The 288,358-nt window shown below is 37.3% G+C and overlaps 16 protein-coding genes and 2 non-coding genes across 34 annotated transcripts in view; 9 read left to right on the top strand and 9 right to left on the bottom strand.

Moving 5' to 3' along the window:
* Positions 1–10,700, top strand: part of aco2 (aconitase 2, mitochondrial) — an 11,908-nt gene extending 1,208 nt beyond the window's left edge. Inside the window, exons 2-17 of the mRNA XM_067369604.1 lie at positions 1–135; positions 319–577; positions 776–868; positions 2,079–2,237; positions 2,336–2,486; positions 3,677–3,781; positions 3,855–3,946; positions 4,049–4,154; positions 4,260–4,417; positions 4,519–4,592; positions 5,557–5,668; positions 5,768–6,046; positions 6,121–6,312; positions 6,409–6,541; positions 6,630–6,751; positions 9,396–10,700. The exon at positions 1–135 is cut by the window's left edge and continues 8 nt beyond it. Of these exons, the coding sequence (XP_067225705.1) occupies positions 1–135; positions 319–577; positions 776–868; positions 2,079–2,237; positions 2,336–2,486; positions 3,677–3,781; positions 3,855–3,946; positions 4,049–4,154; positions 4,260–4,417; positions 4,519–4,592; positions 5,557–5,668; positions 5,768–6,046; positions 6,121–6,312; positions 6,409–6,541; positions 6,630–6,751; positions 9,396–9,530 (2,305 nt within the window). The 3' untranslated portion in view covers positions 9,531–10,700. The remainder of the gene's footprint in view (positions 136–318; positions 578–775; positions 869–2,078; positions 2,238–2,335; positions 2,487–3,676; positions 3,782–3,854; positions 3,947–4,048; positions 4,155–4,259; positions 4,418–4,518; positions 4,593–5,556; positions 5,669–5,767; positions 6,047–6,120; positions 6,313–6,408; positions 6,542–6,629; positions 6,752–9,395) is intronic.
* Positions 10,701–13,032: 2,332 nt separating this feature from the next.
* csdc2a (cold shock domain containing C2, RNA binding a) lies at positions 13,033–16,075 on the top strand. Of its 2 annotated transcripts, none has more exons than XM_067369759.1 (4): positions 13,033–13,220; positions 13,835–14,024; positions 15,227–15,349; positions 15,462–16,075. In XM_067369759.1, exons 2-4 carry the CDS (start codon positions 13,849–13,851, stop codon positions 15,622–15,624), a joined length of 462 nt encoding a protein of 153 aa, XP_067225860.1. In that variant the 5' UTR covers positions 13,033–13,220; positions 13,835–13,848; the 3' UTR covers positions 15,625–16,075. The 2 variants fall into 2 exon arrangements, with proteins under 2 accessions (XP_067225860.1, XP_067225859.1); XM_067369758.1 differs by having other exon boundaries at positions 13,815–14,024.
* Positions 16,076–20,178: 4,103 nt separating this feature from the next.
* On the top strand, positions 20,179–43,264 carry gucy2cb (guanylate cyclase 2Cb). Its single transcript, XM_067369521.1, has 27 exons — positions 20,179–20,612; positions 20,791–20,897; positions 20,990–21,057; positions 23,405–23,620; positions 23,731–23,852; positions 24,738–24,837; positions 25,012–25,117; positions 25,260–25,401; positions 25,489–25,571; positions 25,676–25,796; positions 27,112–27,193; positions 27,353–27,455; positions 27,571–27,633; positions 27,716–27,787; positions 27,902–28,006; positions 28,096–28,182; positions 28,375–28,507; positions 28,639–28,776; positions 34,505–34,593; positions 36,597–36,688; positions 36,865–37,020; positions 37,608–37,800; positions 37,900–38,074; positions 40,602–40,700; positions 41,678–41,772; positions 42,143–42,219; positions 42,338–43,264. The coding sequence occupies exons 1-27, from the start codon at positions 20,408–20,410 to the stop codon at positions 42,534–42,536; spliced, it is 3,228 nt and encodes a 1,075-aa protein (XP_067225622.1). The 5' UTR covers positions 20,179–20,407; the 3' UTR covers positions 42,537–43,264.
* Positions 43,265–44,146: 882 nt separating this feature from the next.
* Positions 44,147–59,967, bottom strand: kctd17 (potassium channel tetramerization domain containing 17). Of its 3 annotated transcripts, none has more exons than XM_067369959.1 (7): positions 58,525–59,967; positions 50,857–50,965; positions 50,224–50,315; positions 49,771–49,917; positions 48,525–48,650; positions 48,101–48,229; positions 44,147–46,644 (listed from the first exon to the last, which is right to left on the bottom strand). In XM_067369959.1, the coding sequence occupies exons 1-6, from the start codon at positions 58,882–58,884 to the stop codon at positions 48,125–48,127; spliced, it is 939 nt and encodes a 312-aa protein (XP_067226060.1). In that variant the 5' UTR covers positions 58,885–59,967; the 3' UTR covers positions 44,147–46,644; positions 48,101–48,124. The 3 variants fall into 3 exon arrangements, with proteins under 3 accessions (XP_067226060.1, XP_067226062.1, XP_067226061.1); XM_067369961.1 differs by having other exon boundaries at positions 49,819–49,917; XM_067369960.1 differs by lacking the exon at positions 44,147–46,644 and having other exon boundaries at positions 47,440–48,229.
* Positions 59,933–66,294, bottom strand: plbd1b (phospholipase B domain containing 1b). The gene is made up of 10 exons (XM_067369063.1): positions 66,122–66,294; positions 65,487–65,570; positions 65,046–65,187; positions 64,722–64,862; positions 64,365–64,509; positions 64,072–64,272; positions 60,890–61,030; positions 60,567–60,752; positions 60,351–60,457; positions 59,933–60,259 (listed from the first exon to the last, which is right to left on the bottom strand). The coding sequence occupies exons 1-10, from the start codon at positions 66,277–66,279 to the stop codon at positions 59,933–59,935; spliced, it is 1,632 nt and encodes a 543-aa protein (XP_067225164.1). The 5' UTR covers positions 66,280–66,294.
* A 566-nt stretch (positions 66,295–66,860) lies between these two features.
* Positions 66,861–66,933, bottom strand: trnar-ccu (transfer RNA arginine (anticodon CCU)). Its single transcript has one exon. It is a non-coding gene; the product is annotated as a tRNA-Arg (tRNA).
* A 350-nt stretch (positions 66,934–67,283) lies between these two features.
* On the top strand, positions 67,284–77,536 carry rangap1b (Ran GTPase activating protein 1b). Its single transcript, XM_067369295.1, has 16 exons — positions 67,284–67,383; positions 67,853–67,986; positions 68,070–68,197; positions 68,298–68,357; positions 68,450–68,629; positions 68,785–68,919; positions 72,422–72,580; positions 72,682–72,795; positions 72,914–73,013; positions 74,060–74,144; positions 74,272–74,413; positions 74,517–74,618; positions 74,708–74,810; positions 76,375–76,463; positions 76,557–76,681; positions 76,780–77,536. The coding sequence occupies exons 2-16, from the start codon at positions 67,875–67,877 to the stop codon at positions 76,856–76,858; spliced, it is 1,713 nt and encodes a 570-aa protein (XP_067225396.1). The 5' UTR covers positions 67,284–67,383; positions 67,853–67,874; the 3' UTR covers positions 76,859–77,536.
* Positions 77,537–78,909: 1,373 nt separating this feature from the next.
* Positions 78,910–90,103, top strand: chadlb (chondroadherin-like b). Its single transcript, XM_067369718.1, has 7 exons — positions 78,910–79,071; positions 79,165–79,359; positions 79,444–79,745; positions 82,519–83,020; positions 85,971–86,657; positions 86,731–86,897; positions 89,669–90,103. Exons 1-7 carry the CDS (start codon positions 78,910–78,912, stop codon positions 89,946–89,948), a joined length of 2,295 nt encoding a protein of 764 aa, XP_067225819.1. The 3' UTR covers positions 89,949–90,103.
* A 509-nt stretch (positions 90,104–90,612) lies between these two features.
* On the bottom strand, positions 90,613–99,459 carry l3mbtl2 (L3MBTL histone methyl-lysine binding protein 2). Of its 3 annotated transcripts, XM_067369186.1 has the most exons (18): positions 99,396–99,459; positions 98,727–99,176; positions 96,110–96,260; positions 95,886–96,019; positions 95,695–95,809; positions 95,523–95,602; positions 95,264–95,381; positions 93,730–93,864; positions 93,565–93,653; positions 93,216–93,465; positions 92,375–92,451; positions 92,130–92,234; positions 91,889–92,036; positions 91,713–91,795; positions 91,377–91,611; positions 91,231–91,296; positions 90,901–91,056; positions 90,613–90,804 (listed from the first exon to the last, which is right to left on the bottom strand). In XM_067369186.1, the coding sequence occupies exons 2-18, from the start codon at positions 99,093–99,095 to the stop codon at positions 90,683–90,685; spliced, it is 2,433 nt and encodes an 810-aa protein (XP_067225287.1). In that variant the 5' UTR covers positions 99,096–99,176; positions 99,396–99,459; the 3' UTR covers positions 90,613–90,682. The 3 variants fall into 3 exon arrangements, with proteins under 3 accessions (XP_067225287.1, XP_067225286.1, XP_067225288.1); XM_067369185.1 differs by lacking the exon at positions 99,396–99,459 and having other exon boundaries at positions 98,727–99,358; XM_067369187.1 differs by lacking the exons at positions 98,727–99,176; positions 99,396–99,459 and adding an exon at positions 97,351–97,485.
* A 202-nt stretch (positions 99,460–99,661) lies between these two features.
* On the top strand, positions 99,662–99,733 carry trnaq-cug (transfer RNA glutamine (anticodon CUG)). Its single transcript has one exon. It is a non-coding gene; the product is annotated as a tRNA-Gln (tRNA).
* Positions 99,734–106,457: 6,724 nt separating this feature from the next.
* Positions 106,458–141,553, top strand: ep300a (E1A binding protein p300 a). 7 transcript variants are annotated; one of them, XR_010892763.1, is made up of 32 exons: positions 106,459–106,983; positions 114,676–115,304; positions 116,914–117,090; positions 117,190–117,511; positions 117,630–117,749; positions 117,969–118,172; positions 119,960–120,065; positions 120,248–120,370; positions 120,502–120,619; positions 120,707–120,890; positions 123,426–123,503; positions 125,534–125,622; positions 125,745–125,897; positions 126,198–126,626; positions 130,074–130,310; positions 131,049–131,217; positions 131,642–131,760; positions 132,429–132,668; positions 132,999–133,087; positions 134,228–134,308; positions 134,731–134,787; positions 134,866–134,943; positions 135,050–135,117; positions 135,242–135,392; positions 135,602–135,748; positions 135,849–135,962; positions 136,075–136,240; positions 136,406–136,573; positions 136,664–136,825; positions 137,011–137,292; positions 137,614–140,732; positions 141,423–141,553. XR_010892763.1 is itself a non-coding variant. In XM_067370035.1 (31 exons), the coding sequence occupies exons 1-31, from the start codon at positions 106,890–106,892 to the stop codon at positions 140,536–140,538; spliced, it is 8,076 nt and encodes a 2,691-aa protein (XP_067226136.1). In that variant the 5' UTR covers positions 106,458–106,889; the 3' UTR covers positions 140,539–141,081. The 7 variants fall into 7 exon arrangements, 6 of the variants coding, with proteins under 6 accessions (XP_067226136.1, XP_067226138.1, XP_067226135.1 ...); XM_067370035.1 differs by lacking the exon at positions 141,423–141,553 and having other exon boundaries at positions 106,458–106,983; positions 126,201–126,626; positions 137,614–141,081; XM_067370037.1 differs by lacking the exon at positions 141,423–141,553 and having other exon boundaries at positions 117,193–117,511; positions 117,630–117,743; positions 137,614–141,218.
* Positions 141,554–142,147: 594 nt separating this feature from the next.
* cbx7b (chromobox homolog 7b) lies at positions 142,148–147,739 on the bottom strand. Its single transcript, XM_067370039.1, has 6 exons — positions 147,364–147,739; positions 146,648–146,691; positions 146,399–146,464; positions 146,204–146,270; positions 145,796–146,111; positions 142,148–144,126 (listed from the first exon to the last, which is right to left on the bottom strand). The coding sequence occupies exons 1-6, from the start codon at positions 147,430–147,432 to the stop codon at positions 143,927–143,929; spliced, it is 762 nt and encodes a 253-aa protein (XP_067226140.1). The 5' UTR covers positions 147,433–147,739; the 3' UTR covers positions 142,148–143,926.
* A 292-nt stretch (positions 147,740–148,031) lies between these two features.
* On the bottom strand, positions 148,032–157,190 carry josd1 (Josephin domain containing 1). Of its 2 annotated transcripts, none has more exons than XM_067369813.1 (5): positions 156,961–157,190; positions 155,840–156,518; positions 155,620–155,748; positions 151,285–151,479; positions 148,032–151,188 (listed from the first exon to the last, which is right to left on the bottom strand). In XM_067369813.1, the coding sequence occupies exons 2-5, from the start codon at positions 156,121–156,123 to the stop codon at positions 151,017–151,019; spliced, it is 780 nt and encodes a 259-aa protein (XP_067225914.1). In that variant the 5' UTR covers positions 156,124–156,518; positions 156,961–157,190; the 3' UTR covers positions 148,032–151,016. The 2 variants fall into 2 exon arrangements, with proteins under 2 accessions (XP_067225914.1, XP_067225915.1); XM_067369814.1 differs by having other exon boundaries at positions 148,034–151,207; positions 156,961–157,176.
* Positions 157,191–157,873: 683 nt separating this feature from the next.
* On the bottom strand, positions 157,874–166,799 carry xrcc6 (X-ray repair complementing defective repair in Chinese hamster cells 6). The gene is made up of 12 exons (XM_067369380.1): positions 166,295–166,799; positions 166,064–166,176; positions 165,820–165,961; positions 165,495–165,746; positions 165,224–165,410; positions 164,508–164,694; positions 162,132–162,304; positions 161,849–162,006; positions 161,398–161,527; positions 161,207–161,307; positions 161,004–161,120; positions 157,874–158,297 (listed from the first exon to the last, which is right to left on the bottom strand). Exons 1-12 carry the CDS (start codon positions 166,362–166,364, stop codon positions 158,095–158,097), a joined length of 1,833 nt encoding a protein of 610 aa, XP_067225481.1. The 5' UTR covers positions 166,365–166,799; the 3' UTR covers positions 157,874–158,094.
* Positions 166,800–167,285: 486 nt separating this feature from the next.
* desi1b (desumoylating isopeptidase 1b) lies at positions 167,286–170,824 on the top strand. The gene is made up of 6 exons (XM_067369381.1): positions 167,286–167,948; positions 168,176–168,197; positions 168,360–168,429; positions 168,931–169,040; positions 169,217–169,339; positions 169,441–170,824. The coding sequence occupies exons 1-6, from the start codon at positions 167,861–167,863 to the stop codon at positions 169,529–169,531; spliced, it is 504 nt and encodes a 167-aa protein (XP_067225482.1). The 5' UTR covers positions 167,286–167,860; the 3' UTR covers positions 169,532–170,824.
* A 19,658-nt stretch (positions 170,825–190,482) lies between these two features.
* Positions 190,483–225,841, top strand: shisa8b (shisa family member 8b). The gene is made up of 4 exons (XM_067370163.1): positions 190,483–191,042; positions 207,998–208,119; positions 219,088–219,210; positions 225,381–225,841. Exons 1-4 carry the CDS (start codon positions 190,483–190,485, stop codon positions 225,839–225,841), a joined length of 1,266 nt encoding a protein of 421 aa, XP_067226264.1.
* Positions 225,842–229,279: 3,438 nt separating this feature from the next.
* On the bottom strand, positions 229,280–270,855 carry mrtfab (myocardin related transcription factor Ab). Of its 5 annotated transcripts, XM_067369174.1 has the most exons (19): positions 270,737–270,855; positions 269,893–269,963; positions 262,043–262,241; positions 244,803–244,868; positions 239,500–239,555; positions 239,322–239,397; positions 238,489–238,635; positions 237,979–238,139; positions 237,553–237,669; positions 237,196–237,443; positions 236,313–236,484; positions 234,794–235,183; positions 233,557–234,444; positions 233,244–233,447; positions 232,927–233,025; positions 232,274–232,414; positions 232,062–232,148; positions 231,876–231,936; positions 229,280–230,680 (listed from the first exon to the last, which is right to left on the bottom strand). In XM_067369174.1, exons 3-19 carry the CDS (start codon positions 262,164–262,166, stop codon positions 230,127–230,129), a joined length of 3,591 nt encoding a protein of 1,196 aa, XP_067225275.1. In that variant the 5' UTR covers positions 262,167–262,241; positions 269,893–269,963; positions 270,737–270,855; the 3' UTR covers positions 229,280–230,126. The 5 variants fall into 5 exon arrangements, with proteins under 5 accessions (XP_067225275.1, XP_067225277.1, XP_067225278.1 ...); XM_067369176.1 differs by lacking the exons at positions 262,043–262,241; positions 269,893–269,963; positions 270,737–270,855 and adding an exon at positions 257,276–257,719; XM_067369177.1 differs by lacking the exons at positions 262,043–262,241; positions 269,893–269,963; positions 270,737–270,855 and adding an exon at positions 250,972–251,060.
* Positions 270,856–272,127: 1,272 nt separating this feature from the next.
* On the bottom strand, positions 272,128–287,276 carry rgs9b (regulator of G protein signaling 9b). The gene is made up of 19 exons (XM_067369478.1): positions 287,211–287,276; positions 285,848–285,944; positions 283,308–283,358; positions 283,009–283,115; positions 282,461–282,512; positions 282,208–282,266; positions 281,938–282,014; positions 280,581–280,662; positions 280,388–280,450; positions 279,717–279,746; positions 279,559–279,620; positions 279,117–279,230; positions 278,910–279,025; positions 278,649–278,736; positions 276,977–277,115; positions 276,805–276,887; positions 276,578–276,701; positions 272,363–272,781; positions 272,128–272,284 (listed from the first exon to the last, which is right to left on the bottom strand). Exons 1-19 carry the CDS (start codon positions 287,274–287,276, stop codon positions 272,128–272,130), a joined length of 1,986 nt encoding a protein of 661 aa, XP_067225579.1.
* Positions 287,277–288,358: the final 1,082 nt, after the last annotated feature.

Here is a 288,358-nt window from a genome sequence, read left to right as displayed (position 1 = left end):
GGGTCAGGGTGCCCGGCGCTTTCATGTGGCGGCAGCTCTCAACGCCAAGGCTCAGGTGTCCATGAGCCGCTTTGAGCCAAGTTCTTACGTCAACTATGACAAGCTTCGCTCAAATATTGACATTGTGCGCAAAAGGTCAGACAGCATTACAGTGTTTTGCACTCAATGTTATTTGCTTCTGCCCTTTTTTTATGTTTAATAGGGTGACTCTGTGGCTGTTTTTAACTTTTACAGAAGATTTTTTTTTTTTTTTGGTTAGTTTAAAAAAATAATAATATTGTCCTACATGTTGTTTACGTATGAAATTGCATCTTCCAGACTCAATCGGCCACTCACACTGTCAGAGAAGATTGTCTATGGCCATCTGGATGACCCGGCTGGACAGGAAATCGCTCGAGGACGCACATACTTGCGCCTGCGACCCGATCGAGTTGCTATGCAAGATGCAACAGCACAGATGGCCATGCTGCAGTTCATCAGCAGTGGACTCCCAAGAGTGGCAGTGCCATCCACCATCCATTGTGACCATCTTATTGAGGCCCAGACCGGAGGAGCCCAAGATCTACAGAGGGCAAAGGTGAATGATGCCATATAGGGATGTTGTTGAAAGAGTACCATGCATATGATTGTTCTGGATATACCTGATTAAGGTAAAAATTTAGCTTAAAGATGATGTTTGTACTGTATGAACAAAAGTCACTTTTATTGTTCACTGAATTTATTCCTTTATTTAATTATTGCATGGTTTCGATTGCTTTTCCCTGCTGCAAACCAGGAAGTGAATCAAGAGGTTTACAGTTTCCTTGCTAGTGCTGGAGCTAAATATGGTGTTGGCTTTTGGAAACCTGGCTCTGGGATCATCCATCAGGTACTGGAGAAAAAAAATAACTGACTAGTTTTAGCGTTTTTCAGGTGGTTAATCCTTTTATAATGCATATATAATATATAATGCAATATAATATAATATAATTTATAAAATGGTTAGTTACTGTCCTTGATTCTAGTTGGTCAATAGCTGTGTATAGCTGTGTATAATTCACGATAAAATACAGCTATAACCGCTTCAACCAACGGTTCTGTGTATCACTACACAACACCCTTAGCAACCACTCTTAGCAGTGTAAATTGTTTGTTCTCAATCGATACTGTTCATTGAAGCTTACTGTATTATGAGTAAGAGTATTGTGAGAAAGAGATCGATTGAGCGAGTTTATTACCTCCATTCAGATTTAGCATTTTCCTGCAGGTTATATGTTCATAATAAAAAATCTGTTCAAATGTCCGATGTATTATCTTGTCTTTTTAACAGTTAAGGGGTTTTCCCATGACTGATAGCGCTAGTCAAAGTATTTGTCAGTTGCCTCTTGTTCCGTCCTCACAACAATTCAGTCTTTTCAATTTAAAAGTCTTTGCTACTGACTGATACAGTCAGTCTTTGCCGCCATCTAAGGGCGTAATAATGTAACTTCTGTTGCTGTTCACGGTCAGGGACTATTTTTTCCGGTGGAAGGAAGGCTTTTAGTAAGAGTTTACTTCATGAAAGTTGCCTTGTTACATATTTTTGGCTTTAATATTTGTATTGTGTGGTAACCGTTTTACAAAAGCAATAAGATACTCGAGGCTAGTGCAGTATCTTAAATAAGTCACAGCCTCTTGTACCTTATTGCTTACATAATATATTATAACATAATATATAATAATACATATATAATAATACATGGCCCATGTGAATTGTGTAAATCAAATTAAATTAATTTATCAATAAAAAAAAAAAAAAAAAAAAAAAAATCCTTTATGGTCCCCCATTGGTTTTTGGCCACAATAATTCAGCAAAGAAATTAAGAATTAAGGATATTGTGATATTCTTATGTTCTATGAAATATTATCCATTTTTTATTTGATAGTACAATAATATAATTGCAATAGTAATATATTTTAATTGATTTAATTTTTACAATTTAAATATTTATTGATAATGAGAAGTCATATTTCTCCTTTTTTGTTCTTAGCTGATCACAGGCCTGCAAGCCATATGAATCAACCTATTTTTTATTTTTTTTTATTTTTATTAAATAAAGATTATCTTGGAGAACTATGCATACCCTGGAGTCATGTTGATTGGTACAGACTCTCACACCCCTAACGGTGGTGGTCTTGGCTGCATCTGCATTGGAGTTGGTGGAGCTGATGCTGTTGATGTCATGGCAGGCATCCCCTGGGAGCTGAAGTGCCCAAATGTAAGCTGCTATTGCCACGTTTCCTTTTAACTGAACACATGCTGTCTAACATTGGGCAACTAGAAGTGTTTATTTACAGGTTATATCTGCTTTTCCAGGTCATCGGTGTGAAACTAACAGGCACATTATCTGGCTGGACCTCACCAAAAGATGTCATCCTTAAAGTTGCTGGAATTTTGACTGTGAAGGGTGGCACTGGCGCCATTGTGGAGTACCACGGCCCTGGTGTAGACTCTATCTCCTGCACAGGTAAAAACTTGCTTAAGCAATATTTGGACAGGATTAATTTTCTAAAGAATGTTTGAGATACAATTATTAATGTTGGACATCATTTCAAGTGAAAGTGAAGTGGCAACCCATACTTGGAATTTGTCCTTTGCATTTAACCCATCCAAGTTAGTGCACACACATTAGGATTAGTGAGTAGTGAACACACACACCCAGAGCAGTGGGCTGCCCCCTGGGAGTGATTGAGGGTTAGGTGCCTTTCTCAAGGGCACCTCAGTCATTTCCTGCCAGTATTGAGAATCAAACCCACAACTTTCAGGTTACCAGTCTCTCTAACCATTAGGCCACGACTGCTCCATTATATATAACATTGTGTCATTTCATATATCATCATTCGTATCAGTATCAACAACTTAATTTGTTAATTACAAGGTAGTTAAGTTAGGGATCATACCTGTAGCTTCTATTACAGTGACCATTGAGCAGTTTTGGGATTTAACTTAACTTCCTTAATTTGTTTCAACTGTTACTTTGAGCTGAAAGTTTGTATCCAAAATGGAAGGATCTAAATACATAATTATAGTGCACCAGGGTGTGCCGCGATAAATTTAGCTTTAGTTATGGTGTTCAACGAAGGTCATAATGAATGAGAAGTGTTAAGAAATTATTGTCCAGATGGAATTAGATTTTTCAGAGGATGCCATTTAGTGAATGGCAGTTAGCTGACATGTAATTTAGTATGTAATTTGCTTCGTAATTTGTATAGGTTAAGCGAAGAAAAACAGGCATGCTGAATGCTACGGGGCCCCTAAAGCTACATGGTGATGGAAAAAATATGGCAATATGGCAAAACATCTAATTTTTTCCTTCATTATGTTCCTTTAGGTGCTCCGTAGAATACAGGCGGGAATAAAATCACTTGTAAATCTGTGAAATGCACCAAGTCCAATATGGATGTTTCTAGTTTCTGTCTTGTCACAAAAACATTTCACACTACAGAACTTTAATTACAGAAGTTCTAGATATTTACTTAGGTCTAGATATTTAATTGCCTCAGATTTTGGGTTTTTGTCGGCGATCTCTATTAACTGCTGGCAAGCTCAAAATCAGGTATAGTGTATGGTGTTTGTGGCATAAGGAGGTACAGTTGTAACATGGGTATTATGTCAGTCTTGGTAAAAAATGAATATGCTTTTGGGTTTTCTAATCAGGAATGGCCACCATCTGTAATATGGGTGCTGAAATTGGAGCCACCACCTCGGTGTTCCCTTACAACCACCGTATGAAGACATACTTGGAGAAGACCGGTCGCGGAGGTACTTTTTCATTAATAAATCATTCAACTGCTTCCTCAAAAGTTCGGCCTCTCATGCCACTTTTCCCTCACAGAAATCGCTACTCTAGCAGATGACAACCAAGATCTGCTGGTACCTGACTCTGGTTGTCATTATGACCAACTGATCGAAATTAATCTAAGTGAGGTAAGAGCAGGTCATTTAAGGTAAGTAAGTTGAATGTATCTTAGTTACATTAAAGTGTTAATAATTAATGCACTCCAACATGTTTATAATACTCCCTTACAGCTGAAGCCTCACATCAATGGCCCATTTACTCCTGACCTGGCCCACCCGGTTTCAGACATCGGGTCTGTTGCTGAGAAGAATGGCTGGCCCCTGGAGGTTAAAGTTGGTCAGTGATTTAGAGTCCACCCCATTTTAATGTTCATCAGTAGACTTTTATAATACACTAAAATGGCTCCCTGTCACACACACTCTCTGTGGCTGAACATTACAGGTCTGATTGGAAGCTGCACCAACTCCAGTTATGAGGACATGGGCAGAGCTGCCTCCTTGGCCAAACAAGCACTCGACAAAGGACTCAAATGCAAAGCCCAGTTCACAGTCACCCCTGGGTCTGAGCAGATTCGTGCCACGATTGAGAGAGATGGCTATGTGAGTCTGAGTTGGAGAGCCCTGGGATTTTATTATTTGAAATGTCTTCATTGGTTGTGTGTAGTATTTAGTCTTACAATTGAGCGTATCTTTACTTGCAGGCTAAAGTGTTGAGGGATGTTGGTGGAGTTGTCCTGGCTAATGCCTGTGGGCCCTGCATTGGTCAATGGGACAGGTAATGTATTTGTCTTCAACACTGGTTTTAATTTAACATTGCAGATTTACCGTTCAAATGTTTGGGGTATATAATATTGTGAAATATTAGGAATTTTGAATGTTTGATTCTGATTGGTTGATGAACCATCATCTTAATTACAACCTTGGTGTGCATTATTTTCTAAAAATTCATGACCGGTTGTCAATTACTTTTGATTTCAATTTCAATACATTTTAAAATTAATCTTATTCCTGTGATAGCCAAGCTGATTCATTTCCATTTCATTTCCAGCAGCTATTGCTCCAGTCCTAAGTGTCCAATGATCCTTCAGCAATCATTCTAATATGCTGATTTGTTGCTTAATGAACATTTCTTATTATTAATGTTGAAAACAATTGTGCTGCTATATATTTTCATGGAAACCGTGATACTTTCCCAAGTGCTTTGATGAATAGAAAGTTCAAAAGAACATTTATTTGAAATAGTATTTTGTGCCATCTCTTTTTAACAATCATTTTAAAGCATTCTTGCTGACTAAAAGTAAAAAAAAAACTAAATAAACCTTCTGACCCAAAGTTTGTGAATATAAAATGACAAACAAAGTAATATCTAAGAACATGTACAGCTAGCCAGCTATAAATCACAATAGGAGTGAGTCTTTTATCTGTATATTTAGCAAAAATGGTTAATGACTGTACATTTTTCCTGTTAATACAGGGTTACTTGCTAAAATAATCGGTATGAAATTGATTTCAGTTGATTCATTGTATTATGTGAGAAGAGGGAGAGCGCTGAGTCATATGAGAGATATGAAACTAGCAAAATCAGGTGCCTGGCATAACGGTCATAATTTAGCATCATCATACAAAAATATTTGACCTTAATTCCACGATTGACCAATCAGAACCAAGTAATTCAAAGAACTGTGTAATAAAGCAGTGTAATAAAGCCATATCATAAACCAATAAAATCTTTCTTGCAGACGTGACGTTAAGAAGGGAGAAAAGAACACAATTGTTACATCATTCAACAGAAACTTCACAGCCAGAAATGATGCTAACCCTGCCACTCATGCTTTTGTCACCTCACCAGAGGTATTTTGCAGTTGACCTGTTTTAATTTTTTGTTTGTTTGCTTGCTTGTTTTTTCCCCCCATATTCTTTCTTTTTTTCATGTAATTTGTTGTCTTGCAGATCGTCACAGCCCTTGCCATTGCAGGCACACTGAAGTTCAACCCTGAGACTGACTTTCTCACAGCCCCCAATGGAGAGAAGTTTAAACTGGTGCCGCCCACAGGAGATGAGCTTCCTACTCTTGATTTCGATCCAGGTCAGGACACCTACCAGCACCCACCACCTGATGGGTCTGGTCTGAAAGTAGATGTTAACCCTCAGAGCAACCGCCTGCAGCTGCTTGAGCCCTTCGACAGATGGAGTGGAAAAGACCTTGAGGACCTCCAAGTGCTCATCAAGGTAAGTTTTAGTCATGGATGTTTGAAATTCTGGATTTCAATATCACTCTGAACAATGTAACTCCTTTTTTTCAGGTGAAAGGAAAGTGCACCACTGACCACATCAGCGCTGCCGGACCCTGGCTGAAGTTCCGCGGCCACCTCGATAACATTTCCAATAACCTTCTCATTGGTGCCGTTAATATCGAGAACGATGCCGTCAATAAAATCCGCAACCTTCTGACTGGAGAGTTTGGTGGTGTCCCTGATGTTGCCCGCTATTACAAAGTAAGTGCTTCTTTTTTTATATTTGTCATTATGTTTTCTGCCTTAGCATTTGTATTCATAAGGATTTCTGGATGTTCTGTAATTTCCCTCTTGCAGAAGCACAATATTTCATGGGTAGTTGTAGGAGATGAGAACTATGGTGAGGGTTCCAGCAGAGAGCATGCGGCTCTGGAGCCCAGACATCTAGGAGGGAGGGCCATCATTGTGAAGAGCTTTGCTAGAATCCACGGTAAGTGAATTCGAATGCAAACACCTGTTTGAAGCCATGCTTCTCATTTAGCAGTTGATTTGAATTAATCTATCATGACTGTCAACAGAAACTAACTTAAAGAAACAAGGCCTGCTGCCCCTCACCTTCGCCAATCCTGCTGATTATGACAAAATCCGCCCAGATGATAAAATCTCCATTGTAGGGCTTAAGAGCTTTGCCCCTGGAAAGGTAAGATCTATTCTGTTAAACAGATTCTAGTTTATATACATCTCTCCTGGTTTGTGTTAGTTTCAGGTAGGGCTGGGCGGTATGACGATATATATAGTTACCACGGTATAAAAAGAGATTTTGCTATATCGCGGTATGTGAATATATAGCAATATTGACACTTCAGAGTAATGAAATGCATGAATGAGATTATAAAGAGCTGGACGTGCTTGATGGTAAAAGAGTTATAAACGCAATATATCCTGAAAAGGATCTTGGTGTGGTTCTCGAGCTGACTGGCACACTGCCAAAGTGCGCTCACAGAAACCTGCCTCTCTGAGTGTGATTGCAAATTTGGGACGTGCTCGATGTTAAGAGCCCTGAGCAAAATAAGCAATGAAAATAAATGGTCCTATTTTGCAACCTCTTTTTCTGCCAGTGCGACCTCTAACTAAAAAGGAAAAAAAGGTGGCCACAGCACAGCTGATAAGAGCTGCCATTTCTGTTTCATATAAGAAACATCAAAAGGCAAACTAAACGATAGTGAAACAAAACCGCACTACTGAATTAGCCTCAAAATGAATAACATCGCTGCGAGATCTAGTGAGAAGCATTCAGATTCACAGAATACTCTGCTTTAGACCATATCAGATCAAATAGCGCTGACGTGGAAACCAGGAGAAACACGTGTGACACAAACAAGTTAAAGGGTTAGAAAATTCTGTTATTAATGACTCACCCTTATGTTGTTCCAAACCCATAAGACTTTCATTCATCTTTGGAACACAAATTAAGATATTTTTGATGAAATCTGAGGGTATCTGATCCACACATAAGCAGCATTGTCATTGCACCTTTTGACATCCAGAAAGGTTTGAAAACATGGTTAAAATAGTGACTACAGTGGTTCAACCTTAATGTTATGAAGCGACAAGAATACTTTTTGTGCGCAAAAACAAAACCAAAATAATGACTTTATTCAACAATTTGAACTGTTGTCATGCGTAGTGAACTCAGTGCAGGCTTCCTTGTTTACATCCAAATGGCAACTCTGTATTGGCCGAAACTGAACATGTGAGCAGCATGACGCATACATGTGATGCTGACACAGAATCCAGCCAATAGTGAGTCAGCATTTGGACGTAAACAAGAAAGCGCTGCACTGAGTTCACTACGTATGACAACAGTTCAAATTGTTGAATAAAGTAGTTTTTTTTTTTTTTGCGCACAGAAAGTATTCTCATCGCTTCATAACATTAAGGTTGGAAAACACTTGTCACGTTTATTTTAACCATGTTTTTACTACCTTTCTGGACACTAAAAGGTGCAATGACAATGCTGCCTATGTGAGGATCAGATACCTTCGGATTTCATCAAAAAAATCTTAATTTGTGTTCTGAAGATGAACGAAGGTCTTATGGGTTTGGAATGACATGAGGTTAAGTACTTAATGACAGAAATTTTATTTTTGGGTGAACTAACCCTTTAAGGGTCTCCAGTCCACAAATCACCATGGATTTAATGTAGTAACGCTTACTATGGTATTGTGGCAGAAATACTCGAATGCTTTTACATTATTAATTTCGGGGTTCATGCAAACTTTTGAAAGTGAAATTCAAGCATTTTTCAAGGATTTTTTTTAAAGTGCTTCACAATTTTTCCAGCACTTAAATGCTCTAAATATTATCAAATTTTAATTATATTTTTAATGTGATGATTTGTAAAACTAAAAGTTTAAAGATGAAGGAAAACTAACACTTCTAGGCAAACAAAACTTAAAGACATGAAATTACCACTAGATGGTGGCAGAAAAGCACTTATTGATTCCTTAATATATGGAAAAGTAGGAAGAGTCACAAAGTCTCATGAAAAACAAAAACTTCTTCAAATTGTGACTGAATTACATACAAAGCAATTGAAGCTGTCGCTCAGTGATTATAAAAACTGAAACCGCGCCACCTTCACTAGAACTTAGTGGCACCAGCGCCACTTCTCTCAAGTGTTAGTCTGGAGCCCCCAGCTTGAATGGTTGAATACAGGTGCAGTTATGTCAAAATGCCCATCATGTGGAATATTCATGTAAACAGCTGGTTATGTCTCAAGTGAAAGTAAACAGTTGGGTATAAACCGTACGTGTATCAGTGTAATGGATCCGTTTGTTTGGTCTTAAATTGACGGCAGCCTAATAAACTCACTGTCATTAATGTGAATCAAACAAAAGAGAAAATAACTTACTACCTTTTTTTTTTAGCTTTAATAAGAACAAATTTATATTTAATTCATACAGTGAAGACTATGCAATATTTTATTTTTACATTTGATTATTAAATTTCTGTGCTAATTCTAACTACATGTTAAATAAACCAGTTGTACCTGAAAAACTTTAATTCATATTTTTGTTATATTGTATTTGTCCTATTATTTGTATTTTGCTTGTTTTTTCTTATTTTACCTCATTTCTGTTATTAAAAATAACACAAAATATCTATATTGTGCTATACATCGTTATTGAGAAATAACAATTCTCATATCGTGAAATAAGAATTTGGTCATATCGCCCACCCCTAGTCTCAGGATGTAGCGTGTTTTGTAAATCTGCAAATTAATTCTGTAAATTTTTTTTTTTTTTTTTGTAAATTATTGTTTGTAATTTGTTTTCTTTTAGCCCCTTAATGCCATCATCAAGCACATTGACGGAAGCACGGAAACTATTGAGCTGAACCACACCTTCAACGAAACCCAGATTGAATGGTTCAAGGCAGGCTCCGCCCTCAACAGAATGAAAGAGCTTCAGAAATGAGTGTGATTGGCCATAAAAATATATATTTGGGAGGGGGAGGGGTTATGCATCAAACAGGAGGATTGGTATGTGTATGAAAGGTTTAAATGCTCATGTAATTATGAACTGAAGTATACACGATACATTTAAAAACTGTGCTGCATAGACAAGTCATGTTAATATACAAACTTCTCAAAGATATATATAATACATTGCAGAGCAGATAAAAGATGTTAAGTTTAGCAACTGTAATGCTTATAATTTTAGCTGGGTCTGTGTTTATTGCAGAATGGAAAATTTCAAAGAACGCCTACAAAAGATGCTAAGCACATACGTGTTAGTGGGAGACACCAGAGTTTAATTCATAAAATCATCCAAATATATGTGCAGGTGTTCAGGCAACTGTTGATTATTAATTTCTGTTATTTGTAATATTACACTGAACTGTAATGAGAGTTGCTTGTGAATTTTTTTTTTTGGTCTTGTTGTCTGCTCTGTTGATGGAATGATATCTTATTTCACACGATTCTAACATCTGCTTTTCTCCTTTCGTAATAATTGGCTTTCTTATTCATGCGAGCTTGAAACTTGACCAGTTATTGTTCATGTAGCTATTCTTACTGTGAGTCAGAGTGACTTGTCTATGCCTGTTCTCCAAACCTTGACGGATCTTGTCATACTCAACACCAAAATCTATCAAATGTGTCTGTACTGAATACACAGCAGGTCAAGTCTATTAATGTTTTAAACAATGCTTATTTATGAACATTTGCAAAGAATCTCGAATGTGCATTATCTTAAGTGTTTTGGATGACAGTTATTGAATAATGGATCAGTAATTAGATCTCCAACCTCTTGAGCACTTTTTCTGTATATTTGAGTGCCCTTTTTTGTAGGGTTGTTTTTCTTTTCTTTCACCCAGAGTTGTTCCCACATCAAAGCAGTGACATCTATCACTCTGACCAGCAGACTATAGCAACTACTAAGATACCCAGTTGTAAAATACTAGCTTTGTCTGAGTCAACATGTTTGTGATCATCAGATGAACTTTTACTGCTGCTTGTAACACTTCACAAAACACAGCCTCTAGATAATAACTCCATTATTTTCCTTTCTTTCTTTATCTTGTTCTTGAGGAAATGAATGCTGATCAGTCACAGTGGGCTATAAAATAAAATTCATTTCAAATAATTGGGTCTTTGTTATTGTATGTATTAGGTTTATATACCTGTTTTTGCAACATTATATTGTATACACTAAATTGGTATATATATATAAAAATATATATATATATATATATGTGTGTGTGTGTGTGTGTGTGTATGTACACGTGTACATGTACATGTAAATGTGTGTGCATATACAGTGGTGGTCAGAATTATTGGCACCCTTGGTAAATATGATCAAAGATGACTATAAAAATAACTTACCGTTGTTTATCCTTTTGATCTTTAATTCATAAAATGAGCAAAAATCTAACATTTCATTGAAGGAAAAGAATTGAAAGTGGGGGGAAAACCACATTATGAAATTTAAGTTTTTCTCCTAAATATGTTGACCACAAATTATTGGCACACTTTTATTCAATTCTTTTTGCAACCTCCTTTTGCCAAGAGAACAGCTCTGAGTCATCTTCTATAATGCCTGATGAGTTTGGGGAACACCTGAGGAGAGATCAGAGACCATTCCTTCATATAGAATCTCTCCAGATCCTTCAGATTCCAGCTCCATGTTGGTGCTTCTTCTCTTCAGTTCACTCCACTCATTTTCTTTAGGGTTCAGGTCAGGGGACTGGGATGGTCATGGCAGAAGCTTCATTTTGTGTTCATTGACACATTTTTGTGTTGGTTTTGATGGAAGATCCAACCATGGCCCATTATTGGATTTCTAGCAGAAGCGGTCAGGTTTCGATTTTTTTATCTGTTGGTATTTGATAGAATCCATGATGCCGTATATATATGAACAAGATGTCCAGGACCTCCAGTGGAAAAATGGGCCCACAACATTAAGGATCCAGCAGTATATTTAACTGTGGGCATGGGGTACTTTTTATCCATGTGTGCACCAAAACCATCTGGTGGGTTTGCTGCCAAAAACTCTTTTTTTTTGTTTCATCTGACCATAGAAGCCGGTCCCGTTTGAAGTTCCAGTCTTGTCTGACAACTGAATATGCTGGAGATTGTTTCTGGATGAGAGCAGAGGATTTTCCTTGAAACCCTCCCGAACAACTTTTGGGGATGTAGGTGCTGTTTTTTTAGGGTTTCTGACCCCAAGACTCAGCTAATTCTCCATCTGTGATCCTTGGAAAATCTTTAGCCACTCAAACTTTTCTCCTCACCGTGCATTAGGACAATTTAGACACACGTCCTCTTCCAGGCAGATTTGTAACATGTTTAGTTGATTGGAACTTCTTAATTATTGCCCTGATAGTGGAAATGGGGATTTTCAATGGTTAAGCTGTTTTCTTACTGCCATTTTCTATTTTGTGAAGCTCAGCAATCGTTTGCTGCACATCAGAACTATATTCTTTGGTTTTACTCATTGTGATGAATGATTAAGGGAATTTGGCCTTTGTGTTTCAGTCATGGCTGGACAATTTCATGCTCCTAGTCACCCTGGTGTGCTAAAAAATGTAAATATGAATGGGAATATACTTCAGAGATATTTTACTCATAAAAAAATCTAGGGGTGCCAATAATTGTGGCCAACATGTTTTGGAGAAAAACATTTATTTCATAATGTGATTTCCCCCCACTTTCAGTTCTTTTCCTTCAATGAAAGGTTAGATTTTTGCTAATTTTATCAATTAAAGCTCAAAAGGATAAACAATGCAGATTGTGTGTGTATATATATATATATATATATATATATATATATATATATATATATATATATATATATATATATATATATATATATATACAGTGGTCAGCGTAAATGAGTACACCCCCTTTGAAAAATAACATTTTAAACAATATCTCAATGAACACAAAAACAATTTCCACAATGTTGACAAGACTGAGTTTAATATAACATCTGTTTAACTTATAACATGAAAGATTAATAATATAACTTAGATTACACATTTTTCAGTTTTACTCAAATTAAGGTGATTCAAAAATGAGTACAACCCACTGAAAGTCTCTGGAGCAAAGCTAAATTTTAGACTATATATATATACTGTTTTTCTCTAAACATTTCCACGGCCTCACTAGTACTCCCTTGCGGGCCACCGGCAGTTTGAAAACCTCTGTATGTGTGATTAAACTCCTCTTAATCCCTCAGTCTTAAAAAATATTGGTCTTTGAAGACCGTTGACTGAACAAATATAATACATTTAAATATTATGAAGAAGAAACATGAATAACGCCCTATATAAAGCATCACATCAACATCGCGACGCGTCAAAACAAAGACGCGCCTGTGTTACGTCTGATTTGACGACTGAAGGATGACGTCAGGATTCTGCCGCTTGCTGTGTAGTGTTTCCGCGCGTCGCGTCGCGTCATCGCGTTCAATTTTGATGGGGTGTCCCTCCCTCTCCACCCGTAACCTCATTTATTGTGTGCTACGCAGGGGTCCATTGAGTCGAATATGTGGACCACGAATGACAGCATTCAGGCATTTAATAGTGGATTCTAGTGTAGCTATGTAGGTATTTGTTTCCGCAGCTCTCGAGATATCAACCGACAGATTGTAACGTACAGTACGGTAAGAATTTCATCATTGTCCTGTTGTATTTTCCTGTCCGTATATATTACCGTTGATTGAATACGCCTTTACTCTCGTGTTGTCGCATGCTGTGCACTCCAGAAGCTGAGAATAATTCCTCGACGTTTGTCAACAACCTGCATTGTTGAGCTCAGGTTGATAATATGAGAACAAAACACACGTACTCGCAGTTTAATCACAGTCACTGTCGATTAGGCTGATATGGAGTCTGCGGTACACAGATGCTTGGCCTTTCTCAGACTGCAGGGCAGAAACCAGTGGTGCACTGGAAAACAATGAAAAGGAAGTTTGATGGTGGAAAACAGTCTCCCCAAGTAATAAGATCTGATGTGGTCCTGATGCAGCTGCTTCATCCAGATTTGAGATTGAGTGCAGAGAATACAAGACAACACATACATTAAAAGCAGGATAGATATTTCAAAGAAACCTATATACATTATATATATATATATATATATATACAATATATATATATATATATATATATATATATATATATATATATATATATATATAGTTCAAATGTTATTTATTTATTTTTCTCACTGATGTAACCCATTTTTCAAACCACAGAGGCCTGATCTCATTTGCAGTGAACTTCACACCAATGGCTGATTCAGATAGCACGTCTACATCTGATCGAAAGCTGCACTGCCCACATACACCTTTCTCACTTTCATTACCTTTCCTGAGGGAAGGCAGTAATGTTCTGGAGAGGAAACCGCCTCAGACAGGGGAACCTCTTAGTCCACTGCCAACCAAACGCACACGCACCTATTCAGCGTGAGTACCTATGCTAACATTGTAAAAATATTTCATATACTTTGTGTAAAGGTAATGCAAAAAGAATTTTGAATGATTTTTAAATTTTGTCTCAGTTTAAAGTGGTTGTACTTTGTTCTTCAGTATTGAGTCTACCGATAAGTGCAAAGAGATTGAAAAACATCTAACAATTTAATCAATTTAAAGATCTCAAAGCAAATAAATAAATTAAATTAAATTATGAAAATGTAACTTTTAATTTTTCACCCAAAAATGAAAATAATGTTATTTATTAATCACCCTCATGTCGTTCCACACCGTAAGACCTTTGTTCATCTTCAGAACACAAATTAAGATATTTTTGTTGAAATCCAATGGCTCAGTGAGATCTCCATAGCCAGCAATGACATTTCCTCTCTCAAGATCCATAAAGGTACTAAAAACATATTTAAATCAGTTCATGTGAGTACAGTGGTTCAATATTAATATTATAAAGCGACTAGAATATTTTTGGTGCGCCAAAAAAAACCAAAATAACGACTTATATAGTGATGGCCTATTTCAAAACACTGCTTCAGGAAGCATCGGCGCACAAAGTGTGTGTCGAATCAGCGGTTCGGAGTGCCAAAGTCAAAGTCACATGATTTCAGCAGTTTGACACGCGATCCGAATCATGATTCGATACGCTGATTCATTATGCTCTGATGCTTCCTGAAGCAGTGTTTTGAAATCGGCCATCACTAAATAAGTTGTTATTTTGTTTTTTTGGCACACCAAAAATATTCTCGTGGCTTTATAATATTAATATTGAACCACTGTACTCAAATGAATTGATTTAAATATGTTTTTAGTACCTTTATGGATCTTGAGAGAGGAAATGTCATTGCTGGCTATACAGGCCTCACTGAGCCATCGGATTTCAACAAAAATATCTTAATTTGTGTTCCAAAGATGAATGAAGGTCTTACGGGTGTGGAACGGCATGAGGGTGTGTAATAAATTACATTATTTTAATTTTTGGGTGAACTAAAATATAAAATAATTATTATTGTATTGAAAAATTGTATAGAGAATATATGGATGTATTGAAAAAAATATTATTGGTGCCCCATATATTGTTGCGTTCATTTCAACAAACATAAAGAGATGTTTTGGTCTTTTTATTTACTAAAAGGAATCATGTTAGTTGATTCTAGAGCTTCTTTACTCTGGTGTTTTGTCAGATCGGTGAGAGCCAAATCTGGACCCGTCTTCAAGGGCATTTGCAAGAACTTCTCAAGGTCACAAGGTCACGGATTCATTCGCCCCTCCCATGGAGGAGAAGACATATTTGTTCACATCTCAGAGTAAGTGAATTTAAAAATATAATTTAAAAAAAACATACAATACAAAAATACTTTTAGTTTAGCATCTATTTTTAAAGTATATTTTTTAACCACAATTCTCTTTTTTATCTAGTATTGAGGGTGAATATGTGCCAATGGAGGGGGATGAGGTGACCTACAAAGTGTGTCCTGTTCCTCCCAAGAACATAAAGTTCCAAGCTGTTGAGGTGGTCATCACCAACCTTTCTTCCGGAAGGAAGCATGAGACCTGGTCTGGGCAAGTTATCAGCTCCTAGCTCACACATTCAAGCCCAACAGAAGAATAAAGAGATAAAGGAATGGATTTAACTCAAGGTTCTCATGCTGGTGTAAAATGGTGTTGTGTGCAAGTAGGATAGGGATGGAATAGTAATTAGGGTTATGCAACTGTTGTTTTCTCCAGCCTGGCAAATAAGCAACAGGAAGTTGGTCAGAGGTCTGTTTGGAAGATGGTTTGGGATGTAAGTCAGCTGAGCTTTGATATAGCATTGGCAGAACATTACATAACTGTGACACAAAAAGCAGCAGTGTTGCCCTTGTTTTTTGAATATTTGTCATTTATATGTACTTAATTATGTATTTATTTTCATTTTATGTACAGAGGCATTTAAGTTCATTGTGCTGTGTATGTTCAAGTCATCTATGTAAAACTAATTTACTAAAATAAATTAATGCACATCAAGGGAAACTTTAATTTCTTTAAATATAATTGATAGGACTGGTATTAGTTTTCTGTGAGAAAGCTAAAAATCACAAAAGTTTTATTTTAAATTAATTTCTTATTTAATTTTGTCATGAACAATGCTTTTTATTATAATTCTAATAAAATTGAAATAACATAATCATTCAATGCAGTGCTATTTTCACATATTGTACGTATTGAGATTATTCTACTTTTAGTTTTTCCAGGACAGATTTTAAAAAATCTAAAGATTTTTAAATTCCACTCAGATTATGTAAATAAAATGCTTATAGAGATATCATTTATCTCTGAGAATTTGGAGATTGCAAAAGTAAATGCGTAATCAGGAACTAAAGGGTTAGCTCACCCAAAAATGAAAATTATGTCATTAACTACTCACTCTCATGTCGTTCCACACCTGTAAGACCTTCGTTCATCTTCGGAACACAAATTAAGATATTTTTGATAAAATCCAATGGCTCAGTGAAGCCTCCATTGACAGCAAGATCATTTCCTTTTTCAATGCCCAAAATGGTACTAAAGACATATTTAAAACAGTTCATGTGACTACAGTGGTTCAACCTTAATATTATGAAGCGACGAGAATACTTTTTGTGCGCCAAAAAAACCCCAAAATAGCGGCTTTATTCAACAATTTCTAGTTATGGGCGATTTCAGAACACTGCTTCATGACGCTTCGAAGGTTTACAAATCTTTTGTTTTGAATTAGTGGTTCGGAGTGTGTATCAAACTGCCAAAGTCAGGCAAACTATGGAAATTTCAAAACACTTATGACATAACAAAGCCTCGAAATCATGTGATTTTGGCGCTCTGAAACACTGATTCGAACCAAAAGATTTGTAAAGCTTCGAAGCTTTGTGAAGCAGTGTTTTGAAATCGCCCATCACTAGATATTGTTAAATAAAGTCATTATTTTGTTTTGTTTTGTGGCGCACAAAAATTATTCTCGTCACTTTATAATAGTAAGGTTGAACCACTGTAGTCACATGAACTGATTTAAATATGTTTTTAGTAGCTTTCTGGCCATTGAAAAAGGAAATGATTTTAATTTGTGTTCCGATGATGAGCGAAGTTCTTATGGGTTTGGAACAACATGAGGGTCAGTAATTAATGACAGAATTTTCATTTTTGGGTAAACTAACCCTTTAAAGTAAATATTAAAATATTATGTATTAAATAAATAATTGAATTTTCAACTTTTAAATAATAAAATTCCCACTGTATTTATTGTATGTATATCAAATATACATAATATACTAAATACACATATTATACACTATTATACAGGGTCAAAACTGTTCCCATGTAAGGCTTTTACAAATGTCAAAGTATTGCCATTTAATAAATCTGTTGCAATGTGATGTAGTGCCATCTATTGGCAGAAGGGAAGCAAGGGTGGGGTTTTTACTAAGTGACATGTGTCCATATGTCCACTAGAGGGAGCAGTACATGTGGAAATCATTGAACTGTAAAAGAAGTAATTAGAAGAAATCTCATTATAAAAACATCATGTTACATGTGAAACATGTAAGACTTTTTACATTTTGAGTCTGGAAAACAATAAACGGAATGCAATACAAAAAAAAAATACTATAAAAGGATAATACAATTTTATTTAGGCCTACACATTTTACTTTTTTATTGTACATTTTATATTGCACCCTCAGCATGTAAACCAACAACTAGTTATGATGCAATTCTACAAAGAAACAACTACTCGCTGTATATAATTTATTTTTGTGCAGTGAATGCAATAGCTATAGAAGAGAGAACAGCTGGGAAAAAGAAAAAAAAAAGATACAGTGCTCAGTGTAAATGAGTACCCCCCTTTGAAAAGTAACATTTTAAACAATATCTCAATGAACACAAAAACAATTTCCACAATGTTGACAAGACTGAGTTTAATATAACATCTGTTTAACTTATAACATGAAAGTAAGATTAATAACATAAGTTAGAGAACAAAATTTTCAGTTTTACTCAAATTAGGGTGATGCAAAAATGAGTACACCCCACTGAAAGTCTCTGAAGCAAAGCTAAATTTTAGACTACAAATGTCTAATATGACAAGAATTCAGCCACAGGTGAGTCAAATTATTCATTACACAGGTGTCCAGCAGACAGTTGACTATAAAAGGGTGTTAAAACCCCTTCCCATTTCATGCTGTCAGCAATGGCACCACATGGAAGAGAAATGTCACAAGAAAATAATTTACCCAAGAAAGGTGAAGGCTACAAGATCAGCAAAGCTTTACTTATCAGTGAGAATACTGTAGCAAAAGTGGTACAAAAATTTAAAAAAGATGCAACTGTAACCATCTCACAGAGACGTCAAGGTCGTCCACAGAAGTTAACACCTCGACAGAAGCATCTTCTGAGAAGGGTTGAAGAAAATCGCCATGCAAGTTCACTGCAGTTATCTAAAGAAGTAGAAAGCCAAACTGGTGTGACTATTTCATGTGACACAATATGGTGCACACTGCAGAGGAATGGCATGCATGGGTGCCGTCCACGAAAGAAGCCTCTCCTAAAGCCCAGGCACAAAAAACCCCGTCTAGAGTTTGCCAGGGCCCATGCTGACAAAGATGAAGACTTCTTAGACTCTATACTCTGCAGTGATGAGACCAAGTCTTTGGAACTGATGGCTTCAAAACTGTATGGCATCGCAAAGGTGAGGAATACAAAGAAAAATGCATGGTGCCTACAGTGAACCCAATCGAACACCTATGGGGAATTCTGAAGAGACAAGTTGAGCATCACTCTCCATCCAGCATCCAGTCTCTAAAAAAGGTCATTCTTGAAGAATGGAAAAAGACAGATGTTGCAAAATGTCGCCAACTCATTCATTCCATTACTAGATGACTTGGTGCTGTCATTAAAAATCATGGAGGCCATACAAAGTACTAGATGTAGTAGTTTTTGTTGTGGGGTGTACTCATTTTTGCATCACCCTAATTTGAGTAACTACTGAAAAATGTGTAATTAAGTTATATTATTAACCTTACTTTCATGTTATAACTTAAACAGATGTTATATTAAACTTAGTCTTGTCAACATTTTGAAAATTGTTTGTGTGTTCATTGAGATATTGTTTAAAATGTTACTTTTCAAAGGGGGTGTACTCATTTACGCTGAGCACTGTAACTTATAATATCTGTCGACGTCTTATGATCGAGATTAAAACAAGATTTACTTCAGTTTTTTTCCTCAGAAGTCATAAAATAAATTGAACCATAAATATATGAAGTGCCAAGATTATTGTTTCATATGATAAATCATTACTGAGGGAAAGCATCTGCGTACATAAATGTGTTGGAAAGTACTGTCTAAGCACAACACAATGAGCGTGACACATTCAAGTAGGCTACCTTTAACAAGAAAAGATGATAAAGTGTATATTTATTTACGTTTTTTGGTTGCCTGTAAGTAGAAAGACAACCAACATCATTTTTAGTATGTCACTGGACACCAACAAGTACGTACACAGTCCTAAGCATAAAAAAAAAAAAACCCGTTAAAATTAAATACAATTTAAAAAAAATTATTTTATATAATAAATACAATAGGCCTAAAATAAAAATGTAGACGTGCAAATAATAAACTGGCGCACAACAAATCATAAAATGAATCATCAGTAATTTATACCAGAGTAATTTATGTATTTTCCTCCACTCACCTGGGAAAACAAACAGGACAGGTGCTTCATTCTGATTGCTTTTATGACAGGATCGATTTATCACAGGATGATGGCTTTATGGTTCAACCTTTGTCCTTCACTCTTCTCACAGTCGTCTTCTCTGTACACTAGTGTTCAATAGACCCTGAGAGCTTCTGCTTCAGTTGCTTTAACAGAAATCTGATTACCCATAAATACATACTTTATGTTTATAATAGCACCTCTATGAGAATATTAGGCCTAAATTCTCACTCTGACAATCACTGTGTGAGCTAGCCTTGTGAACTTGCTATCTAGACAGCAAAAATAAATATTTGCCTATGATGCCTATAAATGCTGTCTTTGTAGGCAGCTCACTAGGTTTTGAGACACGGCCACTGACTATGTTGTTCATTAACACGCTCAGGTGAGAGCAAAGTGATCAATGTGAAAGTGTGCCTGTCTAGGACAAAAGACCAGCTTGGATAAAACAACCTTATTAGTTGTTCCTCTACATTTTCCATTCTTGGAATATTCTCATAAATATGACGAAGGAACTCATCTGGACAACTACAAACTACTATGAACTGAAACACATTGCAATGAAAATCAGTTCTATCTAAACGTGTTGACCTCAAAGGCTGAGAGACTGCGTGTTTGTCTTTCTTCGTAACTTTTGAATATGGATTACCACATCTGGTTATTTGCATGTCTATCATGGGCATTCCTAAAGCAAAGTCACTTCATGAAAGAGTCTTGCTTTAATGGAACTCTTCTGATGAATGTTATTTTATTGGATGACGACGTGTCGCCCTGGAGTATCAATTTTGTGAAGCCTGCGGTGATGAGGGCTGTTGAATCTGATTCTAAGATCAACTCAAAAGATGGTACAGTATGATCCTAACAACATTTGATGACTATTCAACACTCCATCAGAAATCACAGTCTTGCAAAGCCATAATTAAAGTTATGTAAAACAAAAGATTTAGTGACATCTAAATAGTGTTTAAATATGAAATGTAGTTCTATTTGGGATTACTTTGTGTCTTTTTCTACTTTTTCAAGGTGTGGATTTATCGGTTAATTTCAGAGGGTTTCAAACCATTTACTACTTAAAAAAAGGCTGCACCAGTAGCGCCTGCGAGGGAGTTGAAATTTTAAATGATCTTGCGGTCAGTTTTGGGCCTTTTATTTCCTCTGACATACTATATAGAAGCTACAATATATATAAAGTTCACACTGATCGTTGTGGTTTCTTTCGTAGAATGCAGGGGAGGAGGGATGTGCTCTACTGGGACCAACCTGCACTTATGCCACTTTCCAAATGGTTGAGTATGTTCGATTTTGCTTTTACAGTTCTTTGTCTGTATTGCACATTTTACATCCTATTTTTTTTTTTAGATCGTGCAATCTGCCTCCTTAAGAATCCACTTTAAATCAGTTATAGTACTCACTCCTTGTAACAAAAAAAAAAAAGAAGTGCACTTAATTCTATTAATTTGCATTAAGTGTTCTTCAAATCCTGTCCAATGTTCTTTAAAACACTATACTGTAAGATTAATGAAACAAAAGTGTACTTTAGTGTACTTAAAGGGAATACAGTTTCATGACTGTTTATTTCACACTTAAAGGGATAGTTCACCCAAAAATGAAAATTTGCTGTTTATCTGCTTACCCCCAGAGCATCCAAGATGTAGGTGTCTTTGTTTCTTCAGTAGAACACAAATGATGATTTTTAACTCCAACCGCTGCTGTCTGTCATTGGTATAATGACAATGAGACATCACTGCCATTGTCAGAGCGCGATCAAACCAAACGAATCGAGTGATGAATGCCGTTGGACATAGTGGCGTATTAGAGGTAAAAAATTATATAAATACTGTTCGGTTTCTCACACAAACCGATCGTTTCGTGTCTTAGGACATCAATGTGTCGTCACGAGCCGCAGGGTTTAATTTGGATTTGTCTATGCAAGTTTTATTTACTCTTATAGTAGAAGTTCCCATCCACTCGCATTATTTGACTGACAGACTACAACGGTTGGAGTTAAAAATCATCATTTGTGTTCTACTGAAGAAACAAAGTCACCTACATCTTGGATGTGCTGGGGGTAAGCAAATAAACATCAAATTTTCATTTTTGGGTGATCTATCATTTTGCCAAATGAAAAGTTTTAGTTTAAAGTGCATTTTAAATCATTATGTCTTAGCAATTTTGTCATGCTTTAAATAATAATTTTAATGTGTTGATTAACATTCTAAAGTGTAAACTTGATTATATGTTTAACTGTAGTGCTTTATTCAGTATTGCATTTGAAGTTAATATATTTTAAATGTACTAAATTTGCACTTCATCATTAAATATATATAAATACATGATATATAAGTTTCAATAGAAATTACATTTAAGTGTATTTTGGTTAACCATAAATGCTTGTCAGTACATTAAGCGGTAGACACTGATGTAATGCCTTTGGCTTGCTTAGTTGGGGACACTTGACATTTGATATTCAATAGTATTCTTGACATTTATTTAACAGTGCTTCTGATCTGCCTGCATTGACACTATTATTTAAGAGCTGCTGTGCAGCCAAATTATGTACCAGTTATCAATGTAAAGCTGCTTTGACACAATCTGCATTGTAAAAAGCGCTATATAAATAAAGGTGACTTGACTTGACATGTACTTAGTCCTACTTAAAGGGTTAGTTCACCCAAAAATGAAAATTGTCATTAATTACTCACCCTTATGTTGTTCCAAACCTTTTTCTTATCTTCAGAACACAAATTAAGATCTTTTTAATGAAATCTGAGAGCTTTCTGTCCCTCTCTTGACAGCATACACAATGGTCATTAAACGTCCAAATGTTTGCTGGCTAATATTAGAATTTTTGCTTTGTTTGCAAAAAAAACAACAACATAATTTACCACTTTATTTACAAAATATTAATCTTCAATGCGTGTTCACGAGAGCACCATGACGCATGCATGTTGTGTTGAGGCAAGAGCAGACGTTGTTGCGTGAACGCATGTTGGAGATTAATATTTTGTAAATAATGTGGTAAATTATGTCTGTTTGCGCAAACGAAGCACTCGCGTCGCTTCATGAAACTGAGGTTAAACCATTGGGGTCACATGAATTACTTTATTGATGTTTTTACTACATTTCTGGGGCTTGAAAATGGTGGTTGCGTAGGCTGTCAGTGTGTCCCTACAAAGCTCTCAGATTTCATTTAAAAGATCTTCATTTGTGCTCCGAAGATGAACACATATGGGTTTGGAACGACATGAGGGTGAGTGAGTAATGACAGAATTTTCATTTTTGAGTGAACTACTCTTAAGTTCAACTAGCCTAGTGCGCGACCAGCTACCTTTTGTTTATATAAATTTAAACTAGAATACATTTTGCAATATAATACAGTATGAGTGTACTTCTTTGGATAGTGTACTTTTAGGATTAGGGTTAGGTTAGGGTTGAACTCTTATGTTTATTCATCAGGCAGATACTGTTGACCAGGAAAAAAAAATATTCACTTCATTTAGTGACATGAAGTTATAGTATATGATAGGAACAACATTATGACCTCACTGAAAAGATAATGGACCTGTCAGACTATTCAAGAAAAGGTTCCTTGCTGTTTGAAACTGAGTTTTCCCAACATCTAATATGTGCTTTGTAGTTTGGAGATCGGTCTGAACCTCAACATGCCCATCATATCAGCAGGAAGCTTTGGATTGTCTTGTGACTTCAAGAGAGATCTGACTCGCCTTCTGCCCCCAGCCAGAAAAATCTCCAGCTTCTTCTCTCACTTTTGGAAATTCAATGACACTATCAAGCCTATATGGAACACAACGTTTATATACAAGAAGCAGAATAATACAGAGGACTGTTTCTGGTGAGTATGTAGTGATATTGTACATTAGTAGTTTGCAACAACAAAAGAGTTTTGTGAAGGAATATAGGAATATTCCCTTTGAGTCATTCTGATTTGTGTCTTGTCTGTAGGTACATAAATGCTCTTGAGGTATCTTTAGGCAACTTTTCCAAACATTTAGAGAAAACTGTGGTTCTACGAAGAGAAGACGAGCTGAGTAAGGCTCTGGACAGCCATAAACGGGAGAGCAACTGTAAGACCTTATTTTATTAGAATATTAAAGGGTTAGTTCACCCAAAAATGAAAATTCTTTCATTTATTACTTACCCTCCACACCCGCAAGACCTTCGTTAATCTTCGGAACACAAATTAAGATATTTTAGTTAAAAATAAGCTACTAAAGACATATTTAAATCGGTTCATGTGAGTACAGTGGTTCAATATTAATATTATAAAAGCGACGAGAATATTTTTGGAGCGCCAAAAAAAACAAAATAACGACTTATTTAGAGATGGCCGATTTCAAAACGCTGCTTCAGGAAGATTCGGAGCACAAATGAATCAGTGTGTCGAATCTGCTGTTCGGAGCGCCAAAGTCATGTGATTCGTGATTTCAGCCGTTGGCAGTTTGACACGCGAACTGAATCATGATTCGACACACTGATTCATTTGTGCTCCGAATCTTCCTGAAGCAGTGTTTTGAAATCGGCCATCACTAAATAAGTCGTTATTTTGTTTTGTTTTTATATTCTCGTCGCTTTATAATATTAATATTGAACCACTGAACTCACATGAACTGATTTAAATATGTTTTTAGTACCTTTATGGATCTTGAGAGAGGAAATGTCATTACTCCCTATGGAGGCCTCACGGAGCAATCGGATTTAAACTAAAATATCTTAATTTGTGTTCCGAAGATTAACGAAGGTTTTACGGGTGTGGAACGGCATGAGGGTGAGTAATAAATGACATAATTTTCATTTTTGGGTGAACTAACCCTTTAAGGAAAATCAACCTTAGTTTTTAAATGTTTTACTTATGGTAATTTATAAGTTAATATTTGTGTCAAAATTTTTCAAAAAATGTAAATGTTGAAGTGTGTTTTTATTTGTTTTCTATTTTGATTTCTATTTCACAGTGGTCATTATGTGTGGGACACCTGATGACATCATGGATCTGAAGAACGGCACTATGGAGTCTAAAGAGGAAACAGTTTTTCTTCTGATTGACCTTTACAAGTCAGTCATTCACCTTCAACTCCTGCTTTCTTTAATCTAGAGCTATATGATATCTACTGATCTTGACCTAAATGTGCATGGATAGCCATCTATATAACTGTGCTAATCTCAAAAAGCCTAATCTAAAGTTGAAAGAAATTGTAAATGTGAAACAATACTAACTTTCTCTCACAGCGACATATATTATAATGGGTCATCTAACGATGCTATGAAGAATGTCCTGGTGCTAACAATGCCCAACACAAGACAATACACCATTGACACTTCTGGTAACAACACAGTGGGTACAGTTTTTAGCTTCAAAAATCTTGTTTTGTCATTTTTTACAGTGTATTTGCACAATATTCACATTCATATGCTGATGCTTTCCTGTTATGGATCTAGAAGTACTAACTTTCATCTCCTCACTGTTCTGTGTGCAGATGAATGATTATATTGCAGCATATCATGATGCAGTGCTGCTGTTCAGACAGGTGATGAGGAACATCTGGAACACGGCCTTCTCAGAAATTCAGGATATGGAGTCTTTCAGCATGAACTACTTCAGAAACGTGTCTTTCAAAGGTGAAAAGCTTCAGTCATGTCTCAGAATGTTGGAGTTGCTTTAGTAATTCCACAGGATAATTAAAATCTGAAAAATCCAAACCACAGGCATAGCAGGAGATTATCAGCTGGATGAATATGGTGACAGGGATCTGACATTTTCTTTGATCTACACTAACAATGACAATGAGGTATGCCTAGATATATCAATCTATTTACAGAATATAATTTTTTTTTTTTTAGCAAATTATGGAGTGATTATTGGACATTAAAACTTACCTCTTCTGTACTTTAGTACAAGATTCTGTATGAGTTCAACACTTCCACCAACCACACACAGCTAATGGACAGCAATCCTTCCTTCATTTGGCCTCAGAGTCAACTACCTAAAGACCGTCCATTAATAGATTCAAAAGGTATAGTGGATTCCACTTTTCAAAATCAAATGACTGTAATTTTAATATTAAAAGACTGTAATAATGCTATTGTAAAATTCTCTTATTTGTTTAACAGAACTTCCCTTACTCTATACGGTGAAAAACTGTAGTAGATCTAATGGGACGTTTCATGTAATTTTACAGTAAAATACTGTTAAATGCACACGTCATCTTATAATTTACAGTGAAAAACAGTAGCTATGTTTCTTCTTATCTTTTTTCTTATCCGTAATGTTTATTAAGGTTCTTTGATATATTTGTATAATGTTTTTGTGTGTCAGTGTTGGGGGAAGTGCATTACAAGTAACCTGAGTTAAGTAACTGGATTACTTTTTGCAAGTAACTAGTAAAGTAACAGATTACTTTTAAATTTACAACAAAATATCTGAGTTACTTTTTCAAATAAGTAATGGAAGTTACTTTGTTTTCCCGTTTATTGACTGATACTTCCCGCGGTGTAAACATGGTTATTGTATTTCTAGACTAAATGTGAGCATGCATTTACACATCTCACTTGCACAAAAACAGATTCAGTATTCCTCAAAATAAATGAAAACGGTCAAATGCAAACCCAGAATAATTTGCAAATTTATAATAATTAAATATGTTAAATAACACAAATACATATTTCCCATGTCTTTGCTGCTGACTTTCGATAATCCAATTCAGCCATATTAATAAGGAAAAATTACTTTAGATAAACATCACATTTGTGGTTTTTTAATTTATTTTTTTATTCCAGAAGTAAGAGTGTTCAACCTGAGTCCTATTTTTCTGTGACTGAGAATGTCTTTCTACTGTACAGGACTAAATTTGCATTTCTATTTGCATTTGAACTTTTGGTGTGAAAGGGCCTTTACATTTGCCAAAAATATAGCTTTTAAAAACAATATTGTAACTCATTACTTTTAAAAGTAACTTTCCCCAACACATTGTGTGAATGACAAGTGTGCACTTTCTATATATTAGTATTTACCCCAGCTTGTATCTTTACCACGTGTGTTTTTAAGGTGGTTATAGTAATATTATAAAGGTAAAAAAACAAATTTACTAACTTGGTATATAAACTTTATATGGTTTTTACTGTAAATATAAGTTCAGTGTGTAAAACTTAAAATATTACTACCAAATGTTAAAGGGAAAGTTCTGGCAATGACAACAGCTGTTTTTTTTACTATAAATTTCAGTTTCTTTTTTTTTACATTGATGTTTGAGTTAAAGTATCAAGCATATTTTATTGTATATTATGTAATAATGTATTTTTCTCTTTAAAAAACAAAATTTATTTATTTAGGCCTGGAAAACAACATCATTGTCATAGCATTGTGTACTGCTGTTGTGGGGGTCATGGGTACACTTGCCTTCATCTTTTACTGGTTAGAGCAATACATTGTTTTTCACTTTTATTCTTTGTCCCTTTGTAATGCCACTTTTTGTGATGCCACTGGATTTACTAGTACATATCTTATATGCACATTGTGTATGAAATTGTATGTAGCAAGATATTTACAGTTGCTTCTGTATATTTTTTAAAGGCAAAATAGAAATTACCATCACATGCAGAAAAGATGGTCTCACATTTCCTCAGAGCTCATTACCCCATTAGAGTTGAATGAGTGGAATATGATCTCTCTGAAGGTAATGCATTGGCACTAAAGTCTTTAATTTACTTTTATAATAATGTGTTTTGAAATGTTTTATGTTTATTTTTTACTGCATCATTTTTGAATGTCTCTTTGTCTGTTGTGATTAGATTGAGGAAGACTCTATACAGAATAGTAGCTACATCCTACGCCGTGCACGCTATGATAAAAAGGTACTGTAAATGCTTACATTTATTTAAAATGATTCCATCACTCTGTTTTTTTTTTAATAAGTTGATTTTTTTTTCTTTACAGATTGTTATCCTTAAAGAGTTAAGACTCACAGATGGAAGCTTCACTGAAAAACAGAGGATAGAGCTCAACGCGGTAGCAGGATTTTATTCTCTTCACTGAATAACAAAACACTGAATTATTTTAAGATAAAACCTGAGTAACTTTGTGTTGTTCACAACAGATATCATAATGTCACTTTCATTTCAGCTATTGAAAATTGATTATTACAATTTGACCAAATTCTACGGGACAGTCAAATTTGACAATGAGTATTTTGGCGTGTTTGAATATGGAGAAAGAGGATCCCTTAGAGTGAGTGTTATAATAAGCCTCATATGATTAAATGTAAAAAAATAATCTGATATAGTATATAAATATAATAAGGATTTTTATTCTTTTAGCATGTACTTAATGATAAGATTTCATACCCGGAAGAGACCTTTATGGACTGGCAGTTTAAGATCTCTGTCATGTATGACATTGCAAAGGTAATGGGATGATTACCTTCATTTAGAGTATTTTCTTGAATTCAAAATGTATTATTTCATTATTTGCATATAGCGGTGTCTAAATGGATTGATCAATTATCATCTATATGCCTAGATGTGTGCTATACATATAGTTATGTAAATGTACTATACTAACACAGTTTCTCGTATGAACTTTTTGACCTCCTTTAGGGCATGTCTTATCTCCATGCAAGCAACATTGCAGTCCATGGGCGTCTTAAATCCACTAACTGTGTGGTTGACAACCGTATGGTAGTGAAGATTGCGGACTTTGGTTTCAATACAATTCTCAGTCCTAGTAAAGGTGAAAGGGTGGTTATTATTATTATTATTATCCTGACAAAGAATTTCAGTTATTTCTACACTGTTATATTATAGTTACTTGGTTAAACATTAATTTTCATAATGGTTCATTTGTGTTTCCGCTTCTCTCAGATCTGTGGACGGCTCCTGAACACCTGAGGAAGCAGAGGGTCTCTCAGAAAGGAGATGTGTACAGTTTCGCCATCATTTCCCAGGAGATCATGATGAGGAAGTGCACATTCTACACAAGAGCCTGCTCTGATCGTGCTGGTGAGAGAAAGATTTATTGACAGTTGCATGAAAATACACAATCACCAGTGACACCTACTGGTGACTTTCCCATCATGCATGCAAAGTCAAGATTATTTATTTAATGCTACAGTTTAACTTTAAAAGGGTGTGAATTTTTGGACTGTGCTAGTAGGTCTTTCCATGCAGTTACAAAGAATAAGCCTTAGTTACATTAGTCAATGTTTTACTCTAAAACGTTTTATATTTGCATCATAAATATTCAAAATATGTTGATTTACCTGTTGTTTTATGAAAATATGGTACAAATGATAGAAAAATGAAATATATTTAAAATAATCTAAATAAATGTATATACTTTGCAGTGACCTATGCCGCACAGTTTTCAGTTATTTATGATAACTATTTTAAGCAAATCATTTTATAGAGATTCTGTTCTTGTTTTTAAATTAGATATTTTAGAAAAAGTTTTTATTTGCTTCAATTTTGTTGTTTTTTCCACTGTAAGACAACAGCAGGACATTTTAAGTCAAGAACAATGGATCAGGCCTAGTCTCTCTCTTTGTATTTCCTTGAGGCTCAATCTTCTTGTTCTTTTCTTGTCTTTTAGTCTCTTTCTTCCACCACCTGTATATTTTCTTGAGTCTCAAACATTGTGAGACCACAGCTATATGACTTACTGAACATGTTGTGTTTGTCGATGAGCAGGGTAGATGATTGACATATTTTTTTTTATTTTCTCCTCTTTTCTGGTCTCCTTCTTCTCTTTCTCTGCAGTGATCTTTTTCTCTGCCAATTTATAAATGAGACATAATCCTTTCCACCTTTGCTTCTGCTAGACTGCTGAAGGAGTAATATTTGCTGCCTGCTCTGACTTTGTATCTTCTATTTTGTTTGCTTGTCTTTCAGGCCTTCACTTTTCATCTCTCTTTATATATATATATATACAGGGACGTGCACAGACATTTTGGGGGGCAGGGGCTCAAGTGGAAAAAAGGGCACATCTCATAATTATTTATTTAAAAAATAATGAACCCTTAAATATATTAAGACAACTTTGACTTCACTTACACTCACACAATTGTTTTATACTCCACAGATTTCTACAAAATAATTAGTTCACACAGAGACCATGGTCTTCTTTAGTATTCACTAGGTTTATCACCAGAGAAGTTATATATATATATATATATATATATATATATATATATAGAGAGAGAGAGAGAGAGAGAGAGAGAGAGAGAGAGAGAGAGAGAGAGAGAGAGAGAATAAATGACTGCACCAAGGAGAGGGACATAGTTTCACTAATAATTTTTATGTTTATTTTGCACAAATCAATAAATTGTTTTAAATTGTTTTGGTGTTATTGGAATACTTCTTTCATGAAGTGGACAATTTTAAGATTTTACAATTTTAAGGTCCTTTTTTTCTGCCATGTCTTTTACTCTTATGGAAAGAAAACTTAACCATAACCCCACATTTAGATGGAGTTTGTTTTAAGCCTACTACCCTCCATCTGTTTGCATCTGTAGATTTCTTCTAAACTAACCAAAATAAGCTACTCTGCATATTTAAACACATCAAGAATTTCCTGAACTATTATATATTATAACAAATGCCTGCAGAGGGCGCCAAAAGCCTGCTGATTTTTGTTGTTAGACAGCACAGCACGATCAAATCCACGATCAAAGCCAACCATGATTAAAAAATATATATCATTAGTTAAATAATAATATTCGCCCACTTCTTTGTGATAGAAATGCTACAGCCACTGTAATTTCTTCAACAAGAATATGTGGACATTAAAGAATAGCATTATGTAGCTGATGCTGTATTATGATTTTTAAATAGTTTTAATAAACAATGCATCCTTAGAAAACTGTCTAATAATGTGGTTCATGGATGTGCGTCCATGAAATGCTTCTCTTCTTGTATTGACAGCCCAACCTATCGGTCAAGTGTTTACCATGGTTCAAAACGCAATGCAGAGCACAATACAATAATTTAAATTATAATATGACATATATTGCATTCGTATCAAATCAGGCAGATGTGTTAATGGTGGTCAAACGATTAATGCAGCGTTAATAAATAACCCTTAAATAGACAAAACTTCCAGGTTTGTGAACATAGGCTAGCCTACCTGAAAGAAATGCACGGGATGGATCCAACTAGGGCCTTTTTTCTTTTTCGCTTCTTATCGCCGGACAGCAGTTGCATTTTCGCAGGAATAGTTGTCACAAGTTTTCAGCCAGCAGCAAACTCGAGGTGAGGTGGGGCGTGGCGCACGTGCGTGCGTGCGGGCATGAATGGCGTGTTGCGGAGTGAGGGCATCGGAACTCGACAAAGCCGACCTGATATAGTATTTTTTAAATTTGTTTTATAAAGTAAATATATTTGTTTGACAGGGAAGCTGTGCGCAAACAGTAATATATATTCATTTATTAAAAATAAAAAAAGCACCCCAGAAAAAAGGGCACTTTCTCTCCAGGAAGAAAAAGGGCAGGGGCTCAAGCCCCCTTTTATGTCTATGTGTGCACGTGCCTGTATATATATATATGTGTGTGACTTTTGTACTATCCGTTTTCATCCAAGCAATCTTTCCTTTTGCAGGTGGTGGAGTTGCATATTCAATATTTCTCTCTTTTCATCCATCCAAGCAAGTTTTGGCTTTGCTGCTGGTGGAGTTTCATCTGGACACTTTATAGCTGAAGAGTCTGTCTTTCTCTCCTTCTTTGTCCTTTTCTTCGTTCCCCTTTCAGGTGGACGCTCTTGCTCCACTTAAGCAGGTGCCATCTGAACCATCACTGGTTCTGCCACAGATAGCAGAATTTCCTCCTCAGCAGGCAGAGTGAGATTAGGTGCTTCCTGAACCATTGGTGTGGTTCTACCACTTTAGTGGAGGAACAGGGCAATTTTTTCCCCTCATCAGTTGGAGTTTGCTGTTCAGGTTCTTCAAACTGAACCATTAATTGTTCTGCCACAGTAAAGAAAGATGGCCATGTTTCCACCTCATCAGGTAGAGGTTGTTTAGGTGCCACCTGGATCAACAATGGCTTTGCCACTGTGTTAGAGGAATGTGGAAATGTTTTCACTCCAGCATGTGGAGTTTGGTATTCAGGCTCCTCCATCTGAATCATCAGTGGTTCTGCCGCAGTCGAGAAATCTGGCAATATTTTCAGCTCAACTATCTCTTCCTCCATGTCTGTATCTTCTGGAGATCTCTGGATGGGCTCCACCTGAATGCTGCTACATTCTAGGTTGCCCTTTCTGTACTGTCTCGATGTCTTGGCAAGAAGAAGCTTAGATCAATACTATGGGGAACAATTACCCATTCCGCCATGCCACAGGGATGCCTGCCTCACTGGGTGAGAATATGCACAAGCACAGTGGGCATAGCATAATATTGACTCAACAGATTATTTTAGCTGGAGTTAGAGTATCAGTACAGGGCTCATCAATAAAAAGACATACACAGACCGTGTAGTGGTAGTATTCCCCAAGCCATTATTTCCCATAAATATAGAAGATATTACAGCTTCTGTGCCTTTATTGCAAGGAATGTCCTGGCCTGTACAACCTTCCTCCCTTCCCTGAGGGCTATTCTAGCCTTAAAAGCAGAGCTCTAAGGAATAAAAAATGTCTCAGCTGTGACAGCCTCTTAGGCTTAACATAGCTCTTAGGGAATAATTGCCACAGGGAGAAATATTTCACTGTCGACCTTGGCCATTACCACTATCACTGGGAAACCACAGGGAGCTGCAGCTCTGCTTAATTACCCTATGTCAGTAATGGGAGTGTGCTCACACCCTGCTTGCATTCTGCTATAGCCAGTGCCTAGGTTTTTGCGCTTAGCAAACTAATTAGAAGGAATATAGTGCCATATCATGTTTACCCAAAGTATCGTTACTATCATTAGAGATAGATAACTAAACAGGGGAATGCAATTGCCAACTATTTTAGTTCAGTTCACTCACAAAATAACATCAGATGGGAACAATCCTACTCCACAACTGTCATAGCTGGAGAGGGAAACGATGACGACGATTTTCTTTTACACTTGCTTCTATCATTGTGCTCCACACTAAAGAGCATGTGGGGGAGAAGGAGGAGGAGAGATGTTAATTCTCTTCAGCAGTTCGTCTGTCTCTACAGATGTGCCGAAAAGTTCAGAGAGCGAGACTGGCGCATCAAGGTGCAAATTCTTCTGAAGCAGCTTGGATGGCAGGGTAGGAGCCTTCAAAGAAGATAACTCGCCCTGCAAGAGATAGCTTACAAGCGTCTCTTCAACAGGGGGCATCCTCATATCCCTGCTCATTTAATCCTTCGGCATTCGCTTAGTTCAAAAGTTGAAAAGGATGAATGCAAGCTGAATATGGTTTCTTCTACGCCATCTCCAGTTCTGTGTGGAAGTCGGGAAGGAATGGAAGGCTCATGGTGGAAGGGCAATTATGGCCTGACAGGAAGCCCCCATCCAGCCTGTCATGAGCGACTTCCTGTTTCTCATGTCCCCAAGCCAGATCCAATCTGGCCATGTACTCCAACAGTTCCATGCGGGGCCAGCAGGCTGAGAAGACTCAGTACATATACTGTATTCGGCCTCTTCAACCACATCTGCCTCCTTCTGGCTGGATGGTGCTAGCAACATGTTATCTGCTGGATCAAATATTGCTAAAGACAGCACACCCTGAACCAGCAGGTTGCTCGCGCATGCTACTGAGGAACGCTAAAGAGCCATGCTGCTCTCAAACTCCTCAGCCAGCTTAACCTGCGATCCCCACAACTTAAGCCTCCGCTGTGCCTCGGCAACAGCGGGGCCTTATCCGCAAGGTGCAGACGCCTGTGCTACATTCCTAGAGAATAAGGACAGGCGTGAACAGAGCTTCTGTATTGTAAACTTCTCACAATGGGCGCTTTCAGAGCCCTCAAACACTGAACGTGCATGCTCTTCACCCAAGCATTGAATGCATGGGTTGTGTGTCCTAAGTGTCAGAAACCTGGGACACGGAGGCACACACTTCCTGAAATACTTGCTTGTATTCGCCATTATAGATTCGCCTTTACTACGTGCTTGATAAACAAACGGCTCCTGAAGACAAAAAAGCTGATGATGTGTATCACGGGCGCCCCCTTTAAAACTTCCAGGCGCTCCACTAATGACGTCAAGAATTGTCACCAGCCAGTGAAATTGGATTGTTTTCACTATGCTTCAGATACCGGTTATGCTGATGGTGTCCCCATAGCCTTGATTCAAAACGCAGTGTTGAGTATCACTTCAAAATTGAACTGACAAAATGACTCCAATGACAGTTACAATAGCCGTTTAAGTTGTTATTCATGAATAATCTTCCCCTCCAGGGGGCTGTGATCATTGACATAGTGAGTTGAATTCAAGAACTGAATTAGTCCGATTTGTCATTCAGAACTGTTTTGTTAACTGGATACTGGATTCCATTTAAAGAAAGATTCATTCATTCGTGAACATTCCAAGGTGAGCAGAAAATAAAAAAAATGAAAAAGGCTTGGAATGTGGTGCACAAGGAATACTTTTATGTAACTTTTATGGTGCTTGTTTTGTCATTTTGGAGCTTGTAGCTTGTATTTACTTATACAGTAGCTATTGAAATGAACGACCAGGATATTCTTGAAATATTTACCTTTTGTGTTCCACAGAAGAAATTCAGACAGATTTGGAACAAACTGTTTTCATATTTATCATTCATTTAACTAATTCACTTTTCTTTACCAGAGAAACTAGCCAGAGTGCAATACCCTAGTACGACCTCTTTCTTCAGACCTGACCTAAACTTTGAGAATACCAGTGAAAGAGAACAAGAGGTGTGTATGCATTTGTTTGACCCATTCACAAATTGTTATTTGTACTAATAGCAGCCAAACAGTTATGCAAAGAATCCAAAACATATGGATAGTTGACATAAAATCTTTTGGAAGGGTGCCATGTTCTGTGGGGTGACATGTTATACTTCATCTAAAAATACCTGTCAAAAGTTTAGAAAATCTGGAGGGTTTTTTTTGTCTCCTATGCTCACCAAAGCTGCATTTATTTATTCAAAAATACAGTAAAATAGGAAATATTGTGAAATATTTTTACATTTAAAAATGTATTTATTAATTTATTCCTATGATCAAAGCTGAATTTTCAGCATCATTACTCTAGTCTTCAGTGTCACATGATCCTTTAGAAATCACTCTAATATGCGGATCTTCTTATTATTATCAATGTTGAAACAGTTTCTGCTGCATGCTTAATGTTTTTGTGGAAAAAATTATGCCATTTAAATATTTGTGGTAAGTCAAAGAGAGAAATTAATAATTTTATTAATCAAGGATGCATTAAATGAATCAAAGTGACAGTGAAGACATGTACAATGTTATAAAAGTCTTCTATTTAATAAATGCAAATAAATGCTGTTCATTGAACTTTCTATTCATCAAAGAACTGTTTTCTGACCACCAAATTAGCATATTAGAATCCTATCCGAAAGATCATGTGACACTGAAGTCTGGAAGACTGATACTGAAAATTCAACTTTGCCATTATATATTCAAATAGAAAACATTTCATTTTAATCTGTAAAAAGTATTTTGCAATATTACTGTTTTTACTATAAGTTTGATTATCTTATGCTCACCAAGGCTGCATTTATTTACTTCTTTCAAAAACATTAAAAAAAATGTTTTGATAGGTATTGTACAGTCAAACCAAATATTATTCAGACATTTTTGATATTTTTTATATATTTTACTAGTGGGTGCAAGACACTATTGTTCATTTATGTAACTGAGAATAGCAAAATAAAGTAAACTGTGACATATTATACCCAAAAATTCTTCATACAGAATTTGCTTAAGAGTAATCTGACATAATTAAGATTTTTTTTTTTTTTTTTCTGACACAGTTTAACTCTGAGATCTTGTCATATTTTATTAAAAAAAATTTTTTAACTATAGTGAATAAACTGTATTAATAAATGAAATGTTTAAGGTGTCTGAATAAAGTTTGGTTTGACTGTACATATAAACTTTGATGTCAATAAAAATAGTTATGTGCCAACTACTAAGTTTAAAACTATTGGTTCACTTTAAAATGAAAATTACCCCAAGCTTTACTCATCCTCAAGCCATCCTAGGTGTATGTGACTTTTTTCTTTCTGATGAACAAAATTATTATGGAATTATATTAATAAATATCCTGATGCATCCAAGTTTAATAATAATACTGAATGGGACCAATGAGTATGAAGCTCAAGAAAGTGCATCCATCCATCATAAAGGTACTTCACACAGCTCTGGGGGGTTAATAAAGGCCTTCTGAAGTGAAGCGATGCGTCAGTTATCTTTTTTTGTAAGTTTAATACGGAAGGTGTAGGATGTAGTGTAAGCGTTTTGAACTGTGAGAGGTGTTACACTTTGTTCGTAAGCTGAATATGGAAGGTGGTCTGGCAGAAGTTAGATATTTTACTTCATAACTTGTTAAATATGGATGTTTTTCTTACACAAGCACATCGCTTTGCTTCAGAAGGCTTTTATTAACCCCCCGGAGCCATGTGGAGTACGTTTATGATGGATAGATGCACTTTCTTTAGCTTAAAACTCATTGCCACCGTTCACTGCCATTATAAAGCTTGGATGCGTCAGGATATTTATTAATATAACTCCGATTGTATTCATCAGAAAGAAGAAAGTCATATACACCTAGAATGTCTTGAGGGTGAGTAAAGCTTGGGGTAATTTTCATTTTAAAGTGAACTAATCCTTTAAGTAAAGTCAAAATTGGTCCCATGTTACTTGGCTCTTTACCCAGTAATCCATTTCTCTAGGTGTGCATGCTGATCAGAAATTGTTGGGATGAGGACCCAGACAAAAGACCAGACTTCAAAAAGATAGAAATCACTCTATGGAAGATTGTCAGGTCACTTTTTATATGCTTTTGTTCAACATTGAGAAATCTTAGAGAACTGGTAGACAAAGAAGAAAGAAATACAAATCAGACCATTAGCATGCATGATGACCATCTGAAAATCTAATTTAAAGAAGTCGTGATTGAAATCTCTCTAATACATGATTTCCTGATTTGGTTATGAATAGTCTGGACAATCAGGAACATGAGAGCTACATGGAGAATTTGATCCGTCGGCTACAGATGTATTCCCGTAACCTGGAACGGCTGGTTGAGGAACGCACAGCTCTATACAAGGCTGAGAGAGACAGAGCGGACTGCCTAAACTTCATGCTTCTGCCTGGGTCTGAACACAACAAATAGAAAGACACTGCAGTGATCATTATTAGATATGCATGATATCAGTAACATATTGATTATTGGCCAGTATTAGTGCATTTTTAATTGTACACAAGCTCATTTCCCTATTTTTACATTTAGATTATCCTTGCTGTCATAATGCTCAAAGTTAAATCTAAAGTTCTCTTATGATATTGACTGGCACAAGAGCAGGACAGCCTGTCACACACATTAGATCACAGAAATAGCAAACCACAATGATCCAATCAATTCCTATACATTTTTTCTTGTTCGAGAAGCCAATTTACTTGGATATTACATCATAATAAAAAAATACCAAAAATGGAAAAATGGAAAATACCATTGCAACTTTAAAACAAATAATTTAACACTATTAAATGTAGCCCAGCAAATCTCAAATCAGTATTAATTTTTTATACTGAACATTATAATTCTGTAGCATTTAAAACAATTGATTGGTTTTTTTTTTTTTTTTGTTGCTTGTTTAGACAAAATTGTACTGTCTTTTTATATCATTACTGGCAGGTAATTAATCAGATCATTAACTCTTGCCATTTTGTTTTTGTTGCAGACCAGTTGTGCGCTCTCTGAAGGAAACAGGAAAAGTGGAGCCTGAGCTCTTTGACGAGGTCACCATCTACTTCAGTGACATTGTGGGATTCACCACACTGTGCCACTTTAGCACACCTATTGAGGTAGTGGACATGCTCAATGACATCTACAAAAACTTCGACAGCATCCTTGACAATCACGATGTCTATAAGGTATTTCAATTTACTAGTAATTGAATGAGACCCAGTATCAGAGAAGGCTTTCACAATGCCTCAGTAATTCAAGGCGATGTGTCTGTGTGCCTATTCCAGGTAGAGACGATTGGTGATGCATACATGGTGGTGTCCGGTCTTCCTCGACGCAATGGGAACAGGCATGCAATGGATATCTGCTTCATGGCACTGGACATCTTGGCCTTCATGGGCACATTCCAGTTAGGCCATCTCCCTGGGATGCCCGTGTGGATTCGCATTGGTGTGCATTCAGGTAACGGCCAGTCATTGATTGTAGTCTTTTGAACAGTGAGGCCTTATAAACAATTAGATTAAAGTTTTCAAGTATTGCAGCAAAAATGGTTTAAAGTGCCCCTAATTTTGTTTTGGATGTCTCCTACAATAGGTTTACGTGTATTGAAGGTTAAAAAACACTTTAATTTTCTCATAATATACATTGCAGCATCACCTCTTTTCTCACAGTGTCTAAACGATTTCATAAAGGATTTGGTATCTCTAAACCCCGCTCTCCAAGAGCCTGCTCTGCTCTGATTGGTCAGATGGCCCAGTCTGTTGTGATTGGTCTTCCGTTTACAGCACATGTCGGAAACTAAATGCCCATTACCATATCTGAATTTCAGCTCTGGTGCTTCCTTAGCACTTGTATACCCAGTGATAAGAACAGTAACGATGGTGTTGGTTTTAACGTATCAATTAGAACGCGAATGCTTATCATTTGGAAGTGCATGCGAAGTGGATTTGATTTCACAGCACAGAGAAAAGCATCTTCTCGACATGTAGACAACATGAAGCAAACTCTTCCGGGTCTCAGCTACAACTACAGTTCAGGGCGGCTCAACGTCTGGCTTAATGTCTGGCTTTATGCAGATTTGTTAGAAACCTAAGTAGGTTCAAGTAAGACCATAATTACTGACTCATTTCAGGCAGTTGAGATTCAGTTTCAGATTCTTTCTTTGGGCAGACAATAAATAGGGCCTGAGGACTGATGGTGTGAGGACCCTATTGTAATTGCTCAGTCAGTTCTTCTTCTTCTTCGAAATTAAATTGCATTTTTGAGGGCCTAAACATGCTTGAAAACTCATGAAACTTTGCACACGCATCAGAAGTGGTGAAATTTATTATATGGTCTGATATCGGTTTCAGAATTATGTCTGGCAAAATGGCTCGATAGCGCCACCTACAAAATTTTACTTAAGCACCCTTTGCTTTACGTTTCATGTACAAGTATGAAGTATGACACATGTAACAGCCCAATACCTACAAAACTGTCCCAGGGTCCAAAATCTAAAACGTAAACCCAACAGGAAGTGAGATATTTTGAATTTTCTTTGCAAAATGTTTGCAGTTTTTGCCATTTCCACGCGTTGTACTTTAACAAACTCCTGCTAGAGCTTTAATCAACATTATATTTGGTCAGTCTAATCTTAAGGCTTAGCAATGTTAAATTGCGAAGATCTAGAGTTTTCGCCGAAGGGCGTGTCTGTAGCAGCCTGATGAAGTTCGATGTTTCACCATGGAACAGGAAGTTGTTGTAACTCTGCCCAAACTTCACATGTTTGATAAGAGTCCTGGGGTGCTTCTCAATATCCCTCCTTGTCTCCTCGCTCCTCCGTCCTCCATCCTATGACCCGGAAAACAATCGAGCTCAGCCATCTTGAAGGACATCTCAATTCTCTAATTGCACCACGAGGAGGCGAGGAACAAGAAGTGAGGAGGCTTCCTGAGGAGTTATGAGCGAGGATACACAGGTGCATCCTTTGCAGAAGTCTTTCTCATCGAGAAACGTGACGCACGCATAAATTCTCCTCCCCCTTCTTATCTGTCACAATAATTTAAATGTATGCTTTACTTTTACAGATTAAATAAACTTTATATCTCATATATTTCAACTAGGCATCTTTCTTTATTAATATTTATTATATTTTTTTAAATAACCAAACTTTAACAACATGTGGGTAGATCCCTCGAGCGCAGCTGATGACGCTTTGAAGTGACGCTAAAGGGAGCGAGGATTTATCATTTCACTTGATTCAATTCCTCCGTCCTCTGGTCTTTTCCTTGCGTCCTTCCCTGGCATCCTGGAGGGGTGGAGCTAAGACGCGAGGAAAGGAAGCAAGGAAAGGAAACGAGGATGCACAAATAAGAATTGAGAAGCACCTGGCCTGAAGACATCTACATGCCAGTATTCAGTTACAGTCATAGCGCCACCTGCTGGCAACAGGAAATGGCATGCTTTGCACTGTAATTCACTCCCAGAAACACATTTGTATATGCCACGAAGTACCAAACATATTAGAAACACCTTAAATCATGCAACACTTGGCTAAGTGCTAATGTGTGTGAAACAGGAAGTTGTAACCCAGGCATACAATGTCAGGCACAAAATGACTTATTTTGCCATATTTCTTCTCTATTTATCCGCTTAAATGACTATAGCCCACTGTTCACAGTTTTCCTAAGGCCACCAGGTGGTGGTGAGCCCCGGTGCGAGGGCCCTTTCATCACTGCTTGCAGCTTTAATTACATTAATTTTTGACCTTTGAAACTCTGCAGACATTCACAAACAGCAATATAACACACTACATGAAAGGTACTACCTGAAAAAGCATAATAGGGGCACTTTAAATGCAAGGATCAGAGAGAGGGTGGAAAATGGTTTTAAAAAATGAATTATTTTTGGTGGAAAAAATTACAAGTAAACATCAGGAAAAATTATTATAAATAATACAAGAATATGTACTATAACCCCTTAGTTTGTAATTTATGTTGCATGTGCTCAGGGCCCTGTGCTGCTGGTGTGGTGGGAATTAAGATGCCCAGATACTGCCTGTTTGGAGACACTGTGAACACGGCATCTCGTATGGAGTCCACAGGTCTACGTGAGTAGTGCTGTCTTTCAAAACCTACAGTACCGTTCAAAAGTTTGGAGTCAGTACCATTTTTTTTTATCTATTTATTGTTGTTTTTTTAAATAATTAAAAACATTTCAGCAAGGATACATTAAATTCATCCAAAGTTAAAGGATTAGTTCACTTCAGAATTAAAATTTCCTGATAATTTACTCACTCCCATGTCATCCAAGATGTTTATGTCTTTCTTTCTTCAGTCAAAAAGAAATTAAGGTTTTTGAGGAAAACATTTCAGGATTTTTCTCCATGTAGTGGACTTCACTGGGGTACAACGGGTCGAAATTGCAGTATAAATGCAGCTTCAAAGGGCTCTACATAATCCCAGATGAGGAATAAGGGTCTTGTCTAGTAAAACGATCAGTCATTTTCTAAAAATAAAATAAAAATGTTTATACTTTTTAACCACAAATTTTCATACATTATCAGAAAATGTCCATTCTGAAGTGAATTAATCCTTTAAGGTGGATTGCTGAACTAATTCTTTTTATCAAAGAATCCTGAAAAAAATGTATCAGTTTCCACAAAAATATATTAACCAGCACAACTGTTTTTAACATTGATAATAATTAGAAATGTTTCTTGAGCACCAAATCAGCATATTAGAATGATTTCTGAAGTATCACGTGACACAGACCTGAAGTATAGGCTGCAGAATATTCAGCTTTGCCATCAAATTAAATTACATTTTAAAATATAATAAAATAGACAACAGTTATTTTAAATAAACAATTTTAAATAGCAATTTTACTGTTTTTTTTTTTTTTGTTTGTTTTTTTCAATTAAATAAATGCAGTCTTGGTGAGCATAAGAGACTTTCAAAAACATAAAATTTTTACCAACATTTTGAACGGTACTGTAAATCAGTTCACTAGATTTCCCTAACCAAAGCGTTGTAATCCATCTCTGTGTATTCTGCATTTCATTCTACGTTCATGTCCTCACTCCAGCATTACGAATCCATGTGAGTCAGTCAACTATCAACATTCTCCAGCGCACAGACTGCAAGTTTGAGTATGAAAAGAGAGGAGAAACTTACTTAAAGGTCTGTGATTTAATTGTTAATGATGGTCTCTCACCCTTTTAAAATAGTGATTTTCCTATTGTTTTGATAATCATTATCAGTGTTATTTTAGAATTATTTATATACTATTATAGCATTAGTATTTTGAATTACATTTATTTTTATATTTTCAGCTTTCATTTTGTCTTTTTTATTAGTTTTTTATATTTTTATTTAGCTTTAATTTTTATTTCAGTTTTATTCATTTTAGTATTTCTACATTTCAGATTTTTTTTTTAAGATTAGATTTTTCATCTGATATTTATATATTTTATTTCAGCTTTATTTCACTGAATGAAAATTATTTTTGTTTTAGTTACAATAACTGCACTGGTCCTCATTTACACCACAGGGTAAAGGAAAAGAGACAACATACTGGTTGACGGGAGTTACAGGGCAGAATTATAATCTGCCAACGCCTCCAACAGCGTGAGTTTAACATTTTATGGTCCTTATTATTCCTCATCATAACTAGTCTGTGAACTCATTACTTGTCTATGATATACTTTTAAAAAGATTTCATTATTATGAACTCTTCTCCTGGCAGGGAAAACTTCCAGAATCTGCAGCAGGACCTGTCTGAAATGATAAAGACGTGCCTGGAGAAGCGGCCCTCCTGCTTATGTAAGAGAAAGACCCTGTCAGCACGTCACAGGAAGCCCATAGTGGAAGTGGAAATGGATTGCACAGAACTGCCAGAGTATCTCCACCTGGCCACCGGTGACAGTCAAAGCACATACCTGTAACCCCAACCCTGAACATGACACTAACACACTGCCACATCAGCATCAAAAGCCCTTTGATGATGACAGAAACTGAATTTCAATTGAAATCACTGCAAAATGTAAATACTGTATATTTGGATTTATAAAAAACATTCATACTTAGTGTTATAGCATTATCTAACATTATTCACTGTTAACATGTGTTGTAGATCTTAGCTTAGGCTTTCTTTCTAAAAAACTTCTACTTGTTCTTCTTAAACTGAACAGACATCATTAAGCTAAGCTTTATATGCAGTTGCATTAATGTTTAACCACACAGAGATATTAAGCACTTTCAGTCAGTGAACATTTATGAAGAATGAGAGTGTAACAGCAGAATGTTTTATAGGAAAGATATTTAATTTTCAGCCAAATAATATTATAATAAACATGCTAAACGCTTCACACATGTTTGAAAAAGAAACTAAACTTTATTTCAATTATTTTGATAACTATTTACACAGTAATGCTGCTTGGACATCTACAATAATTAATGATTGTTTTCTGTGATAAAAGATATTCTCTTGGTTGAAGAGACTAACATTAATCCAATTTTCTTTGGCATACATACACTATTAAGGGTCTGTGCTCTGTTATAACAAATCCCTTTAAGTTAAGAGAACCATTAGTAATCTTCTTAAAGGGTTAGTTCACCCAAAAATGAAAATTATGTCATTCATGACTCACCCTCATGTCGTTCCAAACCCGTAAGACCGTTCATCTTCAGAACACAGTTTAAGATATTTTAGATTTAGTCCGAGAGCTTTCTGTCCCTTCATTGAAAGTGTTTGTACGGTATACTGTCCATGTCCAGAAAGGTAATAAAAACATCATCAAAGTAGTCCATGTGACATCAGTGGGTTAGTTAGAAGTTTTTGAAGCATCAAAAATACATTTTGGTCCAAAAATAACAAAAACTACGACTTTATTCAGCATTGTCTTCTCGTCCGCGTCTGTTGTATATCCGCTTTCACTCCACAATGACGCTGCTGCTTCTTCTTCTTTCCTGTTTTACAGCGGTTGGCATCCAGCTTATTGGTGCATTATTGGTGCATTACTGCCCCCTTCTGCTCCGGACAGTGACGTGACATGCACACTTACGCACCATTTAAAAAATATAGCAATACCAAAATACAAACAATATAGAATAGCTTGAATACAGCGTGCGTCTCCCTCAGACTGTAAACGAAGCTCGGGCGCACCGGATAACACGTCAGCAGCGTCACTGTCCAGAGCAGAAGGGGACGGTAATGCACCAATAAGCTGGATGCCAACCGCCGTAAAACAGGAAAGAAGAAGAAGCAGCAGCGTCATTGTGGAGTGAAAGCGGATATACAACAGACCCGGAAGAGAAGACAATGCTGAATAAAGTCGTAGTTTTTGTTATTTTTGGACCAAAATTTATTTTCGATGCTTCAAAAACTTCTAACTAACCCACTGATGTCACATGGACTACTTTGATGATGTTTTTATTACCTTTCTGGACACGGACAGTCTACTGTACATACATTTTCAATGGAGGGACAGAAAGCTCTCGGACTAAATCTAAAATATCTTAAACTGTGTTCTGAAGATGAACAGTCTTACGGGCTTGGAATGACATGAGGGTGAGTCATTAATGACATAATTTTCCTATTGGGTGAACTAACCCTTTAACTAGAGGAGTTTGTTTCAACAGGCTGCTGTGATTTCAACGCATTAATAATGCAATATTACATACATAATTATACATATAAAGTACATAAAAAACTAAATAAATAACAAAATTCAATTTTACCTTTCACACAATGAAAAAAAAGCCACATCCCATATTTTATAAATAAATTATATATAAGAGCTCAGAGTGGAAGTATGGTATACAAACTGCCTATACTGTAAATATAATAGAAATCGTCAAGAACACATAAAGAATTTTCTCTAGGATCAAAAAATCAGTGTGATCAAAATGAGTTCAGACCATGTTTTTGATACTAGAGACATGTTACACAAATTTAACAAAACATAGACAAAAATGGACATTGTGTGTGTACGAACTAAAATTCAATATAAACAAAAACATTACCTGTGCCCTGACAAGTAACACAATCTGACATTTATTAGAATAAAATAAATACAGAAGGATGGCACAGTAGGATTATACGTAAAAAAAAAAAATACAAGGCCATAAAATATGATGCAATTAACACATAACAGATCAAACTTGAAAACTAAAACATACCTCTGAAATTCAATGCAGTGAGACGATTTGTTCAACACACCAGTACAAAGTTGAAAGAGATTATTATACTGTACTGCACTGACATGCTAATATGATATGTGTCGTATCAACTTCTGCCGCTTCTACATCAGTTACACACGCTGATGAAATGTATAATATCTCTCCTGTTTCATATAATTCACTATTCTCTGTCTAGACACAAGGACTGTTATTATGCTCACAGTTCTAGAACATAGCAGCAGCTAATGGGGGCAGAATAGAATTGATTGACCCAGTAACGCACTGAGCTACAAAACTGTGTTTACAAATGCCTCTTTCCTCTGTATAAACGTAGTAATAATAATAATAGGCCATGTTGCCATTACAAACAAATGTTTTGCAAAAAAAAAAAAAAAAAAAACAATTTCAAGTGAGTTTTGACCAATAATGCGGTCATCAAACATGACAACAAAAAAATATTTCACCCATCTAAATATACAGTGGCCCTAAAATGTATCTGAACAATTTTGAACACTTAAGTCACATTTAAAAAACACATAAAAAATTCACTGCATTAAAAAAAGAAAATGTGGCATCTGCAAACAATTTTTTTTGTTCAATTACTTCGACTGGTATTTTTAGTGGATGTACTATGAAGCCAGTTTCACATGGTTTACACAGGTGTTCAGTCAGAATGACCACAAAATCCAATAAAACATTTTCCTGTGAAATGTTTTACTTGAAAAGTGTGCTTGAGTTTTCTGTCTTTAAAATAACAGCCACTTGGTTTGTTATTCTGTTATATAATGCGATGACTTTCTTGCATTTTTAACATGGTTTAAGCATCCAAATATGTTTAGGGGCACTGTATCTATGCAAATTTGTGCAAAACTACAACATATTTAATAAACAAGCTTAGAGCTTAGGCATGCAAATCAGCCCACAGCACCTAAAAATCCCAAAGAAAGCTAATATGCACGGCTCTAGGCTAAAGAGAGCAAAAGGTGCTTGATCAATTGTTGAATTGAGGCATGTTGATTGGAACGGTTTTGATTGCCAGGCTAGTTCCTTTTGAAAAAGTCTACCCTTCACACAAAACACATTAACAAGTGACACAGTATCATAATCCAGCACATTAGCTGATGAACAAAACTAAATTCATTGTAAGTAAACTGTGCCCCGGACCAATTAAAAATCCATATACAGCACACAGACACAGCCAGAACCCTCGCGAGCCCTGTAATATCCCAGTGACCTCTAATGACACTCTGACCTTCTATCCGGCGCCAACGACTATCAAAATGAACTTCCACAGACTGTAAATAGGGGTAAAGTGCACTGCTGGTGGTCTGCCAGGGTGACACTGCTGGCACTTTACCCACAGCTGATGCTAGATGGAACAGGACATGACCCGTGTCTGTAGCAGAGCCGCCGTTCTTCTGCTATAGTAAATGTGCAAAACCTAAACTCTAAATACTAAATAACTAAATACAGTCTCATATCCACACAGTCTTTCCATTATTGATTACAGTGTCTATCCTGACTAAGCCAGACTAAGTCTTTTAGTTATTGTTTAAATGCATTTATTATTTACTAAAATTTACTATAATATCCCATTACTAGGTTGCACTCTTTGGTAGCAGGCCATGTACTAAGATTAAGTAATTGTGATCTTTTCTTAATACCTCAGGTGCCTTTTGCGTTTAGGATAATTTCAATTCAATTTTTTTTTTGCTGCTGGTTGTCTCCCGCTAATACCCGTTGTTCGAGTCAACAAATCTAAAAAAGTATGGCTATAAAAACAGCATCATGAGCACATGAAAAAAAAAAATGGATATCTAGAAAAATAAAATTCTTTGTATCCTACATCCGGGACCCATGAATCTGGAACAGCTGCAAAAGAGTTGGAAAAGACATTATAGTCACAGAAATACACTGCCGTTCAAATGTTTGGGGTCAGTACAATTTCTCTGGAAGAAAATAATATTTTGATTTTCAGCAAAGATGCATTAAATTGATCCAAAAAGTTAAGGTGACGACATTTATTTCAAATAAATAATAAATGTATCACACTTTCCACAAAAAATATTAAGCAGTGCAACTGGTTTTAACATTGATAATAATAAGAAATGTTACTTGAGCAGCAAATCAGCATATTAGAATGATTTCTGTAAGGATCATGTGACACTGAAGACTGGAGTAATGGTGCTGAAAATTCAGCTTTGCATCACGGGAATAAATGACATTTTAAAATATGTTACTTTTTAAAATAACTGTTACTTTAGATTGCAATAATATTTCACAATATTATTGTTTTCACTGTATTTCTGATCAACTAAATTTAGCCTGAGGGTGAGCAAGAGATTTTTTTATTCAAAAACATTGAAAAAATAATAATACAGACCCCAGAACTTTTGAACAGTAGTGTATATCTACAGAAATATAGAATTACTGGTAACACTTTACAATAAGGTTCATTAGTTAAACATTAGTTAATGTATTGACAAACATGAACTAAGCATGAGCAATACATTTGTTACTGTATTTACTAATCTTCATTAACATTAGTTAATGAAAATACAGTTGATCATTGTTTGTTCATGTTAGTTCATAGTGAATTAACTAATGTTAACAAGATTTTGTAAATGTTGAAAATTAAATTAACAAAGATTAATAAATGCTGTAGAAGTGCAGTTCATTATTACTTCATGTTAACTAATGAACCTTATTGTAAAGTGTTACCGAATTACTAATAATTTTGGATATGGATAGTGTAGAGTGAGAAATATGTATTTATTTGTATGTTTCATGTAATTATGACAAATACAAAGATAATTTTTGCTGAAGATGTGGATATGAGTGGAGATGGCAGTGACTCAATGGCAGTTTATGGAACAGACGCTGTGCTAAATATTGAAGTCATTCGGTTGAGTCATTCGTCACCATTTCTGGTCATTTCTGGTGACCTGTGCTAAAATTCCCATTTTAAAGATATATTTATTCAAGTTTCTATTCAAGGTTCAGTACCGCACAATAGTTTGTCTGCACTCTTGTGAATTGTGTTTACAAAGGGAATAGTTACTTAAGAGGGAAAATCATGCTTGGGAGGTGAAGGCTATTGCATTTCATTGCACTGTGTTCATAAAAGGCAAGTAAAACTAGTTGGCTAAATCCTCCTCGTACAGCCTTATATCAGCCCTATAAGACTATTTTCACAGCCAAACAAACTAATATAGATTTATGTGGTCATCTTATTTGGTGCACCAAAATGCAATTCACCAAAACCCTCCGACTACTAGACTTTTGTACATTTACCACTAATACAGCCAACATGACAGCATTTCCTCACCAATTCCTTTGACACAAGTTTCTGCTAATCTCTAATCCACTCATTGGGGGTGGCATTTCTCTCTCCCTCTTCCTCTTCCTCCTCCTCCTCTTCCTTCCTCGCTCCATCCTCCTCCTGTGTGTCCGATGTCTAGTTGTGTTATGAGTGGACAACAGGGTGAACAGAAACCGGAGGGATCGCAGCACGACAGATGATGGCATACAAAAAAAAAAAAATATGAAAAAGATTTATGAATTTGTGAAGAGTAGGTGTGCGAATGGATCTCAAGGCTATTGATGTGAAATGAGATGAAAAGATGCAGATTTTGTAGCATGTTTTTGAGGAATGTGTCACTGGAACTGTGCTTTACGGTGTTTGTGAGATGGCAAACGGACAGTGTAAAATGAACCGTTACATGTGTATGTGTGTCTGTAGGTTCTCCAACCTTAGTCTTGTGGCTCTGCTCCGTCCCCAAACCTCCACCCGAGGTGTGCAACTCTTTTGACACCACACACAGAAATTCAGCCTGGTCCTCTGTTCCATAGCTGTAAGATGAGCCAATGTTCACCATCTTGAAAAGCAAAGAACAGCCAAGAAATAGAAGGTCTTTTCATCATGAGTGGTACTTGAGGTTTGAGGAAAGGGGAGAGGACCATGAAGGAAAACATCAAGATGGATCAAATGTCTAGTCAGCTATACCCAAAACATCTTCACTGCTTTCATTAGAGATAGGTCAGATTGGTTAACTAGTCATCCACTAACAGACTAGTCTTTTGGTGAGGTTCACCTAGTTCCCCCATTAGCTGTAATGTTTTTCGTGGCTGTGCTTTAAAGCAAAAAGAATTAGGAGACAACGTCTCAAAAAGAGGTTTAGAAGGCTGAAAGTGTGTTGTGTTTTAGCAAATATGTTTGCTTAATTATGCATAATCTATGCATATGCAGAATGTATGGATGCATAATTGTTTGTGTAAACCAATCATTTTGTGCAATATAGAGTAATAGATATGTATGGCCTTGATTTTTTTAAATGTTAGTTTATGTACACATGCAGATGAACCATTTTTGAATGATTCATCATGTCTTGCAATGTTTTTTAGTGTCTTACGCCATGAGCGTTACATTTTAAGGAGGTATTTTAAAGGGATAGTTCACCCAAAAATGTACATTCTTTCAACATTTACTCACCCTCATGTTATTCCTGTATGACTTTCTTTCTTGTGTGGAGCACAAGAGAAATATTTCTCTTTTCAAATATATATATTTTTTGTCTATACAATGGAAGTCAATGGGCACCAATGTTGTTCTTCAAAACATGTTCTTCAAAATATCTTCTTATGTGTTTTTACAGAAGAAAGAAATGAAATGAGGGTGAGGAAATGATGACAGAATGTTCATTTTTGGGTGAACTATCCATCTTGTTGGTGTATGGTGGACCCTATTTTGTTATAATATGTAGTAGTTTGCACATTATTAGAGATGTTCGAAACTACATAATGACAGTTTTCGAAAACGCATAATAATTAAGAGAGTTTGGTGCAACTGACCATGTAAAATTCAGATGGATACAAATGGCAAAAGTTTAATTTCACAATTTAGCTACGTTACTGGACTCTGAATCTGAGGGGAGAATTGGACACTGGGAGCATTAGGATCAGGGGAAGGGAAATCAACTCAGTGTCAGTCCAACCCACAGTCCAGAGCAGTCCGGGGCGGGGTTTTCGGCAGGCGCGCACGCTGACCTGCTCAAACTTCCAGCCGTCCGACATGGTGGACACCATCTGGGTCAGCTCCTCTTCCTGACACTGCAACACCCGATACACGTGCTTTGGTGGTACCTGCTGTATGAGAGACAGAGGGAGAGGGTGAAGACTGGTGAAGTGTAAAAAAGAAATGTGGTGGGTAGTAGAGAAGAATGCCAAAAGGCAAGTATGAAAAGAAGAGCGAGAGTGGGCAGGAAACTGACGGCTGTTGCATAAGCACGCAAATATAGTCACAAATGTACAGTAGAAACTGAGATGGACAGAGATATACTGCTGAGAAAGTGATGAAACTGAAAACTGGATAGTGGATACTAATGGAAAAAAATATATATTTCTAGAAAATAAAGCTACATGGGAGGCAGGATAAAACACACTGTTCATTACCTGTGTGGCCTTGGAGTCTCGCTCAAGAATCCTCTCTTTGATTAATTTAATCAGCGGTGTGATGTTGTAGAATTCTGCCTCCTCCAAGACACCTGACGGCACAGACACACTTTGTTTTTACATTTTCTTACAGTTATGTGCCGTTTTGACAAGATATTATGCACTGATATTAAAATTCTAAATAAATTAAAAATAAAACATGAAAAATAAAATTAATCGTTGTAAATGCTGCAAGTGAATTTATGCATCACATTATAATGTACAAATGCATTTTCATTTGGAGATTTGCTAAAGATTACATTTAACAGTGCTATTATATTAGTGTTTTGAAAGATTAACTTTAGGTGAGTGCTATGAAAGATGAAAAATAATCTAAATGTAAAAATATGGGAATTGACCATATACAAATATCCAAAATCAACTGATATTGTTGTTAACTAAAACTAATGTACTAATGTAATGCATGCTATAGTATTCCATTAATAATACTAAAATAGCACAATTGAATAATACCAATAAATAAAATGATCTCTAATATTGAGTGATAATAGTACCTGTGCTGATATTTTATATTATTATAATATTAAGATTATGGCCATAAATTTGAAAATGCCTGAAACTAAATGAACAGACCTTCTTCTGCCAACTCCTTGTTATAAACCAGCTTTCCATGTCGCAGATAGTTGAGTATGGGACCAAAATAGGTGGGATCTCGGTCAATCACGTAAGCGCCAGTTTCATCCTACACAAACACATCACAGGTCTCACGGTTTAATAATTAAATAAAATTAGATGTTTAATAATGTGGTATTTACATGTATAAATACAATATCATTATATATGTAATATCTGAAAATAAATACACATTACTTATCAATGATATGTATATAATGTTTTACCAATATTAGATGTTGTTAACTTGCTAATATTGTTGTAAATGTTCAGGATGCACTGACAGTACATCACCTCAGGGAATAAAAATGTGACTTGGCACGAGAGAGAAAAATCATTAAAGGAAAGGGCATGTGGAAAGTGGCAGTAAGCAGAGGTCACATTAGCATGGCCACAGTCATTGTCCCAGATTGGCTGAGGGTCTCCCTTTTGCAATGAATTAACCTTAAGAGCTCAGAACCAGTCTAGCGAGACAGGACCTACGGAGCAGGACATCATGTAGGCTACATCATACCCTAGTACAACATGCCCTACAGTCAACATTACACAACTGAGCCCAGGGCAAGAGCACTCAAAAGGCACAAAGAGGAATCAGAGAAATAGGGAGTGCATAGAAGCACACTAAGGTCAGGTGAAAGAGATAAAAAGAAAGAAAGACGTTGACGTAACAGAAGGCTCAAGACTGAATAACAGCTCTGCAAGGTTATAAAACTAGAGAAAGCAAAAGAGAGCATAAATGAGAACACACTGCAGATTCACAACATGGACATGAACAACGCCTACACAACAAGCTAGATTTGATTCATTGTACAGCCCTTTTGATTTGTTCTTCCAAAAATTGCAGAAATTTTTGGTGATATTCTGCTTTATACAGTTATAAGTTTCATTTGTGACTGGATTCTGTGATTTCATCTGCGTTTTCTGCATCACAAAAATCTTGGGGCTGTACATGGTATTATGTTAAAGAGAGTTAGTTGTGTGGGTTATTTATTGTTGTGTTATAAAGTTATAACCATCAGTAAGAAGGGTATGCAGTTAATAATGGTCCCCTATCAAAACTAGGGTTGGGTATCATTTGAATTTTAGTGATTCCGATTCTGCTTAACAATTTCGATTCTTATCGTTTCCCAGTTTCGATTCCATTAAGGTAAAACATTTAGTCAAATATTTGTATCAAACATTTATTTTTTGGGCAAACGTTGTGTTGCAACTGATTTCCATGAACAAAATTCAGCGGCCTACAAAAAAAATCAGCAGCCTAAAGAACACTAACATTTTCCTATGGTTCTAACAAAAATACCACAGCAAAAACAACTGGACTAACTAATTTAATTTTTAACCTTATTAAAGACACGTAAAAATAAGAACAAATTAGCAATAGCACAAATAAATACAACTGAACACAGGCACAGAAATTGAAATCAAATGTAAAATAACACTACATAGTTTTTTTATAAATAAAATAATCCTTATTAAAGTTACAAAAGTTATTCAGTCAAGATCAGTGAGTAATTTTCTTTTTCTTTTGTTCTTTGATTAACAGTAATGACACAGGCAGCAGCAGGTTTATTAGCCTGCTGTCACTTTAAGACCTCATGCAGGATCCAATTTACACATGCATTTTTTTTTTCTCAACTGTTTACGTTCACTTTAGACCAAACCGACTGTGTTTACGAGGATATTTTGACATCATTTTTATGTGTATTTGTGCATTCAAGTGCAAGAAGACTCAATTCAGTATCCGTGCACTATATGAGAGGCGGCTGTCTGTATGCACCCTGTGGATGTGCATAGAAAACAGCCCGCGAGTGCGAATTAAAAGTGCTCTAAGTGATGTCACACGTTTTTAGGCCAAAACATTTTTTGTCACATACAGCAAACATCTCCTCTCTATCCACTAGCTGCCTGTCCCCTGAACACACTGTAAAAAAAAATGCAGTGTCTGTCACCATATCGGTGCGGATACTGTACTTCGGAATCACAGATTGTAGTCTTGGAAGTATGACCAAAATAAGACTTTTCACAGGAAAATGTCATCTGAACAAGTAACAAATCTGCCACTTTTGTTCTGACCAACTGAGAAAAAAAGCATTACAATAAATCACGCTGCCAACAGTGATTAAATCTAACGATCGCTTAGCTCATATCACATCAAACAGTGCAAATTATTATTATTGTTATACTTAGGGCTGGGCGATATATTGCATGAGATTGTCACGCGCATTTCGTCAGTAAAGCCGGTTCCCTGATTACCGCTAAATCGCCATCACCTGCTTTCAAATGGAGCGGCATTTAATAGAGCCGTAGTTCACTGACAAGCTACGCAATAGACAAAAAAAATGAATTATTGTTAAATTGCTCAACAACAAGTTTAGTCTTATTGTTTAAATCTAATTTTCTTGATTTTTTTGCGAGTACCATGCTTTACCATGCCTCAGAGAAAAACACTATTTTGTCAAGTAGCTAACATAGCATACTCAGATGCTGTTTATTTTTAGTAACAGTAATACAGCATTTTCTCCATCATACAATGTTTTAAAATGAATTGAATGCCATTTATCAACACAAGCCATCCAGCATTTAATATGATATTCTAAAATCGATCTGTCTTACTGCAGTGTGCAACAGTGTCTCACAGCAGCCACCGAGCGAACTCACAGAGTAACGTTATAACATCATTTTCAACACACTCAAATGTATGTAATATGATAAACAGAGCTGCGTTACCTCATTCACTTGACCGAAAAAACGGAAGCAGCGCTGTCGACTGTGACATAATAAATTTCTGCTGCTCTCGAGGCGTGTGTTGCACAATCGCTCCAGCGGCCTCATTCGGCTCCCACAACACTCGGTCCTCCTCTGCTTCATACTACAGTAATGTTAATAATCGCATCCATGAACATGATTTCTTCCTGAGTCCTATCACAATAGCTTTCCACCAGCAGTGAGGTGAAGACTACATGTCCCAAGATTACACACTCAAACTTTGTTTTGAATAGGTCTCTAGCGGACAGAAATTATTACATATTGCACCTTTAATGTTAACAACATCAGCATTGCGTAACTGTGTATTTAGTGTGTACTAGCGTTACCTGTAGATTTCAATTTCTGTACAGTCTAATCTCTAACGGTAATTCGTCATACCGTACAATCCGTCATCAAAATGATAAGTTTAATTATTCCAGCTGCTGTGAGAAAAAGCTAAATGATATGCCATCTGCAGCATAGCCTACTAGCTGGGACTTATTCTTTATGTAAACATACATGACGCAAAGACGAATGGCGGCATGCTCGAATCTCCAAATTAGAACACATTATTACAAGCTTATCGTTTTGAATCAGACTAAGGTAAGGAGATAGTTTTGAACACTGGCTGGTTATGTACTTGCTCAAAAATTGATTTTAGGATCATTTTTAACCAAAACAAAAGTTGCGGACTGCAGCTTTAAGTATCTGACATACTTTTTCCCCAGCCCTACTCAAAACACTCTAGGCAGTGTTCTTTGTGGCCATTGAATATATGCAGCAATTGTTTCAGCTACACACCGGTATGGCAGTATTTGAAAAATACATAACATCAGCAAAATTAAAACCGGTATAACAGATTAGCCCAGCACTAGCTACATTTTCTTAATTCATCTTACAATCATTTTGGGACTAACTTCAGATTAACAACATGGACATGAACAACACACATAGACAACAAGCTAATTATCACATACAGAGCTGAAAAAGGCATTAACAAATATTTTCATTAGCAGCACAAAATCTCACAGATAATAGTAGCACAGAACTTAATTTACACATGATGAGAAAACACACACAAATCCCATTTTCGAAACAGCAAGTGCAGCAGACAGCCCCACAGTACACATGACTAGACTTGACAGCAGGCATGACAACACCTGCGCATGACTCCTGCAGTGAGTCAGAAGAGACAAGCTGTTGCCCCGCTCGGGATTTCACAAGAACACGAGAACGCACTGGGGATTTTACACATAATACTATTGTATATACCTTAAACACACAGAATTCAAATCGGACAAGTTTGCTATCTGTCCACGCTCATCTTGTGTTAACGCTTTAACTCTGCAGTTGCACAAGGAAGTATAAGAACCAGGTCCCAATAGGGAACTAGCTGCATCCCATGGGAAATACCTGGTAGGCAAACAAAGAGCTTATTAATTTCAAAACAGAACCGCATAACCTGTGCCACGTAAAGCATCACAACACACAACAAGTAAGCCAAATTACCTTTTTTAACAGAACCAATTCTGGCTCATGTTAAAAGCACATTCACTCAAGATGATGAGAAACTAGCTGATAATATTCTCTATAATGATACTTAATACCTCTTCATTACATAAGATAAAAGGGATAAAAAATGAAAATTCTGTGATCGCATTTTTAAGAATGTTGGTAACCAAACGGTTCCAGTTCCTATTGACTTCCATTGTATAGACAAAAAACAATGGAAGTCAATGGGAACCGAAACTGTTTGGCTACCATCATTCTTCAAAATATCTTCAAAATAAAAAAAAGGAAGTCATACAGGTTTAGAACAACACGATGATGATGACTGAATTTCCATTTTGGGTGAACTATCCCTCTAAGGCCTTGGACCAATAAATGCTGCACCTTCAAAGTGAGAATGAAGTCTGAAGTTCTAAATTATAAACAATTTTCTGGCTCAACACAATGATTATAAAATCAAGGAAAAATGCATGTAAACTAGCAATGAAGAACAGACCAGTCCAGGAATAGAACAGAGAAGCCTCCATAGATATTTTTGTGCAGAGGGCTGGGAGTCGTCAAGGTGCCATGACTCTAATCTCATTAGAAGAGTGACATGAGCAGTGAGAGAGCACACAACACCGCAGCGGCCAGTAATAACTGAGCTGTGATGAGTGCTCGTCTGTGCCTCATCACTCACTGTGGAGATGGAGGTACTTTGAGAGTGGAATAAGAGGGAATATAAGAGGATAGCTTCGGAGGGGGTGGATACTGTGAAGGCAGAGTACCATCTGCTAAGACAAATACTTTTTGTATGTCTTAGTGCTATAAGATTAAAAGAAACATAAGACACATAACATACAAAGACACATAACGTACATATAACACAAATTACCATACATATATTGGTAAATCTTACGACATTTCACTCCAAAACCAAAAGAATTCAATTGAGAAATTCTACTTTTTTTAAAGACTATGAAAATTATTTTAGGACAAGTTAAAATTATTTGCATTTTGACATTATTTTCCTCATAAAGAACAATAAATTTGATATGATAACTAATGATAAAGTACCATAAATTTAAAATCAACACTCCTTACTGTAATGCAGGGGAAAAAGCAAAAATATATAAATGTCTATAAATATATAAATACATAATATGAAATTGATGATATATGGGAAGACATATAGTACCATGTAACAAAATTTGTATATGCAAAGAAAGCCAATACAATTCAAAATTATCCAAAGATTCCATATATTCCCCATTTATTAGCTTTTAATCTCTGATTGTCATGTGTTTAAAATGTAAAACTTAAGTAGGTACCATATTGCAAGTTGTAGGTATTATTGTAGGTACTATATTGCATATGGTCACATTACAAATGTTTCTCAAGTGATATTGGAAATACTAAATAAATTATATTTGGCATCCAACTAAAATTACATTCAGTTTTATTAGATTTGGGCCTTCCAAGCAGACACATAAAGACGTCCGCCAACAGGAAATGATATAATATTAACCTTCTTTGCCAGAAGAAAACATTTTATTGCAGTGGGTCATGACAATAAGGCCTGCTTCACATAAGGGTTGGCATAAGGTGATATTTACTCTGGTCCCACTGGAACTCCTGCCATGTGCTTTACATTCTAACAGATCAGTTCCTTAAGATATGGATGCTTTATTTGGACTACCTCAGGCCTCATTTTCCTTCAGTCATTTGACAAGGAGTATCCTAACCATAACAGTCTATTTATTTATACATTTATTTATTTTTGATTGTTTCTGAGTTCACATGCTTATTTGTCTGTATTGTTTAATTCTTTTTCATAAGAATTGTTCATGTGGCAGACTTAAAATCATGCTTTCCCACCAACTCAATAAAAATCACATAGGCCCGGTTTCACAGATAGGGCTTAGCCTAAGCCAGGATTAGGCCTTAGTTCAGTTAAGATATTTATGCATCCTTTATAAACGTACACTAGAAGAAAACATGACTGATGTGCATCTTGAGATAAAACAATGACACTGACATATTTTAAGATATGTCAGTACAAGTTGCTTTCAGTTAGAACAGCTCAAATATCCATTTTTAGTTTAGGACTAGCTTAAAGGGTTAGTTCACCCAAAGATGATAATGTCATTTATTTCTCACCCTCATGCCATTCCACACCATTCCGTAAGACCTTCGTTCATCTTCGGAAAACAAATTAAGATATTTTTGATAAAATCCGATGGCTCAGTGAGGCCTGCATAGCCAGCAATGACATTTCCTCTCTCAAGATCCATTAATGTACTAAAAACATATTTAAATCAGTTCATGTGAGTACAGTGGTTCAATATTAATATTATAAGGCGACGAGAATATTTTTGTGCGCCAAAAAAACAAAATAACGACTTATATAGTGATGGCTGATTTTAAAACACTGATTCATTAAGCTTCAGAGCATAACGAATCAGCTTGTCGAATCAGCGGTTCGGAGCGCCAAAGTCACATGATTTCAGCAGTTTGGCGGTTTGACACGCGATCCGAATCATGATTTGACACAAAAGATTCATAACGCTCCGAAGCTTCCTGACGCAGTGTTTTGAAATCGCCCATCACTATATAAGTCATTATTTAGTTTTTTTGGCGCACCAAAAATATTCTCGTCGCTTTATAATATTAATATTAAAACACTGTACTCACATGAACTGATTTAAATATGTTTTTAGTACATTATTGGGTCTTGAGAGAGGAAATGTCATTGCTGGCTATGCAGGCCTCACTGAGCCATCGGATTTTATCAAAAAATATCTTAATTTACATTACAAAAATGAACAAAGGCGAGTAATTAATGACATTATTTTCATTTTTGGTTGAACTAACCCTTTAAGGATTGTTCATGTGTCAGACTTCAATTCATGCTTTTTTCCCCACCAACTCAATAAAAATCATATAATGTTACGTTATATGATTATATAATAATTACTGCCTTTAATTTATGCTGATATAAAAATATAAAAAATAAAAGATTAGTAGTAATAAATATTAATAAACAATAATAAATGATAATAATAATACAAAGAAGCTTCATTATCAACATCCAATAAATAATTTCATGAGATTCACTCCTATAAATTTAGGATGATCTGCCCATCACCCCATTAAAAGGACTTCCCTCTACACAAAATCAGTTTCAGGTGAATCACATTATGTGATAAAGGCATCGTGAAGTTAAATGTGGATTTTACTGGCCAATAACTGCAATGATGCTCTAATGTACAAACACTGGGGGTCGGCATTAATAATGAGCGCAGCACGCGTACATCCATCTGACTGAAGACCCCCGCTGCATCATTAATACACCTCACAAAAGTCATACATTAACATCACTCACTGCTGTCTTACCGTGTCAGAATGTAAGTCTTGCTGCTGGCACAGTCGGTACAGAAATGAAGTTTGTTCCTTTAGCAGCGTTTGTCGTGTCGTTAGAAACACCGTCCCACCGACGTTGAGACGAACCCATTTGCCGTTATTGCCTCCGGTGGTATTAACAGCTGAACCGTTTCCTATGATGTTTTCAGCCTCACTGGATTCAACAGCAGTAGACGTGGCTGTTGTGGCACCTTCGTTTCCCTCGTTGTCTTTATTGTTATTATTGTTGTTGTTATTGTTGTTTAGATTGCTGTGTGTTGTTATTGCTGAAAGGGATCCCGTTTCCGGTAAAGCCTGGGGCGCCGCCGTTTTTCCTTTGTCCTCCGTTGCCATTAGGGTACTACACTGAGGCTGGTATGCGGACTGTCGGTGCGGCTCGGATGCTGTTCGGTTGCCGTTCTGTCTCCCACGGTGAAGCGGCGTGCTACTGTTTTTTTCGAGTCATAGAAGTAGAATAAGCGCGGCAGTTGATTGGCTCGTATCCTGCGATGTGTTCGCCCCGCCCACACGCCAGTTGATGATGCTCTCTTGACGCAGAAACCAGTGAGGATTCGAGGATGCGGAATGTGTTTAGACATTAGCAGCTTTGAATATTTAAGATTCTGCTTTCTCAAAAATATTTAAGATTCTAGTAAATTAATTAAGTTTGTGACTTGCTCTTGGTATATTTTCATTATTTTGATAATATGATTATCAAACTTCATCCAGCTAGAAGGACGAATCTGCTTCAGTCAGTGCTGGTAATATATTTTGTAACGAGCCTATAACAAGATAAAATTTAAAAAGTGTCCGTTGAATACCAATATGAACGACCACTTTGAATATTAGTGTGGACTGGAGGGCATTAATTAATACTTAAAAAGTTTAAGACCTGTAATGGTTTCATAATTTTTGACCATATGGGTATAAATACCAACAACAATTTACTAATAAAATGTAACATCTATTCATGGTGTAGATTTATTGTGCAAATATAACATATATTCAGGGTGTAGTTACAAATTATTTAGCTTGCAAGGACTTAAAAAACAGATTTATATGAATAATATTAAAATTTAAGTACTCTCATAATTTAAAATTTGAATAAAATTATTTAAATAAAACTTGTTTCTATTTATCACTTGTTCTATGACACTGACTTTGTTCAAGTAAGCTAAGTTTATCTTAATTTTATATACTACGGGCTGTTTAATGTTTGATTCTGATTGGTTGACGGACATTCTAATTTATGCATTTTGTTAATGTTTATCACTTATGACCATGAGCGTTGTCATTAATACAGATATCAAATTAGACAAGTTAGGACAAATATTTGTTATTACAGTCTTTTATTGCATAAGCTCTGATTGGAAGTATTATGCATTCAATCTCACAAAAAGTATTATGGGCCAAAAATGTACCCAATGACTTTGTAAAGCTCCCTGTAAATATCTGATACAAAGTCGATTAAATCATTTTCAAATCTTGGATCTGTATCCTCTGGACTGCTGTTCATACACTGTACCAGACTGCTATCAGTCTTGTCTTGATCTCTGGAACCAAAAAGAAGGGGCCGAATGGTGACGAATGAGAAGTTGTAGGTCTGAGGCAGCCCCTGATGAGCTGTCCGATTGAAACGGCTCCAAGAGAAAGGTGGAAGACCATCCTGAGTAGTGGGTCCGTTGACAGCTTCAGCCGTAAACATCTGGGCCATGTGATAATCTGTAACCTAAATGGATTCAGCCTCGATTAGAATCTCTCTATTTATGTTGGCATTTATATAATAATAACGCATAGTTCAAAATGACCTATTTCTGTACCTTAGTATCATAACACCCTCCTGGATGAGGTTGTCGGAGCCTCAGGTCATTACGGCAGCAGATGGATTTACAAGGGTGCTTCTTTGAATATGGGTCTTTTCTGTAATCTAATATGACAAAGTGCTACTGTTCATCAAAGAAATGAGATTAACAAGAGGGCAGATTAGTTGGAAGGAACATTTTTGAATGATATCCAAAGAGAGATCCTAAACTCACCATTGTACCTCATAATGTATTTCAAGGTATCCAGATTAGTGACTTTTCCCTGGTCCCTGCGGAAAATCTTAGCACGTGGACAGAGGTCATATGAGAAGTCTTCACCATGCTTTTTCCACATCACACCATATCCACTCATTCGGTAAATGTCTGAGTGGAAAGGGATGTTGTAGGATGCCCAGTAACCTATTGAGACTAAATTTAGTTACATTCAACCTTCAGAGTGTTTCCAACCTTACTTAAATTTTCATTGAACTTGATCAACCTTTCTTCTTCTCAAATTAATTTTCATTGGTTTTCTTTATTATGAAAATACTCCTCACCCTGACGTAGTGCTTGTGACTGATCTGAGTACACCACCAAACCAGGAATCTGCTCCACAACAGTCAGACTCCATTCTTTAATCTGCTTTCCAAGTGAAACTCTTTTCAGGTCCACCACCATATACTGGTTATTGTAGGTCCCTGATAAAATTCATCCAAAAATAAGACCAAAACTATGTAGATCACAATAGAAAACAATAGGTTTGACTGTTCCAGTATATCTATTTTTGTGAGGTAAAATCTTAAAGGGACAGTTTACTCCAAAAAATTTAAATTCTGTCATCATTTACACACACTCTTAGTGTTCCTAGGCCGTCTGTCCACCAAAGCGTTTTTAGCCAGCTGTAAATGGCAGGTGCTCTTCTGAAAATGCCTAGTTTGATAGAACGTCTGTGGCACAGCATTTTTTTTAGTTGAGACATTTTGTTACCTATTATTCGGAATATCTGTGGAAGTGTTACTATCTGATTTCATGGGTAGTTTGTCTCTGAAAATAAAATGTCGACATAATATGAAGTAGTTTCTGGTCCTTGTTTTAGATCATTTTGTTCGGTTGTTGTCGTCTGTTGTCGTTCTACAAGCAGGATGTGCTGTTTGGGTGTGGCTTGTTGTGGTATTTTGCTGCATTCACACCATATCTTAATTACTGTAAATAAAGCTCCATATGCTTTTGAATCACTCTCGTGGTAATACAAAGTTCAGTCATGAAACTCTAACCAAGCGCTGATTGGGTCTTTCTATGCCGCGGCATCAGCCAATCAGAAGTAATTTCAAATAACCAAATGTTAATTTAAAGGGTTAGTTCACCCAAAAATGAAAATTCTGTCATTAATTACTCACCCTCATGTTGTTCCAAACCTTGTAAGACCTTTGTTCGTCTTCGGAACACAAATTAAGATATTTTTGAAAAAATCAGATGGCTGTTACTGTATGAAGTGACGAGAATACTTTTTGTGCGCCAAAAAAACAAAAATAACAACTTTATTCAACAATATCTAGTGATGGGCGATTTCAAAACACCAGCTTTATGAATCTTTTGTTTCGAATCAGTGGTTCGGAGGGTATCAAACTGAAAAAGTCACAGGATTTCAGTAAACGAGGCTGTTTTCAATGGTTCACCACTGGGGGGTGTGACTTTGGCAGTTTGATACATGCTCCAAACAACTGATTAGGAAAAAAAGATTCGTAAAGCTTCGAAGCTTCATGAAGCAGTGTTTTGAAATCGCCCATCACTAGATATTGTTGAATAAAGTTGTTATTTGTTTAGTTTTTTTGCCGCACAAAAAGTATTCTCGTCACTTCATTACTTTAAGGTTGAACCACTGTAGTCACATGAACTGTTTTAAATATGTCTTTAGTACCTTTATGGGCATTGAAAGTGTTAATTGTCTTGCTGTCAGTGGATGGTTCACTGAGCCATCAGATTTAATTAAAAATTAATAAAAAATGTCCTAATTTGTGTTCCGAAGATGAACGAAGGTCTTACGGGTGTGGAACGACATGAGGGTGAGTAATTAATGACAGAATTTTCATTTTGGTGAATTAACCCTTTAAGTCTCAGGTGTCCCAGAATGTGTCTGATGAGATTCAGCTTAAAATACCACACAGATCATTTATAAATCCATATTGCAAATACCCATTTCTGGCTACAGTCAAGAACAGGCTGTTTTTGTGCATGTGCCTTTAAATGCAAATGAGCTGCTGTGCCCTGCCCCCTCTCCATGCTCACAGCTCTTGCCTCAATCAGATTCTCTGCCAAATACTAACAAGATATCTGCTTGGTTTTGATTATCATCTGTATCGCGATCACTCCCATGGATAGCATACGTTACAGAAATCGTATGTGTAGCGCAAACCTGTTCAAAATGGCTTGTCAAATAAGACTGCTTTGGTTTAATGGGGATAAAAAAGGAGTGGGTGGATTTTTTTTTTTAAACACCATCTAAAAGTGGATTTTGCATAATAGGTGCCCTTTCAATCAAGTCGTAGCTCTGAGAAAACAATGAGTTTACACGTTGTAATTACAAGTTCTACAAGCACATGAAGGCTTTTTACAGTTCAGAATCGTTACGGTAATAGAGTGCCCCAGGGATGACACATTTTTGTAGGCAAAACCCGGAAGTAAGTTAGCATTTTAGGACTTCCGGTTCCAACGCCATAAAGTCTATGGGTTTTTTGAATGTGTTTTAGCTAAATTGCCTGAAATAAGGTCTGTGGTTAACAAAGCCTCTAAATACTTTCACGTTTTGATCTATGGCATAAAACACACCAGTTATAACCCACTTGTGATTTTTTAAACTTTTACTGTGTCTTCAAATCGGCGGTTGCTAACCAATTGCTAAAAGGGACTACTTCCTTTGGCGGGGACTTTAGACGTCATCATGACAAACAGGACATTTGGACAGCATTTCTCATGAAAAAGTGGATAAGTATTCATAACAGCGCAGATCATAATCAGAGAGCATGTTTTTAAATAGAGTTGTTTTCTAAATAAAGTTTGAGGACACTTGGTGGTGACGACGTTGAGCCGCGACCATGGTGTGCTGTAGTCCGTTTATAGCCTAAGGTTAGCTTTTTATATCTGACGACTTTATTTAGGCTTCAAAATCTATAAATGTTGTGTTCACTTGTAAAGATTATCTTGATAGACAAAACGTGTAAGTGTCATAACCCTTTGTTAAACACAGAGCTTATTTTCTGCGATTTTCCAAAAATCTATGGGAAAAATGAATAGGCTTTCATTCGAGGGAACCTGTGCGCTGCTAACTTCCGGGTTGGCCTACAAAAACGCGTCATCCCTGGGGCACTCTATTGCGACATGGTGTGAATTCACCTTTTGTCCCGCCCTTTCTCCACTGTGATTGGACAGCTGGGTAAATAGTGACAGAGCACAAAGTTGAAAAAAAAAATCTTAAAAATATTACTTCAAATATCTTGCTTTGTATTCAACAGAAAAAAAAAAAAAGCATTCTACTACTTTTTTTAATGACGAGGATGGGTAAATGATGACAGAATTTCCCATTAATGCATTAATGCTACACCATACAATCAGATTCTAGAGAATCGTGTGTTTACAGCTTTGTTGCAATGTTGAAAGATGACACCACCACAGAGCACTGCATATATGGACCACAGTATTTGCATATATTAATCCACCTTTGTCTTGTGCATCTCTGTCTCACCCGAGTTGTGCTTGGAAAATATTTGTGCCCATTGCTTCCCTGTGCAGGCCAGCGCATGTGCTACACGCACCCTCTGCCAGGCAGGCAACGCCTCTGGGGACACCAGGGAGAAAAGAGAGGAGTTGAACACGTTGTTTGTTGTCTGAGTTACAAACAACCCCGTTCCCAGCAAATAAAAGTCATCCAGAGATGACAAGGTCCCTGGAAAGGATGCGAGAAACAGTTTTATAGTACTAAATTAAATTATTAATGACTAAATTTGAATGATAAATATCAGCCTTTACAGTATATACCAGGGTAGCTGCTAAATGACAGTCTGCTTGTGCCATTATGTTTATTTTTCAGTCTAAAGTCCCAGTGCTTGTAGATTCTCATGCTGGCTGCATAGGTGTACCAGCTGGAGTGACCAAACAACAGATTCTCATAGCCAGGTAACAACTGCAGATAGAAAAGCAATAGAACAATTAAAGCTGGAAAATTGAAGGTGCACACTGACAAGGCCATAACCATCATAGACAGCCCTGAATATTCAGATTTGTGGTCTGACATGGGGCTTTCAATGGCCGATTCCTACATTCTTACATTTGGTTCCACCCAAATCAGAATATGTGGTTGCAGTCATGAGGTGAAGGCATCATTTTACCTCTAACCTTGATGAGAGCAGAGCAGTGACTCATGCCTGGCATCCTGAAGGAGTCTGAAGAAGAGTTGGAATGCCTTTTGAGTGCAGGGATTAAGTCTAACAAATCCCCAATACCATTGAGGAATTGAACCGCAAACATGGACAGAGGCTGGGAGTTGAAATGCAAGCATGTAGTGTCACAGAATGAAAAACATACAAAGCATGATTGTCAATGAATGCATAAAAAAAGAAAAGGTTCACTGGAGAAACTGCCCATGAGTGTTATCAAACTTGAAGAATGAGATGTACAGTACAATTTAAACAGATGCATGCAGAATTCATGTTTTCTGACCTTTTTCTGTCTACTTCTGGCCCAGTATGCTGCCCCGGCATGCAATCCATCCATCTGAGCCACTAGAAGACCTACGTGATTCCACAAGGGATCGCTTTTCCCATTTAATTTCACTTGTGCTCTTGTCCATGAGTCCTGCTCACTATTTCAAAGAATGAAAGTTTAATACATAATTCAGTAGAATATATGTTTTTATGCAACAAATAGGCTAACTGTATAAAATGGAAAACACTCCAAGTCTCCAAAATCTCTTTTGCATGTTGCAACTTATGTTATGAATACATACTACAGTACAGTGATATATACAAATTGTATGTTTAATATGTGTAATGTATAGTCTGTGATTTTTAAATACACTGCAAGCAGGTGTATTTCATCATATCTGACATTATTTTAATTTTAGAATAGTGCAGTCAGTTTAGATAATGAACATCAACTTACCTCATAAAGCGATTTAGAGGTTTCATAATACTATGATCCTTTATCATCTGAGGATACATATTAAAGTAATGGTTTATCATCTGTCTGTGAATGAAAAAGTAATTGATTATAGTTTTTCATCAAATTATAGATTTCATCAAAAATATCCTAATTTGTGTTCCGAAGATTAATGAAGGTCTTACGGGTGTAGAACGACGTGAGGGTGAATAATTAATGACATAATTTTAATTTTTGGGTAAAATAACCCTTTAAAGTTAAGATATTTTAAATGTACAACAGAAATGTCATTAAGTATATTTTAGTTTGCCATAAATGCTTGTCAGAAGGCCAACTAGCTAACCATATAAGACGGAAGATGGAAGTTATACATAAAGAAGTGGGTAAAATCATTCTTAAGTACAACTAATTGCATTTAATATAGATTTAAACTATTATATATTTTCATTCAATTGTAAATAACATGCATTTATATGTCCAAAACATTAGCCTACATTTATTTTGCAGTTAGGCCTAAGTATATTCTTTTAAAGTATAATTTCTGTAATAGGTAGGCCTACTTTTTTAAATTTTAAGTATGCTAAAGTGTACTTCTTTTTTCCATACGGCTTAATTTGCTTTAAACAGAGAAAACTTACGAGGCTGTGAGGTATCCTTCAAGGTATCCGGCCAAGAAGTATGTCATTTCATCGTTCTCCTGGGATTCTCCATAACCAGCCTGCACTTCCAGCACTCCCCATCCAGAAACAGATAAACTATCATTGAAATAACCAAAAGCATCTCCGTCCTCTTCCATTGCATCCTCTTTCAGCACCACAGACCTCTGAAAATCATCCCAATATACGGTGGCTCTCTGAACGTCTGATAAACAGAGAGATCACACATCAATAAGCGTTTGGTTTTAATGTTAGATTTTTGGGATAACATTGCAGCACGGGTTTGTTGTAGCTCCGATCCGTTTTTCATTCTGGTCTTCTGATGTTATGCAAACATGCAAAAAAGACCAGTATGAACAAAATATGGTAGTAAAATTCATTTAAGACACTTACGCTGAGCCTTTACGAAGGTCGCCGTTAGGACGCACAATATACATGTAAATCCCCGTGTAAATCGATTCATGTTTCACTCTGAATCAGAAGTCAGAAGTTTACTTTCTGGATCCGACTATTAAAATTGCTAATACTATCTCTATAATCAAACCTTAGTCAAATATAACATCCGGTTCCCAGAAGATACTAGTTTTCAGCATTATGACATGTAGGCTAATGATCGAAGAGAGATCGCATTTCTATCCGATTAAAGGCGTTCTTATGTTTATATGCCTACATTTAGCTGTTTAACACCTGTTTGATCGCTAAGAAACGTTTAAAAGATTTCCACCCCAGATGGGACTCGAACCCACAATCCCTGGCTTAGGAGGCCAGTGCCTTATCCATTAGGCCACTGGGGCGTGCGTCATTCGGCGGTAACTGGTAGCTTAGGAAGATGCCGTATAAATGTATGTTGTGTATTAAATTTTTCTTAAATATAAATTATATATGTGCTTTAATATATCACATCTAAAAAGATTCTGATGCACATACTTAATAGATAATTATTACTTCTATTCAGATACACTTTACGTATTAATCGGTGTTTGTGTTTCAGTTCACTATTTTAAACCTTTGTAAAAAAATAAAATTAAATATTTAATTTTTTTTAATTATTTAAATAGTGGTGTATTCACTACGAGCAGTAATGTCATAACAGTCAAAAAGTCATAACAGGACTGTTGGTGCTTTTATTATGAAAAACGTGACACCGGCACTTTCAAAGAACTGCCGCCTCCATGTGCCTCCTGTTGTGATGGTTTTTCTCTAGTTATCTGCTCTCCTCCGTTAAAACTGAGTCCAGGTGTAAGGTAAATATTCTTAGGAATAAAATTCAGTATGATTTTTCTTTTATTCATTTAACTAATGTTGCTGCGCTTGAATGGCTAGTTTGAGTTAATGGGTGAGCCAAGAAGCTAATTCTCTGAGCTAGCCTGAGCGCTGTGTATCAGCCATTGAAGCAATGAAGATATTAGCACGTTAACATTGTGGGACAACGTGAGCTCAGCATAATCTGTTTTGGGTTTATCGAAATGCAAGGTGCAACAGCTCATTTTAAATTGAACACTTTTTCATCGTCGGTTTTCTATTTTATATGTATAGTGACAGGCTAGCATATTGAGCTAATGTTATAGTTCTGTTAATGAGTTAAAAAGTGTGACTGTATTTATGTGAATGTGTAAATTCATATGCTTGCGAGGTCTAGAAGTTGTTTGAACTTTAGTTTCTATGTTGGTACTATATTTTTGACACCTGTTCATGTTTTGAAAACTTCACTAGTACATAAAGCAAAGGGAACGCAATGGCCTCTGGAGATATTGCTCAGATTACAGAGGCTCTGGCCAAGACTCATGTTGGAGAAGTGGAATTAAGTTATAAGGGACGAGGGCTGAAGTTGGACAATGCTGAGTCTGGTGAGTAAACCTCTCTGTTAGCAAATGTTTACGTTTGTCATGTCAACACTCATAATTTTCCCTCCTTTTCTGTGATGTTGCAGTGAAAGAGATGGTGCAGGATATTGAACAGTTTCAGGGTCTGCAGTCCCTCAGATTGGAGGGAAACACATTGGGGGTTGAAGCAGCACAGGCCATTTCCAAGGCTCTTGAAGCTAAAAGTGAATTGGAGGTACTTTTAAATGGCCATTAGACAATTTTACTCTGATCTGCTTTTTTTGTATTTAATATTTTTTTTCTACTTTTTTTTTTTTTTTTTTTTTTTTTTAAAGCAATGTCATTGGAGTGACATGTTTACAGGTCGTCTTCGCTCTGAAATTCCACCTGCTCTGGTAAGAAAATCTCCATCTCAAAAAGTCCAGTTATGTGTATTTGCTGTGAGTAAAAAGCTTGTTCCCCCCAATAATTTATTCAAATTTTCTAGAAATCATTGGGCAATGCTTTGATGACATCAGGGGCCAGACTGACTCAGCTGGACTTGAGCGACAATGCCTTCGGCCCTGATGGTGTAAAGGGAATTGAAAGCCTCCTGAAGAGCTCTGTGTGCTATACCTTACGTGAGCTCAGGCTTAATAATTGTGGCATGGGCATTGGAGGGGGTATGGTAAGTTTAGGCTGAAATAAAAGAGATGCAACTTTTTAAAGATTAACCTGTCATCCTTCGGTTGTTAGTGAGATGTTTTTAACATGTCAAATCTTTTTGAAGCTCATGGAACAGAGGGAGTGTGTGATTTTATTTATTGATGTATTTTCTTAAAGGTCCTTGCTTCTGCATTGATTGAATGCTATAAGCAGTCCAGTGCAGCTGGCTCCCCCCTGAAGTTAAAAGTCTTCATAGCTGGACGTAATCGGCTGGAGAATAATGGTGCCACTGCACTTGCCAAAGCATTTAAGGTATTGAGACAATGCACACACACACATACACATGGGCATCGGAACCATTGTATGTAGATGGGACAAGACTTACTCACTTTTTAAGACCAATAATATTGGACCCACACACTTTAATCATCTCAAAGCTGCATTAACACTGCAGCTGCGTCTCATTTCGGAGGCTGCGTCCTCCGGAGGTCGCATGTAAAGGCTGCAGTAAGCTGGAAAAAAAACATTCTGATATTCTCAGATCGGTTTCAAGCCTCACTCATATGTGGAAATAAATCTGATAGGCTATAAATCAAATATGTCTATTTGCACCTACCGTGTAAGCGGACAGATCGGATATTCCCCTGTTAAAGCAATTTGAGTGTCTTTTTTTTTTTTTTTTTTTATGTCTCGTGGTACAGATATATCTGTTACAATTAAAACATCTCTAGTTGACTAGCAGAGTATTAATTACATTTGTTTGTGTTAAATAAGAATTGCTCCATCCTCGTTGCCGCTATCAGTGATGGCAGCTCGTGCACAGACACACGCTTCAATCTGTTTGTGTTGTGGAGACACTCTTGTTTGTTCTGGTGAAATAATAAAATAAAATGCACACAAACATGTCCCTGCTCATGATATAAAGTCAATGATGAACACATTTGCTTTTAATGAGGGGGAAAAACTACTAGGGTGGATTAGAACCCAAAATCTCCGACATGCTTGGCAAAAGTTCTACCACCAAACCATTAGAACATATGAATGTTCATAGTGGATCAGTGTACTTAAAGGGTTAGTTCACTCAAATGAAAATAATGTCATTTATTACTCTCATGTCGTTCTACACCTGTAAGACATTCGTTCATCTTCGCAACACAAATTAAGATATTTTTGATAAAATCCGATGGCTCAGTGAGGCCTCCATTGAGAGCAAGTTAATTTACACTTTCAGTGCGCAGAAAGGTACTAAAACATAATTAAAACAGTTCATGTGACTACAGTGGTTCTACGTTAATATTATAAAGTGACGAGAATACTTTTTGTGTGTCAAAAAAACTAAATAACAACATTATTTAACAATATCTAGTGATGGTCGATTTCAAAACACTGCTTCATGAAGCTTTATGAATGTTTTGTTTCAAATCAGTGGTTCGGAGCACCAAAGTCACGTGATTTGACACGCGACCCGAACCACTGATTCAAAACAAAAGATTCGTAAAGCTTCATGAAGCGGTGTTTTGAAATCGGCCATCACTAGATATTGTTGAAAAGTTATTTTGTTTGTTTTTTGGCACACAAGAGTATTCTCAGCGCTTTATAATATTAAGGTAAAACCGCTGTAGTCACATGAACTGTTTTAAATGTTTTAGTACCTTTCTGGGCATTGAAAGTGTAAATTAACTTGCAGGCAATAGAGGCCTCTCTGAGCCATCAGATTTCATCAAAAATATCTTAATTTGTGTTCCGAAGATTATTTTCATTTTTGGGTGAACTAATCCTTTAATCACTGTGGTAAAGAATCAGTACTAATTAATGATTTTGATGTCAAAATGAAACTATCGCATTAAAAATGTTTCTATGAGTTGTCTTGATAAATTAGATTAAACTCATTACGTTTGTATTCTGGACTCATCTGCTTTTCTATACATAGTATGCTTTGTTAATAAATTGTGTGCAGAGTTTGGTCTTTTAATATCACTGTATTAAAGGGTTAGTTCACCCAAAAATGAAAATAATGTCATTTATTACTCACCCTCATGCCATTCTACACCCTTAAGACCTTTTGTTCATCTTTGGAACACAAATTAAGATATTTTTGTTGAAATCCAATGGCTTAGTGAGGCCTGCATAGGGAGCAATGACATTTCCTCTCTCAAGATCCTTTAATGTACTAAAAACATATTTAAATCAGTTCCTGTGAGTACAATGGTTCAATATTAATGTTATAAAGTGAATAATGGATCTTGAGAGAGAAAATGTCATTGCTGTCTATGGAGGCCTCACAGAGCCATCAGATTTCAACAAAAATATCTTAATTTGCGTTCCGAAGATGAACGCATGTCTTATGGGTGTAGAACGACATGAGGGTGAGTAATAAGTAACATTATTTTTGGGTAAATTAACCCTTTAATGCATTAAGCCATGTTAAGAGTTTTCACGTTAACCGTGTAGTGTAAATGGAGGTATCGGATAAGGGTTAATTTTAAAAGATGTAATTGATTAATGAAAAGGCACCAGAATGTGCAGGAAATGGCATCTATTCCATTAAAGATTTTCTGGGAGATGACCCACTCTCATTTTTGTTGGTTGGACAAAACACAAACATGGGTTGGACAAAACAATCTGAACCCCTATTGTCATAGGGGTCAATAATATTGAGTAGGCTACAGTGGGGGGGGGGACATGTTGCAAAAAATGTTGCAATTATCTTTTGTGTATAAATTTATTGGCATACTTTGTCTAGGTTGCATGCCAGAGTAATACAAGTTGTGTTTATCAGAGGACAGTACAAGAAATTGGTGAAATGTGACTTGTCAAACTTCAAAAGAGGACAAAATGTTTAGCAGGAGCATCTGTAATTTACCAGCCCCATTGATTTGGTGTTTCAAGAGCAACAGTATCCACAATTAAGCCTGTGTATACAAAGCACGGCAAGACCTCATTAGTAAAGAATGATAGGGACCTTTCAGAGAAGGATTGTGTCCAAACAATAGAGAACTACTGCAGCAAAAGTGACAGCAGAACTCAATATCCACCTTAAAGGGTTAGTTCACCCAAAATGAAATTTCTGTCATTAATAATTACTCACCCTCATGTCGTTCCAAACCCGTAAGGAACACAAATTAAGATATTTTTGATGAACTCAGAATACAGCGAGTACAGTTTAGAAGCTATATTAAAGACAAATGGTGGTCCAACACCTTATTAATCATGAGATATTACTTATTTTCCTCGTGTTCACATTATTTTGTCCAACCCTTGTGTGTGTTTGTTCATACATACATATATAGATAAATGTATGCACACACTATCATAAGGTTAGGGTTATAAATGTAATACTTCTATTCAGCTAGGATGCATTAAATTGATCAAAACAACAATAACAATAAGGACTTTTACATTGTTACAAAAGATTTCTATAAATGCTGTTCTTTCTAACTTTCTATTCATCAAGGAATAGAAAAAAAAAATGAATGAAAAATGGGAAAAAAAATTCACAAGCACAACTGTTTTCAGCATTGATAAGAAATTATTCTTGAGCAGCAGATCAGCATATTAGAATGATTTTTGAAGAATCATGTGACACTAAAGACTGGAGTAATGATGCTGATAATTCAGCTTTGCTTAGTTTGCTATCAGAGGAATAAAACATCTATTCAATTATAAAAAAAATTGCAAGAATATTTCACAATATTACTTTTTTAATGTGTAAGCGTAAGAGACTTCTTTCAAAAACATTACCCAGTGTAATAAAAATATTTTATGTTCCTCTTTTGTTTGACACTTGTTCTAACATTTGTTCTGTTTGTCACAGTTATTAGGCAGTCTTGAGGAGGTCCATATGCCACAGAATGGAATCAACCATCCTGGTATCACAGCTTTAGCCACTGCCATGAAGCACAACCCAAACCTACAGGTCCTCAACCTCAATGACAACACTTTCACTAAGAGAGGATCGATAGCCATGGCAGAGGTATGTTGTGCAATCAGACTCTGCATTATGTCACAATTTTTTTTTAATATGGTTAGAACAGGTGTTTATTATTGGATGTGTGTGATTTCTTCAATTTTCAGGCCATTAGGCATCTCCAGTGTCTTAAGGTCATCAATTTTGGAGACTCTCTGGTACGCTCAGAAGGTGCTATTGCAATAGCAGGGGCCCTTAGAGAGGGACTGCCATTACTCAGGGTTAGTTGACGCATGATACCAACATTAAATTGAGCTAAAACATACACAAACATTTCCATTCAGTGACTAAACATTTTAGGGGTTTTGTAATAGGCATTCTAAAAAAATTCTTGTGTAGGAGCTGAATTTGTCATTTGGAGAGATTTGCGAAGCTGCGGCTTTGGTAGTTGCAAAGGCTGTTCAGGGCAAAGCTGATCTGGAGAAACTGGACCTCAATGGTAAAGTATTTTTGCTGTCACAGTATTTTATTATTACATAAATAGGCCTCACTCAAACCAGAATTGTTTTATAATTATTTAATATATATATAATATGTATTCTTAAAAAATGTTGTATGTATATATATATATATATATATATATATATATATATATATATATATATATATATATATATATATATATATATATATATAATATATATTTACATTATTTAATTTGATTATAAATGATTAAAATAATATACTTTTTTGAGACAGAAATTGTTTTGTTGTTGTTATGTTTTTCCCCACCCTCCCTCAAACCCCTTAAAATTGAATGGGTGTTTTTCACAGTCCACTATTAGTCATTTTAACAAACGTTTTTCAAAGCATGAAATGATACTGACAGGTTTAAAATGCAAACTATACTGAAACATGCTGCAAAAAATTATCTAGATCTGCGTTTCATTCAGTGACAGTTGAGCTAGAAAAAGAAAGATGGCATCTAAAAGTTGCGGTTTCTGGTCAGTTTGTGTATAAATGAGTTTTTGACCAACGTTTTCCTCTTCTGATCTCATTTCTAGCGAAAAATTACTATTATAGTCATTAAATATTTATGTAGTTCTCACCAAAGCTCACTCTATTTTGCTGTAGATCATTAAACTGTTATGCTGCCTCAGAAGTCTGTCAGAAATCCATTTCGTGAGGTGCCTTTGTGCACAAATTCAGCAAGTTTTCGGATGCAGCCGCTGTGATACTTGGATTGGATGGCTGTTGTTTTCAGTTTTTTCTTTGCATGTTGTATCTGTCCCTATTTTAAAAAAACATAAGTACCCCCAGACCACCTCCTACAGGTAGTCTGGTTTGGTACTGCAGTGCACATGACAGTTTTAAATTTTTTTTTTTTATGCAAACATGTTTCAAGCTAATTCGCCAGTGTGAAAGCCCCCTTAATAATAACATGATCTTGCATAGTTTAAACAGTTTCTCTGTTCAGTTGAATTCATGTTTGTGTGAAAGTCAGTTATTCTGTGGAAATTTGATCTTGTCTGGGTGCTTGTTTAGGTAACTGCTTTGGAGAGGACGGCTGTGAGGCTCTCAGGGATGCGATGGAAAGCATGAACATGGAGGAGCTGCTGGGCTCCCTCAGGTATTTATCTGGGTCTTCATAAAAAATGTAGCTTGTTTCTCATGTGCAAATAAAATGAAGGCAAATGCATGTTTTGCTGTATTTTGAAATATCACACTGAGAGTAATGAAAAATGTGATTAATACAGTGATGATGAAGGAGAGCCTGATGATGATGATGAGGAGGATGATGAGGAGGAAGATGATGAGGAGGAGGAGGAGGAGGAGAGGGACAAAAGTGATACAGAGGAAAATGGTGTCAATGGAACAAAAGATATCATTGAAGAAAAGGTGATCCTAGCAAACATCTGCATGCCAGAATGAACCGCTAAACCTGCCAATAGCTGCTTATCTATTTTACATTGGCAAACCACTGATTTTGACTTCTCCACAGGAGGAGCCTCACTGCAGTTCCGAGCTTACATCCTTCCTCATCTCTCCATCGGCTGAGAAACTGATGTCCCTTGGAGCCAAAAGGATCCTGCTCATTGAGCAGGTATGGAGTTGAAAGTCCAGCTGTACATCAGGACAGTTTAACTTGTTCTCCAACCCGCTGAAATCATTTTCTTTCTCTTTTTTTTTTAGGTTGATGTTTCAGATGCTAGTAAGGTGTCAGAAGTTTTTCTCAAGATCTCCTCAGTATATAAAGATGAACCGGAAGTAAAGCAAGCTGTTTTTGAGAGCACTGGTATGAGCAACGTACTTACTGCCATTCATGGGATAGTTTACCCAAAAATGAAAATTGTCATTTACTCATCCTCATGTCATTCTGATTACTTTCTTTTGCGGTGCACAAAACAAGATATTTTAAAGAATGTTGGTAACCAAACAGTTCTGGGGCCTCATTTATAACCGTTGCATTTGCACAAAATGGGCATAGAAATATGCGTACGGAAATTTCCATGCATTTATAAAAAAAATGCCATAAATATGTGCTAGACTCTTTACTAGAGTGAGAAAAGTAAATGAAGTAAACAAAATGATTTTAAACAGTTTTCATTTTGATATACAAATTTGCATTAATATTCCACTTTCATTAATGCGATAAGCTCTGAAATTACATAGTCATTACGCATAAGTTAAAAATAATAAGAATTTAGAGTTGATGTGCTACTTTTGATCACTTTCCCTGTGACGCGCTGTTTTAATGACAGCGAGGAGGGCTAGGCGCATAATAATTCCTGCAGATATCATGTGACAAAATATTTTTAGCGAGAACAATGATCAGTGATGCGCACTTACTTTGATATTATGGCAGACACTGCTGCATTCGGTGGTCGAACGGTCCATTGTCCAGTATGAATAGGTCCAATTATAATAGCTTACTGTACAAACGCAGCCGCATGGTGTTGATGTCGTGTGAAGGCATCTTCAAACACTTATGAAAAATACCACTGTATTTGAAGGATACAACTTGAACATTTCATTTTTAAAATACTTGGTCAGTGACGTGCCAAGTCAGACAATTTTATTTACACTGTTTCCACTGAAAATAGCCTAGAAACATCCTAAAAGATATGTTGACCTTATCAGCAAAAATGCATAAATTTGATTTGATTTGAATTGTTTAAAATAATTAAAATACTATTTGGCCAGTGGAAATGAATGAATCAACTCTGTTCTAAAAACTGAGAAGTGTTTTATAAAATTTTGTCTTTATGGATATTTTGATATATTTATTATTATTATATTATTATATATTTAATATTTATTAGCAATGTAATGTGTATGGCACAAATGGCATTTGTAGTCCGTATCTAAAATTTTCCAATGTCATTTACGTTTAACAGTGTTAACCATGGTGTCGCGTGGATGGAATATGCATGGAAATGATATGCAGATGAGGTCATGCATAGTACAACTAGACGTTGTTAACTCCATATATGGTGATTTCAGGGAGGAGATGCACGTTCACACAATGTTCTGCTGATTGGGATATATAAAGGGATTTTTGCACAGGTTCTGGCGTACGCATGGTTTTATATATCTGAAAACGTCTGTGCTTACGTAGAATCCAGCTTTTGTGCATACGTACACTTTTAGGATGAAATCTACTGAAAGTTTTATAAATGAGGCCCCTGGTGACTATTGACTTCAGTTGCTTTAGAAAAAATAAATTAAAAATATCTTCTTTCATGATCCATGGAAGAAAGAAAATCATACAGGTTTGGAACAACATGAGGATGAGCGCTTATTACTGAAAACGTTGAAAGCCGTTGTTATTAAAATCAGCTGTTCATCTTGTTTCCCAGATGCCCTGTTGAGGAAAGCCTTTTCCAACTCCCACTCGCAATCTTATAATTTTATCTCCTCACTGATAGTGAACCTTGGACTTTTAAAGGTATCACACTCTTGACATGATGTTCAATTCAGATTTTCTTGCAATTCTCACCATTTTGTCAGTGTTGTTTATTACTGCTGATTTTCTTTCCAGAGTGAAGATAAAAAGATAAAGAAGCTATCTGTACTGCCTGGACACTTGCTCGCTTTGGAGCACGCAGCTGCACAGGAATTTTTCCCAGCTGATCAGGCTGGCATTCTGGAAGCATTTTTGTCACGGTTAGTATGATGTATGTCTAGACTTGTTGCATTTTTCTGACTACCTGTACTATAATGATATTGATACATTAAGCTTTTGTATTTGTTTTGTTTTTCAGAAATGGCAAAGTCTTAGAATCCTGCTGCAGTGCCAGAGATGCTCTCAAGACCACATTGGTGAAAAGGACCACTGCTTAAATCTTAACCCCCAATACAGAGCCACTGAAAATACATAATACGGGTCAAAAAAAAAATGGATAGGATACATGAAACTCTCTAAACTAATGATCTAGTTTATCTTTGGTCAGTGCATTCTGGATCAATTTTGGCATGCAAATCTCAGACAACTGTAAAGTACAGTGATGACTAGTGCCTCATGATGACGAACCCAAACTGAATTTCCTTACAGATGAACTGTAGACAGTTAGAGTAGCTTTGAATAAGATTGTTGTGTTCTTTTGTCTCTTTTTAGAAATATGTCTATTTTTATACATAAAAGGGAAAATAGGAAAAATGGCACTGAATGATAATTAGGGCTTAATTATCGTGTAAACCTTAAATGATTATAATGTTACAGCTATGAAATTTCTGAAGTCATTACTTAAAACACACACGCACACTCAACATGGATCCCTGAGCATGTTCACTCTCTCATGCCTTTGATTAGATGTGCCATATTGTGAAATAATGGTGGTGGAATTTGTTTAAAACCAAACTCGTGTGTAAACACCTAAGAGTTTTTGGATTGAAGTGAAGAAAGCAGTTAAAGTGAAGTGAAAAAAAATGTTGAACATTAGTATATTTAATAATACAACTGGTATGCACTGAATATTATATTTGCAACATTCCAATTTGTTGGTATTAAAGTTTTTTCTTGGGAGAAAAATTGTGTCGCCTGTGTTTCAGTGTAATGTTCACCAACCGTATTTCATGCTGTTACAGATGTCGTCTTGTATGGTTATACAGTCCTGTAGGTCAGGACAGCTCTCACTCCATTGCGCTTTTACGCAACGCCTGAGTAACACAAATGCCCCGAGTTCACTGAGCCTTGAGGACTTAGGCAAACCTGTCTGGCGATTTTCTCAGTATCGTAGTTCTGAAAAGAATATAGGTGTTGAACCCCTGTCAGGGAACCTTCTCTCCTCCAGTGGTTTATTTATGAGAGACTGAGAACAGTACGCGTCTTTGTGTGCAGCAGAGCAGCGGTCTGAAGTCTCTTGGGACTCAACGAGCATATTTCGCATTTGGAAAATCAGTTTCTCGGCTGCTTCGTTCGCGGTGCCCTTTTTCTCTTTAAAGAAACTGAAACAGTTTTTAATTATTTTTTTCCTCATTTATTCAAGAGGTTTTTTATAAGTTGACTATTGTTTATGACGGAGCGATTCCTGAGGCCTATCAGAACTTGTCATCATTTGATGGATATTATTGAATGAGAACCACGAGAGAAATTCTTCTTTTTTCATTGTTTTTTCTGAGTAAGTTATTGAATGTGCTATTCTTCTAAAATGTAAAATATATTATACAATTTTATATACAAGTAACAGTTTATTAAAAGGTTTTCAACGAAATGTAAACACTAAACCAATTATGGAACAGAACCATCATTCACGGAGAAGCAAAAAGGTGAAATGTAATATACATAAATATCAGATTAATGTTTTGGACAGCAATTCTGATCTATAAATTTATTTTAATCAAATTAATAGCATTTTAAACAACTTACCCTTGCCAAATATATTTACACAGTTAAACCTTTTGGTTACATCTATATTTGATTCTTGTTTACTGTATACCAGTGTGGCTTTTTTGTGTGTTCACTTGTTTACACGTTTTTAAACAATCACAAAATTACTAATTTAAGAAGGTTTTAAGAATGTTTCTGCTAGAAAGCACACCTTTGTGTACATATACGTTTGACACAATATCTAAAAGACATAGCTATTAAGACAGAATCTACTTTGTCAGATTTGACATTGGACTTTTCTCCTGAAGTGCTTGTTTTGACATTCAGTTGTGAGGCAGTGAAGGCTGCATTCAACCATAAATTACGAATGCCTTCAATCCAGCCAATTTAAACATACCAGCAGAGTTCAACACACCAAATCCTCAAATCATGCAGCATTGGCAAACTAATCCAGCACAGTTTTAATTAATCTAGCTGAGGTTTTTCTAACAAAGTAATCTGAAAACCCATAAGGTTAAATGAATTAGTTCTGTGTCACAAATATCCTTTTGTTTTACACAGAAAGATGTATAGCCTTTCCACGTTTCTGGTTATAATATTGTTTGCCCTGAAGATCCATACAGTGCATCCAGGCAAATGCCCAAAGTTCTGTATCTGTGACAACATCCAGCTCACGGTTGCTTGTGTCAACAAGAACCTCACTGAGGTTCCGCCTACCATTGATGAGGTAATCTGTGCAAGATCACTAGTTCCTTATTTTTGCTGCATTTCTTTAAAATGATTTGCATTGTTTTTATGCTCTGCTCTGTATATCTCCTAGATAACAGTGAAGCTGGACCTGAGAGGAAATGACATGCAGGAGCTTCCTACAGGGGCGTTCACACACACCCCTTACCTCACCCACCTGACCCTGCAGAACAGCAACATCCGAAGAGTTCGGGAAGGAGCATTCCGCAGACTCGGCCGGCTGGTCTTACTCAACCTGGCCAACAACAAGATTGAGATCCTGTACCAGGTAAGACATGATGGATTGGTCTTCGTAGTTGTAACCTGGATAATCTCTGCATGCATCTCATCATTTTCTTTCCTTACAATCTAGGAGTCATTTGATGGGCTTTCCTCACTGAAGCAGTTGATTATTGACCGAAATAGAGTGGAGGAGATCCAGCCTGGAGCTTTTTCACAGCTGGGCCTTCTCAACCTCCTCTCCCTCACACACAATCAATTGGTGTACTTACCTAACATGGCGTTCCAGGGTTTGCAGAACATCAAATGGCTACGTCTCAGTCACAATTCCCTCAATTATCTGGCAACAGAGGCGTTTGCTGGACTCTTCACTCTTACTCGTTTGAGCCTGGATAACAATGAACTGCAGTTCTTTCCCACTGAGACAATGACACGGTGAGCTTAAAGAAACATTCTGGGTTTAAGTTATTGCATTAGTTGTCATGAACTAACAATGAAGCATAATACAGTATGTACAATATGTATTAATCTAGTTCATGTTAATATATAATGTTAAACTTCTACATATATATTTTAAACATTTCAAGTTTGAATAAACATTTGTTAATGCTCCAGGTTCCCCCACAGTCCAAAGACATGCAGGTCAGGTGGTTTGGATACAGTAAATTGGCTGTAGGAGCCCCAGCACTGGTTAGTGCATAAATTAGTGCACTGGGGCCCTTGAATGTTGTTGTGGACAGTGGGGACCCTGGAGTCAAAAAGGTTGAGAACCCTGAACTAGATTAATAAATGATGTAAAAACTTTCACTGTTCATTGTTAATTCATTATACTAAATGCAATAACTAATGTTAACAACAAACTGAACCTTATTGTTAACTTAGTGTTAACTACTTAAAGGGTTAGTTCACCCAAAAATGAAAATAATGTCATTTATTACTCACCCTCATGCCGTTCCACACCCGTAAGACCTTCGTTAATCTTTGGAACACAAATTAAGATATTTTTGTTGAAATCCGATGGCTCAGTAGCCGCGTTTCCACTGCCGGGCCAAACGCGGGCGTGCTAGTGAGGGCCAGGGCCGGTCGCGTTTCCACTGTCACTTCCGGGGCTTGATCGTGCCTCTTTGGTGCTTCCTCGGTGCCAAGGCATGGGTTTCTCGGCCCGCCGAAAACCTTGGTCCAAAGCGGGCCAGCTGGGACTCGAGGTGAAAGGCGGAGCTAATTGTAGTCAGGTGATGGTCTACACACGCTGAAATGGGTTGGGTTTTGTGAAGGGAGGTGCGTTTAAGGGCGGTTTTTAGATCAGCGCTGCAGAGCTAGAGGACCGACAGTGGAAACGCAACTTGATTTTGGCCTCGGTGCCTAAGGTCTGTGGCCATAGGCCCAGCCCGGCACGCTGTTAGCCCTGGCTCGCACTGGCCCGACAGTGGAAAAGCGACTAGTGAGGCCTGCATAGCCAGTAATGACATTTCCTCTCTCAAGATCCATTAATGTACTAAAAACATATTTAAATCAGTTCATGTGAGTTCAGTGGTTTAATATTAATATTATAAAGCCACAAGAATATTTTTGGTGCGCCAAAAAAAACATAACGACTTGTATAGTGATGGTCGATTTCAAAACACTGCTTCAGGAAGCATCGGAGCGTTATGAATCAGCATGTCGAATCATGATTCGGATCGTGTGTCAAACCTCCAAACTGCTGAAATCATGTGACTTTGGCGCTCCGAACCGCTGATTCGACAAGCTGATTCGTTATGCTCCGAAGCTTCCTGAAGCAGTGTTTTGAAATCGGCCATCACTATATAAGTTGTTTTTTTGGCACACCAAAAATATTCTTGTCGCTTCATAATATTAATATTGAACCACTGTACTCACATGAACTGATTTAAATAAGTTTTTAGTACCTTTATGGATCTTGAGGGGAAATGTCATTGCTCCCTATGCAGGCCTCACGGAGCAATCAGATTTAATCAAAAATATCTCAATTTGTGTCACGGAGATTAATGAAGATCTTACGGGTGTGAAACGGCATGAGGGTCAGTAATAAATGACAGAATTTTCATTTTTGAGTGATCTAACCCTTTAAGTTAAAAAATGATCTAGATGTCTATGGTAATTTTTCATATTATAATTTTATTTATATTTCTTTTGGCAAAAAATAATTGACTTTTGAATTGATTTAATTGACTTTGAACATGGCATGGTTGTTAGTGCCTAACGGGCTGGTCTGAGTATTTCAGGAACTCTTGATCTGTTGGGAATTTCACACACAACCATCTCTAGGGTTTACAGAGAATGGGCTAAAAAATATCCAGTGAGCAGCAGTTCTGTGGGTTAAAATGCCTTGTTGATCATGCCAGAGGTCAGAGGAGAATGGCCAGACTGGTTTGAGCTGATAGAAAGGCAACAGTAACTCAAATAACCACTCATTACAACCGAGGTACACAGAAGAGCATTTCTGAACGCACAACACGTCAAACATTGAAGCAGATGGGCTACAGCAGCAGAAGACCACACCGGGTGTCAATCCTGCCAGCTAAGTACAAGAAATTGGCTACAATTCGCACAGGCTCACCAAAATTGGACAATAGAAGATATGAAAAACGTTGTCTGGTCTGATAAGTCTTGATTTCTGCTGTGACATTAAGATGGTAGGGTCAGAATCCGCCATAAACAACATGAAAGCATGGATCCATCCTGCCTTGTATCAAGGGTTCAGGCTGCTGCTGGTGCTGTAATGATGTGGGGGAACACTTTTCTTGGCACACTTCAGGCCCCTTAGTACCAACTGAGCATCATTTAAACACCATAGCCTACCTGAGTATTGTTGCTGACCATGTCCATCCCTTTATGACCATCTTCTGATGGCTACTTCCAGCAGGATAATGCTTCATGTCACAGAGCTCAATCACCTCAAACTGGTTTCTCAAACATGGCAAAGAGTTCACTATACTCAACTGCCCTCCACAGTCACCAGATCTCAAACCAATAGAGCACCTTAAGGATGCGGTGCAACGGGAGATTTGCATCATGGATGTGTAGCCGACAAATCTGCAGCAACTGTGTGATGCTGCCATGTCAAAATGGACCGAAAAGTTTCCTTCACAACTGCCCTAATTCTTCAATATAATCAGTTTTTTAAAAAAAACTTATTTTAAAAGCACAGCATTGTTTCTTGCTCTCATTTTTCTTTCCTTCTCTTCAGACTTCCAGAAGTAATTCGCTTAGAACTAAGCCACAACCCTATGACCTACCTTGGAGAGGAGTCTGTATCTATGCCCAAGCTCACTCACCTCTTCCTGGATCACAACTCCCTGCAGGATTTTTCAAATGCAGCTATCCTGCTCTCTCCCAATCTCGCTCATCTGGACCTAAGCCACAACCAGCTGCGCGTCCTGCAGCCAATGGCCCCTGGCTCTCCCAAACTGACTCGTCTCAATCTGGCTGGCAACCCCATCTACTGCAGCTGCTACATGCGGCCTTTGCGCGAGTGGGCGATACGGGAGCGCGTTCGCCTGGGTGGTACATGTGGAGGCCCTGCACATCTGTCCGATGAGAATCTGGAGGCGGTACAGCCCGTAGATTTGCGCTGTCAGAGCCAGGAGGCCATGTTGAAGGCTGAGCTGGAGGAGCAGAGAAGACTGCCTACACTGCCCACAACCCCACCCCCAGATAAAGTCAAATGTCCAGCCAACTGTGAATGTGAGGTAAGTGAAAACTTAATGGAGTTCATGCAAAAATATTACAGAGTGACTAAAAGGTCTTTAGGTCAGTGACATGACTGAATTTCTGAATTACAGTTCATTTTGATATTGTTGGAGGGCATAAAAACAAAAATGTCTGTCTGATACAACAGTCACAATGAAGAAAAAAGCCTCATTAAAATAATGAAAGAAAAATTTTATAGTAGGAAGGGAGAAGCATTTATATAGTGCATTTATGTACTGCTGTATCAGGGGTCTCTCCTCACCCACCCACCAGTAATTTGGTATAATTTATTATTATTATTATTATTATTATTATTATTATCATTTGATAAGGCAAGGTTAGCTTAGTTTATAAAATGTCATGTGGTGCAACTTCTCCAAAATTTAGATATTTATGAATTAATAGTTTGATATTTATTAAAAATAAATAAAAGAATAAATAACTTTTTACCTAGGAAAATATTAAACATTTTGGAAAATAATGTTAAGGTAAGGAAGATGTATCATTACTTACTACTTCATGGTTACAACACGGCATTTTTGAGTCATTAAATTGAAATGTTTCTTGAAAATGGTATTAAGGTTAAATCCTATGAAACCAACATGAATGCAATGTGTATATTTCTATTAAATTGGCATGTTTTAAACTAGATAAAACATATAATTAGCAAATGTCTATCTTGGACACTATTCAGGGTTATTATAAAAACATTTTATTACTTGAAATAAAATAAACATTAACTGAAGTAAAATACAAAAAAAAACTTAGAGGAGTCTGTTATCTGGAATTGGCAAAATCTGCCAAAATTTTGCAGAGAAAATTCAAAATATCTCTGTTGGGTTTTCAGATTTTGCACCCAGTGACTTTTGTTTGTAGGGATTGGGCTGTTACATCTGTCTACCAAATTTCATACTTGTACGTGAAACGTAGGCGCAAAGGGCGCGTAATGTAGGTGGTGCTATATTGAGCCATTTTGCCTCACCTAATTCTGAAACTCATATCAGCATGTGCAAAGTTTCATGAGTTTTTAAGTATGTTTAGGCCCTCAAAAATGTGATTCATTTCAGAGAAGAAGAAGAATTGACTGAACAATTACAATAGGGTCCTCACACCATCAGTGCTCCGGCCCTAAAAAAATAAAAATAGTTCAAGGTTCAAAATATTTAACAACAATTATAACAGTATATCAATGATCCTAAAATAACACTGGCTGCGTTTACACTGGCACAAAAAATCCTATCTTTTGCTCAGATCTGACACAGATCGGAATTAGTGGTACACGTGTAAACACAAAAATCCACACGAGATCCGATTTTTTCATATCCGATCTGAGCCACTTCCAAATGTGGTTTTAAATCCGATACATATCTGATCTCTAAACATGCGACCTACGTCTAAACACCCATTGTAATTCCAAGCCATTACAAGGCGAGGGCGACACGTTTGCTCACTAAAATATAGCTTCAATGTTGTATTATGAACAGGGCTTGACATTAACTTTTTTGCTCACCAGCCACTGTGGCTAGTGGTTTTCCAAATTTACTAGCCACTGAGCATTTTCACTGGCCACAATTTTGATGTTGGTAAATGACATTTTATATGATTAAAGTTGACTTTGTTATGCTTAAATTACTTTATTTTGAGTCATTTTACTTGATTTAGAAGATTTAAAACCCTTTCAAACTTTTAAATGCAGATTGACCACCCAAATCAAGAATACATTGTATATCAGCTGGTATGTACAGGTGGGCAAGAGGTGGACAATATAAGCATGGGCTAATATGAGAAATTGTATAAGTTATTTGTGTTAGGCTATATAAAAGAACAAAGAAGCAAATTACAAAAACAATAGTAAATTAAAAATAATCTTTTTTCAGATTATTTAACATCTTTTGTTGTTTGATTAACATTAATGACAGAGAGGTATTTAATTGGGCTGCTGAATGTACATGCATGGACGTAACTGACGCATATCCAGTTATTACCCACCTGTTTACGTCCACTTAAGCCATAACCGACTGTATTCACGCGAGATACTCCACACGATGGACATTTAGACATCTGTGTGCTCTGTTTAACTATTCAGGCGCGAGGAGAACTGATCGCGCGCGCGACAGAGCGCTTCTGTTGTGTCATTCAGCGCAATTCTGCCTATCCCTCATTCACTAACTGCACGTAGCCTAAATAACGAATTGTGTGATTGGATTTTAATTTTGTGCTACGACGATCTTCGACGATCATTTGGCTGTAAACTGAAATTATATTCAACCCGCCAAAGTGGCTAGTGGGAGTGGCTGTCTTACCCGCCACAGCTGAAATCTACCCGCATTTGGCGGGTTGGCGGGTGTTAATGTCAAGCCCTGATTATGAAGCAGACGTGCTATATGCACTCGCACTAAAAATTCGCAGCTCTATATTGATGTGGGAACTTTGTCTAATGTGAAAGAAAATGCGCACACACATATATTCAGCAGCTGAATTTCAAACTTTGCCAGGTTAATTTAAAAGACCGCCGTGTTGTTATTTTTTCCAAAAGCTTCACTGTAGCTCTCTCGCGCACGTGCGCGTTCTCTCCCTTTCTCGCTCGAATTCGTTAAAAAATGGAATTCTAAAACTAATAAATGTAGATAAAATATCAAACAATACATCCATGACAGCTGAACTTATCCATTCTGACAGGCTAGTCATGGCCACTCCATGAAATATATAAATAATTTTAAAAGCACGGCCATTCAAAATCCGAGGATCTACTATATGCATTTAACTATCAATGACGATCATTTTGAGGCAAGTAATGTAAACACAGACATCGGATACCAGTCGTGTCTTAAGTGAATGTAAACACACTGGCCAAAAAAATTGGTTATGGATTTGTGCATTAAGACTTGCAGTGTAAATGCAGCCATTGTCACAGTCACATACTGTCATTGACCCACATACATTTTGCAGGCTGAGAACCACCACTCATCTTGCGAAAACAAAGGCCACACCAAAATCCCTCGTGGTTTTTCACCAGACACACGCTTGCTGGACTTGCGGGGCAACCATTTTCACTACATCCCTGCGAACAGTTTCCCAGGCGTGGCAAAAGTGGTTTCCCTTCATTTGCAGCGCTGCAAGATCCATGAGGTAGAAGATGGTGCTTTCAATGGTATGAAGAGTCTGGTCTATCTCTACCTCTCAGAAAATGACCTCAGTTCATTGAGTCCTGAGGCGTTTAAGGGGTTGCCACATCTCACTTACCTCCATCTTGAAAAGAATCGTTTCACCCAGTTCCCCAAAGGAGCATTCAAGCTGTTGCCTGGTCTGCTGGCTCTGCACATGGAGGACAATGATATCACTAAACTGGAAGCAGGACTCCTGACAGGCGCTGAGAAACTGAGGGGCCTCTATCTCACTTCCAACGCCATCACAGCAGTTGCTCCTAGGGCCTTTGTTCCTGCACCTGACTTGGATACTCTTCATTTAGGCAGCAACAAACTGAAGGAGGTTCCAACTGAAGCCTTTTCTAAAGCCAGCAGCCTTGCAGAGATTAATCTCTCCCGCAACCCTATTCGCTGGATCGGAGCAGGGGGTTTTCAGTCAAACGCTGCAACACTTAAACATCTTTACCTTAATCATATGGGTTTAGAAAAGGTAAGGGCAAAACCATTGCTGATGCTACAACAAGAACGCCAAATTTGGATTAAGTCTCTCTTTCCTTTTGAAGGTATCTAAAGATTCTCTAGCAGGACTGGGGTCTGTTCTGCGGAGTCTGTTTCTTGAAGGGAACCAGCTTGAGGAGCTGCCGGACTTGAGTCCGCTCACAGGACTCGAGGTCATAAACTTGGCAGAGAATCCACTGCTCTGCGATTGTCCACTGCTGTCTCTTCGCAAGTGAGTTTTGCTTGTTAAATGTATACAACCATTCAAAATTGTCACTAAAAAAATAATCACTAAAAATAATCACTAATTATTTTTTGAAAGAAATGAATGCCTTTAACAAAGATGCATTTTTGTGATCAAAAGTGACATTAAATACATTTAAATAATTCTTTATATGTTCTTTTGAACTTTCTATGCATTCAATGTATTTTGGTTCCCACAAGAATATTAAAGCAGCACAACATTTACCAAATCAACATATTAGAATGATTTTTGAAGGATCATGTGACACTGAAGACATTAAATTTTAAAATATATTAACATATAAAATAGTTATTTTAAATTGTAATATTTCACAATATTACTGTATTTTATTTATTTTTTTCTTATGTTATCTTGGCATTCCTGTGATTTAAGGCCCCGATATACTCAGAGGTTAGAGGTAAAAAGATGTTTGCAATACCTTTTCAGAGGTATACTGTTGGAAAACATCTTGACAATGCCCACACTGCTGAGAACGGCATCTGGATGAATATGTGCTGCAAGCCTTTCTCTCAAAAACACAAAAATGACAGTTGTGAGAAAACAGTTGTTAAGAAAGCATCGTAGTGATCTGGATGTTTGCACAAGCTCTGCAATTCGGTACTCCAGTCGTGTCCTTAAAGGATTAGTTAACTTTCAAAGCCATCCTAGGTGTATATGACTTTCTTCTTTCTGATAAACACTCTCTGAGATATTTTAAAATTGATGGATGGATGTGGATGGAAGCACATTCTTCAGCCCATACTCGTGGGTCCCGTTCATTACAAAGCTCAGATGCGTCAGGATATTTATTAAAATATCTCTGAGAGTGTTTATCAGAAAGAAGAAAGTCATATACACCTAGGATGGCTTGAGGGTGAGTAAAGCTTGGGCTAATTTTCATTTGAAAGTGAACTAATCCTTTAATTTATATACCACTTTATACAATATATTGCTTTAAAGCTAGCTTTACAGTATTAAACATGAAAAAAAAAAACAGTGTCAGCGTCACTTTCAATCAGAATTCAAACTTAAATTTATGCTATTTTTACAATGTTCATGTTTTTAATTGAATATGACCACAAAGGCGGAGCCCCAAAGACTATAGATATGGAAAGATGGTTCACTCCTATTACTAATGAATGGGAGAAACTGCAATGCGCAATATGGCCAAATACGCTGCGCCTTCTAAGTAAAAGAGCCAATTGCTGATTGATAAAGTCATTGCGCCACTGCAGCTGCCGTTAGAAGCTCCGGTTCCCATAGAAAAATGAGACTTAGCACTTAGGATTGCACATGCACATTGGCTCATCTAGCCTGAAAAATAAGCTTTTTTTTAACGCTATTTGAGCCTAAGATACAAGGTTAATGGGACAGTTCAAGTCAGATTTTGTTGCCGATTTGAAATATGTTATTTAATTGTGAGTTTGCCAAAATGTTTGAGATTTCAGGATTCCCCCATTCAAATAGATAGGACTTGGATGCTCAAAACTGCTGCCCGGAGGCGTTGCAAATATGGCCACCAAGTGAACAGACTTACCTTGAAAGGAACTTTGCTATTACGTAATTGCCATGAACCAGTGGTAGTTTGAACATTTTTACCAGCCAGAGCAAATTTTCTGGAAAGAAAAGCAGTTTCGAACTCCTAAAACAAACTCCAAACAAACTTTGTTTTAGCCTGATTTTGTTTGAAATGACGTCACACCAGTTTGTTCTTCGATTTTGCTTGAAAGGTGCCCTAGAACCAGTTTTTACAAAATGTAATATAAGTCTAAGGTGTCCCCTGAATGTGTCTGTGAAGTTTCAGCTCGAAATACCCCACATATTTTTTTTTATTCATTTTTTTAACTGCCTATTTTGGGGCATCATTAACTATGCACCGATTTAGGTTGCGGCCCCTTTAAATCTCGCGCTCCCTGCCCCCCAAAGCTCTCGACTATAAAACAGTGCATAAACAAAGTTCACACAGCTAATATAACCCTCAAATGGATCTTTACAAGATGTTCGTCATGCATACTGCATGCATGCTTCGGATCATGTGAGTATAGTATTTATTTGGATGTTTACATTTGATTCTGAATGAGTTTGATAGTGCTCTGTGGCTAAAGCTAACATTAAACACTGTTGGAGAGATTTATAAAGAATGAAGTTGTGTTTATGAATTATACAGACTGCAAGTGTTTAAAAAGGAAAATAGCGATGGCTCTTGTCTCCGTGAATACAGTAAGAAACGATGGTAACTTTAACTGCATTTAATTACATTAGCAACATGCTAACGAAACATTCAGAAAGACAATTCACAGATATCACTAAAAATATCATGTAATCATGGAGCATGTAAATTATTGCTCCATCTGCTATTTTTCGCTGTTGTTCTTGCTTGCTTACCTAGTCTGATGATTCAGCTGTGCACAGATCCAGACGTTAATACTGGCTGCCCATGTCTAATGCCTTGAACATGGGCTGGCATATGCAAATATTGGGGTCATACATATTAATGATCCCGACTGTTGCGTAACAGTCGGTGTTATGTTGAGATTCGCCTGTTTTTGGGAGGTCTTTTAAACAAATGAGATTTATATAAGAAGGAGGAAACAATGGAGTTTGAAACTCAATCTATGTCTTTTCCATGTACTGAACTCTTGTTATTCAACTATGCCAAGGTAAATTCAATTTTTTATTCTAGGGCACCTTTGAAGTATATTTGGGCCTTTACTTCAGTATGATACATATGAACCTTCTATTGTTCCTTCTGCTTCTAGATGGATTGAGCAGGTAAATCTGAAAGTCAGAGCCACCTGTGGACACCCTCCCGAACTCAGAGGTCAAAGGGTCAAAGATGTCCATGTTTTTAAGAGCTGCCCAGGGGAAAAACCTCCTTCTACTCAGCACCCCAAACCAACTAAGGCCACAAAGACTGAATCTGCTGTAATTAGTCCTCCAAAAGTCATTAAGATAGTTAAAGCCAAAGGAAAACCACGTAAAATTGCACAACCTAAAACGGTGCAGAAAAGGACCACAAAGAAAAGGAAGTCAGTGTGATCCTGCTGTATTTACATTGCAGTTACTGATTTAGATAAATATAACCTGAACCCTGTTTTAAACAAAGTTTACATCAGTGAGGGTGCTAGACTGTTTAAGAGTGTAGAATTAACTTGCTTAATGCACAGTTTTAGTTTACAAGGGTTAGGGTTAGTACATACTATGCTGGTCAATAAGAAATTATATTAACATTTTTAAACCCTTAAAAAAAAAAAAAAGATCTACCGTGTGTATTTGTTATAAATGTTCTGTTCATAACATGTGAGACATCTGCCACATCTGTATTTAAAGGCTTTTAAGCAGGCATATATTTGTCATTTTAATCCAGTATCTGCCATATTATTATGCAATGATTCTGTATTGCTAACATCTACATTACTCTGTAGGCTTAATTTCACTTAGCGAAAAATGAATTAAAGTAAAAAAATGTCTAACAAAACTTAAGTCATTTTAATACAACATTTCAGTAATGTGAAAAATGTGCACTGTATAAACTATATTAAGAAAAAGATCTTAATATGAACTATACCTGTTGTTTTACACTAACAGTTTGGTTAATTAAATTACTACCAGTGTTATTTAGTTAAAAAAAGAACAATGGTTAATAAATGAACTAACAGTGTTTGATAATAAAATACACAAGACAGACAATCTGCTTCACACTTTTGCCTACATTTGTTTTTATTAGTAAAGAGTAGTAATCACTATGATCTTTCATCAGTACAGGTGGTGGGTTAAACTGAGACATCTTCCTGTTTGAAGATTGTTAAGGCTTCTGGCTTGGCGCTTTCTTTGTTTTGTACACTGGATAAAATTGGGGTTTCCATTTCTTCCACCTTTACTTTTACTGCAATAACTGTGTTAGAGAGAGAGACAGGGAAGCCATATCAGAATTATATTTTAAATATAAATAAATACAATTTTATATTTATATGAAAGAAATACTACATACCTTCGTCTTCAGGTTCAGTCTTTATTTGTAAGATAGGGGCTGTGAAGGAGGGTTTTGGTGCCTCTTGTGGTTGATTCGTCTCTTTATTCTCATTACGCTGAATGGGCTGGGTTTTAGATGTGCATTTACTTGTGTTTTTCTTTACAAATCTTCGTCCTAAAGTGAAAAATACAGAATGGTAAGAAAATGAAGGAAAGATAATGACAACACAATACAAAACTATTCAAGGCGAATTGTATAATTTATAATTGTTTATCATTCAAAATGTAATATTTAATATTTATTTTTTAAAGAAACTAATAATTTGATCAAATAAAAAAAAAAACTTACTCCTTTTCCCCATAAAAGGTTTTGCCTTTTTGCTTGTGTTTGAGCGTTCCTGACCCTGAGGTGGTTCTACACAGGGGGCATAATATAACATAAAAACCAAATTCTGGAGTGCATATATGAATACTATGAAAATTAAAATAATCTACCTGGGCCGATGGGTGGCTGCAGCTGGTAGCCAGTAATTTCACACCAGCCCACGGGATAAATTTCAGGGGATTGACAGTCTACCCACTGATCAAACTCAGGCTCCCAGCCATCAAAGTGGAGGAGGAGAAGCCGGCCTACGCAGCGCCTAACAGTGGCCACACACACCAGCCGGGGCTCCATGAGGTCCACTGCCTCTAGCTTCATACCTGGGGTAAAGCCGTGGCCTACATCATCCTGGGAAAGACGTATGAGGGAGGGATCCCAAGACCAGCTTAAAACACATCAAATGCAGTAACAAATTGTATGTGGCTCAAATGTCAAAATAAAAGGTTTACCGTGTTGAAAAGTCTTTGTGGAGCAGCTACAGTTCCTGTTTCTTCTAAATATTGTGCCCATGTGAAAGTGACATGATCATAACCTGATGACAAAGGAGACAACAAACACTGTATGAAATTGCAAATATTGATTTTTGTTAAAGAAAACAACTGGAGTAATAAGTTGAGCACATTACCAGGAGGTAGGGTAAGAGGTATGTTGTTGCTCTCACAATATCCAACAGGTAAAATGGCATGTGAGCTGGCATGGTAGCAAAACCAATCCGATCCATCACCGATCTCGACACCATCAATGCCTACCATGATGTATCCATCCAGCAACACCTGAGCGATAAGATAAGCCAGGTCAGTGCAATTATTTTCAACAAGGAAATGTGCAATATTCATTTAAAGTAATAAATAGTGGTTGTATTGTACCTTACGGATTGATGCAACGCAGATGTTCCCAAGGTTCAGAGGATCAACTGCTTCGAGTTTCATGCCTTCCTCAAAAAACTTGTTTCCCATGTAAACGGTCCTCAACTGTTTGCAAACAGTAAGGAATTATACTTACAAAATAATTACATGACATAAAATTTTAAACTAACATTAACACAAAAAGTAAAAAAAATGAAATTATGTTATTATTTAACAATATTTTAGTTCACGGTATATGCACTAACCTTCTTAAACTGATCTGGCACACTGTTTTGAAGGACTTTGCGAAATGCTGGATGGCTACTCATGTTGACATTCACATCTGTGTCAGAAAAATCATGCATGATATCATTACAAATAACCTAATGACCAAAATCACGAGTGAAAAAATTATGAAAGTAAATTAAATAAAAATAATTTATTATAAAGGTAATTTTTTCCTCTTAACTGCCATTTTATTTTTTGTAATTGCAACTTTCTGTCTCACACAGTTATTTATTTTTGTTCCACTTAAAAAGTCTGAAGTAGGAATAGGCCTCCGTACAAAAATAATGAAAAATTATATATATATATATTATATTATATAAAATCCCTTTTTTTTTTTTAAAGGGACCCTGACACGGAACATATGGAAGAAAAAATATTGTGACCATGAATTAAGGATTTGTTCCCAAGACTTAATTCATGGCTTTTTTTTTGTTTTTTATGAGTTAGTCATTTTTGTTTAATCGTTCCCATGACTGGCAACCATTTAATTAAAACAAGGGATTTAATACATCATGGGGACAATTTCTTTTTCAGACATATGAAAGATAACAAGAAAATCCAAAAACACATTTTACATTTTACTTACATAAACTTCCTTCCCATCGTCCCCCTCCCTCAGCAACCACAAACTAAATCACAAATGCTAATGGAACAAATTTGTTGCCACAATATCTTGTTTTTTCCCCTAAGTCCTGTGCAGAGCTCTGTATTTTTCATCTCATGTTAAAGTTTCAGACTCTGCATGTTTGTACTGACATTTTGTCTATCTGTGTGTTTCTAGGCTTGACTCAATCCATAGATACCACAGTTTCTTCTCACCTGTTTTTTTTATAGAGTGCCCCACTCTTTCAGACCAGCCTACAGGGTGTACTAGAGGACTCTGCATGTGACACCAGAAATCTGAGAGCACCTCGCCTGAGGGTCCCAATCCCCCATCCTCATACAGCAGTCTGAGTCGCCCTCCTATGACAGTATCCACCACTGCCAAACGGGTACGGCTCACCTGCGACCGGTCGACGACCTCCACACGAACCCCCTGTCTGAACGGACACCTCAAACTGTCTGCCATCTGAAACACATACAGAAGGGAAACAGAGGAAGACAGTTATGTGGAAATTAAAGAAAATCAGATGGCATCAATGGATTACTAATTTGCCGTTGCCGTCACCTTGACATGAAAGTCAACAGGAAGTGTGTGTGCTCCAACTAGTCTCTCCATCAGGTAGGATTTCCAGTCTTTAATATGCTGGTGGACCTCTGTAGGGGAAGAAATTGCCAATATTTAGCATTTTTATGGCATTTATACCTAATGACCTATGGTGTAAACATTCACCTTGAGGAGGGACCAGGAGCTTGCTATTCACTGCACACCAGCCTATAGGATGAACATCAGCCGTGCCTAAGTTACACCACAGGTCATGGCTGTCATCATCCTCAAAACCCTCATATCGCAGAAGAGCCTTATAGCCTGAGAGAAACACATCACAAAACAATATATTATAATATATATATATATATATATATTTATTTATTTATTTATTTATTTATTTATTATATATGAGACAAAGAATGAATCAATTTATCACACAATATCACATAATAGTCCCCATAATTTAATCTAATTGCTTATTAAAATAACATTTATTAAATTCCAAAATACTCCGTGAATGTGTAACAAGAAAACCTCTAAAACTTCCAAAAACCTACGTTTCCAGAGTCCATTTATGAATCACAGTACACCATATTTTTTGTTTTTAATTAGAAACAGTATTGTAATGAGTATCGTTTCTTTATTGTCTTTGTATATTAATTTGTGGTTACCAGTCTGTTTAACTTATTATATTCGATTCAGACTGCAACTCAAAACTTGGGTAAAATAACAATAAAGTATAAATACAATATACACTTCTGTTCAAAAGTTTGAGATGAGTACAATTTTTTAAACAAAATTAATACTTTTATTCAGCAAGGTCACATTAAACTGATCAAAAGTAACAGTAAAGATATTTATAAAAAAAAATTGGCAACACTTTATTTTAGGGTCTTTTAAAGGTGCTCTAAGCGATCCTGGGTGGAGTAACTTCCTGTTGACGTTCAAAGTGTTGTCAAACAAAACAGAGGCTAGCTTCTCTAGCTTCTCTTTTGAACTTTCTAGTCAAAGAATCCTGAAAATGTGCATCATTGTTTCCATAAAAATACTGTTTTTAATAGTAATAATAATAACAACAAGAAATGGCTAACACTTTACAATGAGGTTCATTAGTTAACATTAGTTAACTACATTAGTTAACATGAACTAATAATGAACTGCACTTATACAGCATTTATTAATCTTTATTAATGTTAATGTTCAATCTTGTTAACATTAGGTACTGTGCACTAACATTAACGAAGATTAGTAAATACAGTAACTCATGGTTAGTTCGTGTTAGTTGATTCATTGACTATTGTTTAACTAATGAACCTTATTATAAAGTGTTTCCAAGAAATGTTTCTTAAGCACCAAATCAGCATATTAGAATGATTTCTGAAGGATCATGTGACACTGAAGACTGGAGTAATGACTGCTGAAAATTCAACTTTGCCATTACATGCATAAATTACATTATAAAATATATTAAAATATTTATTTTACAATTTAATAATATTTCACAATATTTTTTTACTGTATTTTTGATTAAGTAAAAGCAGTCTTGATGAGCATAAGAAACTTCTTTCATAAGTCTTATCAACCCCAAACTTTTGAACAGTAGTGTAATTTTAAAAATTTAATATATTAATGATTTAATATAAATAAAAATAATAAAATATAAAATGTATTTGCTGTAGTGCTACATTCAGCAGTGGTGGAGGAAACACAAGAGTACCTGTCAGCTGTACAACAGTGGCGATCCAGTACACCTTACTAGGCAAGGCTGTATGTGTGTTCAGAACCTCCACTTTTAACCCCACATAGATGTCGTCCCATTGAGGACAAAGTGGTGCCTGTGAAATGGGCAATAATGTATTGACCATTATAATGCAATAGCAAGAATAATGAAGGAAATGTACATATATAGATAACAGATCATGTTATTACATCCACCACATTTATCTTTCACAGCTCGATGGATAAAAGTCACTCACGTGTCTGAAGCAGGATACAGGGGCAGCGAGGAGGCCACTTTTCTCAAGGTAACTTCCCCAGTCAAATCCAGCCAAAGTAGCTTGGAAGACAATATGAACATTCAAACAGTCAAAATTACATTTGTAAAGCTCGCTGTAGAGAAATGCAAGAGGTATTTCTGTGTTTTCTTACCATCTTGTACAATTGCTCTGCTCTCCTGATGCTGCTCATTGGCCTTTGACTGTGGAGCCTCAGTCTGTGATTTCAGATACAGTTTGTGTGATGACTTCCTCATGGGCGGCCTTCCCTGAATACAAAGACACACAAAAATTAAATCACTATTTGAATAAATATGTATATAATTCTTCGCCAAACAATCCCACCTGAAGCCGTGCAAGAATTGAGGATTTTTTTGAGTTGGATGAGTATGAACGTGAACAGGACACACTGCAGAAGCGCTTGGACCTGGAGAAGAAGGTGTCTGTAGTGCCACTGGCTCCACACATTTCACATATAACTGCAGAGACATGAAATTGAGTGGAGTTTAAAACATATACTTTTGCATGTACTTGTGCAAGTTCAATAATATCAGGGTTCCTGAATTCACCTGTTCCATCATTTTCTGCCCAGGAAGAACGTTTTACAGAATTATTTACACCGTCATCACTGGAATTCTGCTGATTGTGGTCTGCTCCATCAAATATTTGTTCTTCTCCATCGTTCTGATTGTCATTCATAAATGCTTCTTCCTGTTCATCCTATTCATTCATCAAAAACAATATATTATATATACACATATATACACAGTGGGTACGGAAAGTATTCAGACCCCCTTACATTTTTCACTCTTTGTTATATTGCAGCCATTTGCTAAAATCATTTAAGTTCTTTTTTTTCCTCATTAATTTACACACAGCACCCCATATTGACAGAAAAACACAGAATTGTTGACAATTTTTGCAGATTTATCATTCGGGCCACTCTGCCATAAAGCCCTGACTGGTGGAGGGCTGTAGTGATGGTTGACTTTCTACAACTTTCTCCCATCTGCCGACTGCATCTCTGGAGCTCAGCCACAGTGATCTTTGGGTTCTTCTTTACCTCTCTCACCAAGGCTCTTCTCCACCGATAGCTCAGTTTGGCTGGACGGCCAGCTCTAGGAAGGGTTCTGGTCATCCCAAACGTCTTCCATTTAAGGATTATGGAGGCCACTGTGCTCTTAGGAACCTTAAGTGCAGCAGAAATTTTTTTGTAACCTTGGCCAGATCTGTGCCTTGCTACAATTCTGTCTCTGAGCTCTTCAGGCAGTTCCTTTGACCTCATGATTCTCATTTGCTCTGACATGCACTGTGAGCTGTAAGGTCTTATATAGACAGGTGTGTGGCTTTCCTAATCAAGTCCAATCAGTATAATCAAACACAGCTGGACTCAAATGAAGGTGTAGAACCATCTCGAGGATGATCAGAAGAAATGACCAGCACCTGAGTTAAATATATGAGTGTCACAGCAAAGGGTCTGAATACTTAGGACCATGTAATATTTCAGTTTTTCTTTTTTAATAAATCTGCAAAAATGTCAACAATTCTTTGTTTTTCTGTCAATATGGGGTGCTGTGTGTACATTAATGATGAATAAAAATGAACTTAAATGATTTTAGCAAATGGCTGCAATATAAAAAAGAGTGAAATTTAAGGGGGTCTGAATACTTTCCGTGTTATATACACACACACACACACACACACACACACACACCTGGTCATAAGTTTGAGTTAAGTATATTGAAAACAGTTTATGTGCTTAAAGGATTAGTTCACTTCAGAATGAAAATTTCCTGATAATTTACTCAACCCATGTCATCCAAGATGTTTATGTCTTTATTTCTTCAGTTGAAAAGAAATGTAGGTTTTGAGGAAAATTTTTCAGGATTTTTCTCCATATAGTGGACTTTAATGTCTACCAATGGTTTGAAGGTACAAACTGCAGTTTCAATGCAGCTTCAAAGGGCTCTATGTGATCCCAGCTGAGGAATAATGGTCTTATCTGGTGAAACGATCAGTCATTTTCTAAAAAAAAAAAATATATATATATCAGGAAATTTTAATTCTGAAGTGAACTAATCCTTTAATGTTTTATTAAGATAATAAGATGCATTATACCATTTAAAAGTTTGAAGTAAGAAAGATTAAAACAACCTTTTACACTCCTGGGCAAAAAAAAAAAAAAAAAAGCCAAGCCCAAAATGGCTAAACACTAAGCTTTTAATGGTCTTAACCACAAATTACTGGTGTGGAAATTAGCAAGAATTAAGCAAATGCTTCTTAAAAAGCCATTGCTCTCTCAGAAAACATCAAAGACAGAATGAAGTTTTTGGCAGAATATGAGAAGCTTGATTCAGAGTGGTTCAGCAGAGTTTTGTGGAGCGATGAATCACGATAAAACAAGAGATTTGGTGAAAAATACAATAATGAATGCATCTCTACCACAGTGAAGCATGGAGGAAGAGATGTCATGATGCGGGGAGTCTGTTCAGCTGCTGGTTCTGGTGAGCTGCTTCATTGTGAAAAGTAATTTAATGCTTTGAAGTACAGAAGAATATTGCTGAATGGCTTGCATCCCACAAATGAAAAGTTATCTAAAGAGGAATGATCAGATGTTATTTTTGCTCCTGCCCAAACTGCAAAAACGTCTGCAAAGAAGTGGCCTTAAAACAAGTCCATCAGTCTCATGTTTTGGCCTGGTCAGAGTCCAGATTTAAACCTTATAAAGAATATTTGGTCTCACATTAAACTCCAACTAAATGGGAGACATTTTTCAACTACTCATGAACTGTGTGAAGCCATCAATATTGAGTGGAACAACACTGACTCTTCTTCCTGTAGAAAGCTGTCTATAAATTTACCCACACAGCTTAAACATTTAAAGAAAACAAAAGGGAAAGGCAATCCTGTACTAAATTACTTTATCTACAGTATTTGTGCGATTGCTGCATTTCCTGACCAGTGATTTGTGGTTAAAATGGTAAAATGTTCCTTTTTTGCCCAGGAATTAACTAATATTACTAAGATTGTAATAATATTGCTGTTTTTGTTGTATTTTTTATCAAATAAATTCAGCCTTGGTGAAAATCTTGATTATTCAAAACTTTTGACCTGCAGTATTTCTGTCTCCCACTTCAGGCTTTTTCAAAGAGTCTACAATGAAAGAAAGAGACATCAGGTACTCACTGATTCAAACTGTTGAGGTTCAGTGGTCGCCCCAGGTTTCTTTTTCGTACATAATGAACAGGACACACCTCTACCTCCACATTTACTGCACGGTGGTCGGATAAAAACAGTCGGGACAGCTCCCTCCTTCAGTCTCAGCCCTTTGAATCCCATTGTCTTTGCAATGGCAAAAGACTTGGGATCAAAACAGTCCCTACTGAAGTGCTCGGAGCATAAATGGGAGTACGTCTTGGCGACCCATTTTTTGCGGGTCCTCTGGACCTGTTTCTCCCATTTGCGGAACTCCACGGGGTCTTTGGGAAATCTGAACATTGAGACATTCTGCCCACTTAACTTCCCACAGCCATAAGCAACGCATTTGTTAGGCATTTGTACTTTTTATTATAGGTGATTATATAGAGGTCCTCGGCGTCTTCAGGAATGTAGTCTGCAGCTGGCTCCAAAGGTAGACTGCGAATTAAGTTTAAAAAGCAATAAAACACTTACATATTTCCACCAGATACCACAATAGTTAACTGTTACTTGAACTCATTCAATGGTGCAAGCATATAAACAAAGCTTTAAAGAACATTATAGAGTTCTGTACAAATGGTAAACTATGACAAACACAGGCGAAGATTCAAAGCATCAATATGAACATTGTTGTGTGTAAAAGAAAACATTTCTTACCTGCTTTACCCCTTAGAAAATCCAATGTGCAGTGGTTTGCTTATCGTGAACGGCGCATTAGCGCCATCATCCGGACTGGAGAACCAGCTCTTATATTCCAATATGGCTTCATTATACACGTTTGATTTTATAAAATGGTTGCTTGACATACGATGTGATTATTAAAACCCTTAACTACATAGCGAACAATTCATATTTATTTATCGTACATATTCATGTGATCACGAATCTTGAAATACTCATCTACAGGCTTTTATCCATTACATGGTTCCATGGTGTAATGGTTAGCACTCTGGACTCTGAATCCAGCGATCCGAGTTCAAATCTCGGTGGAACCTAACGTTTTGTTTTCTGTGAGTTAAAGGCAAATCAAGTAAGTTTTATCGTATAGTGCGTTTCATAATGCTTAGTGTCAAATTTTGTAAAAATATAACGTCTTCTATGTATTTTTTTGTTTACTGTTTTAAGATCGGCCTACATAGTCAAATAACCTAGATTACACAGCAAAACTTGTTATAAAACTCCACCTGCAGACTGTAAGCTGTACATTCTCTTAATTCTTGTTTTTTCCCCCCCTAATTTCCCCTCTTATTAGTGATGAAAATGTGAATTCATTATTAAAAAACTTATAGCCTACTTGAAATTATACAAATTCACTTTCACCAAGCTGAAAGCTGTGCTTCTGAAATCACCTGACTGTACCTGTATGTCTGGCTCCTCCTTTCTGCTCAACTGAACTGGGTCAGCAATGATGTAGATTAACATTACTAAAACTTTCTATAAGTGAAAAGATACAAATCCTTCTATTCAATCTATTACAGTTCATTTACAGCTGTTCTCGAAATGACAGGAAATTAACAAGTTCTCGAAATGGCAGGAAATGAACAAACTAGAATGTTTCCTTTGTAAGCAGAGATCCTGTCAACTAAACAATCCCCTGTGAAGGCCTTGTCGACAAGACAGTCATCGGCACAGATCCTCAGCAAACACCACAAGAACCAGACCTATGACTAGTTTTGTCTCCATACTGGCGTGATGAATCCAATCTTCAAGCAAAAGAAACTGGATAAAATATCCTACTGATCCACAATCTGATTTTTGACTTGTGATGCTGCCTGAATCATAGTAATACGTGTTCGTTCGCTGGACATAGAACTAGCCTCCCGACTAAGCCTGGTTTCTCCCAAGGTTTTTTCCTCCATTCTGTCACTGATGAGAGATTAGTTTCCTTGCCACTGTCAAATCTTTCTTGTTTAGTTGGGGACACTTAATATTCAACAATATTATTGATTTGACTGCACTGCCACTATTGGATGAGAGTTGAACTGAGCTGGACGATGACACCGTTTTCTGCAGAACTGCTTTAAATGAAAATTAAATGAACTAATTTAATAATTGATGATCTTTACAATGGAACTGGATCAACACTGAACTGACTTCAGCTGAACAATGACACTATTTATTTTTAGAGCTGCTTATCACTGTAAAACTGCTTTGAAACAATCTGCATTAAAAGTCAGCATGAAAAGTAGTAGTGATAATCTTTTCTTTTCTGCTGTGACATATATTCTGTGAAATGGCTTCTCGAACAAGAAAAAATATAGGGCGGGACTTGATTTTGTCCATCAGGAATTGATTGGATCATTGTGGGTTGCTAATGCTATTGCTATGATCTCATGTGAGTGACAGGTTGTCCCACCCTCACTAATTCATTTTGATTGAAGATTATAAGGGCTCATGAATTTAAAAAAACATAATAATGAAGTGAAATCATATGTCCTATTATAAATACTGTAATATTCCATTAAAAAACAAGAATATTCCATTTTGATTTCATGGTGGCTTTAAAGGGTTAGTTCATCCAAAAAATGAAATTTCTGTCTTTAATTACTCACCCTCATGCCGTTCCAAACCCATAAGACCTTTGTTCATCGCAACACAAATTAAGATATTTTTGATGAAATCCGAGAGGTATCTGAATCACACACTGGCAGCAACGTCATTGCACCTTTCAAGGCCCAGAAAGGTAGAAAATATTAAAATAGTCCATGTAACTACAGTAGTTCAACCTTAAAGGTTCCCTCGAATGAAAAATTGAATTTATCTTGGCATAGTCAAATAACAAGAGTTCAGTACATGGAAATTACATACAGTGAGTCTCAAACACCATTGTTTCCTCCTTCTTATATAAATCTCATTTGTTTAAAAGACCTCAGAAGAACAGGCGAATCTCAACATAACACCGACTGTTACGTAACAGTCGGGGCGTATACCCCAATATTTGCATATGCCAGCCCATGTTCCCTACATTATAAAAGGCATTACTCAAGGGCAGCCAGTATTAACGTCTGGATGTGCACAGGTGAATCAACAGATAAGCTAGCAAGAACAATAGCGAAAAATGGCAGAAGGAGCAATAATAACATGATCCATGATTACATGATATTTTTAGTGATATTTGTAAACTGTCTTTCTAAATGTTTCGTTAGCATGTTGCTAATGTACTGTTAAATGTGGTTAAAGTTCCCATCGTTTCTTACTGTATCCACGGAGACAAGAGCCGTCACTATTTTCATTATTAAACACTTGCAGTCTGTATAATTCATAAACAACTTCATTCTTTATAAATCTCTCCAACAGTGTAGCATTAGCCATTAACCATGGAGTATAGCCTCAAAACCATTCAGAATCAAATGTAAACAATATAACAGTATACAATACTCACATAATCTGACGCACGCATGCCGCATGCATGACGAACACTTTGTAAAGATCCATTTGAGGGTTATATTAGCTGTGTAAAATTTGTTTATGCACTGTTCAAGGCAAGCGCGAGCTCCGTGGGCGTGGAGCAGGAGAATTAAAGGGCCAGCAGCACTGAATCGGCTCATTTATAATGATGCCTCAAAATAGGCAGTTAAAAAAATGAATTTAAAAAAAATGGGGGTATTTTGAGCTGAAACTTCACAGACACATTCAGGGGACACCTTAGACTTATATTACATATTTTTAAAAAAAGTTCTAGGGCACCTTTAATGTTATGAAGTGACGAGAATACTTTATGTGTGCAAAAAAATATAAATAACTCTTCCCTGTCATTCTCCTACGCTGTTTATGTTATACAGACAGTGCAGCACTTCCAGGTTCTACATCAGAATGCCGACTCAGTATTGGCTGGCTCGTGCATCAGCATCACATGCATGTGTCGTGCTGCTCACGTGTCTAACGACAGCCATTACTGAGTCGGCATTCTGACGTAGAACCTGTAAGTGCTGCACTGTCTTTACAACATAGGAGCGTAGGAGAATGATAGGGAAGAGTTATTTATATAAAAGTAATTATTTTTGTTCTGTTTTTGTGCACAAAAAGTATTCTCGTCACTTCATAAAATTAAGGTTGAACCACTACAGTCGCGTCGACTGTCTTAAATATGTCTTTAGTACCTTTCTGGACTTTGAAAATGTTGATAATATTGCTGTCTATGGACGAGTCTTATACCTCTCGGATTTCACCAAAAATATCTTAATTTGGGTTCTGAAGATGAACAAAGGTCTTATAGGTATGAGGGTGAGTAATTAATGACAGAATTTTTATTTTTGGGTAAACTAATCTTTTAATGTTATGAAGTTAGGAGAATACTTTTTGTGCGCAAAAACAAATAAAAAATAACGACTTTATTCAACAATTTCTTTTCTTCCCTGTCATTCTCCTATGATGACATGAGGGTGAGTACTTAATGACAGAAATTTCATTTATGGGTTAACTAACCTTTTAAATTTAAACAGAACGTTTTATGTTAAGTGGTTTGATCAAACGTCATTTGGCATCCATTTTTTCTAAGGTCATATATGTATAGCCCACTCATTACACCAGAAGTTGTATAGCACCAGCCAATCACATTAAAACTGTCAATTTCTTTGCATTTTGTGTGCAGTATGCATTAGATGGTCAGTGAATGGGCAGTGGGTCAACTGTGGATGTGCTGTTTGAGGTAACCATAACCTTGAAAAGTAACCTTAGTATCTTCAGAGCAAAAACAGCAAGAATAAAGACTGCCAGGATGCATAAAGTGGGATCATGAAAACAGTAAATTCAAAAAACATGATTTGTAATGCAAATTTACCATAGTTTGCCAACCTCAGATGCAATGTTATATGTCCTTTGGGACTGTGGATAACTGTCCTGCAACAGTGGGTCAGAAAAGTTACCAAAAGGTGATTTGCCTATTGTTAGGCACATTGTTAGGCCTATTTATAACCGCTTCTTCCTTTCATCTACAACCCGAATTCTGGAAATGTCGGAACGTTTTTTAACATTTGAATAAAATTAAAACTAAAAGACTTTCAAATCACATGAGCCAATATTTTATTCACAATAGAACATAGATAACAGAGAAATTTTACAATTTTATGCACAAAATGAGATCATTTAAAATTTGATGCCTGCTACAGGTTTCAAAATAGTTGGGACGGGGGCATGTTTACCATTTTGTAGCATCTCCTCTTCTTATCAAAACAGTTTGAAGACGTCTGAGTTTTTTGTGTTGGAATTGGGTCCCATACTTGCCTGATATAGGTTTCCAGCTGCTGAAGAGTTTGTGGTCATATTTCATTTAATGATTCACCAAATGTTCTCTATAAGTGAAAGATCTGGACTGCAGGCAGGCCAATTCACTCTTGTACGACAAAGCCATGCTGTTGTAATAGCTGCAGAATGTGTTTTGCATTGTCCAGCTGAAATACACAAGGCCTTCCCTGAAATCGATGTCATGTGGAGGGAAGCATATGTTGTTCTAAAACCTTTATATACCTTTCAGCATTCATAGTGCCTTCCAAAACATGCAAGCTGCCCATACCGTATGCAGTTATGCACCCCCATACCATCAGCGCTGATAACACACTGGAAGGTCTCGCTCCTCTTTAGCCCAGAGGACATGGTGTCTGTAATTTCCAACAAGAATGTCAAATTTGGACTCGTCTGACCATAGAATACTTTTCCACTTTGAAACAGTCCATTTTAAATGAGCCTTGGCCCACAGGACAGGATGGCACTTCTGGACCATGTTCACATATGGCTTCCTTTTTGCATGATAGAGCTTTAGTTGGCATCTGCAGATGGCACGGTGGATTGTGTTTACTGACAGTGGTTTCTGGAAGTATTCCTGGGTCCATTTAGTAATGTCATTGACACAATCATGCCGATGAGTGATGCAGTGTCGTCTGAGGGCCCGAAGACCACGGGCATCCAATAAAGGTCTTCGGCCTTGTCCCTCACGCACAGAGATTTCTCCAGTTTCACTGAGAAATCAGTGAAACTGGATGATGTTTTGCACTGTAGATGATGAGATTTGCAAAGCCTTTGCAATTTGCAAACGCAGCATCAGTTCCATTTTTTCCATAAGTTGAATAGGGAAGGCGTAGCACATACAGCGTAAGCTTTTTGAAGAATACGAATGTGTGGTTTTGGCAGAAGCACGGGCAAGGCGATCATTTGTTTATATAAAGGATATACATTTGTATTTTTTTCGAAAATGACCAATCGTTTCACTAGATAAGACCCTTATTCCTCGTCTGGTATCGTTTAAAGCCCTTTGAAGCTGCACTGGATCTGTAATTTTGACCTTCAACAGTAGAGGCCATTGAAGTCCACTATAAGGAGAATAATCCTGGAATGTTTTCCTCAAAAACCTCAATTTCTTTACGACTGAAGAAAGAAGGACATGGACATCTTGGATGAAATGGGGGGTGAGTAAATTATCAGGAAAATTTTATTTGAAAGTGAACTAATCCTTTAATTAGTTGCTAGATGTTCTCCCAGCTGAATCTTTTCAAAATGTCTTGCGTTTTCAGCCATTTGTTGCCCCCGTGCAAACTTTTTTGAGACCTGTAGCAGGCATCAAATTTGAAATGAGCCCATTTAGTGGATAAAAGTGTAAAATTTCTCTGTTTAAACATTTGTTATGTTTTCTATGTTCTATTGTGAATAAATATTGGCTCATGTGATTTGAAAGTCTTTGAGTTTTTATTTTATTCAAATTTAAAAAATGTCCTAACATTTACGGAATTCGGGTAAAAATTGTAATTGCTCTGGACTGATTGAATTTACTTCATTTAGCCAAATTAGTATTACTTACAAAATTACTTAAAACATTTTTCAATAGCAAATTATTTCATAATAATAAAGCATTGGAGAGCATTTTCGCTCCAAACCTCTCTAAAACACTTTAAAGCTAAAGTATAGAAAAATAATATAAGGGTAAAATAGTATTATTGATAAATCAAAAGCAGTGTGACAATCAGTTCCTACGAAGGCTGATATAGAAAGTCATTTTCTAATACCTTACCACTAAAATAAATGAGATAATAATGTAAAATGGCAATTTGTGTTAATAATTAATGTTAATAATCATATTTATTCAAACAATTTAACACAATTTAGGTATCATACAGCTGTCATCCAACAGGGTACAACAACCTCAATTTAAAAAGCTGAGTAGGCCTATAATATATAAAGGTTTAATATTTAATTGCCATTTTTAATTTCTTGTGTAATGACTAAAAATTAACAAACTATTGTAAAGATAGATTTACAGATATATATATATATATATATATATATATATATATATATATATATATATATATATATATATATACAGAAGAATGTGGCTACAGAATAAGGTGCTCTTTTTTCAATATTTCAATGCAATTCTTGAATCAGTAAATCAAATAAAATGTAATTCTTAAATCAGTTCTTGCTTTTGATTTTTGCATACTGCACCTCTTTTTAAATAAGTAGCTTGCATCAAATTAACTAAATCCTGTTAAGATCAAAAATGTAAATCTAGTATTGCTGATAAGATTTGAGTGACTTTTGAAAATTTCCAATTAAAATGTGAAAAATGTATTTTCATAACAGACTTGCTCTAATAAGCTAATAAGTCTGTTATGAAAACATTTTCAGGAACTAAAATACCAGCTGACATCTGTAGAAAAAAATAGATAAAGAAAGAAAATAAAATTTACTTATTGACACAATTTTACTTCCATTTGATACTGACAACCCCATTCGACTCAAACTACAAAACACACCTCTGTTGTTGCGAACAGATATGGCAGACGAGCAAAATTATTTTCAAATACATCATCGCTCAATTCTGTAACTCTTGACGGGACTAGATGAGTTCTTGTAGAGCCGCTGCGAGTGTCTTTTTATCCTTTCTTGCCGAGCCGACTCCCCCTACCTCCTCCTCCGCTTGCAGAATTGTATAAAGAACAAAAATCGGTCTGGGGAGGGGGGTTGATACGCTGAAGCTGAAATCGAGAGGCGAACCCAGGAAAGAGGAGTATTTTGTACACGGGACTTTCCCCCCCTTCGTCCCTAAAAAGGAGGGGGAAAAGTCATATTTTTAAAAGCGATATTTTTAAAATCGAGGATTACGAATAGGCTTACGCGCCTATCTCTGAGGATATATATTTTAATTCGTTAAAAAATATGGCCGAGAACGTTCTGGACTCTGGCCCGCCTTCAGCCAAGAGGCCTAAACTGTCCTCCCCGGCTCTATCTGCCTCAGCCAGCGATGGAAACGGTAAATATTTATTTTTTATTTTTTATATTCACGATACCAGGATATTTGAACCGCCGATTGCTTGTTGTGTATACACCGTTGCACACTCAAGTCTTTTTAGCGGGCAATGTTTTTTTCCTTTTAGTTTTGTCACAGGCTAGCAAGCTCAGGCTAGTTTGGGAAGCTAACGACGTCGTATCCGCACGAGACTAGCTTTAGCTTGTCATTCCAGCTAGGTTAGCATTAGCGCTTCTCTCATCGCTGTTGGGATTCACTCACAGCGGCAGACCTGCACACGCTGCTCCCCCAGCTAGGGTCTGTGCTTTGTGTCAACTGGTGTAAATGTAAAACTGACGGGTGCCATGAAAAATCTTATAGTTCTACGGTGGCAATAATTGTTCCTCAATAATTGTTTTGGGGTTTTTTTTTTCCGGTGAAATGCCAGTTTCGGTTTGGTTCTCACTTGCAAAGAGTTTGGATCAGTTCTTCAATAATAATTATAATGTATAAAGTTTTTTTTATACAATTTTTTTTAACAATAATTAGACCTCTTCAAATAGCTTCTGAATGCTATGTCTTGACATTTCATCTTTTACTAATAATCGACAGTGATTAACGTGAATTAGCCTGCTAAACTGAGTCAATCAACTTCAAAACTTTCGGACTGCTCTCGAACACTGTTGTTTTCATAAACTGGCCTTGTGCAACGAGCACAACTCATTTGTTTCCCTCAACATATTCTTCTGTTCTCTTTAACGTTAATAAAAGTGATTAATATTGGTTAGCTAGCTGGTCAGCTAATAACAGACTGATGCTGAAGGCCCGCACAACAACTCCCTGCCATTGTTAGCTAGATGCATATCAACTCATTCCTCGTTATTTTAAGGTCCTGAGGCTTTTTCATTATTTTAGATTAATTCCTGGGATCGTTTATGGAGCTTGAATGGACTCACATTTGTGTGATTTGGAGGATACAAATGTACTTGTGTTGTGTTTGAATGAGTTCGCTTGCTGGCTCGAATAGCCCTTCGTGCGTCGGTCATTTTTTTCGGATCTTGATTTCCATTGTTCAGCCATAACAAAACTGGCGAACCTGTCTCTTAAAAACAAACCATAGAACATTTAATGCTAGGCGTTGTGAATTCTCAGCATATAGGTGTCCTGTTGTTTCTTATAAAATGTTAAAGCTTCGAGTTATTATACTTGCACGTATCTTCAAAAGCGAACTACGTTTCTTTGTTGATGCCTCTAATGTTTTCAACCTTTTGTTCAAACTCGAGTTTGATCCGGTTCTGACACTAAAGTAAATGTATTAAGTTGCATAAATGCAAATGATCCAGAGTCTAACGTTTTTCATACTCATTATGCTTGACATCAAATTGTTTTGTCTGTGGCGTGAATGTGTGGTCCCTTATCAAAGCTTCTGCACTTCATTTTAAGACCAGCACAATTTCATGAGTAAACTGACCATTTTCACCTGTTTTACCAATGGCTGATTTGGTAGATGAGACAATGCTATACATCTCAATATAGTGTACATATACGTTAGGAAATTACAAGCTGTTCTTGTTTAGTTTTTTTAAACTTTTGAGTGGATGCAAATGGTGATTGCATTACTTCCCAAACGAAGAATCTAACTACCTGAATACTTAATGTCTTAATTCATCAACATACTCGTGTGTGTTGGTCTCCCCGTCAAACCACAGCCAGCTGGATGCACCGATGTATCGGCCGACAAAAGCACTTATTTTCACTATCAGACAGTTGTTTAAAAACAGCAGATGATTAGGGCCGATTATATCCTGTATCCAGAATTTAGGGCAAGTCAACATGACTAAAATGGATTAACAGTAACAGGTCTGTGATTTTTCCCTACACCAAACATTATTTGTAGCGTGCATCCCATCGAATAATCGCAAAGAGCTTTGTGCTTTGAACAAAGTCGCAGCTTTCCAGTTCTGCCCATTTTATCACAAAATTCAAACAATACATTTTGTTTTAATGTGCTCAAATGTGACGTGACTGAACAATGTAGCACCTCAGTTCAAGTGGAAATGTGAGTCCACTTTTCTTCTACTTTAAAACATGAAAAAACATGCATGATCATCAAATGATGTTAAAAGATTCAGTACAACCTACCGAAATGTGTCATGTCTTATGTAATCGCGCAGTGTTTCAACCGCAGAGAGATGTCACAGCCGTCAATAAAACAGCTTGTGAAAAGATTTTTCTTGTCGACTAGTAGTAGTTCATTTAAAGGTGCAATATGTAAGAATTTTGCAGTAAAATATCCAAAACCATTAGGTCAGTGTTATATATTTTGTTCACTTAAGTACTTACAATATCCCAAATGTTTGCAACTATTTGTAAATCATGAAAAAATTGCAATTTTAACCAAGGCTCCGGGACGTGTGAGGAGTCGCCTGTCAATTGCGTCATACCCGCGTTACCCTCGATTTCCGTTTTTATTTTGTAGAAACCATGGAAATACCAAAGATTCTTTAATATTTACATGTTTTAATAGACAAGGGAACAACTGTTTGGATATATTTTTAGACAGAAAAACTAATTATTGTTATATAGCTCAACACGTTTAGTCTTATTGTTTAAATCTAATTTTCTTGTTTTTGTTTTTTTTTGCGAGTACCATGCTTTACCATGCCTCAGAGAAAAACACTATTTTGTCAAGTAGCTAACATAGCATACTCAGATGCAGCTTTATTTTTAGTAACAGTAATAGAGCATTTTCTCCATCATACAATGTTTTAAAATGAATTGCATGCCATTTATCAACACAAGCCATCCAGCATTTAATATATTCTAAAATCGATCTATCTTACTGCAGTGTGCAACAAGCGTCTCACAGCAGCCACTGAGCGAACGCACAGAGTAACGTTATAACATCATTTTCAACACATTCAAATGATAAACAGAGCTGTGTTGCCTCATACTCATGACCGGAAAAGCGGAAGCGGCGCCGGCGACCGTGGCATAATAAAAGTTACACTGCTCGCTCAAGCGGCCTCATTCAGCTCCCATGACACTCAGTCCTGCTCTGTTTCATACTACAGTAACGTTAATAACCACATCCATGAACATGATTTCTTCCCGAGTCCTATCCCAATTGTTTTCCACAGGCTGTTGAGGTGAAGACCACATGTCCCAAGATTCCGCGCTCAAACTTGGAGTCATCAAGCTACGCCTTTGTTTTGAATCGCCTCTAGAGACCTCTAGCGGACAGAAAATATTACATATTGCACCTTTAAGCCATTAGTCGACTAATCGCACGATTAGATTAATTTAATTACTTAATGTATACTGAGCAGAAAACTAAACCATAATCAGCGTTTAATATATATAGGCGTAATATAGCCTATTCCGCTCTCAAGCGCACACATAAAGCTTGCCGATGATGATTATGAATGTGTCGATAAAAAAATTAAAAATAGCAAGGGGGATAGTGGATTCGCCTTTAGAAAGAAATTATGTATTACTCTTATCTGTATGACCAGAAATGTGTATTTTAAGTTGTTTGTGCCATTATCAGGAACTAATGCAAGTGATCGCGCCGGTGTCTCCATGCCTTGCAGTAAGAACACTATACTTCAGCTTCCAGCTTCCACATGCCACACAAACACTTGTAGCACACATTTATCTAGGTTAACGTTAGAGTGAGTGGCCTTGTAAAGTTAGCCTGGTAATACCAGACTCTGCTACTTCACTTTGCTTCGTAGACAGAGTCTGGAATGGCATAATAGAGAAGTGTTTTCTCTCTCGCCAGGGGGCGCTTGTCTGAAGTTTAAAATCATTGGTTACCCGTAAGCCAATCAGATACGTTTAGTTATGACGTATGTTATGTGCCTGTACAGCCGCATCGAAGCACAGACATCATGCATCGAACTCAAATCTATGATTGAACTTCCACTGTAAACCTGTTGTAAACACATGATAAAACAAATGTTTATCAAACACTCTTCTTGTTCTGGCTTCAGTTTGAAAAAGAGTTGAATGTTCTCCATAACAGAGCGAATTGCATCCCGTGTCTCGTTTCCCATTTCCGCGGTCGTTTCGGTTTTCGATTTCTCTAACCTACAATGTAAAACTCTGCGCTTAGCATCTACGTCACGGCTCTCAGCCCGCCCTCTGTTCGTTGATTGGCCTGGCTGTTTCCAGACCGGTGGTAAACAGAAAGCTCTGACGCTGTCTCAGACTGAGTACAGAAGCGAAATGAAATTGAGCGGAAGTAGGAAGTCTGACGTAGTCAGGCTATTGTAAAGTTGCTACGTAGATGTTTCAAATGATGAGCCATATTTGAGGTGAATGTTTGGATTTCCTGCCCAACATACTGTAATTACCCGCCATTAACGACCTGTCCCTCATGGACTGCGTGATTTTGCCACAAGTTCTTTTTCTTTCTGTGACTAACCGACTAATAAAATTTTGGTGGACTAAGCCTCTTCTAATCGACTTAACGTTTAGTCGACTATTAGGGGCAGCTCTACATATGTTTGAATAAATTTATCATTGAAGACAAGTGTATATAAAAACTTCCTTATGTGCAACTAATTTGTATACAAACATTTCAGTTTTTATTTGAGCGTAATTATTATATCTGAAAATAAATAGCAGTTGAATATGGTCTCTGTTGTTAATTTTAACCTCTAATATTATAGTAATGTACCAAATGAGAGAGTTCCCAGTATAGTTTGCAGCAGTAGTTGGGTGAGATTTTTTTTTTTTTGTCATTAATTACTCACTGTCATGTCGTTCTAAACCCGTAAGACTTTCGTTCATCTTTAGAACACAAATAAAGATATTTTTGATGAATCTGAGAGCTTTCTGTCTCTCCATAGACTGCCTTCACAACCAGAACTTTGAGGCTTCAAAAAGTTAATAAAGAGATTGTAAAACTAATCCATTTGAATCGAGTGGTTTAGTTAAAACTTTCTGAAGACACAATTGCTTCATATAATTGCTTTATTTAATTTAGGGTTTTACTCGTGTATATACTGATCAGTAAACATAAACAAAAGCTCAACCGAACCTGAATGACGCACGAGAACAAACTTCTTCTGGAAGCTCAAATGTGCTGCGTAACACACGAGAATGAACCTCATTGGTTATGCAGCACATTTGAGCTTCCGTAAGAGGTTTATTACGAACTCTTTATGAACTTTTAAAAGTTCTACTTGTGAAGGCAGTCTATGGAGGGACAGAATGCTGTCAATTTTCATCAAAAAGATCTTCATTTGTGGTCCAAAGATGAACAAAAGTCTTATGGGTTTGGAACGACATGAGGGTGAGTATAAATCTTGTTTGGGAGGGTTTATCCATTTTAGCTGCCCATGTGATATATTCATGCCGTTGCATGAATAATAACTATAACAAAATTATATAGTATTCACACCAATGGATGATAAAATTCTGTTTATAATCTGTTTATAATAACTGCACTGCAGTTGTTGTCTGCCACTTGTTTAAATGCTCAAGCTCTTTAAAGTCTGGTGAATTCTGATTTGCTGTCAGTGTTTTCGATCATTAGCTGAAAAAAGTGATTCCAACAATATGGCCCCTCTGTGTCATTTTAGTTATAGCTGTGCTGTGCTGTGGAATTCTTTTTCCCATAAAATTAGAATGATTATTAAAACTTTATAGTTCTTGTCAGTGGGCCTATATATAATTTTTTCATAAGTATAATAGCACTGATTGCACTGACTTAGTGGCCATTAACGCAACATGCGTTTGTGTACTGCGTAAAAACGTGAGGCACAGGTCAGTGGAATGAGAAAAAAAAGGTCTAGAGATAGAATTTTTAAAAGGTGAAATTCTTTTAACTTGAGTGCTGCATTTTTAGAACAGCATGTCATGCACAAGATGCTGCAAAAGATGCAATTTGCAAGAACAACGCCAACGGCCAAACACATTCGCATAGCATGCTTGCATAGAAAATCTATGAAAAGCTGTGCAGTGGAATGCAAAAAGAAGAAAAAAAATGAATGGCCTTTTAAAGGGTTAGTTCACCCAAAAATGAAAATTCTGTCATTTATTACTCACCCTCATGTTGATCCACACCTGTAAGACCTTCGTCAGTCTTCGGAACACAAATTAAGATATTTTTGTTGAAATCCGATGGCTCCGTGAGGCCTCCATAGGGAGCAATGACATGTCCTCTCTCAAGATCCATAAAGGTACTAAAAACATATTTAAATCAGTTCATGTGAGTACAGTGGTTCAATATGAATATTATAAAACAACGAGAATATTTTTGGTGTGGCAAAAAACAAAATAACAACTTATATAGTGCTGGCTGATTTCAAAACACTGCTTCATGAAGCATCGAAGCATAAATGAATCAGTGTATCGAATCATGAATCATGATCAGCAGATTCGACACACTGAATCATTGTGCTCCGAATCTTCTTGAAGCAGTGTTTTGAAATCGGCCATCACTAAATAAGTCGTTATTTTGTTTTTTTTTTGCGCGCACCAAAAATATTCTCGTTGCTTTATAATATTAATGTTGAACCACTGTACTCACATGAACCGATTTAAATATGTTTTTAGTACATTAATGGATATTGAGAGAGGAAATGTCATTGCAACAAAGGTATTGTGGGTGTGGAATGGCATGAGGGTGAGTAATAAATGACTTTAAAAGGTTAGTTCACCCAAAAATGAAATTTCTGTCATTAATTCCTCATCCTCATATTGTTCCAAACCCGTAAGACCTTTGTTCATCTTCAGAACACAAATTAAGATATTTTTGATGAAATCCGAGAGCTCTCGGATTGCACCATATACAGCAATTTAATTACCACTTTCAAGGCCCAGAAAGGTAGAAAAGATATTGTTAAAATAGTCCATGTGAGGTTCAACCTTAATGTTAGAAAGCGACGAGAATACTTTTTGTGCGCAAAAATAACGACTTTCAACAATTTATTTTTTCTGTCATTCTCCTATGCTTGTCTACATTGTATAGACAGTGCAGCACATCCGGGTTCCACATCAGAACACAAGTATTTGCTGGCGCTGTTCACGTGAGCAGCACGACGCATGCGTGTGATGCTGATGCAGGATCCGGCCAATGAGTCTGGAAGCCTGCAACCTAAACAACGTAGTAGACTGACAAGGAAGAGATTAATTTGTTGAATAAAGTTGTTGTTTTTGTTTTTGTTTTGTTTTTGCACACCAAAAAGTATTCTCGTCACTTCATAACATTAAGGTTGAACCAATTTAATTATGTCTTTACTACTTTTCTGGACCTTGAATGTGGTAATTGTTGCTTTCTATGGGAAAAAAAAACAAAAAAACAAACTTTGATTTCATCCAAAATATCTTAATTTGTCTTAATTTCACAGGTTCCCAAGATGAACGAGTGGTGAGAATTTAATGACGGAAACTTCATTTTTGGGTGAACTAACCCACAGCTTGAAGGTTATCCTGACTTTGAAAAGTTATTTAAAATGATTTTTGAGAACATTCTATTCAGGAATATGTATACTTTTAAATTTTGTCTTAAGAACAATCTTAAATTCTTAATGGAAGTTTTTGGGAATGCAAAATGTTCTTATTTTCTAACTTAAGAAAAAAGATAAGAAAATAGCAGAAATGTATTCTTAAGAATGTTTCGTGAATCCGGCTCCAGGACCAAAAATATTACATGATATTCTCCCATCATTAATCTCTCTTCTTAATTCTCATTTTCTGCTGTAGATTTTGGCTCGCTTTTTGACCTGGAGCATGACCTTCCAGATGAGCTGATCAGTTCCTCAGAGCTGAGTCTAGAAAATGGAGGGGACCTTGGCCAGTTGCACGCCAATTTGGGTAGTGGGGGCGGGGCCATTGGAGGAGTTGTGTCCAGTGGCCAGGATGCAGCGGCCAAGCACAAGCAGCTCTCAGAACTCCTTCGGCACGGACCTGCATCTGCAGCATCGCAGCAGGGTGCGATGGGCAGCCCAGCAGGAGCTTCAATGGGGCTTTTCGGGAATATGAAGTCTTCTCCGGGTACCCAGGGCATGGGTCCGCAAGGGCAGCAACATCTTTCCCCACAACAAGCCGCCCTTATGCAACAGCAGCAGATGGCAGGGATGGTGGGCAACATGAACAGGAATATGCTTGGACCTCAGAAAGGCAATGGACAGCAGCAGCCAGGAGGGCTCGTGCCCCAGCAGCAAAACATGCTGGGAGCACAGATGATGAATGGATCGCCCAGAATAGGACATCACAACCCGGGCATGGGCAGCAACAGTAACCTGTTAGCAGAGGCTCTTCAGCAGCAGCAGCAGCAGCAGACAGGAGTCCAGGGTGGATTGAGGGCACAGCAACCTGGAGCAATGAACAAGGTATTGACATCATCAACACATTCCCAATACATCTCTATCAGTCAATAAATGTGACTTATAATGTTATCAGTATTGGGCCGATATATTTAAGAAGATAGTAAATTAGAAGGTTTTAGATTTTATTTTCACAAAACACTTAAAAAAATCTTACAGATAAGATATTTTATATTTTTAAAATTCATGTGCCCTCGTAATTTTTAATCAAAAACAATAATTTCCCTTTGAAATAACATCTTATCTATAAAGATGTGTGCACCTGCACCAGTGGGAGGGCGGGACAATAATCCCTCTCTTCATGTCACTCATATTAGATCACGGCAATTAGCAAAAGATGATAATCTGACATTGGAATCAGTTCCCAATGGACAAAATTAAGTCCCTAGTTCAGGGATATTCAATTAAAGTTGTAGTGAGTGAAGCGGCCAGTATGCCAATATGGCGCTGAGTCTTGAGTCTGCGCATAGTGAACTTGGAGCCAGAGTCTGCGCAGTAGTGAGCGTGAAGTGGAGCCGCGATATCAAGGCCCCACCCATGTTGGCTAATACTGCAGAACAACTCATGATGCCGGTGTGTAATAAACAGTTATGGAAATGTAGAAATTAAAGTTAATGCTTCAATCTCCACCCGAAGATCCAGAGAAAAGTCTGTTGGTGCTTCAGTGACAACTTCGCTCAGAGAAGCTGTAAATCTCCACTGTCAATCATAACGTCAAAACCCGCGGTTTTAATGCATCACTAACTAAACTAATTAAAAACAAACTTATTTAAAGAGCAAACATTTTAACTTGCATCAGTATGATTAAAAACTGCCTAAAATGACAGAAACCATCTTTGGAATATTTGATGTGTAATTTCACTGTTTAGTTTGTCTCACGACCCATTACATTACATGGAACTGGTCGACTGAACAATCCCTTTAATTTTTTTTTTTTATTTTTTTTTTGGCAAACTGAGCACTGCACAATAGAGGTTCACTACTTTAATTAAAACATGGATGATAAATTGTGTGATATTCCTTTAAATATTTTAATAAATTGTATTGTTGTTATTACTTTGAGAAGTACATTCTTCTCTACAATAGTTATATTTTTCTGTCATTGTTTTGGTGGGTTGTAATAAAGAGTTGCTGTGTGTATCTGACATTAGTTTTATCAAATGAAATGGTGAAATGCTGAAAAGTAAAATTTCAGAGCAGCTCTGGAGATGAAGTTCATATGGAGCATCCTCCTAGAGCAAGACCGCACACATTGAAAATGCCACGAGCGTCACATGCACTTGTGTAGTAGACAACTGTGCAGTTCATTCACACAAAGATGCGCAGAACATGCAGACTTCATAATTCAGTATCAATCCTTTGATGGTTTAATATTAACAGACTAGTTTATATCATAATTTGATTAGGTGTACAGCACTACTCTTGATTTATCCATTCAAATTTTCAAAGTTTGGTGACCTTCTGCATTACACAGTAAATTCCATTTGTGTGACTGGATTCCACAATTCCACCAGCGTTCTCTCAATCATAGGGCCCTACTTTCATACATAGGGAGATGACAATGCTTTTCAAAAAAAAGAAAAAAAAAAAGAAAACCTATGTCTGTTTGTTGCAGATGGGGCTGAATGCAGGTTCAGGCCCCTATGGAGGCCCATATGGTCAGCCTGCCAGTCAGGGTCTGGGTGTTGCAGGGCTGGCCCCTCAGCTCCAGAACAAAGTAGGTCTGTCCAACAGTCCGGCCCAGTTTAACCTCGACAAGAAACCCCAGCCTATGCAGGGCATACCTGGCATGGTATGTATTCATTCAGAGCCTTGTATGCAGACTTTAGACTTGTTCATTTTAAAGAAGCCACAAGATATCTTAATGTCTGTTAATTTGGGGTTTCCACAGCAGGCTTCCCAGCTTTCCCCAGCGGGCACTGCCGGAGGCGCAGGAACGGGCAGCATGGTGCCCAATGCCCAAGGAACTCTTGGTCCCGGATCAGCTGCATCAGCCGTGTCTGCAGCAGCGGCGGGAGGTGTTCCTCCAGCGGCCGATCCGGAAAAGCGCAAACTCATACAGCAGCAGCTGGTGCTTTTGCTCCATGCCCACAAGTGCCAGCGGAGGGAGCAGGCCAATGGGGAAGTACGGCAGTGTAACCTGCCCCACTGTCGCACCATGAAGAACGTCCTCAACCACATGACGCACTGCCAGGCTGGCAAATCTTGCCAAGGTGAGTGTGTAAACTGCACAGAACCGTAACAGCGTAGCACTTTTGTTTCTGTTGTTCTGCCTATTTAAACAACGTGGCACTATTTCTGATGTTGGGTTTGCATTTTATTGCTTTTTAGTGGCACACTGTGCCTCTTCCAGACAGATAATCTCTCACTGGAAGAACTGCACGCGGCATGACTGCCCTGTATGTCTACCTTTGAAAAATGCAGGAGACAAGAGGAATCAACAGAGTGAGTGTGTGTATAAATGCAAAACATTCTGTTGCATCTCAACCCATCTTACTTTTTCAAACATACAAAATTACTTTGTAACCTCTGTAACCTTGTGGTATTTATTGTCCTTAATGTAACAGAATTTGACTTTGCAACGTTTTTATTACTATTTTCAGATTCTAGATCTATGGTAATTGTCTCTTATTTTGGTTTATTTCTGCTTTTTTCTCTACGTGGCTTCAGCTTTGCTAGGCACTGGAAGTGTGGGGTTAAGTTCTTCTTTGGGTAATGTAACTGGTGGTCCGCCCAGTGCCCCCAATCTCAATACCCAAGGGCAGATAGACCCCAGCTCCATCGAGAGGGCCTACGCGGCCCTGGGCCTCACATACCAGGGAAACCAGGCTCCTCAGCCTGTCCAACAAACACAACGGGCAATGAACACCATGGGTAAGAGGCTTCAGATTTTATTTGAAGTATGAGTTTTTTTAAAAGAAATTAATACCTTGATCAAAAGTGAACATTAAAGGGTTCACCCAAAAATGAAAATAATGTCATTTATTACTTGCCCTCATGCCGTTCCACACCCATAAGACCTTTGTTGATCTTCGAAACACAAATTAAGATATTTTTGTTGAAATCCGATGGCTCCATGAGGCCTGCATAGCCAGCAATGACATTTCCTCTCTCAGGATCCCTTAAAGGTGCTAAAGAGGATGTTTTGTTTTATACATTTTTGCAATATTACTTGAAACTGCCTTTACTAACTGATAAAAGACTATTTATTAGGTGCACTGAAAGTAATAATATTAATATACATCATCTGTGCACGAGGTAGGGCCTTAAAAACATCAGCCAATCGTTTACGCGATCATGGCCCTCTGGCTTGTCAATCACTGCCATGACGTTCCTCGTTAGAGACGAGCGCGGCTGCGCTCTCCAGTAACTTTCCACATTCCACTGGCACTGCATGCAATGTTTTTGTCAGGAGACAGGAATAACAACTGCAGATTATGAGTTACCTGCGGTGAGTCCGACATAATGAATCCAAAAAACACGACACAGCGAATGCCGGTGGTAAACACTTGTATTGCAATACTCGTGCACGAGTTTTGGGAGGCGTTCCTTTGAAATTAGCTGTGAAAAAGGGGGGGTTGTTCTTACGCATGTGTTCATTTCAAAAACTCAGTAACAGTCTTTGGATTCTCAGTCGACGAAAAAATCCTCTCTATCACCTTTAATGTACTAAAAACATATTTAAATCGGTTCATGTGAGTACAGTGGCTCAATATTAATATTATAAAGTGACGAGAATACTTTTGGTGTGGCAAAAAAACAAAATAACGACTTGTATAGTGATGGCCGATTTCAAAACACTGCTTCATTAAGCTTCGGAGCGTTATGAATCTTTTGTGTCGAATCATGATTCAGATCGCGTGTCAAACCGACAAACTGCTGAAATCACGTGACTGAGGTGCTCCGAACCGCTTTTTCGACACAAAAGTTTCATAACGCTTCGAAGCTTCATGAAGCAGTGTTTTGAAATCGGCCATCACTATATAAGTCGTTATTTTGTTTTTTGGCGCTCCAAAAATATTCTCGTCGCTTTATAATATTAATATTGACCCACTGTACTCACATGAACTGATTTAAATATGTTTTTAGTACATTAATGGATCTTGAGAGAGGAAATGTCATTGCTGGCTATAGAGGCCTCACTGAACCATCAGATTTCAACAAATATCTTAATTTGCGTTCCGAAGATCAATGGCGGTCTTATGTGTGTGAAACGGCATGAGGGCGAGAAAATAATGTTATTTATTACATTTTTGGGTGAACTAACCCTTTAAGTCATAATGCACAAAATAATGTTACAAAAATCTGTTTCAAAAACATGCTGTGCTTTTGAACCTTTGTTCAAATTTGTTAATGATAAGAAATATTTCTTGAGAATCAAATCATATTAATATTAGATTGCATATTAGATTGATTTCTGAAGAATCATGTGACATTGAAGACTGCAGTAATAGCTGCTAAAAATCAATTTTTAAAATCTATTTAAATTGATAAAGTTATTTTAAATTGTAATATTTCAAAATGTTACTGTTTTTACTGTATTATTGATCAAACAATACCCTGGAGAGCATTTCTAAAATATCTCTAATAAAATCTTACCGACCCCAGAATTTTTATTAGACTTGTAGTGGTGTCTCTTCTCATGACCTTTCTTGTTACAGGAGCGAATCCCATGGGAGTAAATGGGGCTGTGGGTGGTCAGACTCAGAATCAGCAGTCTAACCTTCTCCAGGATACAATGTTGCATCTGAACATGACATCACAGAGGTAAACCAACCCTTCAGTACATCTCATGTAACTAGTCACCATTCTATCCTCCACATTCAAAGGGTCTTAAAACCTCACAGTAACACTAATCCACTGCAGCAGGCATCTGTCAGTTTTGATAAGTTCATAATATGCAAACATAGAGTGGTCCTCATTTGTTTCCATCACTTACCTTTCAACAGTTTGATGAATGACAGTGCTGTGGGGTCTATGCCTGTGGCCAACCCTGCTGCCAGTGCTGGAATGAGGAAGAGTTGGCATGAGGACATCACCCAGGATCTACGCAACCACCTGGTGCACAAACTGTAAGTTCATTTTGTGGAAGAACAATTTTAAAACAAGTACTTAATTGGTTATTTAACCATTATAACTGCCGACTTTTGGTATTCAGTTAATATTAATTTCTGTGTCCCTTGCTGTTGTCCTCCTCCTTCAGAGTCCAAGCCATTTTTCCCACTCCAGACCCAGCTGCACTGAGAGACCGGCGGATGGAGAATCTAGTGGCCTATGCGCGTAAAGTCGAAGGGGATATGTATGAGTCCGCTAACAGCAGGGTGGGTATATTGTTCTTGTCTGTAAATGATTTGTGTTTTATCATAATCACTGGTTTATAAGTCACTGTTATACATCACAATTTTCAGGCGGAGTATTATCACCTGCTGGCTGAGAAGATCTATAAGATCCAGAAGGAACTGGAAGAGAAGCGAAGGACACGGTTACAGAAACAGGGCATGATGCCCACTCAGCCTGGCATGCCCCCCACTGGCCTGCCGCAGGGGCCCACAGGGATTGGTCAGCCAGGGCCACCCACAGGATTACCTACTAGTAAGTACTCAACAACAAAAGTTGCCCATCTCTGCGACCGATTGGCAAGTAATTTGTAGTTCATGGCTGTGACATACAGATGGTACCTATGAGTTTTTGATGGTACCGGAATGAATTTTTTTGCCGCTGTATGTCGCGGTTGTGGAGGCAAGTGCATTACATTTCACTTTCTCATAACTGATTTTAGTAACCAAAAGCCTATGTAAGCATTTGTTATTTACAACGATTTCGCACAGATAAGTAAATGTCAAAATTGTGTTTGATCTGTGCTTTTTCATGGACTGTGCAGACTTTACAATGCAGCAGGCTACTAATACCCCTTTATTCATAATCTTTCATTTTTATTAGCAGTATGTTTATTTTTAATTGATACTTATTGACAGCTTAAAAATAAGTAAATATTTGCTCTTAAGCGATGTTGGTCGACAGCTTTTATACAGTGTTTATGCTTTACCATTCTTGGTAAACTTTAGAAATAAGAGACAGTATTATTATGGTCGAGCATTTGTTTTAATAAATATTGGCAAATTCAATAAATTTGCTACATTCCATTAGAGCCTCTGCTGTGTTGTACAACTAACAAAACCTTCTGAAGGAGCTCAGTGTATCTGTTGCAAGCAGTTTTTGTCAGGTGATCACGCCAGAAAGTCACAAAGGCCTGAAGTAGCTCGTCTTTAAATTGTTTTGTGAGTCACTTGCCAAATTGAGAAGATTAACAGCCATAACCATTGCAATGGATGAAAAGAATCAAATTTAAAAATAGACCTGTGCAAGAAATAAATGGGTGTTGTCTGAATATGTTAGCTAGTATAGATTTGGTATAGCCTCTAATCACTGTCAACTAGGAACAAAAATGTTTAGATACATTCCTTATGTGAATGATAAATATATCAGTTAAATCTGTATATTTGTTTTAATAATTTAATAATCTCAGTTAAGTAGCTGAAGTAGGCTAATTAGAAGTTAATCATTAAAACTAAATTGACTAAAACTAAATTAAAAAATAAATAATAACTAAACAGTATTGTTTTAAATATATAAAAAATTAAATAAAAAATTAAGAAAATATAAAACCGAAAATTTAAAAATAAAACTCATTTAAAGAACCAATGCTATAATAACATTGGTTAAGTTTAAAACTTTTTTCCTACCACACATTTTCAAGGTTTACATAAAGTCTTGGAACATAGTAGGCTACTTATTTATTACAGGTTTGCATATAGAGTTTAGTGTTTGTATTCTCTGTGTGATTTGATGTAAAATCAGTCCCTCCAGAAAAACGTTGTGATTTTTTTTTTTTTTATATATTTTTTTATTTTTTTATATATTTTTTTATATATGTGACTTTTTTGCAACGAAAATACAGGGATTATAAAATCATGCTAGCCCGGCATATTTTGCTTGCTGAAATCGGCAATTTATGTGGCGAAAGTGCGGCGTATTTGAAAAAATGCGACCCCCACATAAATATGCGGACTTTGACTGATTATGCATTAAATCAGGCGATCGCATAATTGCGTTTTTCTGGAGGGACTGTAAAATGAGGAAAAATGAATCTTAAGGTGATGATACACGATGCAACTTTTTGAGCAGTGTTGCCGAGCAATGTTGCTTGGGCACTTTCCCATTGAGAATGAGCAACAAATTTATATCTGGATACTTAAGATTGGTCGTGGGCAATTTTTTGAGATCCTCCATTCAGAATGCTAGCAGCCGATCATGTGACCGGCTTGGAAATTTCAGAAAAAATTCAAACAAGATGGCCTGCCTCTCAGCGGCAGTGGAGCTAAGAAAAGGAGAGTGAACTTATATCTTTTTATGCTGGTAAGTTGTCATGTGTCAACCCAAAACAGGGAATTTACCTCATTTAATGCTTAAAATACCAACAGGTGTCCTATTTAATGTGTCTTGTCTTCAATTGTTTTCAGTTAAATACTAAAAAGACGCGTTCTGTTTAATGTCTGTAGTGGCGTAGGGTGTATGGCACGTGAGAGTAGCTTTTGACGCAATCAACCTAGGTTCAAATCCGCCTTTTGCCAAACTTGCTCTTCTCCCTTTTCTTATCACAAATCAGATCAGAAAGGCAATCATATTGAATAAAAACGAAGCAAATATTTAAAAAGTTGAAACAAAGTGCCTAACAAGTGTTTATAATGTATTTATTAAGTTGGCAATAGATTTGCTCCTCTCTGTCCGTTGCCATAATTAGTTGACCTGTGTCTCATCGGGTTGCCTGTTGACAGCAACATTGCTAAAAACGTTGTCACGTGTATCTTCACTTTATACTTATTCTTGCTGCATTTTTAAAATTTGTATTGACAAACAAATTGCAGTGTTGCTGTTAACATAACAAAACAAAAAAAGAAAATAGTACAAAGCAACATAACAAATTAAGAACAGAAGTTTTTTTTCTTTGTCACCCTTACTGACAAGCCTTTTGATATTTACTATTAGGACCAGAAGTGTGGGTAGGACTGCACTTGTTAAGCGATTTTCATAGATTTTACTTTTCTTGTTTTGCCCCTCCTCCTGTAGATGGTCCTCTTTCGGATCCTTCGATGGTGCGGCCTACTGGTCCAAATCAGATGATGAACAGGATGCAGAATGCTGCTGGTTTGTATATCTCATATACATATATGTGTGAGTGTGTTAACTGAGATATATTAAGTGTACACTAAAAGTTTGGAGTAAAATGTTTGTTTGTTTTTTAAGGAAATTAATAGGACTTTTTTACATAGTTCTAAAAAAAATAAAAAATAATTCAAAAAAATAAATGCTGTTATTTTGAATTTTAAATTTTTTTTTTATCACGGTTTCAACAAAAACATTAAGTCCTGAAGGCTGGTGTAATGGTTCCTGAAAATTCAGCTTTGCCATCACCTAAATAAATTACATTTTAAAATATATTAAAATAGAAAACTGTTGTTTTAACTTGTAATATTTTACAATATTACTGTTTTACTGTATTCTTGATCAAATATATTCAGCCTTGGTGAGCATAAAATACTTTAAAAAGCATTTAAAATCTTACTGCCTCCAAACTTTGAATGGTAGTGTATATGTATATATGCATTAAAGGTGCTCTAAGTGATGTCACGCGTTTTAGGCCAAAACACTTTTTGTCACATACAGCAAACATCTCCTCACTATCCGCTAGCTGCCTGTCCCCTGAACACACTGTAAAAAAAACGCAGTCTCTGTAGTCGCCACAAGCTCCAAAAATGGCAATAAAAACAAACTGGTGCAGCCTGGACCACTAAACATAATAAACACGCTCCAGCCAATAACCGACAAGAATGATTTTAAATGCGCGTTCATGACTGTTTCAGGAAGCACGGAGGGGAGGGGGAGGAGGAGGAGGGAGGGTCTAGCTAGCCTCTGTTTGGTTTGACAACACTTCGAACGTCAACAGGAAGTTATTCCACCCAGGATCACTTAGAGCACCTTTAAAGGGGACCTATTATGCCCCATTTTACAAGATGTAAAATAAGACTCTGTTGTCCCCAGAGTGTGTATGTGAAGTTATAGCTCGAAATACCCCACAGATAATTTTTTTATAGCATGTTAAAATTGCCACTTTTAGTGGTTGAGCAAAAACGAGCCATTTCAGTGTGGGCCCTTTAAATGCAAATGAGCTGCTGCGCTCAGCCTAAGAGGGCGGAGCTTCAAGAGCTGATTCTTCTGATTCAGGACACACTATAATGTCAGAAACTGCGAATATATGCTGCATAGAGATAGAACAGGTATAGTTTAGTTAAATTATGGTTATAACTTATATTGTCTTCTTGTTTTTAATCCACTATATTAGTACAGGCCTGTTGTACCGTGCGAAAGATGGCCAAAAGTTTACAGATGAGTTTTATAACATTTATTGTACTTCACACAAAAGATGAAGCTTCTGTTTTCACTCTAGAAAATTACTGTAAGAGCTTAATAAACACTGCAAGTGTGCATTAAAATATTAACATAAACACTCTCTCTCTCTCTTATCCTTGTATTATCACCAACAAACATAGCGAAGAACACAGAAACACTCGTTACAACTAACAGTAAACAAATATATAAAGACCTTATGCCTTTTTGGGTGGTGCTTAATAAACTTTATACCCGTAAATAAACTCTGATAAACTGTAATAAAGTGCTCCTACCTTCATTATTGCCATATCCATTTTTATTTGTATATCCTTGAGTAGCACATTTTTAGCACAGTCTCTGTTTTGTATTGTCTCTTTGTATTGATATTCGTTCACAAAGCAGTCCGGTGTGAAATGATTCGCGCAGACATAAACGAATTTCGACAGAACTGAGGGAGCATTTTCTTGGAAAACCAAGTTAATCCACCTCGTATTCAGCAGCTCAGATTTAGGTAGTAAATGAAGAGAGCTATGTGGATTAATCCATCCAGCTACAGAACACCTAAAACGCTTAGGAGACATTCTCGTCAGTGCAGTAATGACGGACTCGCTGTGAACACGCTCATGGCTGTTCTATGTTCAAACGTCAGTGTCTGTCAACATTTGTGGGCGGGGCCTGTGGCTGTTGTGACATCACACTGCTTATGATTTATGGGGATTAAAAAAAGGAGTGGATTTTTATCACTATAGGGTGGTTGTGTATTCTCTCTTCTGCTCTGTGCTTTGCAGGGATGAATCCGTTTGGGAACCATATGGGAATGCAGTCCATGGGCCAGAGATCTACACCACCTCTTCCACACAACACAGCTCTTAACCAGGTTATTACTGTAACTAGAAGTGATACCTTTTGTAGATTTGTTATTTATTACTGCATAGTAGTTCCGTGGGAGATTGTGCACAGAATATTTTTTGTAAATGCTGAGTGTTTTGAATGTTTTAGGCAAGTATGGGCACTGGGAGGATGCCACAACCGAATGTTGCACAGATGCAAAATCAGTACATGCAACCTGGACAGTTTCAAGGTTCAAGTCCAAGTCTTGGTGCTGTATCTGTTGACATGGCTCACCCAGGAAATGATGGCACTATTAATCAAGTAAGAGGATATAGATTTTCTCTAAATTGTATCTGAATTCATAAGGATCATATCTGTAATAATACTGTTCTTAATATACTATCCAATTATGAATTCTTAGATTACATTGAGCAAACGCTACTGTTACTACTACTGCATACACACCTATACCTATCTGTCTTTATTTTTTTGTATACATGTGGTCCTGGTTTTGTCATTAAACAGTCTAGAGCTGCAATGCATTGTATATATGATATTTGTTCTGAACTGCATGAACTCATGAATGCATTCTCAGTGTTTGCTCTATTTTTAATTTGTCAGCAGGGGCAAATGCCTACTTTATCATCTTTACCAGTTGGAAGTCCCTTAGCCCAGCCTGGGTCTGCTGGAGGGGCAGGCAGCGGGTCCTCGGTGGGCTCTCTGGGTCCCAACAGCATAAGTGGGGTTCCTCCAGCATCCACCCCAACGCAGTCCATCAACCTCCCCCACGGCCCGCCCGTCCACCAGAATTCTCCTTCCCCAGCACATAGCCGCACACCCACACCCACACCAGGCTCCCAGACACCCCAGCCCCATACACCAGGTCTACCCCAGTTAGCCACGACCGGCAGTCAGCAGCAGTTACCTCCGTCCACCACTTCTGACAATGTCATGCAACCTCAGCAGCAGTCATTAGGAGGAGGAACTCCTCCCGCTGTTTCTCAAAGTGGCCTCTCCACGCCAAATGCCAGCCAGCATCCCCGCACTCCAGTAAGTACTACTGCTTTGTATAACACAAAAATCTCGGGGCTCATTTATAAATAAACACGTCCTAAATGTGAACGCACAACAATTTCTGAGATGTTCCTATGAACATTTTATAAAGCTTCTGTACACACCAAAAATATTCCAGAAGCATCCCGCTTTATAAATTGCAGTTCATCTTCAATTCAAGAGCAATGTGAACAAGTGCATCAACTCCACCTATATATATATATATATATATATATATATATATATATATATATATATATATATATATATATATATATATATATATATATATATATATATATATATATATATATATATATCAGGCATGAAAATCCCTCACCTTTCGGCGAAATTCGGCGTTTTGAAACCAAAATAGGTGACCTACATGAATCGTGTAGATTCAATGAGAAAAAAAGTTTGAAAGGGGGGGGGGGGGGTTCATATTCAGTGAACTGTGAACAGATGAGTGCATGGAAATATTAACGCAAAGGGCCTTGCATCACCAGTGCAGACCACCATCAGAAGCTGAAAGCACGCCTGGCCTCGGCGATTTACCTGACTGTATTTGGTGAGTGATAGCAGGGCTCGACAGGACTGCCCGATGGCCCGGGGCCAGTGTGAACGACGCTCGGGACAGTAGACGCACCGATCACTTTCCCGATCGGGCCAGTGCTGTAGGGTGTGCGTTATATATCGTCTATAATATCGTAGGCTAATTGTTGATTTAACGATCTGAAATTATCGAGTATGTCCCTCACTTTTAAATGCCCCCAAAATTCAAGATAAGGGGCAAAAATGTCCCTGTATATATTTCATATATAATTTAATAAAGTTAATCAATATTACACAAAGAGCTCCGTTTTTCTCCAAATATTAATCAATATTACACAAAGAGTTTTTCTCCAAATATTAGCATGATTACAAATGTGATATTGGATTTATTCAGCATACAGTTTAATGAACAAGAACTTAATATCAAGTGACTTACATTTTAGACACCAAATCGTCTGTTTCGCTGTATTTCACCAACGAAAATAGTTCCAAAGTCCACAGAATTGTTTTGCGTCTCTGAGCAACACTTCCTGAATGAATCAGCCGATTGAATGAATCAGTTGAATCTCAATGATTCGCTCATTAACAGTGATTCGCTGCCACCTACTGGCGGGTTAAATTTCACATTTAAAGTGTCTTCATTTTTAAAAATTTCAAAAAACAGTATTTAACGTTTTATATTTTGAACATTAAAAACATTTTTTATGCATCTGTAACTGCTTTTGATTAACTTTAATAAAGTTATCTATTCTAACTTTATACATTCATTACAATTTATGTACCTAAAAAAACTTATGTTTAAACCTACATAAAAAACTTGAAAAGCACCATTTAATTTATATGTTTGTTCTGTTGTATTTATTTGTGCTATTACTCGTAATTTGATTATTTGTTACTATTTTACTACTTACTGTTTATTTGTCTAATATTTAAAATAAATCTAGTAGCTTTTGGTGTCATAACCTTATGTATTGAGGTTAAATTTATCAAAAACAATGAAAACAATAACTATGCTTATTTTATAGGCCCATTTTCTTGTCTTTTACTTTTATAAATTTTTTTGTTGTGGGGCCTGGAAAATTTCGGCAGGTCAAGTAAAAATTTGAACCACTGGCCCAACTGGGCCAGCAGAAAAAATCCTTAGCGTTGAGCCCTGAATGGTTTCAATAATTTTAATATTTTCTGGTATATAAGTTACCCAGGAACTCTGTTGACATAGACTTAGCTAACGTTAGCTACAACTTGAAGAACTGAGTCACTGAACACAGCAGGAGAGAACACAACGTTAGCCAGCTAGCTAAAGCTCTGGTGGAAAATTATTAGCTAATGCTACTGTTTTTGAGGAGTTAGATTTTGAGGTGAGGGGACTGACAAGGCAGAAGGTAAGTGGTCCACCGTATCAATAAGCAGACCTGCCAACCTGTACGCAATTTATGTAGCGGATACGCATTTTGACTTCAAAGTATGCTGGTACGATTTGTCACTCTAAACTATGCAAAAACTTGATGACGCCTCTGTGCACGTCCACAAATCAAGCAACAGCAAAAGAAGAAGAGTTCGACCAATCATAGCGCTAGGTTCTTCCCCCAAATATACTGTAAATGTTAGACCCAGTGACAGGCTGGCATGAAATGGCTTGCATAATACTTAGTAAGGAGGCCATAATAATTTTTGACTCATGGCTGAAGTTAAGTTTCTCCAGCTCTCCCCAGGTTGGCAAAAAAGCATCTCAAAATGCATCAGATTGATGCTTTAAAATGTGGAATATTTAAATTTTTCTTCCAGGGGAGCATGCGCCCGGACCCCCCTAGAGGGGTAATATCCTTCTCACCTTTTTCACCCCTGACCCGTTTTCATGCCTGATATATATATATATATATATATATAAAATTTAATCTAATTATTTACATACTCTGTGATTTAATTAATCTAAATTAATCGCATACATGATTTTTGCTGTGAAAGTATTAAATATTTCAATTCAAATGAATCAAGTGACATTAAAGTTCAAAAACTCTTTTATTGTTAATTTCACTGTTCAAATAATGGCTATAACAATCAACAATATGACCTAATATGCTAAGGAAATAAATTCAAAAGTGCTTCAGGAAGAAGATTTGATGATGTGTGCCGTAACACAACAAGATAATTGTGATTGCTAACTGACGTCCAGTGATTCCCCTGTCAGTGTGATGTATTCCGCTCCCGCCAATACATTACAATACATATTACAATACATATTACAATACATATTACAATACATTATTATTTTATTTTTTTTCAGTCTCGTACAGGTGCTGGATTTTTAACAGAATGGTGTTTCACGATGGCGGTTTATATGTTATGTCTGAAGAGGCTATTTGCTAACCCTCTGTCTTCTATCACCAAAACTGGTCTGCAGGACATTGCAATCCATTTAGCAAGGGAATTGGTCAGTCGGTCACATACAGATTTGCTAAGTTTGCGTTTCAGTGTTTGTTCCAGTGTGGTTTGAAGATGACGTTGACTGCTAGAGTTGGTATCACGGGACGTGATAGGTCGTACCTCCGGATTAACGTTAACTCCTGGATGCTTTGTATTGATGTGGTACTTTAGAGTGGACGAACTCCGGTGATATGCCAGTTCCTTGCTGCAGACATTGCAGACGACTTTTTTTATCAACACTTCCATCAAGTCGTTTTTTATAAGTAAATGTTCCAGTAAATCCCTCCTTCATTTTACAGTCGAATGGTGGCTAGAATGGCTCCAGGTTCAAAGGTCAATACGGAATGGATTAATCCGCGTTATTTTTTTCTCAGATTAATTAATCAAAATCAATGCGTTATTTTGACAGCCCTGAGTTTGTATCCTTTTACACACCATTTTTGACCCTTTTGTCTTTTCTCTCTTAAGTTGTCTCATAAGGGTTCTCTGCCAGTGGACGGCCAGGCTGCTACCCCTGCCTCTGTCAGCAGTGCAGATGGATCATTTCAGCAGGGTCCTTCAGACTCCACAGCCCCCTTTGAGCCCAAGATGGAGGTCAAGCAGAAAGAGGAGGAGGAGGAAGAGGAGGAGGAGGATGAAGAAGAAGCCATGGTGGGAGGAAGAACTGGAAAGCAGGAAGACATTAAAACTGAGGAGAAGCCTGAGGTACGATACAAGTTGTATTTTCAGTAAATAAGAATTAAAGTCTGAATGGTGTTGATTATCTGAGAGTCAGACTATAACCATGGCTCGACAATAAGGGCTGCCCGATGGCCCAGGTTAGTGTGACAGATGCTCAAAAAGGTTAACGGAATTGTCGCTCGCCTGATTGGGTCAGTGCTGCATTGTCACGAATGTTTATCATTTGCACAACGTGTTTTTAAGTGTGGTCAATTTAAACATTCAAGCGATTTTTAACCATTCAGATTCAAGCGCAAAAAGACATGATAGAGAACTTTGTTCAGTATTTGCGCGCAAAGTCCGTCCGTGTGCTTGTGCACAGAAGACAGCTTGCGAGTACTGAATTAAGTTCTCTTTCACATCTTCTTGTGCTTGGATGGAAAAATACACACTACAAAGTATGTCAAAATGCCCGTCTTGGCAAGTATTCACGTAAACACTGTCTGTTATGATCTATTGACTGAACATAAACGGTTGAGAAAGAAAACGCGTGTAACAGTATATTGGATCCGTGCATTCAGTCTTAAAGTAACAGCAGCCTAATATTCCTGCTGCTGCTTGTGTCATTAATGTTAATCAAACACCACCACACAAAGAGAAAATCACTCACTGATCTTGAAACAACTTTTGTAGCAAGTAGAAAAAAATCAAGTAGAAAAAGAAGCCTTGAACCCTGTGGTAATGAAAATCATTTCATAAGAATTGTCTGCTTTCTTTTATCAGATAAAGAAGGAGGAGCCTTTAACTGATGGTGTGCCAATGGAGACATCTTCCACTGCAGCTGGGGAGGACAAAAAGCCAGAGATTAAGACTGAGCCTAAAGAAGAGGAAGAGGGTTCAGGGTCCACAGTTACCCACAGTTCACCTTCTGGAGTCCCTAACAAAAAGAAAAGTATGATCAGACCCCACTTGGGTATTTTAGCTGCTAGGGTTGGCTTCAGTACAAAACCAACTGTTGATACCTTGGTAATGATACTATAATATAAAAATATAATGGGCAACAATTTAACACCCATGCAACATTTTTAATGAATCTCACACATCAGTGGATACATTTTAGTCTTTTTGACTAAAGGTGAAATTGTAATTTGATGCTTGTGCTTAAATTGCTGCCATTAGTAATGAACGAAATGCCAAACAGGGCAATTTTTTAACGAGAGAATTTTTTTAGCCATTTGAAATATTTTCTTGTGTCCCACGGGTTAGATACCTCTGGTTTAGACTGAATAGCTTAAATATTCACTATTGTGTGTTTTTGTCAAATAATTTAAGCACTGATATAGTAATTCTGTGTATCTTACTTGCCTTTTCATCAGTTTTTAAACCAGAGGAGCTGAGACAGGCCCTAATGCCCACACTGGAGTCTCTTTACCGCCAGGACCCCGAGTCTCTGCCCTTCCGCCAGCCTGTGGACCCTTCACTGCTGGGAATACCAGTACGTGTGCTGTCTGGTGCACAGCCTCCTTAATATAATACTGTTTTTGTTTTAACATACATAATCATATTATAATATATATATATATACTACAGTTCACCGAATTTAAAAAAATATTTTTAAAGAATATAAAAAATACAGTATCAAAAATACAGTAAAACAGTATATAATTGTTAAATATTTAAAAAATTTAAATTGTTTTCTATTTTTAATATATTTTAAAATGTCATTTATTCTGATGATATTAGCTATCATCAGAATAAATGACATTTTAAAATATATTAAAAATAGAAAACAATTTAAATTTTTTAAATATTTAACAGATTTTTCAGCAGCCATTATTCCATTCTTCAGTGTCACCTGATCCTTCAGAAATCATTCTGATATGCTGATTTGGTGTTTTGTAACCTTATAAAATGTCTTTATAATCACTTTAGATTAATTTAATGCATCCTTGGTGAATAAAAGTATTCATTTCTTTTAAAACTTTCCTTCCAAACTTTAGAATGGTAGTTTATATGTTTTCCGTCAGTCGTGTATAAAATCATCATTGGCAGGGATCAGTTGTTGGATATCAAATACAGTCTTAAGTTCATACTCTCATTTATGGAAATGTATGATTCTACTGAATTCTGATATTTAATATTGTTACTTTTGGCAAATCACAGGACTATTTTGACATTGTGAAGAATCCTATGGACTTGTCTACTATAAAACGGAAGCTCGACACGGGCCAGTACCAGGAACCGTGGCAGTACGTGGATGACATCTGGCTCATGTTTAACAATGCCTGGCTGTACAATCGCAAGACGTCACGAGTCTATAAGTACTGCTCCAAGCTGGCGGAGGTGTTTGAGCAGGAGATCGACCCGGTCATGCAGAGCCTTGGCTACTGTTGTGGGAGAAAGGTAAAACAGGATGCTTGAGTGTTTACACATATTAAATTGTCCTTCTAATATGATGCAGAATGATGTTTTATAAATCAATACATTCCTCTTTGTTTGTAGACCAAACGAATAACAGCTTGTGGCTTTATGAGCTTTATAAGCGTAGGCGTTGAACTAACAAAATTAGTTTTCTCATCCAAAGAGTTAGTCATAAAATGGGATTTTGTGTCATAGCACAGATCAAGTACATACTGAACTGAAGACACCTGAAGTTGATCTGTTTTCTGCTATGTTTTTTCTGCATTTAAACCATCATAACACTAGCTACTGTTTTTTTGTTTTCTCTCACAGTTTGAGTTTTCTCCCCAAACTCTGTGCTGCTATGGGAAGCAGCTGTGCACTATACCACGAGATGCTGCTTACTTTTGTTATCAGAACAGGTAAGGAACTTACGACTGAGGCCAACATCAACGGACATGAAAGAATATATCTGAATGACCCATGTTATGATTATTAATTGCATATGCATGTGAAACCTGTTAAACAGCTTTTTTTCCACTGTATCTGGCCACATAAAGTGCACTGACTTGCACCACGGTTGATAAGAGTGTTTTCTTATCCCACCTATTCCACCAATCAGTCCTTAGCCATTGTAAAATCCTATGTGTGTGAAAAGACCTGGCATTTTAAAGTGAGCTCCTTTTCTGCTACATATATTACATTTTTTTTTTTTTTTTTTATGTTTCTTGAATCAAAATTTTTACATGGCCATTTTCACCCTCTCTATGATCCTTTAAATTAAATGGCCTGTTTGTGCTTGTATACCTAAATGTGGTTAATCATATGTTAATGTCTTCATAGTACATAGATAAATGGTATGTAAAAGAGTTGTATATTTCTTGATATGACCCCTTTGTCATGAATTTTAGTCATTTAATTTCAATAATTGCTCATAAACGAATATAACATGTACGACTTGACACTAATTGGTGTAACAGTGCCATAAAAGGAGTAATTGTTATCTTTTCATAGAGCACCTTTAAAATGCCTGTTTGCTTGACATTGTGGCTGCAGTCTTTTTGTTCATGTTTAATGTGCTCATGTGTCCGTAAGTCTCCAACCCCCTTCGCAACTGATTCTGCTCCAGTTTTGCTATAATGATTTTTCTCATTATACATGTAAATGCTAATCTGTGCTTTGCTTTGGCTTTCTGCTTGTCCGTTGTTGTCTCCCTCCTTATCCATCCATTTCTGTCTTGTCTGTTTTTCTTTGTCAACCCTTTTCTTCTCCCCTGTACTTTGTTCTGTGCTGTTTGTTGTGTCTGCTGTCGCCTGCTTTCATCTGACCAATCATCTGCACCTAAACCCCTCCCTGCTCAAAACCCCTGCTCAAAAATCCTGCATCATGATTGGCTCCTCTGGCGACGACCCTGTCCTGCGCTTCCCCTTTGGCCTGCCTGCCCTGCCCTGCCCTGCCTTGTCCTGCACTGATTGGTGGCTCCCTCCTCGTTGCCTCACTGTGATTGGCTGTGGTGTTGGCGCATGGTGTAGTTCACCAAAATATGGGCTTCTTGCTGACAGGTACCACTTCTGTGAGAAGTGTTTCAATGAGATCCAGGGTGAGACTGTGTCCTTGGGAGATGACCCATCCCAAACTCAAACGTAAGTGTCTCCTCTTTCACACTATTTTTAATCAGTGTTTTATTATAGCATGTTCTTTTTTTCTTCTCTCTTCAGCTGTACAACAAGAAAACAAGTTTGTCTAGTCTGTCAAGTGTTTGCAGTATCAAGACCCCGCCCCACCCATATAACATGTATATCGATAGATGTGTTGTGTTTGTGTAGAGATCTGATTGCACTTTAGCTGTTATAAAAGAACAACACTTATATATTACATCATAGGTTTAGGCCGGAGAGTTAATGTAACACTTCAGTGGAAATTAAATTGAATTCAGTCAACAACAATAAATCTCAAACTTGGTTTTGCTCTTTTGAGGTTTTGAAGCAGGATTTTTGGAGACCATAAAAGCACCCTTTGAGTTTTTTCTTGTTTTAATACTGCTACAATTTGCATATATTTCTAGATCGATCAATAAGGATCAGTTTGAAAAGAAGAAAAATGACACACTCGACCCTGAGCTGTAAGTCCATTTAAACTTTAATTCCAGTTTTGTGCACTCAGCAAAATTTTTAGGATTAATACCCCATTTTCTCTGCAGATTTGTGGAATGTATGGATTGTGGTCGGAAGATGCATCAGATCTGTGTTTTGCACAATGACACTATATGGCCATCAGGGTGAGTTTTCTGCACTGAAATTAAATGCAACTGACTCTGGTTTTTGAAAGGTGTTTCTAACACCAACATGTGTCCTACCTTTTTTTTCTCTTTTTCCCTCGTTTAGCTTTGTGTGTGATGGTTGTCTGAAGAAGTCTAACAAGACCCGTAAAGAGAATAAATATGCTGCTAAAAGTATGTGGCTGCATTTCAGTGTTTTTTAAAATGTACAAACTGTAAAATCTTCTCCATGTATTTTCTTCTCACTGATAATCTAACAAGTAATGACATTTTAAACAACTTTTTTTGGGATCTTCAGGGCTTCCACAGACCAAACTAGGCAACTACTTGGAAACACGGGTTAATGACTTTCTGAAGCGGCATAATCACCCAGAGTCTGGTGAAGTCACTATTCGTGTTGTTCATGTCTCGGACAAAGTGGTAGAAGTCAAACCAGGCATGAAGTCTAGGTGAGACAGGATAATTAAGAACAGACACACAGGTTTAATACAACACATTTATCTGTTGGACATTTCGAGAATAATTACTTTTAATACTCATTTAGTCATTTATATTCTTGCCGTGAAGCCTCATTTGTTTACTCTGATATATAATGTAATATACCTCCCATGCAGACTTTTATCATTGCTTGTTTGTCTGCTTGGAATCCTTTTCACAGGTTTGTGGATAGTGGAGAGATGGCAGAGTCTTTCCCATACAGAACGAAAGCTTTATTTGCATTTGAGGATGTTGATGGTGTTGATGTCTGCTTTTTTGGGATGCACGTGCAAGAGTATGGCTCAGATTGTCCACCCCCTAATCAAAGGTCAGGCAAATATAATTGCTTTTTTTTTTTTTTTTTTTTTTTTGATGGGCCTGTTTTTACTTCTGGCTAAATGTTTTTTTTTTTCTCCTCAATCATCCAGACGAGTTTACATATCCTACCTGGACAGTGTCCACTTCTTTCAGCCACGCTGTCTGAGAACAGGCGTGTACCACGAGATTCTTTTAGGATATCTGGAGTATGCCAAAAAACAAGGGTAAGATACTTCCCTATCCTACTGTTTCAGTAGTATTTTTACTTTAAAAATTTCACAAGGCAAAAATGTGAACATCGGTTAATTAAAACTTTTTGGATTTTGTTTTTCTTAGGTTTACCACAGGACACATCTGGGCTTGCCCTCCTAGTGAAGGAGATGATTACATCTTCCACTGTCACCCTGCAGACCAGAAGATACCCAAACCCAAGCGGCTGCAGGAGTGGTACAAAAAAATGCTGGATAAAGCCGTAGCGGAGCGCATCGTGCATGACTATAAGGTACAATTTTGTGTTACTGTAAACATTTTGTATAAAAAAAATTTCCTCTTTTTTTCAGAATACAGGTAAGAGATCAAGTCTTGAGTTTATACATATTGTTTATATATTATTATTTTGTATATATATTTATTTATTTATAAAATTTATAAAATGACTTTTTTAAAGGACATATTCAAACAAGCAACAGAGGATCGTCTCACCAGCGCCAAAGAACTGCCCTATTTTGAGGGTGATTTCTGGCCCAATGTGCTTGAAGAGAGTATCAAAGAACTGGAGCAAGAAGAGGAGGAAAGGAAGAGGGAGGAGAACAGCACGTCCAATGAGAGTGTTGATGTTAGTCTTTAAGCTCTACTCATCTTAGGTTTTGTTTCCTTCTAAAAGTGCTATTTTTACACAATCCTGAACACTTCTCTGTTTCTTCAGACAACAAAAGGTGACAGCAAAAATGCCAAGAAAAAGAACAACAAGAAGACGAGCAAGAACAAAAGCAGTTTAAGCCGAGCCAACAAAAAGAAGCCGGGGATGCCAAATGTGTCCAATGACCTTTCACAGAAACTCTATGCCACAATGGAAAAGCACAAAGAGGTATGAGGAAGACTAAAGTCTTTTTTTTTTTCTCTCACTATGATTTAGTTTAATCAAGGTACATTGTCAAACATTTAGCATTTGTCAAGTTTGGTGGCATTCTGATCTCAGTATCTTTTGTACAATGTTCACATGTGCCTTCACATATTTTTTTTTTAATCAAACATTTTATTTTTTTCCCCAAGGTGTTCTTTGTTATCCGGCTGATTGCAGCACCTAATTCCAATGCACTTCTGCCCATTGTTGACTCGGATCCTTTGATGGCATGTGATTTGATGGATGGTCGTGATGCCTTCCTAACACTTGCACGGGATAAACATCTGGAGTTTTCTTCATTGCGGCGCTCCAAATGGAGCACTATGTGCATGCTGGTTGAACTGCACAACCAGAGCCAGGACCGCTTTGTCTATACCTGCAATGAGTGCAAACACCATGTTGAAACTCGCTTCCATTGCACTGTGTGTGAGGTGAGGACTATAGAATGGGAGGAGTGGGGAGATGGTGATGATTTACCATGTATAATCTTACATGATCATACATGGTATTTTTATTTGTTTTATGTGTAAAGCTTATATGGCATGAGAAGATAACCAGTTTTTCTCAGGGCAGACCCAATTTTTTTGCATTGTCCTGGATTACTCAAAAAATGCACTAGGAAAAGCAATATGTCTATTTACCATAGTTAAATAGATAATTAGTTGTACTTAATGCTGGTAAATTATGTCCTTTTGTACTGTACACAATAATAACTTTGCCATTTAATGATTATTCTAACCTCTCCTTCACAGGACTATGATCTCTGCATCACTTGCTATAATACAAAAGGTCACGAGCACAAGATGGAGAAACTGGGCTTGGGATTGGATGACGAAAGCAACAGTCAGGCTGCTTCCTCAACGCAGAATCCTGGAGACTCAAGGCGTCTCAGTATTCAGCGGTGCATCCAGTCTCTAGTACATGCTTGTCAGTGCCGCAATGCCAACTGCTCACTTCCATCTTGCCAGAAAATGAAACGTGTAGTTCAACATACCAAAGGCTGCAAGCGCAAAACCAATGGTGGTTGTCCTATTTGCAAGCAGCTCATCGCACTCTGTTGTTACCATGCAAAACACTGCCAAGAGAACAAGTGTCCTGTGCCATTCTGCCTCAATATCAAGCAGAAACTACGACAACAACAGCTCCAGCACAGGCTACAGCAGGCCCAGATGGTGCGTAGAAGAATGGCCAGCATGCAAAGGACAGGCCAGCAGCTTCCGGGAGGCAATGGTGGGCTGCCATCTCCTGGGAACAGTAGTACTACTGGTCCGAGCACACCAACACCAAGCAGTCAGCCTCCTACCCCACAGCCGCCCACTCAGCTATGTCAGCCTCCAGTAACTCAACCTGGGGTTGGAGGTGTTCCATCAAAGCAGCAACAGCAGTTGGCAGGGATGGCCCATCAGTACCAGCAAATGTCTGGAAGTGGTGGGATGATGAACTCCCCGCAACAGCCCATGATCCCACAGCAGCAGCAGCCAACATCAGTTCAGCATCTTCAGCATGCCAACAACCTTCCTCCATATGTGCAAAGACCTCCAGGCTCCTCTCCACTTTCTCAGTCAATGGGTAAGCCAGGCATGGTGCCAGGTGGCTTCCCTCAACAGCAACAGTCGAGCCTAGGGCAGCCTGTGATGCCACAACATCAGCAACCTGGCCCTCCACCTGCTGCAGTAGAAATTGCCATGAAAATTCAACGAGTCGCAGAGTCTCAACGGCAAATGGCTCAGCAAAAGATCCTGCAAAGAAACCAGCCTCCTGGCATGATGCCTCCACATGGCCTGCATCAGGGTCCCCAGACACAAAGCCAGATGGGCATGAACCTTCCTGGAGCTGCAATGGTTGGACCTCAGGGAATTCCATCCCAGACACAAGCAGCAGTGGCACGAACTCACATGGATCAGCAGCAGGGAATGATTACAGCAAGCATGCAGCAGCAGACAGGAACTCCGTCTCAGCTGCCTCAAGTCCAGTTGCAACAGGCACAGCAAGGAGCACCTCAACTTCAGGGGACACCACAGCAGCCGTGGGCTGCTCCTGGTATGTCTCCTCAGCAGAGACCTGGGGTAATGAACCAAATGGGTCTGCAAGGAATGGTTGCACCTCAACAGCAGCAGCAGACAGTTGTTCAACAGCAGCAACAAGGGCATTCAGCTGTAATGGGTATGATGAGTGGCCAAGGAGCGGCTGCACTTGCAGGTGCTGGCCCTGGAAATCACTCTCAGGCTGCCTTACTGGAACTCGTAAGAACCTTAAGGCTACCCAGCTCTCCCCATCAACAACAGCAAGTCCTGAATATACTACGTTCAAACCCTCAGCTCATGGCAACCTTTATCAGGCAACGCGTTCCTAGGTACCTTGGTCGAGGAGGGCCTGGAACAGGAGGTGTCGGTCTACCAGGAGGACCTGGAGTAGGTCCAGGGCTCATTGATGGGCAGCAAATGAGTGCAAATCCTGTGGCAGCTCAAGGAAGTATGCATATGCCACAAGGAAATAGCATGCCAATGAATCAGCTTCAGCAGCAACAGCAGCAGCAGCAACTTCAACAGCGGTCTATGATGAGTGGAAATTTGCAGCAACAACAGCAAATGGCAGCGTTGCAGCAACAGCAACAGCAGCAGCAGCAACAACAACAACAACAGCAACAACAGCAAGGTGTTATGCCCAATCAGGGCCCCAACATGTCCAACATCTCTCCCCAGTTCAGAGAAATGATGAGGCGGCATTTGCAACAACAACAGCAACAACAACAGCAACAGCAACAACAACAGCAGCAACAACAGCAGCAGCAGCAGCAGCAGCAACATATGGGAAACCATGCTCCATTTCAGCATCCTCAACCACCCCAGCAACAGGGTTATCTTGGCCAGTCTGGAATGCCCCCACAGCAGCCTGGCCAACCTCAGCCTGGCGGTCTCCAACAGCAGCAGGGAGGTACCCAGCCTGGGACCCAGCAAAACTACTCTGGGTCTGTGTCCCATCAGCAGGTTGCAGCAGCTCTGCAACAGAGACTGCAGCATCAGCAACTCCAGATGCAGCAGCAACAGAGTGCTATGGCAGGACTCCAAGGTGCTGATGGAGGTCCTGGAGGCGGTGGTCCCCTCCAGCAGCAACAGATGCAATCCGCTCCCATAGGTTCACAACCTCCGGGCATGCTTCAGCAAGCTTTCCAGCAACGGCTCCTTCAGCAGCAACAGTCACACCTAGGAGGAGGATCTCCTGCTCAACACAATCCCATGAGCCCTCAGCAGCCCCAGCAACAGATGTCCCAGTCTCCCCATTTGCAGGGCCAGCAGTTGCCTAATTCCCTAAGCAACCAAGTTCGCTCACCCCAGCCGTCGCCTCGGCCCCAGTCCCAGCCGCCAAACTCCAGTCCATCTCCTCGCTTGCAGCCCCAGCCATCGCCTCATCACATCTCGCCCCAGACGGGGTCGCCTCACCCAGGTCACCTTTCTCAGCATCACAATGCTGTGCACCCTGCACAGCAACAACCACAGGCATCCCAACAGCAGCAACAGGCTAATGCGATGGACCAGGGCTCATTTGGAGCAGACCAGAGTGCCATGCTTTCACAGCTAGGTGGGATGGGAGCCTTACATGGGCAAGGGACAAATGACATGCTATCAAATAACCAAGATATTGGGTCGAACATGAATCATTCATTAGATTTGATGTAATGTTGCAGTGCTCAAAGAACTGTCCTGATTGCCAGAGTTTGGTAGCAGATCTAGGATTTACAAAGGCTGTCATCGATAGTATTATTATTATTACTATTATTATTATTTAATATTTTTCTTATGTAATTGAAAAGAACTGAACTTCCTATGGGAGATACTACATGTGCAAGTCAACAAATTAAGTTAAATGAATGGTAAGTTATTGCTGTTAATATATAAAAATATATAAATATATTTTTTGCCAATTGTGTTCAAAGGGTTTTGGGTTAAGGGATGGGAAATATTTCCTCTTGGTATATGACCAGAAATATTTTTGGGGTGAAGAAGTCTGCCTTTTTTTATAGATATTTTTTAAGATTTTAAAAGTGGCATGAAATTAAAAAGCAAAATGCGTAAACAAAATGGACTATTTTGTTTTCTTTTTCCTCTAAATAGTCAAAAATGCCATCAGTTTTGGAGAGTATTAGAATTATTCTCACAAATGTAATGATTATGATGGCATTGGTAATAACTGTTATTTATTACTCAGCTCTTTTGGTTGGCTAATAGATATTTTCTTGTTCTTTTATTTTGGACAGTTTATGGCATATGCTATTTGAACCTCCTACAGTTCTTGAAGAGTATATTTTTGTTAGTGATAGAACCTGACTATAAATGGATGAATTTATATTCTTTTTTATTTTTAGTTTTTTTTTTTTTTTTTTTTTTTTTTTTTTTGAGGGGTGGTTGGGGCTTAAATGAAGTTTTGATAGTGTTTGGGAAACGATAATGTGTTTTCTGATGGCTTGTTGCATGGGAAATACCAGTCCTCCTATGCATGTTGCAGTTTTCCCACCCTCATACATCCTGTCCCATGAATGTTTTCACTATGCCCTCCTTCTCAGTACCTGGAGCCTGATGACACTACAGGTGTGCATAGGACAGTACAGTGATCTCTACTGAGAAGAGTAAATGCAGATGAGGGATTATGGATTTTGCAAATAATCACCTTGAACTACCCTCTTCCATCTCTGACTCCAAGTCCTCTTTTCTCCCCATCTCTCCAGTAAGGAATTATTGTTCTGACTCTTCACGCGCATCTCTAGTGTTCTGAACTTTGGGATTTAAGTGATCTCCTTAATGTATAAAGAAAATTCTGAACTGAAAATAAATTACTGAAAATGAAATGTCTTTGTAAAAATATATATATCTATATGTGTGAATGGAGGTAAATGGACAGATGTTTCTTCTTGATTTATGATGCTTTGAGCTGAAGAAGTATGGGCAGCTTAGACTTAACCTGTGAGATTTTTATACATAAATGGAGCTCAAGTCAGACAAGCACCAATGCGCCTTTGTATGTGTACTTCATTACAAGGATTTCATTAGTGTGTACTAAATCAACACTGTCTGTCATTATCTCCATCCTGTGCACAAATACAGCAAGGTAGAGACAAATAGTTTTAAAATAAGAAAGTGGATGGTCTTTTGGATGGCATATGACAATAACCTATAAATGAATTGTTTTCTCTTGGTTAAAGGAGTGCTGGATGACTACACAACAGAGGCAATATGGCTTTAGACTTATTTTATAAAAACGAGGAGAACAATATTTCTTTTATATATATACATATATATATATATATATATATATTTAATTTTATTTTTGAAAATAAAAAACTTGAAGGTAATTCAAGAGTTGATATTGAATTACACTTTTTCAAAGATATTGATGATGCAACATGACACTGCTGTTATACCATATACGTCCCACTTTGGGAATAATGAGAAATATCATGGCATTTTGAGGAAAAATGTCTTATGAGTGCGTATAGAAGTATACAGATTATGATTCACTGTACAAACCATGGAAATTTGCTTTGATCTGTAAGTTTTTTTTTTTGTTTTTTTTTCTAAAACAGACTGGAAAACCAACCATGGTTATATGGTTCTTAGTTTTGACCACTTTTCTCTTGCTAACACTTTGGTGCTTGCTGAGAGGAGCAAAAACTGTTGCTCTGATTCCAGTAGTTTTACTGTTTGTTTGTTTGTTTGGTTGGTTGGCTGTTCTTTTTTAAAGTTATTATGGTGGTCAGACGTTTTGCCAATTATTTAATTGTACATTAAAATATGTTTGCACCATTCAAAAATAATTGGCTTTGGTGTGGTGTAATTCTTACATTGTACATGTGGAGGTAAAACAATGTCAACCCATGATGGTTAATCAATCCACAGTGCCACGCATTGCTGATTAAATATAAAAAACATTTGTAATTGATGGTACAGTTACACGAAAGTTTTATTTATGACATCATAATACCAGGTTTTCCATTTTAAAGTGCAAATACTCTCAATAGCAAAAGCAACCACAGACATTTGGCACAGACAGTTTATCAAATATATACAGGTCACATGAAGTCAGATACTAAACATTTGAGCTTCCAGAGATGGACATTCCTAGAGGCTAAATATACATTCACCTCAATATAGAAAAATTGTCTTCAGGTCTCAGTTATCATCTTAGACTAAAATAACACCAAAGATTAACAGCAGTCAAGTTAAATCTAACATTGCAGACTACTGTGCAAGATGGTGCAGAGTCATACTTGGCAAGAATATGCACAAGAGGACCAAGGAACATGTAAAAAAAAAAAAAATTTGCACACAAACTGCGATAGATATGACATATTAGCAAGCAATAGTGTTGGGAAAAAACAAAATGCAACTTTATTTCATACACACAATTACATTAAAAGTAGAACATTGTGCAATGAAAAATAAATCTTTTTAACACTACAAATTGTTTAAGTCTCAAAGATGGTACACAAAGCGTTGAAATGCTTTTCCATAGTTGTATTTTTAAGTATAGGGAGGCCACTAATTCTATTTAACTGCATATGAGGTGTGCAATTTAAATTAAAAGTCAATAGAAGAATATATGTTTACCAAGCATATCATGTATACATATATCTAATGTGTAAATGTATAGACATATTTGTTACAGCTTGGCTTTTCAGAATTTTTAATTGTGCTAATCACTCTGTACTAGCATTATGCAAGTACATGACCAGACCAAATTAAGCTTATCTCGGCTAGTTGAGTCTGTAAACTACAAAACATGGCAAAATCAGTATCAGAGAAACTAGCTTGATTTGTTTCATGGCCAATACAACTTAATAATACTATCAGTATTGTAACGAATTTAATCATTGTTACTGTGATTGACTGCAATCACAATCCTGAAACAACATTTTGAATGGTTTTAACTTGATTAGAACTAATAGTGCAAATGTAGTCTGAAACAATGGTGGAAAATGTGCAAGCATGTAATCAAAACAAAAAAGGGAAAAAAAGAGGATGTACCGATTCTCTTTCCCCCTCGCTCACAACATACTCAGTCTCTGTAATGTCAGATCTCCAGCTCCCAGCTCCTGAAGAACCCTCTTGCTACGAAGGCCTCTCTAAAAGTCACAGTCAGTGAGTTGATGGTGATATCTGTCACAGTTACCTCCTCTGGGCCCATAACTGGACTCCAGTCCTCAGATATAGGAGATATTGTCATTGCCTCTGATTCAGTGGTTGGACTCCAGGCTCCCCTCCTGACAAGCTCTGAGACACAGAGTAGAATTTGTACATATTTACACCTTCATGTGATATAAATGTTAAAGAATATTGATTAAGAAAAATCTAGCATTATAAGTGATACTGATTTAGATTATATTAGACATTTAAATTTATATTATATATATATATATATATATACAGTACAGTCCAAAAGTTTGGAACCACTAAGATTTTTAATGTTTTTAAAAGAAGTTTCGTCTGCTCACCAAGGCTACATTTATTTAATTAAAAATACAGTAAATAACAGTAATATTGTGGAATATTATTACAATTTAAAATAATATTTATATTAAATAATATCTATTTGAATATATTTGACAAAGTAATTTATTCCTGTGATGCAAAGCTGAATTTTCAGCATCATTACTCCAGTCTTCAGTGTCACATGATCCTTCAGAAATCATTCTAATATGCTGATCTGCTGCTCAAGAAACATTTAATGTGTACAATTGTACAAAATATTTGTGTACAATATTTTTTTTCAGGATTATTTGATGAATAGAAAGTTCAAAGGAACAGTGTTTATCTGAAATCTAATCTTTTGTAACATTATAAATGTCTTTACTGTCACTTTTGATTTTTGATTTAATGCATCCTTGCTGAATAAAAGTATTCATTTCTTTAATTTCTTTTCAAAAAAATTAAGATAAAAACTCTTACTGACCCCAAACTTTTGAACGGTAGTGTATAATGCTACAGAAGCTTTGTATTTCAGATAAATGCTGTTCTTTTGAACTTTCTATTCATCAAGGAATCCTGAAAAAAAAAAAGTACACAACTGTTTTCAACATTGAAAATAATCATAAATGTTTCTTGAGCAGCAAATCAGCATATTAGAATGATTTCTGAAGGATCATGTGACACTGAATACTGGAGTAACGATGCTGAAAATTCAGCTTTGCATCACAGGAATAAATTACTTTGTCAAATGTATTTAAATAGTACACAGTTATTTTAAATTGTAATAATATTTCACAATATTACTGTTTTTAATGTATTTTTAATTAAATAAATGTAGCGTTGGTGAGCAGACGAAACTTCTTTTAAAAACATAAAAAATCTTAGTGGTTCCAAACTTTTGGACTGTACTGTATATAGTAATTTTAATTAAGTATTATTCACGTGTAACGTTTATATATATATATATATATGTAATGGGTACAGAAAAATTCCTGTTAAAAATACTTATATTGTTATAATTCACAAAAAAAATTATTTTCATATCCCTGATATAGATGCCTGATTTAGTGTGTTTTCCCCTTTAATTGTGGCGATGACATCATGAGCCAACATAATTTCCTGTTCTGTCCCCTCCTCTTCCTTTTGCTTTTGGAAGTGGAGGTGAGTTGTAATCTGACTCCTGATAATCTTTTTAAATCTTTATTTTAGTTATTGCTTGTATGCCTATATTTTCACTTCAATTTATGTGTATAATGTTATTTTACTTTGTGGTTATTTTTGTCATTTCATACTTTTTGAGTTTTATTTTTGTCTAATATGTGGAAATGAGCACATGGTGATCACAGGGTGACAAGTGTACATCACATTTGTTTTATAGAGCATGATAAGGGCGAGTCACTCATAGAGGCTGTTTATTTGTTTATATATATTAAAGAACACTGCAGTCTGCCCTCTGGCCAACCAACATACTTACTGTTTAAAGTATTGCTGCCAGTTTTAGTTCCTCCTGGTCTTGTGTCCTCTTCTTCCTCCTCCTCCATAACCCCCTCATCATCATCATCATCATCATCAACATGATCATCTTCTTCTTCCCTTCTATCCCATTCTTCCTCAGAAGTCTCTCTGGATGTTTTCTTCTTTTTCTTATGGTGGGTTAATCGTCGATATATACAGGTCCCTGAGGACTGGAACCTTGGGTCAAGCGACCGGGTCAAAGAAAGCGGCAGATGCGCTGAAGACTTCTCTGTATCTTTGTGTGTGCTGCGTAGATCCATTGCGTAAATGTTCCTCTTTGAGAGAGTAATATGTGGATAGGCATGACTTTAGTGACAGTTAAGCAGGGAAACAATCACAGAAATGAAGATGTTTTAGTGGTCATTACCTGCACAATGAGTCTTTTCGGTTTTGGCCCTCTTTTGCGCCACCCCACTGACCTGTCTCTATGTTCTCTGTGTGAAATTAGAAAATGCACTGTGATGAATTCACATAGGGTGAAAAAGTGTCACAATCAAACTAAATTCTCCCCTACTAGTGGCTGAAAGTGAAAGAATGAACAAAGAAGGTTATAATTGCTCACTTTTCCTCATAGGCTAAAACCAGACGAGGGTCTAGGATGTGTTCCTCTGGCTCCCATGTGCTGTACCTTTGAAATCATTTTAAATATGAAAAACTGTCACATATTCATATTGGCATGACATGCAAATAAAAGCCATAGCTGCTAGATTAGTAATTGTAAACATTATAAACAACACAAAATGATAATTAAAAGACATTTAGAATAAAGCTTATTCTGTCATTTATAATAATAATAATAATAAATACTTACTTTGGAGGCCAGCCCTTCCACTTCAATAAATACTCTACATGACCCTTAAACAAAAATAAATATAAATCAATACTAAATTTACATTTTCATTATATTAAAATATATGATATTAAAATCTCATGAGTTAACATTAGTCAAATGTTTATCTCCGAATACACATTTCTGATGATTGTTTTGTTTTTGTCTAGTACGTGTGCGATTACGTAATTATACGCTTGCGTCATAAAGAATTATGAAGGGGCAACCCCTAAACTAACAGCTCCTCCTTTTTATTTTAATACAGTCCTGACATTTTACAGATGAGGATAAAAGTAACGGTCATTTAGGGCGCGTTATTTTAAGCTGAATGCATGTTTTAATATTATTTAAAAGTAACTGAGAGCTACCTCTGCTCGCACCAATAACCTCAAATGCTGTTTTAAGATAAAATAAACCTCATGTTCTGTATCTAAATGACCAAACTTTACAATCAGCATTAGTGATTAGAGCGTATCGGAAAATAAAACTGCGTAGTCTCCATGACTACGGATAGGATTACCACCCAATTCCAAAAGCGTGCTGTGCGACATGCGTCATCATCTAAGTTATTAGACTACAACACACTTCCACGTTGTTGTAAGGGGACGTGTGTGTCCTCGCCCCTCTAACATGTATGTGTGCAGCGGGCACAGATTGAACTGTCAACAGACACACAGCTACACGCGCATGTCACTTACCTTCCTAACTCTTTTCTTTATAATTGATTCCACAGCGAATACTTGCTCACCGATTGCCGACAGTTCCATTGGTTAAGTTATTCCTCCAAAAAAAAAAAATGAAGTAGCTGTCAATGTCTCTGTGTTTTTCCTTCTTGTCGTTAAAATAACTGAAATAGAAATCCCATGCACAGTTAGAATGGCTGCACACGTTCCCTCTCTTCCGCTTGCCTTGTTTACAATTCAGTATTTTATGCTTTGCACTGCTCCATTTCCTTGTACTAGATGAGTACAGTGACTTTTTAAATCTGCGACACATCTGCAGCGCGCAGCGCGCCCCCGTGCGCCACACAGCGGATTGACTTGCGCCACTGTTGGTCGGATAATCAACCAGCAGCTACCACATTAGTTTCATTTTACTCAGGATTAATATGGTTTATACTGCTTACCTTTCAGGTTTGATTTTTGTAATAGGTCTACAAAGAAAAGGCAGAAAGAAAATAAAAGACAAAGAAAAGGCAGAAAGAAATTTGTATTACTTGCAGCATTACAATGTATCTCCTACCCAAAGATGTATACCTGAAGGAAGTGTCTTTGAATTTATTTGATCAAAAATACAGTAAAAACAGTAATATCGCGTGAAATTTAAAATAACTGTTTTAATATTTTTAAAATGTAATTTATTCTGAATTATCAGCAGCCGTTACTCCAGCTCTCAGTGTCACAGGATCTTTCAGAAATCATTCTAATATGGTGCTCAAGAAACATTTATTATTATCAATGTTGAAAAGAGTTGTGCTACTTAATATTTTTGTGGAAACAGTGATATACAAGGGTTGGACAATGAAACTGAAACAATGGCCAATATAACCATGACAGCAACATAGTGTCGGCACAGTTCCGGCCCACATCTGGTCCGCATGTAATCCAGATGTGGGCCTGATCTGGGCCACACTTTGTTGCTGTCAGGGTTGGAAGTTTCACACCTATATATGCATGGCCTGGTGGCCAGTCTTCATTGATTTTACATACCATCAATAAGAACAGAGTGTGAAGGTTGAATTAGCTGAGCAATAACACAGCATTACATAAAATATTGCAATAAGTGAAAGTGACATGATGTGTAGCCAAGTACGGTGTCCCAAACTTGGAATTTGTGCTCTGCGTTTCACCCATCCAAGTGCACACACACGGCAGTGAGTATTAAACACAAACACACATTGTGAACACACATCTGGAGCAGCCATTTTTGCTGTGGCATCCGGGGACCGATTGGGGGTTAGGTGCCTTGCTTGGTGTGCATCTTGCTGGCTCATATGTGACCAGGACAGTGAGTCTTTGTTGTGTACCGAGAGCTGTGGTATCCAGAGTAATGTCAGCATACCACCATGAAGGACAAACCACATTCAACAGGAGTAACTGTCGACCCAAGAGGAAGCCATCTGAAAGGGATGTCCAGGTACTAACCCAGATTATATCCAAAAACCACAGTTGCCCAACTCGCTGCAGAATTAAATGCACACCTCATCAGGCTGCTATAGCCAAATCTTTGGTCATTTCAATAGTGCCAGCAGAGGAAATCTTGGGCTGTAGTGTGGACAATGTAAAATATATATTATTCTCTGGTGAGTCCACCTTCACTGGAGAGTTACAGTGTGAAGAAGCACCAAAAGACTCACACCAAAGAGGCTTAACTCCCAGACTGTTGCGTGCCCAGAGTGAAGCATGGGGTTTTGGTCAGCAATATCATGGCACCCCCCTATGTGCTTGATGGGATGTCACTGCCAAGGACTACCGAACCATGCAGGAGGACTATGTGCGTCCAATGGTTCAAACATTATACCATGAAAGTGGGGCCATGTATCAGGATAATGCACCAATACACACATCAAGACTGGTGACAGAATGGTTTGATGAACATGAAAGTGAAGTTTCGTGTTTCATCTCCTATGGCCTGCACAGTCACCAGATCTGAATATTATTGAGCCACTTTGGGGTCATCTGGAGGAGCAAGTTTTCCTCCACCAGCATAACATAGTGACCTGGCCACTGTTCTGGAAGACGAATGGCTCAAATCCTTCTGGCCACTGTAAAGGACTTGTATCTATCATTCCCAAGATGAATTGAGGCTGTATTGGCTGCGAACGGAGGCCCTACACCATACTAATAAATTATTGTGGTCTAAAACCAAATCAGTTTCATTGTCCAACCCCTGTATTTTTTTCAGAATTCATGGATGAACAGAAAGTTCAAATGAACAGCATCTTTGCTGTTACTTTTGATCAATTTAATAGTGCTCCTTCTTTGAAAAGAAAAAAAAACACCCCTTTTTAACAGCAGTGTAGATGATGTGAACAAGATAGATAAAGCAGCACTACATTTTATACATACAAAGACATTTTAATGATGTCACAGCACATTTTACATCATACATAAAGTGCCATCATAAGCATTTTATTTGAATGGAAAACAATGGCATGAGCACATGTTGTCCCCATCTCCCTGAAAAAGAGATGTGGGGATTTAGATTGTCATGGCAAAAGAATCTATTCATCTCTACAGTATTACAAAGCACCCTGTGTATGGACATGTGGAATGTTCCTTTTAAGTTGTAGTATCTGATTTGAGTGTATATAATCTTTTTGAAGTGTTTTACACAATGTGTTGAAGATCGTTTTTAATAAGTGAAATTGAATACAGTTGGATCTGAAGATAACCTGAGATGCATTAGACTTCCCTTTGTGTAATCTGCTCCCTCTGTAAACAGTTTAAGGCCATATTAATCAAATATCAATCAAAGATTAATTAACTTGCCAGATTTAGAGACCTCCGCCTTTCCAACTATTAGCATTTTCTATGTAAATGTACATACAACCGTTTTGTATAACAACACAGTTTTTGGCAGTTGACATTTTTTTACTACCAACACTCACCTGCTCTATTTTCTTACGTGTGGTCTAGGATTCAACAAGTCTAACCTTAACCGTTTAACAAGAAAGAGTGTCGAGAGCAACCGTTTAAGGTAAGAGATTGACAAGTGACCTTTTTGGTAACTTTAGGAAACTAACACAAAACATCCAATTACTGTGGTGCCATGCTATACTGTGATACACAGGAAACAACTCATCTGTCACTGTGCCATTAAATATGTAGGGAACGGTTAAGCAGGGGCTACTGGTGTTCCTTTTCTAAATCTTCAAGTACATGTCATGCACTAAGTAAGTACATATGCACCCCTGTGTTCAAAAAATCCAGTTGGTTAAACAAATATCTTTTTACGGTGACCTGTAATGTGTGGCGGACATTTCAAACGATCACATGGCTGCACAGGAAAATCACATGGAAAGAGAGAAGAAGTGAGGATGACAGGTGATGAACAAGGAGAACACATCACTAAGAATTCCATAACTTCTCACTTTCAAGTCAGAAAACAGTACAAAGTAAAAGAAAGAATCAACGTATAAAAAATTCATCAGAATCCCAAATACCAAACAAAATTCTTTGCGTAGTGTTTAGTTGTCTTGTGATATCCCTGTGTGTGTTCTTTTCTGCTTCTCTCTCGATGGCAAGAGTCCAGCGGTGTGTGTGTGTAAACAAAGTCTGAGCAGTGTGCTTTCATGACTGGTTGAGTGCAACTCCATTTGCTGCTCTTTAAAAGGGTCCCTGATTGAACCTCACATTTCCCTCCTGAGCATGAACTTGAGAAACCTCCAAAAACAAAACAAAAAACCTAACTTAAAACAAAAAAGCCATCCGAAACATTCATCAGTTATCAGACCTCCACGTCTGGTGGACTTCCACCTCCTCTGGCACGACCAATAGGAGTTCACAGTTCTTCCCTCGAAGCTGGTGACGCAAGAACTTCCTGGAAATTATCAGAATGACAGCTAGAGATAAAACAGATCTTCGCATTAAAACCGACCGCTACTTTCTCACACCTACCTCAGTTCATCAGCTGTTCCGATAGCATGAGGACTGCGCAGTTTGGAGTCCAAGTTATAGTAGACTCCTCCTACTTCTCGAACTCCAATCCAGTGCTGCCGCTTGAGGGGCAGTCGCAGCGGCCCCCAGCGCAGATTGGATGGCACGTTCAAGATGAAACCAGTGACGTTCGGCAGTGCAATGCTGCCAACGTCCCTGTGGGGACATAGGCCAAAATAAAATTGATATCACATTAACGGCCCACCTATTAATTTATTAAACAAAAATAGATTAAAAATGCAATTCATACATACAATGACTCAAATGCATCTCTTCTATGATGACCATGTTTTTCTAACTTCTGGGGCATAAAATTAAAGGGACAGTTCACCCAAAAATTAAGATTCCGTCACTATTTACTCACCCTCACTAAACTTGCTTTCACTTTATTTTGATGGTCTCTTTAACACATTCTGTTGACTATAAAAGGGCTCGCACACTGGACGCGAAGGTCTTAAATTCGAACGTATTGTTTTCTATGAGTGTATGCACACCAGCGGCGACATTCGGCACCTGTCCGCGGCGCCCAGCTATGACTCAGAAAACAATGCGTTTGAATTTTAAAAACACGTCGCAGCGCTGAGCTTCGTGTTCGGTGTGCGACCCCTTTTAAGTTACACCTATAACGTCTACTAACTCATTTAAGCATGTGCCGGTATATGGTAATACAATATATCACAATAATGTAGGGCTGCAACGATTAATCGTGATTAATCGTTTGCAAAATAAAAGTCTGTGTTTACGTTATATGTGTGTGTTCTGTGTATAATAATGATGTATATATAAATACACACACATACAGGTATAAAGTTTAGAAATATATGCATGTATTATAAATATATATATTTATATATTTTTTATATTACATATAAACATAAATATTTTATATATAAATATAACATTTTTCTTAAATATATACATGAATGTGTGTGTATTTATATATACATAATTATTATACACAGAACACACACATATATATTATGTAAACAGACTTTTATTTTGCAAACGATTAATTGCGATTAATCGTTGCAGCCCTACAATAATGAACATGCATGATATTGTTATCATGGGCACTTCAAAATACCATCAATTATTTATTACAAATTATTCAGATTTTTAGAATGCATTTTAAGAATACTTTTTACCCATCAACCGTCTAAAAAAAGCATCAAAGAGGCACAAACTAATGTAAACAAGCCCAGCACGCATGAGCAGCACATGGCGGAACGAGTGAAGATGCCGATGAATGAAAATGCATATTCATGCTCTGACAGCAGATGGCACTGCCAGAACAGCAGAAACGTAGCGGTTACCCTGGTAACACCCATAAACAGCTACCTTTTAGTATTTAAAATGTTTCAAACAGCCATTCAGATGTTTGTATTCGCAATGATGCTCATCACTGCACCAAATACTTAAAGACTTCATGCCATTTATTTTCAAATTTAAACATTTTAATTTGGACTACAGACTGCCCTAGGTTTTGTTTGCATATGTTCTGATTCTGTTCATTCACACTTTATAATAAGGCTTCATTAGTTATCATTAGTTTACATAAACTGACAATAAAAAAAAAAAAACAGAAAACATTAATCTTAATGTTAATTTCAACATTTCATAACATTATTAAAATCAAAAAGTTGTAACTGTATTTAATAGAGCTGAGCTAACATGAACAAACAGTTATTAAACCTTTTATAGCATGACAACACTTTTTTTTTTTTTTTTTTTGCAAATTATTTCAATATCGTGATAGTACCGTATACCGTGATAAAAGCTTCAGCAATAGAGTGCCCCAGGGATGACGCGTTTTTGTAGGCAAAACCCGGAAGCGAGTTAGCATTTTAGGAGTTCCGGTTCCAACGCCTGAAGTCTATGGGTTTTTTTGAATGGGTTTTTGCTAAATCGCCTGAAATAAGGTCTGTGGTTAACAAAGCCTCTAAATACTTTCACGTTTTGATCTATGACATAAAACACACCAGTTATAACCCACTTGTGATTTTTTAAACTTTTAATGTGTCTTAAAATCGGCGGTTGCTAACTAATTGCTAAAAGGGACTACTTCCTTTAGCGGGGACTTTAGACGTCATCATTAAAAACGGGACATTTGGACAGCATTTCTAATGAAAAAGTGGAAAAGTATTCATAAAAGCACAGATCATAATCAGCGAGCATGTTTTTAAATAACGTTTTCTAAATACAGTTTGAGGAAGTTTGGTGGTGACAACGTTGATCCGCGACCATGGTGTGCTGTAGTTTATAGCCTACTGTTAGCCTTTTATATCTGACGACTTTATTTAGGCTTCAAAATCTATAAATGTTGTGTTCACTTGTAAAGATTATCTTGACAGACAAAACGTTTAAGTGTCATAACCCTTTGTTAACACAGAGCTTATTTTCTGCGATTTTCCAAAAGTCTATGGGAATGCATAGGCTTTCGAGCGAGGGAACCCATGCGCCGCTAACTTCCGGGTTGGCCTACAAAAACGCGTCATTCCTCTGGGCACTCTATTATTGCAACATGAAAATTTTATACCATCACATGGCTACTCTCAGAGTGTTAGTAGAGTATTAGTAGACTGCAGTGTTTCCCATACATTAACTAGATGTGGCAGCCTGTCACATTCTAATTTGTCCCGCCACAGTCTCAAAATAGGCCTGTTGCGATATAAAAGAGCGCAATTATCAATTGTTATTTAAATATAGCAAAAATGGGAGTCATAGAGCAAAATAAATAACTTAATTGGTGCTAGTGTTTCGTGTACTATATTCAAAGTCATCTGAAGCCATTACATAGCTTCATGTGAGGGACAGAAGAATATGTACATTGTTAAATTTAAGTTAATGGAAACTCGTCTTCCCTCCGCTGCAGCTGTCAATCATTCTCTGTTCAGCACTCAAACAGCGCGTCACGTTCGGTAACGACATTCAGCACAGTAAAACTCTCCAATATGATATATTCTTATTATACTTGATATGTAGATAAAGGACTGTGTATTTGCATAAAATGACTTAATCTTGCAGGAGTTTATTGCTGTTTCTGAACGATGACATACTACAGTGTGTCTTTTAGATCACACAACACAAGGACTATGAATTGGCGTCACACGCACAATAACTGGAATTTAAAAGTGAAAAGAAACATATGATCAATAAACGGTTAGATGTAGATATACACAGCACAGGGATTCTCTTTGTGCCGTGAACTTTTCAATGCGCAGCGCAACTGCGCGCTGTGACTCCATATTGCTTCAAGCACATCATTCTGCACCTGGGATGCGCATAAGCGGTTTGTGCTGCTGTTTTGAAGCATTTCATATTATCATGGTTTTGCACACTGAAAGATTATTAATAGCCTATTTTGTTCTGTAGCATCTGTCATAACTTGTTGCCCCATTAAAAATCTGAACAATACATTTAAAATAAACATCTTTTAATCTTAAGAGTATTATAAATACATGTCTTTACATTCTTATATAAATATAAATCAAATATAAATTGTTTTTTTCATTTCAAAGAATACAAAGAATACAACACTGTAGGGTTAGGGTTACAATAAGCTGACATGTACTTTTCTGTTGGGGGACAATCACAATAAATAGTTAGCAGATATTAAGCAGACTATAAGTCTACTAATACTCCAATGTAGTTGCAAAGTTACTTAAAGTCAACAGAATGTTTCAAAGGGACCATAATATATAAAGTGTTACCCCAAACTTTTATGACTTACTTTATTCTGTGGATCATAAAAGAACATATTTTGAAGATATTTGGTTCCCATTGACTTCCATTGTATGGACATAAAAATACAATAGAAGACAATAGGAACAAAAACGGTTTGATTACTATTTTTTTTTTTTTTTTTTTTATGTTTTATGTGCTGCAAAATAAAAGAAATGCATACAGGTTTAGAAAAGTTTTTTTTTTTTTTTTTTTAATTGTTTCTTTACTTTCTTTACTAACACAAATGCTTCACTGCTTTATTATATGAAGAAATTTTTGTCTGTCTAATCAAGTCATGTTTTGCATAAGATAGGAAATGATATCATAGAGAGGAACCTAGCAGACACTCATCACTTTGTGTAAAGGTCAACAAGTCTCTTAAAATATCAAATATTAGATTTGATATGACAAGGCAAAGGTTATTTCAGGGCAGGCAAAAATATCATGTGGTGCAACTTTTCTCGAAAATTATATTAAATGTTTTTCAAAACCAACAGGAATTCAATTTCTTGGCACATGTGATTTAAACCAGATTTTTGAAAGATTTAAAACCACAACAGTATAATAAAATACCTTCTCTTGTCCCACCAAACAGCCTCAAACCCACGGGTCTGCAATGCAGCCATGATGACATTCACATCATAGTTACCATTACCCAGCATGTTTTTCTTGTGGGGTGTGACCAAAGTGCTAGGAGAGAGCCTGAAAAAGAAAGAGGAAGCAGAAGTATGCACAACGAAAAAAATCCCAACATTAGACCACTTCAGATTTAACAATACATCTTAGCACTGACCTCTGGTAGATGTCCTGAAGTGCATCACGGCTGAATGCTGCTCCGTCCTGGAAGACATTGTTTAGGGCATGCAGAGCGCACAGCTCTCGATGCTGCTTTTCGTGATAAATGGCGGGAGTTTGTGACGAGGTGGGGGGCGTTCCAGCATTTGGCCTATCCTCTAACTCAGACCCACGTCCACCGACGGCTTCTCCTTTCTGCTTGCTGACCTTCCATGGCATACAACCCAGCTCCTGAAAACCCCCGACCCCCCTCCCCTTACCAGAACATGGAGTACTCCCCATTCCTGCTGCTATGTCACCACTATCATCTCCACAGCAACCTCTCAGCTGCTTGGGATGAGTGGCAAGGGGAGGGGAGTTTGCTACTGGGATGAAAGGTGAGCCAGTGCACCTTGCAGTGAATCAGTGAAAATAAGCACCCGTGGAAACCGACCACTTCTTCTCAGAAGCAGACTCGACTGTGTCCTCTTTCTGTGTTCTTCATGTTGTTATTGCACAAAGACTTGCTGAGCACCATAGTAACCACTAGGGCAGAGAAGTTCTTTCCATTTTGGCTGACACCAGGGTGGAAAAGACAGCTTGACTCGTACAGCTGACCAGGACTAAATGGGTCAGCAGTGCAGGGTCCTGGCAACTGCCATAGAAGACCACTGGGAGAACTGCAGAGATAACCTTGGCTTTAGAGGAAGACAGAAACACAACAAGAGACTGATTATAAATCAGATATTTAAAAAAAAAAAGAAGAAGCAGAAGAATGGAAAATGCTTCAGTCTGAGCATTAATTAGCGTTTAACCGAGTGGCAAGTCTAAACAGGAACGCTTTTGACACCTCTAAGGCTAATGTGCAGTTGTGCCCAGGATGACTGCATTGGGAATGGCTGTACAAAACTTCCTGCCAACTGACAGGATGGGTGTATATGACTTATTAACAGACAGAAACGATACTCAACACTTCGTACGCAAGTTTAAAGAGACATTTTAAGACATGCCATATTTCTCTTTGAGCTTCTCAACTACTGCGTTCAGACCAATTTGACACTCTGGCTACGTGCTACTCGTGATAGCAACGGATAAAACGGCATCTTTCAAAGTCTCAGTGTAATCATTCCCAGCACATACCTCTGTTTGCACACGATGTGTTCCAGTCTAGGTTGCTTTCGTTCCTCAAACTTGGTGTTTTCGCGTCCACTCCTTGAGTTGTTTATTCCTTTGTCTCTTGTACTTTTTCCTTGCAGCTCTCTGGCTCAACGTGAGCATGCGCAAAACGTCATTGGCTTTCCGCTGGCTTGCGTCACGAGCAGGTTGCATCCCATGGGACTGTCAAACACATCTCGGTCGCCCACATTAGGAAATTAATAAGAGACTATCTTTTTGGAAACATTAATTATCCTTTTTTTCAATATAAAAATATTCTGGGATTGTGTAGGGTCTTTTCTGTATAAACAGCTCACTAGGTCTGTGCCTTATTGGTTTAGCAGAAAATAAGATCCAGACATCAATATTTACATCTGCTGTAATTTCAAACATCTGTGGCAAATGAGTAGTCACCCTTCTGTTTGTTTTCATTTAGTGCTAATGAGAAAACAAATGACAATGCCTGATGACTTCATTCCAGATGTTCTGGAAGCCCATAAACTAGTAACTGTTTATTAGTTGCATAACAAAATAATAAGTATCAGATATATTTGCATGCATAGGCTTGGGATGGAAGGAATCTGTATTTTTCTTAACAAGTTTAACAGAGCTGAGAGCTCTGTTACTGAAATTGTAATTAAATTAGCTGAAATAATAAATAAACATGCGAGAGAGTGGATGTGTAAAACTGCATGAAGGACAGGCACTCAATTTAACAGACAGTACCAACCTCCTTAGTGTCAATTAACAATATTAATAAAAGTTTTCATACTTATTCAAAAGTTGAACCAAAGTTCAACATTCCTTTACTGTAATGTATTAAATCATGCCAATTCCAGCTTAATAAAGTTGAAGAATAAATAGCAAACAAAGTGAAATAAGATGTTTAATGCTGTCAGAACTACAAATTTCAAGCTTTTATTGCATATGTTATGATACCAGTCAATGCTGAACGAAATTATGTGTGACATGCCCTAGATAGGCAAGACTGACTCAAAATGACAGTGACTTAAAATGCGCAGACATACAAATCTTTCTGTATTTATGTTATGAACAAGTATGGAATCAAGGTGTCATGTTTTTTCCCCCAAATACAGGCAAGGCCTTAAGAACATTAGCTTATTTAGAGAGCTGCATGGTCAGGGCATCTATAAGCTCCTGTTTCTTGGTTCCTGTTGTACGTATTCCAAACTGCTTGCATGCATCTTTTAGCATAGGAACTGTCAGTTTGCCCAAGGTGCCCTTTGCGACATGGTTTTTCAGCTCTTCCTCAGATATCTCAAGTTTGGGCTTCTTTTCAGCACCACCACCACCAGATTCAGCTGTGCAAAAGGATGAGACAATTCAAGTCAAGATTCTTTCAAGGTTTCTGAAAGTAGTGGCACTGTTACTAAAAACAAAAAGGCCAGTCTCTGGAAGTTAGCATACAGAAATAATACAGTCATTTTTAATGCATGCTGCTCTGTCTCCCACAGTGTTATATTTTATTAGGCATGTTATCAAAAGGACAAAAAAAGAATAAAACCCAATTTTTCTCCATTCAATATAACTATACAGTATAAAATAGTATTGTTAAAATATTTTATTTTATTATTATTTAAATTAATTTAACCAATAAAGAAATATATAGCTATTGCAATAATACTATTATACTGTAAAATTAAAAAAGCATTTCATAATTTTTATTTTTTTTTTATTTTACAGAATATTTATTTATTTTACTAATATTTATGGCTGTCTTGCTTCCTTTCCTTTCAAACATTAAACTAAATAGCTTTAAGAGACCTTCAAACCTACACTACCAGTCAAAAGTTTTTGAAAGGTAAGATTTTTAATATTTTTAAAAGAAGTCTCTTCTGCTCACCAATGCTTCATTTATTTGTTCCAAAATACAGCAAAAACAGTAATATTGTGAAATAATTTTCTATTTGAATATATTTTAAAATGCAGTTTATTTCTGTGATGGCAAAGCTGAATTTTCAGCATCATTACTCCAGTCTTCAGTGTCACATGATCCTTCAAAAATCATTCTAATATGCTGATCTGCTGCTCAAGAAACATTATTATTATCAATGATGAAAACAGTTGTGTTGAAATATAAAGCTTTTGCAACATTATAAATGTCTATACTGTCACTTTTGATCAGTTTAATGCATCCTTGCTGAATAAAAGTATTAATTTCTTTCCAAAAAAACAAACAAACAAAAAACTCTTACCGACCCCAAACTATTGTGATGTTACAAAAGCTTTCTATTCCATATATGCTGTTCTTTTGAACTTTCTATTCATCAAATAATCCTGAAAGAAAAATTGTACACAACTGTTTTCAACATTGATTGTAAATATTTCTTGAGCAGCAAATCAGCATATTAGAATGTAGCATCTGAAGCAGACATACAATTATTCATTAAATTTAATGAATAATCCAGAAACTCTCCCTCACAAGGCCTGTTAATTCCATCCCCCACAACTGCAACACAGAGACAGGATAGGTGTCCTGTTCCTATTTTATTGCTGTCAGGAATGTGCAGAGAAGACTCTGACTTCATTCTTTCTGAGCAGGACAAATAAACCCTCTTAATCCTATATACTCTATATATAACCACATGAGAAATGTATAAACGTGTATCCAATGTTCCCCCTCTCATGAGTTTCCTTTTATAGGCTTTATTCTATGTATTAATTGTCTCTTTTGAACTATTTTGGTTTTAATGTTTCAAAGTTGCAAATTTACAGTTAACTAAAATAACATGGGTAGCATGTTTGGTATCTACGGACTCCAACTTTAGTTTCCTATTTGGTAATTTATGTTACATGTTACTAACTCTGTGACACATTAGTATTATAAGAATCTAGAAGGTTCTTCTCTCAAACATCATGAGCTGCTCACATTTAAATGGACACAGTGCTGCACTTCAGTGGCCAGTTATTGGTCAGCTGCGCAGAATCACCATTTCATTTACTCGCCAACACAGATTTGTTAAAGGGTTACTTCACCCAAAAATGAAAATTCTGTAATTTATTACTTACCCTCATGTCGTTTCACACCCATAACACCTTCGTTAATCTTCGGAATACAAATTAAAATATTTTAGTTGAAATCCGATTGCTCCGTGAGGCCTCCATAGGGAACAATGTCACTTCCTCTGTCAAGATCCCTTAATGTACTAAAAACATATTTAAATCAGTTCATGTGAGTACAGTGGTTCAATATTAATATTATAAAGTGACGAGAATACTTTTGGTGCGGCAAAAAAACGAAATAACGACTTATTTAGTGATGGCCGATTTCAAAACACTGCTTCAGAAAGCATCGGAGCATTGTGAATCTGTGTGTCGAATCTGCTGTTCGGAACGCCAAAGTCACGTGATTTCAGCAGTTTGGCGGTTTGACCTGCGATCCGATTCATGATTCGATACACGGATTAATTTATGCTCCGAATCTTCCTGAAGCAGTGTTTTGAAATCGGTCATCACTAAATAAGTCGTTATTTTGTTTTTTTGCTGCACCAAAAGTATTCTCGTCGCTTTATAATATTAATATTGAGCCACTGTACTCACATGAACTGATTTAAATATATTTTTAGTACCTTTATGGATCTTGACAGAGGAAGTGACATTGCTCCCTATGGAGGCTTCACGGAGCCATCGGATTTCAACTAAAATATCTTAATTTGTGTTCCAAAGATTAACAAAGGTGTTACGGGTGTGAAGCGACATGAGGGTAAGTAATACATAATACAATAACAGAATTTTCATTTTTGGGTGAACTAACCCTTTAATTGTTGACCCTAGCTGAGATTCTAGGTGTGTTCTGCACACAGCTGATCAATGGTGTCACTAGCTCATGCAGTGCTGTCGCAAGCAAAACTATATATGCAAGAAATAAATGTATTTGAAAACAGCATTTTTTCAATGGATCAAACTTTTTAGGTTGAAAAATATGTAAACCGTATCAAAAAAAAAAAAAAAAAAATCACATCCCTCATTAATGCTTTACATCAATATAAAATCATCTGAAATCTCACCAGGTTTGCGTTTAGCTGCAGGCTTCCCTTCTGGGTTATAATCAGGAGGATAGACTAAATCTTTGAACTCCTGAACCAGTGGGCCAAGACGATCATCCATCATATTTACCTTGGGCACTGAGAGAGCATAAAGAGTATGAGAATGTTGTTGGATAAAATTATAAAAATGATCCATTTAAAACACATCAGAACACAAGAAATACTTGTCAGATCCTCAATGGGCTCAGGTGCGAGCATATCAAGAGCCAAAGCCTCCAGATTCCTGTAGTGCTGTTGCAGCATTGGGTTTTCAAATGAATCACTCCTGTAAATAAATAACACTTGCAGTACAAATCAGCTAAAACTCCATGAAAAATGCAATTACAGCATGCATGACTAGTTGAAAACCACACACCTGTATTTAAAGCGGAGCTTATGCACAATCTCTTTCATCTTGTCCACCTGCTCATCGGAGGCTGTGGGACCCTCGTGAGCATCCACAGTGCGGATGTCATCAGCAAAGGGAAGAAATATCACATGGAAGCCTAAAATATAGAATCCCACAATTTGATATTACTATTTGATATATATAAAAAATCAATATATAGTTTAATGTAACGTTCAGTGTAAATCAGAGATGGCCAACTTTGGTCCTGAAGGACCACAGTCCTGCAGAGTTTAGCTCCAACCCTAATGAAACACACCTGAACAAGCTAATCAATGTCTTCAGGATTACCTGAAAGTTACAGACAGATAAGTTTTTTATCAGGGTTGGAACTAAGCTCTGCAGGACAGTGGCCCTCCAGGAGCAAAGTTGCCCATTCCTGGTGTAAATGAACATATCTGACAGTCTTGACTGCAGATACCTGGAGGTGTTGCCTGGGTTTGACTCTGATCCAGTTCCTCTCTTTGGGGCACTAGTGCTACAAACCTAGGTGGAGTGTTACGACGAGGGATGTATCTGCACAATGCAAATACATTTTTTTCACTGCACTTCAGAAGTAGAGCTGTAAACATACAGGAGCTCCCTATAATAAACAAAACAAAAATAAGGAACGGCACATCTGCTTTTCAAAATATGAAAATAAACTGTTAAGAAAATATATGGGTTGAACTGAAAGAGGTGCTTAGACATCAACAAATGAAGACCTGCCTGCTATCTGCTCCTCCTCAGGGTATATGAAGAGTGCAGGTCGTAAATGATGGTGCAGTTTGAGGCGGTCCATGGGCTTAAATCCAATCAGGACCAAACTTGGATCATCAAACTTCTTAATCTCATCCACCTCATCCTTTTCCATCACAATCTGTTTCTTCCCATAAACCTTCATTGTCAAGTAGTAAGTTAATTTGTATGATAAGAAAATATAATAACTTTTAAGTAAAAGGGTCACATACAGCAAATAAAACTTATATAGCTTTGTTATTGATTTTGATTCAAAGTGACATCTTGTTATGGGGTTAGAATTGTTGCATTATTCCAAATAAACAGATTTCTGCCTGGCATTCATTTGTGAATAGCTTTCTGTGCAATTGCTGCATTTGTAGATCCCCACATGCATTTGTGGATTTTGAAACATTTCTCGTGTCAAAACATGCAGACAAATCCACAAATAAGTGGACTCCACCCATCATCTACTTAAGCCAATCAGATAACCATTTGCGCAGACCAATCATTGCACACTCTCACTCCAACCAATCACGATTTGCTTTACAATTAGGCGGTCTTGCCCTGAAATGACTTTGCTCATTCATCTGCATTGGCTCCAATAGGAATTATAAGGCCCATAAAATTGGTACAGTAAAAGATGTTTAAAATTTGGATTTCATTAGACAGTGTATCAAGCCAAACCACAGTATTGTATTTTATGAGCCTCTGAAAATGCCAGAGAAACAGCACTTTACATCTTTGTTATGGGAACAGTACACTACGGAAGCGTCACATTATTCAAGATAGAACAGAAAAAGCATCAATAAGAAGCTGAATAATGAATAACTGGATTCAGCCTTGTGATTAACATGCTACTTTGTGAAATTACTCAACAGCGTTTCGCACTTCTTCAGTCAAGCAGCTTTAATGACACACAAGCAGCTCCATGGATCTAACGATCTATAGAGCATTATAAATAGTATTTTTAAACATTAAAGGTGCCCTAGAATCAAAAATTTAACCTTGGCATAATTGAATAACAAGAGTTCAGTACATGGAAAAGACATACATTTCAAACATTGTTTCCTCATTCTTATATAAATCTCATTTGTTTAAAAGACCTCCGAAGAACAGGCAAATCTCAACATAACACCGACTGTTACGTAACAGTCGGGATCATTAATATGTACGCCCCCAATATTTGCATATGCCAGCCCATGATCGAGGCATTACACAAAGGCAGCTTTAAAGGGGCCGCAGCCTGAATCGGTGCATAGTTAATGATGCCCCAAAATAGGCAGTAAAAAAAATTTATTTAAAAAAATCTATTGGGTATTTTGAGCTGAAACTTCACAGACACATTCAGGGGACACCTTAGACTTATATTACATCTTGCGAACAAACGTTCTAGGGCACCTTTAAATACATGTATTACGATTCCCTTTTGTGTTTGTAGAGAAGATATAGGTGGGTTCTTTTTAAATGTGTGACAGGTTGTTGCATTCCAAAGAGAGATCATGCATTTGATAACATTTGGTATTACACAATAATATTATGTCCTATATTTCTCACCGCAGCTGTGCTTTAAAAGGCAAAAATCAGCCATTGTGCCATGTCTTACATCATGTCTACCTTGTGCAAGGCTGTCTATGGACACGTCAATGCGAATGTGCGTGCAGTCACAGTATCACTGATTATATAATATAATTGGTTGCTTTTGGCACAGTTGTGCCGCTTGTGTTCGGTGAAGAGGGTGTTACTGATCATGATGCTTGGGATCTGTGAATGATCATAATTTGTGTATAATCCTGGAAATATATAGAAGTCTTAAACTCCAATAATCAGGGTGTTTTAACCACACAAACAGCACTTCAGCTCAGTTTGAACAAAGCGCCCATATAATACAGTTCCTTTCAGGGGTGCAAAACGAATCTGTTCCTGCCCCCAGTGTAAAGCCAAACATGATTGGTTATAGCAAGAACGTGCTACAATTGTTCAGTACAATGTGGCTGTTATTTGATTGGCTTGAGTAAACGGTGGGCGGAGTCCACTTATTTGTGGATTTATCTACACATCTTGATGCTAGAAGTGTTAAAAACCTACAAATGCTAGCAGGGATCTACAAATCCACAGAAAGCGATTACTTTTGAATGTCAGGCAGAGTTGTGTTTGTGACATTAAAATGAAATTTGCAAATAAAATGTGTTTTTTTTGGTTAAATTTTATTAATTCTTGTGAAACTCTACATTTATTTGTGGCTCAATCTATTTATTTGTGAATCTGATTAATTTTAACGAATCTCTTTACATGTATTTGTGAATTTCAATCTATTTATTTGGAATAATGCAACAATTTGAACCCCATATCTAGTGCTTTACCTGTGCCCTCTTCATATCATTTGGCAAAAGTATGCCCCCATTGTGGGTGTGGAAGTAACGGGTTTTAGTGCGCACAGGTTCGTTAGTATCTCTGTAAAGTCTGACGGCAGGAGGTTTGGTGGCAGTCCTGGCCAACACATATACACCGACTGCCAGATTGACACCTTCTCCGAGCGAGAATGTTAACCTTGAAAACAAATAGGTGTAAATCAAAGAACTGTATTCTGGAGCCATTTTGTCCAAGAAACAATGTTGCATTTTTTCCAGTGTTTAAAAGGATTAAAATCACCATGAAATCAATTTATTTTCTGGAATAATACAGTGTTTATGATAAATTATTTATCTGTAAATGATTTTCAATCATTTAATCATCACAGCAATTAGCAAATGAGAATGATTCCAACGATCCAGTCAATTCTCAATGTACAAAATCAAATCCCACCTTTTTTTTTTCTCGTTTGAAAAGAATTTTTGTTTAGATGGGTCACAGTGGGAAAGAATTTGCAATTTGGATCGCAATTTTTCTATTTCATGCCGACTATAAATTGATTTTTTTCATGCCTGAAGCAAACTGTATTAAAATCCATTCACAAACACTACAGAAAAATATTAGCTGCTATACACATTTTCCTCTGCATGGACATGCAAAAAGCTCCAGCATCCCTGCATAAGACAAGTGGTTCAGAGAATGAATAGGCATGGTGCTGTGCATTTACCTGCTTTGAGCTCTTTTCTTCAACTCTTTAGCTCTGACCCTCTTCTTCAAGTCCTCGAGTTTCCTGCAGGGCTCAACCTGGACGCCAAGCTCACTTTCATCTTCTGGAGGGCTTACAATATCACAAAAGAACAGGGAAACATCGAACCCTTCAGGCTTTGTGAGGTGCATCAAGTCTATGACCACACCTGAGGAGCAAACAGAACACAGGCTATGCAACGTCCATCATTTGCCACTGAATCGGTGTCATTTTCCCATTCAATTCAGCCTACCTGTCTCTTTAAGGTCAGAAGCTTTTGTACGAGCCTGTCTGTCTTTAGCGGCGTCTCCTCCGTGAGGGTCATCCCTGCATGTGAAGATCATGAGGCGCTTGTGTGACAGTCGCAACTTGATGTCACTGTAAAGGTTGGAGCAGCACCATAGAGCCTCTCCGAGGGAAGTTTCCCCACTGCCCAGGGTCTTTTCAGCCAACTGAGCTCCTTTCTCACCCTGCAGTTTATCAATATCCTGTACACGCTGAGCTCCTGAGAAGGGAACAATGAGATAGAAACACCAACAAATACGCAATCTAAAAAGCATGAAGAGTGAGTTACCCACCAGGAGAATCCAAGTCGTGGTAAATGTAGACATGCTTGAAGGTGTTTCTGGGGTTCTTGCTCTGCTCAGTCCCATAGAACACCAAAGCGACCAGATCTTTGTCACTGCTTATGATCTTACTAGTGTACACACTGCGCACACACTAGATGCAAGTGAGAATAACGTCTATTAGAAATGCACAGGAATTAAATGCTGTGAAAACAAAAGATAATGAATAAACAGAGCTTGTTACAGTTAGACTTACCTGCATAGTCATGTCAAAATTTGATGGCTCTCCATCCTCACCCTTGATGAACATCTCTTTGGATGCATCAACCAAAAACACCAGGCTGTCACGGCCACTGATTTTGTAATCACCTATTAATTTAAAAGTTACAAAGAATTTATGTGTAATCACATCTTAATTTAATACATGAAAATTTAATGGAGGACAAGACGATATATTGACTCAATTAATGCAGTTAGCTGTGCTAACCTCCAGAGTCTTCCTCGTCCTGCTCAACTTCATCGTCTTCGTTTTGATAGTACTGTCCCCAGTCCGCCATTACTCTTTACTTTCTCTAAGAACCGTGTCAGTGTTGCTTTTTAAATAAAGCTGGGGGGAAAACTAAACAATTTTTCTTAAACTTAGGATCAGGCACTTTTCTCCTTTGAACAAGAGAACTTTGTATCCCTACCGCGCATGCATCCAGTGCGCCACAATTTGAGTGACAGCTCCACTAGCGTATCAGAGACGAGTATTGAACAGCAAGAACCAATGGCAAGACAAGAGCGAAGTGACTGGTTAATCCAAGCAAGAGGAAGTAAACAAACGTTTCTGAGAACGGCTTTAGCAGTTTAACAATTACTGTTTAAAGTGTTTATATACGTATTTACCATTTGTAATTGTACTCTGAAGGCAGAATAAAAAAATAAAAAAAACATTAAGGGGGTCATACTGGCCGTGAACGAATCGTTCTTTTCACTCGGATCTTTTCTATGAATGTTGGTTTCTATGAATGAGTCGGTTCTCAAAAAAAGGTCTCGCGAGTGAACCGACAAACTTTCCTTTCGAACTTGCCCGACTCGTGATAAGTGAGCATTTGAGGTGACTAGGGCAAAAACAAACGCAAATTAGGTAAATTACTGTATGGCTGCAACAAACTGAACTGGAGCTGATTTACAATACATCCCTTATTAATAAATGTGATCGAAAATCGACAATAAACAGACATATATGTTTTTACTGAAAAGTTTTAGAGCATTTATGCCATGACGGGATGTCACCCGTGGATGTCAACCCATCAGTTACTCACATACAAGTTTTTTCAAACTTGTATAAATTTCTTTGTTCTGTTGAACACAAAGGAAGATATTTTGAAGAATGTAGTAAACTGAACAGTTCTGGGGCAACATTGACCTCCATAGTATTTTTTTCTACTATGGAAGTCTATGGTTACAAACTTTCTTCAAAATATCTTCGTGTTCAACAGAACAAAGAAACAAGTTTGAAACAACTTGAGGGTGAGTAAATGAAGACAGAATTTTCATTTTTGCGTGAACTGTTCCTTTAATGATGTTGAAAAATGCTGTATCAGGTTTTTGAACCAGTTTATTTGAAACGAACTGTTCAAACGAACCGATTCGCGAAAATGACTAATTGATTCAGTGTTGGGCATGAACATCGTCATGCGTGTTTTAGTTTGCCATCTAGCGTTTTGGAGGATATTACTGATGTTTGGTAAGTTACTGTATCTGTGCTGCCATTGGTCAGTGCCCCCAATGAATAAGCACAAATTTGTCACAACCGGTACCAAAATATCTTGAGTCACTGCGACGAAGTAACCAGTGAACGCTGTGTCGGACCTGTTCATCATTTTCTTGAAATAATTTAAACCCTCAAAGAACGCGTCCTTGTGTGAATGTTTAATGCGATTATTGTGCCAGCAAAACAGTGAAGTCTGGTTTTTCGAGTTCAGTCGGAGCGAGGAAAAAGTTTCAGTTTGCTAGCAGTAGCATTTGGTTTTTGTTTGTAAACACAAGTTTGTCTAAAGTCGTAGCGATGGCTGATGGAAGTTCTTACAACGTGAATTTGTACATTTATGACCTGTCAAAGGGACTGGCCCGTCAGCTGAGTCCCATGATGTTAGGTGAGTTCTTCAGCTTGCCGGATAAAGTTGTTGTCGGGATGTTGGCGACGCTTCTAGAATAGAGCTCATGTTTCATGAGTTTTTTTTTTTTTTTTTTTTTTTTTTTTTTACAAAATATGATATTTTATACATTTTAGAGTAAATTTACTTTATTTAAATAACCTTGTCACTTTTGGAAATATGTAAAGAAATGACTGACAACAATTCTTCTTTATCTAAACTGACAGGAAAGCAAGTCGAAGGAATATGGTGAGTATTTTTAACCTTTTTGCAAAACTTTTTATCAGGCAGCAGAATTAGATATACATTGGGGTCCAAAGGTATGAGACCAACACTAGTGAAAATGCTTATGTTTTGCTTTTTTCTTCTAATTTAATGTTTAATGTATTGTTCTTTGATTACTTAATGAAGGCACACATCAGTAGTGGTTTATGGGGAAGAGTTTTTCTTTGGAGGAGGGGGCATCACAAGCTGCTATCCGGTAAGAAAAGATCAATGGATCTTTCTGCATTAAAACTAGTTTATTGCGTAAAATCAACATGGAATCAATCCTATAAACTATTTTTCTGTGCGCATCTTCTTTTTTCTTTTTTTAATTTGTTTCCTCATACATTTTAATCAAAACTTCCCCTCCCTCTTGCAATGTCATCTCTTCTTTTTTTCTAATGGCATGTCTTAGTCAGCATGAGGGTGAGACAACCTGTCGCTCACATGAGATCACAGCAGTTAGTAAATAGTAAACCACAATGATCCATCGATCCAATCAATTCCCAATGGACAAAATCAAATCCTTCCCTATATTTTTTTCTTGTTTGAGAATCCATTACACTCAGATATATCTCACAATAGGGAAGAAAAGACTATAAAAACTTCTGTTTCATGCTGGCTTAAAGATATCTTCAAGTTTAAGTCTACGTCAAGGTAATAGGGCCTAATGATTTATTGTAACCCATTATAATCATGAAATACTGTCATGTTTCAGGGTGGTACTATTCTAGGCATGCCCGATTCCACAGTGGACCTTGGAAACACAGAAGTTCCCCGGGACCTCTTTCTGGAATATCTGTCTTCGCTCAGGGAGTCTACTTACAGGTCAGAATATTTTTGCATTTAACATTAAACTGCAATGATGGTTAATTTTTTTTTTTTTATCAGAATATTTTTCTAGTCAAATACTGAGAGACAAAATATTGCAGACGTTGCTCTCATTATTTTTTCTACACCCTTTTACACATGATAATCTGTACTTCCTCCTTTTCTGTCCACAGCCCTGAAAAATACCACATTTTTGAACACAACTGCAACACCTTCAGTTCTGAGGTTGCACAGTTTTTAACAGGAAGAAAGATTCCCTCATACATCACTGAGCTCCCATCCGAGGTGCTCGCTACGTAAGTTTGCCCTTACAACTTTGCAATCAAATATGTCATTGATATTAGTGGTAGTATTAATAATAACTGGCTTGATATCTGGCATAATTTCTTTTCCATAGACCTTTTGGACAAGCACTCCGTCCTTTTCTAGATTCGGTCACTATCACTCCATCGGGGAACATGGGCATGAATGGATATGGCCAGAGGTAGATCTGGCTTCATCTAAGAATGTATTATTACAACAGTCATAAAGAGTCACACAGTGCCTTTCCAGATAAGAGAATTGTGTAAACAAAAATAGCTTTTATATCAAAGCAGGTCTTCTAGTTTTTCTGCTCAGTGCCTTTTCATAAAGTGATAACTTTTCAGTCTGTTGACCTTTTTAATGTTTCCTTCAGTGATCTGTGATGCATACAGATGGACCAATTAGTCTGTATAGTTGAATTTCCAGTACAGAATTTACAGCTCCACTGGCACACAAACTGCCCCTGTGGAATAGGAAATGTAAACCAAACCTAAAAATATTTTTTATAAAACTACAAGTAATATAAAGTAATATATAAATCGATTAAATGTGCCAAAGCAAATTGTGGCAGGATTACCCTCATCGGTCTGCAGGTGTCTCTGTCCTACCTCAACATGATCTATTACTTCAGATACTTTGAGAGTAATACAGGATGAGAATAAGGTTCCTTATTCTTAAAAAATAAGCTGTTATGATTGATACTTATTTGAAGAGTTGAATGTTCCTCTTTATTTAGAGTCCCTTATTTATGTGTAAAACAAGGACTATTCATTCTCATTTACTCTTAATAGAGGCCATAATGTGCAGTACTCATTTTCAGTCTAACTCAGTCAGTCTTTCAATACATGTTACAGTCAGTTACTTCATTTGTACTTTGCTGATTATTGATACTTACTGTGTTGCAAGTTGTTATCTAAACCTTACCTTTACTCTGAACAGTTAACCTTTATATCAATCGTATAATGTCTTGAATGTATTATACACTGCACTCAAGATGGTTTATGGAGATCAATGTTATAGGAAGCACAAAAATGTGCAGGTATCACTAGCAATGGACCCATTGGTGGAGTTGTTGTATTTCTTGACTCCTGTCATTAAAAAAATAAAACTCTGGTTGTGATAAGATTGTAATATAGTAGGAATTTCACTAAATAAATTAATTTTTCAAAAGTCCATAGGATCAGTGTAATCATAACAAACACATTACAGTGCCACAAGCGATTTAATCTAAATTTTTAATATGTGTGCACAATTTCTAACATTGATATTTTATATATGATAAACATTTGTAGTAAAAATGTCCACAGTATGATTAATTTAATTAAGTTCAGGTTATGCTGCCTGACGTATCTGTGCTACTGTTGTTCTGTAAATACTATTTAGAGCTCTTAATTCCTTTCTGCCTCAAACCACATTCATGTATTTACAGTACGTGTGTTTAATATCACTGTGTCCCTGCTTGAAAAACATAAAAACATTATGAAAATATAAAAAAAGTGGTGGTTTTGTTTTTAATTGTCAGGTTGCATGACTTTAGTAAAACATATTGTGCTAAATGCATGTAAGTTTTCAGGTGTAAATGTTACCATGGTCATCTAAAAGTATTCTGTATGATTGATTGAATTTAAAATCTATTTAACTTGCTTTAAAGGTGCTACAGAGGATCTTTTCGTCGACTGAGAATCCAAAGACTGTTAGTGAGTTTTTGAAATGAGCGCATGCGTAAGAACAGCCCCCCTCCTTCACAGCTCATTTCGAGGGAACGCCTCCCAAAACTTGCACGAGTATTGGAACACGAGTGTTTTCCACCGGCATTCGCTGTGTCGTGTTTTTTGGATTCATTATGTCGGACTCACCGCAGGTAACTCATAATCTGCAGTTGTTTCTCCTGTCTCCGGACAAAAACATTGCATGCGGCGCCTGTGGAGTGTGGAAAGTTACTGGAGAGCGCAGTCACGCTCGTCTCTCACAAGGAACGTCACGGCAGTGATTGACAAGCCAGAGGGCCAATCGTTTACGCGATGATCACCTAAACGATTGGCTGATGTTTTTTATGCCCTACCTCGTGCACAGATGATGTATATTAATATTATTCCTTTCAGTGCACCTAATAAATAGTCTTTTATCAGTTAGAAAAGACAGTTTCAAGTAATATTGCAAAAATGTATAAAACAAAACATCCTCTTTAGCACCTTTAAGCAACAGTGTTTCAGATAAATGTTACTATTCACTTAAAAACTTTACATGCAGAGACCCGTACTGTAACAGTCTGTACTTTTTTAATGTTGCATTTGAATTGCATCATCTTGCTCACATCCTCATCATCTTCTTAAAGGTTCTTTATACATAGTGAAAATATGCTGATGACAGGTTAACTGAGGCAGTCTTTAAAAATACAGAAAGAGTGCTTTGTACTCTATATCCATTCATTTGCTTAAAGTTTTCCAGCTTTGTCGTTTTGAATTTGAGTCTTGTAAATCCACTAAATCAGATACAGAGTCTCATTTCTATGTCATTTATGGTTGGCATTCACATTGCAGTTTTCTTTTGGTAGCTGTCCACTCACACATTCCCTGACATTTATATGATTTCATGGGCCATGCCACTAATTAACCACTACAGCTTTTCAGGACGTGATCCTCTCATCCAATATTACTGTCACAAGCAGATAAAAAGATTTTACATCTAATCATGGGTAATGTACTTTCAGAACCATTAAAATTAGAGGGCAGAAGGGCATGAGAGAGCGTGAGACTGACTCCATTGCTCATAAGATAGAGACATTTTAGAACGTGTTTGTAGCATACAAAAATACATGTATAAAACATAATCCTTAAAATGTACAGTAGGTGGTATTAAACATAATCTGACTGTTGATGTCTTCATCTGCAGCTCGGGCTGTAGTTTACATTGAAAAATAATCTGTTGTGCAAAAAAAAGTGTTTTAATATAGTTGCATGTACTGTTAGGTAAGGCTGGAGTGACAGAATTTTTTTTAGTGCATTATTCAGACACTGGTGCACAATCAACCACAAAAACGAAAGAAAGAAAGAAAAGAAAGAAAGAAAGAAAGAAAGAAAGAAAGAAAGAAAGAAAGAAAGAAAGAAAGAAAGAGCCTATGCTGACCATTTAATAAGAAATAAAACAGAAGGATTTGCACAGCTAAGGGATTAGTTCACTTTTAAATGAAAATTACCCCAAGCTTTACTCACCCTCAAGCCTTCCTAGGTGTATATGACTTTCTTCTTTCTGATGAACACAATCAGAGATATATTAATAAATATCCTGACGCATCTGAGCTTTATAATGGCAGTAAATGGAACCAAAAAGTATGAGCAGAAGAAAGTGTCTCCATCCACATCCATCATAAACACATTCCACACGACTCCAGGGGGTTAATAAAGGCTTTCTGAAGTGAAGTGATGCGTTTGTGTAAAAAAAACATATTTAACAAGTTATGAAGTAAAATATCGAGCTTCCGCCACACCATCTCCGTGTTCAACGTACGAAGAAAAGAATGAACTCAAGCAAGGTAAATTGCAATATTTTGCCACAATTACAGGTGGATTATATCAACCCAATTAAAAGTCTGATGTTTTACAAGGTGTTTTTGACATAAGTGTTAGCAATACAATTTTAATTGATCATAATTCTACATGAAAAGTAAATTAGAGAATGATGTAGTTAGGCCAGATTTAATAGTAACCCGTTTATTACTTCTCTTCTCCTATAACTGATTTCTTGTTGCATCCCTGCATCAATTGGAAGAGATGTTTAGTAATATAAATGTATAAATGAAGTTCCAAGTGCCCAACCAAATGGAGCATTAATCAACATAATGAGGAGTTCAAACAAAACCATTTTAGGAAATCATCAATTTAAGAAGTCAGCTTATCTGATGTTCTCTCAAAATGTTCAGTTGTATTAACAATTCAGCTTTCAAGATGATTTTGTAAAATGAGTGAATGGAACTAAGGAAATCCTTTTGAAAATTCCTGTGAAAATCCTATTAAGAATTGCCCTGCCTCAAAAATTTGGCAGTTTGCCCTGCCTCAAAAACAAAGGCATAGTATGCTAATAGTACAGATTACTAAATTTATACAATTAAATTAAGATATAAAGTTAACCCTTAAATGCATACCTCGGGTCTTTAGTGTCATTCACTATCCTCCTCCTTGTTCATTTTTCAAAGTTAGACATCAACCTTCTTGGTATTCCTTAATCAATTCATTATAAAAAATATAACAAGAAAAAAATCATAAAATTATAAAAGAATGCCTATTTTTGTATTCATTTTTTGTAAAAAATTGTATAGGGTCACTAATGACCCGACGTGTGTATGAGTGTACGTATATTTTTTTCTGCACAACAATAATTGAATCCTAGATGACGGTGAAGTGCAATTCACCTTTATTCCACAAGGTGGCAATGTCTGATACACAATGCTGAATTGACGACTCATTCAGACAGAAAATGAAATAAACATGACATGAAATGGCTCAGCAATTTACTGCAGAACAAGTACTGAACGCAATCAAATATGACTGTAACTGTTATTGGATGAATCTGGTAAAGCTGTCAGCGATCAAAATATTGGTTTTGAAGATGTTGAAAATTATATAGTTTTGAGAATACGTTTGAGATCGCGAATAGGCTCATATTTGTAACCTCAAACATAAAACTAGCCCATTATTTGCTGAATTTACTGGGAAATGAGGGCTGGCGAGGACAGTGATGATGGCATAAAACATCTGCTCAAACCGAGCCCTTTCAAGCTCCAAAAAGTAGCAAAATATGATTTATTTTATTCTTCTGTAATTGTTGCTCTAATATCAGAGGAGTTTGATATTATCGCGACAGGTAGAGATCCTTCCGTGTTAGATATAGATCCGGGTCGATAAAGACCTGAATATGTAAGAATGATTGGCGAAACAGTCATGCATTTAAGGGTTAAAGCTGCAGTCTGTAAGTTTTGCCTCTTTGTCGCCATCTCTGTCCAAAACATGCAATTGCATTTATTTGTGGAATTATCCTCTATGTAGGTTGTACATCGACACGACTCCTCAGCGCGGATGAATCTAATCTTTGCTATCAGTCACCGCAACGGTGATACTGTACTTCAGAATCACAGATTCTACGTCTTGGAAGTATGACCAAAAAAATAAGAATTTTCACAGGAGAATGTCATCTGAACAAGCAAGTAACAAATCTGCCACTTTTGTTCTGACCAACTGAGAAAAAAAGCATTACAATAAATCACGCTACCAATGATGATTAATTCTAACGATCGCTTAGCTCATATTACATCAAACTGTGCAAAATATTATTATTGTTATACTTTGTTCTCAAATTGTTAACAACATCAACATTGCGTAACTATGTGTATTTAATGTGTATTTATATGTATTAAATTTCAATTTCTGTCTAATCTCTAATTGTCAATTTGTCATTCCATACAATCCGCCATCAAAACGATAAGTTTAATTATTCCAGCTGCTGTGAGAAAAGACTGTAAATGATCAACAGAAACCCACCAGTACCACCTGAAATAGAAAACTTTATTAAAGCTTACCTTTGTGAATCGGGCTAAGGTAATCTTGACGTATTTATCTATAGTAACTTGTCTGTAAAATCTCAGTAAGTTGTAGAATTTTTTTTTTATTATTATATTATTATGGCTCATTAGCTGTTTTACCCATTTAGTATAAGACTGTTATAAAACTGGTTATCGATCAAAATAAAAAATAAACAGGAATACAATTTTTAGGCCTTTTAAATGGCTAATAAGAGTTTTTAAATATCCAAATAGAGATTAAGTGTGGTAACAGTAGAAGAGTTTTTACTCTGCTGAAATAGTTGACCAAGGAAGTCTTGCTGTTTAAGCCAGTTAAATGAGTTAAAGCCAGGTGGAAACTCCAGCTTACCACTTTAAAACACCAGCTTCTAAAGGGCCTGAATGTTCTAAATAATGAGCTAATCAAGAGTTTTTCTTTCTTCATTTTCATTATTCATGGCACTTTTCTCTGAACGAGACTGAGGCAAACAGAGCTATGCTAGAGGGATTGCTCTTGGCTCTGGGAAGTTTCTTACGGGACTCTCGCCTTTCTAAAATCGGGAATTTTACTTGGTTGCCAATAACATGCTGGTAATTTAGTATTGGACTTAATGCATATGGGGCATATAGATCTTGTTTGCGTCTAATTCATTTGCATCTGAGATCAACTCAGTGTGAGTACATTTTTGAGGAGTTATTGTTTTATTCTGTATTTTGCTCTGCTCCACCAGCGAGAATAGTTACAATCAAGCCCAAAATCAGCCATTGCATGTCTATTAATATTTATTTATAAAATATTTTGTAGGCCCTATAGTGTCATTTTTCAGATCCTTTCACAAAACATATGATGAAAAATCATATGTGGAGTGCAAATAATAAAAAAAAAAATACCATTTTTATTTATCTTTTTATTAAATTATGTATTTTTGCTTTTTTTTTAAATACAGTACTCTGTTTGCACCACTTGAGGAAGTAAAAGAGTGTTTGGTAAGTTAGAGAGGATAAAAAGTAAAAAAAAGAAAGTTCAAGATCTCACTACTGCAATGATGAGCCGTTGTACAACTGAATTTAGAGAGATGATGAAATAGACAATTCAATCAAATTCAGTCCCACCCGTCTAATGTGCTTAAGATGTACATATTTCTGACTGGGAGATAAAAAATGACTCAACGGTTTTCTTCAAAAGTTTGAAAACCTTTAAACCTTAAAACCTTTGTGCTGCTTTAATCTAGTTCTTAAACAGCGGGAGAAAAGAAGAGGCCCCTGGCATAGAAATCCCCCGTGTCTTCAATATATTCATTCCACTGGATATTTTAAACATTATCTGCTTTCAGGCCAAGGCTAAAATAAATTTGCTGATGCAAGTGCATCAGTTGTGAAACTAATCCTGTAGTTTACTTTAATCATCCTGTTTGTGAACCAATACCAAGATTTTAGACCCATCATAGGTTAAAAGAAATTACACCTCTAGCTTGCAAGGAAGGAGTGACTAAATCATGTTATTGAAATCCTGGGATGAGTGGCAGGTTTTCTCAATGGATCCAGGTGCTTCTAAACCAATTTACAATAATAAAGAACTGAGCACTGAGGAGTGACTGGCTATTTGCATCTCTTTTCACTTGGTAAAGGTCAAGTTTGACAGATAGTCTACTGAGACCTCAAACAGAGCTGACTGTTTATGAGACATTAAAACACACCAGAGATTTTATAGCCATGAAAGGGCATATGACTGGTTAAGTTATCAAAAATTATTTTTCTTTCTTTCTTTCTTTCTTTCTTTCTTTCTTTCTTTCTTTCTTTCTTTCTTTCTTTCTTTCTTTCTTTCTTTCTTTCTTTCTTTCTTTCTTTCTTTCTCTCTGGGACAAATACCTTAAAGTACATTACAAAACACACGTCAATCCCACTACCTAATATGCTCTATGTGGGCATATTAGGATATTCTTCCACATAGTTATGTTTTTGCTCACTTTGTTTCTCACTTCTCTTTGTCTAATCTATATGACATTGCTTAGTTCTGTATTTTGCTGTTTCATTTTTTGTTAAACATATTACCTACATCGCAGCCACTATTCTTATGCTATTTTTTTGCTTATGAAAAATAAAAATAAAAGCTTGTTTTTCATGAGCAGATATGTAAGTGTGTGTACTGTATATATATGTATATATATATATATATATATATATATGAAAAATAAAAATAAAAGCTTGTTTTTCATGAGCAGATATGTAAGTGTGTGTACTGTATATATATATATATGTATATATATATATATATATATATACACTAAACTTGAATTCCAGAAAAGTTGGGACGCGATTTCATTTCAAATTTCATGCCTGCCACAGGTCTCAAAAAAGTTGGCACTGGGGGAAACAAATGGCTGAAAAAACAAGAAATTTTGAAAAGATTCAGCTGGGAGAACATCTAGCAACTAATTCAGTTAAATGATATCAGGTCTGTAACATGATTAGCTATAAAAAGGATATCTTAGAGAGGCAGAGTCTCTCAGAATTAAAGATGGGCATAGGCTCTCCAATCTGTGAAAGTGTGTGTAAAAAGATTGTGAAAAACAATGTTCCTCAACGTCATATTGCAAAGGCTTTGCAAATCTCATCATCTACAGTGCATAACATCATCAAAAGATTCAGAGAAACTGGAGAAATCTCTGTGCGTGAGGGACAAGGCCGAAGACCTTTATTGGATGCCCGTGGTCTTCGGGCCCTCAGACGACACTGCATCACTCATCGGCATGATTGTGTCAATGACATTACTAAATGGACCCAAGAATACTTCCAGAAACCACTGTCAGTAAACACAATCCACCGTGCCATCTGCAGATGCCAACTAAAGCTCTATCATGCAAAAAGGATGCCATATATGAACATGGTCCAGAAGTGTCGTCGCCAAGGCTCATTTAAAATGGCCTGTTTCAAAGTGAAAAAGTGTTCTATGTAGGGATGCACCGATACCAGTATCAGTATTGAGCCCGATACCAAGCTCATGTACTTGTACTCGTAAAAATACCCCCGATACCAAAGACCGATATCTCACGTGACGTAACTGACAGAATTGTCAGTGCACAGAGACACCGGTGGCAAGAGCAGAAAAAATGTCAGCCTCAGGGGTGTGGAAATACTTTGAAATTAATGTTGACAACCGACACATTGCGAACTGCATGCAAATCGCGCTGAATGGCACAGACCAGAAGTGTTCTCTCTCACTCTCTCTTTCTTGCACACGATCCCAGTTCTCAAACTTTACTCCTGACACAATGCAGTCAGGCAAGTACCGTTCTCCTGGCAACCGCGAAACCTAGACTCGTCCATCGAATTGCCAGACAGAGAAGCGTGATTCGTCACTCCAGAGAACACATCTCCACTGCTCTAGAGTCCAGTGGCGGCGTGCTTTACACCACTGCATCCGATGCTTTGCATTGCAATAAAAAATGGTGATGTAAAGCTTGGATGCAGCTGCTCGGCCATGAAAACCCATTCCATGAAGCTCTTTACACACTGTTCTTGAGCTAATCTGAAGGCCACACTAAGTTTGGAGGTCTGTAGCTATTGACTCTGCAGAAAGTTGGCGACTTCTGTGCACTGTGCGCCTCAGCACGTGCTGACCCCACTCTGTGATTCAAACACTTCGTGGCTAAATTTCTCCAATTACTTCTACTTTGTTATGATACCACTAACAGTTGACCGTGGAATATTTAGTAGTGAGGAAATTTCACGAATGGACTTCTTGCACCTGTTGCCATAGAAGTGATAGGAACACCTGAATTCAATGATTTGGAGGGGTGTCCCAATACTTTTGGCGATATAGTGTAATATATATATATTTACACTGAACAAAATTATAAACGCAACACTTTTGTTTTTGCCCCAATTTTCCATGAGCTGAACTCAAAGATCGAAGACTCTTTCTATGTACACAAAAGGCCTATTTCTGGTATGTGTAAGTGTTGTAGAGACGTGGCGTATACAGAAATCCACAATAATTGGGTATTTATTCAATAATGAAGGAGCAGACAAACAACCATACACATCAAACTAACATTTAGAACGGACAGGGAGTGCTAGGAGCGAGTCCAACTTAAAGGGAGTGCTAATGACAATGAACAGGTGCAGGGGATCCAGGAAAGGTGGGAAGCTGATGAGGGAAGTGCCAACAGGTGTGCAAACAAGGAGGATACTGGGAACTGGGGTCCGAGAAGGCGTGACTGTGACAATTTCTCTCAAATATTGTTCACAAATCTGTCTAAATCTGTGTTAGTGAGCACTTCTCCTTTGCCGAGATAATCCATCAACCTCACAGGTGTGGCATATCAAGATGCTGATTAGACAGCATGATTATTGTACAGGTGTGCCTTAGGCTGGCCACAATAAAAGGCCTCTCTAAAATGTGCAGTTTTATCACACAGCACAATGCCACAGATGTCGCAAGTTTTGAGGAAGTGTGCAATTGGCATGCTAATTGCAGGAATGTCCACCAGATCTGTTGCCCGTGAATTGAATGTTCAATTCTCTACCATAAGCCCTCTCCAAAGGCGTTTCAGAGAATTTGGCAGTACATCCAACCGGCCTCACAACCGCAGACCACGTGTAACCACACCAGCCCAGGACCTCCACATCCAGCATCTTCACCTGCAAGATCGTCTGAGACTAGCCACCCAGACAGCTGCTGCAACAATCGGTTTGCATAACCAAAGAATTTCTGCACAAACTGTCAGAAACCGTCTCAGGGAAGTTCATCTGCATGCTCGTCATCCTCATCAGGGTCTCAACCTGACTGCAGTTCGTTATCGTAACCAACTTGAGTGGGCAAATGCTAACATTTGATGGTGTCTGGCACTTTGGAGAGGTGTTCTCTTCACGGATGAATCCCGGTTTTCACTGTACATGGTAGATGGCAGACAGTGTGTATGGCGTTGTGTGGGTGAGCAGTTTGCTGATGTCAACGTTGTGGATCGAGTGGCCCATGGTGGCAGTGGTGTTATGGTATGGTAGGCTTATGTTATGGACAACGAACACAGGTGCATTTTATTGATGGCATTTTGAATCCACAGAGATACCGTGATGAGATCCTGAGGCCCATTGTTGTGCCATTCATCCACGACCATCACCTCATGTTGCAGCATGATAATGCACGGCCCCATGTTGCAAGGATCTGTACACAATTCCTGGAAGCTGAAAACATCCCAGTTCTTATATGGCCAGCATACTCATTTGTGGTGCTCTGGATCGGCATACAGACAGCATTTTCCAGTTCCTGCCAATATCCAGCAACTTCGCACAGCCATTGAAGATGAGTGGACCAACATTCCACAGGCCACAGTCAACAACCTGATCAACTCTATGCGAAGGAAATGTGTTGCACTGCATGAGGCAAATGGTGGTCACACCAGATACTGACTCTTTTTTGGGCCCCCGAAATACAGTAAAACTGCACATTTTAGAGTGGCCTTTTATTGTGGCCAACCGAAGGCATACCTGTGCAATAATCATGCTGTCTAATCAGCATCTTGATATGCTACACCTGTGAGGTGGATGGATTATCTTGGCAAAGGAGAAGTGCTCACTAACACAGATTTAGACAGATTTGTGAACAATATTTTAGAGAAATAGGCCTTTTGTGTACATAGAAAAAGTCTTAAAAATTAAAAATGGGGGCAAAAACAAAAATGTTGCGTTTATAATTTTGTTCAGTATATATACTGAACAAAATACTTAGATGTCACGGTAAAATCACAGAGATTAACAGACAAGATCCAAGTGCAGCATATTTATTGTAGGGTCATCCAAAATCATCATCCAAAACACAGGTAAGGGTCAAACTCCACAGTAACAGTCCATAAAACAGAAAGCCAGAAGTACAAGGTGCATGTAACACAAATTAACAAACCAACAACCAAGGACAGAAACAACTGAGTATAAATAAACAGACACTAATGAAGAAACACAAAACAGCTGTAATGGGTGTAAGGGTGTAATGACATGGGATAATGAGTCCGGGAAGTGTGTTATGGGTAATGAAGTCCAAGGGGTGAAAACAAGAGTCCGGGATGGAGTGCCCTCTAGTGGCTAATAGGGCACTCTCACTTGTGATCATGACAGATAGATAGATAGATAGATAGATAGATAGATAGATAGATAGATAGATAGATAGATAGATAGATAGATAGATAGATAGATAGATAGATAGATACATACATACATACATACATACATACATGGATTGATACATACATACATACATATAAAAGCTTGTTTTTCATCAGCAGAAAAAAGTACAAGACTGTAGGACTGTAATTTGCCTTATTATACAAAGGGATTTAGCAAAACCTTTCCTTCTAAAATGTCATAATGCCCTTTGGGACTCATAAACCCCTGAATATAATTACAATGTTGATTTCATAGCATCTACACCACTTTTACATCCTTTCATGTTCTTTTTAAAACAAAAGTAACAATAAAACCTTATAAATAAAATGCATTTGTTATAAACCATTAAACTACACCATCGTTGCTCCTCCCATCAATACATGCACTCCTGCATTGCTTCATTTCTTCTTCATATTCTCTTCATCTGTTAAATCTGATCTCATATTCTTTTCATTTTATTCAGTAGACAGATGAATAATATATTCTCCATCTTATGACTAAATATATAGAGAGAAGCGTATTGTATATCTGTTAATACTTCTCCGTATCAAGACCGTCATGGCTATATTTCATGCTTCAGCAAATCTATCCCAGACCTTGCATCTGACAGCATTCATATCAAGCACAAAAGAACCGCATTGCGGTTTTTCATACTTTAACCAAAAAAACAAACAAACAAAAAATAGTGTAGAGAATGGCTGAAAGGTTGCCAATGACAAAGGAATAAATAACTAAAAAGACTGAGAAAGTTTGGAAATAAAGGAAAAGGGGACCTTGATGTGAGTTGATCAGAACATTGGTCAGAGTTTTTATCTGTCGACAGTTCATATTTGACAAAGAGGAATGTAACATCTGACCACAAAAAAATAGCAACGAACGATTTACAAGTAAAATGCTGTCCTTGTTACACAGATGAAAAATGAGATTCAATGAAATGCTAAAGTGAATGAATGAATAAAGGGCAAGATAAAATATGCAGATAACACACAAACACAGAGTTCAACCCAGAGAGCAATGTATTCTGATGAGAGGACACATTTATCTTCCATACTGCTGGCGAAAGGTCCTATCTCAGGATACATATTAAATTGGGGGGATTATTCAGATTCAATATCATAACCCTCATACGTACAAATGAAGCATGCTCTCACAAACAGATCAGAACACATACACAACTGACATTCACAAAGATCATTTAATCTCTTTTCAGCTTACCTCAAGATAAAAATAAATGATGACAACAATAAAAATTCTGTCATCATTTACTTATCCTCATGTTATTCCAAACCTGTATAACTTTCTTTTTCATGCAGGACCCAAAAGAAAAAAGTTTTGAATAATATACCGGATATATTTTTTTGATGCAAGTACATGAATGTGTAGTACAGCTTTCATGTGTCAAAAAGGACACAAAAATATTCTAACCCTTCTAAAACCAGCCAGGAGAACAGTTTGACCAGGCTGGGAGACTAAACAAGACCAGCAAACCATCTTTAAATGCTTAAGATGTTTTCGCAGCAGAAAAGTACCATCAACGTGTCATAAAGTGGTCCACATGACTCATATGCTGTATTTCAACTCTTCCAAGTCTTCATTCCCACCTTGTGATCATTTATTAAACATCTGATAATGCCTTCAATTATCATCAAATGTGTGGTCAATCCCCTAAACTCCATTTAATACATTTTTTGCTATGTTTACATGTCAAGATTTCCCCTGTATTTTTGTGTGTTCTGTGTTCTAGGACTTTTATTTTGATGTGTAATTTTTGTTTCCATTGTTCCAACATTGTTTCTTACCATAGCAATTGACCTTTCACCGGGAGTTTGATTGACAAGCGATCTAACCAATCAGAACGCCGCATCCGCCATTTTGTCCGACAAAGCAGCCAATAGTTAAAAGATTAACCTCGGTGGAGTTAAACTTGAAAAATGGTGTGTATTGACGTCTTTCTGCGTTTGAAACAACATTCATTCTCATGTTCATGGACTAATAGGTAGAGATGATCGTTTTTTACGAGCGGTTGAGATGAGGATCTACAGCAATCTGTCACGACCATGGTCACGACACATTAAAGAGCAACAAAACGTGTTTTATTGTTTGAATTTCTTTAATAACTACACGGTTTGAAAGCTGGGACTTTGTTTAATATTATAAGTAACCTGCTCTGTCTTGTCTGTCGATGTGTGGTCAGTATCCTCTTTGTTCCGCGATGTATTTTTCACTGCGTGTGGAGTGACAGCGCCACGGCTTATCGGACAAAGCAACAGTAACAGGGGGGGGGGGGGGCAGGGCTCGGCGAAAGGCTAATTCATTACCCTCACCTGTTCCTTGTTAGCCTCTTGTTATCCAGTGTATATGCCCCTGTGTTTCAGTAGTCTGTCGGAGGTTGTCTTTACGTGTGTTTTTGTTCCCCATTTGGATTATTGTCTTGTTCTACTTTCCTGATTGGATTATCTTTGTTTGTGTATTTATTCAATAAAACTGCTGCAAATAGATCCTTGCCTCTTCTCTTTTTTTGTACTGTAATAGAACACTGGTTCTGCAGAATTGTACATATTTGTACATATGTACATATTTTTTCATAAAAAACAGTGCATATAAGTACATATTTTTTTAATAAAAACCAGTGCAGAAAATGTTATATAAACTAAAGACCTGCAAAAAATTCCATTTAGGCCTGGAGATTAAAGAGAGGAACCTTTTTTTTTAATGATCAAGAAGAAAGTAGGACATGTTTTACAGTTGAAGAACAAGTAGAAGAACATGTTTAATAAAGTAGAAGTTTTATCATTTATTTTGACTTTAAAGTCATCAAGATTGTGTTCTCAAAAACGTGTAGCATCAGACACAAATTATTCATTATAGATCATGAATAATCCAGCAAACTCACTCTCCCAACAAAAGTTTGTGAACCATCCTCCAAAAAACTGCAACAAATGCCCCTGGTTGCCATGGTGTTTACGACTTACACGAATGTGGAATTCTGCTCCAAATTCATTCAAATCAGGCCATAGTGAAGACACAAAAACTCTTCTGCCTCAATTTATAGAAAAACTGTTCTATAAAGGAACATGCATCCCAGGACATACAAGATACAGATACCCATACCAAGTTTGGGGTCTACAAGTTTATATTTTGAAGATTTAAATGACTGTATGATATGTCAATACCTGTGCAACATATAAGTATTACAAGAACCTTTAATAGTTTCTTCATCAACACCCAGGCCAGTTACATATGCAAATGCCCTGCTAGAAGGACAAAAGTTTGTAAAAACTCCCCCACAGAGGAATTCTCATTTTTCAGGTCAACCCTAAGAGGTGTGACTTCTCCCAGACTTTAAAGAGCCCTACACAGCTCTACCTGCCCTCTCTCTTCCTGCTTCTACTGCCGCTTTTTCTGGTTCATGTGCGTGTGGGACCCCATTGGGGGCCAATGGGCACTGGCAGGCCTCTTCCCCAGAAGAGAGAACTCTCCCAACAGAGTCAGACTGTAATTCCTTCATTCCAACTCTGAAGAAAATGGCAACTTTACCATCACTGAACGGGCAACCATCAGCTCTTCCTTACTTCGCACCTTCTGTTGCCGTTCTGCATGGACCTCACCAGCCATGTGCTTACTCAGGGAGAGAAAGAGAACTCTCTCTCACCCAGAACAGAGTTGAACTAACCATGCGAGTTAATAATTTTTTCAATTTAACGCAGGAGAAATTGAAAGCAACTTCAGCACCATCGTTTCACAGAATCACCAAGAACCTGTTCAGAACAACAGATGGCTGCTACTGCAAGGCTTGCAAGTATCAAATCTTTTCAATAAACAGAGGTTTTAGGATAAGCCGTAAAATCCACTTGGCGAGGTGTTTTGAAATGATATGCTGATTGTTCTTTCCTGGTTTAATGACTCTTTTTCATAGCTTCATTCCCTGTTCCCACTTCCGGTTTCATTCTGTTATTTTTCACTTTACCTATGTATGTGTGATTTGTGTTTGTGTATGTGCTTGTTAGTTTAGTTATGTGTTTGTGATTTAGTTAATAAAACTTAGCAAATAAATTGTCACTTAAATGATCTCAATCTTGTTGCATGCTCTGTAAATGCTATGAAAGAATTTTTTTTTCTGTGGCCATGAAAAATATCCTCTTCTTAAGGCCTGTACACACTGGAACGAATATCGCGCGTGATTATCGCCGACGTTTAAAGGTGATAAAGAGGATCTTTTCGTCGACTGAGAAACCAAAAACTGCTACTGAGTTTTTGAAATGAGCGCATGCGTAAGAACAACCCCCCTTCTTCACAGCTCATATCGAGGGAACGCCTCCCAAAACTCGAGTGTTTACCACCGGCATTCGCTGTGTCGTGTTAGTGGATTCATTATGTCAGACTCACCGCAGGTAACTCATAATCTGCAGTTGTTTCTCCTGTCTCCGGACAAAAACATTGTATGCGGCGCCTGTGGAGTGTGGAAAGTTACTGGAGCGTGCAGCCGTGCTCGTCTCTCACAAGGAATGTCATGGCAGTGATTGACAAGCCGGAGGGCCAATCGTTTACGCGATGATCGTTGATGTTTTTAAGGCCCTATCTTGTGCCCAGATGATGTATATTAATAATATTACTTTCAGTGCACCTAATAAATAGTCTTTTATCAGTTAGTAAAGACAGTTTGAAGTAATATTGCAAAAATGTATAAAACAAAACATCCTCTTTAGCACCTTTAATGCCTCATGACTAAACAAAGGGCGCCAATGTGAGTGTGCACACCGACACGAAAAACGTGAGGCGTAAAAGCGTAATTTTTTAAAAAACGCCTCGGGTTCGTTTTTTTGGTTTGACGCGCCACATTAAAAACTGGCAGACCAATGAGAGTGGCGCTTTTGTTCACGTGCCTGGAGCTGCTGAAGTTACAGTAAAACACGACTTGGTGGCGCTCAAGCACAAAACGGTATTGCCGAGCACACATTGATACTAAGACGACGAAGAGAAAGTAAGTAGACGAGGAAGACCCGAACAAACTATCCCTGCGTCTCAAACAGCTCCCTAGCTTCCTAGGTCGTGTATCAGTATACCGTGTAAATGAATCTGGCCCGACTCCCTGATCAGTGCCCTGACTAGTAAACCAGGGAGAGCTGATTGAGCTATGGTGCTCTGCCACTTTTTGGCCACACCAATAGATGTGTATTATTTCTGTATTTTTACTGTTTATTTTTTTCTTTTACATTCAAGAAATATAGTTGAGAATGTCTATTTCATAAATATATTTATTTGCACCGTTCACTTGCACTACTGTCATTATGACTTATTTGCACTACCGTTTCTGACTACCATCTCTCATATGTATATTATATATATAATATGTGCCATTTTATATCTGTATTTTTATAACTTTTATAACTTTTTATTAATATCATAAATATGTTTATTTGCACTACCGTTAAGCACAAGCACCACATACTGGCAGGGAGTGAATTTGCACTTTCACTCTGCGCATCGCCAGTGAAAATCGCTTGGGTATGAACCATAGACGTCGTATGAACACAAAAAAACGTCTCGAAAAACGCTGGCGATAGACGCGTGCGATATTTCATCCCGGTGTGTACGGGCCTTTAGAATTAATTAATAATCAATACACAGGGTGAACTGATTGATTGTAATGTTAATGTAGCTGCTTCAAGTTAATACGATTAATGGATCCAAATATTCATAATCATAACAGGTTATGAATAGTTATTAATATTTCCCTTTGAGCTAAATCACTACAAAGGACAGACAAAAAAAGGGCAGAGTAGGATATATGTAAGAAAACCAAAAGAGACCAAAAGAGATCTGTGAGATGCCTTATTCATCCTGTCCTTCTTCCTCTCTTCAGAAGTCTAGGTTATGTTTGTCACATCTTAACCCTGTGTAGAGAGCTGATCAAAGACAGAAGTCCCATCAGAGCCCATCACAACTGCACTATACAGTAGAATGGAAGAGAACGGCGGAGGACAGAAATACTGCATAAATTCAAATAGTTGATTTAATCATGTTAATATTTTTATAGTGGGCAGTTTGGACATTTTCTGTCTGTGCACATTGTAAGTTTAGGCCTTACAATGTTGGAGAGGAATGGTTATAAGCAGTGGTGAATACTGATGGGCTGATGGACGGGGGGTGGGGGACACTTCAAGGGGATTTTGGCATCAAAACGTCAAATGTAAATTTATGTTCTAGTTCCATTTGATGTTCACACAGTTTTCAAGTTACAGGTGTGAAGAACAGCTTATTACATTACACTAACAACAAGCAACCAACACTATATATTTATATTAAAATTTATGCTACATAAACAATTTTAGTTACATAAGTCTCATTATGTTTTTGAATATATTTTATACCTGCTTCAATTTAATTACTAAATTAATACAAAAAAATCTATTTTTTCTTTTTTATATATATTTCATGTACACGGTTGGTAAGTTTTTTTAAAGGCTACAATTACAATACAATAAAATACATTAAAATTTAAAATAACTGTTTTCTATTTTAATATATTTTAAAAATGTAATTTTTTTCTGTGCAAAAGCTAAAGTGTAAGCATCATTACTCCAGTTGTCCGTGTTACATGATCCTTCAGAAACTATTCTAATAAGATTGCGTGGAATCAATATGGAAATGGTGTTTATTTAAAATAGAAAAAAATGTCTTTACTTTCACTTTTGATCAAATTATATCCTTGCTGAGAAATAGTAAAGTGAAATTACTGTCATTAAGTACTCACCCTCATGTCGTTCCACACCCATAAGACCTTTGTCTTCGGAACACAAATTAAGATATTTTTGATGAAATCCGAGGTTATCTGATCCACACATAGGCATCAACGACATTGCACCTTTTGAGGCCCAGAAAGGTACTAAAGACATTGTTAAAACAGTCGACGTGACTGCAGTGGTTCAACCTTAAAGGTGCCCTTGATTCAAAAATTGAATTTACCTCGGCATAATTAAATAACAAGAGTTCAGTACATGGAAAAGACATACAGTGAGTCTCAAACTCCATTGTTTCCTCCTTCTTATATAAATCTCATTTGTTTAAAAGACCTCCGAAGAACAGGCGAATCTCAACATAACACCGACTGTTACGTAACAGTCGGGGTGTACGCCCCCAATATTTGCATATGCCAGCACATGTTCCCAACATTATGAAAGGAATTACACGTCTGGATCTGTGCACAGCTGAAACATCAGACTAGGTAAGCAAGCAAGAACAATAGCGAAAAATGGCAGATGGAGCAATAAAAAACTGATCATGATATCAGATCATGATATTTTTGTAAATTGTCTTTCTAAATGTTTTGTTAGCATGTTGCTATAATGTACTGTTAAATGGGGTTAAAGTTACCATCGTTTCTTACTGTATTCGCGGAGACAAGAGCCGTCGCTATAACTTCATACTTTATAAATCTCTCCAACAGTGTAGCATTAGCCGTTAGCCACGGATCACTATCAAACTCATTCATAACCAAATGTAAACATTCAAATAAATACTGTACTTACGCGATTAGACATGCTGCATGACGAACACTTTGTAAAGATCCATTTTGAGGATTATATTAGCTGTTTGAACTTTTTTTTATGTTGTTTAAGGCAAGCGCGAGCTCTTGGGGCGTGGAGCACCAGATTTAAAGGGGCCACGTACCCTGAATCGGCTCATTTATAATGATGCCCTAAAATAGGCAGTTAAAAAAATGAATAAAAAAAAATCTATGGGGTATTTTGAGCTAAAACTTCACAGACACATTCAGGGGACACCTTAGACGTATATTACATCTTTTAAAAAAAGTTCTAGGGCACCTTTAATATAATGTAGCGACGAGAATACTTTTTGTGTGCAAAAACAAAACAAAAATAACGACTTTATTCAACAAAATTCATCTGTCACCCTGTCATACTGCTTCGATATTTTCGTTGCAGAGCTTCAGTGTTTATGTCTGAACGCGGTCTTGGACAGCTCCTGCGTCAGTATTACATGCATACGTCGTGCTGTTCACGCGACCAGAGCCGGCCAACACTGAGCTGCCGTTCAGACGTAAACTGAAGCTCTACAACAACAATAGCGTAACAGTATGAAAGGGGACAGACAAGTTTGTTGAATAAAGTCGTTTTTTGTTTTGTTTTTTGCACAAAAAGTTCATAATATTAAGGTTGAACCACTGCAGTCACGTCGACGGTTTTAACAAAGTCTTTAGTACCTTTCTGGGCCTCAAAAGATGCAATGTCATTGCTGCCTATGTGTGGATCAGATACCGTCGGATTTCATCAAAAATATCTTAATTTGTGTTCCGAAGATGAACTAAGGTATTATGGGTTTGAGACGACATGAGGGTGAGTAATTAATGACAGAAAATGTATTTTTGGGTGAACTAACCCTTTAATGGTGAGATCAGACCAATTGCAAAACCAACTGATATATACATTATAATATACATTGTTTACAATAAGATAATGATGCGCAATATTTATAATTAAATATACATTTCCCCTTTTTGCATGTTTTTCTTCACTCCCAAATGGAAATACATGCAAACAGATGAATTTTATTTTTCACTATCTATGAAAGTCTGTGAACTAAGCCCTTCAGTAGAGTACTGTCTCCTCTCCTTTAACACTATAACCAGCAGCTGGATGGAAAATATGCCCCCCCACCCCTCTCCCTCTCTCGCTCTCTTCCTCTCTCTCTCTCTCTCTAATGTGCTGAGAACAGAAGGGAGGAGTTTTAATTTGAATCCTGAACTGTTGCCCTTCACAAGGCTCAGAGACAGCACTCTGAGTGGATCGCTGTGGATTTAAACACCTGTCTGTGGGTTCACTCGCTCCTCTGGAAAGGAATTTTTAATGGCAAATTACTGTGACTGCTTGTTTACACAGGTGAAAAGATAACTGAAAAGGAAGTTTTACTACTGGTGAGCACTGAGAACAAGTGTTGAACTTCAGTGATGGGAAAAATAAAATGAGACGCATATCTGGACAGGACCAGGGCAAGACGGCAAATGTCCAAGTATTTATTTTCTCTCTGAAAGGACAAAGGTAATGCAGTTGCAATTAAAGGAACTATCATTTTATACCACTTTCAGTAACTATTTTCTTTTTAATTGTTAAAGGAAATACTTTTTTTTCTGTTAAAAATGCATTTTTTTATTTAATTGAAACAATTCTGAAATAAAAGCATTTATTTATTCATTGATACATTCTAAAAACTCAATCTCGATTTTAAATAGGTTTTTTGTTTGAATCTCTAAATTATTTTAAATATTTCTAACTATATCTGTTGTTGTATGACAATCAAAGTCATTCAACACTTTAAAAAAAAATCTTTTTAACATTTATGCTTAGATATCTTCACTCTTAAAGTGAGGTTAATCATTGTGTGGAGTGTGTCGGCTGAAGCATGGCTGGAAACTGTTTTTTACTACATCTTCTGCTCACTGCCATTCTGGGACGGGCTGCTAAACCACAGGACGAGACTTCTACTGATATGGACATCCAAACAGCCAATCAGACAGTAGATCCTTTGTTGATTTCTGTGACATCAGAGGGGCCTCCAACTTTGAGCACCCCTGGAGAGGTGGAGGAGGATACTGTGCCATCCACTGGCACCCGTTGCCGGGGTTACTATGATGTGATGGGCCAGTGGGACCCTCCCTTTAATTGTAACGCAGGTATCTTCTTGTACTGTTGCGGCACCTGTTTCTACCGGTTCTGCTGCCAGTTCCGTCAGCAGCGACTGGATCAGACCTCCTGCTCCAACTATGATACTCCCATTTGGGCCAACACTGGAAAACCTGTGGCCACCAACACTGAGGTGCAGCCAGACCATGAGCGGGATCGAACTCACATGATTGTGTACATCATCTGTGGTGTGGTGGCCATCATGGTCCTGGTGGGAATCTTCACCAAACTGGGGTTGGAGAAGAGGCGTGGAGGCCAGAATGATCTCAGTAATTCCAGGTGAGTAGAAATGAGCTTTATTATAAAATACAATGAGCTGTGATGCATACCAAATAAAATTGAACATCCATAAGTGACTAATCTGAAGTGGTCCAGATACTACATGTTACAAAAATAGTGCTCTCCACATTAAAGGGATAGTTCACCCAAAAAAGAAAATTTGATGTTTATTTGCTTACCCCCAGGCCATCCAAGATGTAGGTGACTTTTTTTCTTCAGTAGAACATAAATGATGGTTTTTAACTCCAACCGTTGCCGTCTGTCAGTCATATAATGCATGTCAATGGGAACGTCATCTATAACAGTAAAAAAAAACATGCACAGACAAATCCAAATTAAACCCTGCGGCTCATGTTAACACATTGATGTCCTAAGACACGAAACGATCAGTTTGTGTGAGAAACCGAACATTATTTATATCATTTTTTACCTCTAAAACACCACTATGTCCAACTGCCTTGAGTATCCGGTGTGTGAGGTCTGAATGCGCTCTGACAACGGAAGTGATGTCTCGCACTCATTGAAATAAAACGCAAGACATCATTTCCATCATCAGAACGTGTTTTCTGACTTCAACCAGATGTGGAGGGCAGTTGGACACGGTGGTGTTTTAGACGTAAAAAATGATATAAATACTGTTTTTTTTTACTCTTATAGACAAAGTTCCCACTGGCATGCATTATATGACTGACAGATTTTCATTTTTGGGTGAACTATCCCTTTAAATGAACAGGTGACTAGAGTCACAATTGATTCCAACAGAGCTACCGTTAGCATGTTTCTAACCAAACATTACAATACTAAAAAAAAAAAAAAAATACAGTGCACACAGAAATATTTAGTAACTTAATACTTTTTGTGTTTTTTGGTATTTCTTGGAGATTTTCAAGATGCATTCTGGGACTCCTTGTGAAAAATAAGTAACTTTAGCATATTTTTGAAAAGAGTACTTGGCCACACTTTAGATTAGGGTCCAGTTCTCCCTATTAACTAACTGTTATCTATGAGAATTGGACCCTAATCTTAAGTGTTACCGAGTACTTGCAGAGTTACAGAAATTATATACTTTAAAAGTATATACTTAAGTGAAAACTTAAGTGTGAAAGTAATGTTTTTGCACACTTAATAGTATGTTATTTACAATTAAATGAAAATGTATTATAGTTGAAATTTATTGTTAGAAATTGATATTACATGCAAGTTGAACTTGAGAGTGCTTTTTGACCCACTTAAGTAAGACTTAAAGGGATAGTTCACCCAAAAATTAAAATTCTGTCATAATAATTTACTCACCCTTATGTTGTTCCAAACCTGTATGAATTTCTTTCTTCTGTTGAACACATAAGAAGATATTTGGAAGAATGTTGGTAACCAGACAGTTGACAATAGCCATTGACTTCCATAGTATTTTTTTTCCTACTATGGAAGTCAATGGCTTTCGGCAACTATCTGGTTACCAACATTTTTCAAAATATCTTGTTTTTAGTTCAACAGAAGATAGAAATTCATACTGGTTTGGAATAACATAAGGGTGAGTAAATGATGACAGAATTTTAATTTTTGGGTGAACTAATCCTTTAAGTACATCTTATTATGTAATTTCATAATTACTTCTTTTGTCTTTTAAACATGGTTAAAATGTATTGCCGAATGTACTGACAAGCATTTATGGTAAACTAAAATATACTTTACTGTCATTTCTATTGAAACTTGTATGTCATATATTTAAATATATATTTGTAATTAAACATTTGTATAATGAAATTTCTGTTTAGTACATTTAAAATATGTAATATAAAATAACACACTAGAGTTAAAATGATTAACTACCATTGATTCATTTAACAATATTTAATTATTAATTTCTTTAAAGATTATTAAAACATAATAATTTAAAATGTACTGTAAAGTAAAGCTCTTAATTTGACATTTTTAAAAAAGTGTATTTAAAAAAAAAAAAAAAAAAAGTGTACTTCCAAAAGAACCAAAGCCGTGAAAGTGTACTCTCTTTAAGTACACTTTTATTTCTGCTTTTTAGTTTTTTAAAAGTATATTACAAGTGTACATTCAATACAATTAAATGCCATTCTTTTTCACAAGGGCTGATTTCTCCACAAACAATAAATGAGAGTTTGTCTTAGATTTTGGGTTAAAGATGGTATGTTAAAGCAACACAAGTATGCTGTCAACACTAAAAATAAAGATTCATTATTGGTATACTGTATCTGGTTCCATGATGATCGGTAACACCCGTGGAACACCCTTTTCATTGCACAAAAGATTTTTATAATGGAAAAATGTTATTAAAATGTTTTTCACAGTCAGAAAAATGGTTCTTTTAAGAACTGTTCACTAAAAGGTTCTTTCAGGAACACACAATGTTTCTTTTATGGCATCACTGTGAAAACCCACTTGAACCATTTTTCAGAGTGTACCTTTCTTTTTTTTAAAATAGCCTTTTTGTGCCAGAAGCAGACATGTTTTAAAATGCTGTTTAGGTAGACAGCTCACTAGGTTTTGGAACAGGGCTAAAGACTCCAGAATATTCAGTGTGTTTTATATTAAATGTGCTATAAGTGTACCTTTCGCATTAGTAAGTTCAGAGTGTGTTGGTTAGCCAAAGCTATTTTGGTCAAGGATATTTTGGCCATCCTTAACATCTGTATCACATACAGCAGACCAAGTAACTATTGCAGCATAAAGCCAAGACTAAAACCATTAATATGTATGCTGCTCTTCCGAATTTAACAATCATATGTACAAGATAAGAGTGGAAGAATATTTGCAGAGTGTTGTCCTAAGGTTATTTTAATATTCATGCCATCAAAGCATTAAAAAGCTAACCCAATTCAACAAGAATATTTTTTCTTAAGTCTCAATTCCCAGTTCTCCTTTTCTGTTCCTTTCCCTCCAAACGTCAAATCGAACGTTGTGTTGTCATCTTTTCTAAATATGCAAAGTCCCTTTAAGAATATCAAATTACCTGTCATGAGAAATAAAACAAAATACAGATAATTTAGAATTCTCTCAGCATTCTGCCGTAACCCCATTTTAAACATGAAATGACCTAATAATGAAAACAGCCCTATCAAGATGAACACATGTGGAGGACGAAAAATATTCATCCGAAGATTAGCACTTTTCCGAGGTTAACACCTCTCCAAGAGCATTTCCCACACGCTGAACACTGCACACCAGATTAACTCTTCTTACAAGATTAAGAGTTCTCCTGAGATTAACACTCTGCTTTAAGATTAAACCAACTTCTCTACAGATTAACTCTTTTTGATGCTACTGCTGCACTTCATAGCTCTAGACATTTTATTTATACTTTTCCATTCACACTATTAAAAAGAACAGCAAACATTTGCTCAGATGTTAAATTAGGCTCCTTAATAATTTCTCACTTTCATTTTCAGCCATGTCTTAAAGTGCCCCTGCTATGCTATTTTAAAGTTTTTATTTATTTATTTATTTTTTGGAGGTCTCTTACAATATGTTTACATGCATCCAAGGATGAAAAACACTTTTTTCATAATATACATTGCAGCATCACCACTTTTCTTACAAAGTCTAAAACAGTTCCATAAAGGATTTGGTTTTTCTAAACCCTGCTTTCCAAGAGCCTGCTCTGCTCTGATTGGTCAGATGGCCCAGTCCGTTCACTTACAGCACGTGTCAGAAAAATGAAAAATCCATTACCATATCTGAATTTCAGCTCTGGATCTTCCTCAGCACTATCAATTCAAGTCCAAGTCAGAGCAGAAAATATTGTCTTCTTAACATGTCGACAACATGCACCAAAGCATTCCTTTAAATTTGTGTTGAACAATGAAGGACATAAATTGTTGGGGATGAAATAATATAGACCACACAGAGAATGTGAGTCATGATAATGTGAGACATAATGCACTGTGGATTCCAGCAGTGATACTGAAATCCATGATTCAGATCACATCCTAAGCAGCTTGCCAAGACCAAAGGCAAGATTCTGTGGCATATAATATACCATCCAGAGTTAAAGAAAAGAATCAGCATGCTGGGCAGAGTATTCCACCATATGGGTGTCTGGAGGGGCTGAGATCTTTGAGATATCACATTTATATAACACATATAAACTGCTGGATCAGAAGGAGGCACAGAATTTTGAGTCAGTTATTTCTTTAATAACTAGGTTGCATGAGTATTGTAGATATTAAAGTCTGTAAAATAACAACACATTTACATTCCAATCACACCTTCCACAGATCATTTGCTTAAAACTGATAATTCTGTCATTATTTATTATCCCTTCTGTCATTAAAAATTCATATGACTTGAGTTTGAGTTTTCAAAAGCCCAAATGTCTTTTCCAATTGATCAGTGACTGTCAAGTGCATTCAGTTGCATTTTGATTCTGGGTCTATTTGCATGCCCTTCAAGGCTTTCAGAGGCAGCAGAAAATTGAGACAAAATATTTTTCAAAATGTGTAAGAAAAAGTAAGAAAATAGTAAGTAAAAAGTAAGTTTACATATTGTCTTCTGGAGTTCTTCCTTGCCATTGATACCTTTATCTTCTCCAATAGTTGTATGGCACTATTTTATATAAAGCATCTTTGCAGTGATATTATAAAAAGCTCTAAACAAATTAATCTGAATTTAGCACCTTCATTGGAGTCCAGCTGTGTTTGATTATACTGATTGGACTTGATTAGGAAAGCCACACACCTGTCTATATAAGACCTTACAGCTCAAAGTGCATGTCAGAGCAAATGAGAATCATGAGGTCAAAGGAACTGCCTGAAGAGCTCAGAGACAGAATTGTGGCAAGGCACAGATCTGGCCAAGGTAACCAAAACATTTCTTCTGCACTTAAGGTTCCTAAGAGCACAGTGGCCTCCATAATCCTTAAATGGAAGACGTTTGGGACGACCAGAAGGAACTGTAAAATGTGGCTGTTTGTTTGCGATGCTCCACGACTGACGTCTGTCTGTATAAAACTCTGCATAGCATGAAAGGCACTGATGATGTATGATGTCTGAAATTTACATTTTATGGTACTACACCTTCCACAGACCGTTTAACATAGTGATTGCTATCAGGATATGAGGAGACTTTCAACCAGTATAACAACAAATTTTTCTGTAGAGAATCACCTATTGCACCTTTAAGCAAAATACTTCTCCTCCAGCTCCCCCTCTCCTCCTTCAAACCCCTGAGCTTGTTTGTCAGATTTTAACCTGTGTCTTTCCTGTGGCTCCAAACTGTCTGAACTCAGTTGACATGAATGAGATGTGGCTGCTCATAGCTGCGCGCTGTGTGTTTGTGTGTTAATGTGTATGTACAAGTGTGTCTTAGTGTCTCTCTGCTTCTGGAGACGTCTCTCCCGCATGGTTGAGCCTTAGTGGGTGTGCACTGACATTTGCGTCCTCCTGGCCCCCTGCCTTTCTCTCATCTCCATCGTGACTTCAAGGCCCTCCTGTTCCTCTGAGGCTAAGTGAGGGTTTGTGCTCTCTGACAAAGCTACTCATTACCACTCTCTTGGGCTTTTCTCTAACCCTGAATTTGCCCTCTGGGTGAGAAGAATTTGTGCAGGCTGCTTGACATGATGATCTAATGCAAAACTTTATGACTCTTACAATAGAAATAACAGACCATATGTCTTGTAAAAGTTGCAAAACCACAGGGAGGGGGTCACCTTATTTAGTTGTAGTTGTTTAGAGTAAAAGGATACACAGGAAAAACCCTAATTCATTACACTTGAGAAGCAAAGATGGAGACAGGATGACAAAAGGGCAACCAGCAGGACAGGACCAACTACCAGAAAATGACACTGCGCAACAGGCATACATTTCTAATGCTTTGGCAACGTAAAGTTTTTACCATGTCAATAAAATCACTATGAATAATCCCCTAAACTTCTGCTGCAAGTATAATAGAAATAGAGTGCAAATTATTTCATGTAAAACTGCGCCAATTAAGTAAATGACATGAGGGGCTATTGGGATGGCATAATGTGAATTTGACTAATTGGTTATCTGCGGGTTACACATTACAAGAGTAATTCGGTTCTACATAGCATTAAGAGAGGCGAAGCTGTTCCTCCTGCAATATAATTAGATATGGCATCCTACGAATAATTGCTGATAAAATCACTCAACACAGATCCAAAGATAATAGAACTCTGTTCTGCATAAAACACAACTGCACAGAGGAAATGTGACAGGGCCGCCTGTACAGGCTCTCATTGGAATGACTGCGCTGCAGCCGGTTATATTACTATAATAAATTATGTAGTAATGATTATTACAATTAAGTGAGCCAACCATACTAATTATACATTTGAATCAAAAAGACACTGTTCAGTAATTTGTGTTAGTTGGGTAGCTATCAGATCTGTATTAAAACTCCCATTGTTTTGTACTAATATGTATGCCAAAGAATTGAAATAAAGCCAAACACATAGTGTAGTATGATACTTTAAAGTAGAAAAATAAACATTTTACACATTATTATTTGCCTTACAACCAATATATTTCCCCCTAAAATAGACTAGAAGGTCATCTATTCTAGACTAAAACGTATTCTCTTGCATAATAAGTGGGCGCATAAATGTCCATACCAGCTAGTTGTTGGCTTCTTTACTAAGCAAACCGTGAGGCAGGTTGTAAGAAAAAATGCACCATATAGCTGCAAAAGAATCAGGATGATGATTTAATGACTAAGAGAGACAGAAGATGACACAAATTGGCCCTATTGTGATTGAACAAACATGTCAGATAGCATTGCTTCTGACCTAGCATGGCTGGCAGCCAGATCACTGTATATCTGAACCCCTCAGGAAGGACTCAGTGGCACTATCCCAGGATGCCCTTTTTATCAGATCTCCTACAATGTCTCCTAGACACTGGTCTGTGTTGTGGGTGAAATAAATGTGTGCCACTCTCCACAACTCATATTGACACATATTCAGTGTGTGAGTGAGACATCATGGCGGCGGGAGTCAGGATTGAGTCTGTATGCACTGAGGCAAAGGGTGAAAGCCCAGCAGGACGTCTAACAAAGCTGGAGTCAATGACTTCAGCCGTCTGAGTATAAGCATGGCACATCCTCAAAGTCAACCTCAGAGAGGACAATCATTTCAACATGACTGAAAACAACCACCAAAACATTTTATGTTGTTATCCTCTTAACAACACACAGCAGTTGTCATATTCTCTTGATGAGAGAGACAGATATTAAGAAAAATCTAAAAAGCAAGCTTCATACACTGATTAACAGGCAAACAGACAACATCTCAGAAGTCCCTTCAAGTCAAGTCAGTTCACTTGATGGCCACTTTACATTTATATATAATACATAATTATTGTCACAGTTGGGTGAAATAAAGTTGAGTGCAGGATCTAATTGCAAGCAGTTAAAAAGTTTATTTACAATGAACTCAAGAACTAAGAACGTGAACAGAACAACTAAAGTAAATATGACAAGAACTGACAGTGAACAGAAGGAAACAAAGAACTTAAATACAACAAACTAATAAACTAAATAAACATCAGGTGCAAACTTATGAAGCTAACTACAACCAGGAAAAAGGAACAAAGGAAAAAAACAACTCATAGTAAAACACAAGACATAACCCTTACAATTATATATATATATATATATATATATATATATATATATATATATATATATATATATATATATATATATATATACCGTTCAAAGTTTGGGGTCAGTAAGATTTTTTAATGTTTTTAAAAGAAGTATCTTCTGCTCACCAAGCCTGCATTTATTTCATTAATTATTAAATATTATTCCAATTTAAAACAGCTGTTTTCTATGTCAATATACAGTAAAGTGTAATTTATTCCTGTGATCAAAGCTGAATTTTCAGCATCATTACTCCAGTCTTCAGTGTCACATGATCCTTCAGAAATCAATCTAATATGATGATTTAATGCTCAAGAAACATTAATGATTATTATCAATGCTGAAAACAGTTATTTACATTTTTAGTTCATGATGCTATGATGAATAGAAAGTTCAAAAGAACAGCATTTGTCTGAAATCGAAATCTTCTGTAACATTAAACACTACAGTTCAAAAGTTTGGGGTCAGTAAGAATTTTAGAATTTTTGGGGGATAGAAATAAAATTAATCAATACTTTTATTCATCAAGGATGAGTTAAACTGATCAAAAGTTACAGTAAAGACAATTATAATGTTAGAAAATATTCTATTTTAAATGAATGCTCTTTTGAACTTTCTATTCATTGAAGAATTTTGAAAAAAAATTGTACACAACTGTTTTCAACATTGATAATAATAATAAATGTTTCTTAAGCATCAAATCATTATATTAGATTGATTTCTGAAGGATCATGTGACACTGAAGACTGAAGTAATGATGCTGAAAATTCAGCTTTGATCACAGGAATAAATTACACTTTACTGTATATTGACATAGAAAACAGCTGTTTTAAATTGGAATAATATTTCACAATATTACTGTTTTTGTTTGTATTTTTAATCAAATAAATGCAGGCTTGGTGAGCAGAAGATACTTCTTTTAAAACATTAAAAAATCGTACTGACCCCAAACTTTTGAATGGTAGTGTATATATATACCCCTGTCCACCGCCAAAAGCACCAACAGTGGGCACATGAGCATCAGAACTGGACCACGGAGTAATGGAAGAAGGTGGCCTGGTCTGATGATGTTTTCATCATGTTTTCTTTTACATCACATGGATGGCCGGGTGCGTGTGCGTCACTTACCTGGGGAACACATGACACCAGGATGCACTATGGGAAGAAGGCAAGCTGGAGGAGGCAGTTGTCACAGACACGTCAGGTTCCACCTCACTCCCTTACCCGCGCACTCAATCACCGGAATTCTAATCACCGCCACCTGAAACTCATCATCACAGTCATCAGCCACACTACAAGAACCCCACACTCACACACACACACATTGTCCGGTCTCGTTCGTTATACAACTTGTTGTATGCTTACCTCAAGGACTTCCCAAGTGATACTTACCCGTCTCCATCGTCTCCTTCGTCTCCATTGTCTCCAGTTCCCCTCGTGTTCCTACCTGCCTGTGTGTGTGAGTGTTCCTGTCTGCCATCTCCAGCGTCTCCATCCACCATCACCTGCAGCACATACAAGGACAGTATTAACTTGCATTCTTCTCCAAAAACCATCTTCAGTACCATCTACTTACCTGTTGCTCTGCTGGTCACTTCAATAAACACCAAAACTGCTTATATCTCTGCTTCCTGTGTCTCTGTCGTAACAGAAGACCGGACCATAACAGCTACCCACCAGCATGAGCAACCGGGACCCGTTTCAAGAGCTCGTGGACGCATTGCGCAGAGCACTCACTCCTCAACACCCAGCACCATCACCAGCACCCACCGCCGCTGCCTCTTCCGCACCCGCAGTCACCGCTACTTCACCTGTTTACACCGCCAGTCCCATGGCCAAACCGGCGCCCTACTCAGGATCGGCGGAGGACTGCAGCGGATTCCTCCTTCAGTGTGAGTTGGTCCTGGAGATGCAGCCGCACTTCTATCCCACCGATACGGCGAAAATAGCGTTCATAATTTCCCAGTTGCAAGGTAAGGCCCTTCAATGGGCGGATTCCCTCTGGACTCAAAAAGGCTCTGTCATACAATCCTATTCTTCATTCGTGTCCCACTTCAGAGAAGTCTTCGGAAAACCCCTAACTGACTCTTCAACTCGCCATCCGCGTGGGTTCTCGTATGCAGTCGTGTCTCCTAGAGCACCAGGGCCAGCCACTGACCTCCACCCTCCGTCAGCCCTCCAGAACCAGCCCCCGAGTCAATGCAAGTGGATAACTCCCGTTTGTCCCCAGCTGAATGAGAGAAGGCTGACCCTGAATCTTTGTTTATATTGTGGATCTCCTGGGCATGTCATTTCCACATGCCCAACCCGTCCTCCTCGGCCCGTGGTGAGTGCTATCGTTCCTTCTATACAACAGATGAAACCACTCACTACTATAGTAAACCTTACTGCTGATAATGCTTCTGTTCCAGTGGTGGCGCTCCTCGATTCAGGGTCAGCAGGAAACTTCATCTCCGGTGCCCTTGGGCCATGGGACTGTGCCATCGATCTGTTACCGGGTGAGCCAGTGCCTAGGGGACGTATATACCCCCTATCAGTACCGGAGGAGAAGGCCATGGAGGAATATATCAAAGAGGCCCTTAACCAAGGATACATCCGCCCGTCTACTTCCCCTGCTGCTTCAAGCTTCTTCTTCGTGGCCAAGAAGGACGGAGGCTTGCGGCCTTGCATCGATTACCGCTCCTTGAACAAGATCACTGTTAAGTTCAGATATCCACTTCCCCTCGTCCCAGCGGCCCTGGAACATCTCCGCGGTGCCACTGTGTTCACCAAGCTGGACCTCCGCAGCGCGTATAACCTCATCCGGATACGTGAGGGGGACGAGTGGAAGACCACCTTCGTCACGCCCACCGGCCACTATGAATACCTTGTAATGCCATATGGCCTGGTCAACGCCCCCTCCGTATTCCAGGATTTCATCCACGAGGTGCTCCGGGAGTTTCTCCACAAGTTCGTGCTGGTATATATTGATGACATCCTCATCTACTCCCGGAGCTTGGCCGAACATCGCCGCCACGTTGCGGAGGTCCTCAAGCGCTTACGGCAATTCCATCTCTTCCTGAAAGCAGAGAAGTGCTCTTTCCACCAGCCCTCTGTCCATTTCCTCGGATATGTGATTGACCACAGTGGCATCCGGATGGACGAGGGGAAGGTCACTGCAATCCAGAACTGGCCCACTCCAAGTACCATAAAAGAACTCCAACGCTTCCTTGGCTTCTCAAATTTCTACCGTCGTTTCATCAAGAATTACAGCACCATTGTCAGTCCACTCACCAACCTACTCCGAAAGCAGCCCAAGTCTCTGTCCTGGTCCCAGCCTGCCACAGAAGCTTTTGAGACCCTCAAGAAGGCCTTCCCCACCGCTCCCCTCCTCGTCCACCCTAACCCGGACCTACCATTCGTCGTAGAAGTGGACGCCTCCACCACCGGAGTGGGAGCGGTCCTCTCACAGCAGCAGGGGAATCCAAGTAGGCTCCATCCATGCGCCTTCTTCTCCCGCAAGCTCAACCCGGCGGAGGTGAATTACGACATCGGGGACCGTGAACTCCTAGCGGTAAAGCTCGCCCTAGAAGAATGGAGGCATTGGTTGGAGGGAGCAAACCACCCTTTCCAAGTACTAACAGACCATAAAAATCTTGAATATCTGAAAGCTGCCAAACGACTCAACCCACGCCAAGCCAGATGGGCAATGTTCTTTTCAAGATTTAACTTCTCCATTTCATACCGCCCTGGTTCCAAGAACCTCAAAGCCGATGCTCTTTCACGTCTCCACGCTCCTGAGGAAAAGAATGACGACCCCGAAACCATTCTACCTGAATCTATCTTCATGAGTCCCATTGAATGGTCAGAAGAGACTTTACCCTCCTCCAATGCCTCCTCACGCACTCCGCCGGGTTGCCCCCAGGGCTTGCGTTACATCACCAGGACACGACGCACTCCACTACTGCACTCCGTTCACTCATCACTTGGCACTGGTCACCCGGGGGTCAATGAGACCCTCTCGCTGCTCAAACAGCGCTTCTGGTGGCCAAACATGGCCAGCGACGTCAGAAGGTATGTGCAGGGCTGCAGGGAGTGCGCCATCTCCAAGAGCCCACGCCATCTTCCAACCGGCAAGCTCAATCCTCTGCCCGTTCCTGAGAGACCCTGGTCACACCTGGGAGTGGACTTCGTCACAGATCTCCCCGAATCTGATGGTCACACCTGTATTCTGGTTGTCGTAGACCGTTTCTCCAAAGCCTGCCGTCTGATCCCTCTGGAAGGTCTACCCACTGCCATGGCCACAGCGGAATTAATGTTCAATCATGTCTTCCGTCATTATGGAATCCCCGAAGACATAGTCTCTGACAGAGGACCTCAATTTGTCTCTCGAGTCTGGAAGGCGTTCTTCTCCCTCCTGGGTGTGACCGTCAGCCTATCGTCTGGATACCATCCTCAGTCGAACGGGCAGACGGAACGGAAGATCCAGGAGATCGGTCGCTTCCTGCGTACCTTCTGTCATGGCCACCAGGACTCCTGGAACCAGTACCTGGGTTGGGCCGAGTACGCCCAGAACTCCCTCCGTCAAGCCACAACTGGATTAACACCTTTCCAATGCGTACTCGGTTTCCAACCCCCACTGTTCCCCTGGGACGGGGAACCCTCCAACGTGCCTGCAGTCGATTACTGGTTCCGGGAGAGCGAGAGGGTATGGGACTCAGCTCACCACCAGCTGCAGAGAGCCCTGCGCAGGCGCAAGATGACAGCCGACCTTCGGCGCTCCCACGCTCCAACCTACCAACCGGGGCAGAAGGTCTGGCTGTCCACCAGAGACATCAGGATGCGCCTGCCCTGCAAGAAGCTGAGTCCCCGCTTCATTGGCCCATTCACCATCCTCCAACAGATCAACCCCGTCACCTACCGGTTACAACTTCCTGCACAATACAAAAGAATTCATCCAACCTTCCATGTGTCACTCTTAAAACCTCACCACCCTTCTGTTCTTCCTTCCACAGAACCTGACGTGGCAGCCGTCGAGCCCCCCCTTCCACTCATCCTGGACGATGGGACTGCCTACGAGGTTCGAGAGATCCTGGACTCCCGGCGCCGTGGTGGTCTCTTAGAATATCTGGTGGATTGGGAAGGCTACGGTCCCGAAGAAAGCTCATGGGTCCCCAAGAATGATATCCTTGATCCTACTCTGTTACAGACTTTCCACACCAACCACCCAGACAGACCTGCCCCACGACCTCGAGGACGACCACCACGACGTCGGGGTCCTCGGCCCTCAGGAGCGGGCCGTGGGAGGGGGGGTACTGTCACAGACACGTCAGGTTCCACCTCACTCCCTTACCCGCGCACTCAATCACCGGAATTCTAATCACCGCCACCTGAAACTCATCATCACAGTCATCAGCCACACTACAAGAACCCCACACTCACACACACACACATTGTCCGGTCTCGTTCGTTATACAACTTGTTGTATGCTTACCTCAAGGACTTCCCAAGTGATACTTACCCGTCTCCATCGTCTCCTTCGTCTCCATTGTCTCCAGTTCCCCTCGTGTTCCTACCTGCCTGTGTGTGTGAGTGTTCCTGTCTGCCATCTCCAGCGTCTCCATCCACCATCACCTGCAGCACATACAAGGACAGTATTAACTTGCATTCTTCTCCAAAAACCATCTTCAGTACCATCTACTTACCTGTTGCTCTGCTGGTCACTTCAATAAACACCAAAACTGCTTATATCTCTGCTTCCTGTGTCTCTGTCGTAACAGCAGTGTGATGCTTTGGGCAATATTCTCCTGGGAAACCTTGGGTCCTGCCATCCATGTGGATGTTACTTTGACACGTACCACCAACCTAAACATTGTTGCAGACCATGTACACTCTTTCATGGAAACGGTATTCCCAGGTGGCTGTGGCCTCTTTCAGCAGGATAATGCGCTCTGCCACAAAGCAAAAATGATTCCGGAATGGTTTGAGGAGCACAACAACGAGTTTGAGGTGTTGACTTGGCCTCCAAATTCCCCAGATCTCAATCCAATCAAGCATCTGTGGGATGTGCTGAACAAACAATTCCTTACAGGGCTTCAAGGATCTGCTGCTAACATCTTGGTGCCAGACACCACAGCACACCTTCAGGGGTCTAGTGGAGTCCATGCTTTGACGGGTCAGGGCTATTTTGGCAGCAAAAGTGGGACCAACACAATATTAGGAAGGTGGTCATGATGTTATGCCTGAACGGTGTATTTAACAATGATATAATTGTAATATAATTAATATTATATTTCTACAGACCCCCTAAATGGACAGAGTGATGGAGAAAATATGTAATTAGAGGAAATATTATATATATATATTTTTTTTGCATTTCCTCTGAGAGACTGCAAACACCAAAAAATACATTTTCCTCACATCTCATATTTTGTCCATGACCATGTCCTTAGGGATTCCAAATATTTCAAACAATACAATTATTTTAATAAAATCTAATAACAATGGTGTCATATTTCGCTTCCATACAGTAGCTTAAAATAATCCAAGGCCAGTCCAGTTAATGTGCGTATACATTCAAGAATAAGCAAACTTGTGATCAGTTCTTAAAAGAGAGAACTTCAAATCCTACAGCTGCCATAGTGAGCATTACCATTTTTCCACATTAATTCATTGTCTTTTTTCTTTATACTGCATCTAAGTCTACTTAGTACAGCTAAAAAGACAAAAATGCTCAGGAACCCATATCATGGACATATTGGGAGAGGAGGACAGCTGTTCATTGTCCAGCCCAATGACTGATAGGTGTGCGCTCTCAAGAGAGACCTAGAGCAAACAGATGATGTTTATCTTCTAGTTTGAGTTGAGTTTCACTCTCCTCAAGAGAATTCCAAAAATACTAGGGTGGGATGCAAAGAGAGGGCACAGGAACGGTTGCTTCCATCCAATTACACTGCTATCTGTTTCCCTGCTCCACTGCAAATGCTTTGTCTGTCCTCCCTGGAAGACGTCATCACCAGGGTGACTATATTATCATGCCTTTCTGATGTGTTGTTTTTCTTAGGCCGCAGTGGCCTACTGCCACTGGCATCAGCCAGCCAAAGGCCAGTGTGCTTGTGCTTGACAATCACATTAGATCTCATCACAGTCCCATTTGGTTAAAGGGTGTTGGACAGAATTAGAGACCTCACTAGGGATACAAGTGGAGGCCATAGGAAACAGAGCAATAATGGAGTGTCAAGGATTTGAAGAACACAGCACCCAGGAGGACCCAGGGTTGCAGGAAAGAGTTCGGAACTCTAGGACAAATCCAATATAACTGCAGTCCTGTGAATGCCAAGAGTTGTTAACTGCTTACCTATACATATTTATTGTTTAACATGACTAGTGTAATGAATACTAACTCTACAGTGTGTAGAAAACATATTGAGTGTGAATTCATTGACTGCCTGCTACACAAACAGTCTGTTGACTGCCAGTAGATGCTAATTGACTGTATTGATAAAATATGACAGTATGATGATTGTCAGCCTCAGGACTCACTGCTCCGAACCATTAATGTTATACTGATATGCACTGCCATAGCTACAGATTCTTACCCTTAAAGGGTTAGTTCATCCAAAAATGAAAATAATGTCATTTATTACTCACCCTCATGTCGTTCTACACCCGTAAGACCTTCATTCATCTTCAGAACACAAGTTAAGATATTTTTGATTAAATCCGATGGCTCAGTGAGGCCTGAATTCACAGTAATGACATTTCCTCTCTCAACTAACCCTTTAATACTTTTTCAGCAAAACGGGGAAGGGATGCAGCCTTATTGACAGTACACTGCTCTGATTAAGTGTCCTATGACAATATGTCAGCAAAATGAGATCCAAAATGAGACATAATGTCAAAAATATTAAGCAGCTCAGCAACATTTATAATAATGAGAATGGTTTCTTGAGCACCAAATCAACATATTAGAATAATTTCTGAAGGATCATGTGACATTGAAGATAGGAATAATTGCTGCTCAAAATTCAGCTTTGACATTACAGGAATAAATATTTTAAATTGTAAGTTCACAATATTACTGTTTTATTATATACAGTACAGTTCAAAAGTTTGGAACCACTAAGATTTTTAATGTTTTTAAAAGAAGTTTCGTCTGCTCACCAAGGCTACATTTATTTAATTAAAAATACAGTAAAAAACAGTAATATTGTGAAATATTATTACAATTTAAAATAACTGTGTACTATTTAAATATATTTGACAAAGTAATTTATTCCTGTGATGCAAAGCTGAATTTTCAGCATCGTTACTCCAGTCTTCAGTGTCACATGATCCTTCAGAAATCATTCTAATATGCTGATCTACTGCTCAAGAAACATTTAATGTGTACAATTGTACAAAATATTTGTGTACAATATTTTTTTTCAGGATTATTTGATGAATAGAAAGTTCAAAAGAACAGTGTTTATCTGAAAGCTAATCTTTTGTAACATTATAAATGTCTTTACTGCCACTTTTGATTGATTTAATGCATCCTTGCTGAATAAAAGTATTCATTTCTTTAATTTCTTTTCAAAAAAATAAAAATAAAAATTCTTACTGACCCCAAACTTTTGAATGGTAGTGTATAATGCTACAGAAGCTTTGTATTTTATATAAATGCTGTTCTTTTGAACTTTCTATTCATCAAGGAATCCTGAAAAAAAAAAAGTACACAACTGTTTTCAACATTGAAAATAATCATAAATGTTTATTGAGCAGCAAATCAGCATATTAGAATGATTTCTGAAGGATCATGTGACACTGAAGACTGGAGTAACGATGCTGAAAATTCAGCTTTGCATCACAGGAATAAATTACTTTGTCAAATATATTTAAATAGTACACAGTTATTTTAAATTGTAATAATATTTCACAATATTACTGTTTTTTACTGTATTTTTAATTAAATAAATGTAGCCTTGGAGAGCAGATGAAACTTCTTTTAAAAACATAAAAACATCTTTTGGTTGGTTCCAAACTTTTAGACTGTATATATATATATATTCCTATCTATTATTCCTATATATATATATTTATTGTGTGTTTAAGAGATTTGTTTCAAAAACATAAAAAATTAAAAAAACATTTTTATTGGACCTAAACCTTTGAATGGTAGTGGATTTATAAATATGCAATATCATTTTAATTGTACTTCCTTAAATTCAGTTGGGAATTTTGATTCTAGCTCCTGTCACCTCAAATCAAATACAGAATTCATTGGTAAATTCTTGATTCTATCCTGAATGGCATCCCTGTTGGATAGAATGTTTTGGTAAATGATTACTCTTGTCTCCTCACAGGACTCTGCAGGAGTTGCTGAAGCAGCCAGGAGGGGAGTTGAGTCCTGTGGATGGACCATTGAGCAGCACCACATCTATCGGAGCGAATGGCATCTCTGCCAGGATGCTTCGCAGCCGCAGCGGTGAGATCACTTACTCTGATGTTCTCCCTTCATACAAAACATACAAGAAAAAAACTGCTAAAGATTCTGCATTTTTCAATGCATCACCTTTGTACATGTCTGCTCACAGCTCCCCAACGGGCTCGATTCCCAATAGTATTGCATGACAACGCACACTGTGAATCACTGTCTCACAGCTGCTCACTTCTTCCTGTTCTTAATAGCAAAAAACAACAACATTTGTTTGTTTGTTTATAGTTTAACGCCATGCCAGCTGAAAGATATACAGTACCATGCAAAAGTCTTAAGCACGTCAGTATTTTCACCCCCAAAAAGGGTTTTAAGCCAGTTATTTATTTCTTTTTCTGTAGTTTATCAATAGGAAATATCAGTTCACATTTCCAAACATTCATTTTGTCATTAATTGTAATAAACCAATGAGATTTTTGAATGCACAATAAGTCATAAGACAACAGCTGGTGCTCCACACAGAGATCAACATCATCAAATCCATCTGTGATTACATGTAGAAACATATGAAACTAAATCCAGAAGAACTGTGGCTGTCTCCAAGACGCTTGAAGAAACTTTCCTGCAAAGCTACCTGAAAAACAATGCTCAAGTGTACCTGGACAAAAGCTGTTTTAAACACAAAGGGTGGTCACACCAAATATTGATTTGATTTAGTTCATAGAAGTCAATTGATAAATAAAATCTATTTATGACAGTATTTTTGAAAGCATCCTCACTTTACAGCATTTGTACACAAGTGCCTAAAACTTTTCACAGTATAGCTTTGGAGGTAGGTTTCTTCAAGTGTCTTGGAGATGTTGCCATAGTTCTTCTGGATTTAGTCTGTTCAGTTTCATCTGTTTCTTTATGTAATCACAGACGGACTAAATGATGGTGAGATCAGATCTCTGTGTGGAGCACCGGCTGTTGTCAGACTCCTTGTGCATTTCAAAATCTCAGTGGATTATTACAAATAATGACAAAATGAATGTTTGGAAATGTAAACTGATATTTCCTACTGACACACTACAGAAAAAGATATAAATAAATGGCTTAAAACCATTACTGACGAATGGAATACTGACGTGCCTAAGACTTTTGCACAGTAGTGTATGTGTGTGTGTGTGTGTGTGTGTGTGTGTGTGTGTGTGTGTATATATATATATATATATATATATATATATATATATTTGTTTGTTTATAGTTTAACGCCATGCCAAGCTGAAAGCTATAAAAAAAAGTATAAAAATGTATGTATATATACAGCAATAAAAAAACAAAAACAACAACAAAAACAAACAAACAACAACTCTAAATAATTAAATAAGTGTATGATTTTCCTGATATAGAATCAATGGCTGATAACCAAATGGTTGTAGGTTTAAATTCTGCAATGTTGTGCAAAAAAATATTTGAGCTATCACAATTATGCTCGCGGCATGAGTAAATCACATCTTATAAGTGATGTCGTACCAAACCTGTATGACTCTTTCTTCCATCCGTGGAGAGCATTGGACCTCACTCAAACAATTAAAATAAATAAAATAAACAAAGAAGATATATTTATATTAATATGTATTTATATGTAAGAAGATATATTATATTTATATGTATTTTTATCTATACACAATCTTTTTAGTGGCTGCAGACAATGCAGCTTTGGCATCACAAATAAATCACTATATATATATATATATATATATATATATGGATGGATGTATATATATATATATATATATATATATATATATATATATATATATATATGGATGGATGGATATATATATATATATATATATATATATATATATATATATATATATATATATATATATATATATATATTATATAGATAGATAGATAGACATTTTTCTCCCCCATAATTTCTATTTCTTCTCAAAAGTTAGAGGAAAATACATCTGTAACCTCTTTTTCTTACTCATCTATAAATGCATGCGAGGTCGTCTCATCTGCGATTGCACTCAGTGGATTTACACAGGCGTGAGACACAGCGGGCTTCAGACCGACAGTTGATGTGGGGTTTATGCTGATATCCAGCGTCTGTGCCAGGCTTAAGCAGCACACTTTCCTCTCCTCTTTATGAGGGGATTTAAGTTTCGCTCCACAGTGCTTAGAGGTTTTAGCGATGTGACTGTACACATCTCACTGCGTAATTTCTGCGTCCTCAGTAATAGCGTGAATATTATAGTACTTGTGCTGTTTTAGGTCTTGTACTGGAAAGGTGACATTTAATGCCAGAGTTCAAAAGACATGTCTTCATGTTGGCTTTTATATGCGTAGGGTTAAATTGGGAATATTACACTTCCACAGTGTCTGGAAGAGTAAGTGTGATGAGCACTAGATGGTTAAAAGGCCTGAGGCTGTGTAATCACAACATGCCTGGGAAGAGATTGTGGCACCAATAGCAGTATGCTGTAAATCAGCTATAAGTCCTACGGTTCAGCAAGCACCAGCCCCTTTCATTTAAAGTTAACATGAAATCAAAATCAACCTTATTTACTTAACTGAAGCTGAGTTTAAAGCAAATTTCAGGCCCTATTGAGAACAATTCATCATGGATAAAAAAAAAATAAAATAAAAAATAATAGTCTGTCTAATCAAAAAATGTATTCCTCTAAAACAACTTGTCTAATGATGTTACTTAAAGGGATAGTTCACCCAAAAATGAACATCACTGTCATCATTTACTCACTCTCATGTCATTCCAAATCTCTACAACTTTCTTCTTCTGTGATATTTTTAGAAATGTCAAAAACTGTGTTTTTGATTAAAAGTCCCTACATAGTGTTCACTGCTGTACTCACGGAGCACGATATATCAGTTTAAGTTCACTTCAAAATGCTTTCATTTGGACACTCTGCAAAGTCAACAAATATGGACACTTGAGTAACACATATTAAGAGTTTAAGGTTTGATGCATTAATATACTTTTGTAAATAATATATTACCATATATTTTTACAATATACATGTGTATGTAATACTTCTATTATATAAATATATATGTATTATTAATTTAATTAATATAAAAATTATCATATTTGAAAGCATTTATTTAACTGTAATCATGATAGCTGTATTGTAACTGTCGCGTCTTGCACAATTTATACCCACGAACAACCGCACACAAATCAGACCTGGTACTAATTAAAGGATTAATTCACTTTCAAATAAAATTTTCCTGATAATGTACTCAACCCCATGTCATCCAAGATGTTCATGTCTTTCTTTCTTCAGCCGAAAAGAAATTAAGTTTTTTGATGAAAACATTCCAGGATTATTCTCCTTAAAGTGGACTTTAATGGCCTCCAAAGGTCAAAATTACAGTTTCAGTGCAGCTTCAAAGGGCTTTAAACGATACCAGACGAGGAATAAGGGTCTTATCTAGTGAAACGATCAGTCATTTTCAAAAAACATTTAAATGTATATGCTTTATATAAACAAATGATCGCCTTCCAAGTGCTTCCGCCAAAACCACACTTTCAAATTCTTCAAAAAGCTTACGCTGTATGTCCTACGTCCTTCCCTATTCTATTTACGGAAAAAATGGAACTGGCGCTGCGTTCGTTCCATAAGTAGAATAGGGAAGGCGTAGGACATACAGCATAAGCTTTTTAAAATTTCATTTGAAAGTGAACTAATCCTTTAAAGCTGATGCCTCAATTCCCTTTTCAGCTCGTTTGTTTTTTATTCATATTATTCTATTCATTTAAGATGGTGGAATACCCTGTGTAGTCCACTTTGCAGCCCACTTACGGTGGCCTGCAAAGTGGACGCACATTCAGAGTTTTATTTTTTTTTGTCAATACAATACAAGTCAATGGGCTCCAATGTTGGATCCCAACATTCTTCAAAATATCTTCTTTTATGTTCCATAGAAGAAAGAAAGTCATTCAGGTTTGTAACTATGTGAGGGTGATAAATGATTTTTGAGTTATCTGTCTTTTAACCAGGCTATTCAAAACAGCCAAACAGCTATTTAGGCATTATTTTAGTAAACTTACATTTGGGCTGGGTCTGAAAGCTTAGGCATGTGGCTTGTTGCCTCAATGGCCTATCAGGCAATGACTTCGCTGGCAGCATTTGTGCACGACAGTACCTAACAAAACTGATTTCGGACATACTTCTGAGGTAGCAAAACGATTTAATGATCTAGAGAAAATAGAGAGAGCTCTGGTAAAAACTAAGTGAATATTAAATAACTATAGTAAATTCTCACTAAAAATGATATTAACTTTGGTCAAAAACATACAGATTTTACACATAAATAGACCACCAACCGCAACTTTCAGATGCCATCTTTGTTTTTTAGCTAGTACGCGGGATATTGTGGGATATCAAAGGTAGCGAAGGATACATGATTGATCAGATGAAGGTTTCTCAGGAGAAAGGATGTGAAGCTAACTATTGGATTCAAATGTGCATTGATTCCTTCCTACCTTGGAATGCATTCTTAGAAGGCAGCATTTTTAAGCTTTTGGATGCAGCGTTGGTCTTCCTCCATTCAGTGTCCACTTTTCATCATCCAATCGACTTCTGGTCCATTTTTTTTTTTTTTTTAAATCTGTTTCAAATAAAAATGCATTACAGTATAAAGCGGCTTGTGAATGACAATTCATGTTGACTATCTCTTGTCAAAGGACTGCACTAGAAAATCTGTAAAGATGCTTTATCTTTTAGCCTGCTTGTTGCATTCTTTCACAGTAATTTCTCTGTGATGTTGATTTGTTCTCATAATAAATCTGCTAGAAGATTCTTATTCATGCACTTTCAGATATCCTCATATGCTGGAATCTGCTCAGAGTTCAGTTAATCTGTATTTCTTCTCAGATGTCAAATAGCCTCAAATTTAGTGAAATCTATCAACTCTACAACAATGTATTTTTCTTCACATTTTTCTCTCTTCATTCTCTATATTATCAAGATGCCCAAAGACACTTAGAATATTTTATTTTTTTGTAATTTTGCAAGAAAGTTATACCTCCACCCCCTTTCATGTTTATATGAGCACATGTGCTATGGCATGACAGTGTCATACACAAAGACGAACGGTCCAATTTTAGACTTCCCCTTATGCAGTCCGCTCTTTAATTCTCTGCCTCCGGCATTTCAGGCTTTGTTTTTATATGTCGCTACACACACACACCTCACACTACAGCATCACAGACATCTCCATTGCTTCAGGGCTAAGAACATACACAACAGGCCTTCATAGTGGAAGATGGTGGCACTCCAGTGAAAAGCGTGAACAATAATGCACAAATACACAGATGCCACCCCATCCCATATTAGTGCATCTCTGCTGCACATTCTCAATCCCCCATTCAATTCACATTGCCATCCCCAAATATGACAGGCAGAATGTTTCATATATGCCATCCCCAAATATGACAGGCAGGAAGTCATTTTTTGGCTCTCACTTGGTTTTGAGTTATACATCAGTCTGTCCCTGAAGCAAAAAAAAAAAAAAAGAAAAAACTCAGCTAAATGGTAACTCACTTTACAGCCATCAGCAGTTCACTTCTTAACATTACCACAGTTGTATCATGGATGCTTTTGGAAAAATATTACAGTTAGAGAGATGGAATGGCTATGGGCCTGTTGAAAATAATTATATATATATATATACATACAAACATACATACATATTTTTATATATATATATATATATATATATATATATATATATATATATATATATATTTATATATATATATTTATATATTATATATATATATATATATATATATATATATATATATATATATATATATATATATATATATTTAAATATATTGTGCTGCCTTGCTTTCTAAACATATTCATGCACACTTCTGACATATTAAAGTAGAGTGAAAATTAATATTATAATAATAATTAAGCACATAGTGGGGGATTACTCACCGTGGGTTGTAGTCAATGTTTTTTTTTTTTCTGTTATAAAATGTACTTAAATTTTGAATTACCTTTTTAGTTTTACATTTTAAATTTTTTTTATTGTAGTTTAAGTTTTAATTGTGTTATTAATATATAAATATATATATATATTAATATATATATATATATATATATATATATATATATATATATATATATATATATATATATATATATAGCTTCAATGTATTTACAATTTAATTACCTTTTTAGTTTTACATTTTACTTTAATTCTAGTTTAAGTTTTAATTTTGTTTTATATATATATATATATATATATATATATATATATATATATATATATATATATCAGCACGCTGTGATTCGTCAGGCACTCGGCCTGCGGCCTCGTGCCTACGGACGAATCACAGCGTGCTGATATACAGCCATATCGCACGGCTACGAGTGTGATATTGCGTTTATACAACAGTTCAACGGCACGAGTGTGTTTAAATAAATAAGAACAACAACGGAGTGTCTTTAAAACCCTCTTTTGTGCAGCACTACTTCCTTCCGCCACGGATTCAAATCTCAATTTGACAGTTGGACCAAGCCTCCGTTACTAACTCTAAAATGTCACTTTAGAGCTAGTAACGAAGGAACGTTGAGTCGCTTCATTGAAACACATTGAATTTTCTACAGTATTAGGTAGGGCTGCACGATTAATCGCATGCTATTCTCACGCGCATTTCGTCAGTAAAGCCGGTTCCCTGATTACCGCTAAATCGCCATCACCTGCTTTCAAATGAAGCGGCATTTAATAGACAGAGCCGTAGATCACTGAAAAGCCACGCAATATCGCGTTCATATCGCAGATGAATCGCCTGCGATAATGAACGCGATATTGCGTGGCTTGTCAGTGAACTACGGCTCTGTCTATTAAATGCACTTCATTTGAAAGCAGGTGATGGCGATTTAGCCGTAATCAGGGAACCGGCTTTACTGACGAAATGCGTGTGAGAATAGCATGCGATTAATCGTGCAGCCCTAGTATTAGAGAGAGAGAGAGAGAGAGAGAGAGCACGAGAGAGAGAGTAGGCTATTACCTGTGTCTGGTTTATTGCATTACATTCATTCATCAAGTCGATGTCCATAATATTACATCCTTTATACAAGTCCGTTTGAATGTCCGCTTAGGGGGAAACGATCTTTGTATTTGTCTTTTTTCAGCTTTGGGAATTTTCCATCCATAACACCACAGCGCTAAAACAACTTCCTTTTGCAAAGTTCCTTTCAATTTAAAAGTCTCTTGTGACTCCCTGACTAATTCTCCTGTAAAGTGTATTAATGTAATGTTCACTCAATCCATATTACTTAATGGACATATTTATATAAAATAATATTTATTGAACAACATATAAGCACAACTGTACAGTTCAGTCAAACATAAAGCACTAGTTATTAAAAAAAAATAGGTCACAATTTACGCTGGTATGTGGGTTTTACAAATATTTAACGAATGAAAAGGATTTTAAAGAGCTTTTGAAAAAACCTCCTAACTCCATTGGATCCTCAAACTGTCAATCAAGCCTCATTAATCCGCCTCACCTCCTGAATGAAGTGCGCACGCAGTTTGGTCATCTCCTCTGTGCAATGCAAAGGTAAATAAAAGATCTGATGTTTGAAAAAAAAATTGTAAAGCGTTTTCTTTACTCAAAAAAACATATGTTTATAAAGTTTAATGTTTTACGTATTTGAAGCAGAGAAGAGTCTGATGTCCCGTCTAGTTGTAGCCAATGTGCTATATAAGGATGTAACGTTACGTTTATTATTATCAAATTTAATATAGCAAAATTCGACTTGCTCTGGAACAAATAATAGATCAATAAGACCAAAGACTGCCCGTTCTATGTACTCAAATTGAATTATGTCTCGTGTTTAACCACTATAAGAGCCAGCGGCAAATCCCTGAGGCACTGGCCGAGATTAAGCTGTTCTCGGCGGTTACAGAAGCACTGAACGGCCGCTGACGCACTCGAGCTCGCATCTCCAAAAACGTCAAAACAATTTTTTTTTCATTTTTCTATATTTCTATTTAGCTTTAATGTATTTACAATTTAATTTAGTTTTAGAAATGTTAGTACTTCAACTTATATATCAACACTTCTAATTTGTTTTTTATTTAATATTTACATTTTATTTTATTTCAAAGAATGAAAACAATTTGTATTAGTTTTATTTAACAATAACACTGGTTGTAGTGGGCTGACTTTTTTTATTTATTTATTTTTTTATCCCAGTTATGTGGAGAAAATTTATTTTGTAAATCTGGTTATTATTTTTGATAACATTTTTTTTTCCACAGCAACTAAATGTTTATCATACATTAGATTTAAAATATAGGCTACACTCGTGGTCACATGGAAAGCAATAATGCTGTGCATTACGACCTTTAGGAATCTGAAAAATGTTCTGCAACTGCTTTAGAAATATGCATGACTTTATTAATATCCAGCAAAACTGCTTCAGTACGCAATGCACACGGCCCTAAAAATATTACATAATGCATCAAAAGCTGTTATTACCCCTCTGGACTTCCTTACGATGATTTTGACTTCAAAGGTCTAGTCAGAAATACCTAATGAATACATTAACGTGCACAGAGGACATCACCCACGCTCTTCTATCCCTCTTGCTCAATTAGATCACATATACTTAATCTTAAGAACAATCTGGTTTGATTTCTCTTTGTGATGCTAAGTCTTGCACCCTGAGAGATGCTTTACCCTGACAAACCCCCTTCATTAGTTCCTCCTTTTACTCTTAATCATTATCAAACACAGCAGAGAGTGTCAAGAGGGCACATAGATAGAAAATGGTGGTTAACAGCACTGCTGATGTTGTATTAAAGCTAATGTCCTCAGGGCACCACACTCTCAGTTGATCAAGATTTATAAAAGAGACCTTGTGAGAAAGGTAATACTTCCCTTAAACAACATAAAAGACAGCTACACCTGCAGAGACTAAAAAGCAGAGCCATACAGTAATACCTCAAATAATCTTGAGCAAGCTTGGTTCAACTGATGTAATTTGCATGCAAATAAACATCAGAATTACCCAGACACCATGCACCATGATGACATCAGAACAGTCCCAGACAGAGTTTTTGGGTGTGCTTTTCTGACAGGTATGCTGTTGGCTTTAACCCTTTAACACGTACGATCACACCGGTGTGATCAGTCTTGGCTGGCCCCAGGAGCGTACGATCACACCGGTGTGATTAGAACGTTCAGTGCATTACGTGATCAACTGCCAAATTCAAATGTGAGTGCGCGCTTTAACTGGCGCTAAATCAGAGACGGACGCGCTCAGCGCTTTTCATATATATGGTTTTCAACCAAATAATGTTCATTTCAGGTTTCAGACATTTAAATGCACATGAGTACTAACAAAACAATATATTTAGAGTTTGTAAAATACACAATGATGTCTATAGAAGCGGAAATAACAACCCTTTCCATTATAACTTGACAGCACGTTTAATTCATATCAGATACACATTCTGAAAGTAACTTAAAAGCTTACTCTATTCTTCCCCAGTTCACCGGCACACTTACTTTCATGTATTTCGGGAGAAGTGGATAAATTCACGGGTTGTAAATCCAACAGATCCGATTCTCTGTGCGGTGCAAACTAACATGGTGGCGCCCATCGCTCATATGGCTCAACTAACGCGATCGTTATAAAGGTGTTTAAACAGCAAAACACATCCACTTGCACATATTTGGCAATCGGAATATTAGATATTTCATGCTATAGTTAACCAAATTTGTGAATATTTTGAATAAAAAAGGAAAAATTAAATGAAAGCAGATCATCATTCATACAGTTCTGCGGTGTGTCACATAACAAGCAATGACGCGTCACCATGGAAACCATAAAGTGATACGTTCTAAATAACGGTCGGCTAAAAAAACTCACGCTGGGGGGTAAGACAGAATATTTGAAACTTACGTGCGAAAGGGTTAATGCAACATTCATTTAAAGCATTAAAACATTGTTTACCACTTCTAGGAGATGCCAGGGTGATTTCAGAGTGTGTAACACAGGTTTACCCTAAAAGAATGGCTGTCCACATCTCTCAACACCCCACTCATGTTAAATGAGATGTGACTAATGAGTAATGGAACAAACAGGAAAAAAGAAAGCAACATCTAACACTCATTAAATGCATCAATGTCCTTCCTGTGCCGTCACCCACAGCTTACAAAGAAAAATAGGTCATTCAGGCTGGGGCATCTGAACCACATCTCAATGGTCAATATAGGGTCGCTGCATATAGAGCGAATTTAAATAGGTCTCTATTGCAGTTCAACAAAGTGACTCAATCCACAGCATGTTTTCCCACTAATAGCCTTCACATATTGTAACAGGGTAATTTCTGCTTTTTACAATAGCTAAACTACTCAGGGATCTTACCTGAAAGTAAGATGGCATTCTCACATTGAGGAAAACTAGAATTTCAAACTGGGAAAAAAAAATGGGGTCGTAAGATTTTTTGATCGATTTTTTTAAGTTACACTCACAAAGGCTCAATTTATTTAATCAAAAATACAGTAAAATTGTGAAATATCATTACAATTTAAAATAACTTATTTATAATTTTATATATTTTAAAACATAATATATTGCTGTGATGGCAAAGCGGAATTTTCATCAGCATCATTACTCCAGTATTCTGTCACATGATCCCTCAGATTATTCTAATATGCTGATTTGATGCTCAAGAAACATTTCATATTATTATTACTGTTGAAACAGTTGTGCTGATTAATATTTTTGTGGAAACTGTGATATATATATTTTTCCAGCATTCTTTGATATATACAAAGTTCAAAAGAAAAAAATTATTTGAAATAGAAATCTTTTGTAACATTATACATGTCTTTAGTTTGGATCAATTCATTGCATCCTGGCTGAAATCTTACTGACCTCAAACTTTATACTTTTATTCATGAAATATTGTACCCACATATACAGAATTTTCATTTTAATGTTCTATCATTCTTCTGTATTCCAGAACAGTACCATCTAAACAATGCCGGCTTCTCTTTTGGTACATCGGCTGGACTCTCTCATCCTCAAAGCAACCTCAGTATACCAGGCCTGGCACTGAATAAGTACAACTCTCTGAAAGCAGTTGGTAAGAACAGTGACATGCTACTTTGTGCACAAACATACTTCATTCACAGATGCTGAATTATTTCATGCTCTGTTGGATGTCATAAACAACAGTCCCTGAGTTTGAAAGAATCAGGGAAGCCCTCTGCTGTGGTGAGGACAATTGGGGCACTACACAGTTTACCCTGTCATTCCCGGTATAATTTAACATCCCAGTGCCGGTGGCTACACTTTTAGACAGGTGTGTACATTCAAATGTTTTGTCAGAATCCTCACTAAACAAAAGGTGTTGCTTATCCACTGTAACACAAGATTTTTAGTCTCATCAGACATAATGGAAAAGTTTAAAGGGGTATAATGAGGGTAATTCAGTTTTATTTTCAGTTTAAGCTGCAAATAATCTAGTTCTTTCAGGTCAAAGAGACGTTTTGTATAAACATTCTCGGTTGTTTATTACATATTCCTTCAGACGTTTTTTATTATTCAAGATGCATTATGTTTATCTTTTGTTGGAAGGCAATCAGTGACCACTTTCACACACAAAACCCAGTAAAATTTCTTATTCCGGTAAATGTACCACATATGCAATTCACACATGCAACAGCTTCAGCACCAAAATGTTGTCAAAACTTTTAGCAATTTGCCGGAAATTACCTTTAAATAGACCCTTAATATGTCGACAATTTTCTTCATCTGCTCACATAAAGAAAAGTTATTTTGTTTCAGGTTCTGTCTAATCTGATGCTATTTTCCCCACAGAATAGATCATGTCTTGGTTACTGTTGTTTCCTGATGGAGGGAACAAGATATTGTGTCGATGTACTGACACTAGGGGTCACACTTGGGAACCCCAAACACCTCTGATGCTTCAGAAAAGGCCAATGAGAATGGGCAAGTGATATTTGCATGCCATTCCCTTGTACATATGGGTATAAAAGGAGGTGGCTTGCAACCACTCATGAAGTTTGTGCTGAGCCGAGACAGTGTCCCAGCCATTTCAGAGGGTAGTTCAGTGTTTTTGTCAGGAGGGACACACCGACTTGTCCCCTCCATCAGGGAACGGTGGTTTCGTCGACATTGTGTCGACAAACTGACACTAGTGGTCCCTATAGAAAATACCACAACCATAGATAGTATTTTCCATAGATATTTAGATATTTTTTAGATAAAAACGCACATCTGTGCAGACCAGAAGTTACTGCTGAGGAAAGCGCTCTCTATGCAGAAAAAAGAACACCAGGGAGACCACATCCTGCCCAAAGGGAGGTTAACATGTGGAGAATACATCACATGGACTTACCAACCAGAATGTACCACAAATGGAAATAAGTCTCTGTGGTAGCTCCTAGTGGACAGTAGCTCTACAAACACAGTAACTGGTGGCAGAGCAGAGCTATAGGGTGCTGGAGGGTAAAAGGAAGTCCAGGGTTTGCCAGCCCAGGGAACTCACATGGACAAAAAAGTGCACAATATCATCTCAGATTGGGGAAAGGTGCTGTGTGCAAGCAGTACACCTGGTCTATAGCTTACCTGTTTGTACCTGATAACACACAGGATGAAATTGGTTCAACCTGGAGATTATAAAATCTCACAAAAGTATTGGGTGTTGCCCAGCCCACTGATCTGCAGATGTCTATTAGAGTGGCACTGTTCGCTAGAGCCCAGGAAGATGCAGCCCAGGAGTGTGCTCGCACTCCTAGGGTTCATGGCACATCCTGAGCCTGGTATGCCAAAGCAATGGCATCCACAATCCAGTGTGCAATCCTCTGTTTGGAGAGAGCCTTCACCTTCTGCTGTTCCCCAAAACAGACATGAGTACTTGAGACATAAGAGACTTTTCAGGTCTATCACAGTGATCTTGATGGTGAACGCATGTCAAAATGCGTTTCTGTGTTAACCTTTTGAATGGGAGCTTATACAGGACCCAATATAGGTCTAAATTGGCCGCAACCCACCACCTAGCTTCGTTATGATGAATGAGGGCTGTAAAACCCTCTCTTCATCTTGATTGGAGAAACAGGCTCTATCACACAGGATGGAAGCATCTTTGCCACGCATCGGACACTGTCAAACCTGAGCAGGTGCCTGGTGAAATTAATCACACAGTCGTGTCGGATTATTTTAATGAGCCAGCACAATGGGGTTGAAAGTGCTAGCCGCGTGTCCAAACTCTGCCCGAGGGGCACCAAGGAACAGCATTTTTTTTTTTATGTACATGTGGTAGGTGCTTCATGGAGAGGCGGAGCCAGTGTTGCCACTTAGTAAGCTTTGTGCCTTGATCCAGTGGCCTTAAGGCATTGAGACACCTACCTTGCTCCGAAGGACCGCAATAGTATAGGTCTGCGACAGTTGAAGCTGTGTCTTGCATCCTCATAACCACTTCATTTCCCAGACTGTGGGTGTGCTGCAGCCGAGCGCAAGGAAGCGACAGGCTCACTTTCATAATACTTACAATGCCACCGCTTGATATATGAAGGACTTTGGCGGTGGCAGACAAGGTTTGGGATTTTGGTGGCCTGCTCTTTAGGCTGACAGCCAGGTCGCCTCCGTTTCCTTCATCCCCACAGGGTTGAGCCATATGTACACTGTAAACCCAAATTAAGTTGGCAAAACTCAAAAAATTGAGGCAATCAGTTGCTTCAAAATTTTTAAGTTAAGAAATTCAGTTTAAGTGAGCAGAACTGGCATTTTTGAGTACAGTAATTCATACATTTTGCTTAAAATTATTATGTAACCTCAATGTAAACGTTTGTATTAGTGTAAACCTAGTTAGCTATAACAAGCTAACTCTAAGCTAAAGCTAACTCATTTTCTAACATGTTAACAATAGCATGATATAGCACTTGCTGAATAAGTACAGCAAAATAAAGCATTTGATATACTTGTTCTTAAAACAAGCCGCATGAACCACCTGTCACCATGATGGTAACTCTTCATAAAACCCACATAAACATAAACTCTTCTAAATTGACCCATGCAAAGACCCGCCCCCCTTAGTTACTGTTGCTTTGTCAGACAAGCCGTGGTGCTGTCACGCAATACACAGTGAAAAATACATCGCGGAGCAAAGAGGATACTGACAACACGTTGACAGACAAGACAGAGCAGGTTACTTATGATATTAAACAAAGTCCCAGCTTTCAAACTGTGTAGTTTTTTTAATAAATTCAAACAATAAAAACCGTTTTGTGGCTCTTTAATGTGTCGTGACCATGGTCGTGACAGATTGCTGTAGCGCCTCAGCTCAGCAGGCTCATAAACCGATCATCTCTTCCTACTAGTTAATTTATAACATCAAATAAACATGAATGAACATGAGAAGAAATGTTGTTTCAAACGCGTCAGTACGTCAATAATACACACCATTTTTCAAGTTTAAGTCCACTGAGGTTAATCTTCTAACTCCTGACTGCTTTGTTGGACAAAATGGCGGATTTGGCATTCTGATTGGTTAGATCGCTTGTCAATCAGACTCACGGCGAAGGGTCAATTAGCATGACGAAACATTAATCACTACATCTTCTACTTAATATTAATCTTGCACAAAAAAACATTACATAACACTTAATTTTAGCATTTACTCTCCCTTTCGAGTGCCATGTAAAGCATGCTGGGAAATAGCTGATCCCAGTCCAGTTTCAGTTAAACTTAAGTTTGTCTAAATTAAAAGAAGTAAGTTCATAAAACTCAAAACAATGAAACAGTTCAGTTTACTTAAAATATTAGTTCTGTGAACTTGAAAGTAAAAGAAAGTCCTAAATACTCATAAAAGTTGATTGGACTGATTTGTTTAATTTAAAGGGATAGTTCACCCAAAAATGAAAATTTGATGTTTATCTGCTTACCCCCAGGGCATCCAAGAAGTAGGTGACTTTGTTTCTTCAGTAGAACACAAATGATGATTTTGAACTCCAACCGTTGCGGTCTGTCAGTCGTATAATGTATGGCAATGGGAACTCCATTTATAAGAGTAAAAAAAAAAACATGCACAGACAAATCCAAATTAAATCCTACGACACACTGATGTCCTAAGACACGAAACGAACAGTTTGTGCGAGAAACCGAACAGTATTTATATAATTTTTTCCTACTAATACACCACTATGTCCAACTGCCCTGTGAGTCTGGTTAGTGAGGTCAGAAAACGCGTTCCGATGACGGAAGTGATGTCTCGTGCTTTGCTTCAATGAGTGCTAGAGATCACTTCCGTTGTCAGAGCGCGTTCAGACCTCACTAACCGTGTTTTACTGAAGAAACAAAGTCACCTACATCTTGGATGCCCTGGGACTAAGCAGATAAACATCAAATTTTAATTTTTGGGTGAACTATCCCTTTAAGTTTGTCCTACTCAAACCAATTAATTATTTTGAGCATTAGGGTTTACAGTGTAGTGCCCCTGGATCACAAAAGTGGACATCGCCCGACCAAATGCTGTTCTTTAACCTTCAAAATTGGTCACAGAGTGCAGTTTATGCATAAGTGCAAGGTCGGGATTACCATTGTGCATGTCCATGGCATGCAAGCAAGATGCGGTCTGTCCAGCAGCTGAAGATATAACTGCAGCACATGCTTATAATGAATAGAACGTTATTGTCATTTGTGGATGCTAATATAGTTTCTCATTATAGCTATAGTTCGGAATCTGCTTCTTCAAAACTTGTTTGAAGTACTCAAACCATTAATCTTATGGTGATGTTACACATAACATCGATACATAATTAATTGGCAATGTTACAATGTCCTCAGCCAGCAAATCAGCTCTGGTAATTTCAACAATGGGTCTTGTTCACACATGACCTCTAAATACCATTGTTAAAAACTTTTAAAAATATACCGTAAGTATGAAAGCTCCTAGTTAATGTTCTTATTTTATTGAGTTTGCGATTGGTTGAAAAAACTGCAAAATAATAAATGTCACTTTTACATATTTTAAAGACAGCAAAAAAAAAAGCTGTGGGCTTGAGTGGTGCATTTTGTTGTCCATTTATGCAGGAGCATTAGCCTGCCCTACATTCTGGGAACATGTTAAGCCAATAGTGTTAAGCCAGAAGTATCACAATGATTCAGTGACATAGTGACGCATACATAATACATACACATTATTATTAATTACTTTCACATATGAACACGTCTGTATCTGACTGTTACCAAACAAAGATCTGATGCCAGGATGATCTGCAATCAGCACACCGTGGTGATGGTGATGATGAGGTTGATGCAAACTGACAATACAGCCTTTGGAGTAAGCTCAAGGATTTTCAGATGTCATCTATTTGAAACACTTTGTGGCCAGAACAAAGTAATGAATGAGAAAAGAGGATAAAAATTTAACTTGATGACTATGTTACTTGAAAGAATGCCATCTGACATCAGTTTATAAATTTGATTCTGGATTTGATGAGGCTAAGACCAAAAGAGCATCCAAAGGAACTGTACTAGATCCTTTTGTTTTTGTGTGTGATTCAGGCATGTAGGCCCATATATAATATGTCCCCTGACATACACACATGTACACACCTTCTAAAACCTTCTGATTCACTCCAATACAAGAACAACAGAACAAGTGCATCTAGCAGACATTAATGCAGCGAGACATGGTGAGCAGCTCCCAGGTAAATACCGTGAGAAGAGAGATAACTCATGTCCGAGGTATGACCTTTAAACATTTCAGGCAACATAAAGTCAGTGTTTAATAAAATAGACAACCTCTCAGTGGATATCTCAACAGGATTACAGACACTGCAGTTTTAAGTTTTATGGCCTTCATCAAAACTAGATTTAAAGTTGATACATCTAACACATGATTTCAATGGACGGATTTTAGACTATTACACATTAGTGCACGTTATTTAATTAGATGTAATGTATACTCGCAAAACTTTCACATACCCTAAAGAAACTTTGCACTTGCTCCCAAAGAATGCCAAGGTTTTACAAGCGAACTTAAAGTTTCTTGGGGAAACACAAAACATTTGTGAGAAAATGAAATAGCAGTGGAATATACATTTTTCCTCCATCTCATACTCTTTTCCATCCCCATGTCCGTTTTTGGGCTCAGAGTTTGTAGCCACATAAAGACTGTAGCTCAACTATGCAAAAATCCTCTGTAGCTCAATTATAATGTAGTTCAAATATCCACATAAATAATCTTATGTTTGTCTAACGTCCTCTGTTTCTTCTCCACCTTTACAGCCGATACTGCAAGCCGGGGCTACTACAAGAGTTATCCACTAATGGATTTCTCCCAGCATCATTCCCCTCCTGTACCTTTTCAACCGATGTCAATGCACCCAAAAGACAAGTCCTACCTCCACCAGGTCCTCCCCTCCCATGACATCCATTCCCCCCTGTCCATCTCAATCCCAACCAACCAGTTGGAGAGGACCCGCATCCCAAAAACCATCACCCACCCTCAACTTTCCAGCTCAGCCTTCAAAGCTTGGGATTCTGGACAAAGACACGTCCACCGGCAGATCTCGCATCCAGGGCACTCTGTTCGCCGACAGATCTACAGCAACAGAAGACAGTACAGCATAGAAACACTACCGGAGTTCATCTCCCAGCCCACGGGCTATGGGGGACAACCACTGTATCAGCCCCATCCCAAACTTAAAGCCTGTCAGACCAACAGCAAGACGGAGGTCACTGTCTGAGGAAACAGGAATGAATGAAACAACACTGCTGACTGTTAATGGACTGTATGCACAAAGACTACAATGTCAGGACTGTGTAGTCACCCCTACTTTTAGTGCTAAACCACTCTTGTCTAAGATAATAAGGTTTCTTCTGTGTCCCACTTTTCTGGGGTTATATCTGGCTTTTGTGTCAACAATGAGGTGAGTGTTCAGACCAAAAGACAGGAATGGTGCCCAAGGCCACATCAACTCAACTGGGACAATTCCATCATCACGTCAGCCTAAATCTAAGTCATTAAGGGACATTATCCTGGCCATCTTTATGTAAACAACCTCAGGATCAATTATGTATAAAAGACAAAGCAAACTTATTCTCCTAACCCCAGAAGAGGCAAAGAGGACACCCAGATGTCCAGTCTCACACTAGGATTTAAGCATAAGCCTCGCTGAGTGTGTTGAGGATTTTGTGCTCATGAAGAAAGTTTTTGAGTTACCAAATTTCACGGTCTTCCTCTCTGGCTTGGGAAGTCTCGTTGTGAGAAAATCACTCATTAAACCACTAACTTGTTTTAGGGGAATGAAGTTGAAAAAAACCACAAGACATAATAATCCCGTTCCAGTGGGTTACAATCACCTTTGTAAACTCTCAATGGTAATTGCAAACTTGACTACAATTCTGATAAAGCGCCATTAAACACGTTTATACTGAAAAAGACATTCCTGAAAAGCTAAAAACTTAATTTTTTTTTGGAATTTTTGTCTTTATTGGGGCAGAACTTAACAGGAAGACAAGTAGGATGGGATTGGGAAGGAACGACAAGCCAGGACTCAACTTGGTTAGCCTACAGTTCGCTTACTGCACTACATTTTGGAATGCTGCCCACAAGGCTATTGGCTCTGTCCTAGATACATTTTCTGTGGAAATAAAAGAAAGAAATTGATTTATGAGTCTAGTTTTACATTCAAATCCTCCAGTCAAGGAGTGAAGACATCATCAAACATTCAACTTCATCTTATCTTCCTGTTTTTATCTTGTTTGCTCAAAAGAGTCTGATCTTCTCCATCTCCTCTGTTTCTCAAGACCGCCAGTGTTGAGTCCTTAATGTCATGCTGAGTCATTCACTTTACAGATTGTTGACCAAGGCTGATTGCCTCATGGTGTGAGGCTGAAGAAATAATGCCAGCAGCTCTGAGCAATAATCTGGACCTTGGAACTGAGAATGAAGCACATCATTCTTGTAAAACAAGCTATGCAATGGCAACAAATATCAGCTCTACTGAATTAACCATCCTTGAAATCAAGATCTCACAAGCACTAGCTGTCTTGTAGGCAAGCCTTGCACTGTTTACCTTCTACTCGTGTGTCCTTTCTTTTACTTGGATTAGTGGACTGAATTACCAGAACTTGTACCTCAAAGATACAATGTATCCAAATAAAAAAACAAGATCTACTTCAATAACAAAGCAAGTCTGATGGGGAAAAGTCTGATACTTCAGAATCGACGCTAATTGTGTTGGCTAACCATCTGCAGTGTAAACAGGAGATTCAAATTTTAATTCTGAAAAAAACCCTGCTAGCATGATTGGGAATGGAAAATACAGAGTGATTACAGAACGCATTGAGCAGGGAGGGAAAATCACTGTTACTCATCTTTACACGTACAGTTTACTTGTTAATTGAACTGTTGTATAAAAGCAATATCACACTCACAGTCTTAATATCAGCACGGCTGTGATTACCTGTGGCTTTGTGCCTACAGCCAAATGACATCTGTGCCGACATTCAGGCCAACAGCACATGCTAGTGTGATGTTTCTTAAATGTAAATTGTAATATTTAAAATATATGTACTTAAAAGTGCTTCCTATCTGTTCCTGTACTGCATTGTGCGTTGCTTTTATTCAAGCCAGATATTCTTGTGAACTGGACACTTTTTCTGTTTTCATATTTGTATCGGGCATACTATAATATATTTCTGTATTCATGTACATGAATTGTATTATTTAATTATATAAGAACTGTATTTAACAACTACACCAACGTTTTGTTCTACGTTTAAAGACATCTGAAATAGGAGTGTTTGTATAAGTTACTATTTGTTAAGTTGATAAAGCCTGTGTTGGTAATGCCTGTGTAAAAAAGTGATATGTTAATGAACTAGTGGTATAAGGGCTTTTAACAACAATTGGAGAAACCAAAACTGGACAGACAAGCTGAAATATTTTTAATAGGGTTTTTTATTCAAATTTTGACTAAATAGAAGTTAATAAAACAACCAATAACAACAAAAAATAATGCTTGAAAATGTAAATCAACGATTTGACGTAAAAACGAGTGTGGATTTGTACTTCAAACAATGTCTCTTTTCAAAATAAAAGTTCCAAAACGTCGAAATGATTTTGAGGATTTTCAGTGTTTGGTTTTATTTATAGTCTACTTACTTCTACGACCTCTCTTAAACCGTCACCACTCATCATGCACAACAGGCAGGTACATTCAAGATGTCGGTCATGGTTGTCGAGGCAGAAAGCAGAAAAACACATTTGCCTCACAGAGCACCACTGAGCCTCTACCTGTCACACGATCATCTGGGCTTGGGCTATAGATGTATTGCGCCCTCTTTTGGTGATACCGCATAGTGTAACAGAACATTCTCCTGACAAGTATCACAATAAGACGACATTACTGCAAACAACATAGTTTTATTACGCACGCGTTTGTTAGACATTAAAAAATATGCTTGAGAGCATCCATGTTCCAAGGATAGTTGGAGAGTTCTCCCCCAAAATTTGTCATTTCATCATGTTGTTCCAAATTTGCATGAGTTTCTTCCGAAACAGTCTCCATCAACATTATTCAGTTTAATCGGATGGAAAGAAAAGATGAAGTGAATGGTGACTGAGACTGTCAGTTTTTAATTACTCCTTTAAAAAATCATTAAGGGTGAGTAAATATATATATATTTATTTATTTGTTTTGACAAAATGTCCCTTTAACGCTGTAATTCAGTCCATTCCCAGCCTTTTCCCTCCTATCAGAATTCTCAATTCTCCACACAGCAGCTTATTGGTGTTATCATTTCAGTGATATTTATTTTCTGATATGATATAACAGATATTTCATATTATAACTGCATATCCCAAAACAACAAAACCAATGCTGCAGCAAGATGAAAATGGACCAAATTTTTCCAGAAGCTCAAACAGTTGAGCATGATGCTAGCAACACCATTATCATTGGTTCGATTCCCAGGGAATCCAATACAAATGCTAGCTTGTACCGTAAAAGCAATGCAAGATGCTTTTATCCAAACTGGAATGAGAAATGTAAAATCATTCATTGCATGCTTTTAAAGTATTTCCAATTAATAATAATATATATATAAGCCTTTGTGGGTGAAAAGTGCTGTGTATATGTGAGTGCAGGAGCAACAATAAAACACACTCCACGCTGCATTTTTTTTTCTTTTATTTTTTTCCTTTTTTAAAAAACAAGAAGTTCCAAATATTCTGAAACCTGAACCCCAGCACTGACCTCCACCAGCGAATCGCTACAATCAGAGGGAAAAGAACAAAGGTTTCATCAATACATGATCCTAAATTACAGCAATGCATAGAGATCTGGTGAACGTCACCAAACCTGGTTCCCTGCAGAGCCCATTAAATTGGGTCGTGTAGACCAGAGCACCAGTCGGGTCAGCTTAAGTGCAATGTTGGAAGAACATGCCAAAAGGGTTCAAATGCAAGGAAGTCTATGATATCTCATATTTTTTTCTCCATTTCATTTGTCGATGAAACGTGTTTGTGAAACGTGGTGCAGAAATAGCCTCATATAATGGTCATGAGGTCATAACTTTATTGAGATGGGTAGAAGTAACACTATACGGTGCCAAAGATAAGTAGTGGAGATTGTACTATCTGGTGTGCTTAATGTAAAAATTTAGCCTATCCAGCATGGACAACTGGTCTAATAGCTAGACCAAAGTATGGGTTTAGTTTAGCTGTTCAAGGTGTGAGAAGTTGGTTTCGGGGTCCAGATTGGTCTCTCTGTTGGCAAAGGCAACAGTGCCGAGTGATGTAAAACATTTGGGTATGATGAAGTAAATGAAAGCTTAAAATTCAGTGCTTAAGAGGACCTATCAGACACAGGAACTGTTTAAATACCATTCGGCAAAGGAATATGAAGAAAAAAAATTCAGCATAAGAAACAGCATATGTGCATCTGGAGTGTTTTGTGTACAGCCTTATACACAGTAAGGTTGAAGGTGCTAAATTGTGTGTCATCAAGCAATTAAGACCAAAAGCTACAAACACGAGTCCCAATGGATCTGCAGATCCGAACTGTCCAAAAAGTCTGCAGAAAATACACTGGGTGGGGTGTGTGAGCTGAGAGGGGCAAGAACCATACCCCCGCCGTTACAATTACTGCCCCCTCCTACCGCGGGTATGTCCAGCCAATCCATGACATCCAGGGTGGGGTCTTCAAAGTCCAGGTTGGCCGGGTGGGGTGAGAAGCTCAGGTCACTGGTGTCCATTGGAGATGAGGGATGGTCCAGAATACTGGAAGTGCTCAGCATTTGGTTGTGGAGGTCATCGATCAACGTCAATGGGCCGTCCGGCTCCACGCCAAGGAGAGGAGCACCGGTGGTGCTCTCCAGGAAGTCCTCGAGGCGGACAGCTCTAGAGCAAGGCCTGTCCTGGGTGTCTGGTAGCTGCTGGGAAGGAGCGGGAACAGGGTCGGGGTGATGTGTGGGTGGCGAGAGGTGGAGCGGAGAAGGTGGTGGGGATGGAGTGGGTGGGCTGGAGTGGAGGTCTGACAGGGAGGGGTCTTGACTGGCTTTAAATCCAGATGAAATTTCTGCAATATGGAAAGAAGAGATATTTATTAATATCAATATATGAAAGAAGTCTCTTATGTTCACCAAGGCTACATTTATTTGATCATACATTAAAAAAAATACAGTAAAAACAGTAATTTTGTGAAATATTATTACAATTTAAAATGTTTTCTAGTTCTATTTAAAGGGAAAATGAAATTTCTGTCATTAATTACTCATCCTCATGTCGTTCCAAACCAGTAAGACCTTCATTCATCTTCGAAACACAAATTAAGATATTTTTGATGAAATCCAAGTTTTTTTCTCCCATAGAAAGCAACGTAATTACCACATTCAAGGTCCAGAAAAGTAGTAAAGACATTGTTAAAATAGTCAACTTGACTACAGTAGTTCAACCTTAATGTTATGAAGCGACGAGAACACTTTTTGTGTGCAAAAACAAAACAAAAATAATGACTTATTCAACAATTTCATCACTTCCCTGTCAGTGTTCTACACTGTTTACGTTGCAGACAGAGTGCAGCGCTTCCAGGTTCTACGTCAGAATGCGACTCGTTATTGGCCAGCTCCTCTATCAGCATCACATGCATGCGTCGGCCAATAATGAGCCGGCATTCTCACGTAGAACCCGGAAGCACTGCACTGTATGTACAATGTAAACAGTGTAGGAGACTGACAGGGAAGAGAAGAAATTGTTGAATAAAGTCATTATTTTTGTTTTATTTTGTTTTGTCGTCGCTTCATAAAATTAAAGTTGAACCACTGTAGTCAAGTGGACTATTTTTACTATGTCTTTACTACGTTTCTGGGCCTGGAAAGTGGTAAAAAAATGGCTGTCTATGGAGGGGTCAGAGGGCTCTTGGATTTCATCAAAAATATCTTAATTTGTGTTCCAAAGATGAACGAAGGTCGTACGTGTTTGGAACAACATGAGGGTGAGTAATTAATGACAGAATTTTTGGGTGAATTAACCCTTTAATATTTTTGTGGAAACCATGATACATTTTTTATGGATTCTTTGATGAATAGAAGTTCAAAAGAACAGAATTTATTTGAAATAGAAATATTATAAATGTCTTTACTGTCACTTTAAATATATTTAAAGCATCCTTGCCGATTAAAATAATCAATTTCTTTTAAAAATATCTTACTGACCTCAAACTTTTAAATGGTAGCATATATATTATATTTAAGATACTTTGAAAGTCTTTTTACCTCCACTCTTGATCAGGATTTCAAACAAATCATCTATTTGCTGGTTGTTAGAGACATTATCCTGTAAATAGAGAATATCACCAATGTAAGAAAATATAGTGCTATAACAACAACAATGGAAACAGAAAAAGAAGGTGAAATGAAGGAAAAAAACAGAAAAAGGAAGAATGTGAGTGGAGGCCATACTTTAAAACGTTGAGGGGAGTGAGATTTCGGTTTTGGGGAGGAAGGGGTGAACAAAGTATGTCGATCAAAAGTTGGGCAAGTGTCCTCCTAAAACAGATGCACATGATGGGTAGAGGAAAATGGAAAAAGAAATGCTAGCTTTAGCAAAAGATAAAGACAAAAGGGAAATGGGTAACAAAACTAAAGCATGAGTATTTATGCAAGTGCGCTACCTTAAATGAAGGGGGTGAAGAGGGTTTGTTCAGTGGGTTAGATTCCTCAGAGAAGAAGGGCTCAAAGCTGGGTGGGGCGGACACTGGCTGGCTAGACTCCTGAACACTTGTGGTTTCCAAGTGGAGCCCTAATTTCTGAACCTGGAAATGGGAGATTTAAGCATGGGTCAGCTGCAGAGAGGAGATGCAGCCTATATCCAGCCTAGCCCCTTATATTTCCCTAAATACTATAATTATAATACATATACACTGTTTTGTTAGCTCTCAATGCATTCCACAAATGCACACAGGTCATTTCATATCTGTAATTTGAATGTACGATTTTTGAGAACGTTATTCTGTGATGTTGATTCACAAATTTAAGTCCACAGGTCTATAACTGTAGCAAATATGATGCATCTAATTGAAATTCATGCAATGATAATTCTATGTTGATTTAAAATAAGAATAGTCAAAAAAAATCCCTACATTAACTAATTTCCCCTTATAGGTTGAAAAAAAACATGCTTATCATTGGCTTTCATCATATGCTATTTGTACATATCTGTTATACATCTTGGTGTTTCAACAGAGAGCACTATCTCATGTAAACGCTATTTTTCAGAACTGTAACAGGTTTGAGTAAGCACATCCACATTGTTATATGCACATACTTTGGTGATGGGCTCTTTGACAGCTTGTGATTGGTTGGCAGAACTAGCCATATCGGCAGATGACTGGCTAGGGAGCTTAGAAGGGGTTGACTGCAATCTCTGAAACACAACAAACCAAGTATTATGAAACTGTTTTCTACATTGATAATAATAAGAAATGTTTCTTGAGCACCAAATCAGCATATTATATGATTTCTCATGTGACAGTGTAATGGCTGCTGAAAATTCAGCTTTGCATCACAGGAATAAAATTGCATTTCAAAATATATATAAATGAAACTGTTAAAATATTACAAGTTAAACTGTTGTTTAGTCACCTGTAGAGTAATCCGTCCATTAGATTTGCTCTGAGGAGACTTTCCAGTCAGGCTTTCCAAACTATTACTGGTGAGTGCAATCAGATAACGGTTGCCATTGCTGTCAGTGACCAGCGTGGGTGTGGGGTGAGCTTTCAGGAGATCCAGTGGGAAAGACGTAGTAATCTGAGTACTAGACGGCTGATTGATGAACACCTGTGAAACCTGTAAAAAATAAAATAAATATAATGTGAAGATGATAGCAAGAACTGCAGAAAACAAAATTCACACAATGTTCCCCATCCAAATCATTAGAATTGGAAATGTTGCTGACCTGTGGTGTCTGCAACTGCTGATTTTGTGGCGTCTGCTGCTGCTTCTGATTGGTTTGTAGCTGCTTTTGTTGGCTCTGCTGGATGATGAGCTGCTGCAACTTTTGTTGCTGCTGCTGTTGCAGTAACGCTGTCTTCTTTTGCTGCTGCAATTGAGTCTTCTGCTGCTGTTGTAACAGCGTCTTCTGTTGCTGCTGCTGTAGTAACTTCACCTTCTGCTGTTGCATTAACTGCAACTTCTGCTGCTGCAGTAATTGTGCTTTCTGCTGCTTATGCAGCTGTAACACCTGTGTCTTTCCTTGCTCTTGCTGCAGTTTCTGTGGGTTAATTTGCTGCTTTTGCTGTTGCAGTAATTGTGCGTTCTGTGCGTTTGGTAGGTCCACCAGCATTTGCTGCTGCTGCTGCACCTGCAGCCGGTGAATCTGCTGCAGCTTGAGCAGAGTCTGCTGTGAACATGGCGCCTGGATCTTTTTCATGGGCTGGACTTGCTTCTGCAGGTCCTCTGATGTGTCCATTTCCTCCTTGACCTCTTCCTTCACCCTCACTTCCACTCCGTTAGACAGTGAAGGCATTTCAGCATTACCCGTGTTGTCCGAGACCTCTGCAGCTGCTCCGCGCTTACCCTGCTCCAGCTGAGAGCGCAGGGTCTCCACCAGCCTCTGCTTCTGTCTGAGCATGCGTGTCAACTCCTCGATCTGCTTGTCCTTCTCCTGAAGCATTTGGTCTTTGTCCACTGCAGATCCTGCTGGATCCTGACGCTGTGAGACTGGAAGCGAACCCAAGCGAGAAAGGCTGCAGGATGCCTGCATCTGCCCGAGAGACTCCTCTTTAATTGGAGATGGATGATCTGGAGAGGGGTGCAGGCTGAGCTGGGTGAGAGGTGAGCTAACCTGTTAAGGAAGAAACACAAGTTCTTATAAAAACTGAACTAAAATACTAAAATAAGATGCTTTATGCAGCACAACACTTCCATATAAGTCAATTTTATTTAGAACTTTAAATTTAATCTTATAAATTAAAAGGGTTAGTTCACCCAAAAATGACATTTGTCATTAATTACTCACCCTCATGTCGTTCCACACCCGTAAGACCTTCGTTCATCTTCGCAACACAAATTAAGATATTTTTGATGAAATCCAGGAGGTTCCAAAGATGAACAAAGGTCTTACAGGTTTGGAACGACATAAGGGTTTTTTTTTGGACCATTTATGCAGTGCTTCTTCAAACCCACAGACATACCATTTCTCCAAACACATCTCCATTGCAGCTGGTCTCATCTGGACTCAATCCGGCCAGAGAGCGGTCGGAGGGGGTAGGAGATACAGGAGGGGAGGAGCTTGTGCTGCTGAAGCGCATGATTTGAGGTGGAGTTGTGCTGTGGACCCTAGTTGTAGCCGCTTTGGGAAAGGCAGACACTGGAGTAGCCGCATCTTTTGGGGTTTGATGTGAGGCGGCACCAGATGACTGAACTGACACCTGCGGTAACTGAGCAGTTTTCATAGCTGCAGCTCCTGCGGCTGATGATCCATTGTTCTGCTCCTGGTAGTTCTTCAGTCGTTCAATGAGATCGTTCTTAGTTCCCGATACTGTCAGACCCCTCAGTTTGAGCTCATGTTTAAGTTCAGCGACCTGAAAGCAAGATGAACAATCAATTCAGTTTCAAAATAATCACAGTAGAGCGCAACAGTCGGAAGTAAAAATAAAAAAAAAATCCCATTAGTTTCTGCAATGGTTGTAATATTGTGATTCATATCAGAGCTGGTTGTTTTGGTTTATGGCTTCAACTCTACATTAAAGGGAACCTATTATGCAAAATTCACTTTCAACACAGATGTGTATCCACAGTGTGTGTAAGCAACCAGCCTATAATGGTAAAAATCCACCCAAAACTTTTTTTACAATCCCCATTTATTATTTTCAATTTCTCAGAACGCGCTGTTTGATATTTCCCCCTACTCCTATGTAAGAGTAAGGAAACCCCGCCCATGACTGGTGACGATCAGCTCTGTTAGCATAGACACACCCCTGACTGAGAAGCACAGAGTCCAACATTTCGGTGCACTCGCTGAACATACGAGGCTCCACAGATTCCCGCCATCTGAGTCACTGAGGAAACTGTGGTTGGAGTTATTACTCAAGGATGGATCACTACAAACTGTACATGATCCTCTCCGGAGCGATACTGGTCACGGCAGAGAGAGAGAACGCACGCACTTTATTACAGACCAGCGGACTTGTTTTATGGATATAAAGTTTACCAGTTTATAAGCACCCCTGAGAAGTTTTGTACTGTTAGTTGTAACGAGTGTTTTTGTGTAATTCGCTGTGTATGTTAATGATAATGCAAGGGAGAGTTCATAGATAAAAGACTATAATGCGCACTTCTTGTACTGTTTTAAACCAAACTATACCCATTCTGTCTCCATGCAGCATATATTCTCTGGCTCTGTAGGCATCATTTCAGACTCCGATTCGAACTAAACACAGCTTCTTGGACTCTGTGCTTCTCAGTTTCTGACATTTTTAGTGCGTGAGATTGTTCTGTCACCGGAGCTTGGAGCATTGGCATTAACTCTGGGGACATCAGAGACTTATTTTACATCTCTTTAAAAGGGGCATAATAGGTCCCCTTTAAGGATTTAAAAAAAAATTCCTAATAACAAAATAAGTAGGATACTTCTAAATGAAAAGTCCAGTTATTGGTCCAGGTCACTGTTATTGCTTTAGTAAAAGTGAATAAATTACAACGGTTACCCACTTTGAACTCATCCAGGTTTGCAGGCAAAGTGCTGGGCTTAGCTCCTCCCGCTGTAGGCTGGCTCTGACGATTGGGCCCATTCTGATTGGAGGAGACTGTCGAGCATGTGGAAATAGTCTGGGAAGGGGAGGGACCCAGACTGGTGGATGGTTGCTGCTTTTCAGCAGGAAGTCTAGAATTGAACAGATTTATTTTTGTTTTATATTTAAATGAGTTAGTTGTGTCTACAATTCTCTAGAACAGTGGCTTTGCCTCAGAACCCAGATTATATAATCTGTATTTAATGTATTCTGGATCATATTTCATTTTATCTTGCATAGGGTTGTCTGTTTACTTTTTTATCAAGATTATGCATGATTTTATGGTAGGTTGCAAATTTTTGGGTCATGACCAACACCAGATGAGAACCACTCTAGCAGTCATACACCACTGTTCAAAAGTTTAGGGTCCGTAAGATTTTTGTATATTATTATTCATTAATATTATTAAATAAGGATGCAATAAATTGATCAAAAGTCATTACAAAATATTTCTCTTTCAAATAAACACTGTTCTTTTGAACTTTCTATTAATCAATGAATTCTGAAAAACAAAATGCATCACAGTATCCTCAGTAAATCAGCACAACTGTTTTAAAAACTGATAATAAATTAGTATCTATAGGATCATGTGACACTGAAGACTGGAGTAATGGCTGCTAAAAATTCAGCTTTGGTATCACAGGAATAGAAAACAGCTATTTATAAAAGTTTGCAATATCACTGCTTTTAATTTATTTTGATCATGAGATTTATTTCAAATACATAATGACCCCATACCCAGACATAATATGCACATACACAATACAGTAAAATGAATCCACATCCTGTATGGTTGTACTCACTTTGGAGGGGCGGGTAAGATAGTGTGATAGTTGTAGTGCTGCTGTTGCTGGTTGATGATCTGAAGCTGAAGGAAAAGCTGCTGCTGGTGGAGGATCTTGGCATATGAAGAGTCCAGCTGAGGAGGCGGCTCCCGGTCATTCTTCTGGTCAGGTGGAATATACTGGTGATATTTGAGTTTCTTCACTTTGGGCTTGTTATCTTTGGGTTTCTTGGATCGATGAGAAGTCCGGTCTGTGCTGGACTTGGACTGAAAAAAGCAAAGGAGTAAAAAGAGAAGCATGAGTGATGAAATCACATTTTTCAGTGGCTCAGGCTGAAAAATGAAACTGATGATAGATTTGATGCTTTTGCTTTACCTTTGTATGTCCCGTTGGTGGACGGGAAGAGTTTGTCATGTTAGTTTCACTGGTTAGATTCTGAGGCGGAGAGGCGTCAGCCGCGACGAGTGGAGGAGGTGGGGCCTGAGTAAGGAACTACAATATATACGCTGGTTAAATACGTTATGTGATCTTGAATGCATTTCTTACATTGTCTTCAACTCTGCATATGTTCCTTTGTAATGCATAATAATGAGCCAATTTAAAGAGAAAACACAAATGGGAAGAAAAAAAAACTTGAGCATTTTTGTGTTCCAAAGAAGAAAGAAAGTCATACAGGTTTGCAACAACATGATTTTCTGGGTGAACTGTCCCTTTAAGTGGAGAGCAATGCTGCCCTCTAGTACTGAAAGCACAAAAGAAATATTCCATTTATCTCATTGAAAAACTGAAACAGGAATCTACCCGAGTGGGTGATAAGTCTCCATTCATATTCAGCATATCGGAGGGGGAGTGTTGAGGGGCAAGACTCAACGGAGAGTCCTGACTGCACAGGGGATCCGGTGACAGCGCATCACTACTGTCCTCATCCAATGAGGAGCTCTCACCCTTTGGAGACTCTGTCCCTGATAATACATTCAAGAAATTAGTTGTCTGATATGTGCATAGATACACTTAAGAAATGAATGATAGTAAAACTAAACTTGTATTTAAAAAAAAAAAAAAAAAGATTTCTGCTGACAGAATTTGTAGCATTTTGGTTATGAACGAACTGCTATTCAAATGAAAAGGATGTTATTGAAAAGAAATGTAGTTAAATTTTCCTTTTGACAAATTTGTAAATAATAGATATGCATTGTTGTCATTTGTGGAGAAAATGCTTATGGTGCTTAAACAGCAACACTAACAAAGCTGACATTGCTCTAACAGTGCGTGCAACATAAATGCTGTTTGTGACAGTGGTTACGGACTAACCAATGAGCGTGTGCACAGGGAGGATGTTCTTGTGGATGAGCTCAATAGGACCAGGGCGGTGGGAGATTTTATCATTGAGATCATCTGCCAATCGAGCTCTCTTCAGCTTCAGCTGCTTGGCCTGCAGTGACGGCTCAGCTGAAGTCTCTGCGGGTGAAACAAATTGAATCATTGACAACTGAATCACTTCCTTCTATGTAAATAACACCTAAAATCCCCTCTGAGAGTCTTCCCACTTAGTATTTTTGGCATATTGATCAACTACCTGTTTGTATAGTAACAGAAATGGAAACATTACAAAAGATTATTGAAGTTACAGACCGCTCCTTCACTCCTAAACAGGTTAAGATGAAATAAATGGCTATGGACGCTTTTTTACATTTCCGGGGTTTTACAAGTCGTCAAAGTTGGGTAAACTTCTACAGTGGTGAATAGAAACAACAACGAATAATTGCTTTTCAATAGCAAAATAAAAAGAGGGTAAAAAATTAGAGAGATTGATTAAGCTGGTCAGAAGAGATAAGATGTCAAATTATTAGCCGCCACTCCCTCAACCCTTGTGTTAAAAACACCCACACAGCAGCGTCAACTAGTTTTCTGAAATTTAATGCAAAATTAACTTCAGATTTACTTTAAATTCACAATGTTAATAACTGTGAAAATGTGTTATCAGTCTGTTAAAAGGGTCCATTGCAAGAGGCAGAAATTACATAACAGAAACATGACATGCAATAGATTTAAAAAAAAAAAAAGAAAACTGAAATAAATATATAATAATAATAATTTAATATTACTCAAATTTCATCTTTAAATGAGAATGATGTGAAACTTACCTTCTAGGATGTGCATTCTGACTAGTTCTGACCTCTCAGGCCGACTCCTGATCTTCCTCTTCAGGTAATCCTCAGTCTGCACGAGTAAAAGAGAAAACAACTGTGTGTCAACAAAAGTGTCAAAGATGAGAAGAAAGAATTCTTTGTTTTCAAAGGAAAAAGAGATAAAGTCACTCACGCGTGCTCTCTCCAGACTTTTCCTCTGTTCGTGGAAGGCAGCCGGACTCTTCAGAGCTGTGTACAGAAACAGAGATGGTCTTACTTTCTGATGTCAAAGGGAATGATGTGCATATTGGTCATTGGGACTGTCAGGTACTCGATAGATGAATCAGACGAGTGTTTGAAGTTGGGTCTGGGAGATTGAGTAAAAACACCAGAACTTTTCCTGTGTGAGCTAAACTACTCCAAACAGCTGGCCAATACATACTGTGTTTTCTCTCAAACACTACTCTGACTTTCAAGTATTCAAGTACACATGTATCTGTAAACCATCTGTGCCAACAATGAATCGTATTTTATATTGAGGAACTATGTAAGGAGAACGTAAAACTACTCATTAAAAGGTCATAATGAAAGGTCATATGTGCAAAAAAGAGAACATCCACTGGTTCAAATCACCTGCTGAAAGAACAAAGGGAGTTCAGTGTAATGACAGCAAATGTGTGTATCCATCTGCATGAATGAAAATGTACTTGGGATGTCAAAATCAATATATTTTAAAAGATATAAAATCTTATTTTTTTAATTTATTTTTTTACTCTTTACTCTTTTAAAAATGTAATTTTTGCCTAAAGGCATGTACACACCAGGATGAAATATCACACGCGTTTATCGCCAGCGTTTTGAGACGTTGAGACGGGAGCTGTATGAGACGCAGGGATAGTTTGTAGGGGTCTTCCTTGTCTACTTTATCTTCGTCGTCTTGGCTCAATGTGTGCTCGGCAAGACCATTTTGTGTTTTAGCACCACCAAGTCGTGTTTTACTGTTACTTCAGCATCTCCAGGCACGTGAACAAAACAGCCACTCTCATTGGTCTGCCAGTTACCAATACTGATTTTAACAAACAATTATTGTCCGATTCCAATACCGATATTTGTCACTTGCGCTCTTATTTTAAATTTTGTCATTAAAATAGAAAGTGTTTTGATCATGTTTTAAATCAGCAAAGTACATGAAATTATACTAGCTAGTTTATTGCTGAATCATCAAATAATTTGTAATGAACATGGAATGGATCCATTTAAGATTCAGCAGGCCTTCATAAATGCATAAATACAACAGACCAAAGGTACGTATGAAATAAACAGTGCTTTTTTTTTTAGGTAGGTTTAACAGTAGTTTTCAGGTACAGAAATAAAGTAAACAAATGTTAAATAACTGCATATTCTTCACTGTATAAATTAAATACATATTAATCCTTATTAAAGTTATGAAAGTTATTTAGTCAAGAGCAGTGAACTTTTTTTTTGTCTTTTGTTGTTTGATTAAATTTTAAAAAGACAGCAGCGCAGCAGAAATATTAGGCTGCTGTCACTTTAAGACCTGCACGGATACAATATACTGTTACACAAGCATTTTCTCTCTCAACTGTTTACGTTCATTTAAAACATATCCGTCTATGTTTACAATGAAACTCACCAAGATGGCCATTTTCATGTAATTTTGTGTGAATTAGAAGAAGAAAAAGACAACTCCATTCATTATTCACACACTGTCTTGAGATGCTACTTTCCGGGCGTACCCTATGGATGTGTGCGAACTTCTCACACAGTGAGTAGAATGGAGTTCTCATTCATGTTCTTGTGCTTGAATATTTAAATTTGTAAGGCTTAAAACTACATTCAAAAGGATAAACTTAGAGCACTGGACCGATCGGGACAGTAAGTGTTCAATTGTCCCAAGTGTCGTTCACGCTGACCCCTGGGGGGGGGGTCCTTATTGACGAGCACTGCTGTATTTTGTAAAGATTTCAATTTGTTTGGGCAAGTATTTCATTTTACCCAGAGAAAAATGTTGGATTATGCACCAGTTATTATACAGATCAGTGACTTCACACAACTAATTAATAAACTATCGGTTTGTTATATCAGCCCTTTTCATGCTATAGCCCAGGGATGGACAACTCCGGTCCTGGAGGGCCAGTGTCCTGCAGAGTTTATCTCCATCCCTGATAAAAACTCACTTGCCTATAACTTTCTACTAATCCTAAAGACCTTAATTAACTGGTTCAGGTGTGTTTGATTAGGGTTGGAGCTAAACTCTGCTGGACACTGGCCCTCCAGGACCGGAGTTGTCCATCCCTGCTATAGCCGATATGCCGATGGTTGTAAATTTATCAAAAATCGGCTGATAAAAATTGGTGGTTGATACATCGGTGCATCTCTATTCAGTACCACAACAATGGATATTATTTCTCTAAAAAGAATGTTGAAAATGAAAAATGCACATGTGATTGAGCTGTAATGTCAAAGGGATAATGTGAAGCAGTAATGTGTTGTAACAGCTGAGCTTGGGTAACTGAATTCATGAAATTTCCAAACCCACAGGCTAGGGTTAGCAATATTGGTCTCTGTACAAGGGAAGTTCACGATAATACACCAACAGTACTGTACAGAAGTTTGGGGTCAGTAAGATTTTTAAGCATATTAAAATGATGTCAAAAAGATCATGTGACACTAAAGACTGGAGTAATGACTGCTGAAATTTGTATTTGACATCAAAGGAATAAATTACCTTTTAAAACATTAAAATAGAAAACGGTTATTTTAAATTGCAATAATATTTCACAATATTACCATTTTACTTTGTTTTTGATCAAACAAACGCATCATAAGAGACTTACCAACCACAAGCTTTTGAAGGTTTATAATAGAGGACACTACAAACCTGACCTAAACAAAAAAAGATTCATACATTTTAATCTAAAATCTTTGATAAAGTCAGTGGACACATAATGTGTCAGCTACCCTCACACAGTTACATTAAACAGTTACGAAATCTTAAACTAATTCTGCTGGCTTATGTGTGCTGTAATGGAGGGATTTTGGAATTGACATGAGCCATGAAAATGTGCATGCCATTTAGCATCTTGCAAAATTATGTCATTGTAAATGAATATTGTAACATAAGTGCTTAGTGCTATATAAAGCTAACTAAATAGTTCATTTTTGGCTGAGGCTTTTAAAGAGCAAAGCTAGTGTTGCTGGGGCACTTCCTCCTTCCCACAGAGGCTGCATAGAAAGCACAGTGTGAATACTGCAAATCCTCTTGCCTGATGAGCAGAACACAGAATAAGGAAGTGGAAACAATAGGGGAAGTAGATCCACCTGATAACACAACAACAGTCCCTTTCACAATGACTGTGTTGGCAAACAACAGTCAAGTCTTCTATAGAGGACATGCGAGACCACAGCTAGTGGACTCTCACGTCAATTAATGCCTGTTGGAGCCTTTATGCAAAATGCATGTTTTTTTCTTTTCTTTTCTTTTTTCTGACAATATGCAGCATAATGCATATACTGGAAGAAACATACATATTTTTGAATGAGTGTTGATTTCTACATAAGCATTGTTGAAATATTTCATTTGAATGTTCCAATACCCTTCATTACATTAACATGAAATACTTGTGGCTATAGCAGCACCATAAAAGCAACTCATTAACATGCCAACAAATAGTAAAACATTCCCATACCAGGAGTCTGCATGTCATTGTGGATGTGTTTTGAGGCTAACAAATATCTAAGAATATAGTCATTATTCTTTCTTTTAAATATATGGCCTCAAGAAGTCACACCTAGAAATTTTCTGAATGTCACGGCATAGTAAATATCAATGCAAGTGGCATATGAAAACATGATGCTGGAGCCATTTTTGCAATTACTTTTAATCAAATGGTCCAAAAGGGATTTTTCATGGATGTATGAAATCAGTTCCTGTCAAGTTCACACAGATGTCCTAGCAGAGTATCCAGTATTTTAAATGTAACTGTATATTTAACCTTTATATCTAAATGTATCTTTAAAAAAGTTTGATGTATCATTGCATTAGGATTTTATGACTCATAGAGTATGATATAGTAAGAATATGGAGCTCAAACTTGAGAAGGAAACCCCACCAATTTTATTCAAAGTTCCAAAATGAGCAAATATATGCAATTTGGTGTTGATGTTGCTATTAATATGCTGTTTACCATGACCTAAAAGGTAGACATTTTGACAATTATAGTAAAAGGCTTGCTAAAAAGTATAAATTATAAATCAGAGGGCAGAAGGCATGTAGTAGATCATGTACAAGAGGTTTTTCATCAAAGTTTGATTATGTTGATAAAGGTGATGATACACGGGGGCAACTTTTTGCTGGGCTACGTTGCTTGAGCACTTTCCAATTGAGAATGAGCAACAAATTCCTGGATACTTTAGATCTGTCGTGAGCAATGTTTTAAGATCCTCCAATCAGAATGCTAGCAGCCGATCACGTGACTGGCTTGGAGATTTCAGAAAAAATTCAAACAAGATGGTGGCCTCTCAGCGGCAGTGAAGCGAAGAAAAGGAGCGTGAACTTACATCTTTTTATGCTGGTAAGTTGTCATGTGTCAACCCAAAACAAAATTTATCTAATTTAATGCTTAAAATACCAACAGATGTCCAATTTAATGTGTGTTGTCTGTAATTTAGCCATCGAATGTTTTCAGTTAAATACTAAAAAGACGCTTAAGTTCTGTTTAATGTCTGTAGTGGCGTAGGCTGTAGGGTGTATGGCACGTGAAAGTAGCTTTTAACGCGATTGACGCAAGTTCGAATCCGCCTTTTGCCAAACTCGCTCTTTTCCCTTTTCCCATCGCAAATCAGATCAGAAAGGCATTTATATTTAATAAAAATGAAGAAAATATTTGAAAAGTTGAAATAAAGTGCCTAACAAGCGTTTATAAAAAAGTATTTATTGGGTTGGCAATAGATTTGCTCCTCTCTGATTGGTTGCTGCCAACTGTCCATTGCCCTAATTAGTTGCCCTGTGTCTCATCAGGTTTCCTGTTGACGGCAACATTGCCCAGCAATATTAATCAAAAAGTTGCCCTGTGTATCATCACCTTTCGAAATCGTATCGTATATAACATGTATTATATACGATAAAGTAGGCTTTATAGTGTTAACCATAAACTTAATTTTGGCGAATATATTTGTTGCTTCATAATCTGACACTTCTTTAATATGTTTTGCTTGAAAAGTGTGCTATAAATAAAATACCATAAATTAAATCCATTAGTTTGAGATTTTGATATATAATGCACAGATATTCATACATTTTTAAGTGCGACTTAAGTGTCCAAATAAATTTGGTAGCAATCATATATGCAGCTTGCACAAACATTCACAAAAGTAATGACATAATACATTGCAATCTGCATTTGCTGCAAGTACATTCACATATGCAAACGTGTGCGATGCTCAACGTAACTAGAGGAGTAAAATGTGACTTACGAGGCATGATTCCTTGGCTGACCAACTCCTCTCGCGTCCTTCTTTGTTGTAGTTTGAGCTGAAGAACTGCATGAGGAGAGAGGAAAAGTGTTTATATACAGAGAATGACAGACGGCTGCAGCCAGATGACTATAACATAGACAAGAGCTCAACCGGCCCTCTTTCTGTTTCTTATTGAATGCTGAGGGGAGGGACTGTGAATTTTGAGTATGTTTGGGTGGTTTCATACTTCCCGTTTCACCACACTTAAACACTTTTTTTAAACAAGAGGCAATGGGCGTTCTCCAAATCAGGAACTTGCATACTGGCACAACACATTGAGTAAGTTGCTCAGTGACTATAAAGAGGGTGGACAGTGTGTAGACAGCTTTTGAGATTTGTTGTTATTGCTTTGTTCTGTGAAAAGAAGCCGTTACAGAATCATTATGTCACATGTCATGTTGGGAGGGATGTGGCTCATGAGTATTGATGGCATCCCGGGACGCATTAGAGGCGAGTGTGCACCTGTCAATCCTGACACAATGACATCATCACCCACATGGCACTGCTTTGTGTTCACTAGTCAGCTGTTCTGACCTTCACAGCCACTACGTCTGGGAATCATGAAACCAGAACATTGTCTGCGCCTCAATTACTGTAGTTCAGCAAACCAAGACCTATCATTCACATCTTTTCGAACCTTTATTTTTAAGGGTGTAAAGTGACTAAACCAACTGCTGACTTTTTGGAGATCAAGTGTGAGGATGTGAATCCTGCACTTTTAATTTGGGGCCCCTTTTTGTCACAAGTTCCTATAAAATCCCAGAACACCCACTCTGATTCTCACTTGCAAACTGAATACTAAAAGTTCCACTATTTATTCTAAATTCTTCCTATTCTCACTTCATTTTAACAGCTGTTTTTTGACCACACACACCTTAGCACTGCTAAGCACTATTTTGGTAGAAGAAACACAAGCCCTCTCGCACCTCTCTGAGAACCTGGCCTGATACTGTAAATCAATCAGACACTTTTAAATGCCAACAGTCTCTCCATCTTCTCTTTGCCAGCCTGGAAAATTCTGTGGGAGACCTGGAAATTGTGATGTCAACATCCACATCTTGAAACAAAAGGGGAAAAAAACTCAAATCATGCAGACAACTGGGTTAATCCAAGAGCCTGTGTGTCTAGGGTCTTAATTAAACATGGCTTTTGCTGACCGTCCTCAAAATCCCTAGCCCTGGCACAGTTTACAGGTCAACCGGTGCTCGCTCTTGGCTCTGTAAGAGCAGCTGGGATGATCTCACCACTAAGACACTAGAATAATCAGGTCTGATGTGTTAAGACTCGGGATGAGCAAATAATGGAGTTAAATTCAAGGTATTCATTTGGGTGCACACCTGGAGGGTGTTTTATTTATACTGTATAAAAGCATAAAAACAATAAGGCCCACCTTCTTTGAGGCTATGATATGCATGTCTGTCACAGTCCAGACTCACAGACATCTTATCTTGATCATTCTGGATTGGCTGATCCTCAAAAGAGGAAGTATCAATGTGAAGGCAATGGTTTGTGTCCAGCATGTTTGGATCCAGTGTTGGAAGACTCAAATGTTCTCAAAGTCAAAACTGATATTCCATTGATGGTCCAAAAGTGAGGAAAATGGATTGCTCGGTGCAAAGTATGTTACTCCACAACAACAATATTTCGTTTCAAATAAAAGAAATGGAGAACAGAGAGCTTCCACTTGGTTTCTTCCTCATCCAAAATCTGATCCTCTGTTTTGTCCTCTTTTGTTCTCAAAGGTGGATGCAGAGGCTCCACAGCTGTGTCACGCAGAGGCAGAAAATGAAGCAAATGCACAAAGGTAAGGATGGCAGAGCACAGAGCCTGCTCTGCACTCAGCAGAAGACATTCACAGAATAGCGTGTCTCTCGCTCTCAAACACAGAGGAGGGTCCACCGCGTGCCAATGAATGCTCGCTTCAGCTCAGCTGTTGCCTCTCGTTTACTGGCAGACCCCATTCACCCCCTCAGCTTCATTTCACTGGGTCAAAACCCAAATCAAACACTTAACAGGGTAATTAAATTTTTGAATATTGGGCTTTTTTATAGATAATATTTAATTTATATTACAAAAAAAAACAATATATTATACTAGATCAAAATAAAATTATAAGTTTGAGGTTTGTAAGACTTAGTTCTTTTTTTTAAATAAGTCTGTATGCTGTATTTATTTGATCAAAAATACAGTAAAAAGTAGGGCTGCCCCTGACATTTAAGCCATTAATCGACTAGTCGCACATTTATATTAATTGAATTACTTAAATACATATTGAGGAGAATACTAAACCATAATGAGCGTTAAATATATAAAGGCGTAATATAGCCTATTCCACGCTCAAGTGCATGCATAAAGCTTGCCACAAAGCACCTGCAAAAGTAATGATTATGAATGTGTTGTGTTTTAATTATTTATTAACAAACTAGTGTTTTCTGAGTCAGTGTCGGCTGCAAAGATGAAGTTGACAATGCTGCCTTGCCATCTCTGCAGTAAAGTGAATGCGCCTATAGAGAGAAATGCACCTTTCATACAGATTACATAAGCAGAGAGTATTTCTTTTTGATTTGAATTGGTTTGTTTAAATGATATTTCAAGCTTTAATAGATATATTTCTCACATCTATAAGGCAAGTAGCCTATATGCTGAGGTTCATTTTTGTGACGCGCTCCAGATCACAGAGCCCGAGACACAGAAAAGCGAATCCTGTTTGTGTTCTTTATTTTACAAAGGCTCAATGTTTTCTTGTTACTGTGAGTTTACACAAATAAAACCACACCCAGTTTTGAATGATGTTTTACTCTTATCTGTATGACCAAAAATTACCATTTATTTTTTTGTTGTTTCCACTTATCAGAAAAAAAATGCAAGTGATCACACCAGCGCTTTCATGTCTTGCAGTAAGAGTGCTATACTTTCAGTGTCCAGTCTTCAGTGTCACATGATCTTTCAGAAATCATTCTAATATGCTGATTTGGAGCTCAAGATTTTTATTTTATTTTATTATTATCAAATGTTGATAACTGGGTTAGTTCATCCAAAAACGAAAATTCCATCATCATTTACTCACCCTCATGTCGTTCCAAAAAGATGACAATATTTGTAATGAAATCTGAGAGATTTCGGTCCCCCATTTAGTCTACACAACTACCACCTTGATGCTTCAAAAAGTTCATAAAGAGATCATAAAACTAATTACGGCTGCACGATTAATCGAAATCGCACACGATTTGGCAAAGGCTGCGATTTAATTATGTGCAGCTTCTTAGTGATCAGTAGTAAATGCTGCTCCATCTGAAAGCCAGAGGACGCTCTCGCTCAGAAATATGCCCCACAGAAGTACGATATAATGCAGGTCATTCCAGGAAATCCCTATGGGCATCATACTATTGCTGTATCTGAATAAACAGAAGATTGAAACGCTTTGATTGATCAAACATGACTAATAAACACAACTACGACAATATATGGTTTATCTGAGTTCTTCAAGCCGCCTTGTGTATTTTTATGATAAATAAAGTATATTTATACTTCAAAAACATGTTATTAAATGTTGTCTTTTGTTGGACAAGAGGTTCATAAATGCTTCTTGATACGTGTTGCTTTTTTAGAAGACATTATAAGCAACTAAAACTCGCAGTGCTTTCAGATGGAGCAGCATCTAAGCAAATCGATTAAAGCACGATTTCATGTTAATGGCGATTTATCAAGCAGCTCTAAAACTAATCGATAGGAATTGAGTGGTTTATTCCAAATTTTCTGAAGAGACACGGTAGCTTTAAATGATGAACAGATTGAATTTTTCACGTTTGAGCTTCCACAAGAACTAATGAGGTTTGTTCTTGTGCGTCAAGCATGTTTGGTTGAGCTTCTGTATATGGTTGTGGATCAATATTTATTTAAGAATAAAAATTCAATCTGTTCTTCAAATAAAGCGATTGAGTCTCTTCAGATGGATTCGTTTTATGATCTCTTTATGAACTTTTTTAAGCGTCAAGTAGTAGTTGCGTAGACTGTCAAATGGAAGGATAGAAATCTCTCAGATTTTATTAAAAATATTTTAATTTGTGTTCCGAAGATGAATGAAAGTCTTACAGGTTTGGAACGACATGAGGATGAGTAAATGATGTAAATGATGACAGAATTGTCATTTTGGGGTGAACTAACCCTTAATATTTTTGTGGAAAACCCTAAATGTGGAAAGCATTTAGGATTATAATATTTTTGAATTAAAATTATTTGTGGTCATTTAATTTCATGAAAATGTAAAAAGATGTATATACTATGTATGTACTTTTGTTACAAATGTTCTTTTATAAAATGTTCACAAACTATGAGCTTCTAATTGGTGTTTCTCACATGCACATCAAGTGAAAAAAATAAATGTAAAAAAAACCCCTGAGGAACAGATCAACCCTCTCACATATGACGTGTTAACAGCAAACACATAGTTCACATTTCACAAGGTATTTAATATGGAAACCTCTCACATCACTCTCAGAAATGGTGTCATGTGGAGCTCTCGGGAGTCCCAGCGACAAGAGCAGAGAGAGTGGAAGGAAGGAGGTCAGAAGAAGAATGTAGGTCTCCTTTGACCTTTCCTTTCTTTCTGGCAGATAAAGTACAGGAGTTTGCCTGTCAGGAATTGACAGGCTCACATACACCACACATATTGGACTGTTTGGCAAACCCCCTTCATCCCCCCACCCGGGTCCTCTCTCAGTTTTAAATAGTAAGGCCAGCTGGCCAAAAGGCTCTATATTCAGCTCAGTATCACCTGTGCAAGTACTGGATAAGGTTACCCTCTGCTATCCCTGCACTACAGTTCTTGCAAACATGACTCACACACATTTTCTAACAAACACACACACACACACACACACACAAAAAAATATTCCAAAAAGCAAAACGTTAAAGGATGCCACTTGAAAGTGTATAAAATATTTGTTAATTACTTAACTCTTTCCCTGCCAGCATTTTTTTAAAAAGCTGCCAACCAGCATTTTTGATCATGTTCACAAAAATTTAATGGCACCAAGAATATTTTGATGAATATCTGAAGATACAATATATCAAAAAGAAAGAACAGAGCCTTTGCTTTTAAACAAACAAACAAATGAAAAAATAGTCTAGTTCTAGTATCATGCATTCATTCTTTAAATTAAAACATGAATGTGGGTAAGTTTCATAAAAAAAAAGTTACATTTTGAAGAAAAAGCTGCAAAAATCACATTTTTGTCAAAGACTACATCTAGATCGTATTCAGAATGATGATCAAAACATAGACCGAGTAGATCGCATCCAAAACCCCCAAAGCTTCACAGTCCTATAGCTTTTCAAGGGTTTGACATTTCATTAGACAGTTTTGATTTATATGCTGTGAATGTTTGACGATCGCGTTTGAAACATTGCTTATGCAGATGTAAGCTATTGCTTGTTTCTACTTCTTCATCAGTGTTTTGATCCAGAGATTCTGTATGTATTCAGAAGAATAGCACCCCTCCTACCGTAACAGTGAAAATATGGATTGCCAGAAAAATTGTGTCAATGGCGGGAAAGCATTGTGTCGTCAATGGCAGAGAAAGTTAAAGGGATAGCTCACCCCAAAATTAAAATTGTCATTAACTTACACTCAAGTCCTGTAAGACTTTTCTCTAGAAAACAAAGAAATGTTCAACTGTTTTTGTCCATACAATGAAAGTTAAGGAGTCCAAAACAACACTGGACCCCAAAAAAAAAAATAAATAAATAAATAAATAATAATAATAATAATAATAATAATAATAATAATAATAATAATAATAATAATAATAATAATAATAATAATAATTATATATATATATATATATATATATATATATATATATATATATATATATATATTTATTTATTTATTTATTTATTTGTGATTCACACAAGAAAAAAAAAGTCACATATGTTTGAAATGGCATAAGAGTGGGTAAATGGGTGCCGAATGTTCATTTTTGTGTGAACTATCCCTTTAAGAAGTTCTTCTATTTCATTCAGATTAAATATAAAAATGTGTGCTCTAATGATAAACAGTCATATTTTTATATTATACAGAAATGAAGGTCACTATACACAGACTCCCCAGAGGAAAAAACATTACCGTGATCTGCTTTTAGCCCACGAGCTCATCACTGTCATCATCAATCGGTAAGAATTCACAGCAGTCGACGCTCATGCTGTCATTGACCAGAAGGGCCCAGCACTGTGAAGTGCAGACTTACCACAGAGGAAGTCTATGCTAAGCTGACAAGCCACCGCAAAGAACAAAACACCACCTTTATCAAATAAAGCACCACAGATAATAAAGCCAAAGTTCATCTGGCTCTCAGACAGATCTAAAATACCCAAATGAGTAATACCTTGTAGTTTTTATTACAAGCAATGCAAACAATTCATTGTGACTGCCAGAACCATTGCTGGTTGATCATTATTGTCAAAAGTTAACTCATGATACAGAACTGACAGTTTTTGCAGCTGCCACATCCTCTTTGGCATTTACAACATTTATTTTGAGATTAAATTAACATGAGCTTCTCCTATAACAACCACTAATTATTTTAAAGTACATATTTAAAGTAATGAAAACATTTCCTTAGTCCCAAAATGGAGAGGTTGATTTTCTATTACATCTACAAGGTTATATTTACTGAGAATCAGTTTCTTTTTACTTTTAGATGATTATACATACATTCTTGCTGCTATTTTCCGTTCTGCTTTCAATCACTTACTGGAAACACCGTCATTGTCACTTAATTTCTAGTACTAGCCAGAAAAATAGTTCCTAGAGGACCAGTTTTCATGCAGTCTTCATACAATGATGTAAGAAATCCCACTGCCATTAAGTCATCAAAATGATAAGCACATGAGAGCCAGACACACAAAACAGGATTATGCAACAAATCTTCTCAATTTAATCCAAATTGGGCCCCATTTACAAGTTTTCATAAGAGTGAAAATCTGAAGGAACGAGAAACAGATTACAGAAAATCAGGCCAGCTGCCTGACTCCAGTAATATAAGCTGCAAAAGTGCAGAAGGGACATTAGATTGAGCTCAACAAATGAGGTTATGGGAGGAGAGAGAGAGAGACGAGTGAAGAAGAGAGGTTCACGTACAAGTTCTCCTGTTTTTGTGAATGTGTTACATAACATCTTTCTGAACTCATTTCATCCAAACCTCTCTACGTCCTGCCCCACTTTCCAGCATCTCTGCAAATCATGACACTTGTTTTTATAGTTTTGACATTCTCACACGTTGTGCCATCCTGCTATAGCTAAAACAAATGGCATTTTGTTCTCTTCCAGGCTTTACAACTCTAGTGTTGACTTAACCCTACAAAGCCAACTGTGTGATATTTGATACTCAAATTATCAACATGATCAAACCTTTGCTAAAAAACCTGTTTTACAAAAGCATCTGCCTTCTGTTTCTGATTGGTAGTTTATTTAATTTTTAAGTAAAAGGCCTTTTAGTGTAATTCTGAAAACGTTCCCTTCAGGCAGTGTTACTTGCAGTGAAATCTTACTAACTTTTATAAAAGTATACGCAAGATAACATTTTATATTGATAGTAATATTTCCAGATGAACATTTACTGGACTGAAGAAATGTAGGCTTACTTCGATTATCCATATATCACTTTTAGAAAAATCATGTTAAAATATCAGCATCAAATATGATATATCAAACTTGAGCAATATTTATTTGTATATCTCCTAATCATCACTGTACGGCATTGTATTATGTTTTGCACACCACAATAAAAACTACAGATCTTTGATCATAAAACTAAGCATTTAAGTATCATTAGTCTGCCATACTGTTATAAAGATCTCTTGGATTTCAGTGGTGTGAAGTATTTGAGTAAATGTAATTAGTTACTGTACTTGAAGGTGCAATGTGTAAAGTTTGGGAGGATCTATTGATAGAAATGCAATATAATATACATAACTATGTTTTCAGTGGTGTATAAAGACCTTACATAATGAACTATTGTGTTTTTATTTCTTTAGAATGAGCCATTTATATCTACATACACAGCGGGTCCCACCTCCATGTCAAGTCACCATTTTGCACCGGGTTTCTATAGCAGCCCTAAACAGCCAAACCCTCTACAGAGCCCGTTTAGGCAATATTTGTTGTTCTTCTAAATCGTTCGTGTTTTTTAAGGGTAGCTTGCATCGTAACTACACTGAATACGTACAAAGTAGTAATAGTAGTAGTAGTAGAAGTAGTCATCTGGTTTATTAGAAGCAGAGGCCGTTCTTTGTTAGAAGTAAGAAGAAACCTCATTGCTTGGCTGGCTAACGTACTCTCTGCTGTTTCAGACGATGACATCTTTGTCGTGTGTCAGCTAGACGGCCACTGTAGCTTCTCCAAAAGGGAGGGGTGTGCACCGTTAGTTGCAGTTCACAACCTCACAACTAGATGCCACTAAAATTTACACACTGCACCTTTAGGTATCTTTTTGGCTACTTTGCTGTTTTACTGAGTATCAAAGATATTAGCAACTTTTACTCTCCACTTGACTACATTTTTTAATAAGTATATGTACTCTTTACTTCAATACATTTGTGATGAGTAATGCAATTACTTGTTACATTTGGCATGGCACCTAACTTTTTCTGCAGCAGTTTATTTCTAACAAAGAAGCAATATCGCCATCTAAGGGCATTTAAGGTACCATTTTGTGCGTTTTGCCCTTACTCAAACTTGTCAACAAGCTTACTTTCTGTGAATGTGAGTGCTTTAGCAGGTAGTTGCTGAATCGGAACTGGAATTGGTGACTTGTAACTTGTAATGGAGTCATTTTCACAGTAAGATATCTGTAAAAGTATTCAAGTATGAATTTCAGGTACTCTTTACACCTCTGATTGATTTACATTACAAACTTCTTGTTTAGATTCTGTCTAAAGGTTTAATAAACTGTGTTTTCAGATTATTATTTCAGCGATTTCAAAAAACTGCTTCATGAAGCTTCGGAGCGTTATGAATCAGCGTGTCGAATCATGATTCGGATCGCGCGTCAAACTGCCAAACTGCTGAAATCATGTGACTTTGCCGCTCCGAACCGCTGATTCATAATGCTCCGAAGCATAATGAAGCAGTGTTTTGAAATCAGCCATCACTATATATTTATATACTATATTATTTCTATTAATATAAATAAATGTAATAAATAATAAATTTTGTACATTTTAAATTAATTAAATCATATGAAATTATTAAAAACAGAAGTAAAAACAGAATAAATTTAATTAATTTATTTAATGTAATAAAAATAAAAATAGGTTCTGCATGTTATTGGACAGATAACAAAAATAAGCTGTATTGTAATGGTCATAAAAAGGCAATATTTGGTAGTCTCTAATATAATTGGATGATTGAGACACATTGCTTAGAAGTTTCACATTCAGTGTGGAGAAACTGTTTTTTGCTGGAAATTGTCACACTGTGACTGGTTAAGACATAGTATTGTTTGTTGATCTGTGGTGACATTACCGATATTCACAAGTAATTGCCTTGAAACAATGGACATTCTTTTAAACCTGAAAATCACTGCAGTAACGTCTGAGTATTTAACCCTGGCCTGTCACGACTTGTTAGCCTGGTAAGGGAGTCGCTAAGTTGTCACACTGATCATTATCTACTGTGTTCTTTTTTAAATGTCTCACTTTTTTCAAACACAGATGGAATCGGACTTCACACTCTACTTTTACTGTTTTTACAGGGAACTAATGACAAGCAAAAGCACATATTCCCCAAATTTTGCACACGTTATTAGAAATGGAAATTCTGTGGAAAGATTTCACCAGGATACATTTTGGTTTGTGACAAAAGGTGCTCTCTGTATATAATCATGTGCAATCAACTTACAACCATTGATATGTGAATGAGCTGGTGAATGCTATCAATTCAGCCAAATAGCTGGAATTGCACAAACAGACAAAAACAAAGCAGTTGATAGGAGTGGTTCCCTCATGTTCCTGTGTTTATATCCAGAAGATGAAACATAAACAATAAAACAAAATGATACCCATTGATAAGATCAATATCACTCAAGATAACAAAGCACAAGCAAAGATTTTTCTCTATATCAAAAGTACAGTAAAACAAATAATATTGTGAAACAGTATTACAATTTAAATAACTTTACTATTATTATATTTTTTATTTTATATATTATAATATATACATATATATTTATATAATAACTCCAGTCTTTAGTATCACATGATCCTTCAGAAATCATTCTAATATTAGGTGCTCAAGAAATAGTATTAATTTCTCCAGTATTGTTAATTTTTATATAATAAAATAAAATATAATATTAAAGTTAATTTATATTTTAGATGCATCATATGTATTATTTGTGTGAAGTCATGCTATACCAGGAATCTGGTTGATGGCGGATTTGGTGCATTGGAAGCATCACTGAGAATGTCTAGCTGACAAAGCACTTTTCATGGCTCGGGGACATGAGTGCATTATTGGTTCTGGCATACTGTACTTGAACAAATCAAATAAATCAAAGTTCTAAACTGATGTAATCTTATAAAGTCCCACTTTATTACCAAAGGTTACGTCTGTGCCTGCAAGTACAAGTACATACTTATTTCTTAACTACTAAGCTAGATAATTCCAAGAAGTTTCCCTGTTCCCTGGAATACCCATTCATCCTGTTGTCAGCCATGTTGTCATTTTATCATCAACACCACAATAAGCATGGTGCGTTTCCAGTGTTATGTTTCGCCTGACCTGTTAGTTTGCAAGACAGAAGATGCCTAGATAAACCGACAAGCTGCTGTTGACTGCTGGAGGATTAAGCCCAGCTGTGGGTCGTGTGTAGTTAATGCAAAGCATTGGCTCTCTCTTCCCAGTTCCTCTCTCTATCCTGTTATGTTTAGGGCCTGTGTAAGCATGCTGGAGTTAAACTTGGCAAGCATCCCTAAGATGTTACATAACATAGAAAACCACAGCGCAACCCATAGACAGTCAGTGCAAAACCCACTGCACAGTAACTGTGCTCTGGAAAGCAGGCAAATCACGCATTTTCACAAGGCTAAATCTAAATCTAGACCATTTATACACAAATATCGTTCTAACTACCAATTGCCAATGGGGCAATGGGACTGCAAAAGACCAGAGAGCTTCGATCAATCCATCAGTTGAAAATAAAATCAATGTTTGAATCTCATGGCGACTGGCACCGAAGCTTTGAAACAGTCCACATAACTGCTCTTTTATCTAATATCTCACGTCAAGGCACCTCCATCTGGAGGAGGAGATTCTTGCAGATAATCAATCACTCTTTACTCTGACTTTTGCCAGGACTCTGTCAAACCTCCTTGTCCAAGAGCTGATTTATAATACAGCGTCAAACATGACATGGTAACTCTGCTTCCTTGTCTTGTTGACCCAGACGTTCTGCCCCAAAAGGAGTCTGTTCTTTTCCTCAAGGCCCTGAGTTCCAATGCCAAACCTCAGGGAGAAAACAGCTGGTTTTAACAACAGAGAGAGGGAAAACTCCTATTCATCACTGACACATCCCGCCCCTTCCAACCAGCTAGAGCAATTCCAGGGTGGGTTCTCCACATATCTGTTTCTACAGTGTATCATTCTAGAGAATTCCACTTGAAACTATGAAATCAATGAAAAAGAGTAGAAGTAAGTAGTACAAGTAAGGGCGCTTGATGCTCTGAAGTGTTTGGGGGTGTGTCAGGCAAATGAAAGATTTTTAGGTTCTGCTATCTCAGTTTCTTTGCAAGTTTCATGCACAAAACAGCATCTTAAAAAATAAAGTTGTTGTCATGCTCAGAACATTAGAATCTGATAACTGTTCTGGTTAACTAAAACTACTACAAAATGTTTTTGTAAGTTATAATAAAGCTTAAAAAATATAAATATTCGACAAAAAAAAAACAACAAGAAATTACAAATGTTGCCATGGCAAATAACTGAAATAAAATAATAAGTTGAAGTACTAAAATTACTGAAACTGAACTAAAAATAGACAAATTGACATTTACAAAATAAATAAATAAAAAGTTCATGGATCAAGTTCAAATAAACGTATAATGGTTATGAATATTCAGGAGGAATAAATAATCAGTCACATTCCACAACTGTTTTTCTAGAAACTGTTACTTACCATATACAAAAAAAAGTTTAACATCTTCAATAGCTAAAAATTGGGATTGCTTTGGCTCGAGGGTAAATGTTGTGGTTTAGTGAGACCTCAGTTCAAACAGCAATAAATCCTGTGCAGGACTTCACAAACAGCAGGCTTTGCTATTAAACAAAGTTGTTAAACCTTAACCACGGATACCACACCTCACCTCAACATGACTTCATTCATATCAGCAAACATCAAACATTAAAAAACAAAAACGTGCAAGTACTGTACCTGAATGTATGGCCATATCCTTCCGCTGCAGAAGGATACGGATACAATCACGTTCACACTTTATTAATCCATTTCCAGACCAGACAACAGAACAAGCTGTGAATGAAGTTGACTGACTGAACTTCAGGCTGTTCTGCGGAGAGAAAATTCCCGTAGATGATCCAAGAACAGCAGGGTGTGTCCGTGCGCCCCTCACCTTCCTCCGCTCAGTGCTGGCGTGTGTGTGCACGCCCTACAGATGTGGGTGTGTTAGCACAAGTGTTTGTGTCTATGCGAGCCGGTTTCTTCCTTATTACTGGTTAAGTGCTGCTTTCAGGCTCCGCTTTCAGCTGCGTTGAGCAACTCCTAGTTTTCCTGTTCCATGAAGCCATTTCTATTTTTTCATTCCAGGAGAAAGGGGGGGAAAGATCAAAAACTTTGTGTCCTGATTTGGGGTCACTCGTTTACTACAGAAGAAAACGTGTGCCGACTACAAGCCAGAAACTGAAGCCAAAACACATTCCAGATCACCTTTGGCCCCCGTCATTCTCCTGACCGCCTGCTTTCTGAGAGGCAGGATTTCTGCTCTGTACACAAAGTTATGCAATCAAGTGTTCAGGACGGCTACCCAACACACATCCTCCCTCAGGCCTCTGTTCCCTATTCAAAACTTCTTCACTTCAAACAGTTCTTAGTGATTACTCAGGTTGCATATAGTTCATTTTGTCAACTGTTGCTTGAATTTCCAAGACTATCATGTAGAAAAACGATCTCTAAATCCTAAACTTGCAGTTATTTGTACATTCATTTCACAGCTATATGAGTCTTGCCAAAAGTGACGCAAGTAAAAATTCTTGGCTGTAGTTGAAACTTTTGAACAGACTAAATATAAAAAATACTATTTTTAAACTGTAAATTAAAAATTAAATCTGTCTGAAATTTGCTTCTCTAGTAATGTGAATTTATTTGAATTTCAGTTTTTTTTTTTAAAGATTTATTTTTGCCGTTTTTTTGCCTATTATGATAGGACAGTAAGCAGAGAGAAAGCGAAGTGGGAGAGAGAGGGGGATCGGAACTCGGGTCACCCGAAGCGCAACATTGCTATATGTCAACGCGCTGCCCAGGGTTGCCAGGTTTTACAACAAATCCCACCCAACTGCTACTCAAAACTACCACAAAACTAGCCCGATCGTGTTTCACAGGTGGTCACACAGTAAAAGTCGCATTCCAGGGGCTAAATATCATGTTATTTGGTGTTGCCTCAACCCGCAGACATGAAAAATAACCCACGGCAACAGTGAAAAAGTATCCCAATTCCACGGGAAAACTGTGGACTTGGCAACACTGGCGCTACTCACGAGGCCATAAGGCCATTTTAATTTTCTACTTCAAATTCAAATTTAAATTCTGCAACCTATTTGTTACCTCAATTCCAATTCAATTCTGAATGCCACATAATATTGCTTTTCAATAATTTTCCAGCTATATGTGGCTTGCCAAAAGTGATGCAATTAAATATAAATTCTTGACTGCAAATTCTGGACAAACTGACAAAAATGCTAGTTTAGTTTAATTCTACTTCTACTTCAAATTTGAATTTCAATTCTGCGTTCTATATGCCACCTTAATTCCAATTTAATTCAAATTCAGGAATTGGAAAGGCATTAACAGTTCTATTCTGAATGCCACGCAATACTTTTTTTTACAAAAACATCTAGAATGCAAAAATTTTTTTTATTTTGTCACACTTTGTGAATGCACACCTAGGAAATATTCAATTGCGTTTGAATTCTGACCACAATATGCCTCCACAGGCAGTGAGTTTGCTGTGCAGTTGCACTCATCTGTCTTAATTTCTCATAGAAAATTAAATCTCAGAGAGGGTACATGTGCCTCATCGACAGTAAATGTGACCTTTTACCATCAACATACAAGTAATTCACATTATATCTAATTAAACCTGCGCCATTTCACTTGCATTCTGTTTTTTTCTCAAAGTTGCTGTTGAAAGATTATGTGTATTTATATTATCTTTAGTTAGATGCATTTACATTGTGACTGTGCCTCAGATGCAATGAACTACGCCTCAGATGCAATGAAGATGCAATGTGTTCGTTAAGGTGTGAACCAAATGGCCCATACAGACGTATGGCCAACAGAAACTGATGGGTGTGAATGACAAAGAAACCGCATTGCTCAGAGTAGATTGCAAGGTAGATCGATCTCCTGTGGGAGGTCCTAACAGTGTTCTATTGTTTGTAGCCCTTTTGTCTTCATGTATAAAGTTCTGTCACACAGACAGAACTTTGGGTTAAGATATTTTGAAGGCCAACACGCTGACATCGCTGCTGAAGAACTGTGCTACACTACTACCTTCAATAAAATCTTCTCCCCACAAGAAATCTGGTCAAGCTTACTTATTTTATGTATTAGAGAAATCGAATACATTGGCGAGCCACTCAAACGACTGCAAGGCCAAATACAACAGTAAAATACAACAGTTTTTATTGGTTTACTGTTAACAGTAAACCAATAAAAAAAGCTCATTTTCAGTTCACAAAACAAAAAAACATAGCAAAAAAATAATTGTACAGCATTTTTGTCAAAAAATATTCAGTGGCTAAAACTTTATTGCTAATAACAAATGTATGCAAATGCCAGCATTGTTTTCCAAAATCCTTAAGAGCAATCACTTCTGTTTTGTGCAGGAGAAGAGAAAGGTCCTGCATTAACATGTCTGCTACTATCCTCTAACCCTCAATGAAGTGCAGCTCGAGGGGCAGAAGACTGAAAGAAGGGAGTGGTGACTGCAGGCCATGAGCTTCTAAGGTGCTGTTACATGGGACTTTAACTCTTTATTTGCATTCCTGCAGTTCTGGAATGGCAGTCACAAAAAAAAAAAAAAAATATTCAACAACCACCCACCACTTACCACCCTACCACAGCAAACCTTACATAATAACATCCCACAGATTTTTCAGGATGAAAATATAACATCTCCATTTGGATTGAAATCACACCACGCTACATTGTCTGTCTGTCTTCCTGCTGGCTCTGTTTAATCTTCATAAATCGTCCTTTCCTCTAAGCTTCCTGAAGCTAAACAGTGTGTCTGCTGTATATCAGAGAGGTGAATGGACCCATTTTGAAGTGTCCTTCTGCATGTCACAAAGATTTAACATGTCATTTAATTTCCAATAATGTATACTTCCTTGACACCCTTCTCTCAAAGGACCTGAATATTCATCCTTTTATTTAAAGAAATCCCTGCATTACATAACTTAATGAATCAGAGATCTGTACAATGCTTATGACTTGGACTTTTTCAGAATGTCCTACAAAAATACACAAATAATTTTAACTGAGTGCTGCAAATGACACATGAAACCGAGAGAAGGAGAATGAACATCCCACACTAACAAAAAGTACCAAAAAGCACCATGTTTTCTGAACACCCACCATGTTTTTAATGTAAACGATTACTGTCCAAAAAAATCTCAAGACACCCACTGTCTCAAACCATCTCTTAGAGGAAAGAAAGCAAAGAAAGGCAACTGCGCAAGACATTCTCTTTGTCTCTGTTGTTCTCCTGCTTTAACACTGTTGAGACTTGTAGGTTTCTGTACATACAAAACTGTAACATCGCAAATGATCGAATTACTTCATTACCGTGTGCTAAATCTAATTAGGAAATCATCCTATATGTACATCCATATGAACATATTATGCTGCTGTGCATCCTGTTGTTGTGAGAGACATCACAACCCTACACTGCTGAATTCTACCATTAATCTTCTGTATCAAGTTACCTAGTGGCTAATATAATGCATTCTACCACTACAAAACCTATTAGATTGCACCTATTAAACCTATTAGATTATGTACTGTGGTACATATTTCATTCACAAACTTTTGATTCCATTTTATTTCATTGGTATGTTTCAGTTATCAGACATTCTCTCTCTTTGCAAATGTTGTATATTAAACAGGGTTTCAAACTGATTTGAACTTTAATGGTTCGGTAAAAGAACTGACTTGTTCCTGAAGCAGACTACACTGGTCATGTTGTATGTCTGTTTTTGCATGCAGCCTGTGATAGCAACTCAATATAAATATGTTACTTGCCATTATTTCATGGTATGTAGATATTTTATAGCATAACAGTAAATACAGATTGCAAACTCACATTCACGACTCAGGTAAAATGTGATTTTTTTAGCTGTGGCACTGTAGAATCAGTGGGATATCGGAATGATTCAAATGAAGACTCTGATTAATTGAAAAAATTTAAACCAGCCCTAATGAATATGGCAATTATTAAAAACCATGTGTATATAACTTTTAAAAATTTTGGGGTTGGTAAAATTTTAAAATGTTTTTGAAAGATGTCACCAAGGCTGCATTTATTTGATCAAACAATAATAAATAAAAGTGAAAACAATAATATCTGGAATAATTTATCACTATGGTGGAAAATCTGAATTTTTAGCATCATTACTCCAGTCTTCAGTGTCACATGATTCTTCAGAAATCATTCTAATATGCCGTTTTGATGCTCAAGAAACATTTCTCATTTTCAATGCTGAAAACAGTTGTGCCGCTTAACATCTTTGTGGAAAACGTGATACATTTTATTCTACTACTATTATTTATTTTACGTTAATTTTTAAGTTTTATTTATATATCGTTGGTGATAATATACTGAATACTCAGACAGTTTGCATGGCTGACATTTAAAGGGAAAGGGAGTTTTGCTAATGAACTAGCACCAGTGTGCCGTTAACTCACCATTCTTGCGTTCCTTCAGAGGAAGTAAGCTCGGTACAGACTGCAGAGAGAGTTCCTGCAGCTCACTGGCCACCGCCTCGCTCTGAGGACTGGGCACAGAGCCGTTACCCACAGCAGACACCATGCTGCCAGGGCTTAGCTCCTCCCCACGTTTGGCTTCCTGTGCTGCCAGGGTGACAGGTGGGTGAAGCAGTCAGACCTGTGACAGGTTAATTACAGAGACAAGGCTGAATTAGAAATGGGAAAACACCACAGACAGACATAACAGCGCGAGAACTGAAGGCATTATTTCTGTCACTGTGCACCAGTGTTCTATTTTGCAAAGAGCACAATTAAAGACATCACACCTTTAACAAATTTATGAGTCAAATTTTAACCTTTTCTTCAACAGAAAAAGTTACATGCAGCACAGTCTGTTCCAACAGGAAACGAAAATATTTGCATCCATGTCCCATTAACCTATATAAAAAAACTCTATTGCTCGCTTACATTAACCAGTGAAACCACTGTGGGTGTGTCACATGTTCTATAAAGCACAAACACCACAAGTTCAGGCATGTGAAGCATTGTGCAACTCACAAATTCTCAATGTCATCCAATATGACTGGAGGCAGCGATTTACACAAGCATGTAAAATATCATCAGGTGGGGAACTCAAAGCCTCCAGCGGTAGTTCATTTAAAAGATTTTTGGAAAACACTTTGTTTGGTTTACTTTTTTCGACAGAACAAAGAGCTATTGTATGGCCATCTAATCTGTGAGCAAGAAAAGTACCAATCCAAATTCCCACAGTTCTACACATCTGCTGCCCAATGCATGCCATGTTCATTTGTTAAATATTTAGTCTAATTGAATTATTCAATTCGTTCAAAAGTGTGGAGTAAGTATGATTTTTTTAAAAGCAATAAATACCTTTATTCAGCAAGGATGCATTAAATTAAACACATGACAGTTAAGACATTTATAAAGTTAAAATTTTATTTGCTAACACTTTAATTTAGGATCCAATTCAATTTTTTTTATCCCCCATAGAAAGCAGAAATGTAGTAAAGACATCATTAAAATAGTCAATGTGACTGCAGTGGTTCAGTCTTAATGTAATGAAGCAACAAGAATACTTTTTGTGCTCAAAAACAAAACAAAAATAATGACTTTATTCAACAATTTCGTGTCTCCCCTGTCAGTCACCTACACTGTTCTACGTCAGAATGCTGGCTCATTATTGGCTGATGCTGCTCACGTGAGCACCAGCCAATAATAAGTCGGTATTCTGACATAGAACACTGCACTGTCTATACACCGTAAACAGTGTAGGAGATTGACAGGGGAGAAATGAAATTGTTGAATTATTTTTGTTTTGTTTTTGCGCACAAAAACTATTATTGACGCTTCTTAACATTAAGGTTGAACCACTGTAGTCACGTTGACTATTTTACTTTTCTGGACCTTGAATGTGGTAATTTCACTGCTTTCTATGGAAGACAAAAAAACATCTCAGATTTCATCAAAAATATCTTAACTTGTGTTCTGAAGTTGAACGAAGGTCTTACAGGTGTGGAATGACATGAGGGTGAGTAATTAATGACAGAAATTTTAAGCCTTGTCAGTGAAACTGGGGGTGAATGTCTTTAAAAGTATTTTCCTTGCACACAGCTAATGTATGAATTCAGAAAACTTGAAATGAGCAACCAGTACATTTTTCAAAATATCTTTATGTTTTGTTTATAATGGCAAGAGGACAGGTAAATGACAATTTATCCATTCAAGAGGGTGCACACACACATTGGGCCTGATTTACTAAACGGGGCAAATTAGCGTGAGAGCACAATTCCGCAAATGCGGCGATGGGAGTGGTAAGTTTTGTGCGCAATCTACTGCTGACGCGCAAATTAAAGATCACAATCGCAGTCACAATCATTTACATAATGACCAACGCAATCTAACAAGAGCAGCGCAAATTAGTGTTGGGACGCAAATAAGCAGAGCTGATGCTCTTATCATGTGCGAGTCGACACAGGCGCAACTTGTTACATGTATAATATAAGAAACACACACACATATATTGCCAAGCCAAGGCAAACTATATGTTCGGATAACATCTTCCTCTGGCACAAATATTTTCTCCCTTCTACCATGCGCTCTCTGTTCTCTGCGTGTCTCCTCTTAGCAGCAACAATTTCAGCTATGTCACAAAATGGGTTAAGACATGCTTTTTTTAGCGTTAAATAATGCCGCAAATACCAGTAAATTGACGAGTGCAAATATTAGTAAATCATGTTGCGTGATTAATTTAAATACTCTCCTCCCATACATTTTGCATCTGAAAGGGAGACTCCTACAAATGCATATGCAGTAAGGTCAGCCGCAAAAACAACTTGTTAGTAAATCTGGCCCATTGTTGATTAATTTGAATAATTTATTCACCATCTGTCCACATATCCATGGTTTTATCGTCCAATTTTATCATTTACCCTTCTTTTTTTTTCTTGCTATAATTGTCCTTTTTATTTTTTATCCCAACAGAGAATGCATTAAGAATGCACAAGCCCTAAAAAAGATAATCCCTGTAAAGGCTCCACATGGAGCATTAGACAGTTTCCAATGAGACATTAAAAACAACTTTAGTATCATCTGACTAGGAGCACAGTGATGGCAATGGTCATTCTGAGCTTTGAAACTGTGGAGAAGGCATTCACAATTACATATTATGCAACTCTCCATTGGTGAGGTAATGTAATACTTCTACTGAAAAAGGGATATTCCAACAAGCTAAAATTCTGTCATAATTTTCTGTGAAACGCAAAAGAAAAGAAGAGATTTTGAAGTTTTGGTTTCTATTGACTTCCATTGTATTTTTGTCCATATAATGCAAGTCAATGCAAACCAAAAATATTTAGTTACCAGCATTCTTTAGAATACCTTCTTTTCCACAGAAAAAAGTTAATCATACAGGTTTGGAGCAACATGAAGGTAAGTAAATAATGACAGAATATCATTTTTGGGTGAACTATCCCTTTAACTGAATGGTGACAACTGATTTAAGGGCTAGAAATCCAAATATTAGAAAAGTAAATGCTGAATGCTGTTCTAAGCAACCAAAATCAATGTCCAACTGCATGTTTGAGTTTTTGCTTTGTGTAGCCCAAGCGTAGTCCATCTTGTTAGCTAATGCATTCTTCATTATGAGCTCATCAGCATCCAGAGTCTATCGACATGGCAATCCCACCCTGACGTCCCATGAGAAGAGAGGTGGAGTAGAAAGAAGAAATAATTTTCTTTTGAATGGTTACCTAATATTTGACAAGCCTTTTGAGACTATTTAAATGTTTTCCCTATTGCTGTAAGCCTAACCATAACAGCAGAGTTTCAAGACCCAAGGCAAGTTGCCCTTTTCTTGGAGAAGTACTATTAGATTACATTGTATCCTGCCAGCTATGGAAAAAAAAAAAATCAATAACACGTGTTAACACTAAAACCTGGCTGGCTTATCACACTCATGCTCTCAGAAAACCTGATTCTGATTGGTCAATAGTGTGACTGAGAGGTCAATTTTTTTTATAATGATGCTAAGCTGTACATTTCACAGCTGTTCATGGCAACATACCGGTTCTACCTTCATATGATGACATGGTATCTCATGACAAGTCAGGGGTGCGTTTCCCGAAAGCATCGTTGGTGAACCATGGTCGTAAGTCCCATTTAACTCTACTGGTAACGACCGAACTTGCGACCATAGTTCGCTTTGGGAAACGCGCCTCAGAACAGCTAATTTGCAGCACTGTGCAACTAAGTAGTTGAAATATAGTAAATAAGTTTTTTTTTTTTTTGTAATTTTATGGTTAGCATAAATAGTTTTATTGTAGCGGCTTGTTTAATTCAGTGGTTCTCAACCAGGAGGCCTCGGTAAACTTCCAAGGGGGGCACAGGATGACTTAAAGGCACAATATGTAATTTTTGCCACTAGATGTCACTTATTCAAAACAAAGGTATAGCCTGATGAACCCCTGAGTGAGCGTGGAATAATTCACCTCCACAGACAATGGAAAGCAATCCGACGGTCTCGGGCAGAAATCATGTTCATGGATGTGCTAAAGTATTAAAGTTTTACTAACATTACGGTGGTATGAAGCAGGATGGGTTGAGAGCCGTGGGAGCGGGACGAGGCCGCTGGAGTGGATGCTAATTATAGACACTTGCAATGCACACTGATCTCGAGTTCAGCAGAGCTTTTATTATGCTTTTGCTGCAGTCAGCCATTTCCGCTCTTTTCGTTGCGTACGTGAGGTAACCCAGCGCTGTATTACACAGTAAAAAAACAATCATACTAAATACATTTGAGTGTGTTGAAAGTTATGTTATAACGTTACTCTGTGTGTTCACTCAGTGGCTGCTATGAGAGACTTGTTGCACTTTGCAGTAATCTAGATCAGTGGTTCTCAAACTTTTTAGAGTGGAGTACCCCCTGAAGGGATTCCCATCCTTCCGCGTACCCCCACTCTTCCACTTCGACTGCAGTCACACCTTTTCCATTAAGGGACAATATTTGCCCCCTAAATTGATTTTCCAGTGCATATTTTTACGTTTATGAATAACTTTATAAAATAAATAATGTTTTAAATAAAAAAATGTTTAATAGAAAAATATGCAATGATGGTAAAACGAAGTGATACTTTTAAATATTAAACTAAAACTGCCAGTAGCAAAAATATTTTTTCGTTGCAAAATAGATTAAATACTGACAGTACTGTTTAAAATGTACGTTTTGTTTTTTGGCCTGTTGTATAATGCACGTTTGCAGTCATGTGGATATTTGGGTACAATTGCATTCTTCCTCGTTATCAACATTAAATACAAGAACTCACACAAGGTATGTTTTTGTATCGGAGAAAGTTTGAGTCTTAAATTTATATAAATCCACTATCCGTGTCTATATTTGTTCTTCATGCAAGTGCTAAATCCCCACTTTTACAAAGGTGCGTTGTCGAGAACAGCAGAAATTTAGCGTGATTTAAGGCAGCAGATTCGGCACCATCATATGCATGCTGCTTGTGTGGATGCAGTCATTTTAGACTGCAAACCATGAGGTAATTTGATTAAATGTAATGGATTTGCGGCATTTTGCCAGTTAGAAATACATGCTCAGTTTTAATATTATTTTAAGGTATGGTAGAGTTAAATTAACTACTGAGCATTTTGTTCGCGTACCCCCTTTTGTCACCTCACGTACCCCCAGGGGTACGCGTACCCCAGTTTGAGAAACACTGATCTAGATCGATATTAGTAAAACTGGAAAACGAAGGTAGCGCAGATATGCCGTCATTGACAGGCAACGCAATGACACGGTTTGTGTCCTGGTTAAAATGGCTGATTTCTCTGGATTTAAACATTGTTGGAAACGTTTGGGATAAAGTACACAAGTCAACAAAATATATAACATTGTTCTAGTGGTCTTTGTATATTTTATTCTAAATATATTACATATTGTACCCTTAAAAGTATTTTAATTAAACAATTGCTATTAATATATAAAAATAATATAACCCTAATCTAAATTTAAATGCCAAAAATACCCCACATAAAATCAATATATTTTTCCCTTTAATAACTATCGTTTTTATTAAAGGACAAAGTTCTTGAAACTTCTGGAATCTCAAAATGAATCGTGGATAATTATCAACACTCCCAGTTTTTGTTAATTAAATAATCAAATAAGTAGCTTTGTCATAATTACAGCAGATATACTGAAAATATCTTAGCTTTTGGGGGAGGCTTTGAATATGGTGTTGGACAACAAGAGGCCTTCAGGTCAAAAGGCTGTAGAAACATTGGTTTAATACATAATGGACATATTTTTCTTAGTAAAATTCTTAAATCTACAAGTAAGATAAAATAATTCAATAAAAATGTCATAATTCAATCAATATTACATGCCTTTGTATATATTTATTAGACAAATAGCTGTACAATGAGCAGAATAATGTACAGTCAGCAGGTTATCATCAAAAAATAAACCCTTAAGGTGATACAAAACCCCTGAGATTCATGTGGTGGTCTGTCATTTTTTTGTAAAAATGACAGACTGGCTGCACACCACGTCTTGTATATATCAAATAGTGAGATTCTCTTGCAAGAACATTCCTACTTGTCTTTAGAAACAGTGTTCAGACATGCAATGTTCAGGTCTAGTTCACTGACAAGGGAAAAGACATAAAAGCTCTCTGACATTCCTCATTGTGCACGTCCACACCTGCCTTTAACCATCAGCCACAAAAATAATTCTAAAAACAAGTACATCACCCGAGCAATTCACAAGTGATGCAGGTAACTCCATACCCCATTAACCAGACAGAATTACATAATATAGATAGATATGACCTTCTGGAAGAGATCAGCCATTCTAAATTAGCCAAGCTGGTAAGTCAACTACAGATGGTTTCTTAACCAAAGCTTTATTCAAACATCAATCTAAAGTCGGAATGAAACGGAAGTTGCGATAGTCTTTTCTTCCCTGTTGTGATGCATATTAGGGCTGAGACGGTAGGCATGACAACCGCGCCACCGCGGTCGTGGAGTGTCACCGGGGGTAGTGTTATATTATATAATATATATAAAATTTCAGAGGTCGCGTTAACCGAAAATTTTCCGTCATTGATGGAATTTTTTTTAGCAGTGACGGAATAAAATAAAATTGCAGCCCTTCCGTCATTTTGACAGATTATGTAGCTTGTAACTGTAATTCCCACCCCTGTCCAGTAGGTGGCGAGTGCGCTCCAGTGTGGCAGCAGAGCGCGAGTTCAGTCTCCAGAATAAAATGAAAAACGATGCGCTTGATTACACACAGACGAGCACCCTAAGTCAATTTTATAATAATAAAGTTACATATGCTTACTTACATAATTACGTTTTTTTAAAAGTTATTTTTCTTGCTGAATATGAGTTTATGGTCAACGAATGGCTTTTCTGAAGTATGATGTTACGTGACATTGTTTGCAACACTGTTGACTGACGTGATACAGATTTCGGTAAGCTACTGTATCTTTCAACATATTTTTTATTTTCATACACGTTTATTTCGTTATGTACAGTAGTAAAGAGGCAAGAATGATTGCATTCAATCACAATCCGTGAAAGTGTTCAAGATGAAAACTGAAAAGTGACGCAGTCTTTGTACAACTTTCTTCTCATAATATAAATAAATGCATAGCCTATGCCTATTTGCTTATCCTGTAAGTTCGTGAATAAAAATGAAAATGTGTACGAAATCAGAAGCTATTAAATGTCTTATCATTAAAATATAAAGATTAAAATGACGGGTAGGCTAATTATTGATTATGATGGATTTTTTTTTACGATCCTGTGCATCAAAATGACGGCGAAACGCAAGTCTAACGCAACCTCTGATTTTATATATATATATATATATATATATATATATATATATATATATATATAAACCCCGCCCCCTTCCGGACCCCTCCACCGCAACACCGGCGGTTGTTGGTGATTTACCACCGCGGTAGTAAAAATTTGCCTAACGCATATCAGAGTGAAAAAAAAAAAAAAAAAAAAAGAAGTAGGGGGGGACTTAATTTTGTCCATTGGAAATTGATTGGACTGTTGTTGTTTGCTATTGCTGCGATCTCATGTGAGTGACAAGTTGTCCCACCCTCATGCCAAAAACATCAGTGAAAATATGTTGTTACAAGAGGGAGGGAAGCTATTTTTATTTAAATATTACAAGGGCACATTATTATTATTTTAATGATGTCCACAGATAAATCATTTATAATAAATACTGCAATATTCCAATTACAATTTTTATTTCATGGTGACTTTAAAGAGCACAATACCTTAATTATGGGATCCACAATAATAGATTTCAGCATCATTTCCACTCACAGTTTGAGAGCATCTTGAACATCTGATGAAAGAGAGGACCATCATTTGTAATGAAAAAAAAATGTAAAGATACAAATATATAATCACCATACAATACCCAAATTATGCCTTGAGGTTATATTCTCGAGTTGGCATAATAGTCAATGCAGATGCTTATGTAATAATCAGTTGTGCATGTCATCTGTGATACTAGTTCATGAGCATGCAGATAGAAGATATGATCTAAATTTGGCCATAGAGATTTTATTAATATATAATAAGCCCCTTGATGGTTTGCCTGTGTCCATCAAGTGGAAAAGGAACAGATCCGCATGTGCTGATGATGATTAGTAGGTGTGTCCCAGCACTAGCTCAACAAATACTTCATATATCCCTGCACAAACAGTATAATCATACACCTACAGCATTATGACAGAGATTTGACTTAAATAATAACTAAACCAAGATACACATTTCTTTACAACACTTTCATTATCGCTTGTTGTTACATATTCATGTTCTGATGCGACATGGCAGGAAATGAGAATCCTGTTAAGAAGCTTATACAACTAAAAATCATCAAATACAACATTTTAAAAAGGCGTAAACAGGCCAGATATGGCAGGCCAGATCCTCGTCGCGACAGCTGCATGAATGTAGTAACAGACACTAGTGGATCAAGTGAAATGTACGCTGAGCAACAATACATGAGAAGCGGATGAATTGTCACATTCCACTGCTTGTTATTACTATTTTAAAACTTTCACCGTTCAAAGGGGGACTTACATGCGAACCCGTTTGATTTTAGCAACTTACCGAATCGCAAAGTGAAACGCAACAACCGTTCGGCTTTACAAAGGTATTCATGTACTCAAAAAACTGTACTGAGGCATCCGACTACTCTCTGCTGTTCAACCGCAGAGGACTGTGAAGCCAGTCAACGCAATCCCAGCACTTCCTGTAGATAAAAGTCCGCTTGAAATAATAACATCACGATCTTCAGATCAGGATATGACTGCAAAAATGAATCAATTGTCTTTCAAATGTCGGTAAACATAAAAAAAATTAAATTAAAATATAATAACTCGTAAAACAAAACAACTTCACATTAAATCAATTTAAAAAAAATGATGATAATAAGCAAATAACAATTAATAAAATAGTTTAATGAACAAAAAATACAAAAATAAAATAACAGAGACATTCGTTAATGTGTAGTCAAGCAATTATAACATTCTTGTGTTTGCAATACTATAAAAAGGGCTAGGTTACTTTGTGTAAAAATAAAAGTTCTCATGACCAATTTCCTCAGTAGGGACATTTTATCAGAAAATATAAAAATAAAATACTAATTATACTGAATGCTAAATATATGCAGTACATGTACCAACTGCACATCAAAATAACTAACTTTGAAATGATTTATTGAGGCACTTACACAATTTAAACATGAGTCATGAACAAATTTACATTCTGTAAACATTTTGAAGGTTAAACATTCAGACAGCAAATGTGCATCCACATTCTGTTTTACTGCCTTCCTAGATTTACTCCTATGAAAATAACATTTTTTAAAGCGATTCACATTTATGCATGTTTTGCAGCTATATAAAACAGTGAACAAGCCAAGTACAAAATCTTTTGTTTTCACCACTAACCAAACTGATGACAGTTAAATAAACAAAATCTCTTAAAATAAGGCCCCTTCAGTCATAAAAGAACAGTGACATCAGAATACGAATTTATGTATATAAAACTAACATTTAAACATTATAACCAAATCATTTCATTGGCTACAATAACATGTAGGCACTACCTAAAAGCTATCAAAAATAACAGACAAGTCAGTTAGAGATGAGGTTACTTCATACATTACTAACCACAGCCTTCTCGGGATTGTAAGACAAAATATTAATTACACAAGTGTTGGTTCAGTGTATTTACTTCCTCTCTACACTCTTAAAAATAAATGTTCTTTATTGGCATCCATGGTTCCATGAAGTAGCTACCTGTGACACCCATGGAAACTTTTCATTCCACAAAAGGTTCTTTAGATTTTTAAAATGTTCTTCAAACTAAAAAAGGGGGTTCTTTTAAGAACTGATCACTGAAAGTTTCATTAAAAATGTTTCTTTAATGGCATTGCTGCGAAAACCCTCTATTGGAACCTTTATTTTTAAGAGTGTACTAAATCGTCTACGACTCTTCTATCCAGCTCCATCTTGTTTGGTGACAGTTTCCCATGGGCAAATGATTTCTTTCACACCTCCTCTTGCTGTATCAGGACTGTCGTCCTCCTCATCTTCTGAATCAATGGGGTAGATGCGGCATTCAGGTGGGATGTCAACTTTGATTTGAAAAAAGCTGTGAAAATAGATTGGTTATTTTTCATATTTACTAAAATCAATCAGACCAAAATAAAATCAAAAAGTGTGTACTTACTTTGCAATTCTTCTCGGCTGGGGTTGTGCGAGGGGCTCCACTCCTAACGGTTGTACTTTGCCTCCCCCTGAAGCCACACCACATTTTGGGGATAGGCTGGCAAAGACAGACGGAGCGTTGCATCCTCTGCGGAGGAATCTGCTCAGTGACAGAGCCATTCGAGACTTAGGGGCAGGTGGCTGGTTATCTTCCTCTGACACTGATGCCTCTGCAATAGATGGGAAATGGGAGGAGGAAGGCCCCCCGTTGCCATCAAACCTCCTCTCTGAGGCTGGAGTACTGTCAATGGCGACGCTGATGGGAGACGGGCAGGCGGCACTGTTGGGCAGTGTCATGAGCCCAGGGGAGGCAGTAGATTGAGCTTCACAAATGCCTGTATACACGGCCAGATGAGGCACAGGTGCTGTGAACCGGCAGAGCTGTAGGGCACAGTTCACGCAATGTATGTATTAGCAATAGTATTAAATACCATCAGAATCAAGCAACCTGGACTCTATAAAATAGAGTCCATTCCTGACAGATTCTGCTCTTGGCCTCTTCCCTATACATCCAAGAAATCAATGAAACATGTAATATGCAATTGATATAAAAAGTCTACACACCTCTGTTGAAACAGTTGGTTTGTGTGATGTAAAAAAGTGTGCACATCCCTTTATATATATTATATATGGACAAAAGTATTGGGACACCTGACCTGGGGCCTGTTTCAATAAGTAGGTTCAACCAATTTAAAACTTGAACTCTGAGTTGACTTACTCTGAGATGGGAAACTCTGAGAACTCTGAGAACTCAAAAAACATAGCTTGTGCTTTAAAAAGCGGCAGGAGACCGAAAGAAACTCTGGGTTTACCGAACAAAACCTGTTTGTGACCAGGTTAGGTTCACAGAGTAAGTTACCATGATAACTGACTCTGAGTATAAGTTACCTCTCTTTCAGAAACTGGCTTGACTTACCCTGCTTTCTCAGGTTTGACATACCTCCCATTCTGAAACAGAACACCCAGAGTTTCCCTCATTTCAGGGTTAACATAGCTTTCACTTAACCTCCTTACTGAAACAGGCCCCTGTACACCAACAAGGAAGTAAGGACTGTAATGACATCGCATTCTAAATATATAGACATTAATATGGAGGTGGTCACCCCTTTACATCTGTAACTGCTTCCACTCTTCTGTGAAGGCTTTTCACAATATATTGGAGTGTTTCTGTGGGCATTTTTGCCCATTCATCAAGTAGAGCATATGTGAGGTCAGGCACTAATGTTGGACAAGAAGGTCCTGTTCATCCTAAAGGTCTTAGATGGGGTTGAGGTCAGGGCTCTGTGCAAGTTCTTCTACACAAGACTCAACCAACCTTGTCTTTATGGACTTTGCTTTGTGGTTTGTGCACTGGGGCACAGTCAAGCGTCTTCCCCAAACTGTTCCCACAAGGAAGCATATCATTGTCCATGTCTTGGTATGCTGAAGCATTAAGATTTCCCTTCACTGGAAGTAAGAAGCCTAGTCCAACCCATGAAAAACAGCCCCATATAATCATCACGCCTCCTCCAAACTTTACAGTTGGCACAATGCAGTCAGGCAGGTAATGTTCTCCTGGCATCTGCCAAAGCCAGACTCGCCATCAGACTGCCAAACAGAGAAGCGTGATTCGTCACTCCTCAGAATACGTTTCCACTGCTCCAGAGTCCAGTGGTGGCGGGTTTTACACCACTCCATCTGACGGATTTGTACTTAGTGATTAGAGGCTTGCATGCAGCTGCTCGTCCATGGAAACCCATTCCATGAAGCACAGTTTTTGTACTGATTGTAATGCCAGTGTTGGAACTCTTTTGCTATGGAATCTGCAGAGCGTCCACTTTGTGGCTGAGTTGCTGCTGTTCATAAATACTTCCAATTTCCAATAATACCACTTACAGTTGACCGTGGAATATCTAGCATTGATGAAATTTCATGAACTGACTTATTGCAAAGGTGACATCCTTTCACAGTGTGTCCCGATACTTATGCCCATTTATGTGCTGTTATAGGAGTAGTTGGTGAATTTCACCATGATCTGTTTTTCTAATCATGTTTTAATCCATTTGAAAAATACAAACTACTGCTAATAAAATAATCGAATTAGTATGAGAGCAACACAAGCATGACATCTAGTAATCACAATACCAAGTATTTCAACAATTTTTCTGGAAATATTTTTACCATAAGACATTTCGGCCTAACAAAACATTTCGGCCTTTGACAAAACAAAGTCACTAACATAATTTAAGATATGTCATTGCAAGTTGCTTTCAGTTAAATCAGCTCAAACATGCATTTTAGTCTGGGATTAGACTTTAGCCGTCTGTATTTTTAATGTGATACAGTAATTTATTTTTTTAATTCAAAGAATTGTATTTAAAGGGTTAGTTCACCCAAAGATAAAATTTCTAGCATTAATTACTCACTCTCATGTCGTTCCAAGCCCGTAAGACCTTCATTCATCTTCGGAACACGAATTAAGATATTTTTGATAAAATCCGAGGTTATCTGATCCACACATAGGCAGCAACATCATTGCACCTTTTTACCTCCAGAAAGGTTGTTAAAAACATTGTTAAAATAGTCAACGTGACTAGAGTGGTTCAACCTTACTACGTGACTAGAGTGGTTCAACCCAATGTTATGAAGCAACAAGTATACATTTTTTGTGCAAAAACAAAACAATAACGAATTTATTCAACAATTTGAACCGTTGTCATATGTAGTGAACTCAGCACGATGCATGCATGTGATGCAATAATGAGCTGGCATTTGGATGTAAACAAGGAAGCCTGCACTGTTTTAATGTTCCACTACGTATGACAACGGTTCAAATTTTTTAATAAAGTTGTTATTTTTGTTCTCTTCACTTCACAACATTAAGGTTGAACCACTGTTTAACCATGTTTTTAACTAACGTTACCTTTCTGGACGTCAAAAGATGCAATGACGTTGCTGTCTATGTGTGGATCAGATACCCTCGGATTTCATTAAAAATATCTTTTGTGTTCTGAAGATGAAAAAATTTCTTTTGTGTTCTGAATTTGTGTTCTGAAGATGAACAAAGGTCTTACGGGTTTGGAACGACATGAGGGTGAGTCATCAATGACAGAAATTTCATTTTTAATTCTTTGTACCTAACAAACTCTCAGCTTACCTAATTTTGCTTTTTAGTATTTTTTGGTGACTTTCTCAACAGATTTTTTTTTATTATTATTTTCATTTACACAACCTCATGTTGTACCCAAACCCATATTATGACTTTATTTCTTCTGTCATACACAACAGGACAGGTTTAACAGAATATGTATGCTGCTTTTTCCATACAGTGTAAGTGAATGGGGACCAGAGGCTGTCAGTCTTCAAAAGTAGACACAATAACTTGTGCTGCACTGATACTGTTGCCTTGAAAGTCTTGCTTGGCAGCCAAGGCCACCATTCACTTTCATTGTTTGGAATTAAGCAGCACATATCTTCTTATGTGCTCTCAAAATAAAGCAAGTCAGGCCGGTTTCAAAACACAGGAAAGTAAGCAAATTATGACTGAATATTTCAGAATTCACACACAAACAAATTTCATGTTCATTTCCTCTCAGTTAATGGCCAGTCATTTTAGACAAGTGGTAACTATGCACAATTCGTTGAGATACATGATGACATACATATTACATTTCACTCAAAAACAATCATGAATGACAAAGACACATGATGAGACCACAGATGGCATAAATGGTTTTACTATGCATTTCATTAAATTCATGATTTACAAGGAAATTGCAACAAAAATGGGACAAACATGAGACAAAAACAGCAATGAGGAGGACAACATCTGATAATGTTTGTACATGTATTATACATATATAAACATGTAAATATGACATAAAGGTTAAAAATGATTGTGAATGAGTTAACAAGTCTGGGACAGAGTAACACACAATGGCCTGATAAAAAGGCAAAATAGATTGCATTTTAAAAATATATCAAGCAAACTTTCAAAAACTAGAAATATCTGTGCAGACAGAGCAATAACATAGCAACAAAATCTCTATTGCTCCCTATATAAAAATACTGGCTTGCAAAACTGTTGACCAGAATGGTGGTTTTCCTTTTTGTTTACCATAAATATTTGCTAAAATCTATTCTCTGTCTGCTAGGTCTCCTTTCAGTTTTTCTTTTTCTTTTCCAGTTTGCTCATGACCTGTGTGATGTCCACCGGTCCAGTTGCTGCAAGTTTGGCCTTCTGTTCTTCCTCCTGCTGTCTCAGGATGATGGGACTCAGGCTGGGCCGCCTTCTCTTGGCATTCTGCTCCAACTGCGCCTCACTACGAAACATTAGAAAGGAATAAAGATCATGTTTTAATGTTACTAATGTATTATAAAGCAGTTTTATATATAAAGAGGAACTAAGAGAAAGGCACATCTAACCTGAATCTGTGTGCTTCGGGAGCAATGGCCTTCTTCTGAGTTTCCTTGAACACCGGGGACTTGAGATATCGCCCATATGAATCCTTAAATGCCAGATCATAGCTAACATTAATTTCATGTTTGTAAAGGCCACACGCATTTGAGTTGCAAAGTTTTACAAGAGATCAGATACCTTTTTCATGAGCATATAAATGTGAGTCTGGGCAGCATCCAGTACATAACGATGAGGATGTGCCAAACCTTTCACTGTTACGTCCATTGTTTTGCCATCAATGTTGATCCAACGTGGCGCTCCGCGAGCCAGAAAGGTCCTAAACAAAGAGTAAAAATGATTGGTTGAAATCAGGGGTCGGCAAGTAAGTTTGGCATGGGGCCCAAAAAAAATTTCTGGCGGGCCAGAACATAGTCAAAGGATAATTTAAGAAATAAATTGATGAAAAATTCAACAAGAATTGCCTGTGACAGACTTACAATGTCTTTTGTAACGGCTAGTGAGCTGTTACTCTGTGTTAAATCCTGTAGGACAGTCATTAACAAAAAGCCACATTTGTGTGGCGGTGTCTGGGTTTTACACTGGATAAATTAATAAAGCAAAGTAGGGATGTGTCACAATTTTCGTATATTCGATTAGTTGATTTAATTATAGAATATCGAATAGGCTGTGCGATTGTCGTCTTAAAAAAATCCTCATGTTTTCAATGGTGACACGTTCATGTAACCAGAGGGTGGCGCGCGCGCTGCCAAAAACACACCTAAAAAGCTGTCAGAGCTGACAACAGCAGAACATAGACAAGCGTGGCATATAACAGAGACGTTAAAATCAATGTTCACACGACACACGTGCCGTCATTCAAGCTGTTCACAATGATATAACGCGTTTAGGCAGCCTAAAATCAATATGGCTTGAGGTAGGCTTGCTGTGATAGTCAGTGTCCAGCCGCTCTCAGCCGCCGCCGAGCCAGCCGCTCCAACTACTACCGCTGCCACCGCTCCTGGGCGGGGTTTCGGGGCCACCAGAGCTCACCAGGGCTCCAGATCCGTCACCTGACCTACCATGGCCTGCCGCGGCCTCTGACCCTCCTCTCAATGGACCGCCTGATTGGACTCCTCCAGGTTGGACGTTCACTGGAGAGGTATGTGGAGGAGTTCGTTTCTGGATGGACTGGACGAGAACACTATCCGCTTTGATGAACCTGACGATTGTTTCCTTAACTGATACTATAAATTTAATTTTGTATTTAAATGGCTCCAAATTCCTTGACCCCTCTCCAAGTTTCTCCAGTCTCTGCTGAGCTAGTATCTCCAGTCTCAGCCGCCGAGCCAGTTTCTCCAGTCTCATGGGGGTGGCTTGGACTGATGGACTCGTCCTGGAGACCTCCGGTTATGTCCAGCCCTCTCCCTGCACCGGCGTGAGGTCTCCAGGACGCCCACCCCCCCTCCCCGGTGTTACATCTACAGCGCGAGGACGCGCCTACCGGGAGGGGGAGGTACTGTTACAGATCCCTTGTCTCCCGGACTCCATTTCCCATCATCCTCCTGTTCTCCACACCTGCACTCACTTCCCTCGTCATCTCCCCATCATCACCGATCATCTACACCTGGACTTCCTCGTTACCACTCCCTATATATATGGACTCACTCCCTTCACTCCTTGTCTGTTATTGTGTTATACTTATGTTTGGATGTTGTCTCTCTTTGTTATATTAATAAATGCCCAATTTCTTGTGGAAGTCCGTGAACGTCTCGTCTCTACAACAGCCAAACATTACACCCAAACAGTAGTGCACTAATAATATAATATAATTGTATATTATTGTGCCAAAAGTCCAAAATGTGATACTTACTTGTATATTTGCTGAGCTTTTTCTTTCATTGTCGCTGCAGTACCCCATTTCAGATCCTCACATGCCTCCCAGAAGGCAAGATTCTCACCTATTCATCAATCAGATTATAGTCACAACCTCCCACAATAAATGACAATTATTCCAGTTTTGAATATGAACATCAACCATTTAATTCCATTCTTAAAATAGGCAGAACTGACCCAACAAGTCACCTAATAATTCTAAAGCCAACATCTGGTGCAAGTTTTGAATAATACATACCACTGAACTCCTTTTTAAGGAAGAGGCGAAAGTCAGCCCTTCCCCGAGGGTCAGTAAGCAATTCTCCAAAGCTGAAAGTCCAGCGCTCCACTCTCATTTTAGTAGGGGTCTCAACACTGTTTGAACCAAATGCACAGAGTACATTATCATCACGTTTTTAAAACGTGCTATCATTTCAAATAAAAATGTTTGTATCTTGTAGCTCACTTTGGCATGTTCAGGTTCCAGTATGTAATATCATCTGTTAACCAGGGATTGCTTGGGAGGCAGGGGTATAGAAAGGGGTCATGCTCTCTGCATGTTGTTGCGTACTTAACAATTCTGCAAAAGATTACAATTCAATTGATGAAAATACATTGTTAAAATATTATTACAATATATTAAAGATATTTAATATAAATATATTTTACACATTTTAAAATATATTCAAATAGAAAACATGTTTTTTAAATTGTAAAAATATTTCACAATATTGCTGTTTTTGCTGTATTTTGGATCAAATAAATGAAGAGACTTCTTTTAAAAACATTACAAAATCTTAACATTCTGTAGTGTGTGTATTAAAATATATTTATTTAAAGGATAAAAAATATGGTTTTCTTGATCTAATGGAAGTCACAACTGGAATTGTTATAACACAGTAACATACGCTCCAATCGACACAGATGACTTCACCCTTGGTCTCATGATAGACTGCTGAATGAACATAATCTGCAAGAAAACACAATGATTTGTTGGTCAAGAACTAATTTTATGTTTGATCACTGTATTTTACAACTGAATATTTGGGTTTTTTTTAATACTTACAATTCTTCTGTAGTAGTCAGGTGTTTTTTTCTGAAAAACAATTTTAGAAGCAGTTTAAGTGCAAAGAAAGGGAATTGTGATACTATAAAGGATACTATAAAATAGAGTTGAAAGCAAAAGATTGACATTTGAGCATGTTCATGCTGAAGAGAGAGTGAATATTGGTGCTTTGTAGAATTGCAATGTAATTTTAAACTGCAGGTACTCATATATCTATTACACAGAGCCCAATTTATGATCCATTGAGTATGTGCTTTCATTTTGAAGTCATCTGATTTTTCTTGTCAAGTGCTTCCACATATAAGTTTAGAAATCAAATCTGTAGAAAAGAAAGTGAGAACGGGTGTAAGACATTTCATTTTATTGAACACAATGAGACATTTGGAGTGCTGAGCAGTGAGATTATGATCATTTAAATCCTATTGGATATAAGCTGACATACTAGAAATATCCTTGATAAGCCAAGCCTTGATAATCTCAACAGTGATATCTGTTAATGTCGGTTTTACAGTCTACTGTTTCATTAAAAGATTCTTCATCAGACATATTATAATTTGAAAGCTTAGTTGTCATAATTGTGCCAGTTCTTTAAAAAATGGACTTAATTTTTTGTTTCTATTTTTTATTTTAGCTCCTTAGAAGTTATGAATAATAATCACACATACCTTTACCTCCGTCAAATTGGGGTCAACCATCCTCTCGTGTCCATAGTCCATGGCACTAACTGTTCCTGGCTGTTGAATGAAAATAATACAGTTATACTATAATGCCTTTCTAAAGTTCTGCAGCTTTGTTTAACAGAAGCCTGACTGCAAAATAAGGAGAACCTTCACGAACACTCTGTCCAGTCCAGAGGTAACTTACCGGTGGCCGATGCACAACCCAGTAGGCCCGTTCCTGACAGTCAAAAACCACACGGTCCGGCTTCTTCCTCTCCTTACCCGCCCTGCACAAATAATAGGTCTTGTTATATACTGACACAAATAGTTTGACTATACAAATAAAATAAACATTGAATCATTGGGTCTAATTCACTAACCTGCTTTCATACAAACTTTTCTCGTTCTACTTTTTCACGTTTTCTCACAGTTTTATGCAAATAACACAAAAATACAGTCCCTCGATTAGAATACTCCACATTTAAAGGGATACTTCAATCAAAAATGATTCATTTACTCCCCCTCAAGTTGTTCCAAACCTGTATAGATTTCTGGTAACACTTTACAATGAGGTTCATTAGTTAACTACATTAGTTAACATAAACTTATAATGAACTGCACTTCTACAGCATTTATTAATCTTTGTTAATGTTAATTTCAACATTTACTAATACATTATTAAAATCTTGTTAACATTAGTTAATGCACTGTGAACTAACATGAACAAACAATGAACAACTGTATTTTCATTAACTAACGTTAACGAAGATTAGAAAATACAGTAACAAATGTATTGCTTATGGTTAGTTCATGTTAGTTAATACATTAAAGGGATAGTTCACCCAAAGATTAAAATTTTGCCATCATTTACTCACCCTCAGGTTGTTCCAAACCTGTATAAATGAAACAAGATATTTTGAAAAAGGTTTGTAACCCGGCCGCTTTGGGCCACTATTGACTTCCGTAGTATTTTTTTTCCTACTATGGAAGTCAATGGTGGCCCAAAGCAGCCTGGTTACAAACTTTCTTCAAAATATCTTCTTTTGAAATTTATACAGGTTTGGAACAACTTGAGGGTGAGTAAATGAAGATAAAATTTTCATTTATGGGTGAACTATCCCTTTATTGCAAAGTGTTACCAGATTTCTTTGTTCTGCTGAACACAAAGGAAGATATTTGGAAGAATGTTTGTAACCAAGCAGATCTCGCCCCCAACTGACTGCCTACTATGATGGTCAATGGGGGGGTGAGATCTGCTTGGTTACAAACATTCTTCCAAATATCTTCCTTTGTGTTCAGCAGAACAAAGAAATTCATACAGGTTTGGAACAACTTGAGGGGGAGTAAATGATGACAGAATTTTCATTTTTGGGTGAACTATCCCTTTAAGAACAAATTTATGTGCGTTGTGAATCTTGTGAAAATGTTTTGTGAGAAGTTCTCCTATGCATACAAGTTCAAATAATTCACGCAATCATTAGTGAATGAGACCCATTCTTGGATTGTTCCATGATAAATCATAAATATTCTCCAATATTTTTAGTAAAGCACATGTGACCCACCTGTACTGCTCTTTGGCCTGCATTACAATAAAATCCCACTTGTGATTCATCCATTTGTAAAGATTGTTGTACTCTTCCTGGGTTGAGAAACACACACATTTTATGTCATACGTATTTTATGTGTTTTACTTTCTAAGTTTAGTAATTTGTCATGCAATTTATTATAGTCAATTATTATGCATTACAACATAATATGTTTTTATTTTAGCAAAAGACTTTAGAGAAATTAATTTAAAGCATGATTATTAAGACAATATGACGTCGTATTACCTGTTCATACAGCTCCAACATCCCTTTCTTGCGTATATTTCTCTTTGCCAAATAGATTGCTGGAAATGCACATAAAAACATCTGACCTTGCCAGTAAAAGTCAATTGAAAGATGTGATGTGACTCAGCAAGAAAACAATTTATCAAATTCTTTATCTCAGACAGCTGTTTAAAAGCATAACAAATAACCTCACTGTGATTTATTGCTATGACAACCTATCAGCATGCATGGAAAATAAAAGATGATTACACACCATAGTCTGTGTCTTCCACTGGCCATTGCTGTGCAGGCCAAAAATATGGTGTCTGGAAGAAGAAATGTAAAAGATTAGTACAAAGAAGCATTTATACCGTCAAGTCATAAGGCACTGGGTTAATAACATTTGTGAAAATGCTTCACTTACTCACATACTACTCTTCAAAATGTTGGTACGTTTTTAATGTTTTCTCTTATGCTCACAAAAGCTGCATTTATTTAATCAAAATATAATGTATTATTGTCATATTGTAAAATATTAATACAATTACAACTGCTTTCTATTGTAATATAATTTTAAAATGTAATTTATTCCTGTGATGGCAAAGCAGCCTTTACGCCAGTCTTCATGATCGTTCAGAAATAATTCTAATATACTGATTTGGTGCTTAAGAAACATTTCTTGTAATCAATGTTGAAAACAGTTGTGCTGCTTAATATTTCTGTGGGAACCGTGATACATTTTTTCTGTTTTCTTTGATGAATAGAATGTTTAAAAGAACAGAATTTATTACAAATTTTGCTGTATATAATGTTTTAAGTTACCTGAAAGCGATACAGGGATGTGTCTGGTTTAAGGATAAGTCTCTTATGATCTTGTAGTGGATAGATGTACCCAAACGCCACCATCATGGTCCCCATAGCTCGGGCCTCTAAGCATTAAGTGTGAGAAAGTTACTTAATTCATCTAAGCAAGACCCAAATGAACAGTACAACATCTCACCCCATTAAAATGTATAGAACTAGAATATATAAGCCGATCTGTAATTTGAAGACCTGACTGAGAGATGTTCTTATCATTATTATATTACTAAACACAAAAAACAATGTACTACTAGACTTACCCATAGCATCTATTTTGAATCGATTAGCGATCCATGCAACAATATCTTCCCCTGAAAGAACAATATATGCAATAAACAACATTTTAAAGCAATAAGAATATCAGTGGGTGGGAAAGTTGACCTTCAGATTGAATGTGCCCACCAGGAGTTTGATTAAACGCATTCTTATTTCTGCAACATGCATTTAGATTACTATACAATTACGAAGTATATAATTTATACACAATTTATAAGTATAATTTATATTTATTAATTTAGTAGGCTTTCAAATAAGAGATTCATCAAAAGCATTACAGGGAAAACAACAGTAAGTATTAGACACAAAACAAAGGTGCATTCTCAAAATAGGTATCGCACTATGACTTGATCCACCACTGTGTGTCCCGCTGAGGCACTCGTGATAGGAGACTAATGAGAAGATCTCTGCAGGAGTGAATCTGAGTGGCTTCATTAGTGCCTGCTAGCCTGAGGAGCATACCATATCATTTCAATAAATTTTTAAATAAAAACCTCAGGTGTCTTTCCATTACATCAATTATATACAAAAAAATGCTGTGAATAATCACAGCCTCCAATTAAATTTAAGTAATATAGTTTATATAGTTAGCTGGCAGCACTGAAGGGTTAGTTCACCCAAAAATGAAAATTCTATCATTAAATACTTATCCTCATGTCGTTCCAAACCCATAAGACCTTTGTTCATCTTCGGAACACAAATTAAGATATTTTTAATGAAATTCGAGAGCCTTCTGGCCTCCGATAGACACAATTACCACTTTCAAGGCTCAGAAAGTAAAGACATTGTTCAAACACAGTGCAGCGCTTCCGGGTTCTACGTCAGAACGCCGACTCATTATTGGCCGGCTCCTGCGTCAGCATCACACCAAGCGTCGTGTTGATCACGTGAACAGTGTCGGCCAATACTGAGCCGGCATTTGGACGCAAACATGAAAGAGCTGCACTGTTTACTAAATGATCAGCGTAGTAGACTGACATGGAAGAGAAGAAATTGTTGAATAAAGTCATTATTTTTGTGGTTTTTTTTAGTATTCTTGTCGCTTCATAACATTAAAGGTGCCCTAGAATTAAAAATTGAATTTATCTTGGCATAGTTAAATAACAAGAGTTCAGTACATGGAAATGACATACAGTGAGTCTCAAACACCATTGTTTCCTCCTTCTTATATAAATCTCATTTGTTTAAAAGACCTCCAACGAACAGGCGAATCTCAACATAACACCGACACTGTTACGTAACAGTCGGGGTGTACGCCCCCAATATTTGCATATGCCAGCTCATGTTCAAGCATTAGACAAGGGCAGGACATCTGGATTTGTGCACAGCTGAATCATCAGACTAGGTAAACAAGCAAGGACAATAGCGAAAAATGGCAGATGGAGCAATAATAACTGACATGATCCATGATTACATGATATTTTTAGAGATATTTGTAAATTGTCTTTCTAAATGTAGCATGTTGCTAATGTACTGTTAAATGTGGTTTAAGTTACCATCGTTTCTTACTGTATTCACGGAAATAAGACTGTTGTTATTTTCATTTTTTTAACACTTGCAGTCTGTATAATTCATAAACACAACTTCATTCTTTATAAATCTCTCCAACAGTGTGTAATGTTAGCTTTAGCCACAGAGCACTATCAAACTAATTCAGAATCAAATGTAAACATGAAAATAAATACTATACTTACGTGATTAGACATGTTGCATGACGAACACTTTGTAAAGATCCATTTTGAGGGTTATATTAGCTGTGTGAACTTTGTTTATGCTGTTAAAGGCAAGCGCGAGCTCCGTGGGCGGGGAGCGTGAGCATTTAAAGGGGCCGCAGCCTAAATCGGCTCATATTTAATGATGCCCCAAAATAGGCAGTTAAAAAAATATATGGGGTATTTTGAGCTGAAACTTCACAGACACATTCAGGGGACACCTTAGACTTATATTGCATCTTTTAAAAAAACGTTCTACGGCACCTTTAAAGATCAACCACTGTGGTCACATGGACTATTTTACCGTCTTCACTACCTTTCTGGGCCTTACTTGCAGAGGCCAGAAGGCTTACAGATTTCATCAAAAAATATCTTAATTTGATTCATCCAAAGATGAACGAAGATCTTACGGGTGTGGAACGACATGAGGATGAGTAATTAATGTCAGCATTTTCATTTTTGGGTGAACTAACCCTTTAAGACCAAGAGTGGAGATTACAAGAGCTCTCCTCCCTGAAACCATGCAGCTTAGAGGAGAGAGTCATTGCAGCCAGCTGCTCAAAGGTTGTCATGGCAATAGATTCTTCAGTCTCAGACCCACATAAGCAGACTCTAAATGCATGTGCCGCACAGATGACTAGCACTCCCGAGGAGTGATCCAACTGCAGAAATCAATGCAAATGAGTAGGTGAGCCCACTATCTTTCACTATAGATGCTGCTTCTCACATTTTTCTTCTTGCCTTTAGTAAAGATTCCCTCTTGAGTAATAGTACCAACTAATGTAAGCGGCAGCCATTTTTGATGATCTCACCTGTTACAGCATGTGGGATGGTTGTGATAACAAGCCTCTGGGTCTGAGATTTCACACCAGTTTTGGGGTCTTGCATCTCCAACACCACAGCCTCCACCTAACATGCGAAAAAATGGGATGTGCAACATAAGAACGTCTTGAGAATACAAAATCTATGATGACAAATGTTAAATTCAAGCCTTTTTACCTTGTGGCAGCCTGTGTGCACATCTCACTAAATTATTCCGCTGTGAAGTCCTCCCTGCTGATTTAAGGTCTGAAGGGGCTGCGGCTGACCCCTTTGAAATATACTCAGTGATTGATTTGTGACTCAGCTGTTTGAAGTTTTTCTTGCTTTGTCAGGGTCTCTGGCTTTTGAAGACTGTTTGTGAACTCATGCTACACCCTGGTCTGGATCACAGAAAGCTCTTGACCGAGTTATTGGGTCATTATCAGTGCATGGGCAAAGAGCAAAGTAGTGCAACAACAATATATGGTCTAGTGGATCATACTGTCGGGTTTGAAGGTTTGAAGTATCATGGTGATAGAAGAGGGACTGAATTATACCAGAGGCTCATGGCAAAGCTAGTTTAATACCATTAGCACACAGTGACCTTATCTGAGAGTAAGCTGCTAATAAGCAATTAACACCTATCAATGTAAAAAATTTGTTTTTGTTAGGTCATAACATCTTTAAAATCCATTTCAATTGTAACAATGTCTTACATTTCTAAATTGAATTTTTTTTTCATGAACTCAAAGGGGTCAATTTAAAACTAGCCTACTTTGATTTCAGTTATTGTAATACAGCAATTTTAATAAATAATATGTATAATTTAAAGTAATAATAACATCTATTTTGTAACTGGAAAACATTTTTAAAAACAAAATCTAGGAAGCGCGCACAAAAAAAGAAAACTCGAAAAATCTAAATCATCAATAAAAAAATCCTGACTTGTAATAAATACAAATAAATGAATAAATAAATCAAAACAAACATGACAAACGCAATTTAATTTGCAAATTTAATGAATCTATTTAATTAAAAAGTTCCTCTGTGACCAAAACATTGACAGTGTTTGAATACTTTTCAAAATATTACGGCTAATTTGTGATAAAGATGAGAAAAAGATGCTTTAAAATTCTGAATGGGAGGAATTGATGGAAATCACCAATGAAAGTGACATTGACAGCCTAAATACTACACGATATTTTGGATTTAATTAGTCTAATATTGGTGAGCTCAATTACACTTTACAGGACCAGCAAAAATATCATTAGACTTCAAGGCTTGAAAGAATTCATGTAACATTATTCTTATATCATTCGCGAGAATGTAAATAACACAGATGGTGATGAGCCATGGATGGAGCTCTCAACCCACCTTCTTCAGGCATGCCATACGCGGTCTGTAACGCTGCCCATGGTCCCGTACATTCCTTATGGTCATTTTCGCTTCTTCACGCCACAGTCACTCGACGGTCGTAGACGAGGGAATGAAATGGGAAATACTCGGTAGCTAATCGTACTATCGTTTTGGATATGTCTAATCTATAATCATCACTGATGCACACAAAGACGATGACTGTGTGCGCCAATCAGGTAACAGCTCTGCTCGTGTAGGTAAACCTGTATACAGAAAGCAGTGATTACACTAACAGGTCCAGTAGATGGCGCTGGTGTCATTGTTTTCACATGAAGGCACCTGAGGGATCGGATGATGTGCACACAAACTGGACACGATCAAAATTGAAAGAAAAACAAAAGCCTCTGAGCTGGATTTATGATTATAGTCCATAAACCATGTTATTATGCGTATCTTCTATAGCCTATAAAAAGTTTTACTGAGAAGAAAAAGTAAGATTTGTGAAAATGTTTACATTAATTGTTTGAACAACTGGCTGGGGCATTCATTGTTATGCAGTACCTTTTGAACTTTGTAATAATAATAAAAAAAGATTATTGTATATGCTTGTGTTGTAAGCTAATTTGAGGATATATTTGAGGATTAAGGTATGTAGCAGACTTTCAGAAATATGATCTTGGCGTAATGCCAAGTTCAGACACTAAAACTTTATTACAGCAATTATAAATCCATTTGTCTATTTACACGATGGCAGTGCAAAATGAACAGGATCCTGACAGGATGGAAATAAAAAAAGCTAAAGTCAGCCACTGCTCGGTGAGGGATTGAGTGTTTACACGAGAATCGATATAAACATCTTTAGAAATATTGATCAAATCCATTGCTAATACTCACTGATGTTTTCCCACCAAAATTACGTCACTTTCTGAAATATGTCATTGAATAACTAACTTTTGTTAGTTAAATTGATATTGAAAAATATTAATAGGATGGAGTGATATGCATAGCCTATGTATAAAAATAATATAATTGTTAGATTTTTTTTTTATTACAAAAAATAAAAAATAAAAACAAAACCTGTAATACCTACAGGTTTGTAAATAATTTTAAATAATTTGCCAGTTTTCCATGCCAGAAGTGGCGTTAGGTACATGGTAACATGGCAA

The sequence above is a fragment of the Chanodichthys erythropterus genome, chromosome 19 (genome assembly GCF_024489055.1).
Source record: "Chanodichthys erythropterus isolate Z2021 chromosome 19, ASM2448905v1, whole genome shotgun sequence".
NCBI classification, from domain to species: domain Eukaryota; kingdom Metazoa; phylum Chordata; class Actinopteri; order Cypriniformes; family Xenocyprididae; genus Chanodichthys; species Chanodichthys erythropterus.
Note: the sequence above shows the minus strand (reverse complement) of the source record. Positions and strands in the feature narration are given on the sequence as shown.

Coding starts and splice junctions, on each gene's coding strand:
- csdc2a (XM_067369759.1), top strand. CDS start 13,849: ATGGCTGATTCAGATAGCACGTCTACATCTGATCGAAAGCTGCACTGC. Junction 14,025..15,226: donor CGCACACGCACCTATTCAGC/GTGAGTACCTAT, acceptor GTGTTTTGTCAG/ATCGGTGAGAGCCAAATCTG. Junction 15,350..15,461: donor ATATTTGTTCACATCTCAGA/GTAAGTGAATTT, acceptor TTTTTTATCTAG/TATTGAGGGTGAATATGTGC.
- gucy2cb (XM_067369521.1), top strand. CDS start 20,408: ATGGATTACCACATCTGGTTATTTGCATGTCTATCATGGGCATTCCTA. Junction 36,689..36,864: donor ACTCTATGGAAGATTGTCAG/GTCACTTTTTAT, acceptor GGTTATGAATAG/TCTGGACAATCAGGAACATG. Junction 40,701..41,677: donor TATGGAGTCCACAGGTCTAC/GTGAGTAGTGCT, acceptor TCCTCACTCCAG/CATTACGAATCCATGTGAGT.
- kctd17 (XM_067369959.1), bottom strand. CDS start 58,884: ATGGCAACGGAGGACAAAGGAAAAACGGCGGCGCCCCAGGCTTTACCG. Junction 49,918..50,223: donor GAGACTCCAAGGCCACACAG/GTAATGAACAGT, acceptor TCTCTCATACAG/CAGGTACCACCAAAGCACGT. Junction 48,230..48,524: donor AGCAGAGCCACAAGACTAAG/GTTGGAGAACCT, acceptor TAACACAACTAG/ACATCGGACACACAGGAGGA.
- plbd1b (XM_067369063.1), bottom strand. CDS start 66,279: ATGGAAGAGGACGGAGATGCTTTTGGTTATTTCAATGATAGTTTATCT. Junction 64,863..65,045: donor CCAGAAGTAGACAGAAAAAG/GTCAGAAAACAT, acceptor TTCAACTCCCAG/CCTCTGTCCATGTTTGCGGT. Junction 60,753..60,889: donor GTCACAAGCACTACGTCAGG/GTGAGGAGTATT, acceptor TAGTCTCAATAG/GTTACTGGGCATCCTACAAC.
- rangap1b (XM_067369295.1), top strand. CDS start 67,875: ATGGCCTCTGGAGATATTGCTCAGATTACAGAGGCTCTGGCCAAGACT. Junction 72,581..72,681: donor GATCGATAGCCATGGCAGAG/GTATGTTGTGCA, acceptor TTCAATTTTCAG/GCCATTAGGCATCTCCAGTG. Junction 74,414..74,516: donor AAGATATCATTGAAGAAAAG/GTGATCCTAGCA, acceptor ACTTCTCCACAG/GAGGAGCCTCACTGCAGTTC.
- chadlb (XM_067369718.1), top strand. CDS start 78,910: ATGTATAGCCTTTCCACGTTTCTGGTTATAATATTGTTTGCCCTGAAG. Junction 79,360..79,443: donor AGATTGAGATCCTGTACCAG/GTAAGACATGAT, acceptor CTTACAATCTAG/GAGTCATTTGATGGGCTTTC. Junction 79,746..82,518: donor CCCACTGAGACAATGACACG/GTGAGCTTAAAG, acceptor CCTTCTCTTCAG/ACTTCCAGAAGTAATTCGCT.
- l3mbtl2 (XM_067369186.1), bottom strand. CDS start 99,095: ATGCCTAACAAATGCGTTGCTTATGGCTGTGGGAAGTTAAGTGGGCAG. Junction 92,037..92,129: donor GCGTTGCATCAATCCGTAAG/GTACAATACAAC, acceptor CTTATCGCTCAG/GTGTTGCTGGATGGATACAT. Junction 90,805..90,900: donor GACTGAACCTGAAGACGAAG/GTATGTAGTATT, acceptor TCTCTAACACAG/TTATTGCAGTAAAAGTAAAG.
- ep300a (XM_067370033.1), top strand. CDS start 106,890: ATGGCCGAGAACGTTCTGGACTCTGGCCCGCCTTCAGCCAAGAGGCCT. Junction 117,750..117,968: donor GAGGAATCAACAGAGTGAGT/GTGTGTATAAAT, acceptor ACGTGGCTTCAG/CTTTGCTAGGCACTGGAAGT. Junction 134,944..135,049: donor GACACTATATGGCCATCAGG/GTGAGTTTTCTG, acceptor TCCCTCGTTTAG/CTTTGTGTGTGATGGTTGTC.
- cbx7b (XM_067370039.1), bottom strand. CDS start 147,432: ATGGAACTGTCGGCAATCGGTGAGCAAGTATTCGCTGTGGAATCAATT. Junction 146,112..146,203: donor CGAAAAGACTCATTGTGCAG/GTAATGACCACT, acceptor ACTCTCTCAAAG/AGGAACATTTACGCAATGGA. Junction 144,127..145,795: donor TGGCAGCAATACTTTAAACA/GTAAGTATGTTG, acceptor TCTGTGTCTCAG/AGCTTGTCAGGAGGGGAGCC.
- josd1 (XM_067369813.1), bottom strand. CDS start 156,123: ATGGGGAGTACTCCATGTTCTGGTAAGGGGAGGGGGGTCGGGGGTTTT. Junction 155,749..155,839: donor CTTCAGGACATCTACCAGAG/GTCAGTGCTAAG, acceptor TTTCTTTTTCAG/GCTCTCTCCTAGCACTTTGG. Junction 151,189..151,284: donor GGAACAGCTGATGAACTGAG/GTAGGTGTGAGA, acceptor TTGCGTCACCAG/CTTCGAGGGAAGAACTGTGA.
- xrcc6 (XM_067369380.1), bottom strand. CDS start 166,364: ATGGCGGACTGGGGACAGTACTATCAAAACGAAGACGATGAAGTTGAG. Junction 166,177..166,294: donor GGACGAGGAAGACTCTGGAG/GTTAGCACAGCT, acceptor TTAAATTAATAG/GTGATTACAAAATCAGTGGC. Junction 164,695..165,223: donor AAGAAAAGAGCTCAAAGCAG/GTAAATGCACAG, acceptor TTTGTTTTCAAG/GTTAACATTCTCGCTCGGAG.
- desi1b (XM_067369381.1), top strand. CDS start 167,861: ATGGCTGATGGAAGTTCTTACAACGTGAATTTGTACATTTATGACCTG. Junction 169,041..169,216: donor CTCAGGGAGTCTACTTACAG/GTCAGAATATTT, acceptor TTCTGTCCACAG/CCCTGAAAAATACCACATTT. Junction 169,340..169,440: donor CCATCCGAGGTGCTCGCTAC/GTAAGTTTGCCC, acceptor TCTTTTCCATAG/ACCTTTTGGACAAGCACTCC.
- shisa8b (XM_067370163.1), top strand. CDS start 190,483: ATGGCTGGAAACTGTTTTTTACTACATCTTCTGCTCACTGCCATTCTG. Junction 191,043..207,997: donor AATGATCTCAGTAATTCCAG/GTGAGTAGAAAT, acceptor GTCTCCTCACAG/GACTCTGCAGGAGTTGCTGA. Junction 219,211..225,380: donor CAACTCTCTGAAAGCAGTTG/GTAAGAACAGTG, acceptor CCACCTTTACAG/CCGATACTGCAAGCCGGGGC.
- mrtfab (XM_067369173.1), bottom strand. CDS start 246,364: ATGCTGGACACAAACCATTGCCTTCACATTGATACTTCCTCTTTTGAG. Junction 232,149..232,273: donor CTTCACCCCCTTCATTTAAG/GTAGCGCACTTG, acceptor CATCTGTTTTAG/GAGGACACTTGCCCAACTTT. Junction 231,937..232,061: donor ACTCCCCTCAACGTTTTAAA/GTATGGCCTCCA, acceptor CTCTATTTACAG/GATAATGTCTCTAACAACCA.
- rgs9b (XM_067369478.1), bottom strand. CDS start 287,276: ATGACCATAAGGAATGTACGGGACCATGGGCAGCGTTACAGACCGCGT. Junction 282,267..282,460: donor AGTGGAAGACACAGACTATG/GTGTGTAATCAT, acceptor GTGCATTTCCAG/CAATCTATTTGGCAAAGAGA. Junction 272,285..272,362: donor CAGCCGAGAAGAATTGCAAA/GTAAGTACACAC, acceptor CTATTTTCACAG/CTTTTTTCAAATCAAAGTTG.